The 288,358-nt window shown below is 37.1% G+C and overlaps 2 protein-coding genes and 2 non-coding genes across 7 annotated transcripts; 1 reads left to right on the top strand and 3 right to left on the bottom strand.

Moving 5' to 3' along the window:
• Positions 1 to 17,310: 17,310 nt before the first annotated feature.
• Positions 17,311 to 17,382, bottom strand: TRNAP-AGG (transfer RNA proline (anticodon AGG)). The gene has a single exon. It is a non-coding gene; the product is annotated as a tRNA-Pro (tRNA).
• A 49,367-nt stretch (positions 17,383 to 66,749) lies between these two features.
• On the bottom strand, positions 66,750 to 66,822 carry TRNAK-UUU (transfer RNA lysine (anticodon UUU)). Its single transcript has one exon. It is a non-coding gene; the product is annotated as a tRNA-Lys (tRNA).
• Positions 66,823 to 147,049: 80,227 nt separating this feature from the next.
• Positions 147,050 to 258,432, top strand: peo (ubiquitin E2 variant domain-containing protein pendolino). 4 transcript variants are annotated; one of them, XM_090368933.1, is made up of 9 exons: positions 147,050 to 147,179; positions 196,519 to 196,586; positions 206,460 to 206,647; positions 216,685 to 216,749; positions 227,302 to 227,402; positions 233,609 to 233,697; positions 243,521 to 243,619; positions 254,776 to 254,941; positions 257,943 to 258,432. In XM_090368933.1, exons 2-9 carry the CDS (start codon positions 196,569 to 196,571, stop codon positions 258,042 to 258,044), a joined length of 828 nt encoding a protein of 275 aa, XP_090225059.1. In that variant the 5' UTR covers positions 147,050 to 147,179; positions 196,519 to 196,568; the 3' UTR covers positions 258,045 to 258,432. The 4 variants fall into 4 exon arrangements, with proteins under 4 accessions (XP_090225059.1, XP_090225058.1, XP_090225061.1 ...); XM_090368932.1 differs by lacking the exon at positions 147,050 to 147,179 and adding an exon at positions 176,915 to 177,118; XM_090368935.1 differs by lacking the exons at positions 147,050 to 147,179; positions 243,521 to 243,619 and adding an exon at positions 176,915 to 177,118.
• Positions 258,433 to 270,466: 12,034 nt separating this feature from the next.
• LOC150090010 (UPF0598 protein CG30010) lies at positions 270,467 to 287,949 on the bottom strand. Its single transcript, XM_090390148.1, has 3 exons — positions 287,638 to 287,949; positions 280,386 to 280,434; positions 270,467 to 270,924 (listed from the first exon to the last, which is right to left on the bottom strand). Exons 1-3 carry the CDS (start codon positions 287,770 to 287,772, stop codon positions 270,467 to 270,469), a joined length of 642 nt encoding a protein of 213 aa, XP_090246274.1. The 5' UTR covers positions 287,773 to 287,949.
• Between the last annotated feature and the right edge of the window lie 409 nt (positions 287,950 to 288,358).

Here is a 288,358-nt window from a genome sequence, read left to right as displayed (position 1 = left end):
TGAATCAATAAACCTTCACTCCAACAACAACCAATTACCATCTGCAGGTCCACCACCGCATATGTTGGGGGAATGAGAGTCAGGGCCCTGACAATTAGTTTAGCACAATTGCTAAGGAGCCGGAAGGCAACCAAGAATCTCGCGCTGGGAAGCACATTATAGTTACGCAACTAGTTGATCAAATAACTACTCAGTACAGTACTATAAAATCAGCTACTAATGAGCCTGTGGTTCTAAATTTTGTTCTGAAATAGCCCTTGTCATTTTTGCATCTTTCCAATGCACTCAAAACTTACATAACGATTCTTTTAAGGTCACTGAGCATGATTAAAATCAGGAGACTTATTCCAATCTAAAGGATGAATTTATTCTACGATACCCAGAAAAGACCGCGAGGATCAAATAGGGATTTGGAATTCTATATGACAAATAGCTGACAAATAGTTTGACTATAATATTAAAAATTACAAAATATAGTGAAGCCTCTTTATAAAATTCCCCGATCCAACGTTTCCTCAATTTACAAGTGTGTGTATTGTACAAAGGGTACTAGGAAAATTTTGCAATACAGCTTTGTTTATTTAATTTTTTCAAAGTAATTTCCTCTACATTCAATACACCTCTCCATCCTCCGAAACCAATCTTTAAACCAGTTCTGCCAAGTTTCACTAGGGAGTAAAGCACACTCGTTGTCCCAAGCCCGTAGAAGGTCCTCATCACTGGAAAACCGCCTCCCTTTTAGCTTCATTTTCACTTGCGGGAACAGTGCAAAGTCGCAGGGAGCAAGGTCTGGGCTGTAGGGAGGGTGCTCGAGAAGTTTCAGTCCTGTCGTGGTCAAATATTCGGTGCAGGCTTTGGCGCGGTGAGCTGGAGCATTTTCGTGATGGAGGTACCAGGTGTCCATTCTTGACTTTGGCCGCAGGTTCTTCATAGATCCAATGACTTTAGGCAGGCATTGTTCAGTATACCACTTAGCTGTGACTGTCTTCTGCGTGTCCAAAACGACACGTTCCACAATTCCACTAGATTTGAAAAATACAGCTATCATTTTCTTCTTTACAGATCGGGATTTTCTGACAATTACGGGTGTGTCGTCATCATCAAAGACCCAAACTTTGTTTTGAGCCTTGGTCGGCAGATCGTAATAGTACAGCCAAGTCTCGTCACCTGTCACGATGTTGTTCACATACCGAGATTGTCCCTTATCAAACTTTTTTAACATCTCCCGGCACCAAGTCACGCGTCGTGTCATCTGCTCTTCAGTCAGTTGATGCGGCACCCAGAGAGAACAAAGTTTCTTCACGTGCAAATGATCTTGCAGAATCGAACGAATTGCTGGTGCATTTAGGCCCAAAGTATCCTCTATCTGTTGGTAGGTCACTCGCCTGTTTTCGTCAAGCATTTTCCTCACAGCAGTAACGTTTTCCTCCGTAACTGACGTTCGTGGCCTTCCCGGCCTCTCAGAATCCTCCAGAGTGAAATTTCCCCTTTGGAATTCTCTATACCACCTGAATATCGTTGTACGATGTGGACAATCATCATCTAGTGCAAGAGTCACTTCTTCTAAGCACTGGTCTATGCTTAAACCATGCACGAAATTATACCGCAAAACTGTCCTTATCTCATTTCGTGACCACGATGCCATCGCAAGCACTTTACACTCTCACTACTAATGAATAACTGAGCCCATCGACTTGGCGCGGCGGCTACTATGCACGTATGAACATGTCTCAACATGCAGCAACAAGCAGCTTCCTGTGATTCATTGTTGCGTCATATTGCAAAACTTTCCTAGTACCCTTTGTATATATGTATTTTTGCACGTTTACCCTCTAAGCTACAGGGTAGACATATAGTATCCACCACATTACAAATTGCAATAAAAAGAAAATTACACTAGGTAAAGAGAAGCGGTTTATGTTATCTAAAATTAAAACTCCAAAACTTGCATAGAACGCCATCAAGTAACGTAAACTCTACGAGGGGCTGAAAAAAGCTCAATCTCAAATTCGCTTTGCCGAACAGAAAACAACGTGTTTGCTGTGATATTGAAAGTTTAAATCTTTCCGAATGAAAGATTAACAGTTGGAATATTTCAGTACAAAAACTGACTATCCAGTGGTCAGAACTGTTTTAAGGAAGTGTTTTTCAGGCAGGTCTCCGTTGGCCACAAATTCTCCTGAAATTGAATATCGCTTCGACATCGTTCACACCACAAATAGAGCCCACGTCGAAACCAATTAATGGTTGTAAGGAAAACTTTTTCAGTTGTTCTTTATCCGGTGTTCTCTTTAAGTTAGTTTGTAATGTCGTAAATAATATATGCCCAACCAGATTGTTTCAATTAAGACATCCTGGTCTATCTACCTCGCTTATTTTTAGGTTTAGGCTGTCATATAGACCTTTAAGCTGAAATTTTCGAATTAGATATTAAAATTTAGCTAAGTTTTATCTCTTAGATTTTACGATTTCTAAATTTTAGTTTTGTCTAATCAACTGCTTTTTTCTCAATGAGAGAGTTGTTATCCGTCCTCAGCTTAGTTTATAAACACCTTGAGTGTGCTGCTGAAATGAACGAAAACGGATTTTATATATATAAAAAAAAAGCATCTCCCATGCTTAAAACCGTTGCGTTTGTTTTTTTATTTTCTTCAAAAAAAGCAAATAAACAAAAAAAAAAAAAAATCTCTTTACGTTAGTTTCAGAAGTACACCGATCACGCTTTTAGACTAAATCGAAGACGGAGAACAATTTTTCCACTTGGACAAAAAGCAGTTTACGCAGAATTTAAATTTAGAAATCATAAAATCTGAACAGTACAATTTTTGAGCAATAGAACACTAAGACAACAGGACAACAATCTGAGCAATATTTTAACAAACTTTTCAAAGCGAAAAATTAAAAATAAAACTAATTTGAAGTCATTATGGGCTAATACTACAAAGTTAGTTTTAAAGAAAATACAGTTTTCCACTTTGTTAAGTTTTAAATTGATTTATTGGTAAGTCAGGATGAAATTTTTACAAATTTTTGACCCAGCAGGTCTCAATATATAAATTAAATAGCAACGTTTCTGAATTCCTTATTGAATTCTGTCATCGTTCCAGGGTTTAATTTCCGCGAATTTCTACTTGAAAATATCACATTGGAAACTATAAAGAATGAGCCTAAAAAGTTGCAGTAAGCTAATAGGCAAATCGAGTGCCTATTAATTTATTCCTTCTGAAATAATGCTACTTTGATAATATGAGATATTATCAAATACATCATATTATATTTTAAATTTGTAATTTGCATGCAGTATTTGAAAATATGATATAATATTTTGTCTTAAATGCAATCAAAACAATAGCCAAAACAAAAAACTCTGATAATTATAGCAACATTATCAGTTAATTCAAATAATCGAAACTATTTCTAGATAACAAGATATTTTTGGATAAGCAGCAGGGAGAATGGATTTTGCTTTTCGTGTGAAAATTCGCGGGTCCAAATCGCGGACGTGACTGGATGGTTAATTTCCTTTCCTATTTTCGACGCGTTAACACATATGCACAATGCACCAATCCGTCCGTCCGTCCTCCCGCCAGCGTGTAATAACTTGATTTACAACGGTTGGATTTTTATAAAATTTTATATTTGGCTCTTTTGAGCGATTTGTCGAGCTATCCCAAATTTCATTAAAATTGGACCAGTAGAAATCTGGTAATTATATATATATATATATATTTTTTTTTTTTTTTTTTTTTTTCATACATATCATATAGACTACCCATATACCGCATTTGACTGTAGCTGAAGAGCTGGATATCATGTTTGTTGCCGTGCGCTGTTTGAAGGAATGAATGGGCAATATGACGGATGAGCAGAAACGAAATTTTCTTGGTTAGCGCATAAAGTCATTGCTTTTTTGCTGTTGTTTTTATAAATCATAAATTATTGCTATTAAAGCATAAACTATTGCTCCTGAAATGTAGCGCACTGAGTACGTTAACTAACTTGTCTTTTATCTCCCCGAGTTTCCATAATCAACTTTATCGTCTTTAGTTATAATTTTTAGGACAGCGATTTTAAATTTTATTTTTGGTCTTTCATTTAACTGTAGCGATAAAAATTGGGAGTTCTATTTTTTCAGGTAAAAAAGAAATCTTTAAAATTAACACGAACAAAAAAAAACCGTGTTTAAAAATACTTAAAAAAGAACAAAAAAAAATTTACCTATGATCAGATTGCCATTTCAAAAAATGCTTGACAAGAAGTGCTAATATTTTAAATTGTGACTCTTTGGTCTAGGCCCTAGGCCAACGAGTCACTATTAAAAAAAAAAAAAACTCGACGGGTTTACTCTTGCTTGGGTGCAAGAGGTCCTGGGTTCAAATCCCCGCTGCACCTTATTGTTTTTTTCCTTCTTAAAAAACTCGTTTACTTATGTCTTAAAATAATGGTACTTGCTTTATTGCTGATAATTTTCTGTTTGATATAATTTTGCTCTGTACCTAAAATGCAATCCAAACAATAGCCAAAATGAAGAAAATTCTAAACAGTATGCATAAAATAATATCTACGGTATATTATAAGGAAAACATTAAATGGGGTGATTTGTACGTAATAAAGCTTCATTTGTACGTAAGAAAGCTTCATTTGTACATAATAAAGCTTCATTTGTACGTAATAATGAGCAAACTAGGTTTGCTGCAGTACATCAATCTCATATTTCAGTGGGACTTCACTACGTGTTGCCTCGGTATTGCATTACTAAATAAATAACAATATACTTCTCCATTGGAGCAGTGTAAGTAGAAAACCTTAAAACTGTTTCCAATAGGTATATTCGATATACTAAATAACACCGCACTCATGTCAACGTTTCGATCCAACTTTGAGTGTCCGGCTTTAAGACAAAATTTAGGTGAAAGAGTATGTAGGTGCTCACAGCATCATGCAAAAAAAAAAAAAATATATATAGATATATATATATATATATATTGAAATGGGCAAGTTGCTATCAGTATGTCCGATATTGTAATTGACAATTTAAAAAAAAAATCAGATATATATGAAAATTGTATTATTCACTCTCTCTTGCCTGAGTTGCTGAATTGCCGCTTCAGCGGACAAGAATGACGTCACTCTGGAAACATCAGGAAAGATCGAGTTTAGTGAAAGTAAACACAATGACTGTACACTATGACGTCAGCCTTCGGACTTTCTTCATCTCCAGTAGCAAGTTGCTGATATCTTGACCAATTACCAACTTTGTCACGGTAAAGTTTCATTTGGCTGCTATTTTAAAAACATATTAAATAAAACTTCATACAGTGTGTTTGGTTAGGAAAGGAGATATAAAAACTACTAAGGTCACTCGATGACTGGGAAGTAGAGTGAGTAACTAGTGTAACTAAGATACGAGGTAGCGAGAAACAGCATTTGAAGTGATTATGATATGAAGTATACTTGTATACACGGCCTAGCCTATGTACCAGTTTTTCTTAATTTTCTGTTTCTGACGAGATTCTTTCCTCACACCGTTTTGAGCAAACCAAAATCCACGACTGCAGTAAACTTACTGGCCATTGCAAGCTTATTTTGCTTCTTCGTATGAGATGGTGACGCAAAATAAGAATATTTAATTATCACAGGACTTGCCAACGCGTGCCTTCCACCAAAGTTATCCTTCGACAACCTCCTGGTGGAAGGGTTCGCCACCCACTATTTGAGAATTACAAGCTTAGGAGATTCCCAATAAGGTAGCACGAAAGTTGGTATTGATATTGTTTAGAAAAATGTAAACTGTCCAATATCTATTCATCAAGAAGATAACATCATTTCACTTGGTGACAAGATGTCCTCCTTGGGTAGGCAAGTTTTGAATAAACATTCAGGCAATGCAATACCTGACTTATGAACAGTAATTAGAAATGGAAGCCAGTATACGAGCTGTTGTTATTTGGTTTTTAGGAGCATTAGCAACTAAGACCATATTGCTCTGGGGATATGCGGTGATCATTCCCTGACCTTTCCGCATCCTCCAGTATACGAGCATTGATAGTGTTCATTGCTTATGTCAAAGATGGGGACTTCAGATGCTGCTATTATTTTCAGATCCACATATAAGTAAATGCGCAAAAAAAAAGAAAAGTGGACTGGAGCAGTCCAACTATCAAAAACTATTGCTATCAAGAACTAGATGAAGTTTCCTTGAAGAATCAATAAGGTTGACTCAGATTTATTAATTTCTTTAATAAAAATCAATTTCTTTCAGAATTGCTGTTGTCGGAATATTTTCGATGGAACAGTGTAGCTGCCAACTGTATCAATTAATATTTACACATTCAATTTTCGTAGGACAGAAAATGAAAATTTGACTAGAGCTAATAATAGAATTCTGCCAATGTTAGAAAGGTCTTCCCACACTCCAAATCTAGCTTACAAATGAATAATAAAGGAATGAAATTGTAATCACATAAAAATGCAGTTTCATCCTGTCTGTAAAATTAACAAGAGATTTTCACAATACAGTGGGGCCCCAACATCCGATGGTAATTTGTTCCACAAAACTCATTGTATGTTGAAAATATCGTAAGTTGATACCAATAATACACTGATTTCCTGTAATTCGTTCCAAACTCTTGGCAGACGACCCCAACAAATATATAAAATAGATATTTCTTACATTATTCTTGATTTTTACATTAAAATTAGTGTTTTATAAAGATTATTTAATAAATAGTTATAGAACATCTTAAATTAAAAAACAAACAATAAATTAGCATTTAAAACTTAGTGAAGGGCAGGGCTGATGAAATCAATGGTGACATAGTGGTGGTGGGATTAGATCAAACGTCATATGTCTTTTCAGGCTTTTGTGTTTTGCTGCTACTGGCAAAGAAACTGTCCAAAGTGGACTTTTTTTACTACTTTTTTGTAGCCTCCTGAAGTAAGAAATGACTTTGTCTTCCGTTTTGCACATCATGTTCAGTGTTTTCAATGTTGGGGTGTTTTTTTACCACTTCTCTTAAACGCTCATAACAAGAAATGACAGTCTTCAGCTGACACTTTTTGGGTGTCCTCTTCTTCCTCTTCTACTCCAGTGTCGCTCTTCGTAATTTTATCCAACTCCTGTGGCTCCTCTGTCCTTAGTCCACGCCCATGAGCGTCAATAAGGTCCTCCACATCCTCTTCGTCAACCTGTGGAAATTTACCAAGAGTGACAATATCATTTGTCAAAGCACCATCCTCTTCAAATCAGTCAAAGTTATGGATGATTAAAGACCAGATGTTTTTCCAGGCTGAATTTAAGCATCTGGTGGAAGCATCACTTCAAGAACTTATGATTAGCCTCACACAGTCTAGGACGTTGAACTTCGACCTCCGAAAATCTTTGAGGGTGACAGCATTTTCAACAGAGGTCGCCGCAAAGCAGCTTGCAAACATTTTCTTGAAGTTTGCAATCACTTGCTGGTCCATTGGTTGAAGCAGGGAGTGGTGTTGGGTGGCAAAAATTTGACTCGAATAAAGTAAAATTGTGCCTCGAGATTGAACACGGTCGGGCCTGGCGCATTAGCCACAGCTGGTTAATGGCCTGGAGCATTAGCCAGCAGTCGGGCCTGACACATCATGGCCTGGCGCATTGGCCAGCAAGAGCAGTGCCTTCGCAGGAAGCTTATTTTTCGCAAGACAACTCTTCACTGAAGGACAGAAAACTTCAAGCGCCTATTCATTGAAGACATATCTTGTAACCCAGACCTTCTTATTACTGCGCCAAAACTGTTCGAAGTACTGTAACACGCGGGAATATTGGGTTGAACAATAACAAAGATGCTAATTGCTTGAGAATAATCGTACAAATGATGTTCCGCGCGCAACGCTTCTGAAAATTTCCACCAATGCATCGTTCCAGCTATATCGGAAAGCCATCGGTTCTTGCAAATATTATCGGCCCTTTAAAATAAAAGATTATATGGAAGGTAAATCGGTTCCTGAGAATATCGGATGTCGATGTCATCGGAAGTCGAAGCCCCACTGTAATTTTACACTAGCAGTTTTTAATTTGTTTTTTTAACTCGTGCCAATTGCTTCTTCCAAGAGAAGTTAAATTCGTAGTAACGCGCCGCTTTCATGCTTCATATTGAAATAATAAATTTTCTGTTTATACTCCGGGACGACCAAACGGTCAGAGGAGTTTACAAGATAGACAGAATACAAGAAACAGCACCGTATTCAGCAGTCACGGGCTTGAACTCCGGTCAATCAAGGCACGTGTACTTATGCACCCGCGCGCCTGACCACTAGGCTACGGCGGCCTATTGAGATGTCTATATATAACGAAAGTTTTAAAGCGCTTCAGTTATCAAGCATGGAATTTTTGAGCGCAGTATGGTTCTGTGGATATATTTTTCATTATACAAGTACTATGAATCATAGAAGCCCATAAAAAAAAACAATATGATACTTCTCAACCTGGACTGCATTCATTAAAGAACAGGCGTTCAAAAGTTAAGTTAATGCCATGATTTTTTGGTGTTTTTTTTTTGTTATTATTTTGAGTAAATTTTTATGCTGATGTAATTTCACATGTTACATCCGAATACGACGTCAGAATATGATTCTCAGTCCCGAACCGTGTAATTCAAACGGGCTATAAAATTGTGCACTACAACAGCGCCACTAGTTTCTAAACTAACGCCGCACGAAATGTATCTGACTATGTTTTTTCTCTTTCTGTACAATGCGAAAAAATGTCTGTAAGATTCAGAGCGCTGAATGGCTAACTTCCGTATGACAACTGTCCTACCATCACATTGACAAGATGGTGGAGAGTTTCATACTGAACTAGTCGAACTCATGGAGAATGGCAATTTCAGAATTAGGAGACGGAGAGGTGTTTCGAAAACAAGTTCAACGTGGCCAAGAGTTATAACATTTCGGGATGATCACTATCTAGTTCTAACAGCAAGGTACCTTTCTCATCTCTTACTCTCGAGTTCTGAGAGGCTACAGAAACGACAGTTTAAAGGCAATCTGTAAACAGAACTCAACGCAAGACGATCCATGGTTTATGTACGTCATTCCCCCACAAAAAGCCCTATCTGATTTGGTGTAGATAACACTATCGTTGGAGCCAAGACTACTGATTTGTTCTCTTTACAAATGAGACGAAATTCAGCCTTGATAATTATTCCTGTCACATTGTCATCTGAGAGAATGTGTAACACACTCTCATCCCTCTAACATCAAGGAAAGAGCCCCTATCGTGAAGGTGGTAGCATGATATGCTGAAGAGGAACTGCGATGAAACGACTAAACCAGTTACATCTCTGAGAGAGATAGCTCTACTCGAAAATATAGCGGGCAAATTTTTGATTCTTCATATGATTTATTTTAGAGGTGTCTTAGGCCCGAATTAATTTTGATGGATAATAGTACTCTTCAACATAGGACTTATCTGATCAAACTGAGAATATTCTTCGCATGGAGTAGCCAGCGAGATCTCCAGAATTGAATCGGATGTAGCATCTCTGGGCAGTCACATTTTCATTATTACGATTCATGAAAATAATGGCATATTACCGTAACGAAACAACAAATTATGGGTTCCCCGCAAGATTCTACATCCTCCCTTGCTACTTAGCCATCATGACCAAACCAACCATTTGACCCCTTGAATTATTCTCTACCTTCTACCTTCTTCTGTGGCGAAGCTGGCGGTATGATTGTTTCGTCACTAAATATTTCTTCACTCAATATAATTGAGTCTTATAATAATACTCTTCCACAAAATATTTGACCGAATGCCATCAAATACATATTTTTATTAATATTTCAGATTTTATTATCGTAAATTAACGTTTGGGCATCAGTGTATTTTTCACGGACTGCTATAACTTCAAATAAAACAAATACCTTGGTCAGCACTTTATTGTTATAAATTAAGTTTCAAAGTGATCTTAAACAGAAGTTTACTAGTCTGCATTCTTTGCGAAGTGCCCTTTCTAAGTTAATATTCCATTTGGTGTTGTTATCCGAGGTGTCTGGATTCTTGCATCTTCCCAAAGACGGACTTTCAATAAATTAATGTCTCCTGTGAACTCAGCCATGAACCTACACATCCGCTTAGCATTTTTAACATTTTGCGCACTCTTGATTACTGTGCAACTGTATTTTTTCTTAACTAAGTATTACTTCTGTGACAACCCTTCGCACTTACTTGTTTGGAAAGAATAATTGTTTTATAAGCGTGACTAATGAAATGTAATGTCGGTTTTCTCCTTCTAACAAGACTCAGAATGTTTCAGTGCTGTTGAGTTCATGGCCACAAAATGACTTCAAGTTAACTTCTGTATCATGAAAGTACGAGTGTTCTTTTGTTCAGAAGGTATTCAGCATTGTTTAAACCAATGCAGACAAACATGCTTTTGTTTAGCATTATAGAGCGCCATAGTTAAATTTCTGATATATCTACAAGCCGAAGGATGGTAAAAAATGCAAACTATTTCACAGATAATATAGGTAACGTTAAAAACAATCATATCTGGCCGCATGTTTCAAGGAACAACCATCATAATATAACTTGAATGGCCCTTGTGGGTAGCAAAGTTGGTAGAATCCTCCCCACACCGGGTGAAAAAGACTCAAGTTCGAGTCATGTTGATGACATGAGGAATTTTTATTGGCCTTTTTCAACAATTTGGCTGAATTAGTCGATCTCAAAAGAGGGTAGCATTGTTTTTTCTCCCGGAAACTCGAGTTTTTCGTCCACCAAACAAAAAATCTGGCGGGCAAACAAAATTACAGCATGCAGGAAAAAACGCTGCACTTGAACAAGATATTTTTTGACCAAATAATGATTTACCCTGGAGGCCAAGCTCCAGCAGCATAACAAACAATGGGTATAAAAATTTACGTATACACAGAGCAGTTTACAGTATACACGGAGCAATATGTCCATAATCGCTGATGCTCCTAAAAAACCATACAACAACAGCCTAAAAATATTGAAAATTAACTCACAACAAAATAGAAAGTAGCAATTGAAGAAGAAACAATTATTGAGGAGTTTGATACTTTTACGTATTTGGGACCATTCCTTGACAAATAGGGAAGTATAGAGGACGATATAACGAATGGAATACGCCGTGATAGATAATATATGTAAGTCCAAAGACATAACTGACATAACAAACAATGGGTATAAAAATGCATGAATAATACGTTTTAAGGTTTAATATCTCACACAGTCCTAGTAATTCTGATCATTTTGCTAGTCAGAATTTCAATTTTCCGTAAAACATATTCGGCGTGCTTTATTAAAACTTTATTAATACAATCCATAAAACATATGGATTGTATTAATAAAGATAATACAATCATCCAAAAATAAACCAAGGTATTTATAAGATCTTGTAATTGACTCCCCATCAAGCCTTATAGTAGGAGGCCTGTTAATATTTAAGTGTCCCTTTATTAACATCTGCTTAGTGTTGCTAATAGATATTTTTAATTTGTGTATCCTACAACAGAAATTTAAATCGTCAAGGAACTCATTAGCTCTGCATTACAACTCCAACCTGGAGTCACAAGAAACCAAAACAGCCAGGTCATTGGCATAAGCGTCCTGAAGGATGTTGTCACGGCCCACGGCCAGCCAATGATCAAGGATCACGTTCCAGCCAGTGTTGCCATTTTAGCGGTTTTCCCGCTAGATTTAGCGGAATTGCTTCAGGTTTAGCGGATAAAAATATGATACAGCGGATTTTTTAGCGGGAAGAGTATAAATGTTTAGCATTTTATGTATTTTGGCAATGTAACATTTAAATTAAGAAATATTCATTTAAGAATTATTAAATTAATTGTTCAATTAATTATTTAATTAACAATAAAAATAATTCATAATTGAAATAGTAGGGATATCATATTTCATAGTTTTTTTTTTTTATAAAGCGAAGAATCGGTTTCATATTATTCTGGATTTCCCCGAGAGACCCCAACAATTTTACGTAGTTACGCTCGCGGTCAAACGACCTGATCATTGGGTCATAGCTTTAAATTGTTGGATCAAATCTAAAAATGTGGAAAAAATTCTAATGACAGCTTTTTTTGAAACCGCGAAGGAATGGATGGCATTGGATAATTTTTCTTCGTCGTATTTGTTTGGCTTCCAAGAAATGCGATCTGAATTACCGACATCTCTTTCAACGTTTCTAATAACCACAGAGCAATAAGTAATAAGAGTAATAAGTAATAATTATTTATAATAACCACAGTGTAATAATATCTTAGTATAGTCAGTCCTGGTATAGCACGATAGTTGTATTCCTAGAAACCCTCGTGCAATATAAACAACAGGCCCTATGGGAAAAATTGGGTTAGGTGCCGACCACCCAAGATTGAACACACATTTGTAACCATTACCAAACACAATAAATAATCGTAATAAAATACTTGCGTATTTTATTACGATTATTACGTATTTTTAATTACGTAAAGGTCGTAATAAAATATTGCTAATGCTTTTGCTTGTATCGTAAGCAAACTTGTTTTTTGTTTGATTTTCTATCCAAACAGATGACAGCCGTTCCATCTCTTCCAATTCTTTGAGTCTTAATCTAATGGATTTTAATTACACTTTTAGTTGTTCCTGCTATCAAAGTTTTTTATTTTCTCCGCATTCTTTGTAATTCTCGGCGTTGCCTCATTTAGGTCTGTAGCACGTGCAATATCACATGGCCTTTCATTTCGCTCAAAGCGTTTCACATTTTTTTTCTCTATCGACAGAGGCGGACTGGCCATAAGCCTTACCTTACGGGATGGCGGACAAAAACAAAACGAAACATACCCAAAATTTTCGGAAGGAATCGTTAGCTTTACCACAATTCAAAGACTGGTTAGTAGAGATTCCAGGACATCCAACTCGAGCAAGATGTAAATATTGCAAGTCTGATTTTACTGCTAAAATTTCGGACATTAAAAGTCATTTAAAAACTTTCAAACCTATTAAGTCAGCAGAACCATTTTCACCTAATAGATCAGGCAACCAATCTAAATTAAATTTTCCCACCAAGAATTTACAAACAGTGGAAGCTGAAGCAAAGTTAAGTTTGTTTGTTTGTGCTCACTCGTCAATACTGGCAATAGACCACCTTGGTGAATTATCTAAGAATGCATTCCAAGATCAAACAGCCAAAACTTTAAAAATTCATCGAACAAAATGCAGCGGCATTATAAAATATATCCTACACCCCCACTTTCAGAAAGATTTATTGAAGTCAGAGCTCAATGGCTTTTCTGAGCAATTCGATAAAAGAGTTTCTACATTCTTAGCTCTTGTAGAATTAGATCAGTGTAACGCTGAAAATATTTCAAATTCAATTAAAATAACGCTGGAAAATTTGAAACTTCCTTTAAATAATCTTGTGGGCTTTGGGACAGATAATGCTAGCGTTATGATTGGAGTTAATAACAGCGTTTATACACATTTGAAGTCCGATGTACCGAACTTGATATTAATTAAATGCGTATGTCATTCTTTGCAATTAGCAGTATCTCATGCAACCCGCGAAACATTCCCTAGAAGTCTAGAATTCATGATAGCTGAAACTTATAATTGGTTTAGTAAGTCCACCAGCCGACAAAATCAATTCAAATATTTATACAGTGCCATAAACGATGGTGCAGATCCGAAAAAAGATAGTTCATTCGTATCAAACAAGGTGGTTATCCATTGAAGTTGCTATAACAAGAACTTTAGAACAGTACATTGAATTAAAGGCCCATTTTGAAATAACTCGTTTGACTGACAAATGTTATACTGCAGAACTTCTTTATTCAATGTTTAAAGATGAAAGTAATTTAGCGCATCTTTTATTTTTAAAACCTATCTTATCTGAAGTACAAAGAGTAAACAAATCTTTTGAATCAAATACTGCTGATCCTACATTATCACTACATGATTTAAACACGCTATTGTCGATGATTGCCAATAAAATGTTTTTACCAAATACACATATTGAAAGGATAGAAGAGGACATTAATAATTATTTAGACCCTAAGCCATATTCAGGTTACCAATTTGAAAGAAAAATAAATGAATTAATAATAAATAAACTTATCACAACAACAGATGAAATTTCAATAAGAGAAAGATGCCGTAATTTCTTGATTGATTTGTATCAACAATTAAAACAACGCCTTCTGGACAACATAAAAGAATTAGAAAAAATGTCATTAATCTCAGTTAACGATATATTAAAGCAACAAAAAGAACCACTGATAAATTTATTACAAAATTTAAAATTGTCTGAAGTAGAAATTGAAAAAATTGAGCAACAGTATATAAACATTACTCTCGTTAAATGGGAAAACTTCAACAATACAATGAAGTTTTGGTCAGAAGTTTCGAAATATCGAGATGCAAGCGGTAAAAATCCATTTAAAGAAATTAGCGAATTTGCATTGGGTATTTTAATTTTGCCATTATCCAATGCAGATGTGGAAAGAAAATTCAGCAACTTAAATCTAGTAAAAAACAAAACACTCAACAGAATGAGTGTTGGCATGGTTAATGCAATCTTATCAGTACGATACGGGCTCAAAATAGTTGAAAAGTGTTGTAGAAATTATGTTTTACCTGAAGCAGTGCTTCGCAAAATAGGTACACAAGAAGCATATGATGAGGAGGTATTGAATTTCGAAATTAATTTAGATTTTTAGATATTGATTTTATATTAAAACAGAGGAATAAATAACTATTTATATATACTATTTGTTTGTTTGTTTTTATTCACTACATAGTACAAACAAATGAAAATTTAAAAAATTTGGCGGGTCAAGTGCTAAAAATAGCGGATTTTGAGTATGCGGCTAGCGGAAAATATTATTAAGAGTTGGCAACACTGGTTCCAGCACACAGGGCCAAGAACAGGTCTCTGAGGGCAGCCCCTAATAACGGACCTAGAGACCAAACAGAAACCAGAAGCGACAGAAATAACGGTCACAGTAGTCATCTGCTATAAGGTGGTAAATAGGAGAAGAAACCCCGGCCTGCCGGAACCTCGCCAGGATACTCTGCCACCATACGGTGTCAAAGGCTCCTTTGAAGTCCACGAAGAGGCCGAGGACATATTTAGAAATTGAAGAACCAACAGAGTCCAGAACTAAACGACTAGCATCTACAGTAGATTTTCCACGAGTGAAACCAAACTGTGTACTTGCATGTAGATTATTAGAAGGATAATAATTTTGAAACTGAGAAACAATTAACTTTTCCAACACCTTACCAATAATTGGAAGCAGAGCAATGGGTCTATAAGAAGATAGGTCATTTGTATGTTTATCAAAACTTTTAAGCAAAAGCTTCACACGTGCCTCCTTCCAAGATTTTGGAAAACCCCCGTCATCACACAGGCATTTGCTGAACAAATGCCTGTGTGAATGATTTTGCAATCAGTTTGAGCATCACTTTCAAGAACAGAGGAATCCTGCCTGATTAACTCGTCAAGTATTACATTCATGGAATCAGACCAAGCCAGGGATTCCTGACAGTCAGAATTAAGAACAGTAGAAAAAATTTCGCCCGGGTGAACCTTCGCAACCAACTTGTAGACAAGGCCCCAGGGATCCAGATTTACTGATTGCTCCACAAGACACTCCCAGGAGGCACGCTTCTCTCTATAGATTGAATTAAAATAAGTACGGCTAGCTTCCTTTTAAAGTTTATAGAGACGTTGGGTCTCAATAACCGGTCTATGAGACCTTCTAGCTCTTTGAAAAAAGCGCCGAGCACTGTTCATATTACGTCTCAAAACGGATAAATTAGTCGACCACCAGGACACCGAATTAGGACGTCTATTAGCAAGAAGAGAGAGCGGGCTCGTCGGGGATTTGAACCCCAGACCTCTCGCACATTGCGACGATTTTGTTTGATATAGTTCCATTTGCATTAAGTTTCATTATGTTTGAAAAGACAGTGAAAAAAAAAAAAAATAATAAATAATAATAATAACAGACAGGTTCGTCCGAGATTTGAATTCGAGACCTCTTTCCCCCAAAGCGAGAATCATGCCCTCAAACCATTGCGACAATTTACTTTGATATAGTACTATTTGCATTATGTTTGAAAACAGAGTGACAATAAAAAAATAATAATAATAAATATTCGGGATTTGACCCTGGACCTCACGATAATTTTGTTTTATATACTACCATTTGTATTAAGTTTCATTATTGTGAAAAACAGAGTGAAAAAAATAATAATAAACAGTCTTAGCCGTCATTTGAACCAGGGATCTCTCACACCCAAAGTGAGAGTCATACTCCGAGACCAACAAGCCACATTGCAGTCTAGCCTACTTTTATTTACGTATTTTAGAAAACGTTAATTCTAAATGTACGAAGAAATTCTTTTCTTTCGTTCTTTTTAATTTAAATTTTCCTTCCTTTTTTTGCTATTAATAAAATTTTGTTGCGAACTTTAAAGTAATTGTAAATTAAAGTAACTAACTTTTTCATTAACTGTAAAGCAAACTTTACAGTTAATGAAAAGAGCAAACCGAAAGAGCAAAAAGCAAACCGAAATTTTATATTTTGTGCTCCAAAACTTACAAGTGAAATGAACATTAATTATTTGATTACAGAAAAAGCAATTAAACAATTTAAAAATAAGAGAGAGTGGGCTCGTCTGGGATTTGAACCATGGACTTCTCACCCCCAAAGCGAGAATCTTACCACAAAACCATTGCGACTATTTTGATATATTGCCCATTTGCAACAAGTTTCATTATGTTTGAAAAGAGAGTGAAACAAAAATAATAATAACAAACGGGCTCGTCGGGGACTTGAACCCGGACCTCTCGCACCCAAAGCGAGAATCATACCCCTAGACCAACGATCCACATCTCATTCTTCGCTATTTTAATTTAAGTATTTTAGAAAACGTTAATTCTAAATGTATGAAGAAATTCTTTTCTTTCGTTTCAGTGAATTTAAAATTATCTTCCTATTTTGTTGTTAATAAAATTTTTTTGTTGATAACAAACGTTACAGCTTAATGAAAAGAGCAAACGGAAAGGTTATATCTTGTGCTCCAAAAATTTACAACTTGAATGAACATTAATTACTTTGATTATAGAAAAAGCAATTAGAAAATTTAAAAATAAAAGAGAGTGGGCTCGTCTGGGATTTAAACTCTGGACTTTTGGCCCCCCAGAGCGACAATGATACCGCCAAACTATTGTGACAGTTTTGTTTGATATGTTACCCATTTGCAGTAAGTTTCATTATGTTTGAAAAGAGAGTGGAAAAAAATTAATAAACGGGCTCGTCCGGGATTTGAACCCGGGACCTCTCGCACCCTAAGCGAGAATCATACCCCTAGACCAACGAGCCATTACGACAACTTTGTTTTATATGCTACCATTGGCATTAAGTTTCATTATGCTTCGTTGTTGTTATTGGGATTAACGACACAAGGACTACTGAGGACAAATTGTGTCTGATCACAGTTTATTTACAGGCAACATATCGTTAGAGATGTTAAATTATATGCTCCTGTACAGGCCAATATGTTTTAAATACATGAAAAGTTCTTGTATATCGGCTTCATTTCCTAATATATGAGATAAATTAGATGAGATGTTCAACGTTAAGAATGACCGGAAGATGTTTGATCGAATGGTTGAATATAAAGGACACTTAACCAGAAAATGACGAACCGAAAGTTGCGTCTGACAGGATGAGCAATGAGGTGGGTTTTCTCCCAGGAAGAGATGGGTATGGTGAGTGTGTCCAATTCTGAGCCTTGCCAATACCACTTCTCGTCTGTTTCGTCGGAAGCTAGAGAGCCATAGCTTTGGATCTTCTTTTATCTGGTAAAGTTTATTGTTGATGTTACCTTTCTAGATCTGTGACCATTTATAGTATCACGCTTTACGAATGACAGACTTATAGTCAGTGTAAGGAACCTGAGGATATTGTGAGAGAGCGCTTTGAGGATGTTTTGCCGCAAAGTCAGCACTTTCATTTCCAGGAATGCCAGAATGGCCAGGGATCCAGCAGAAACTGATCGACTGATTGGACACACTGCAGCAGAATAGCTGGGAATGAATCTGTTTCAAGATAGAATGAGAATATGAGAACTTCTTCATGGCAGAGACAGCACTGAGGGAATCGGTGTAAATTATGACAGGTGAGATGGAAAGCTCAATAATCTTTCTAAGCGCTAACTTAATGGCATATAATTCAGCTGTGAAGACGTTGAAAGCTAGCGGTAGTGTGGCTGAAATCGTAAATGAAGGAAAAACTGCAGCAGCACCTACCATTTTGTCAGTTTTGGAACCATCTGTGTAAATTTTATAGGCATAGTTCATAGTAGCATTAACTGAGTGTAACTGTCTGATATTTCAGGGTGGTATAATATTTTTCCCCCACTGGAGAAATGGCACATCGTGAGATACAGACACGTAAGTCCAAGGTGAAACAGGTGCCGTTGTGTCCTGAAAAATTTCATTTAAATTGACATTCCAACTCTGAACAAGCTTTTTAATCCTGAGTGAAGCAGGTTTATTTTCATTTGGTTTGCTCTCATAGAACGATTCCCACCAAGTGTTATAGAGATACTCCCAACTGGGGTGCGATGGTAGACTCTAGTTCTTAGCAGCATAGTGGAGCAGTAGTGTTTTTCTACGCAGGTGTAATTGGGGATCATGCGCTTCAATTTAAAGACTTTGGATCGGAGAAGTCCTGAAAGCTCCTAGGGCTGTCCTCAGAGCACCGTCCTGTGCGACATTCAGCTGTTCTCATGTGCTTACCAAGTCATAATGTGCTTGCAGAGTCATATACTGAAGAACCGTAATCCAAGCGTGAACGGATTAGGGACTTGTACAGGTGTAGTAAGATATACCGATCAGCTCCCCATGACATAGACGAGACTGATCGAAGTATATTCATATGCTTTAGACAAGTAGAAATGAAATGAGTGACGTGAGCTTGGGACTTTAGGTTGCTGTCCAATATCAGTCCAAGAAATCTAACGGTATTACCAAGTGGGACTGGAGTTTTGTTTATTTCTAGTTCAGGGTCAGGATGGAAAGCACGTAACTTGCAGAAGTGAGTGGCAGTGCATTTATTTTCTGACAGTCTATAACCATTCCGTGAAGTCCAGGATTCTATTTTGGTTATGGCTAGTTGGAGCTGCCGTTCAATGGTGTTCGTACTTTTGGACTGACAGGAAATGGTAATATCGTCTGCATACATGTAAGTTTCAACGGTTTTTGGGATGTTCCGTGTCATATTGCTAACTCGAATTGCGAATAGAGTTGGACTAAGTATCGAACCCTGTGGTATGCCTTCCTCTTGAATGTGAGATGTAGAGTGCGTTTTTATATAGGACCTGAAAATACCGAAGTCGCAAGAAATTTTGAATTATTTCAGGCAACTGTCCCCTTAGATTATAATGTATCCATTATAATACCATGACGCCAAGTAGTGTCGAATGCCTTTTCAAGATCTAAGTTGACCATGACTAGATGTCTCATGACAAAGGCATTGCGAATATGAGATTCAGCTTTGATAAGCACGTCTAGCGTTGATCTTTTCTTCCGAAATCCATGCGGATGGTCTGGAAGGAGATTCTGTGACTCCAGGATGTAAGTGAGCTTGTATGAATCATCCTTTCGAAAATTTTCCCTACGCAGCTCGTAAGAGATATTGGCCTATAATTTTGAACCAGGGTAGGATCTTTGCCTGGTTTTGGTATGGCGATAATGAACGAATGGCGCCAGGAAGAAGGATAGACATTTTCAGAGAAGATCCGATTGTAGAAAATCAACAGGGTACACAAGTCCTCTTTATGCAAATAGTTTAGCATAATGTAATGAACACCATCTGTCCCTGAAGCACTGTTGTGAGATCTATTCAATGATTCTTTCAGTTCTATTAATGTAAAGGATTGGAGCGGAAAGGATTGTACGGAAAGGAGCGGCGCGTTGAGAGGTTAATTTTATACCGTTCTGCACAATCTTTAATGCTCTGGAAGGAGGATGCATGGGAAGCAGAAGCAGAGATGGTGGCAAAAGATTCTGCTAACGCATTGGCAACTTCTTCTGGCGTAGACATATCTTTTCCTTTCCAGTGAAGTATAGGAGAGGGCAGCCGAACAAATTTGCCATTTAGCACCTGTATCCTTCTCCAGATGATCCATGTGTCAGTGTGTTTTGTGATGGTTGATGCAAAAGCAATCCACGAATCGCGTTTTGCTTTCCTTCTAATTTGCCTTGCTTTTGCTTTAAGCCTTTTATAAGCAATTAAGTTAGTGGTAGTAGGACACTTTCGAAAATCATTCCATGCACGGTTTTTATCTTGTTTGGCAATAGAGCACTCTGCATTCCACCAGTGATTTCGGTGAGCACGAAATGTCTTGGATTTTGGAACGAAAGTATTTGCCGCAGTCAGAATCTGATTGGTGATGTAAATAGTTACATCATCAATATGTTTCTGTTGGACATAAGTTCTGTCTAAGAGCATTTGGGCAGAATAGTCACCCCAGTTCGCCTTACTAAACTTCCAATTGGATCGTTGGTTAGGATTTTGAGTTACCGCTGTTTGTATTGAGCAAATTATTGGAAAGTGGTCACTGTTAAAGGGATCGGATAATACCGACCATGTCAGGATTGGAAAGATGGATGGAGAGCAAATTGACAAGTCAACTGCAGAAGTAGATGCTGTAGGTAGGTGGTTGTAAGTAGGAGATCCAGTGTTTAGTAAATTAAGATCACTATTATTCATAAATTATTCAATTAATTTGCCTCTTCTGTCCATTGTAGCGGATCCCCACATTGTGGACACATTAAAGTCAATTAATTTAATGAACACATTAAAGTCACCGAAAAGACAAATTGGAGTTGGGAGTTGTGTAATGAGACTGTCAAGTTCTGAATGGGGAAGAGGTAGAGATGGTGGAATATAAACGGTAACAAGAGTAACTAATGTACCAATTGCAATACGAGTAGCCACAGCTTCTAGATTTGTTATTAACTGGATCGGCTTGAATGGCACGTTAGAATTAACCAAAATGGCTACTCCTCCAAGTGCAGGAGACTCTGAGTTTCTATCTCGTCTATACATCATATGATTGGAGAATTTTGGCGAAACTTGGGGTGAGAAGAATGTTACCTGTAGGCATACAGCTATGGGATTGAATTGAGCTATTAAATCTCTTAAGTCATCAGAATGGCTGCTTAGTCCTCTGCAATTCCACTGTATAATGTTATGCACTATTTAGGTTTATTTGAGGATGATTCATCTGGCTGTTTTTTGGATGCGGAACATTTTTTCCGGTCTTTTTTTTGGGAAGGTGAGGTGACCAGTATCCATAGTGTCATTGGCATGCAATTCTAGGATGGGTTCCTCATAATCCGGGTGTGCATCTACTTCCATACTGTTTGTTTGCGGTTCGGCTTTCTTACAATCTTTAGTAGTTTTCATTCTTTCAGTGTCCTGCGAGACTGTTGGAGTATCAGTTGGGATACTAATTGGGGCGTTTGTGGCTTCACTGGTTTTAGGTTTAGGAGTATCTTTTCTGGAGACTGATAAGGTTTTTTAACCCAATTTGCCAAAGAGATGTTCTGTTATATTGACATGTCTGTTTTAGCTGCAGTTGAAATATAGCTTCGGGTGCGAGACGCATAAGATTGACTGGGCATGGTCGACATAATTTGTCTGCGTGCTTCAGGATATGTTACTTTATGTTCTATTTTGAATCTCTGAATTTTCTTTCCAGTTTTCCACATATCGCATGATTTAGAAACGCAGGATGACTTCCTTTGCTGTTGGGACACACGGGGGTTGAAACTGAGCAATCTGCTTGTGTATGGGCCTTAGAGCCACATATAGGACAGATGGCATCACCTCTGCATTCCTGCTGAGAATGGCCATATTTCTGGCATTTAAAACAGCGAAGAGGATTCAGGATGTACGGCCGAATCCGGCAGTTTAAATAGCCAGCTTTTACAGTGGACGGCAAATCAGGAGTGCTGAGGGTTAAAATGATGGATCGAGTTGGTACGAGATTTCCATTTTTTTAATAATTATGCTCTTCGCACTGATTACCTTCCGATTTCGTGGACTAATTCCTCTCAGACACTGAAAGCAAGTCCCACTCTGTGATGACGCCTTCCGATGAATTTAAAATATTGTGGGGAGTAACAGATACTGGCAACCAACCAAATGTTTTTGTCGTTAATAGCTACTCAGAATGTTTGGCGGTGGCTGTTTTAACCAGGAGGTCTCCTCACCATTTTTGGTGATCCTGCAACTGATTCTAAATATTTTTTGGATCATAAATGGTGATAGCTTGCCCACAGGCTGAGTAGACAGAGAGTGTATCACCAGAAAGTTAAGGAGGTTATGACACTCTACTTCTCTTCGAAGTCTTTTAGGTTGGTTTGAGTCATTTTCATTGGACACTTCTGACCTTGAGCTTGATGGCTCTAAAGGAGGAAAATTACTTAAGTTCATTTTTGCTCCTTTTAGCCCCGGGAGAGTAACTTTCTTCTCACAGGTTACCGGACATGACACGTGGAAGAAGGAGCTGTGCCACCAGTGACCAAGCGGTTGAGGAAGTTAGTTAGGTTAGTACGGATTAAATAAATATATATGTATAAGGAAAAAAGAAAGGTGAATTTCCTTTCTGGATTCTTACTTGAAAACTTTTAAGTAAAGAATCACTTGAGTAAAACTGGAAGAAAAGACACTAAAATAAATATAATTTATTCGCTGAGTAAGAGCACTCTATATATATGGCACAAAAAATCGCTAGGTCACTATCGCTTGGCACTCGGGATCCATTATGTTTGAAAAGAAAATGAAAAAGTAATAACAACAAACGGGCTCGTCCGGGATTTGAACCAGGGATCTCTCGTCCCCAGACCAAGAATCGTACCGCCAAACCATTCCGACTCTTTTGTTTGATATATTACCCATTTGCAGCAAGTTTCATTATGTTTGAAAAGAGAGTGGGGAAAAAAAATAATAACAAGTTGGTTCGTCTGGGATTTGAACCAGGATTTCTGACACTCAAAGCGAGTGTCATACCCCTAGACCAACGAGCCATTACCACAATTTTGTTTGATATAGTTTCATTTGTATTAAATTTCATTATGTTTGAAAACAGAATGAAAATAAAATAAAATTATTGTTATTATTAAAATCAAACATCCGGGATTTGATCCGGGTCCGCTTGCACCCAACGTGAGAATCATACCTATACATCTACGAGCCATTGCAACAATTTTGTTGGACATACTACTATTTGCATTCAGTTTCATTATGTTTGAAAAGAGAATGAAAAAATAATAATAATAACAAACAGGATTTGAACCAGGGAGCTCCCTCGCCCCAGAGCGAGAATCATACCGCCAAACCATTGCAACTATTTTGTTTGATGTATTATCCATTTGCAGCAAGTTTCATTATGTTTGTAAAGAGAGTGAAAAAAAATAATAAATAAACGGGCTTGTCCGGGACCTCTCGCACCCTAAGCGAGAATCATACCCCTAGACCAACGAGCCATTGTGACGATTTTGTTTGATATGCATTAAGTTTCATTATGTTTGAATAAGACGGTGAAAAAATAATAATAACAAACCGGTTCGTCCGAGATTTGAGCTAGGGATCTCTCGCCACACAGAGCGAGAATCATACCTCTAGATCAACCAGACACATTTCAGTCTTGGCTACTTTTATTTAAGTATTTTAGAAAACCTTAATTCTAAACGTATGAATGAAATTCTTTTCTTTCGTTCTTCTGAATTTAAAATTATCTTCCTTTTTTGTTGTTGATAAAATTTTATTAAGAGTTTGCTCTTTTCATTAAACTTTACAGTTTAATGAAAAGAACAAACAGAAATGTTATGTCTTAAATGAGCATTAATTAGTCTGATTATAGAAAAAACAATTAGAAAATTTAAAAATAAAAAGACGAGTGAGTGGGCTCGTCCTGAATCCGGAACCTCTCACAGAACCCCTAAGCGAGAATCATACCCCTAGACCAGGGGTGGCCAACAAGTCGATCGCGGCTTTAATTCCGGTCGATCACGACGAATTTTAAATATATATAAAAAATAGATTAGTCAAAATCTAAATATTATTATTATTATGCGCCCCACTGCATAAGCTTATTACAAATCCGCTGAACCACGTGACTACCATTGTCGCCACACAGCCGCAAGGCTTGTCTAGTGAAAATTCACGCAGTTACATTGTGGAGAGCATCGTGTATGTGTCGAATTCTTATTTAGCTTACTTAATATTAATAACTGGACAGTACATATACGTTAATTTAATACCCTTTCATTTAAAATGAATACAACGAAAAAGAATAAAACGTATCATTTTCATCAAGAGTGGAAACTAGAATACTTTTTTGTAATGTTGTTTGATTTGTAATGCTTCCGTGGCTATACCCAAAAAAAGAAATTTAGAAAGGCACTTCAACGCACTCCATGGTAAATACCAATCGAATTATTCGCAAAAGAAGCTTTCTTCATTTACAATCTAAAGCAGTAACTGCAGCATTATTTGAAGTGAGCCGTCTTACAAAAAAATGCAAACCATTTTCTGATGGTCAATTCATCAAAGACGCATTTTTAGAAATAATGGATTCTCTTTTTGAAAATTTAAAGAACAAAAATGAAATTAAAAGTGCCCTTCAAGATCTGCAGTTATCTCGAAATACTGTGATGCGACGCATCGAAAAAATTAGTAAAAATGTGAGGGAACAATTGCGTGCTCATATTGCTAATTACGGTATGTGTCCTTTTATTTACAACTGGATGAATCTCCAAACGTCAGTAACACAGCTCGATTGCTCGTTTTTATTCGTATGGTGTTTGATGATTCTACCACTAGAGAAAAACTTGAGGTCTTGATATATTTAATGCATTCAAAAATTTTATTGAACAAAGCACTATTTAAATTGCCACTATTTAAGCTCGTATCAATAACAACAGATGAAGCTAAAGCAATGAGGGGGCAGCTTAACGGATTCATCGCATTGTGCCAAATGAATTCCCAGATTTTTTGAGTTACCACTGTATCATCCACCATCGAGTGTTAACCAGCAAAATATTAAATACTAAAAGTGTTATGGACATAGCTTTAAATATCGTGAATTCCATCGGAGGACACAATCTCTTCAAAGGAGACTTTTCAAAATGCAACTCGATGAAAATGAACCAGATCAAATATTACACACAGATGTGAGGTGGCTGAGTTGGAGCAAGTTTCTACAGAGATTTCGAAATTTGCTGAATGAAATTAAAAAATTTGTTGATCAAAGGGGAGATGATTATCAGCAGCAAAAAATACGGAGTGGTTGTGTGATCTGGTTTTTTTTTTTGGCAGATTTCACCAGTAAATTAAGTGATCTGAATTTGGAATTACAAGGGAAATAATAAAAATGTGGGTAACATGGGTAACATGATTAGTAGTATTTCTGTATATAAATATCAATTTTCGCAATGGCTAAATATCTCAAAGAAAAAAAAAATTCGATTATTTTGCAAATATTAAGATTTGCAAAAATATCCTGTTTTTGAATTTAATAGTGAGAAATGTGTTTCTGAAATTGAGAAAGTTGTTGATGATTTTAAAACCAGATTCAGTGATTTTAAAACAATTGAAAAAATTGTTCAATATATTTCTTATCCATTTAATGTCGACTTAGATACAAAACAAATTGCAGAAAAAATCTCTGAGATTTTTCACATGCAGAAAATATTACTTGAAAATGAAATTATTACATTGCTAAACGATATCTTCTTAAAAGCCAGATCATCAGAAGAAGACTTTTGAAAATATGTTTGCTGAGAAAAGTACCCAAATGTAAAAAAAATGTATTGAACTTTTAAATTCCTGTTTTGGTTCCACATCTCTATGTGAATCGGCCTTTTCGTATTTGAAACAAACAAAAACGAAGAATTGCTCTACTCTTACTGGTATCTTCTGTATGCACTTGCCTATAGAAGATTCTTATCACAGTGTATCCCCAATTTTGAAAACTTGGCAGATGGCATGAAGACACAAACTTCACATAAATTAAAAAATTAAATACGTGTGAATTTAAAATAAGAATTCTGAATTGTATTTAATTTTAAAATTTATAAACAACATTTTTTAGTATGTGTTGATTAACTTTTTTAACCATGTGCAACGAAATTCTTGAGTATGTAGATCGCGGCACATTTTGAAGAAAAAAAGTAGATCGCATCACAAATTAAGTTAGTCACCCCTGCCCTAGACCAACGAGCCAAAGTTTTAGTTTTGGCTACTTTTATTTAAGTATTTTAGTAAATGTTAATTCTAAATGTATAAATGGAATTTCTTTTCTTTCGTTCCTGTGAATTTAAAATTATCTTCCTTTTTTGTTGTTGATAACAAACTTTACAGTTAATGAAAAGAGAAAGCAGAAATTTTATATCTTGTGCTCCAAAACTTAAAAAGAAATGAACATTAATTACTTTGATTATAGAAACGCTATTAGACAATTTAAAAATGAAAAAGCGAGAGAGTGGACTCGTTCGGGATTCGAATCCGGGACCTCTCGCATCCGAAGCGAGAATCATACCCCTAGACCAACGAGCCATTGTGACAAATTAATGTTCCAACCCCACCTGTGACAGTCCGGCTTCAAGTCGTCCAACGACCCGCTATCTCAAAGAATCATCTAAGACAATGCTACTCAAAGTTTGATCTGCGGACCGGTGTCGGTCCGCAACGAATTGGAAATTGGGTACGGACGTTACCGGTCCCTCACGATTCGTCCTTTATTGCTCCGTGAGATTTGTATTTTACAAAAGTACCGGTTCTCGAGGATTGGAAATAAAAGAAACTGGTTGTTCACCACAAATAGTTTGAGAAGCACTGATCTAAACGACGACTTACCATCCCGAGTACTGGAGATGTAGCTATCCCAGTGAACATGCCAAAAAAAAAAAAAAAACCGAGAATGAAGTGACTTGGTCGAAACCTCTGTTTTTATAGGCATGAATAAGTTGCATAATGTGCAGCTCTGTAATCGATGGTAGATCGATTTCTATTGGCTACTCGGAATTTGCATGCCAGGATGTCTTAAATATCAAATATTCGGCGACACTGTTTACAATAACATATTCATCAAAAACATTTTGTTGTGTTAATTTTGTCGAACAGTGTAACTTCCATCTGATGTTATGGAAGTGGGTGCTTCGAATAAATTTAAGGAGAAATTTGACAAATTATTAAGGGGATTGACAGGTGATGTGGAAAGAATTTTTATTTATTTATTTTATTTTTTTTTAGGCTGATGTTGTGTAAGCTTGTTTCCTCTAATTCCTTGTATCGTTACTACTAATAATACTAATATTAATAAATATATATAATAATTTTAAAATTATTCGTTGGCTAAAACAGCGTTTTATCTCCACACGGTTCACTCGTTCATAACGTGTTGGCTTGATATTGCACAATTGAAAATAAACTATTTTAAATAAACTATATAAAATAATATATATATATATATATATATATATATTATTTTATATAGTTTATTTAAAATATATATATATATATATAAACAAAGCTTTTTTTTCTGTAATGGAGAGGAACACCTTCCTTCCATGTCCACAACGAACTGCCTCCTTTGCATCACTCTTCCCAGATAGGGAACAGTAGTTGTCCTCAAGTGTTTGATTTGATAGAAAGAAGCAAAGCTTCTTTCCATCAAAACAAACAAATTATAGGACTATAGGTGCGTAAATGATAGGATCTGAATTGGTTTGGAGTAGTTTATATAGTAATGGAGGAGAAAATTAAAGAGTAGGGGAGTAAAAAAAAGTTTACATTTTTCTTTAGATATTGGGTAACTTCAACGAAACATTTTTGCTGTTAATGACGTTTATTAAATTTAAAGGTATTGAAAAGAAAGCATATACTGTATATGTTTTGTTTGTTTTCATTTGCAACATTTTTGCTATATAAAATGACAGGTTACGTGCTGGTTATAATTAAAAACCTCCTACTTACTCCTAAATATGCCACAGGAGTCGAATGTATAGTGTAAACATACTGAAGTTCGCCCACAATTTTCGATACTTAAAAAGCTTTTATGAAAGTAATCCTTTGGCGAAAATAAAACAAAAACCAACACGAACTCCGTGGTGATCTGAACCTCTCACTCACGCAATTTATTGTCTTGATTTTTGAAACTTTCTAGTTTCAAAAATCACTATCTATAATTGTTATTTTAGGTAATGATTTTTTACCTTTAAAATTAAACTGTATTCATAACTATGTCCGTGTCTCGTTCATGCGAAGAAACAAGAAAACAGGATGTGTCTAACTACGTATTCACTGAGCTACTGATGCAAACGTTCTGCAATCCTAACTCATGATGTCTATGCCTGAAGCCCTAAGAGTGCACGGCATTGCCATGGACATAAGTCTCCACGCTGGTGCTGTCTGACTGCAATCTTCCACCCGGTCATGCGCCACCACTGAGATACACATCGAAATGTCTTAAATATATATATAAAACGAAGTTTTTAACTCCCCATGATGACGTCTTTCCACAATTCAAGCATGACATCATATGGTTCGGAGTTCCGGTATGTTTTGTTGAGTTCCACAATATGTTCCGGCATCAAAAAATACCTTGTTTATAACAAAAACTAACATGTAAATAGTAAACAATAAACGCTTTCTTAACACGATGTTTTAGGCACGAACTGTTATACAATTAAAAAAAAAAAAAAAAAAAGAACATTGCAACAACAAACCTTTTCATAAACATTTTTGTATTTTGTGTGTATGAATTAATGTAAACCGTTAGAAGTAAAAAACATATAAAAAAACTGTACTTATAAAATAGTTATGTAGAATTTTAATAAAAGTTTCATGCAAGAAAATTTTATTCTTGTCACATGAATATATTACAGGTGTCTGATAAGTCACTCCCTACTTTTAAATTATCGTAACTTTGTTTTATCCGATATTATGAAACCAATGTTAAATTATTTATAATTTATTGCGATTTTTGAAACTACATTTTAAAATTCCACATGTACCCCAGCATTTTCGACACATTTCTACTGTCATTTGCAATAAAGTTAATTGGAACGTCTGTGATGAGTACATTGGTAATTGTTTCTTCCATTTTGTTCAAGTCGCATGGTTCGAATCCGAACTGCAGACAGGCCATTCATGTACATCAAGTCTGCCAATGCCTTTGGAAATGATTATGCAGCCATGTACGGACATCATTTGCAAAATGAGGGGGTGCTACATCCTGCACAAAATTAAGAGTTCCAGTGTTATCCCACTGTGAAATAAGTGGCACACACACGATCTTGCAACATTTCGAGGTATATTTTAGCATTCATCGTGTCTCGCAGATTGAAAGGTCCGGCGACTGTGAACGATGTGATACCGCAATTGACCGTTACCTTTGGATTACGCTGAGCTTTTTCAACCCACGTGTTCGGATTTCTGTTGCCTATTAATGGCAGTTGTGTCGAAGACCATCAACGTGAAACAGTCTCGTCGCTCCAAACAGTGTAATCAAACAGCTCTGGCAACTCTTCGTTCCATCCCAAAATAATTTCTACGAATTCTATCTTTCTGTCACTATCATCTGGAAACAAATATTAAACGTAAAATGATTTCCATGGTTTTGAAGACAGTTCTTTCCTGAGGATGGTGGCAACTGCATAACGAGAGAGTCCACTTTCACGAACTCCTTCACGCACTGATTCCTGTTGGCTCGTTGTAAACATCTCAGTCACTGTCACAATGTTGTTTAGAGTCTGCGAGGTTGGGTGGCCTTTCTGTTCTCTTCCTATCAGTAACACAGCTTGTGATGCCAATTTTTTTTTATGGTTTTTGCGTCCAGTGTTGCATGGGTTCCACGTTCAGCCCTCCAACACCTTTGAACTCTTTTAATCGATTTCCAAACCTCGTTGCTTTCTGCGATTTTGGCCCTCTTTTGCACACTAAAAACTGGAGAGATATGATTCACCTGTAAAAGAAATTCACATTAACTTTCTAAACATCAAGAAACATGATATCATTTAACTTTGGTTTTATCAAAATCGGTTAAAAAATAAAGAAGTTACAATAAGTTAAAAATAGGGAGTAAATTTGAAAATTAAAAATAGAGAGTATATATATATACAGTGGAGGGGAAAAAAAACTGCATCACCTTAAAAAAAAGTAACATTTGTAGTGAAACGTATAAGATATTGTTTGATTATGGTCATTTTGTTTGTTGCAAAGCAAAGGTATTGCATCACATAACACTTCTATTGCATCAGACAGTAATTGCAAGGTTTGCATCAGCCGTTTCTATAAATACGGTGTTGGAAGGGTATATACGTTCATTAGTAGCCTGTTTTGCGGAGGTGTAAACATGGCTCCATATGTTCAGTTGACTCCAAGAAAAAAAAAGTGCAGCTGTTGCTCTGTCCCAGAAAGAGCTTTCTACGCGTGCTATCGCTGATAAAATAGGATGCCACCAGTCGACAGTATCCCGGGTGCTGAAATTAAAGCGTGAAACCGGTGATGTGAAGAGAAGACCTGGATCAGACTGTAAGAGAGTGACTACGCCTTCCCAAGATCGATATTTGAAACAGCTATGCCTTCGTAATCGCCATGCTAGTGCTCCTAATCTAAAACTGGACTGAGATGGCCTCTGGTGTTGAAACAAGTGCACGAACTCTCCAAAGACGGCTTTCGGAATGTGGTCTGCAACCCTATCGGCCCAAGAAGAAACCTTTGTTGACACAACAAACGAGGAAGAAGCGACTTGCTTGGGCCAAAACGCATGTTTCATAGACAAAAGAGCAATGGGACATAACGAATGTCCCATTGCTCTTCCCATCCAAGCCATGCAGGTTGAATCGAAATTCAACCTGCATAGTTCGGATGGGAAGCGATATGTCAGAAGACGAAAATCGGAGGCATATCATCCTGATTGCATAACACCAACTATAAAGTTCAAATGGTCTGGGGATGCATAACAAGCAAAGGGGTGGGACGAATTAAGTTTATTAACCGAACGGTGAATGCAGAAACCTACACTGCTATCATGGAGGAGTGCCTGAAACCCGTTATTAGGGATCACCACACAGACGTCCAAAACTGCATTTTTCTACAGAACTCAGCACCTTGCTACACAGCAAAATTGGTAAGTTTAATGCTATTTAAATTTAATGATGAGTTTGTCTTCTTGTTTCACAAGGCTTAAAACATACTTACGCCTATGTTTCCCTCATTTTTATCCCTTAAGGTGCGTCATACCTCAGAAATGCTGGCATTACGATGTTGGCCCGGAAACAGTGCAGATTTGAACACTATTGAAAATTTCTGGTACATAATGTCGTCTAAAATTGCTCAGAAGAAGGCAACAAGTAAGATTCAGCTGCAGGAGAGCATTGTAAGGGTGTGGTACCACGAATTTTGGCAACCGTATATCCAGAAGTTGATTAACTGTATGCAAGGCTGTAATTGCAGCTCGAGGAGGAACAACAAAACATTGAGGACTTATTTTGCTGATTTACAGTATATAATACTATTACGTTACCTTGTCATTTCAGTTTGTAGACGTAAATGCAATAAAATGTATGTTTGGTTGTCATGATTGCCATTTGCATGATTTCTCATATTTCCATTAATTACGCATTGTACCCATTGGGAAGATATTTGTGGCAATTAGGTATATCAGGTGGAGTCTTTTTATTGGATTTCATTCACAGAGATATACATCCCATCTAACAAATGCATTTCGAACATTTCTGCAAGCCACAATGCAGCGCAAAACACTTTATTTGCAAAATTCACAAGTGATGCAGTATTTCTGTCTGCCACCGTATATATATATATATATATATATATATATTCCATCTGTAATATTAATAAAATCAGATTCAGTCCCCTCCCCAATGATGATAATTATGCATGATTAGCGTTGACATACTGCACCATGCATTATAAATCTTTTAAAAACTATCTTCACTACGTATCTTATCTTAAAGTATCCTAAATCTTCTTTATTTTTCTCTTCCATTGTCTGTTTATTGCATTATCTCTAATTTGCAGTTCAGGTAGACAAGAAAACGGACAGCCTTCGAAATAATGAAAATTAACTGTTTTAGTCCCTAGCACACACACACACACACACACACACACACACACACACACACACACACACACACACACACACACTTTCTTACAGTAATGCTTTTATTAGCAGAAAAAGATACGTTCCTGAAGGAGCTCATGACTTATATAATGGGTTTATATACTGCATTACTATATGGGAAATTCTTGAAAACACCGAACACACTCAGAAATGAAAAAAAAAAAAAAAAAAAAACCATGCATCACTGTAAATATCTATAAAGTGATAATGTTAGATTTACTGTGCATGTCTGGTATAGCCTCTTTTTGCTGTACATAGCTATAGAAATGAAAATTAAAAATGCAAATGAAGGAATTAAAGATTTACGTGGTTTTTCCTTTCAAAAATGAATTTTATCCCGCAAACAAAATGACCATAAAATACACAAATTTACAGACACAGAACACTTTCGCGAAGGGAATACACAAGGCACACAAATTAAGGAGCTAGTTACAGGAATCTTGTTTTAGTTCCAACCAAACACAATGGCAGGGATAGTTCAGTTAACTGAAGTTGGCGTCGCAGATTAACTTGAACGTAATTGATTATGCCGTAAATTTTCGAAATAAATTAAAGATTTAGAAGCAGGTATGAAAACGGGTGCTTATGTCGACAATTTTCTGGCATAATCGCTGCTAATTTTGCTATTTGTATTGTTAATTTTGTCAAGTTTCACCAAGCCATATGAAAATAATCTGATGGACGTAGAAGAATTTCCGTTGGTTCAATCCATCCACAGGCCAAGAAAACATTGCAAAAATTATTGTACATCGGAATTTGTTATGTGGAGTCATGATATCTTACTGCTGAGAGAAAAGGCTTCTTCGCTGTCGTACTTGATTGCAGAATGGCGATTTTATTAAGTGATTTAGATTACGATCACCTAAAGAAATCAGAGGAATATGGTCCAATGATAGGAACCATTGGACCATATTATATACAAGACCATAAGAGCTAATGACACGTCCTCGAGGGTAGCACAGGTAGGATGACGTGAATTTTTATGTGCCTTTTTCAGAACGTGGCTGAGTTAGTCGGTCTCAGGCGAGGGCAACATGGTTTTTTCTCCCAGAAAATCGGATTTTTCGTCGATTTTCAGTTTGCTGAAAATCGATCATGGAGCACATGCAGTTTATTGACAATAAACAAGGAGCAATTATGGCCTTAGTTGCTGATGCTCCTAAAACCCTACAACAAAAACAACAGATGATGACAACCTAAACTGCAACAACAGGCTGGAAGAATCATGTGTTTTCATGAAATAATGGGATTTTTTGTCCGTTTGCACAGCCTTCTATAATCACTAGAATCTTTTTAGCAAATCTGGACTGCCTCTGTCCATGAAGCCTCATCAGAGTAGAGCAGAAACTCAATTTTGTTTCGTCCCACTGGTCATATGATCATATGTCACTGACCTTAAACTGTTTACATCTTGTCAGTACTTCCGGAATACTCTTCTCATTCCGTTCGTTGCGCGACCTGCCCACGACAAAAGGATTCACCAATAAAGATTAAATTCAAGGCTCAGCTATCCGCTGAAATCATGTGTTCCGGTTTTTTTAATTATTTTTTTTTTCTTGTTGGGACAAGAGAGAGAGAGGTTATCCTTATGGATTTCCTAGAGTGGGGACACACGATCAGTTCCCGTAAATTACCCACATCTGTATTGTCTTGTTGTTGTTTGGTTTTTAGGAGCATTAGCAACTAAGGCCATATTGCTTCGGGAATATGCGGTGGTCATTCCCTTGACCTTTCCGCATACTCCGTATTTGGTGGTGACGGGCTCAAACCCCGGTCTAATCAAGAAGCGTGTGCTACGCACTGCTGCTCCTTCCCACCTGGCTACGGAGGCACCTGTATTGTCTTGTATTCTTGATTATTAAAATAAAGATATTTTATTAGCGAAAGTTCCGTTTTTAAAATTTCGTATTTCGATTCCTGCCTGTACATATGAAATCCTCTCATTTGAACTAAGCATTTTAAATAAAATATAAATAAAATTACAGTATCTTTTTAATGATGTAGTATAGAATAGCTCTGGTGGAATATTTTAAAAAAAAGTTTATTACTTAACCCAAATAAATAAATAAGAATCAAAAACATATAAATAAAAACAAATAATAAATAAAATAAAAATAAAAAAATACGATCAATCAAGCCTTTGTTTAATTTTTTTTTAAATTTTTTGTTTTTTTTTTAACACAGCGAATAACGAAGAGATTTTTAACCTTTTAGGGTAGCGGATCAAAATAAAAATTACCAGGATATCTACCTTTAAGTCGGTTTCCATATATCGGAAATTTCTTCGGATGGGACTGTAAATACAAGAATTCTAATTTTTTTATTATTATTTTTTTTAACTTTGCTCTAGAGACTAAACATTTGTTTCACCACTTCAAGCCTCCAATAAGCAAAGTGGTGGTATTGCACCGGTTGATGAGTCATCTACCACCTAGTACTACCTGGTAACACAGAGGGGCGGCGTTCCTCCATGTGGTGTGGGCGCCACACCTCGACCCCCTGCTTACGTTGGTTCACACCTGGGTGGTCACCCACCATGTACTTGTGCATGGAGGTTATACCCAGGATTACTAACAGTCCCACCATCGTGAAGATGCAAGCAGAGGATTTGGCTGCCACAGACCGTCCGGATTGGATAATTTATATACATCCCAATCATTTTTCTCTGCCACAAATCTCATGAGTTCATCTGGCATCCATTTAGGTCTAATATACAGTCTTGTCTAATATAATATAAGCCTTGAACAGTATTTTACTGTTGGTAACATCATCAGTTGGTCCCACTGCACAGAATTAAAAAAACTGTCTGAGACCACTGTAGTTATCCTTACCAAAGAAAAAATCCTTCCCTTTATCCTTGACAGTAATTATGTCTTTAAGTAAATCCTACACAAGTACGCTGTGATCTATCACCTGGGTCTTTTACCTAGAGATTCTTAATGCGTTAATAATTAGCCGATAATCAGATCCGTAATATTGCTTCCTCTTGTTCTCGCTCTAACATGCTGCTATAAAAAACAGTCATCCAATAAATCCACAAATCCTTGCTAGTGTGGTAGTGACAAAAACCACAAGTTCCAGTCAGTATGTGGAAAGTTAAAATCTGTCCTTATAAAACATTCTGATTTACTGGTCCACTCCATTTCTCTGTGCATGTAGTTTGTTATTCTCATGACAATCTTTAGGCCTATAACATACTCCTTGTCTCATTTTTGTGTTCCCAGTGCCACACCAAATTGACTCAACGTTGCACTGACCACCCATGTCGACTGGATGCCCTTCCCTAGATTTAATATAATTCTTAACTAAGAGCACAACCCTTCCATCCTTCTTGTCCTGTCTGGCCTTTCTGTATCATTGTATGTATGTTTGAATGACACCATGACACCGATATTTCTACAATGTCTGCATTTGATGACTTAACCAGTACTTCAAATTCATCAAATTTATTTACTATGCTCATAGCATTAGTTTACATGTAAGTATATATGCTCCTCTTGGTATTCTTAATTACTCAAATACAGCCCATGTATTTACTTGTTCCATGACGACCTACAGCAGGGCTTGAAATCCCCGACACCTTGCTTGCTAAGCTGAACTGAAGTACGATTCGACTGAAAACAAAATTATTGATACGTAGATGCAAATATGATCATCTCATGTCTTCTTTTTTTAGAAAGTAGGTTAAATATTGATTAGAGCTAAAAATATTGAGTTAATGAAAACAATGATTTAGGCATTAAATATCTTCTAATGTATTAGTGAAAGCACATTCAGAGAGTTGCACACTGCAATTCAAAATCATAATAGACAAATTTGGAAGTAAAGTCATTATACTACATTGAGCATTGGTGCTTTATAAAAGCAATGGAAAAGTCGACAAAACTGTAATACCCTTTACTGCCAAGAGATCTTCACGTTTCAGAAACGTTTTCTTAAGTTTGATGATGGCTTAAAAGGACATTTTATGAAATCAGTGAATACCAATTAACATTAATAGAATTAATAAAGGGACCGCACCACTGTGGTCCCTTTATTAATCCATGACCAAACATGACTCCTCTCTTATCAAAATAGGATAGGGTCGTGCGCGTGTTTTTAAATGAACGGGACATAAAAATTGAGCAGAAAGACAGAAAAACGTAGCTCAAATCCTCATTTTTAAAACAGCCCAGACCCAGACACGCTCTAAAATGTCAGTCGCGAGCTACTTAAGAGAATGTGACAATGTTAAAAATAGAACTCCACTTTTTTTTTCTTTTTTTTTTTTTTTGTGATGGAAAGGAATGGAAGCTAAGATACACGAAGCGTATCAAAATGTGGTAGGAAATGTTTAAAATAAGAAGAGTCTCAAAAGTGCCAGTAGAAGTGGAATTAGAAATCTTCTGTTAACAATTACCAGGAACAAACGAAATCTTTAATAATTAAATTAAACAGTCAGATCAAACGGACAAGTGTTATTCTATATTTTATTTTAATATAGATACAGATATTATAGAATCTGTAGCAGAAGTGAAATTTATTTACAATAAAGTGAAATAATCGAAAAAATAAAAAATGTTTCTTCTTTTATGGCAGAGATCTCTCTCTCTTCCAAGAAATGCCACCAGCAATCACAACGAATTGCATAACCTTTGGATGGATACGCATCATTTCCAATCGAGAAGTATTATTGTCATTTGTTAATAACAAGATGCCATGACCATCCTGGCAGCTTTTTGCCATCTCATCAGACAGTACGCAGACGCTCTTTGAGTGCATCACAGGGCGGATGCCTGTCTGGACCTATTAATTTGAATTAAATGTTATACGTGAGGACAATAGCGTTCTTTATTTATTTAATATTTTTTATTTGATTTATTTTGTGGCAAATCAATTTTTTTTTTTTTTTTTTTAGCTTCGTATAAAAATGATGATTTTGCTGCAAGTACGTACAGTAATTGGTATTTAACTTCTGTAGTTGAAGTTTTGCTGTAAATTTATACGGATTTTAATTTATGCTCACTAAAACCTTTTTAACCACTTTCACGCTGTTTCCCTCTAATTATAAGCTTGCACTCAGGATATAAAAATTTAACTTCTAATTTCTGCTCTTATTCGCTTTATTCTAATTACAACAATTGGATTTTCGCATTCTTCAACTTTGTTAATTAAAGCTTCCGGTAGCAAAATTTGCATTCCTTTATAAGAACTCAGGCAGCCTTTTGTTTCTCTTAATTTAAATGCAGCTAGTTGACCGCTGAAAGCAGAGCGCTTGGGTTTAGCCATGGTCAGCATCCACGAGTTGCTAGGAGATGCAAGGCATCCTGGTGATATATGTGAGAGAAAGAGGGGGAAGAAAAAAAAGAAAAAGAAAAAAATTGATTACTCACTGCCGCCTGTACAGCATACTTCCAGCAGCGTGGGTGTTTCCCCGTAGAGTGCGAACATCACCCGGCAACGCGACTAGAAGAGCTGGAGATCGTTAACGGGGTTAACAGAGATGATATGCCTTAGAATTATGGCTAGTGGCTCATGAAAGTGGCGGTTGGAAAGGATTATGCGAACACACCCTAATCAGAAGATAAAAGATTATATAATTATATAATATGGTCAACATATTTCAGCTGATCATTTTATCGTTAGGGATCAGCAAATTCTAAACCATAAAAGTATTAATAATTTCAGCGTTATCAGAGAAATCAAAATAACTGTCTCCTATCTACAAGCGAGTAATTCAATATCCAACGGCATGAAAAGTAAAAAGAAAAATGTATTTGAATGACAGATCCCATTCAGCATCTGCCAATAAGTATATGTAGGATCTACAATATCATCTAATATGCATATTAATAATAATACAGTAATATTGAGGTATAATAATATAATATTACTAAACAACTGTTATAGTGATAATATTATTAAGAGTAATAATTAATAACAAGTAGCCCACAAAGCCTAGCATTTTGCGGTGTGCATTAGATTACAAGTGATACTGTATTCCAAATGTGACAAAAATATTGAAATAAGATTGATAAAACGAGATTGAGAAAAGTTGGGAAACACATTATTTGTCAGTTCTTTTTCTCAGTTTTTCTTTTCCGCGGATATATGGTATTTTACAGCTTTGGCAACTTTAAAAACAGTCTCTGTTAATCATAATTAAATAAAACAGTATTAGTAGTGGAAAAATAATACAAGAAAGCAAGCTGATCAGCTATAAAAAAATAAATTAGTCATTTCATTTACCCATTTCTTCTAATACTCTGTCCAATCCATATTTAAATTTATTCAACCTACCCATTTATCCTCATGTGTATCCGAGAAAGAGTACGAATGCCATAAGCATTTAGTTTACTCATTCCATTTAAAGCTTTCTTCGCAGATGCCTCGTTTCCATGCACTGAAATTTACAAAACAGGTTTTTCTTGGCAAGAGTATCCTTTCATGTCCCTATTTAATCTTGTTGCTCTTCTTTGCACATGTAAAAAAATCCATATCCTTCCCAAAATGAGTCTTCCAGACCGTATCCACTACTAAGGAGGGGGCGTAACATTGCTTTATACAATGGGATAATCGTCTCATTGTCGCTGATGGAGAAATTCCTGTATATCATTCATAGAACCTCCATGAGTTGTTTTAAGCTCATGGAGGCTCTGTTCTCTGAGCAATGCAGACAGGTTCAAGTCGGACTCGACGATTATCCCTAGGTCTTCGTCATTCTCCGCTACTTTGTGTGTGTGTGTGGTATCACCAAATGATACCACAGTAACCTGTTATTTTTGGAATCCTTTCTTCTTTTTTTCACGACGTAGCTGAGTTAGTCAGTCTCGTGCGAGGGTACCGGTAACATGTTTTTCTTCCGAAACGTTTTTTTTTTTTTTTTTGTCCAGTTTGATTTTACAAAATCTTATTTACGGCTGCTTATATTACTCGGCATATCTTCAGATATTCGAATGAGTGAGTTTTGATTCAAAATGAGAAAGAATTCTTGGCTGCGGGTTCAACCCGAAAAATATTTATATAGCTATATTTACAAGACGTTCCACATTACAGTACAACCTTTGTAAATCTGAAAAGAGGTATACTTAAGAGAGATCTGCTCATTTATTTTTCTTAGTTTAAGATTTTGGATGCCTTGAAGTATGATACTCTATTAAGCAGAAACATTGTGCATTGTAGTGTCTAGTAACACAGAACAGCCATTTCAAGAGTTCATAAATTTGGATCAATTCTTCATATTTGGGAGAAAAGAAAAGAGTCCCCAAAAACTTGTCTTCTGTATGTGGTATCTTCGTAAAGCCTTTCCACATCATCTCCACTGTGTTAAATATTTCAAGAATGCTTGCTCGGAGATGCTTCCCAGCATCTCCGAGGACTATCCAGCATGTTGACTTAGGAGGAAAATAGTAGACTCGGGCCAGCAATTGACCGAGAGCATGAAATTATATTGTCGCCTTTTGGTGCGTCTAGCCTCACGGTGAAAAGTTGGGCAAGGGTCAATAAATTCCTTGTGATTACTCTCAGCCTATATCTTGAAACAGGCCTATGGGGCTGGGAATTTCCATACTATAATAATTAATGATAGACACCAGCCAGGAATTAAACTAAAAATTTACTATACAATGAAATATGATGCAAATAAAATAAAACACTGATTAAATTATAGTTAAAATATAGTTAAAAACAATAAAATTAATTAAAATAAACTAGGTTAAAAGCGATAAAACAATACAATCTGGAGCTTTCGGAGAACTGCCGTCTCCTTCTTCAACAGCATACTACCAGTGCTAAAACACATCCTTAAGTAGCCGGTCCATGGCACTCATGCACGTGATCATCAGACACATGATCTACATTCTCCATGCGCGTATCGGAAATGGAAGTGGCTCGGGAGCGTGTCAAACAGAAACGGTCATCCCTTCTGAGGACAACTGCCTCAAACAGGGGGTGTAAACGGATCCCCCTGTCCCTATTAATAGTATTGTGACTGGATGAACCGATTCGCAAGCTCTCGAGCCACTTGCGTTCCCAAAATCCATGGGCGCGGTCGGTAATGACCGCGTCTTCAGGGGAGATCCGATGCTGCTTTTCCCAGAAATGCTCTGCCACAGCAGACCTCGCATAGTTAGCAGTCTTGATAGCGGTCGTGTGTTCCCCCAGACGGTCCTTTTTCCTGAGGTCTGCCGTGCAAAGTCACGGCAGACCTCAGGAAATGTGGATACCCCCAGAGGGTCTTGGACAAATATATTCATAGGGTTGAGTCCAATCGTAGGGAGTGGCCTGCCCCTGTGGCTACTGCATACATTCCTTACTATCCGGGCCTTTCAGAACGTATTGTACGGGCATTGCGGGAGTGCCAGACTCGCTGTGTGCAACTTCCGGGTCGGAGGTTGCACACAGTGATATCCCAAGTTAAAGATCCCGTAGCCCAGGACCATACTAGCAATGTGGTCTACGAGATTAAGTGCCCGGATTGTGAGGAGTGTTATGTGGGGGAAACGGGCCGACGTTTAAAGGACCGTCTGGGGGAACACACGACCGCTATCAAGACTGCTAACTATGCGAGGTCTGCTGTGGCAGAGCATTTCTGGGAAAAGCAGCATCGGATCTCCCCTGAAGACGCGGTCATTACCGACCGCGCCCATGGATTTTGGGAACGCAAGTGGCTCGAGAGCTTGCGAATCGGTTCATCCAGTCACAATACTATTAATAGGGACAGGGGGATCCGTTTACACCCCCTGTTTGAGGCAGTTGTCCTCAGAAGGGATGACCGTTTCTGTTTGACACGCTCCCGAGCCACTTCCATTTCCGATACGCGCATGGAGAATGTAGATCATGTGTCTGATGATCACGTGCATGAGTGCCATGGACCGGCTACTTAAGGATGTGTTTTAGCACTGGTAGTATGCTGTTGAAGAAGGAGACGGCAGTTCTCCGAAAGCTCCAGATTGTATTGTTTTATCGCTTTTAACCTAGTTTATTTTAATTAATTTTATTGTTTTTAACTATATTTTAACTATAATTTAATCAGTGTTTTATTTTATTTGCATCATATTTCATTGTATAGTAAATTTTTAGTTTAATTCCTGGCTGGTGTCTATCATTAATTATTATAGTACTCTCAGCCTGCAGGGCTGAGATTCGAGTATAGCGTCGCTCATGAGATGAAGGATTCTCAGCCATGCTACTGAGCCATCTCAGTAGCCAATATTCGAGTCAATATAAGGACATTGGAATGACACATTTCATGATATATTGAATTGAAAGCGATGGGTTCCAAATTCTCAACTCCTGCCTGGTGGTCATAGAGCAGTATTTTGGACTTGATGTAGGTGAAGCACACTTCACCTACATCATGTGGTACGAAAGAATTCCGATCCAAATAGAAGGATATCCTAAAAACAAAAGAACCACCTACCATAATTGAGATATTAGTTTTAGTTTTGATTTTCTTGTCAGAGGTCGCCATTTGGGCTGATTTTCTTGAGTGAAGATGCAATCCAATACAGTTTAGATAGTTCTCTAAGCTAAATCGTGCTCTTTTGGCTTGCTGACTTATTTCTTCTGCCTTTTCATGCCTACTGGTCTTCATAAAAAAATTTAAATCGTCAGCATACGTCAAAAAATTGCTATCGTTAGCTAAGAACAGCTTCAGGACAGCGACAAAATAGGTGGCAGAGAGTGTATGGCGCAAGATGCCACCTTGCGCGACACACTTCAAAATTGTGATAAAGGTTTGTAGTTCCTATTAATAAATAGTCCAGCAATAATATTTCTCTCATTCAGTACGTGGAGAGCTAGTATGGCTGCCTTACTAGTCGAACGTGCTGATCAACGCTCATGAAAAATGTGCTTAAATATGCATTTTAATTATAGTTATTGCCCCAAAAAGAGTTCTCACCTAAAAAAGTCAACTAGTGGACTCCCATGGTAAGAAATTTTTAAATTTCAACTGGTAACCTCCTTGCGTTATGTAGATGATAACGCAATTAGCCTGCTATTTGCGTTATCATCTACATCCTTTGTTTGCGAGACGCCAGTGGTCACCATGTAGCTGGCAGCAAGGATATAGAGAGGTGCCAATATAAAGCGGCGGCCATTTGACTCGGGAGGTGTCCCAACTTGTGACAAACACGAGCTACAAGAGCGTTCAATCATCTGTGCTGAATTACCGTTACTGTGCTAGTGAAATATGTATTTTGTGTCTTTCCCCCCCCCGCCTCTGCAATAGACATACCGTGGACAGAATGGATCTTAGCAAATATACATGTAGTGCAAAAACTGATGTCACCACTGTTATCAGCGCCAACAAAAACCCCCAGAGAAAGTAACCCCATTTTCCTAGGGACACTTATATACTAAGCTGTTCCCCGCCGCGTACTGCCAATGGGGGAGAGCCCAAATGTTGGCCTGCAGATCACGCGGCAACAAATATACCCACGAACTAGTGTTTATATCCTCCAATAGCTCTCAGAGCCCTCTAACAAAATAAAGCGTCTAGAACTCGCTAATCCGGATAACTTCGAAAATCCGAAATGGATACAAACATGGTGAGAGAACCACACGAAAAAGACTGACCAGCTTGAGATGCTACAACTTTATTCTGACTGCGAACAAGTTAAACCTGAACACCAATTCCATACTCAAGAAGTTAAACCGACACCTTTGGCTAAAAGAAAAAGGACGCTCATGATGATCCTGGCTCCCTACAACCAGGAAAACAAGTTAAAACCAAGACGAAGAATTCCCCCCCTGGACCCTGCACTCCCAGAGGGACCCCTCTTGGATCAAACACGCACTCTCAAGACAGCCCTAGAAGACCTATTTAGGGACCAGAGCAACAGAATCTCTGCAGGCCTCAGAGGCTAAATTGTTACTTTATGAAATAAAATGGAGTCCGTTTTATTCCAAACATACTTAGAATCTGAAATAGCCACAGTTAAACGAGGCTTATAAGGAAGGAGGAGCAAAAAATATGCCACAGCGTGCTCCCTTCTATGCAGATGCGCTGAGGACACCGGTTCAGTGTGACACACAGCCACCCAACCAATACAAGCCAATGAGAAATCCACCACTCGACCACCTAACCTTGTAGTGTTGAGACCCCTTAATAAAGAGGACAAACATTCTAGTGAAGGCATTAAGCTGGCAATAATTGATAAACTCTCCGATGACCTAAGGACCACGAAAATAAAATAGGTGCGAAAGACAAGGAATCCAGGTGTGGTCATCGAAACAGAGACTACAGAGGAAATAAACGAAATAATAGCCAACCCCAAGATCGCAACCCTGGTGCTCAGAGCTGAATCCCCAAGAAGGAAGGGGCCCTCCATCCTTATATAACACCTAGATAAGGATATCAAACCCGAGGAGGTCGCAAGAGAATTGTTTGACAGAAATCTGTCCAAACATTTTCCAGATCAAAATCTAAATGATCATGTGACACCCAAGCACACCATCAAGACCCAGTCCTCGAGCACAGTCAACTGGTCTGTAGAACTGAGCCCGGCAGCTTGGCAAATACTTATAAATCAGACTAGAGTTTATATACATTGGGGTAGCCACCGATTCCGCGAACATGTGGCTACTATCAAATGCTACAACTGCTGCAAGTTCGGACACATGTCGCACACATGCTCCCAGGCTGGTGCGAACCTGCGGCCGCTGTGCTGGAAAGGGCCACAACATCACCGGCTGCCCAAATAAGAGCATAGACGCCGTTTGTGCTAACTGCAGAAGTCAGAAAATGGATGCCTCACATTTCCTCATAGACAGCATGTGTCCCATATACCAAAAATACAAGAGCTTGACCCGATCCAGAACAGATTATGGCACCACACCATAAACAATTCAACACTAAAGTAACCAAATTCTTCCAGCTAAGCGCTCATAGAACCAGGGCAGTGGCCGACCAGGTCAGGATGAAAGCCGACGACGAAAATATAGATATCATCATACTCCAAGAACCATACGCGGCTGCCAATCAAGTAAGGGGATATCCCCTACAATACAAGATCATACAACCTGCAAATGAAATCCCCTGGACCGCTATTGTGGTCAGAAATCCAGATATAACAGTTACCAGGATCACTTACCTCTGCACGGCCTGGGCAGTCTGTGCACATCTTATCTCAGCACTGGGAGCTTTCTACGTCGTAGCCCTTTACTGCCGCCCTGGAGAGGAGATAACGATGGCTACAAGGTACCTAGAACATGTAATAAACATCCTCCCTGACCAGAAACTAATAATAGGAGCGGGCGTGAACTACAGGTCACCAGCTTGGTACAGCCATACCCCGCACAGGCAGGAGATAAGGAATGGGCTGCGCCTGGAGGAATTCTTAGCAACATCAATGATAACAATGCTAAACCAACCTAATCAACTACCGACTTACTGCAACCTACGATGGGAATCAAGCATCGATGTCTCCCTAGCCACTAGGAACATTGCTGGCAATATAACAGACTGACGGTTCAGGGTGCCTGGACAACGTCCGACCACAGGGTCCTGACCTTCCAACTCAACAGAGACAATATCCTGAGAGAAAAATGCTGCACAGATATGCGCTGAACACTGGAAACTGGAACCAATTCAGAGACACTCTAATAGCAGAAAAAGATACACAGCAAGCTGCAATTCAAACAAACGAAGGCCCTGACCAATTCCAAAAAACAGTCACAGCGATCATCACTAAAGCAGCGAATGCCGCCATAAAACGAAGAAAACCTGCCTCAGGTGCTGTACCATGGTGGAGTCCGGAGCTCCAGAGGCTCCGAAGAGAAGTCAAGTCCAGGACAAACGAAAAGCATTCCAGAGAGCCAGACGCCCCTGGCCTGCCCCTGAAGTGGATGCACTGAGGAAAATCTACAAGGAGGCCAGAAACCAGTACACCTCGCTCATACGCAGAAGTAAACAACTCTCGTGGGAAAATCTGGTCGCAACCACTGGCAACACTGACCCCTGGGGGGGTCTAGAAAGTAACCACTAATAAACTCCCCAGGGGAGAGGAAATTTCAATCACCATAACACCACAGGGAGATGCTACCAATTCTTGGGAGGCATCTGTCAACAATATTTTGGACACAACCTTCCACCCTCATGTAGACCCGCAGACACCCCAAATCAAGATGTGCACAGAGAATGTTGACTACCGAACAGAAGATAGGGAACCGGATTTCACAATAGAGGAATTACAAGCGGCTGCGCACCTTATTAAAAGTAAGAAATGTCCGGGTCCGGACCTCTTGGATCCGGAAATCATCAGGAAGGTGGTGGAGATAGCCCCCGATATGCTACTGAACCTCTTCAATCTGTCTCTAAACTGGGACCTATCCGAAGGACTGGAAAAAAGCAAATATTAAACTCATAATTAAAAACCCGACAAAACCACCAGACCAACCGACTTCCTACAGTCCAATAGCCCTACTAACAGTCTGCAGTAAACTCTTGGAACGACTCCTGTAAACCAGAATACAGGCTCACTACCTACAGGCAAACCTAATGTCCCCAATCCAGTACGGCTTTAGACCGGGAACGTCGACTGTAGATGCCCTGAAGACCCTCCTTGCACGTGCAGCTGCCACAGAAAACAAATACTTCCTGGCTATCTCTATCGACTTCGCTGGGGCGTTCGACACCCTTTGGTGACCGAGTGTCCTGTCCCGGCTCCGGGGGAGTGGGATGCCAGGCAATCTGTATCGAGTAATCCAAAGCTACTTCTCCAGTAGACTCATCATGGTGAATGCGCCATATAAAATACTCACCAGAAAAATCAACAGAGGCTGTCCACAAGGTTCCGTTTTAGGACCCACGTTATGGAACATCGTCTTGGATGAATTCCTACATAGCGTCTTCACAAGCCTTTGCAGACGACCTCATCCTGATGATAGAGGCAAACAGCAGAATCCAGCTGGAAAGAAAAGGCAAATCATGCCCTTAAAATCCTACAAGAGTGGACCGATATCCACTTCCTTAGGATCTCTGCAACCAAAACGGACTCCATTCTCCTCAAGGGTGCCCTAGATTACAGGAGACCCCCACAGATTAAGGTTGATGGTATTACACTACGGCTGTCCAAGGAACTTAGATACCTGGGAGTAATACTGGACCCCAATCTCTCCTTCCAGGCACACTTGAAATACATCCGTAAGAAGATACAGGGCTATACAGCCCTTGTTACCAGAGTCGCAAAAAGGGACTGGGGATTGAAAAAGAAGACCCTCAAGCTGTTTTACAAAGCCGCCTTCCTGCCGATAGCTACCTATGCTTCTGGAGCATGGTACCCCAAAGTCACCATGGCTGTAAATCGTAGAATCTTCGACTCTATCCATAGAGCCATGCTGCTCGCTATAACCTGGGCCTGCAGCACAGTTAGCACCCACGCGCTGCAGGTGCTGGCGGGAACCCTTCCTTTAGACCTCGAAGTAGCTAAATGTGGAGTATTATATGAACTCTCCAAGGGAAGAGCCTGTACCTTCGCCGGCTTCGACGCAGATCCTACCACAAACCTTTTGACTGAGAAAAAGAGACTTACAAATCACCTCATGCAAACCTGGCAAACCAGATGGGAGAATTCCCCAAAGGGAGAAGTCACCAAACGATTCTTCTCCAACGTTGGAAAACTCTATCCAATGGCTCCAGCATGGTTCACGCCGGGACTCCACGCGACCTTCCTTCTAACAGGACATGGTGCCTTTAAGGCTAAACTTACAACCCTAGTCATTACAGATGACCCTACTTGCTGCTGTGGAGAGTTGGAGAGCTGGCACCACCTCATCCATGAATTCTAGCTTTATGATGACCTCCGCTGCCAGCTCATCACCCGGATCACCTTTTTGCCCAAAGATAGAGAACAACACCTCCTGGACGGAAGGAAGAATATATTGCCTTCTCAAAGTTCGCTGAAGACTTGTACAGAAGAAGATGGGACCTGAATGCACACTAGCTACATAATGGCTAGAAGCCAAAATGTGCATAACACCAAAGATGACCTACCAAGCAACCATGAAGATAGAAAAAAATCTGAATGAAGGACGAATAGCAGCCGTTCTGGCGGCCTGAGCCAAGCACTAGCCTGGCTCTCCTTTAATACCCCTTCCTGGCAGGAGGACGAGACGACCAGTCGCCTCGCCCCCCTGCTACCCCCACCTTTCCTTTAGTAATTTCCTAAAGTAATTACGACTGCATGGATGCGTATATATTATGTATCACTGTTGTGTATATGTGCATATACACAACTGTTGTGTATATATATATATGTTCTTATATGTGTATGTGTACATAAGTTTTTTTGTTTTTTTTTTTAAGGTCCTAGGCGCTGAAATCTCAGGAAATTACACGGCAGGACCTGCCAGAGTAACTTAAGTCTACTGGGTACCTGGTCTGCCTCCACGGGGCGAAGGTGGGGCAACACTGGGCTCCAGCAGGGGTCCAGCGGCTAAATGATCAGATGAACAACGGTACACGACACAGGTACAATACCCACACACTTTTAAAACTCTGGCGTTCCAAGGAAACTGGTACACCCATAAAGAAAGCGACGCGGAGATGGGGGAAACCCATGGTGCCGCATGACAACAATATACCTTACACCTTATATTCAATACATGGCAGAGTATTTGGTTTCTTCCATTATTAAAACAGTATTTTAAAATAATGAACTTTGGTATGCAGTATGCTTTTCTAAAAAATGAAAGCAGCAAAACTATTTGGAATTATTTTAAAATTGGAAGTGTTATGTGTAGGCAGCAGCTTGATTAATCGAAATAATATCTTGGATAATTTGAATTGCATATTTTTAAAATTCTTTGTTGATCTGAATATTAAAATATAAACATATGTTTACTACCAGTAAATAGCTATGTAATGCTAAAATTATTTAACTGTGGTGACACACACACACACACACACATACACGCGCGCGCGCTTAGAATAACTCAGTAGATAGTTATATCTGAAACATTTGATTAACATAAAGCTCAAATAGGTCAGACTTAAGTAACCTAATTACATGAGAGTGTACTGGAATATAATTATATTCCAGAACACACAAAGCTACAGACCTCTACACATAACAGGCGAAATAACTGGAGGAATTTCTAAATAAACCCCTCTTCAATCAAGGGTGTAGTTTACCGATCTCAGGCAGAGGGAATACATACATGCACGAGAATATATACGATCGCACACGAGAGCAAATATGTGAATACCTAAAATACAGATTTAAACACAGACAATGTACAGAACCATAAAACAACCGTAGTAGTCTTCACTTAGCACTAATTAAGACATTACTATTAAATTTCCAACTCATAACTATATTCTATAAATGTGTCTTCTCTTCGACTGAGGAATTATGCATCGTTAGAGACAGTTCAATAACGCGTTGTCCCATTCAGTTTCGTAATAAAAGTTGCCGCACACTTGTTAACATAGTGCAGTAACCCAAGAAGTGCGCTGTTTTTATGAGTGTTTCGGACGTAATTTCTGAAGCATGAAAGCAAAAACTCGGGTATATTCCGAGCAACAGCTGTGCGCAATTCGCTTTCTCACGTTGTAAGCTTCACATGCCTAATCGGACATCTTGATTGGAAGTCATGTTTGCACTTATGACTGACAGGCCGAAATCGGTGTACAAAAATACGGAAAATATCTGGAAAGATACGAATACTTATATAATTCACTTGCATGTAACTTACCTTAGTAAATATTTTCTTAAAATCTCTTAGCTCATGTGCCCCTTCCCGCCTTGCTCCCGAGGCAGATGCCTTGGGTCGCAACATCCCCGTTCTGGCTCTTTCCCAATATGCAGGGTGTCCAATAAGAAAAGAAACAATTTTGACTGTAAATATATATTTTAATTAATGCTAGCACAACAGACAAGGTATACACAAACATAAAAACAATACAACATCTGTTCAATATGGCCGCCATTTTTGTTTTTACAAAATTGTAGTCTTTTGGGCAGAGAGCTGCACACAGCAAAGCAGAGTTCCTCAGAAATATTCTCAAACTCTCTTACTATTGATTGCTCCTGCTCCAGCTCCAGCAAAGATCGGTGCTTATTATTGAATACTTTATTCTTTAAGAATCCCACACACACACAAAAAAAAAAAAACAATAATCACAGAGGAAGCGCAGTGACCATTAGATGGAACCCCGCTGTCCGATTCATTGACCTGGTAACTTGTCGGCTAAAAATTCGCGGAGAGTTTTTGCATAGTGAGCTAATGATTCATCCTGCACAAAAACAATGCTAAAATTTGACTGCATTAATGGAACGATTTTGTTTTCTAGCAGTCCCGGGTAGCTTTTTGCTATCATGGTTCCTTCAAAGAAAAAAGGTCCGAAAACACCTTCTGCTTGTTTAAGATGAAGTTTTACAGTGGATGTAGACAAGGGAGTTTCTCTGATTCTATTGAACTCAGGACGGATTTCAGGTGCAGTAAGTCGTCGATTTCGTTTAGAAATCAGTCTTGTCTCGTTCTTCCGTTGTTATGCGTGGTCGTCCTGATCGTGGTTTGTCCTTTCAACTGCCAGTTTTCTTGAATCGTTGAAGAGCAGCTTGTACTCCTTTAGATGAAACACCTAGTATTTTTTTGCCAATACTTCTCATGGAATAACTTTCTTTATGCAAAATCAGGGGCGTATTCAGGGGTGGGCAGAGGGGGAATATGCTCCCCTTAACCAAAAATTTGAAATTAAAGAAAAAGAACACAGGAGGCGTTCTTAAAAGAAACTCAAAAGCCTGGTCGCCATGTTCTCCCTTACGTGATATCTGGATATGCCACTGTACAGAGTTACAATAGCACTTCTTTTTTTCAAACTCGGTTCCTCATTTCGTGCCATGTTCATCATGAAATACACAAAACGTAAAACAACAACACTCTTTCTGAATGACAGGTATTCGATTTTACAAGTACAGCTCTTACTCCTCAATCTACATTAGTGCAAAACACTCTAGAATCATCTACAGTGTTTCGGAATCTTCTACAATATTCTACCACATTCATGAGTCTTCTATACCATTCTGGAATTTTTTGAGAATATTCTAGAAATTTCTTAAATATTATTTAACCTTTTTTATGCATAACAGAAAATATTTTAATAAAAATTGGTAAACAGTTGGTCCTATTTTAATAAAAACTTTGAAAATTAAGAAAAATGAAACACGATTCCAAACTTTTAGGCGGGAGTGTATATAATACCTTGCAGTTTATAAACAGTGTACATAGATATGCATGAAAGGGAGAGAATATGAATGTATCATCCATTATTGAAGTGCATCCTTTACGTGCCACTTTTAAGAATAGTAATGTTAAGGAAGTAACGTTAGAATTTAAGAAACCAGGCTTCCTTTTAACTAAACAAAAGAAATGGAGCGTAATACCATGTATAAAACACATAAAATGCATCGTAGCCCCTTTTGCGCAAGGTGAATCGGAATTCATTCAACCGTATTTCCTCCCAGACAGCACCGAAGTACCTTTCTTTTAGTTTCTTTGAATTAGCCAGCTTCACTGTCCGAACCGTGAACTCCTTTATGCCCTATTTGCTCGTGAATAATTAGTTCTTTTTGAAGGTCTCCCTTTAGGTCAAAACGAATATTTACACTTGTTAAACGAAATATGCACCAAAACTTGTCAATCTACCTTTATCTTGAATTATTTTAACCAAAATAAGTAATAAGTTAATAGGTAAGATTTAAGATTAAGATTTACTTTGTGTATGGCTTGTTTAAAAAAGAATAGTTTACTGTGTACTATCTTCTAACATTTACCAGCACACAGAGATAAAAAATAAGGTTCCAGTTTAACATTCAGTGGTTAGTTAATCAATAAATTCTCTCCTCGATTTGTATCTTTTTTTTTTTTTTTTATATCCATCATTTATATCACTTATTCCAATATTCTGCCAACAGGATCAAAGAATAGACACTCACGTATGGAGTGATAAAAACATACTGGAACTACTTTATCCGTTAGTATCAGTGTTAGCCACATGGTGCAAAAAAGACGCAGGCTTTTGCTGCACTACCTCGCTAAAAATAGAATACAATAAATAATTTTAAAAAAGTAAAATATATAAAAATAAATGATGAAAATTAATAATTAAAATAAATATATAAAAACAAAATAAAAGAACTGCGTCTTTTTCTTCCTCACGTACATAACCATCTAGCTCTCTTCTGAATATCCCCAATCTGTCAGTCTCAAACTACTCAGAGGTAGTTTATTCCAGTAATTAACAACTCGCTGGCTAAAAGATAACTTCCTACAATCCGGTCTAAACTTGCTTACTCGTAATTTAAATTTATGGTCCTTAGTTCTGGAATCCTTTAGAGCAGTGAAAATTTCGCCTTCATTCGTTTTACTATCCCCCTCTCAGAGCTTCATAAACCTCAATCAGGTCTGAGATGCCTAGTTGTCAAACTCTGCAGCACAGATAATTATAATCGGTCTTTCCTCTCATACAGACAACCTTTTGTAGATCTCACCAGATGGGTTTGCTTGTCTTTGAAGATTTTCAAGAAGGATGATTTTTTTGTTTTTTTTAGGTGCGGTCTCCATACCTGGACACAGAATTCGAAGAGCGGCCATACAGTAGAATTATAACCTCCCTATCTCTGCAGGCTGTTGTTCAATAAATCACCGATACAACGCCATGGGCATTTCTACACCATATCATAACTCCCAAATCGTCTCTTCCTTTCTCTGCTGTTTTTAATTCAACCCCACCAAGTGTATCAAGTTATTTTGCGATTAGCAAGCGAACCACAAAATAACCAGCTGAGCTGTGTTACCCACGAGGGTACTTGGTACCGATCGTTAACCATTGCACTATTGATACAATCGTTACGGTGACGCATCTAATATCGGTTAGTCAATTGCGCAAACGCATAAGTTACTTAATTTCGTATTTAAAAATTAGTTCATTAAATTTCGGTTAATATTATAAACTCGATTCCTGGTTGAGACTTTTCGAATGGCATATGATTTATCTCTATAGATGAAAAACACGAGGCCAATATCGTGACCAAAAATATATTCAAGAACGGTTTTGATAACGTATAATAAGACAGATTTGAAGATTTGCAAATGACTTATAACCAGTTCTCGCTGTTAAGCATTTCCATTTGAAAATGGAAATGCTTAATTCTATTGCTGTTTATTAAAAGAAACTTTTATACTTTCTTTCCACAATGGCCGAGTTAACCTGTTTCTGATGGGAGAGCATGATTTCTCCGTCTTGAAACCACAGTTTTTCATCCCGTAAAACAGAAAACCAACTACAGAATACTTTCAATTCATAGATACGGTATTTCGAGAAGGCACAAATTCTAGGCAAACTTTTTATAATCGCCACTTTCTGTTGCATCACTGTACATAAATGTTACAGAAAATACAAGGTAGTTTACATCTCTAAACTATTTCCTATATCTTGCTTAATTTTTAGTCATCTGCCCATATCACCAATTTGTAATAAGTTTATTTCTTGCCATCTGTACAGACTTGAATTAGTTTATTTGTATGGTTTTGTCTTGTTCTGTAAATAAGTGGTAAAATTCGTATGCTTTTTATGTTTTTGTTAATTGTCTTTCTTTGCAAAGGTGGACATTACAATTTCTAAATGAGTAAAAGCTTCCGACATATCCATGTTTGTTAATAATTTTGTGAGCTGTAGCGTTAGCATTTCTTCACGCTAACCTTACATTCTTTGGCCTCCAAGTTCAAGGAGTTCATGAATTTGGAGACCAAAGATTTGACTACTTGGAGACCAAATAGTCAAATCTTCACCATGTGATTCGTGTAAATAGGCCACATCGGTTTCCTCAACTCTATCCAAACCAGTCTAATTTTGCATTCTCCACTATGTTTCTCTGTATATCATCCACTGGCTCTCCCAGTCCAAAGAATGGACTGGATCCATTAGATCGTTTTGGATCCATTGATTTTTCTTAAATGGATTCAAAACGGGACTGTTAAAGCGAATTCAATAAATTAATCAAATAAACACCGAACAAGTAAAAATGACATAGACTACTTTCTACTTATTAAATAAGCCTTGCATTTGGCGAATAAACATTGCAACGATGTTTGGCGACACGCTTTTTAATATATCCGGAAAATATTTTTGAGGTCGTTATAAAGAGGCGAAGATATCGCAAACCGAATATTCGTGATTATTTTCAAGTGTCGTTAAAATGAAATGTGGCTAAAAACTGTCGTTAAACAAGGTATACTCAGGCTCTCCGGAAGGGAGAGGGGATCTCCCGCTCTAGATCCGCCACCTGATCTAGGAAAATATAGATCAATGGATTGGTAAGTACTCGAGTGCGTGTTTCCTGTTGCTGTTGTCATTGAAAAATTTTGTGAGCTATGGCGAGAGCATCATCGAGTCTAATTGTGCTAGTTGGGAACGTGTTTTTGAAACATACTAAGTTGTTGACAGTAGTCCGGAGTGTTTTTGGCTGTCATGTTAGCAGCCTTTGCAATACCTCAAGATAATGCGGGAGATAATTCTGTAGGTCTGTGCCTGATGTGGTAGTTTTAATATTTTTAAAATTTTTACGTTTCTCAACATTTTTTCCATTAATATTAAAACCGGGACTTGTACGCTACTTGGTAACAGCACAAGAAAGGAGGAAAACAAATAAAGAAACAATGGGATAAAAATTATTGATTTTAAAATAAATTTTCAGAATATGGTCGTCTACCGGTTGTTCCATTTTACGTTTTCCAGCACCGTCTACCGGTTGTTCCATTTTACGTTTTCCAGCAACACCCTTGATCTCGTTATCTGAAATAAGTCTAGAGCTATCAGTTTTAGGGAAAACTGCTCGTAATGTGACTCACCCTGTATGTTTTCAAGCGTTGTGAAATGGCTCCATGAGTTAACAACAATGACGAATTCATCAGTATTCTGGTTACATTTAAAATGGGACTCGTGACTTCCATAACTATGTCATAATGTGTGCCAAAGACAACACTTCAATTACTCAGAGATGTCAACGGAAAATAAAAAAATAAAAAATTGCAAAACATGAAACCTTCACACCTGTTATTAGCTCTACGTACGCCGCTTTGCCTTTTAGCTTCCCAATCAGCGAATTCTGATTAGTGTTGTTTTGTAGAATTCCGTTTGCACAGATTAAGGGTGTGTGAATCTTATCCCATGGGGCTCATCAGAAAGGCGTCTTGCTAATGGTCCATAATGCTCCTACAACAATGGATATCAAGGTTCTTTCCCTTTATGCGATTTAGGGTTACAGTTTGTTGACATTATTTGTTTTATAGATGTATTCATATATTTAGTGAGTTCACTGGTTTGGAAGTATTTTGGTGTACTAAACAGTTATAATAATAAACTTGTGTATGGATATTTGTTATTAATATATAGTTTATGTTTTATTTGTTATTAATATATTAGTATAATTTGATTATTATAAAAAAAATGGAAATTTTGAAAAAAAATTATTTTTCGAAAAAGCATTACCTTTAAATTCAAGTATGCATATAATTTATTTATTTGCTATTTTCCTTAGTGGTCCCCCCCCCCACAAAAATTAAGGTTGGTGCATAATCAGCTTGATTATATACAATACGTTTACCATAAGTGAAGTTACCAAAGTTTCATTTATAATGAAACTATAACCATCACCATATCATACATGCCATCACAAAGTACGTAGTTAACATATCTTACTACTCATGGTACTCTGTGAGACGTTCCACTTTCATTCCCTAGGCGGCACCACATCCACGATGTCAAGAACATGGCTGCTCCCGTGTAAGGCATTATTTTTTGCTACTGATTTAATAATTAACAGAACATAAACCGCGTTAGACAACACAATTGTAATATAATTTTAATGCCGATAATTCATTTGACTCGGTTTACTTCTGTTTCTATAATATAAGCCTGTTGCTGACCTTTGATCACCGTCATTGTATCACATGTTTAAAACTGCGTGCACTTTAAGGCTGGTTTGTGTGTTTGCAAAATTAAAAAACCTGGGAATAATCTGAAAAAAAAAACAAATAAAACATACTTCTGCCTCGGGTCCACTATTTCAGCCAAGCGTAAAGGTTTTAATAAGTTCCTCTTGTTTTTAAATTAGTAGGATTTATACAATTTTAACTTGTATTGAATATCAAGGTATGAATTATAAAATATAAGTAAATTTTATATAAAACTTGCATAGTATCCATTTACACCACCACATTTTAGCATACAAATACAATTACACAAAACTTATACGTTCACTTTATTCTGTTTAGCCCATTTTGTCAGTAAATAGTCCGCAAAAGCAATATTCCGTTCAGCAATATTGTGCTTAGATCAATGAGGAGGTTGTAAAGTGATTAAATTATTTTACTTCTGTAAAACAATGCAATAAAAATACCGATGCTCAAAATCTAAGTAATAAATACAAATATATAAATAAATAAAACTTCTTTTATTATATTAATGACAAAACGTTAGTGACGCATTCGATTTATTGTATATTATTAATAAGGCACAAAGACTGGCCGCTGAATTTACAAACTGATGCAATCAATTCATGAGCGGTCAAAAAGGGTACGTCAACAGTCCATCCAAGCATATCCTAATAAGGCGTGTCATTTTAATATACAGTAATACAGGCACGACGTCCATCCCTCATGCTGAGAATGAGATTGTCAATTAGTACTGGAGGCAAGGGTTAAAGGTGAGGTTTATAAGGGGGAGGGGAACCCTTCTGCGTAGAGCATCCCAAGAATGTGCTGTTGGACCAGAGGATCTGGTAAACTGTGCAGTATAGAATCCCCTGGCATTTTCTGCCCTGAAGGGAATTTGTCACTTACCATAGTACACCTATATTTTATATTTGGTAGGACAAATTAAGTTCTTAACCCCCTAAGGCACACGCCGTACGGTAAAATTCCTCATTTATAGGCCTAAAAAAGGCCATAAATGCATCACACTTCATTTAGTGGTTCGACATAGAAATTTTGCACATCGATGACTTTTCGCTTTTTTGAAACTCTTGTGCTCATCGTGATTACCTTTTCAAACATTAATAGCAGTCTGCCGTCATTTCCCCATTCCGTTTACTCTTATGTTTTTTACACAGTTTTGATGTCTTGGCGAAACCTCTTACCCTTTTCTTCTTTACAGCACCAAGGTTCCAAAGAAAGTATTCAAGGTGCCGAAAATGAACTTTCACATCATGTTGCAACATACCTTTTTGAAACTAATAAGCTGTTGTTCTAGGGGTCATCTCCTAGTCCTTTTTTCGGCTACACAGAAATTGTGAATCAGCAGTTCTTTGATTTCTAGTCGGTCGAAAACAACTAAATGGAACATACCATCACTTATCTCAGGAAAGTTCGAAACGTTGTACAGAAAACAGCCCCTCTCTCTTTATCTATCCAAAGTTGTTCACAAGGGTCATTACTAACAGATTAGAAAGAATACTTGATGAGAATAAACCGAAAGAGCAAGCTGGCTTTAGGACAGGATTCTCAACTATGGATCACCTTCACGTAATATCAAAACTAATGGAGAAAGCAAATGAATATAAAACACCATTATGCCTGGCATTTTTGGATTATGAAAAGGCATTTGACTCCATACAGCATTAGGCAATGTTTCGGGCACTGGAAAGACAAGGCATAGATACCCCATATGTTATGATTTTGAAGAAAATATATGAGAATGCTACCAAATTTAAAATTGAGAAAGGAGACACAATATCTCCGAAGTTGTTTGCTGCTGCCCTTGAGGAAGCTTTCAGAAGATTAGACTGGTCGCAGAAAGGAGTCAATGTGATTGGAGAGCACCTAAACCATTTAAGATTTGCAGATGACACTGTGGTCATAATCCACGATCCCAAAGAATTAGTGAAAATCTTAATCAGTTATGCACAGTCAGTAAGGATTTTGGACTAAAGATGAATATGGCTAAAACAAAAGTAATGATGAACAAGTATGCCACGGAAAGGAAAATAATGATTGAAGGAGCAGTAATTGAAAAGGTGGAGTCATATACTTATCTGGGACAAGTTATTAGCTGTAATAGTGATAAATGGCTGGAAGTCAAGAGAAGAATAAATTTTGGATGGATAGCATTCAAGAAATATAGTCACATACTGAAGAGCAATATCACAATTTGTCTGAAACGTAAAATAATGAACCAGTGTATACTCCCCACCATGACTTATGGAAGTGAAACTTGAGCACTCACCAAAAGAATGAGAACTACACAGCGAAGAATGGAACGAATTATATTGGGAATCAGACTGTTAGATAAGAAGAGAAACACATGGATTAGGCAGCAAACTCAAGTAAAGGACATTCTTACTTGAAACACCCCACCAGGGCTCTGAAACACCCTGGTGGGGTGTTTCAGAGCCGCCGTAGTTAAAGTGTACCAGGACTGACATCAAATTGGTCGAACAACGACCCGACAGCAAAACTGCAAAGGTCAGCGAAAGGTTGATGTTAGAGGTAAGCGCCGGGTCCGACGACTCGTACAGAAGTAGCACTGTTGAAGAGTTGACTACTCAATACAACATGGACCAACCCGGAACAATATCTGGCATGATCATGCATTAGGAGACTAGGAGAAGGGTGTTGGTCGGTTGAGTCACGTTATTTACTCCACACCGTGAATGGTCGTGTACAATTTGGCGTCAACAACATGAGGCTTTTCATCCATCATGCATGGTATCAAAAGTTCAGGCCCTGGAGGCGGTTGTATGGTGTGGGGCATGGTTCACTGGCAGGAACCTGGATCCCTGGTGCATGTAGAACAACGTATCAATGGTCTCCGCTATCGTCAACTGGTTGCTGACTGTGTGCCCCCCGCTATGTTACACTTTTTCCCGAATGGCGATGGTGTGTTCGAAGATGACAGTGCGCCCAGCCATCGGGCACTTGTTGTGCAGGAATGGTTTGAGAAACACAGTTCTGACTTCCAGCATGTCGATTGGCCTCCGAACCCCACCGCTATCAATCCCATAGAGCACTTATGGGACACAAGGCATATCAGGCGTCTGGATACGCCAATTATCTCCATACCTGCATTGCTGACCGCATTACACACAGTTTTGACTGCCGGCATATCGATTGGCCTCCGAACTCCACCGATATCAATCCCATAGAGCCCTTATGGGACACTATGGAAAGGCATATCAGGCGTCTGGATACACCAATTTTCTCCATACCTGCATTGCTGAACGCATTACACACAGTTTGGTTGGCCATACCTTCCGAACGCTTCCGACATCTTGTTGAATCAATGCCACGTCGGATAGCTGCTGTACTGAGGGCAAAAGAAGGACCTAGGAAGTATTAGGTAGGTGGTCATAATTCAGTGATCACTCAGTATATATCTCTGTGAGTGAAATCCAATAAAAAGACTCCACCTGATATACCTAATTGCCATAAATATCTTCCCAAAGGGTAAATTGCGTAATTAATGGAAATATGAGAAATCGTGCAAATGGCAATCATGACAACTAAACATACGTTTTATTGCATTTACGTGTACAAACTGAAATGACAATTTAACGTAATAGTATTATGTACTGTAAATCAACAAAATAAGTCCTCAATATTTTGTTGTTCCTCCTCGAGCTGAAATTACTGCCTAGCATACAGTTAATCAACTTCTGGATATACGGTTGCCCAACTTCGTGGTACGACACCCTTACAATGCTTTCCTGCAGCTGAATCTTACTTGTTGTCTTCTTCTGAGCAATTTTAGACGACATTATGCACCAGCAATTTTCAATAGAGTTCAAATCTGCACTGTTGCTGGGCCAGTCCAACAATGTAATGCCGACAATTCTGAGGTATGACTGCACCTTAAGGAAGAAAAACGAGGGAAAACATTGGTGTAAGTATGTTTTAGCCTTGTGAGACAAGAAGACAAACTCATCATTAAATCTACACAGCATAAAACTTACCAATTTTGCTGTGTGGCAAGGTGCTGAGTCCTGTTGAAAAATGCAGTTTTGGACGTCTGTGTGGTGATCCCTAATAAATGGTTTCAGGACTCCACCAAAATAGCAGTGTAGGTTTCTATATTCACCGTTCCGTTAATAAACTTAATACACACATCCCCAGACCATCTGACCGGCAGGGAACTTTACAGTTGGTGTTATGCAGTCAGGATGGTTTGCTTCCGATTTTCGTCTTCTGACATTTTGCTTCCCATCATTTATTTTGTGTTTCGTTATTTTATTTTTATATATTTTTTCTTCTTTATTTTTTTTATATATATATTTTATCTTTATTTTATCTATTTATTTTTATTTTTATTTTTTGTAAAGTAATAATATTTTGTCCATTAATTTTTTTTTTTTTTTTTTTTTTTTTGCTAGCGAATTCGCTGGTCTCCAGTTTATTAGAGACGGGATTTTTAAACTGCTTATACCCAGATTTGGGCTTCCTGGGTACGGGAACTGCTGCCATCCATTGCTATTACACTTTCTGCAGTGGATGCGGTATTCACTACCGTACGTGATTAAAGGAGACTGCTGCACCCATAAGACTTGCGCTTATTCCTATGGGTGCTTGAAATAATACATTTAGTTAGTACGTGTGTTGTTGGGCCCGTCTCCTCCTGGCGTGGACGGGTACTGGGAAGCAGCCTTCCTGGTGATCGCTGCTTCCTGGTAGCAAAGCGGCCAGAAACAGCTAAACAACACAACAACACACACTATGCAAACATAACACTACACTCATTTCTGACCATTGTATAGAGTCTTGTATATCATCACAGAGAACCATGGCGGAGATAAACTAACGTTTAGGGGCCGCCTTGCGTAAGACACAACACATGTCCACACACACACACATGCAGATTGAATTTCGATTCGTCAGAAAAGCTGACGGTGTCCCATTGCTCTTTTGTCCATGAAACATACGTTTTAGCCCAAGCAAGTCGCTTCTTCCTCATTTGTTGGGTCAACAAAGGCTTCTTCTTGGGTCGATAGGCACGCAGACCACATTCCGAAAGCCGTCTTCGGTTAGTTTATGCACTTGTTTCAACACACTTGGCTATCGCAAAGTCCAGTTTTAGATCAGGAGCACTAGCACGGCGATTACGAAGGCACAGCCGTTTCAAATATTGATATTGGAAAGGCGTAGTCACTCTCTTACGGCCTGATCCAGGTCTTCTCTTCACATCACCGGTTTCATGCTTTAATTTCAGCACCCGGGATACTGTTGATGGGTGGCAGCCTATTTTATCAGCAATAGCACGCGTAGAAAGCCCTTCCTGGGACAGAGCAACTGCTACACTTTTTTTTTTCTTGGTGTCAACTGAACATATGGAGCCATGCTTACACCTCCGCAAAACGGAATACTAATGAGCGTGTATACCCTTCCAACGCCGTATTTATAGAAACGGCTGATGCAATACCTTGCAATTACTGTCTGATGCAATACCTTGCAATTACTGTCTGATGCAATAGAAGCGTTATGTGACGCAATTCCTTTGCTTTGCGACAAACAAAATTACTGTAATCAAACAATATCTTATACGTTTCACTACAAATGTTACTTTTTTTTAAGATGATGCAGTTTTTTTGTCCCCCACGGTATATCCATATATCAATGGCGAAACTTCCATACCGTGTCAGGTGCGCCACGGTGAGGGGTTGAGTGGTTGGAGGGCATGGAGGATTGGTTTGCATGATTGTTAAAATGCAAAAAGTCCATTCATGAAATTTTCGTGAACGGAACTTGCACTTTTTAACAATCATTTGTGGAGAGGGGAGTGCGTTCGTGAACTCTTGCAGAGGGTTCAAAATTTATTGTTTCGCTACTGCATGTACTTTATTTTTAATTTTTATTTATTTATTATTTTTTTTTTTTGCGCGCATTAAACAATGTGATCTGCATTTGTGAGGTAAGATTTCCTCCTTTGCCTTCTTGCCTAAAAAAGATAGTTCAAGTAAATGACCTCCTTACGCAACATGAAAAGTTGGCAACTCAGCTCCTGAAAGATATTTGATGAGCATGCATACTGAACATTAAGCCATTTTGATAGATCAAGTTTCTTCGTAATTCTAGATATTATGGTTACCTTGCTAATTACTTCACATAACAGTATACAGTTGCTACAATCTCACTAATGAGCTGAATACAGAATCAGATACGAGAATAACAAATTCTTTTAATCCATGCAGTTAAAAGATAAAATTTGGGCCATGTTAGAAAATATCCAAATCGCTGCTGCCAAGACAGTGAAAATGTATCCTTTTCATAAACAAACTCTCTCAAGTATAGTTACAGATGACTCAAACGCAATTTGCAAAATCTATAAGTTAAGTTAGAGATGTCAAAAGTGCAGTAGTTTGCAAAATAATTGACGCAAATCAATGATATTTGACACGGAAGTGTATTATGTTATGAGGTACCAGTATTGTGTGTGAATTCGTGGAGAAAGCTAACCATTTTTGAAATATGGAAATTAGCTAATGTGCATGGCAAATGAGTATTCTGCAGATGAGGCTGTAAATTTAATGTAAAGTATGATTGTGCTCCTAATTCGAGGTAGTGATAGTTACCACATGGACACTCAAGGTTATTAGCATTCCCAGTTATCACTTTTTGGTTATTATAGTGGTTATTAACATTCCTAGCTATCGAATTCCCTCTCTTGCTTTATCCATTCCTGTATTCATGTTTTCCAGCCTTTATTTATTTTTTTTTTTTTGGACATTTCATAAAATCCGGTGTATTACCAACTAATATGTAGATGTTGATATTCTGTTTTCCTGCGCAGCTGTCATAATAGACGAATATGGGAACTGTCATATTGTTTTCTATGATCTTTTCAATATGCAAGTGACAACGAAGGACACTTCCCGCTTTCGAAATGTTAACATCATTGCATGTGCTAGTTTGCCTTCCCGCTGCTGCAACCACCTATCGAGAGAGAGTAGTAGTAGTAGTAGTAGTAGTGGCATGTGATGCAAGAAAGCAAGAGTATGAGCTTATGCAGCATCAGCCAAAAAAAAAAAAAAAAAACACACCATTCCCTCCAAATGCCTGTCCAGTTCCTCCTTAAATTTATTTAACCTATCAACTTCCGCAACGACAGATGGAAGTTTGTTCCAGCAATTAACCACCCGCTGGCTAAAGGCAAATTTCCGCACATCTATTCTACATCTGGCTTTTCTTAATTTGAATTTATGCCCCCTTCGTAATCTGAACAAGTGGAAGGATCCCATCAGAATTCAGCGTGCTTAACCCATTCAAGGCCTTATACACCTCAATCATATCACCGCGCAGGTGCCTAGTCTCCAGCCACTGCAATTTGCAGAACTTAAGCCTCTCTTCGTAAGAGGATCCCTTCATTCCCCTCACCAATCTTGTTGCCCTTCTCTGTACACGCTCAAGCAAATCTACATCCTTCCTAAAATGAGGAATCCAGACCTGTACGCAGTACTGAAGGCGTGGCCTGACCATTGTCTTATACAGAGAGACAATCACCTCCTTTTCCCTGCTAGCAAAATTCCTATATATCATCGACAAAACCCCATGACCTGCCCTGGCAGCCTGTCTGCATTGCTCAGAAAACTACATATCTGACTGCACAATTACTCCCAGGTCTTTTTCATTTTCTACCACCTTAAGTGTAGTACCACACAGTTGCTACTTTTCTGTGGGGTTACTTCTATCCATATGCAGTACTTTGCATTTGTTAAGGTTAAACTTCAGTTGTCACTTCTTAGCCCATCTGCCCAAATTATCTAGATCCTGTTGCAGGAGCACACTGCCATTACTGTAATTAACAACCCTGCCAACCTTTGTATTATCTGCAAACTTCGACACTAAGCCTGATATACCTTCATCAATATCATTGATAAATATACAAAACAACAGAGGACCCAACACCGAACCCTGTGGGACTCCACTAATAACATTAGTCCACGAAGAGCAGCACCCATTAATTACCACCCTCTGTCTTCTCCCACTCAACCATCCTTTTATCCATTGTAGCAACTTACTCTTAATATCATTCTGCTCCAATTTGTACAATAGTCTTCCATGTTTAACAGTGTCAAAAGCTTTCCTGAAATCCAAATATATGATATTAAAATTATATTTTGCATCCAGTTCCTTTGTAACCACATCACAATATCCTATCAAATTTGTCAGACAAGACTTTCCCTTAACAAACCCATGCTGTGTCTGAATTATTGCTGCAGTCTTGTCTAGATGATCCTGCAATGAATCTTTAACCAGTGACTCCATTATTTTACCCGGAATGGAAGTTAAACTAACTAGTCTGTAATTACTCGTGTCACCCTTCGATCCCCCTTTGTGAATTGGGGATACATTTGCACTTCTCCAGTCCGTGGGGACCTCCTCTGAGTTCAAGGATGCTCTCATAATTATGGCTAAGGGTTTGCTTAGTTGCTTTGCCGCCTCCTTTATAAACGTTCCTAGGAATTATAAACGTTCCTAGAAAGGAACGTTTATAATTTCTTTGGTTTATTTTGTTTTGAATATCCATTTTGGTTTGCTGCTACGTCTGAAGCCTCCTTAAGTATAGACACTCTTGAAATAATGTACTGTATAAAGTCATTTCAGAAATCAAAAAATGTTACGTATCTATTATATGGTTTCCATTCATTTGGTTTGATAGTATGAATCAGAGCTGTAATACTCAATATGTCCCACGTTGATAATAATATTAGTAAAATTCATTTGGTTTATAAAAAAACGTGTATAACTGGTTATATTTTCAGTTTATCATTACATTACACAGGTGGATAAAAATAATCTTGAATGTATAACACCTATACTCTTGCGAAAATGTAATTTTAGTAAGCTTCACGGGACAAGGGGAAGGATGTATGCTTATTTATCAAGACGCACAAAAGTGCTAAGAATTTTTCCAAAATATCGATTGCTTTACACTTCATATAGGAGGCATTTATGGCTTCAAATTGGAGGCATTTATGGCAAAACAAAGTAAAAGCCGAAAACATAACGGACTTTTAAAAAAAAAATAAAATAAAAATAAAAAAATAAATCAAATAAAATTTTTCTTATATTCAGTTAAATGTGAAATTTAAGTACAGGAAACTGTAAAATCTGACACTTTACAATCTGCAATTCTTTAAAATCCGGTACATTTTATCTATATAAAAATAAAATAAAATTAATAAAATTAAAAATCAGTTTACAATCCGGAAATATTAAGAAAGCAACATGTTTATTCCATATTACGATCTGTTGCGTTTTTATTATTTTATTTATTTATTTTTATTTTTTTAAAAAACAGAATATCCATGAAATCCCTGTTGCACTTCCATTTTTATTAAAAATCCAGAAGGAAATAGGTAAAGTACAGTAGAGCCTTCTAAATATGGAATCCTCGGGGACATTGAGCGTTCCTGATTTTTTTGAACTCTCCTGTTTTGAAAGTTATGCACAAAGCCAAAGTATTCAGGGGTAATTTGTTATTTTTATAAGATAATATTCTGCATTAGATAATGCTCTGATCCTATAATCTACACAGAACGATAGTCGCCCCCATTATTAAGTCAAAATGTTAACTTGTACTTACGGATTGGTCCAGTAGGAAACATACTTTTCTCTTACCAATTTTGTATGATTGTCTGGCCAATCTGACTGGATACTACGATCCAGTCAGATTGGCCAGACAATTTTGTTACTGGATACTACGATCCAGTAACAAAGGAACTGGAAGCAAAAAACTAATTTTGATATATACTTGGATTTCAGGAAAGCCTTTAATACTGTTACACGTAAAAGATTGGTGTACAAATTGGAGCAGTGTGTCGTTAGAGGGAAAGTTACTTCATTGGATAAAGGGATAGTTGAGTTGGAGAAGAAAGAGAAAGAGAGCGGTTATCAATGAGCATTGCTCTTTGTGGACTAATGTTATTAGTGGAGTTCGACTGGGGTCGTTGTTGTTTTCTGTTTTTATTAATGATATTGATGAGTGTATATCACGTTTAATGTCTAAGTTTGCAGGTGATACTAAGGTTAGGAGTGTGGTTAATGACAGTAATGAAAGTATACTGCTGAAACAAGATAAGGAAAATTAACATTGTCAAATGCAAGGTACTGCATATGGGTAGCAGTAATCTCAGAGTAACCTACCAACTATGTGGTACTACACTCAGGGTAGGATACTGCAGACAAGCTACCAGGATAACTTCTGGCGTTATGTCAATAATACATAGGAATTTTCCCAACAGGGATAAAGGTACAAGTTAATGGCTGGGTCGTACCTTGAGTACTGCATGCAGTTCTGGAGGTCTCATTTTAGGAAGAACGTAGATCTTCTGGAATGGGTGCAGAGAAGGACAATAATGCGATTGGTGAAAAATTTTCAAATTATTATATTAGGGTCGCCCGTAAATGATTACATATACCCGTTTATGTATTGGATTTGTAAATTGGGTGTGTTCTCTGGTCGATTTGCCTGTTTTAATGTGATTGCTGAAGGGGGATTCAGGGATTTCTTGTTTTGTTGTAGCGGACCCCGCGGTTTTCCACATTAGCCGCTGTTGTACATCTTGTGAAGAAGCTTGCGCCACAGCCGGCCATTTGTATGTAGTGTGTTTGGTGGGTACGTGTAATGATATGTTCTGTTGTTGTGTAGTCGGCCGGCACCTGGCTCTTAGCAGGCGAGAAGCAGCAGCACCTGGTCACCGCGTCCCACTCCCCATTCCCGCCACGTGGAGGCGGCCATTTCGATTGGTGAAGGGAAAGAAAGGATGGTTTTATCAAGAAAGGCTTAATTTCTGCAAATTCAGCGTCTGGGCACTGGGTAGCACATCTGGTAGAATCGCTGTCCTCCCCACATCGGGTGGAAAAGACCTGATGACGAGAGGAATTTGTATGGGCCTTTTTCACAATGTGGCTGAATTAGTCGGTCTCAGGCGAGGGTAGCATGATTTTTCTCCCTGAAACTCGGGTTTTTCGTCCAGTGACCAGAAAATCGACCACAGAGCACACGCAATTTACAGACAGTTTATGCGAAGCTATATAGCCTTATTCACATCAGTGAATAAGGTTATAGGAGCATCAGCTCCTAAAACCCCAACTGCAATAACTACAATAACAGCAGCGTCTGGGGACTAGGCACTTGCGAGAAGATCTGATTGAGGTGTTTAAGGTCTTGGATTGAATAAGCTCAGTGTTGATGGCATTCTTCCTCTTGCTGAGATTACATACATGAGGGGGCATAAATTCATTGAGGAAGGATGGTTGCAGGATAGATGTGCGGAAGTTTGTCTTCAGCTAGCGAGTGGTTATTATTATTATTAAATCCGTTTATTATTGTAGCAAATGTTTGCTTTCACCCCTTTTACACAGCCGACTGGCTAGAAGGATGTACAAAAAAGATAAGAATAGCAATTATTTACAATATTATAAATACCACTCAACTTGCATTTAATATTTTACTTTTCGCTTGCCAGGTTAAATAGAACATATGCACTCCAACACTACATAATAGAACCATACATAGGCTGTTTATTGTAATACAAAATAAAATTCACGCCCGAACAGGGACTCGAACCCTGGACCCTTAGGTTAAAAGCCTAATGCTCTACCGACTGAGCCATCCGGGCGGGTTGGTTGTTGCTACTGGATAGTTTGAATAAATTGTAGGAAGAACTAGAAAAATTGGACTGGATAGAAAGGTGATGTGGGATTTTTTTTTTTTTTTTCTGGCTAATGCTTTATAAGCTTGCTTTCTTGTCTCATATGCCACTTATAATACTCATATACGAAATAAAGGTTTCGCGTTCGAATGCTGCCTCCAATATGGGTGTTGCGATTTTGCAATAAACAGTGCGATATGATTTCAGCAATCGTATCGCCTTAAAAACTAAGTAACTCCTACTGCGAACTTGTACTGAATGTCTGGCAAAATAAATGATTACATGTGGCAAATACGTAGTAACAATGGCATACAGGATTCAGAAAATATAAAAATCAGAAACTTGTGTTTGAAAATTATGAATGGAACATAACACATAAATTTGGAACCTGCGGTGATTTTTTTCTCTCTCTCTTTTTTTTTTTTTTTTTTTTTTTTATATAAGTCCAGTCACCCTATTTCCCTTTGCCCCTGGTACAGTTGACTACCCTCGAAGAAATTTTTAAAAATTTGCGGATTTTTGAATTCTATGATTTTGAGGTTCTACTGTTTTATAAAACGTAAATAATTAGTTATTTACTTTTTTCTGTTAATCACAGAAAAAGTTTTAAAAAATTAAGTAATTAAGATATAAAAGTAGAGCCCACTTGAAATGTGGCTAGTAGGGGTATCTGGGAATGGGGATATTTTGTTGATACGGACTAAGTCCACTCGTGCGGTTAGAAGGTAGTGTTACCTTCAATGAATATCTTACTCTCGTATTGAACCAACTCCAAGTTTAGTAATGCTTCATTTTTATGGTCACCAGTTTGAAAGAATCCATCACCAGGTTGCGATGGGTTCTTTCAAACGTTCAAAAACTGTATCTGAATGGTGTGAAAGATTCCAAGATTTCCGACATCTATCCCGACCGCCAAATACTCCAGACTTGAATCCAATTGAGAATGTCTGGGATATGTTGGAAAGGAAAATTATTCCCTTGTATAAGGCAATGGTCAGGCCACACCTAGAGTACTGTACACAGGTCTGGAGGCCTCATTTCAAGAAGGATGTAGAGCTGCTGGAACGAGTACAGAGAAGGGCAACAAGATTAGTGAATGGAACAAAGGGGTGCTCTTACGAAGAAAGGCTTAAGTTTTGCAAATTACAGTGTCTGGAGACTAGGCACCAGCGAGGTGATCTGATAGAGGTGTATAAAGCATTGAATGGTTTGAGCATGCTCAATGCTGATGAGATTCTTCCTCCCGCTCAGAATAATCACCTGAGAGGGCATAAATTCAAATTGAGGAAAGACAGATGTAGGATAGACGTGAGGAAATTTGCCTTTAGCCAGCGAGTGGTTAGTTGGTGGAACAGACTTCCATCCATTGTCGTGGAAGTTGATAGCCTAAATAAGTTTAAGGCTCAGCTGGACAGGTATTTTGAACGAACAGAGGGGTGAAGTGGAAGTGTTTTTTTTTTTTTTTTTTTTTTTTTTGACTGATGCTGCATAAGCTTGCTTTCTTGCATCAAATGCCTCTACTAATGCTAATGCTAATGCTAAAGGTCAGTTCGGCTTCGCAGTTCTCTACCGACAACACTACGAGAGCCAACAAATATCCTGATAGAAGAATGTATAGTGTATAGCGTGTTCGTTTTTCCATCTCCGCTTTGCTTTCATTGTAGGTTTGCACCTACAGTTTACAATTCACTGTAAAGGCCAGAGATTTAAAAGTGTATGGATTTTGTAAGTGTAGTGTTATGTATCGTTGTTCTTTTGGCCATTTAGCAGCTATATTCCTGCTGGGGCCCAACGTTGTCCACACTATTCTCGTGGAGGTGGACCAACCCAGTAATTTTATATTTTCACTGTGGCAGGTTCTGCCACCTAATTTCCTGATATTTCAGTGGCTAGGACCCTATAAAAAAAAAAATAGGAAAGAAAAAAAAAACCCACTGGAATTTAGGTAACTCCGAAAGAGGTTTATATGGAAGAATGGTCAAATTTGGAGCTACCTCCCCCACACATCTAGAAATCCATGTTCACACGTCGTGGATTCCATGTCACAACGTGTACATTGTCGCTAGTAGAAAGTATGTTCGTAGGGATGAGTTCTGTAGAAAGCAATATTATTATTTTTATGCATTTAGGGCAATGAATGCTTAAACAAATGTTTTATATTTTTTCAGGAAAGTACATCGGATGCGCCTGTTTTACTCGCTAGAGAGAGAGAGATGCAGTTTGGTCCATGACTGTTCTCATTTGCCACTCTACCAGTTTCATGCTCTCGGTTAATGGGTTTATAAAAACAAAATAAAAAATTAAATAAATAATTGAGTTTTAAGTTCATCAGCTGAAATTTCTTGTAATTCGGAAACGGTTAAAAGAGCACAAGTTGAAAAACTAACATCACTGTAAAAACGAAAGTAAAATACACTTTGTTACGGCAGACACCATCATTAGAAAAAAAAAATTATCTTAACAGCGACAGCTTTTACTTTCTCTACAAAAAATATATATCATGTTCGAGTCGACCTAAATAGTCCCTCTTCTTCTAATCGATATCTTTAAAACACGGTGTACTTCCGGGGTAAAGAATAATGATCCTGCGAAAAAGCGTAATGGCTTTTATGAGTTTTGTGAATGTGAACTCTCGTTGCACGAATAGTTTTTATAGTGTGTATGGATTGACTGTTCATAAAATGCATCATCAGTGGGCAATGAACTCTAGTGGCCTCGTACCATGTTGTGATTTACATTTTAATGATTTTTGCGAGTGTCTGAGAACGATTTAGATGTTATTATACGGGTAAGATAAAGGGTGACTTATTCTTTCAAATGTAACTTCCTCTTACTCATCGGTTCGTCATGAAAACCGAAGTGTGATTCCAGAAACAAGATCACGTCATAGAAAACGAATGCCAAAGAAAAAGACTTGCCTTTCTGACATTATTTTAAGATTACTGAAATTGATTGTATGCCACAGAACGTTACTGTACTATTTTTTAACACCACATAAATCTATAATCGGAAGTGACTCATACGACAGATTATCTTTTTTGGGCTGCACTATTTGCAAGGTATACTTTAAAAAAGCTTTTCAGCTCAATAACTGAGGAAATACTTATAAATAGATAATTTTCAAACATGCTAGTTGTATTTTGCAAAGCAATTAAACCAACAGTTCTTAAACTTTCGTGGTGAAAAGCCCTCCTTTTCGCTTGAAACATTTTCCACGGATTCCCCCAAGCTTAACAGAAATATTTCTATGCTGTGAATGCTTTTACATTTTAAATATTTATAAGAAATGTCCTGCATTATTCGCCAACCACTGTTTGAGTAACGCTGCATTAGACCTAAAGTTACCTGAAAATCCAGGCTAATTTTAATTATGTAAAGTTCATTTAATTACATGGAAGTCCGAATGGTTTCGAATAATCTATCGAGTCATTTCAAAGAATGCCTGTGCGGCAAAGTGAACTTTGTTTTGAAGCAAACTCGTTGAAATTATACAGTAATTAAATTTAATATAATAGATCGTTTAATCCACATAAACTTATATGAGATATTTAACAAATTTTGGGAGCTAATAACTATTGGACTACGGCTTCTGAATTCAGGTAATCACGTGTCTCAAAGTTTGCTCCAGAAAGACGAGCTGTTAATTAACCAAGTAACGAACATTTACTTTGAAATGTGGTATAGGGCTCCCACAGAATATTTTTGAACGTCATGTCCTGAGAAGTCCTCCATAGCAGCTTAGTTGGCACAGTAAATTGCCATCTGCCACTGGTTTGGAGAGATCTGGATTATATTCTCATCAAAGACTGCAGGAATTTCTAAAGTTCAATTTAGTCAAGGTTGTAATTAGCATCTCAGGCGGAGGGAGTCGGTTTTTTTTTTTTTTTTTTTTCTTCTCGTGAGTTACTCCGGGTTCGCACAGCATGCAAATTGGACCGTCAAGTATATGGTTAACAACTCAGATGTTGCCCTGGTTTTGAGGTCAGAGATCTTGGAATTTTGATTTCGAGTAACTATAAATTTATCAACCATATCAGGACTGTAGTTCTCCATGCGAGGAAACAGGTAGGGTATATTAAAAGATACGGAATCCAAGTTTCTTGTAATACCAATCACTGAATTTGTCGCTACTCTTTGGAACATTCACCTGTAACACCAACTAGAAAAAGTGCAAAGCCATTTCACCAATTATTCTATTAAAAGAAGGCCGACGTTCTACCATATGATTTTTCTACAAGAATTTGTGCCGCTGTTTCTTTTTGGAGTCGCTCGAAGCTCACAGAGCTTTAAGGTAATGGTAAACTGCGCCATTATCAACCCACTGCAGGATGGAAGCCTCCTCAACAATTCATGTTGAGGGAATTGGACCATAGTCTGCCACGCTGGTCCAGTGCGGATTGACAGATCGATCGTATTTAGTAGTCAGGGGCTTGAACCCAGGTTTACTCAAAGAGCGTGTGCTACTGCGCTCCCGCTCATAACCACTCGGCTACGGAGACCTCTAAAGGTAAACTGCAGCCATTACCAACCCACTGCAGGATGGAAGCCTCCTCAACAATTCATGTTGTGGGAATTGGACCATAGATCTGCCGTATTTAGTAGTCTGGGGCTTGAACCGCGGTCTATCCAAAGAGCGTGTGCTACTGCACTCCCGCTCTTGACCACTCGGCTACGGAGGCCTATCACAGAGCTTTATACGATCTCAACCGGCCATATCAGACTTTCAATAGACAGACTCTAGCACCAGACCTCCTTCAGCATTTCTCTCTCCATATTCCAGCTGGTACAAGACAAAAGCATACTTTTCATAAACCCAGGCCTCGAATTGTCGTACGTTAGCACAGCTTTCTTAACTGGGCAACTTCCCTTGCCAGTGAACTGAATTAGATTTGGCTGTAAAATTTCAAAGAATTCTTTCAGATTGCTTACAAACTCCTGCAGGCCAAACATTGCCCAACTGACTTTTTGAGCAGACTCTTTCTGTGCCAGCCTTAAAAAGAAAAAAAAAATAAATAAATAAAATAGAATAAATAAAAATAAATAATCATCCTATCCCGGATTCTCACAAGGTAGTGTCCATGTAAACTTCGTGAGATCCAATTTTTTTATATTGCGACAGTGATTGTTTATTGATTGCCTTTTGTAATATTCATATGTTCTTTGTAAATAGCGTAAATATTTCATTTTAAGGTGTATTTCATTGTAATTAGCGTAAAAATGTTCTGTAAATAGCTTGAAAATGACCTTTAAATAGTGTTAAATAGTTTAAAGTAGTTCGTCTTGTGAGAAAAAGTTGTGAAACGCTAGTAACGTATTTGCTAATTGTGTCCGATTTTTTAGTTTGTATTTTCTCTTATATATTTGTTTTTAAGTGTTTTTAGAGCAGTGTTTCCCAACCGCGTAATTTATAAAAGTAGGCGGCAGGCTCGGTAATAAAACAGCTTTTTTTTTTTTTTTTTTTGCGATAGTACGGCTTGGTAGGCTTGGTAGTACGGCCGTACTATCCCACTTCTTTCGGTCTATCACTTCATTCTCAACATAAATTAACCGTAAAAATATATGTGATATATGTGCATGTACAAATTTAATACATTTTGTGGTCTCAAATATAAAAGTGCTCCGTGGCTTCCCTACCAAATATAAAAGTGATCCGTATCTGAAAAATAGGGTGGAAAAATATTAGTCTGAACAGTATTACTTTCTTGTCACTTGCCAGTTTGATTGTATTTTTGAATTTCGTTTTATTATTATTATTATTATATAGTATATAATTTTTTTTTTTTTTTTTTTTGTTAATTGTGTGGTTGTATTTTCTTTTTCTCCTTTGCTATACCCAGTAGCCGGGTTAGTGGTGAAATAAATTAATATAATCCTAGGTTATTTTAATATTTCAATTTTAAATCCAAGGACCGAAGGACAGTTCTTCGGTCCTTAAGTTTAAAAGGTAGTTTCGATCCTTGGTTATTTAAAGCAGAGAACGACCCAATAGGGATAGCTCTAAAGGGCTATTTCCTTCGATTAATCCTTCTCCTACAGACCTAAACATCTCCATACAACGTTCTCTAAAGGCCAACGTTGATACACCAATTTATTCGATTACTTTATTTAAAATGTCGTTAGTAACAAGTCTCGATTTGATGTCGGAAAAAATATCTTTTTGGATATTTCCTCTACATATGAATAAGCTCTCCCTTTCTGCTCCCATTTACATTCCGAAAAACTACGTTGGAATTACAGGAAACTACCTGCAAACCATAAATATAATTCTGACTTCCAAGACAGCTGATCTGCAGCCTCTCAAAAGAAAGATAAAACAAATTTTCGTATTGTGCACAAATATATATTTACTTATATATTTTTTAGTATATTAATTATTAGTTATGAGTGTATAATTTCATTTATATAGACATCTTTCCCTTTTTTTTTTTCATTTTCCTTCCTTCCTTCCTGTTTTTTTCTTTTTTTTTCTTTGACGTCCTTACGAACCCACTTTGCCTAACCATTTAAGACTCCCTGCATATGATCAAAGCTCACTCTGCTGGGCGTTTTCCCAAGTATATTTGACCAGTGATCGATCAGGAAATTCGCGACAACGTAATTCTAAAGTTACGCCCACTTGATAGAAGGTGACGCTTCTATCACGCAGAGACATTTGTGGAGAACGTTCTGCACCTGATCTTCGATGCTGTATTTCTCAATTTGTTCTGACACGCTAATTTATAAACTCGCTCTAGAAGAGGACTTATAGTAATGTAGCCTCTTGAGATAACTAGCAGCAGTAATAATAATACAGGATTTTTTTTCTTGCTTTTTAATTATTTTTATTTACTTTATTTAAAAATAATTAAAAATAGTTGGCATTCTCTAAAAACAGATTTATTAAGACAATGTAATTCTAAAGTTTTGCTCACTTGAAAGTAGGCGACGCTTCCCAACATTCCCTCTAGGTGACAAGGGGATCCGCGCAGTAGCACAGTGATTATAATCCCTGTCCCACGCACATCAGGTGGACAAAAGGCCTCGGTTCGAACCCGTCAATGATGCGAGGAACTTTCATGATTTTTTTTTTTTTCTTTTTTTTTTTTCACTCCATAGCTCAGTTAGTTTGTCAGTCAGTAATGCAAGGTTCCCCCACCACAGAAACTCGGGATTACACTCTTTTCTGTATTGTCCCTTGTTCTCAGTCTGGAAACATAAGTTAATAATAATAATAATGTTATTATTATTAACAGTAATAAATTAATTAATAATTAACATTCTTCATTTTTTCTCTTTTTAGTATCCTATTCTACCTAATGAAGGCAGACTTCATGATCAATTCTGTTCTTCGTAACTGTGAATCTTCTTTGTACAAAAACCTGGGTACGTGATTATCAATTCGCCCTATTCACTAATTATTCCTTCCGTAATTTATGCTGAAAATGAATCATTTTAATCGGACCTTCGTGGTGTCTTCATTCCCAGACTAATTTCATTCATGTACTTTCCTTCAGCACCTATTCATAGCATTTGTTCTCAACTCAAATCACTAGTTATTATGCTGAGCACAGTTAATCTGGATAATCCAGTTTGGCTGGTGTAACAACTCATTGATTTCCTTGGAGACCTGAGACGAATTTTTAATGATCACCTAATATTCCACACAAAGATCCGCTTCTTTAACACCCATTGCATATGCTGTATTCTCCTTAAAGATTGTTTGTTCTTTTAAACTGTTTATTTGACGATATATTGTTGTTAACGTGATGGAATAGTTAACCTTTGTACGTTAATTTTACAAGGAATTCATTAGTTTCTTGTACAATGACGTGTATAAATAATGTACACGAGAGATGTCTGGAGTAGCATAGGAAAAGGGTTGCCCTGGAAACCAAGAGTGTCTCAGAAATCATTGCATTATCGTCAGAAAAATACTTGCAACAGTACACCTTTGATCGGATTCCTCTCCGGTCTTCCTTTAGCTGCACAACAGGAAATGATTGATGGACCTACTCCTCTTTGACCATGCTCCTCTTTCACCCTTCCCTCTGCTGCAGACTGTAACAAAATGACAAACAGTTGTGGAGTTACCAAAATTTGCACAACTACTATATAACGAACTATCTGACAAAAAAAATGATAATAAAAATAAAAAATACATTTTTATAGTTCTTTCTATATATAGTAAAAAATATTAACTAAACAATCCTCACACTTCCATCATGTTATGAATGGGTGTGTTGATATACTGCAAGCACCTTGCCATGTCGTGACCAGTGCCACGAAAAATGTAGGAACTTTGCCAGGAACCAAGTTTTCTTATTAAGATATTAGACATTTACAAGGCTTATCATTACAGGGTTAGTAGCGTTAACAGGTCACTCAAACGATTACTTGCCCAGTTTTGAATGGAATCATTTCAAAAGTCAGCTTGAATGAACCACTATATGTTTCTTTTTACAGCGTCAAGGTACTCGTAGTACACTGAACCATGACCATTTCGCTATCTTACGTAGATGACTTGTTAAATTAATCTGGATCTGCCGTACTGTATTGCATAATCACAAATAATCAAACTACAAAACGAAAAATCTGCGATTTGAAGAGGTCATATTTTTATGGGTAATTCTTACTCATAATGTATTCATTCCGAACACGAAAATATCATTAAAGTAAATTGCTTCCCCCTAGCTATTCCGATGATGCTTCCTTCTCTTTAAAATGATTTACTCTCCCATCCGTACAAAGTTTATCTCATCTTGTCAAAAGAGTCTTCGATTAAGCTAATCACCAGCACTGCTTGATAATAAAAACTCCCTTTAAATGTTTCCAAACAACAAAATTGCACTCGGAGCACGCGATCGTACTTTTAATCTTATGTTTATTTTGATGTCGGCAAGTGTTTACTCAGCATCATTTAGTTTTTGTTGTGTAATCCGCTGAGCTGATAAAAACTGCTACATCTTACAGCTGGGAAGAGCAACGGTATCAGCACCTTTTTATCTTTATTATAATATAATAAACGCTGTGTGCTATTTTATAAAGAAACATAATTATGTACAAAGTTGTAAAAAAAGACATTCTAGTTTTAATTACTTATATTTCTGGAAGTGTTTACTAATAGCATTGTTTTCAATCTCCCAATATCATGAAGAATAGATTTTATTCGTGCGAAAAAGCTTTTAGTATGTGATCGTTGTTGGTTTTCGGTACTATTTTCAGATACAAACAGAAAATTTTTCGTAGTTGCAGCTAATGTTTCTTCACGATGCTCTCCAACAAGAGCTGTGATTTCAGCTTTCAGTTCTTCAGTGGAATGCGGATTATATCGGTACACAAATCCCAACAAGAAGATGGATCCACATCTGATGGGTCTAAAGGCCATCAGACTCCAGTATCCAAAATATTAATTCGGGATGAATGTATCATAAGAATGTTTGCAAAGTAAATCAAGAACTTCATTTGCCATACGTAGTCCTGATCCATCTTGTGTGTGTTTATATTACCTCTTGTATTTTTAGCAAATGTAAGAGATTTGAAATAAATTAGCCTTGAAGAACTTTCATAGTACGGCGGCATTCATATTGTTCTTGTTTATACTCCGGTACGATCACCAGGTCAGTGAAGTTTACAATAAATCAATCAATACAAATGTTAATCGTATTTAGCAGTCACGGGCTTGAACCCCCGTCCACTCAAAGAGCGTGTGCTACTGCACTCACTCGCGTCCCTGACTACTCGGCTACGTTGTCTTGCTTTGCTGCAAATTCGGAGCAGGGACTGGGGCATCAGGACGAGACATCTGCCTTTCGCGCAAGGCTAAAAGGGACATGAGAGTTAATAAGGATTTAATGGTGTTCATATGTTATATGATTATTGAAATTAGTTCGATAACGCTGCGATTGTTATTTTATTCGCTTGTGCGTACAGAGTTTTCCGCTAGAGGGCACCACGGATCAGTAATAAATTGTCAAGTTTTGCATGTTTTGTGATATTGAATTAATTGAATTAAGTTAAATATATAAATGAGGATGACCAGACATCCTGGTTTTAAGCGAGGTGCCGTTGTCTCGACAAGGATAAAACAGGAAAAAAATAGTCCCCATCCTTTTTTTTTTTTTTCTTCTTTCTCGAAATTCTAAATATGACACTGTCGTATTTAGAAATTACATGAAAATTTTGTTATACATGCAAGTGATACTCTTTTCTGCAGTTTTATTAGATAGTGATTAGGTTGCCTGCACAATAAAATAATCATCAACGCTGTTAATCCTGCATTTTAAATGAATATTTTATTTATTAGAATCAAATTCAAATAAAAAATAAAAACTCTTGTTTGATAAGTTAATTAAAAAACAGTAGTGTTGGTGGAACATGATACTAGTTGAATCCGGGGATGGCTATATGGGCATATCATCCACGCAACAAATATTTCACTATCCGAAGAAACAAATCAGTTCACATAAAAATTTACACATTAATGAATCCGTCATGGATTTAGCAATGAGTGATAATGCAAAATGATCTTGCAAAAGATTTAATGATCTTTTGCAAGATGATCTTTTGCAAGATCATTAAATCGTTTAAAATGGTCCTTTATTTTCGACGATTATGTGATCCCACATTTCGCGTTTCCCATTCCTTTACTAACATGTCGATAATCTACTAGAGTAATTTAATAATTAAGGTGAATTTAAAGTATAATTTCAAAAATTTTCACTGCATAATGTATATAATGATGCAATACAGAGACAGTGTTGTGTATACTCCGATGACAACCTATAGTACATTATGACATTCAGAACAAAATAGAATTCACAAATAAAATCGAATGAGAATCTAAATAATACATAATAAAATTATTATACACTAAAGAAAAATTGCAATTATTAATTTTAAACTGGACTATTTAGCAAAAGTTATTGAATCCAAAAACGGATCCAAGTTGAGAAAAGATTTAAAAAATGTGTTAGAATAAATATACACAGTTTCCAAGGATTATAAGATTAATGAAGGGCTAGAACAAGCATAAAGTGGAGCAATTACATCCACAACATCCACGGTATGAAAAAGGAAAATTCACCTTATTCATTGAGCTGTTAAATTAATTTTGCTATTTCATTTTTTTTTAGTCCTGCACGTGGACAACCCAGCTGCAAACGCCTACAGCTTAGAGACACTGATACATCATGGCCTGATTTGCCTTCGTGCCTATCAAAGTAAAACATCTGAGTTGTGAGACCCTGGCGCGCACAATTTAGAGGTTCTAGAAAAGGTCACATAGTGACTCCCCGGAACAGCAGTAATTAGCATTAGAATTAGCATTAGTAGAGGCATATGATGCACGAAAGCAAGCTTATGCAGCATCAGCCAAAAAAAAAAAAAAAAAAAAAACACTCCCATTTCACCCCTCCGTTCGTACGAAATACCTGTCCAGCTGAGCCTTAAATTTATTTAGGCTATCAACTTCCACAACAAAGGATGGAAGTCTGTTCCACCAACCAACCACCCGCTGGCTAAAGGCAAATTTCCGCACGTCTATCCTACATCTGTCTTTCCTCAATTTGAATTTATGCTCTCTCAGGTGATTATTCTGAGCGAGAGGAAGAATCCCATCGGCATTGAGCATGCTCAAACCATTCAAGGCTTTATACACCTCTATCAGATCACCTCGCCGGTGCCTAGTCTCCAGACACTGTAATTTGCAAAACTTAAGCCTTTCTTCGTAAGAGCAACCCTTTGTTCCATTCACTAATCTTGTTCCCCTTCTCTGTATTCGTTCCAGCAGCTCTACATCCTTCTTGAAATGAGGCTTCCAGACCTGTATACAGTACTCAAGGTGTGGCCTGACCATTGCCTTATACAAGGGAATAATCACCTCCTTATCCCTGCTAGAAAAATTCCTGTATATCATTGACAAGACACCATGAGCTACTCTTGCAGCCCGTCTGCACTACTCAGAGAACTTCATATCTGCCTGCACAATTATCCCCAGGTCCTTTTCATTCTCTACCACTGTCAGTGTAGTACCACAGAGTTGATACGTTGCTCTGGGGTTACTGTTTCCCATATGTAGTACTTTACATTTGTCAATGTTAAACTTCATTTGCCACCTATCAGCCCATCTGCTCAACCTTTCCAGATCATGTTGCAGCAGCATAGCGTCAGTAGTGTTCTTAACAACTCTGCTAACCTTTGTATCGTCTGCAAACTTGGACATTAAGCTTGATATACCATCATCAATATCATTCATAAATACAGAAAACAATAATGGACCCAACACTGAACCCTGAGGGACTCCACTAATAACATTAGTCCACGATGAGCAGTGTCCATTGATTACCACTCTCTGTCTTCTCGCCCTCAACCATCCCTTTATCCATAGCAGCAATTTGCCTCCAATGCCACACTGCTCCAATTTGTGCAGCAGTCTTCCATGTGCAACAGTATCAAAAGCCTTTCTAAGATCCAAATATATAATATCAAAGTTATTCCCTGCATCAGTTCTTTTGTGACTGCATCATAGTATCCAATCAAATTGGTCAGGCAAGACTTTCCCTTAACAAAACCATGCTGTGTCCGAGCTATAACTGAAGTCTTGTCTAGATGATCCTGCAGTGCTTCTTTAACCAGTGCCTCCATTAATTTTCCTGGAATAGAAGTTAAATTCACAGGTCTATAATTACTTGTGTCAGCCTTTGATCCTCCTTTGTGAATTGGGGTCACATTTGCACATATCCAGTCTATGGGTACCTCCCGTGAGTCCAAAGAAGCTCTCATAATTATGGCTAAGGGTTTGCTGCCTCCTTTAATATAACCGGATAGAGCCCATCCACCCCGGGCGCCTTTTTTATGTTTATCCTCAACAATTTCTCCTCCAGTTTCCTCTCAGTTATTACAAAATCATCTAGCTCACTGCCAGAGTTTACTTCACCTCTGGCATTCCCTTTCCTGAATAACTCCTCATGTGTGAATGTAGATGCAAAATTGCATTGTTTTAGGGCCGCCGCAATCTTGGGCTCCCTAAAGTAACATCCTTCCCACACCGGATGGAAAAGGCCCTGGTTTGAATACCGTCAATGACGCAAGGAACTTTTATGGGCTTTTTTTCACTCCGCAGCTCAGTTAGTCGATTTCAGGTGTAGATAGCAAGGTCCCCTCTCCTTCCAGAAAACTCGGATTTTTCGTCCAGCAAAACAGGCAAATCGACCAGAGAATACACGCAATTCATGAACATAATACAACTGGGTAGTTGAAGTAATGTTCCGGGTGACCTTAGTGTGACATTTATTTGTTTGAGTCCCTAAACCTAGAACAACGGCACCTCCTTAAACCCGATCTTGGTTGTTAGTAAAGCGTGCGTAGGAGGTTTCCAGTCCTTCACCTTTCTCTCGCGATTTAACCGAGATGGAAGCAATACTGTGTAATCTTATAACCTTGAAATTACCTCTATTGTAGGTTGAATACGTTACATCATCACATGTCAGTGGTTAGTTTGAGATAGTAATTTCATCTGGCAGTATTCAAAAAAGCTTAAATCCCTCATTTCCCAGTTTTTTTTTTAGCGCTCAACATTGATGTCGTCATGTACCAGTGTCTTTAAATATTCATCTCAATCACTGCTATAAAAGTTTGAAAAAATCACTTTCCGAGTTCAATGTGCTGTAGATAATCTGTTTACAAAACTACAGCCGACTGAAGATAAGGCAATGGCTAGTTGACTGAAGTCAGATAATAGTGGTTGATTAAAAGGAAGTGATGATTGGGGAGTCTCAAAGGTCACTAATGGGATACACGCCTATCTTGATATTTGGGTGCGATACGGCTAAGTTTGTTCTTTCTAATCTTCATTTTGTTATTGAAGCGTTAGCCGCCATAATGGGTGTGAACAAACACCTCTTTGTCAGTTCTATAACTGTGGGTGGACAGAGAAACTTAGTTCTAATTTGCTTTTTTCTCCCTCCCTTGTTTGTTTTCTACATTATATAGTCCATCCACAATAGGAATGGCGAACCGCTTGCACAGATGACAAACTTTGCAGCGACTGAGATTAGTGAATAGTATCTGCTCTTGATACAAAATTCAAAGTGTAAATTTTCTTTCTGGTTCTCTTGTAATTATCATTCTAATGTACAAAGTTCAATTCGGTTAACTCGCTATTGCACGTAAAGATCATGCTTCTTACTGTTTTTACTATCTTTTGATCTTTGGTTGCTGAGAAGAATCCAAATTTTATCAGCATTCATGATGACTGCCTCACAAAACTTTTTGGATCTAGCTCATGACGAGAGAATAAGAGATATGCACAGTTGTTCGCTAATTAGATAATGAACTTTATTCTAACCTCTCCTTGCTCCAGGACCCCTAAAAGTAACACTAAAACATTTATAAACATCATCCTTTATTATAATAATAATATAATCAAAACTATGAAGTTTTACCTTTTTCTAGGGTAAAAAGAAAAGTTCTTTTCTTTTCACACTTTTAATGTTTAGCTTTTAATGGGAATAGAATAGTTTAACTTTTAATGGGAGATTTGGATCTTTCGGGACTCCATTATAAGGTTGAATGGAATTTTAAGAGATAAAGGTTATAAGCATCGTCTTTAAGGCATTAGTTTTTCATGTGAAGGTTCTGTAACCTTTTTTTTTTTTTTTTTTAGTTTACTATATTTCGTGGAATCCCCGAGTTTTTCACAGAATCCCAGTTGGTGATCAGTGATCTAGACGTTAATAGATATCCTCAAAGCCTTATCATCCATCGTCCATTATTACGAGTAGTTCTTCCATAGAGCTATGATCTGAAAAGTCCTCGAGGCTTATTTTCAGTTGGAGTGTCTACTACCTTTGAATTACAGTATAATAATGTTTATAAAAGTGCTTCATGCGAGCCGAAACGTTGTTCCAGTAGTTCCCTAATCAACACTTGGACATTACAATAGTTTAACTTTAAAAAAATAATTTATTATTATTATTATTTTTTTTTTTTTTTGTTTATTTATTTATAGACTCAATTTCTGAAATTCTTCACAATGATAACAAATAAATATTTCTCCCGAAACAGTGACTGGAACTGTTCACATTGGTCACGAACAGCTCCAGTCACTGATTTCTCACATTGTGTTCTGCCATTATTCCCTTGTATTGCTCATTTCCCACTGAGAGTTCAAATGTGTTAACCTTTCCTCTGTATGAGCACTTAGTCACCGACGTCCTGGGAAGTCTGAAAAGGAATCCCCCTTTCGTTTCCTTTCCTCTTTACTCTCCGCGCTAGACTCAGCGACACTGGTGGGCAGTTTCAGCAAGCGCCGTCACGGTCTACCTTCTCTGACTGCTGGTTAAAGCGGACGATCACACTAGTGCTCAATTTTTCGTTCAACAGGAAGCTTCCAAGTTGTGGGACGTCCGTGCTGCTCTTCTCGGTACCTTTTGTTGGTATTGCACTCAGTCATTAGCCTTTTAGTGGGAAATGAATTCTCAAAAATCTTTTGGTCATCGACGAAAGAATACAGAGGTGCATGAGCCCGTCTTTCATGGTAACTTTCAACTTCGCGAATGTTACCATGAAATACGTGTCTTACCGTGATCGAAAGTGAATGAATAGAGAGAGAGAATATGTCTTGTTTCATTGTTTCCAAATATAGAGTCCTTCGTGACGGTGTAGTGGTTTCACCACTTGTCACTCGTTTGAGGTCTGAGTTCGACTGCTGTCAATGACTGGAAAATTTCTAAAGTTAGGTCAATCGAGGTTGTGGTTAACAGATCTCAAGCGGAAGGAATAGGGTTTCCCTTGTGAGTTGTTCTGAGTATTTCAGCCGGATAACCACATAACATGTAAATTGGCCCGAGTACACACGCTGGTAGAGGCATAAGACATAATGGCAATATGGTCTTAGTCACTGATGCGCCTAAAACCCAACAACAACAATCAAATATAGACAACAATATTGGAATAATCTGTTCCATCAGAGGAACCCTAGGTCAGATCCATCATTCTCTGGGTGGGTCTGACCTAGGGTTGCCATCTCACTGGTAGTTAATTTCCAAAGATTTATTTATTATTATTTTTTTTTTTCTGGATTAACAATACAGCTTATGTGAATAATGAAACTTGTTTAATGTATTAATTATAAAAAGGATATAAATGAATATTTGAGTCAATTTTATTGTTACAATAGTGTATTTGCTATAATATTGACTACTTCTTAATAACAGTTGTTACCGGAAAGGATATATCTACAGAGTATTAATTTCAAGAGAATCCTGGAATTCAGGGGAATGTGGCCGAGGTGGAGGAGGAAACCTAGTTTGATGTCTTTTTTAAATGGTCTGGTTACATTTTGGACCGGAAACAAACAAAAAAAGTATTTTTATGAGGAAACAAACTAAAACGCATTGCAAATGGTAGCTGGCTGTTATTGTTTGTTATTTGGTTTTTAGGAGCATTAGCAACTAAGGCCATATTGCTCAGGGATATGCGGTGGTTATTCTCTGACCTTTCCGCATCCTCCGTATTTGGTGGTGACGGGCTCGAACCCCGGTCTAATCAAGAAGCGTGTGCTACGCACTGCTGCTCCTTCCCACCTGGCTACGGAGGCGCCTCCTGGTAGCTGGCAAAGTATGAACGAGCATGCCTGTTGTTAAAGGAAATAATATTCATTTATTAATAAATATAATTTAAATCAATGGTTGATTCGTAAAAATATGCCATTTCTAGCAATGGCATATTTTTAAGAATGAACACTACCTCACCAAAAGTAGTCATAATCCGAAAACATTACTGTACGAGTTTTAATGAACAAGTTAATAAGATGGGTTCACCTTTCACTCCAGTGACAGCATTGATCCGTCATGGACCAGTTCCTTGTAGCAGACAGCAGGAATTTATTCTGGCGTTCCAGTTCATATCAAAGGTGTTCGATGAGATTCAGAACTGGCTTCTGGGCCCATCAGGTGAGTTTCCTATTGGGCCCAGAAGCCAGCTCGATGTGTGGGATGGAAAGTTATCGTGCTGGAACAGAGAGCCAGTTTCCGTAGCACTGTCAAAGCTTAGACACTGTGGAATTGTCCAAGATGTCAGTGCACGATTCGGTACTGTTGGCTTTTTGGTACTTCAACCAACTTCGCCTTCCCCCAACTTTATTGCGGGTGCAATACATTGAGGTAAATAAAATTTCCCAGATAGTCTTCATAATCCCACTCGATGTCTGATCTGAAGACTGTGTAACGGGACTTCTCGCTCCATAAGACCTGTTATAACTATCCAAGAACGTTGGGTTAGGCGCCACTGTAAATAATGGTCTGACTTCCGTTGGTGTGATGTAGGGCTTGTGAGCAGCAAAGCTGCCATGAAAACCCATGCCATGCAGTTCCCTACGGGCCTATAGACATTTGGAGCTCCAACATAACGCTCCACAAGACAATTGTCCAAGTACAAATTGTCCACGTAACTCCATTAGCTTTCAGCACTTTTCACTATATTGGTTATGGTTAATATTACGAAATTCAAATGTGGCTGTCGAATTCAATAACAAACTGCTGATATAGATAAAGTGTCTTTGAAACTCCATGAGTCCCCTATCGCGAAACTTTGCGCTCGTGTATGATATTCTTGCTATTGCTCGCACACTTTTTCCAGCTTTGCATGCATATCGCACGCATATCGTGCTCTACACCCTTCACTGCATCAGGAACATGTTAGAAAATATTAACAAGATTTATGGCAGTGAAGTAGAAAATTGCTTTTCTGAAGAATTGCATAATTTAATGATAAAATTATTGTAGAAAAATTACACAACTTAGATATTGAATGAAGGATGGTGAAAATTAGATACAATAGAGTTTTACTTATTTTTTTCTTTTTGCAGAGCCTCCTGCAGTGCTTTTAGATTTTTTTTTTTTTTTTTTTTTGTATGCAGTGTGTTACTTTCCCTTTTTTCCTCTCCTGCTCACAGTTTTGAGCAATAGAAGAAAAAGGGCAACATTGAGAAATCTCTTTAGTTTTATTATGACCTGATGATGGAAGCCCAAAGTGGATATCGAAACGTAGGCAGATGGTCAATTCTGCTCTGAAGTTACTAGCTGTTGGGATATATACATATTTTGATTATTTAGTTTCCAATTCGCTAATTATATAAACAGATATAGTGTTTACAAGTATTTAATTTAATTTAATTTAATTAGCATTAACAACTCATGACCTTTCACACAACGCACGAAGTGTTTTTATTATGTAAAAATATTTTCGATATGGACCCTCTAACTTCTGCTACTGATGTGTCTAAAAGAAGAGAAAAATTTTATACTGTTGCCGATATATTTTCATCCCTTCCACTGATAACAATTTCAATTTGTGCTCTTAAATCTTGAATGGTATGCGAATTGCGGCAGTAGACACATTCCTTCAAAACTTCCCCACTTTAATCTCATGGAAGTAGGGTTTGGCGAATACGTGGCCACGACCAGCTGTACCTAAAACCTTTCAAAGCAATTCGATTTCATGTGTGGGGACGTGCACTGCCTTGTTGAAAAATGATCTATCCAAATTTCCTGATGCTCGCAGAACCGGGATGAGGTCATCACAAAGAAGTCGAAAATGAAAACGTTGTCTGCAATAGTACAGATGCTTGCTTTGCGTTTACAGAGGAATGCAGAAGTCGAAAGATCAATGTTTCCACCTAACAAAAAATTATAAAATTAAAACTTAAAACTGTTTCTTTTGGTTAGATATACAGCATTGTATACATATTACATTAAGAAATAAATAGATTTAAAATTGTGCACTTTTTTTAGCGAAACCTCTGTATTGTGAGTATGGCTATGTAGAATAATAATGGAGTGAGGCAGTTTTTCATATTTATAAGCGTCTACGTCAGCAATATGTGATCCTATTTCTTTAATAATTGATTAGAAGCGTGGAGCGAGCTGACAACTTCCTTGAAATTTGTGCGGTGGTCAATAAAGGTAGGCGCACATGGATGCCTAATTATAATTAACTGTGATCGATCTTTGTATTTAGGACTTGGGTGTCGATGTTTTAATTTGCCTTTAGTTTACGTTGCTGCTTTTAGCATTCTAAAAATAGAATGGCTAGTAAATTAAACAGCATCCCGTCAGCGCAGAACATTAGATATATTTTTCTAATGTAATTATGCGTGCACAAAAATAAATAATAAATAAATGAGTTGTGGAGCGTAGGAAGCTGGAATGAGCGCATGTCTTAAAATTTGAATGTATAAAACTCGGTCGGGTATCAATAAAAAAGCAGTTTAAATCTAGCGAACATAGGCTTTAATACTTGAAGATAATGTTTTTATTATTATTTTTTTTTTTTTGAAAAGGGCTTTAAATGCTGATATAAATGTTGTTGACATCTGTTCTCTGAAATCAGCAATGTGAATCTTTCTTTTGAGTAAATGCAGTAAACTATGTAAAATCCGTCACTTTACAGTCCAGAATACTTTACAATCGGGCACATTTTATTTTACAAAAAAAAAAAAAAAAAAAAAAAAAAAGAAAGAAAAGGGTAACATTTCTCTCTTTATAAGATGTTTGTAGGGCTATCTTGTCCTTTGATCTGTTTTTGTGGCCATCAAGATTTAAATTGCATAGTAATGCAAAGATTTTAATTCTCACACCAGAAGAAACTTGTTTTTGCAACGAGTTGCCCTAGTACTGCAGTACTTTCAAACAGATGGTATCGCCAAAAGGTTAATTGGCCATTTGTTTGAAAAATGAATCTGCTAAGGACAGCCTGTTTCGGGACTATTGGTCCCTCACCAAACAGCGTGTGTTTTTTAGTAGCGACACACAGACAAAACAGATCTTTTTCCAATGTGAGTTGCTATGCGTTATACAAAATCAGTTTTCAAAATCCTAATGTAGCTAAAGCTATCTGTTGAAAAATAGTGCAGTGCCAAGGCAACTCGTAATAAAGGCAAGTTTCTCCTGCTGTGAGAATTAAGACCATTGCAATATCCATGCAGTTTAAATCCTGCTAAGTTTAAAAGAAGAAACAAATGAAAGGACAAGATAGTCATTATAAATGTTTACAAGTGTAAATAAGGTCAGTTGTTTGTGTATAATATTTATTGAAATGTGTTCTTCTAAAAATGCGCAACTACTAAAGTATATATATCTCTAAAATCTGGGAAATTTTAAAATCGGCATTTCTCGATGCTTGAGGGTGCCGGATTTTAAAGAGTTTACTGTACTCGACGTTTCTCATTGAGTGTTCCTTTTCAAACATGTAACCGGAAGTGTACTTTCAGACAGCATTGCAGACTGAGCGGTTCAGGTGCGAATCCGGCCGTTAACCGGTCTCAGATATAGTAACAAAGTTGCAGATTTCTTTCTGGGATTTCTAATTCCCTAAATCGCAAACTAGGCTTATTACACAAGCAAGTTAAAGGATACGTGATCCAAGTTGCCTAGTTTCTAATTTGCAACGTCTAACCCAAACAAATATGGAGAAGGTATTATAGACCTCATCACATTGAAATTCCTATTTGTTAATTTAACCACGTCTGTCTGGGAAGCTTGCTTATAGATTGCAGTATATAATACAAACGTATATACTTAGTATTAAATGAAAAATTACATCTACGGAGTGTAAGGCTGAATAAAATTCGGCGCTGAAAGCCTCGAACTACGAAAGCTTACTAGATATACAAATCAGTGCTTAGCATCAAGTCTATACGTAGTAAATCGCTAAAGTTGACAACATGGCATCGTTTTCATTACGTCTCATATTGTGAATACCTTCACAACGAGTTGCCTGTCATTGTACCTTTAGAATAAATAACCGTTCCCAATAGAGAAGACTATTGTCTTCTCTATTGGGAACGGTTATTCATCCCTACAAATACCCTGGTATTTGTAGGGATGAATTGCTCTTTAATCCTACAGGCTCCTAAAAGTTGGAGAAAAGCGTTAGCGGAAAGAAGAAAGATCGTAGAAGACCAAAGTTTATCCCCAAAGAAAGGAAAGGAGTCACATTCATTTTACTCACGATCACTCATTTATACCACGAATACGTAAAGCTACCCCAACGGAAAAACTGTTGTTACTTGTTCACAGCCTCACAAAATACCACAAAAGAAAACGGCCGTTTCAGGACTATTTGACCCTTCATCGGTGGATGGGTAACTACCCACCGATAAAGTATAACGAGTGGCAATGCACTTGTGAAATTAACTCCATTTGGCATCTCTCATATCGTGGAGTTAATTTCACAACTTTGTTGTTACTCGCTATACCACCGGGTACCAACCACTCGCCGATGAAGGGCCAAATAGCCCTGAAGCGGCGATTTTTTGGTATCAACAGAGCCTGTAATAAGTAGCAACAATCTTCTCTATTTGGGAAGCGTTATTTATTCGTGGTATAAATGAGCGAGTGTGAATAAAATGGATGTGGCTCCTTTTCCTTTGTTTCGTGGTAAACTTTGGTGTCCTACTATCTTTCCCTTTCCTCTAATGCTTAAGTTTTTCTCCAACTTTCAGGAGCCTGTAGAATTAAAGAGTGATTCATCCTTACATATATATCCTGAAACGGCCGTCTGGGTGGTGGCATCCACTAAGAATAAGTAGCAATAGTCTTCTCTATCGGTGAAGCGTTACTTATTGGATGTAATACAATGACAGGCAACTCGTTGTGAAGGTATTCGCAATATGAGATATAATGAAAACGACACCAAGTTATCAACTTCAGTGACTTACTACGTATAGACGACGTTAAACCCTCATGGGTAATACAGTTGGTAGAATCGCCGTCCAACCCACCGGGTGGAAGAGACCTGAGTTCCAGTCCGTCGATGACGTGAAGAATTTTTATGGGCCTTTTTACAACGTGGCTGGGCGTGGTCGGTAACATGTTTTTTTTCTCCAGGAAACTCAGGTTTTTTTTGTCTAGCAAACAGAAAATCGACCTCGGAACACACGCAATTTACGGACAATATATACGGAGCTAATATTATGGCCTTAGTTGCTGATGCTCCTAAAACCTTACAACAACAACAACAACTTTATGCTAAGCACGAATTAGTATATCTTACAGAGTGTTAAATCCGGAATGTACAAAATGCCCTTTGCAAAAGATGCTGAAAACCAAACGATTTAAATCTGGTTTAAAGATTTAAATTTGTACCCCACGAAAATATTATTACTTCTTATTGCACAGAAAAAAAAAAAAAAAAAACAATACTGCATTTATTATTTTTAACACTAATAATGTGAATATTAATATTATTTTTCAAGTCCATTCTATTATCATTCTTTAAAAAAAAAAAAAAAAAAAAGAAAGAAAAAAAAAGAAAGAAAGAGCGAAATCATGTTTTGAAGTGTGTGATTTTTAAGATAGGGCCCCATTAAAACGACTCAACAGTCTAGACGGATAACAAAAAAGAAAAGAGCACCTTAGCTTGAACAATAGACGTCCCTCTTACTAGAAGATATAATGAGACATATCCGTTGTTGTGAACGTTACCTTATTTCTATTAATTTAATAGAAAAAATAAGATTAAAAAAAGAAGAATTAAACCTGTCGTTTACAACGCACTAGTTTATATAATGTTCAGGATACTCGAAAAACTTACTGGACACTTAGAACTGGCTTACTAAACTGATAGCCCATATGTACATCACACCAACCGTATGGTATTATCTGTATTGTGGGAGAGTGTTGGAGTGAATGTTGTCTGGTGTAGAAATTGTCAGATTTGATACGTTGGACGCACAGTTTGAGTTTTCAAAAGTCTGCAATAGAGCAATACAAAAACAAGAACAATGGTCGTTAAGGATAAATCTTTAGTTCTTGTCATATTGACTATTCATCTGAGAATAGTCAATATGACAACACTATGTCCACACTGAGAATAGTCATATTGACTATTCTCAGTGTGGACATAGTGTTTTTGTCAAGCGATTCCTGTGGTCCCCCACAAATCCGCGTTGAGTACTCTGTGACGTATGTACAACATTGCAAGGCCAGTCATTGTGGGTTATGTGTGAGTAGTGTGTTGTTTTACTGGCCTCTTAGTTACTGGGAGGCTCGATCACCATGGAAGGAGCCTTTCAGCATCCGTCCACCGGCACGAGGAGCCGGGCCAGGAAGATAGAAGGAACGCCTGACGGGCTCTCCCCCACTTGCAAAGCAAGAGAGGAGAGAGACCAAGTTAGAGGAACGGAGCGAGTTGGATAGGAAAGGTAAGAAAAGGGGAAGGAAGGAAGCAAGGGTAAGCAGAGCAGAAGGCTACCCCCTGCAGAGGGCCAAACGGCCAGATGATTCCGCGCCTGTCAGTTGACCAGCGTCAGCAGAACCCCTTCGATGAGAATTCATTGAGGGTGGTTAAAATCCCGCCTGGGAGCGTCCCAGGCCAGCAAAAGAGCCAGAAAGCATCTAATCCCACGCCGATGGAGAGGTGGCGTCAGCAAAGGATCTTCACGGAGAAGAGGTGAAGGCAGGAATCCCATTGGTTTATCCCCTGCAGAGAGAAATGTCGGCATCGGTAAGAATCTCTGGTGGAAGCTTTGTCAAGGGAAGTTGAGAATCACTGTGTATGACTAGTGTGCGACAACAAGTGAACGTGTTAACCATGGATCTGAAAGTACTCTAAGGACAACTTCCGTTAGGTGTCGTCAAGCGCCAAAGAAACTAAGGCCATGAGACGCCAGTACGTTGTGTCTGTTACTGCGTGAATTCTTCAATCTGCTTGTGTTTGCAAAAACCCGAGTTTCCGGTAACAAAACTATGTAGCTCTCGCCTGAAATCGACTAACTCAGCCACGTGAAAAAAGCCCATAAAAATTCCTTGCATCATTGATTAGAATCTCACTCAGACCTTTTCCACCCAATGTGAGAGGACGGTGATTATAACTACTGTGCTACCTTCGACAACACATCTTCCTTAAAAAAATATGTACTAAGGCATAGCACGCATATCTCTCTGAGTAGTTGCTGCATATTAGGACCATCATAGCAAGTAAGGAGGACCATCTTAGCAAGTAAGGAGGTATTGTTGAAAGTTTTTACTGATCATAGTGCTGAATATGAGTTGCTGATCGGTTTTGATGATATGTTGTTAGCATACTTATAATTCTATGTATAAATTGCGATCTATCTGGTGGCGTCTGTCTGTGGTAAAATTTTGGAAACTCGAAACGCGTTTCTCTAGCGAAAAATACCTCGGTGGACAAAAATTTAAAGGTATATTGGAGTTTAAACACTTAACCGTTTTACATCAAAATGAATTTGTGCACATAGATCAAGTAGCTAGCGCTAATTGACATTTTAAATAGAGCTGGGTGAATGCACCACTCAATTCCGCTGTGTACGGTTGTCAAGCATATTTGAATAATGTTTCATGGTCCAAATACACAGAAAAGTCGTATAATGATTTGGCAGAATAGAAACAGCGCAATTAGACGGAAGTAGCAAGGGTTCTGATTACTACCCAAATGTGATATCTTGTTTGTGGAGATAGTCCCAAGAGACAGAAGTGTTCCGATGAGTTGTACACGCCTGATCAAGGGTCACAACACCAGCAAAAGATTGATATCTGGTCTTAACTGCCAGATAACAAGGAAATGACAGCATAACAACTCGCTTCCGAGTTTGTAGCCACTCCAGGTCAATTTATCTCACCAAACTGTATCTCATTAGCTGCGAAAGAGAGAGAGAGAGAGAGAGAGAGAGAGAGAACGTGTCTGTATTATACAAGTGGATCCATAATTTGTAACCCACTAACCTTATCGAAAAACGCTTTTCCGCTAGTGCCTCGAACGTGTCAGTTGGATCCAGGAGCAATGGTCTAATGTGATGCCTACCGATGAATCTAGATTCACTCTAGAATTCTGTTCTCAAAGTATTTTCATCTACAGAAAGAGAGACCAGCCAATACCAAAAATCCAGGAAAGGGACCACTATGGAGGAGATGGTCTTATGGACTTGCAAAGCAAAATGTGCAGTGGATATATGGAGCTGCACATCGTCGAATGAGGTTGGTTGGTTATTTGTTTTTTAGGAGCATTAGCAACTAAGGCCATATTGCTCCGGGAATATGCAGTGGTCATTCCCTGACCTTTCCGCATCCTCCGTATTTGGTGGTGACGGGCTCGAACCCCAGTCTAATCAAGAAGCGTGTGCTATGCACTGCTGCTCCTTCCCACCTGGCTACGGAGGTGCCCCGTCGAATGAGAGTTAGGAACTGTGACTATTGTGAGCTCCATAGAGTTCAGTGTGTTACTGATCAGACTTTTTTAGGTGTGCAGCTGGTACCCAGTCCTTCTTAATGGATGATAATCCATTTGAAGGTAAATTTCAATGCGCCAATTCTCCACCCTGAACCATTTCCAGATGCTCTCCTGGAAGAATGAGTTTCAATACTACCAGTACTGTTGAATACTCTCATTAACAGCATGAGAGTCTGTTGAATGTCGCCAGGTTCTTTTACTTGATAATATTTTAAAGTACGCATGAGCTAATTTGAGTATATCAGAAATGACATGCTTTATCAATTAGTTCAAACACGGTACATGTTCTCTCTTTTTCATAATACGATGTATGTACTTCCACACCCAAGTTTATTGACTCGTATGAGTTATTTTGTGAACTGTTGCACTTTTGTCATTTATATCTTAAATTTTGACGACCAGTGTACCATTACTGGAATATTACTATAATACTATGCGCCACATCAAGCTACAGTGATGCCATTGTAGCTTGATGTGGTGTGGATGTGATATACACACCACCTTGATGTGGTGTATATGTGATTATGGTTGGTTCCCCCTAAAATGAGGACCCAACCATATCACATACACACGGTTAGAACCGTGACTCTGCATTCCTACGCAGGGACAACATAAGTTTTGCGATCATAAATTAACAATGAATAAAAAATAAATACTGAAAAATGCATATCGCACTCAATCGTTTTTCGGTTCTGTATTTCAAAGGCTAAACTCTTATGTTTTTGCTCCCCTGGTTTTAATACACTTTGTAAGTGCTCCCCCTAGTTACGGATCTGCATACAATTTATAGACAGATATATGTAATAACGCCTGAAGTCTTTAGTTGTCTTTGCGGAAACTCGAGACAACCAGCCGACCCTATCATTGACAAAACCTTTGTGAAAATAAAATTTAATAATTTGGAATAATGCAGCACGTTGTAAGTTGGGCAATACTTTTTAAATTAAAAAAAAAAAAAAAAAAAAGTAGTGTAATGATGGCGTCGTTATTACGGCGACATTTCTGAGTATTTAGTTGCAAATAACAGATATTTCCCTTTTTATGTATTGTTACTGTCTCCAGTTTCACAATTTCCCTATTGATTTCGTCAGTTAGTGTCATTCTGCAAATTCTCAAGAGGCAAGGAAATTGAAGGGAATTAATTGTGTAATTAATTATAAGAAGCAAAGTGAATTATTAATTGTGCATTCCCATGAGTTGTTCCGACATGGAAACGATTGTCAGGGCAGTGGCATCATATTACAAATAAAAACAGTATACTTCTCAAAAAGGAAGCGCCTTTTATTTATGATGAAAATTAGCATGTTAGTAATATCAAGTAACCCCTGGTGGTGGTGGTGATATGTATGCAAAATCACTATACAGGAACTCCCTGACTTACGTAATACTCGATTTATGGAAATTCGACTTTACGTAAGGTTTTGCAGGCCGGTGCAAACTGAAAAAAAAATATGGAAACGTATTTTGCATCTGTAGGGATAAATGGAGGTATTGTGAAAATATTGTAATGTGTACCCAATAACATTTTTTTTTTTTTTTTTTGTAATTCGTTCCAGATCCTTGGAAATTGAAAATTTCGCTATATTACTAAGCTATTTATCTCTCTAAAAGTCATATTTATAATAGAAATGGCACTACATTTTCATCGTTATCATATGTTCCCGTTATAAGAATCAATTTTGAATGCCTTTGTGATATTTTTCTAAAGCACTTTTCTAAAGGTCACAACCAAAAAACAATAAAAACAATTTGCACTTTCCGGTTTATTTGGCTTTTCTGTTAGCGCAATCTATTATAAACGGGTAGTAAACTCCATCTTATTGCATTTGCGATAATCCCGATATCTGGAATTCTGTGAGTTTTCAAACATATAAAACACAAATTTTCAGAAACTTCTCTTCATTCCTATTTACGTATTGGTGAAGGGAAAGCGACCAACGAAAAGTGCAAGTGGCCAGAAAACGAAGAAAATTGATTTAGAAATGAAGGTGATTAATTAAGAAGTACGAAGCAGGACAAAGTTTGTCATCTATTGCAAGGGAATTAGGTCTCGCTGCTTCAACAGTGAATAGTATTTTAAAGGACAGTGCGCGTATAAAAGAACATGTCAAAGGATCAACGCACTTAAGATCAACAGTGATCACAAAACATTCAGGTGCTATATCGAAGATGGAACAGCTATTAATAATATGGATGGAAAATCAGATTCAGAAGCAAGTGCCCCTGAGTCCAATGGCCATTCAAGCAAAAGCAAGAAGAATTTATGAAGATATTAAGGATAAGTACGGGGAACCCCAAGCCAAGTTCGTGACAAGCAACGTGTGGTTTAATAGGTTCAAGCATCGCGCTAGTTTCTAAAACATTAAAATATGCGGTGAAGTCGCCACTGCCACAGCTGCAGAGAAATTTTGTGATGTGTTGGAAAAAAATATTGATGAAGGCGGCTATTCAACGCAGCAATTTTTTAACGTTGACGAGACTGCTCTGTATTGGAAAAAAATGCCGGATCGAACATACATTACCAAAGAAGAAAAGACAATGCCAGGTCTCAAGGCTTCAAAAGATAGAGCCACGCTCTTGATTGGGGCTAATGCAGAGGGAGATTACAGATTAATACCACTGCTTGTGTACCATTCTGGAAATCCTCGTGCATTTAAGGGCATCAATAAACCCACCCTACCCGTGCATTTCCGATCGAACCACACAGCATGGATAACAATATCTCTCTTTGAGGATTGGTTTAAATGCTGCTTCATTCCCGAGGTTGAATGAAATATTGTAAAGACAACGACGTTCCTTTCACGATTTTGCTTCTATTAGATAATGCTCGTGGACATCCTATGCATCTAGATGATTTCAATTCGAACGTGAGAGTCATATTTCTACCGCCAAACACGGCTTCACTCATCCAGCCTATGGATCAGGGTGTTATTTCGAATTTAAAAGCATACTTTCGAATTTAAAAGCATACTATTACTATTTGCTCAGGCATTATCTGCAGTAGACGGTAAGAAAAATTTTACGTTAAGTTACTTTTGGAAATCTTAAAATATTTACCAGGCCATCTTTAATATTAATAAGGCCTGGGCGGAAATTACTAAATGGTGCATGGAAGAAAATATGCCCACGGCACGTAAAAGGATTCGAAGGATTTGAAAAAGACAAATCATATGAAGAGGTTACAGATAAGATTATAAAGGTTGCAGAGCTACTTCAGTTGGAGGTTGTTGCCAAAGACGTGGAAGAGTTAGAGGAAGAAGAGGAGGAATTATCTAACGAAGAACTTATTAACTTGCAGGCAGCGATAGTGAAAGAAGAAAATGCTGACGAAGCTCAAGATGAGCCAAATGAGGAGCCGAGACGCTTCATCACCAGAGAGATGTCAATGGCATTTCATGAAATTGCATCGGCAATGGCGAGGTTTGAGAAGATGGATCCTAACAGCGAATGATTCTTAAAAGTTAACAGAGGGGTGAATGATATGCTTTGCTTGCTACAAAGAAATCTACAATGAAAAGAAAAGAGCCACCGTTCAGTCATCCATTAATATGTTCTTTCGTAAGGTTGAGCGGCCGACCCCTTCTAAATCTCCACAGCCCTCAACCTCCGCAGCAGCGTACTTATCAGCTGAAGACGTCGATTCTGGCAACGATGCTCGAGAGATAAAACTTACTGACGTTATGCCTGTCTCCTCTCTTTTTTTGTAATTTTATAATTTTGAATTTTTTTAAATTGCACGCTTTTGTAATTTTTCCTGCGCATGAGATAAAAAATTGAATCAATATAATAAATAATTCTATTCACATGTTCGTCGAACATATCTTTTTTGATTCAATCAATTCAGCGAGCACAGTTGCGAGTGCTGCGCAAGCATGGGGAAAATTCGACTTACGTAAAATCAGAGTTACGTAGAGTTCCGCGGAACGCAACCAAGTGGCTGTAATTACAGAATCCGTTTTAGTTTTTGCTTAATATGACAACACAGATGTTATGTACTGTTATTGTTAATATTCTTAATGTTTGTTATCATTATTAGTAGTAATTTTATAATTTTACAATAAAGCAAGCTTATACAGCATCATCCAAAAAAACAAAAAAACCGAAAAAAACCACTTCCCACATCACCTGTCTAACCTCCTGTAATAATTTTCTAGTTCTTCCTTAAATTTATTGAAATTATCCACCTCCACACTTAATAATAATACCACCCACCTAAAATGCAACAAGTAACGACCATCCCGATCATCGTGTCAATATCGGTATGGTGACTAAAGACCCTACAGAACAGCTTAGCAGCAATAGGTCTCCCAGAGAGCACCTACAAGGAACTCTAAAAAGTCGCAATCCTGAACACCTATAGGATAGTCAGAGAGTTCCTCGACCAGCAGTAACACCAGACATAACAACCATCCTGTGGTTGCAATACCCGTCACAAGGTGAACCCCCACCCCAAAAATGGAGAAATAATATAAGAGCCACAATAATAATAAACGTAATTTTATTAAAGGTAATTTATATTTATTTGTAATCCAAGTTATTTATTTGTAAATCATATACGATTATTGCCAGTGGCGTATCCAGGTATCATCGTAAGGGGGTGACCATCATGGTGGCCAGGGGGGCATGGCGGCCAGGCTTTTGAGTTTTCATTGTAGAATGCCTCCTGCGTTCTTTTTCATTAATTTCAATTTTTGGTTAAGGGCGGGCATATGCCCTCTCTGCCCACCCCTGAATAAAACCTGATTATTGCTTACAATCGTATAGGAATTTGCTGCATACGTCAGTATCATAGTAACATTTATTTGAATGTGGACATACTTAAAGTATATCCACATACTAAATGAGTTATTTCTAAATGAGTTATTTCCAATAATTTCAATTTTCAGGAACAAAAACGGCACTAGAAGCACTGAAAACCTAATTTCTCGGGCGAAAGTCCCCCTCCAGTCCTCCCCAGTGTGGTGTTACTGTTGAGAGATGTCCTGGCACTGCTGGATTACTTGCCCTTTAAGAAGAATCGAATCTAGACCTTCCTCTACGTTACATGTTAGCCAAACCATCATGGAGTACGCATAAATAAGTACCAATAGTGATGGACTAGTCATAAAGCCAAAGTTCGCTATGTCTAGTGGCGCTCACAAAATTTTCACTAATTTTTTAAACATAGTGTCGTGCAATCTATAGAAGCAGTGTTTCCTATTGTAGTCAAGAATAACGAAAAATGCTTATTAGAGGAACTACCAAAGATATGACAAGCATATGAGGATATAGTCAAAGAATTTGACTCTTCTGTTGTTTAATTTAAATGACTTTTTCTGTAGAAATTAATTGGTTGTGAAAAACCAAGATATTTATGTAAATTTTATAGCAATGCTTTAAAATATTTACATTTGACAGATTAATTGCTATCATCATTAGGTTTAACTAAGATTTGAAAACAATATAAAGACTACCAGATGTTTATTTAACCCGATTGAAAAATATTGAAACTGCGTCCAAAATGTTTTCACGTATGCATTTAGCAGATTTCAGAATTTCTTTTATAAAGAGACTGGGTTCAAGCTAATATGCTGAAAATATTAGCTTGCGAAGATATTGTCAAAATACTTGTATATGCAGAGAGAAAAGACAATAATTTATAAATAAGAAATTTTGAAATTTTCCTGATGTGTTTATAATTAATAAAATTACTGAGGAAATCAAATTTCTACTATTTTTAAAATGAATTTAAGGTAACATTTTTGCAAAAAAAAAAAAAAAATTATCTGCGGAAAATAAATTTCTCGCGAATTTAACACAAAAATGTCAGTGGCTAGAGTCCAGATCCCACAATGTGCATTAACTATCATTTGAGCTTTTGGTTTGAATTATTGTAAATTTTTGTAAACCTTTTATAATTTTTAGCCGCTACATTAAAAAACATAATAATTGAAAAAAAACAAAAAAACCGAGTTATGATCGTTGTCCTTTATACTGCGTGGAAAAAGTCTGGGTTCGAATTCCGTCTAGAAAGAAATTTTTGACCTCTTTTCTAAAATTTCAGAGAGCTAATTTATCTAAAATTTCAGAGAGCTAATTTCAAACAACCAGCCAAAAAATAATAACAGGATTATAAATACTGTTAACATGCATGTTTATTATTCATTACTAGTTTAAATTTAAACTATTAATAATATTAAGATAACATATATAAATGGTGTAATAGTAATTCTGTAAATCAAAATAATAATATAAAAATAATAAATGAATGAATAAAATAATGATAATAATAATTGTAAATACTAATGTAATTCCTATGTACTGTAGCGCACCCATAAATTTGTTTGGCTTCTATGTATTCCATACTGGTAATTTTTACAAGCGTCACCAAGCAAGTAAAATTAGAAGAGAAATAATAAATATATTATACCGTTTTAGATATCGTAATGTATAATATATAATTACATTTATATATTTAATATAATTATAATGTATACAGTAAAATCATGAGAACCTTTATTTGTTCGTATGGCCTCATTAAAAACAAATCTTTTGCTTAGTGTGGGGCCGTCACTATACAGAAGCTTAGAATTTTAATTATGTAAAAAAAGTCCCCCTTTTCCCACCAAGCATATCAAATAACTTTTTTTTTTCTTTTTTTTTTTTGAATAACAGTACCTTAATAAGGTATAAAGAACGCAGAGGTCGCTTCTATTCACGTTTAATCAACTGCGAATGGCGCTATTATTAAATAAGGAGAGGCACGGAACTGCCATAGTTTATTCGGTGAGGGGGCATTTCGACTGTTATCGAAACTGACCGAAGACGATGCAGAAGAAGAATCGATATCCGTGGTGTATCACCAACATTCCTCTTGGATTACGTCACATTTGTACATTCTCAGCTAAGCGTACTCACTTCTTTGGTTTCCGTGGTGTCGCGCGTCTAGACTATATCGACGTTATGCCTAGGCCAGCTTATTAGGACCGAGGTGGGGAAGGTTGTCCCGAACGTAATATTCGACACACGTTCTCATTTAGAAAGCCGACTCACGGTCTAGAGGGCGTGTATTGTGTGTTTGCATATACACACCACTCACTCGTGTTCTTACTTTGTCATCGAGATGACACTGGAACATATAAATATAAACGAAAACGTAAAAGTAGTATTTATAGAAATCCATATTTATATTACTGTGAATGTGCTTTTAAATGTATAGCAATAAACTTGATTTTGTTTTATTACAGAAATTTTCAGCATCGATTTTTGAATAATTAAGGAAAAGAGGATAGGAATGAGGATGGTATTTTGTATTTTAATATAAACAGCAGATTACTCTTTTTTTTTTTTTTTTTCTGTCCAGTTTATTACAATGCAGGTACGCCATCTATAGTTAAATTTATTCATGCGAGTGTGACTAAATTCACTTCTGTTGAAGGGAAAGGAGATTTCCTGTTATATTCATATATTTAATAATGAATATACATAATATATGTATATATTAATACATATTCGTTATTAATATATGTATATATATTGATAATGAATAATTATAGTAAGAATTTTAGCGCTGCCCGTCAAAGAATATTGATTGTAATGAAAATCTTCATAGTTGAAGATGTTGGTCATTGAACGTTTAGCTTTCAACTTCTGTGTTTGTTGTATCATGGAGTTCATGGTGTTCCACAAACGATCTTTATTATTATTATTTTTTAATAATTATTATTAACGAATTTCAGTATCACAGAGAAGTCTGTGATTCTGGGATAATCTATGTGATCGCAGAGCACAAGTAATATCGGATACGATATTACTGTGCTCTGTTATCACGTATAAAAATTGTTTCATTGGGTGATTGTTCAGGAATATATATATAAAAAAGAAACTTTAAAATTTGGGATATTTGAAACTCAATTTATTAAGTTAGAAAAATTTCGGTGTGGTTATATTAAAGTTACACCAGAAAGCTCTATAATAGCATCTAATTATCTTTAATCAAGAAATGTTTCGAAAATTTATGAATCAACGTTGAAAGAATATATTAAAACTTTTGAAACTTTATTAAAGATATGAGATGTAACTTCTATGAATTTATTAGGAAAATATTAATAATAAAAATAATAATAACAATATACAAACTATTAATTCCACCCGAAACAGGCTCTCTTCAAAAAACATGGCATACGCCTCTAAAAGTACAGAGTTACTCCTTTCATTAACTGTTTGTCTGTGTGTAGAGTGCTTCGGAATTTATACTTAATGAAAGTTATTTATTGACTTTTGCTAATGTTAGCTCTCTTTTACCTTCATAACAGCCTAATAGCATGAGAATAAACTTTTGTGTGGCACGAAAGTGCAACAAGATCTCGAATTCAGGAGCGTTTTATGTGTTATAATAATGAGCGGCACTATTTAAAGCTCGTCTAAAATTGGAGGGAAGATGGGGAAAACGTCCTTGTACAGCCACTTGAAACCATTAAGAAGAATTGTTACGTACCACGTTCTAAGCTGAAAATCATCTCTCTGTGAAAACAAAAATAAATCGCCACACAAAATTAAGAAAGTAATGATTTTCTAATATCTTATGAATTTGTCGTCAAAATTTTGATAACCAAAATATACACTGTGTACTGCCCTACGAAAAGCAATGCACGCTCCTCTGATTGCAGGAAATTCTGTATGGCTACTTTGAAATATCCAAATATATCGTAACCTATGAGATGATAAGTGGCTAGCACTGAATTACAAACGTCTTTGAAGGATGAGCACGTGGAAAGAGCTAAAACTAACAAAGTTTCAGAGAAAGTTGGCTTTCTTTTGGGAAAAATGTATTGCTGTTTAGGAATTATACATTTCCAAGTCAACAGTTAGCAAATGCTGATTAAATGGAAGTCCAGAGGTGACACTGAGCCTAGGAAACAGGCAGATAGGAATGCTATGACCAGAGCGAACGCGGCATGAGATGGCTAGTTACCTCATTTAGCCGCCAGACCCTAGAGAATCTGAGTTAGGCGTTGTAGGCGGCGACGGGCGAACATGTGTGTTACCATGTTGTGGAGAGCTGCGGCTTATAAACCTTTGATGATCAAAAAATAAATAAATTAATACACAATGTCAACTGGCATGGTACAAGCACACCGAGCATACCGTGGATCTGTGGAAATCGATTCTGTGGGAGGGACTACATGCTCTTCAAGTCTGAAGGATGTGTTTGGTTATGGAGAATGCCTGAAGATTGCTTACTACTTGAGTGCGTTATTGCAATTGTAAAACTGGAAGGAGAAGATATGGTCTGGGGTGTTTCTTGAGGTTTGGACTAGGTCTGCTGATCGCAATACATGGATTCATGAATACTGCTTCTTAGAAAATTTCTACATTGATAATCTGGACCATTCTGTTATCCCTACACTCTGACAATTCCCTTGCACCTCCCAACATGAAAATTCTCCACGAAAATATGCACCTTCCTTGCACTTTCCAACATGAAAATATCTAAAAGCAAGGATTTTGAAAGCCTGCTTTGAAGAGAATAACATAAATATTGCAGTGGCCAGCACAGACCTGAACCCAACCAAATTTGAATATCTTTAAAAAAACTATCTTTAATATAATTTATAAAAAAAAAATTGAATTAGAACAGAGCCAAAATGATTCGCTCCGCTAACGGAGCCTATGGATCCTTTAAAAGCGGAAGTGAAGTATAATATCACCAGTTTTCTACCATAAATTTGCAGGAAGTCTTCCACGACGTACTGAAGAAGTCGTTATGGCCAACACGCTATTAATTTCTTTGAATAAATATGTTTTTTTTTTTCTTAACTACAAGTGTCCCGTGACTTTGGGTAGGATAGCTTTTTTTAAACAGACTGCGATATAAAGTTTACGATAGGCTTACCGACAAGAGGAAAGAATCGTTTGTGTAATGTGATGATTAGCCTAATCTGGTATATGATCTACGACAATGACGCGATCGCGTGAGTTCCATAATATGCAAGATCTATGGTGACCTTTAGGATCTCTTGAGTTTCTCTGCAACTCGTTAGTGAAAAACATCTGTATGTAAAAGATTAATCCCAGAGCACAAAATCTTAGTGGATTCTAACCTTTTGGAACGAAATGTTTTCCAAGAAACAAAAAAAAAAAAAAAAAAAATGCTTTGGTTAATTTTACTGTATCATAAACTTTTATTTTTATGATCTTGGAAAATTAAGAGGAGAAACGCATTAAAAAACAAACGGATATCGAAGAGTGACAGAGAAAGTGGTGAATTCAGTAGAAACACTATTAAAATGGGTAAAAAAGCATTTAGCTGGAGCAACAAAGATAAGAAGAAAGTATGGGTGCCTGCACTGTGGAATCAAATCGGAGCTGTTCCTTAACACGTTAAAAAAGGATTCGTTTTAGAGACTAGCTTTTGATCAGCCGTTTGTTTATTTAATCGATCAGCCGAATAGTGCATTTTGGGAAAGAGAAAAAACTGGCACATTCTGATTGTTAACAATAAGTAAAAGATAAATAAAGTATTGCCTGTGCTATTCCAAGGTAGCCAATGATATAAAATTTTCTTTGATTTCAAATTCAGATGAGCGTGTTAAACGATTCAAAAAAAAAAGTAATAAATAAAATAATAACGAATATGCTATTGATCAACAAGTTAAAAGAAGCCAACCTTCAGGTTTGAAGAAGCTTCTCGGGAATCGACAATCAGGAAACTGCATGAAACTTGTTCGCGCTAAAATTACCTTAAAAACAATGTATCGCATGACGCCTCTAGATTGTGAGTCAGTGTATCAGGTGTACATTCGTTTTACATTGCTGGAACACATAAAAAACTTTAGTTCGGTTAATGCAGAACGTGCTAGAGAGTCTGAAATCGCCAGCCATGATATTTCAACTGGACATTTCGGTTGGCGTGTGCTAAGTGCCAAAGCAACTATGGCTACGAGGCGTCAGTATATTGCATCTGTAAATTGCATTGATTATTCAGTCTGTTTGCCTTTTATTGAGCAAAAACCGAGTTTACTGGAACTAAAACCATTGAGCCTACACACATGACAAAAAATGCGAAAAAGCCCACATAGACAAAGTTCCTTTCCACAATGATATGGAGAGGCAGTGGAACGAACCAGTGTGCTAGACGTGAGGAAAACAAGAAAAACATCGCTAGCATTAGCTTTCATCGATGAATAATACGTTGATTCCAGCTGCGAAGAAAGTTTTCTCTTGAACTTCCAGAAATGTACCCATTGTAGCACTGAGATTACTGTCGGTGGGATAATGGATGCCAGCCAGGTATTTTTTTAAAGTTATGAAATAGGCAAAAGCTAGGAAAATTCGACGGTGCTAGATCTGATTAATATGAGGGACGGTCCAAGGTTTCAAAGCTGCACTCATGCAGTGCAGCCACGGCAATGACAGACTTATGAGCAGGTGCAGTACCCTGGTGGAACAACACTCCTTTGATGAGTTTCCCTCGGCGTTTGTCTTTGATGTTTCTACACAAACACCTCACAAGGGCTTCGTAATATGTCCCTGTGACCTGGCCTTTCTGAAGGGAATCTGCTAGTAACGCTTCAGCATTCCAAAAAAAAAAAAAAAAAAAAACATGATGCCATCACCTTGCCAGCAGAAGGAATCAACTTAGCTTTCTTTGGAGGGCAAAAGGAGCTGCGTTACCACTGTTTGGACCTCTCCTTTGTCTCTGGTTAAAAGTGATGGACTCACGTCTCATCGAGGTCACAAACCTTGCAAGAGGATGTGCTGGATCTGCTTGAAAACGATGCAAATATTCACTTGACTTTGTTGTTGTTGTTTGGTTTTTAGGAGCATTAGCAACTAAGGCATATTGCTCCGGGAATATGCGGTGGTCATTCCCTGACCTTTGCGCATCCTCTGTATTTGGTGGTGACGGGCTCGAACCCCGGTCTAATCAAGAAGCGTGTGCTACGCACTGCTACTCCTTCCCATATGGCTACGGAGGCGCCTCACTTGACTTTAAAGCAGATCAAAAACGTACAAGAGTGAGTTTTTAGTCTGCTCTCAAAAATTTTGGCACCCATCGTGCTGACACCATTTTCATAGCAAGAACCCCTGTTATGTGGTATATACACGTTCAGATGAGCTGTCCTAGACGCTTTTAATGTACCGTACTGTCACTCGTCAATCACTCATCACTAGATCATGTACACTGTCAACAACCTCTGGAGTCATGGACGATGCAGGTCTTCCACAGCATATCATTCCTTCTTCGTTTTCAATTCTGCTGCCCACTTCTTAACCATAGAATGGAAAGGGGAACCACCTGCAGTGTTGTAATCATGAATTACCTTTGGCTTTAGTCTCTTTTTTTCTCCAAATATTGGATGACTGCAAGGTGACTGATTTTTTCATATTTACTCATTCACACAACTTTGTTGGCTTCAGGACCTGTAATTAAAAAAAGACGTTCTGGAATTGCAAGAGACTTGGTGGATTACTATTTTAAGTGTTATACATTAAGTACAGAAATTTTTAAAACTGTGCCATTATCCTTTCATACTCAGGCAACGAACTTTTCAAACCCCCCTCTCTTATTTTTGCTTCAGTTATTAGAAATAATGCATATCAGTTGCATGCATGATCAAACATGATTTATCACAGTTGTATTGACAAAAATCCTCTCATATAGGGGTTGAAAATTGTCTAAGATGTACATTTTCTCTTATGGTTATAATGAGAATCAATCCCTTGTAGTTTCGATACGAAGTGATGCTATAGTGACAAAGCAGTGACCACTCAACCTTCTTTCCCGTGCTGCCTTTGTAACAATTGAGCCTGATGTTATATTTCAGTTGGTTCGGTGATTTTATATTGGTTTATTATTACTGTATTAGCATAAAAGAAATACAAAATTATATAAAGAGAACAGTAGTCCATGTAAGTTTTAATAATATGTTAACTCCTTTGAAACTTTTAAAAGTTCCTTAATGCGTGTCTGTAATGAATAGTGTTCTATATGCAGGATAGACACTTTCAGTTGTTTAATGTTCTTCCTCTTGAAGGATGCAAAGGATTCTACAGAGTAGAGAGAGAGAGAGAGAGAGAGAGAGAGAGAGAGAGAGGGAGACATTTTTCTAAATTTCTTCGTTTTTCTTTTTTTTAAACTGTGTTGTATTACAAAATTCCTATAAAATTGTATCTAGCACAACACAAGTATAAGAAGATGGTCGCGAGCCAAATTCATTAAATAAAAGAAGTTTTAAAAATAAAATTTCTAAATTCTAAAATTGCAAAAAATAATATTTCTGATTCACCATTTAATAAAATTAAACCGAAAGTGTTTTGTTATAGGTATAATTTGTTATTTAAATTTTACTAAGTTATAAAAACCAGGAATTTTATTTTGTTTTTTCATATATTCGCATTCCTTCTGATGATTTTAATTTTTATTAGTTATTATTTTTAATTCAATTATTTGTACTTATTATTTAATTATTTGAATTTCAATTTTTAGTAGTAATCTAATTTATGTATATAAATTAGAATTTATTAAAAAAAAAAAAAAAACCTTCCAAAACTTGGAATCAAACTTTTCCAAACATTAAAATCTTTTTTAATGTTTGTAAAAGTTTGAGGCTGAGTGTTTGACAGTTTTATACTTTTAAATTATCTCATAATTTCAAAATAATAATGTAAAAATATATATATTTTAAGTGCAGGAAACTTGAATTTTTATATTTGTTTCTGTTACATGTTTTTTTGAAGCGTTAAATATTGTAAAATGCGTACATTTTACCGATCATTTTACCAGTACCCCTTTATTGTTCCCACGGCGTATATTTTCGGGTAGAGAAGTGTTTTCTTCTTGCGCCTGTTTTTCACCTCTATGCAAATTGGTCAGCCGCCCAAATAGGGATAAGGTGCACTCCATAATCAGTCTTTCCGCGAAATAGAGATTCTAAGAGTTCGGCAGCTTGAAACTTCGCACCGAACAAACAGAAATACTGTCTTCATGCGGTGCTAATCTTCCATCTCATGCAGCGATATGGCCGCTGATAAAGGCCACATACGAAAGGCTGGTCAGCAAGTCCGACCGCACACTCTCTAAAAGCACTTTTTCTCCCGCCCTTGGCCCCTCGATGAGGGAAAAAGGTGAGTTCCCTCGCACAAACCGAGATCAGACTTTCATCAGACCATTCTTAATCTCCTCCAGTTTGACACCGATAACAGCCCATCAACCATTGAGCTACCTTCTTCATCTAAACAACCCATCACCCCGATTAGCACCTTGGAGTATGTTACTACAAGAATGCGATTTCAAAATCATATACAGGCCGGGTCAAGTTCACTCAAATGCAAATTTCCTTTCAAGGCAAGAAAGGGCCTAAGAAACCTAAAACTACTGAATTAGCCGCTCCCATATCGGGCAGATCGAACCATAGAATCACTGGTTATGCCACATCAGCAAACCAGAACTCTGATTAAGAATCTTCAAAGAGAAGACTTGAATTTAGAGGGATTAATAGAACAATTAGAAGGAGTACTCCAGGCAACAACTAAAGTCCCAGATTCCTTCTATCTAAGTGAGGATGGGATACTGTATCACTACACTCTACCTGACCTATATCACTGTATCACTACACTCTACCTGACCTGGGGCTACATGCTCAGAACCATGTGAACAGTTAGTAGTCCCAGCCAGCTTGAAAACAGAAGTGTTGAAGTCTTGTCATGATAATGTTCTCAACGGAGGACATTTAGCATTACAGAAAACGTTGGAGAAAGTTAGAAAAAATTTCTTTTGGATAGGCGTTTATAGCGATGTCAAGAACTATATAGAGTCTTGTCCATCTTGTATGGAGCGCAAAGGATGTAACCCTAAAGCTAAAGCAGCCCCGATGAGAGTTCCTGTTGAGAACTCACCTTAGGTTAGAGTGTCCCTAGACATTTTAGGACCTCTTCTGATGACCCTGAAGGGGCATAAATATCTCTTGCTAGCAGTGGATAACTTTACACGTTACGCAGAGGTAGTTCCACTTCAGACTCAAAAGGCTGATAAAGTAGCCACAGCTTTCATAAACAGTGTGATCACGAGACATGGAATTCCTAAATACATCCTAACAGATCAGAGTACTAACTCCATGTCTTCACTGTTGTGACAGGTATGTGAGAAATTAAATATTCATCAGCTTCACACGTCTTCGTTTCACCCCCAATGCAGTGCTAAGGGGCCGCCGTAGCCTAGTGGTCAGGCACGCGGGTGCATAAGTACACGTGCCTTGAGTGACCGGGATTCAAGCCCATGACTACTGAATATGGTGCTGTTTCTTTTATTCTGTCTATCTTGTGAACTCCTCTGACCGTTTGGTCGTCCCGGAGTATAAACAGAAAATTTATTTATTTAACTTTTGAACTGCACCCTGGCAAATATTTTGTCACATATAGTGAACGACTCTCAATCTGATTTAGATGTCATGGTTCCCCTGGCAGTTGCTGTGTATCATGCCGCAACTGACAGTTCCACAGGAGTCGCCCAACTTTTTAATATATGGCAGAGATTTGGTGTTGACTTCTGACTTATGGCATTCCCGAGAAAGACACTCCTATGCATCTTTGAAAAAGCATTCAGAACAAATGTGTGCACGTCTTTGCAGATCCTATGAGATCGTTTCCCAACATTTGGAAGAGGCAATGGAGAAGCAAGAAGATCGCAGAGCATCAGTCACAGTAGACAAGAATATTCGTGTAGGAAGCCTAGTCTACCTTTTTACTCCAAAGGTGAAGGTGGGTGCGACAAAGAAATTGGCTCGCTTGAGTACAGGTCCTTGCCGTGTAATCAGTCAGACTTCATTGGTGAATTATGAAATACAGCACCTGTATAACCCAATGGATAAAAAAATCGTGCATGCGGATAGATTAAAGAAAATAGTCGATAGGAGAGTTTTACCCGAATTGAGAATAAAGGAATCAGAGGAATCAGAAGGTGGTGAACAACCAGATCAAACAAGTGCTGCAACAGTGCCCAAGGAAACATGGATCTTTGATGACCCCATGGTAGAAAATTGCGACTTAATCCCACCTATAATCTCCAGGCCAACGAGCTTACCCATATCAATCCCGTGGTCATCCCTCCCACCAATAAATCAGGAGGGCCCATCAAGAACAGATCAGTCAGTAAGACCAGGAAAAGCTACCCAGGTGCCTGCCCAGACCCACAGATATAATCTGCGTAGCCGCGATCGTCAGACTCCTGCCCCGCAGGAGGCAACTACGACATCCCAGTTGCAGAGTGCGAGGCCATAGCCAGGGTCAGCGTTGGTGGTTAGAGCCGAAGCAGAGAGTAATATCCCCAGTGGGGCAGCCAAAATGGAGAAAATTGCTCCCCCAGATCATAGCGACAAAACCCAAGAGAGCACTAGCCTAGGCGAGTCACCAGATGGGATAGAGAGTGATTCAGTGGATGTTGGGTCGACCGCTCACTGAAAGGTACAATCGGCCAAGCAGTGGTGGGGGTTTTGATTTAGCAGGTATGCTGAAAGACACAATGAGGGAATTAAAAAAAAAAAAAACTGCTCTAGGTCCATATGTATATCCATACTTGTAAAGTCCTTCAGTTGCTACCAAAAGTGATGATTTTTCTTTATCTTTGTAGACTGACAGCCCGAATTGGCAGTAAGCATGGCGTTCGGCTCAAGAGATCTACTGCAGGTTTTGATGCTCGAGATACTTGTTATATCAGGACAAGCTGATATTGAGATTTGCCAGGTGAAGCATGGCACCTACATCTGCGAAATATGCAAGCCCTCTGCAGCCCTATGCAAATCAATCCCCCAAAATAGCTGTTCTCTGGTAGACTGTGGAACCTGCTTCAAACAATGGATATCAAGAATCCTCCTACCAAATAGTACCTTGGTTACACCAGGACATTCCATTCTGAAGCAGGCCTTGAATGAGACCGGAACTTCAGTTTTGTACCAGTGCGAAAGGAGTGGGGAGCCATGTGAATTCAGCAGAGACCTCTGCAAAGGCAGCTTGGAGTACTGCTATGAGTCAGAATGTGACCAGGAGTCCTCATGTGTTTGTCAAAGGCAGGCAGCTGAGACCTATTGGCCTTGCAGAGTTTGGATCCGAGACCATCAGAAATCCGCCCATCCTTTCATACAGGATGTGCATAGAGACACTCTCCCCAGCAATTCCCCAAGATATTTTACAATGGGCCGGACTTGTGAGACATTTGCTATCTGACGAACAGGCCCATTTTGAGGAACAGGGCTTGGAGGTCATGTTCACAGATCCCATTTTTACAACCCTAAAGAAGGGCACTTTGATTGTGAGGAAATTTGGGAATGAGAAGACATTCGTGATAAATGAGGAACCCTTGCAGGCAGAGGTGCCTCGCGAGTTTGTACTAACCCCAGGCCCATTGAACTTCCTGTTCATATCACGACAAGGTAAAGTGATACAGGGGACAATACACCTGACAGGTTGAGATAAATGTAAAAGAATGAGCTGCATTCTATGCTGGGATTTGATAAAGAATATACATTGTCTCCCCCCCCCCCCATTGTACCACATAGTGTTTACATAGCTCTTGGAATTTTTGCAGCCATGTTAATGTGGTATTTCAAACTCATTCTGAAATCGATTGCCCAAATGGCCAGAGTACTTATCATGATGATTACCCTCACTTGGAGGACGTTCAGGCTCACCTGGCGTGTGACAAGCCTAGCCGGCCTGTCCACAGGGTCAGCACTTAGAGCCACTTCTGGAAAGGTACGGGGATACCTAGAGAAACATGCCCACTTGGAACCAAGGCCACTCTTGCAGGTAGCTCCTCCACAAATCCTCCTGTGCTTAGCGGCACTTTTGCTCATAGTAAGCTCAACTTGCACTAACCATCAAATTCTGCATGCCACAGTGAAGGAGTGTCAGGCAGACCTATCCCGTTCCTGCAAGATGTCGACAAAAGTCCGCATAACGTTGCTGAACCTAGAATATAAACAGTACCTATGGTTCATTTCGGACACTCAGCAGACTCTCTTCCAGATGAAGATCACTTTCAAGCAAGTCTGCTGTCACTGGCAGACGAAACGAATGTACTACACCTTCCCCACAGAACTTCATCTCATTAGTCAGGTGGCATGTCTGCAAAATGCTTATTGCGGTTGGGGGCAACATTGCAAGCAAGGCTATAAGTTTGAAGCAATAACCAAGAATCCCTGAGTTGGCCAGGGATCACAAACTGTATCGCAGGAGACAGCGGCTCAAGTTGCCACATTGTTGATAGTGGGTTATAGTGTATTTAGGGTCTAACGGCACCAGGGGTTTCCCACATCTCCGCATAATATACATTGTGGTGTGATACAGAACACTGTAGTGGCCAGAGGTTTAAAAGTGTGTGGATATTGTGGTGTGTAATGTTTTGTACTGTTGTTCATCTGGTCTTTTAGCCATTGGGTTTTAAATGAGACCCACCTTGTGGAGGCAGACCAGGTACACCAGTATTTTAGAAATTTACTATTTACTTTGGCAGGTCCTGCCACCTAATTTTCTGAGATTTCAGTGGCTAGGACCTAAAAAAAAAAGTGGAGGGGGGGGGAGAAACGCAAGAAATTGGGTCAGGCCGAAAGAGATATAAGTTATGCGGGTTAGAGTTCATTTTTTATTTATTTTATTTTAGTGTGGGGCTCGTGTAGTTTTGGCAAGGGTCAAACGCTAGTCGCAGGATAGTTAGAGAGGGAAGGGAGACTGAAGACTGGGAAGACTGCACTCCATAATCAGTCTTTCCATGAAATAGAGATTCTAAGAGTTCGGCAGCTCGAAACTTCTCACCGAACAAACGGAAATACTGTTGTCACGGGGTGCTAATCTTCCATCTCATGCAGCGATATGGCCACTGATAACGGCCACCTATGAAAGGCTGGTCAGCAAGTCCGACCGCACACACTCTCTCTAAAAGCACTTTTTCATCCGCCCTTGGCCCCCCGATGAGGGCAAAAGGCGAGCTCCCTTGCACAGACTGAGATCAGACTGTCGAAGGGTCGAATGATAAGAAGGAAATACTGTATATACGGGTTGGAAGAGAGAGAAATTGGCGAGGAGAGAAAGAAGCAAGGAAGCCCAAGGAGAAGGTGCTTAGTACAGAGAAGATGACAGAAGAGCCAGCGACCCCAGAGCAAAGGAAGAGTTCCAAAGCGGCGGATCAAGACACAGGGAATACCCGATAATAGTCCGGGAAAAGGACGTGGATATTCCCCCCCCCCCCAGATCAGTAAGTTGGAATATCGTTCACCTCTCTAATTTATAAGTATCTCTCCTCATTAAGGCCATTGTTGTATCCATAATGCTAAGTCACCTACACTGGTAAAAAAAAAAAAAGTTAAGTGCAGTCATTATCAACCCACTGCAGGATGGAAGCCTCCTCAACAATTCATGTTGAGGGAAATGGACTATAATCTGCCACGCTGGTCCAGTGCGGGTTGGCAGATCGACTGTATTCAGCAGTCAGGGGCTTGAACCCCAGTCTACTCAAAGAGCGTGTGCTACTGCACTCCTGCTCCTGCCCACTTGGCTATGGAGGCCGTTTATTACACTGGTAATTAATGCTAAATAGAATAATGTATCCTCTCACCCATTACCTACCAGCCTAGACCGAAGATGGAGTCTCCCAGAGTAGATACCACACGAAGAATACGACCATAATTCCCTTGATGGCTTATGAATGTATGATGTGCTTCTCTTTCTTTGTTATGTTGTTAACTATCACTCGAGCCGGAATATATATATATATATATGTTATATTTGCCTCATAGTAAATTGAACACTGTTTATATACTCATGTATAACCCGCCAGTATTACTTAAGGTTATTAATCTTAAATCGTCTATTGATTTGTGTGTATAGTCTTTCTAGTATAGATTTAATAATAAACTATGTTTTGTTTAAGCATCCCTGCCTCAGACCCATTCTCTTACTACACGATGATCAGAACGTAGACGTTAGAATAAAAGAACTTGCACTGCGGAACTTCTAGATCTGACGACAAACGCCAAGATCTCGTCGTGAATAACACAATGCTAGTCAAAACCGCGAGTTCTATTCCTTTCGGACGAATAGATCATTGATGATAGTAGTAGTAGTAGTAGTAGCAGTGGCATGTGATGTAAGAAAGCAAGTGTATGAGCTTATGCAGCATCAGCCAAAAAAAAAAAAAATCACACCATTCCCTCCAAATGCCCGTCCAGTTCCTCCTTAAATTTATTCAACCTATCAACTTCCACAACGACAGATGGAAGTTTGTTCCAGCAATTAACCACCCGCTGGCTAAAGGCAAATTTCCGCACATCTATTCTACATCTGTCTTTTCTTAATTTGAATTTATGCCCCCTTAGGTTTCTAATCTGAACAAGTGGAAGGATCCCATCAGAATTCAGCGTGCTCAACCCATTCAAGGCCTTATATACCTCAATCAGATCACCGCGCAGGTGCCTAGTCTCCAGCCACTGCAATTTGCAGAACTTAAGCCTCTCTTCGTAAGAGGATCCCTTCATTCCCCTCACCAATCTTGTTGCCCTTCTCTGTACACGCTCAAGTAAATCTACATCCTTCCGAGACCATTGTCTTACTTAGTTTTCCATTACAAATTATCATTATCATTACCTTGAAATGATATTACGCAGATAAGAAATAGAAAAATTTGTGGAGAAATTAGAATATATAAAGAATGCAAGGCATCTTTAAAAAAAATCGTTTAATTTTATATCTTCGAACATTGGTAAAACTGCACAACTTAACGTTCGTTACTCACACAGTAGCGCATGATATAAGAACCGAAAGAATGGATTACATAAATAAGTTGTTGGAGGAAGTCTTTGCTGACTCAAAACTAAGTCAGGAAGTATTCGTGTAGTAGCACTAAGGCGGAAGTACATGTCAGTGACTTTGAGAGTGTCATGCAAGCTCCAGACAAATCGTTGCTCTATCTGTTTTCTCTTTGAAGAACATAATGAATCGATTTCAGGACTTAGGAGGAGAAACCTGAAAAGTTGCGTTGTAAAATTGGATTTTGTTACGCCGTACAGTGCTGGTAATACTAATGTTAATTTTAGAACGTACAAGTCTTATTAGAGATGGAAAGATTACGAAAGTTGTCTCACAACGCACGAGAATAGCTGCGTGAATGAAAAAACACATTTTGAATATCATTCGAAAATAATTTTGAACGTTTGAAATTCTCTTTCTGTTTAATAGAAAATAAATTTTGCATTCGTTTTTAGTCCAAATTCATTTCAATTAAATCCTTAAATAGTTTAATTTAAATTATTTGAATTAAAACTCAGGAATAACCTTCCCCCCACCTGAGATCGGTTAGCTACAGCCTCAATTGAAAAGGAATTTAGAAATTTTGGTGAGGTCTGGACTCGAATCCAGACCTCACCAAAAAGTGGCTAAACCGCTGTACTATAACGGAGGGCATGTGGGGAAAGAGAGAGAGAAACTATATTCTTGCCTTTTAAAAATCTTCCAATCAACATAGCTCACGATGGTGAGAGTAGGGTGTGCTTCATGGCAACTAATACCATGGAGCGACAGTATATCTTCTCTGTAATTGCGTGTATTCAGATCGATGTCAGTCTTCGGTAGTCAGATCAAAGAAAAACCGAAGTTTTTGTGATATAAATCCGCGAAGTCCCGTTCTTCTCTTCAAGGCGAGATTTGAACCCAGGCCTTTTCCATACGATATAGAAGGACGGGCATTTTCAAATTTGCTACAGCAGCTACACGCTAGGGCAGCTCATTTTTAAATTCCCGTTTGAATTCTTTAACATAAAAGGATAGATGTGGTTCTGGAGTAATATAAGTGGCTTTCAATATGCATGTTGCGATATTGGCCGCGTATATACCACCGAAAAAAACGCACCACCCTTTATTAGTTGTAACGTTAGTATATCGACTGCCAAAAGACAGCTAAATGAAGATGCAAACTCCTCTAATGATTTTGGGGTTGTATCCGAGTATAAAAAGAGTTTCTCTTAAGCCTCCAACTCACTTTTTATTTTGAAACACAGTCTTCGCGATGCCTACAGAATAAAAATGTTTTGTTTCTTTATAAATTAAATTCTAGATTTAATTTCTTAAATGATGGTCAGTTGCATAAAAAGAATTTATCCCGTATTTAGATTTTTTTCTCTTTCAAATGTCGAAGCAAGGCACTTGTGGACCAAAGACAAAAAAAAAAAAAAAAACCACGCTTTGCAATTTTCCTCCTCATTTTATTTGATGCTTTCCTATTAAGACCTTATTGTTCCACTATATGAATCACTTGAGATGGTAGTTTTGAGAGCCATAATCCATGAGATCAGTTCCTTCACTATTCGAATAAACAGTGATCATGAGTTTTGGATGGTTGGCTCAGACCAACAAATGCAAGAATCGGTAGAGTAAAAACTTTTCACTGTACTGATTCTTGCTATGCACCTGTAAAAATGATGAACCCGTGTTTTATCTCCAATCACTCACAGTTTATTAAAGACATTTCTCGTGATTTACTTTAAACATGTTGATTAATTTGTAATTTAATACGTGTGTGTGTTTTAAGTGCCATTTGTCTGTGTACTGGATGAAAATCTGAGTTTCCGGGAGGAAAACCTTGCTACCTTGCATGAGACCAGCTAACTCAGCCATATTGTTAAAAAAGAACAAAAACGTAAAAATTCCTCGCGTTATTGACAGGATTCAAACGCAGGTTCCTTCCAACTGGTATGTGGAGGACTGTGATTATATCCACTTGCTGCCTACGAGGACTCAAACAAGTTGCGTTTTTCTAAGGAAATTTAAAATCTAGCTTTCTTCTGAGTTTGCATCACCATATTTTATTGAAAATATCAAGGTGAAAATAGTCACTATCAGCAATTGTCAACCTTCTCTTGAACTGTCTTAGAAATATTTGCCTTTTTTTTTTTTTGTTTACTGAACCTTTGATCGCCTTATTTTAACGTATGATTAGAGTTTTAGAAGTATTTACAGATAACAACATTTAACATTTTTACTCATACATAAGAACATATGTCAGAACTGTCTGATTCTCCCTCGTTATATTCAGATAAATAACTATCTAGTGTTCCTCGATTTAGGATTTCTTCAAATTTGATTATTTCTGCTCATATGACTCTGCTGGTGTAATATTTTAATTCACTATATTTTTTTTATATATTTTAATGCGGTTTCTGTATAGCTAGCAATCTAAACAATTTAACAATCTAAAAATTTTGTCCAACAGTCGATGATCGCTTCATGACATTTAAACTTCGTGTCTGACGTTACTGTTCCTCTTACTATTCCTTACAACATTTCCGGACTTTCTTGTAACGTTATCTCTTTCACAGCTTGCCATATAATTGTACCGCGAAGACTAGCTAATCTTTTCGCCTAGAGAGGATTTCATTTGTCTACCCATATAGCTGTTATGTCAGTAACATCCCGATCTCCAGGATGAAAGTGGAAGAACCTAAATCCTTTCTAGATTCGAAAAATGTCTAAAGATTTAGCCATTACCAAAGAAACAGCTATAAGGGTCGTGAAACCTTGTTGTCATGAGATGCAGAAGTACCTGAAAAGTGGGTGGATATCACAGGCAGTACCAAAAGAGATCTCGTGGAAAGATGTGACATTCATCTCAGAAATAAAGCAAAGGATTTTTAAATAGACGTGACATAAGGCAAAAGATTTTTAAATAGCCAACTGTCATTAGTTGTACTAATCAGTATTAACCCTCCCCCCCTTCTTTTTATACATTTTAAAATATCTGATAATTTGGAGTTTCTGGCTCTCGTAACGAATTAAAAGCAAATTCTTTATTGACAATTTGCCAATGTAACTTGAGCAGCCTGAGTGGCGACTGAAAGACAATACCCTCTTGACAGTATTAAGTAATTAAAAAAGCAAAAACGAGTGGTTTTGCCTAACAGAGATTTCGTGGGGATGTAAAAATTAGATGTTGCACGTTCTGGCATTCTATAAATATGTATTTTCACTTTGTGTGGTCTGCTTTTACTGGAAAAATAAATATAAAACCGAATTTAAAAATTTTTTATTGTTGGTTTCCGCGTTTTCAGCTATGTAGGCACCATGAAATAATATCCTTCAATGAATTCGCATTGCGTTTATGCCACTGTTTACGAGGTTAAAAGGTTTTAGATCTCTTGATAACAATTCCACCTGAAAGACGCTTTATTTTTCCTAAGTCGTAACAGAGTAAGCTAACATTTTCATATACACAGGTGTTTTAAGTTTAAAAGGCTGTGCGGTTTGTCTGTTATGTGAATGAACGCCTTCGAATTAGAACATAGAACAAACGTAGCTTAAAAGAAAGAGATAAATATTTCAGCTAGTATCTAGCAGAGCGGATCTACAACAAAGGGAGGAAAAAAGATGCAGCTGAATTAAGTAAAAATTATCACGCTATCTCACAGAGCTGTTTAGACTTTGAGCAACACATAGCTATTAACTTTTTACGCTTCTAGCAGGGACGATGAAGATCAGCAAAATCGAAATACGGCATTCAATTAGTTTTGTTACATGTGTTCCCTAAATTGAAGACCATGCTGAAGGAGAGCGCTTTCGAACTGCAGAAAAAAGCGGATAATGCTACGACAGAGGCACTTTAGACGGTCTTCGAAAATAACCAACAGGATGCAATCTGCAATGGTATGACCGAAGGCAGAATTGATTTGTAGCAAAGAGAAGTATTTTGAGGGAAGGCTGTATTAACAAGTTAGCCTGGAAGCCACCACATCCAGCGTCAGATCTCGGAAGGCGAAGATATGAATATTACTGGATCTTTTGCACATTATGATAAAGCTCTGGATGAGAGGGAGGACGTTATTCTAGAGAATAACGGAATTATTGCTTTTTACAATAACAAATATACTGCGATTAGTGTTGATGCAGCGACAAAAAGGGCATTTTCTCCTCCCCTTCCTCTGAGATAACGCTCTCCTCCATGTGTGACTCAGTCTATTCGCTATATAACAAACATGTAAGGCAATGATTCAGAATCCGCACATATATTATATGAATTGATCACTATGTTGCGGTACTCATCTTTCTCATAACGAAAAAATATACCAATTATCATAAAAATATTGTAATTCTGTTTTAAAAACTATCTATTATTATTATTATTATTAAATTAGCTTTATTAATACCGAATTGGTTCATACCCTGAATAGCCTTCAGGCTTGAGGGGTGTACAGTATCTGGAACAACAGATCTAATTACAAAAGTCATATGGTTATTTAATAACAATATATAACATCTATAATTGTTATAGTATTGTATATACAGATATCAGTAATACAATAATATATGAATCCAATATACAAATTCGTAATGCCACGATCAATGCTGGAGTTATTACACAAGTGCAGTTTAGAATTAAATATACATAGTGGAGAAGACAATCCAAACTATTTTGTCCTTTTTGAGTTAAGAGGAGTAGGAGAGCAAAGGACGGAGCTTATTAGATCCCATAGGTTGGCTTGACGGTAGGTTTCTTCAAGTATTTCTCGTCTGTAAGTCTTGTCATTGATAAATTCACCTGAGTTGATTCCAAGGGCTGTTCAAGAATTGTAGAGTATTGCCTGGGAATATATTCTCTAGTGTTAATCTTAGAAGGTGGCATTTTGATTGTCCAGGCTCTCTGGTTCTTCTTCCCGATATAATTTCGCCAACAGAAAGGCGAATCAATTCGTACAAACATCAGTTTCACAAAGGTATTGCAAGGAATTGAAATCTATCAATTTGCGCTCATCACCTCTTACATTAAGACAGTAAATTAATGTAAATAATCGTTTTGGTACTACATAAAGTGCAGGCATAATCCTAACTCGTGTCCGTTCGAGAACGAATTTATATGACTATCATGGCGGGAGCCTACTTCAAAAAGGATGAAACAAAAAGGTCAATAATGCAGGAATGGTGATGGCAGTACGTCGTATATAAGATAACCTATTAGGATTTTTCCCTCTAATATTGCATATTAGAGGGAAAAATCTAATATAATCTCTTTCGCGCTCTTCCCCAGGATCCAACTATTATACCTCCACGGCAGGAGGTTTCCAATGGCACATCTGCAAAAGCATCTGAGTTGTTTTCACAGGAAACTGAAGACGTTTCAGATGCAGTTAAACATCTGCCCCACACCTGTTCTAATTGTACCTTTCTTTTCCAATGATGAAAATTGTATCCTTAAAAATAGAACGAATTTCAGATGAAATTATTGAGATCCTTTCATTTTTTTTTCATATGTATTAGTAATATAAGATCATATAAACATAAAAGAATACTTAAGATCAATATTTCTCGACATCCTTCCCAGAAAATCCCTTTTTCAGCAAAAAAAATTCACTGGAGACCATGTTTTCTTTTACTAGTTGCGACGAGAGTGTTTCTTTTCTTCGTCTGAGACTATATTTTCTGTATTTTTTTATTTTTTATTTTTTATTATGATGGCATTATTATATGAAGATTCGCAGTTAACAATAAAGGAGGATAGATATTTTTGCATTTCGAATGTTTATTATGAATGTAATAATTTAATTTTTTTTTAAATTCAAAATTTTGATAATGACAATGTCTTTGCAAATACCCTGCAAATGCTACAGTGCTGAACAACGTTTCTTCTTATTTCTTGGTTGGGAACCTTCATTTTTTCGTGTCTGTATTTGAATGAGTTTCCTATCTGTTTTCTTCTTGTGATATAACGAGAGGTTATTATTTGTTATTTGGTTTTTTCTTTTAGGAACATTAGCAACTAAGGCTATAATGCTCCGGGGATATGCGGTGGTCATTCCCTGACCTTTCCGCATCCGTAACGAGAGGTGATTTTATATATAAACTGCCATTTTGAAAAACAAACGAAATTAACTAAATGCTTGATAAGGTCATAACAGTCTATAATTTGAAGGTTTTGTCTGAGATGATTGGGTTTCCTCGTAGAGAAACAAAACTAAGATTTCATATTTAAGAATGTTTTGTAAATTTTGCTGATGGTCTTAAGGATTCAGAGAAACTGCTAATTGGATGGGGGGAGGGGAGAAATAAGGTCTCTTGCTAGGTTCAGATTGAGTACATCGATCAAAGTTATGCCTGCATCCTCCTCGAGAATATTTGTCGGATACCTCGTAATTCTATCTAAATGGAAAGACCCAATGAATTAGACACAACAGTTTCCAGCAGTTACGTTCCACAGAGAAAGACTCGAATAAATAACTATAAAAGGTCCAAGCAGTATTAAAAATATGACAGTTCAGGAACCGATGGCGGGCAGTGATCATAATATCATAAAATGGGTAGTATACAAAGATATTTTTGTGGTTAAGGAAATGATCAGGGCTTTAATTACTGGAAAGGAGAACTATGATGGACTTCGGCATTTCTTGAGCTTTATTAACTGGAGTTATTAATTATTATATGATAGTTGATAATAATGCATTAAGGGAAGTGTTTAAGAATTTATTCTGGGAGGCCACAAATATATTCATTCCAGTTGAGAAGTACCGCAAAACAGAAGAAAGATGCTAAAGTAACGGATGACAAGAGAGCTGAAAGATTTAATTGAGCAAAGGAAAAATGCATCGGACAGGTACAGTTTGTTGTGTTACTGCTTCATAAGTTAACTATAAGCAGATATGTAATAGAACTACTGACGGGGTAAGGCTTTCAAAATTTGATTATGAAAATGCAGAGTAAATTCAATAGGTCCCTCCTTTCAAGATTATAGCGATGAGATGATCGCTAATCCAGCCGAATTTGACAAGTATTTTGCAACCATCTTTACCACTTAAACTACATTAGTGCTATGGAGCAACAGTAAAGCCGAGTTGAACCATTGTAAAATAAATGACACAATGATATTAGAGGGACGCTTATCTGAAAAGCAACAGCTGCTGAGAGAGTGCAAATGAGTGCATCCGACCATTAGTGATGTTGGTGAAATCATTATTAGATTCAGGGATTATTCCCTTGGACTGGAGAAGTGGCAGTAACTTCCCTCAGAGTGGTCTCGATTAACAAGTGGGGTCCATCAGGGATCAGTGCTCGGACCCCTCTTGTTTCTTATTTTCCTGAATGATAGGAGAATTCAGGGCAAGCTTTCAAAGTTTGCTGACGACTTAAAGTTTGAGAATGTAGTTAACAATCAGAAGCAGGCTATACTGCTTCAGAAGAATTTGGATCTACTGCAAGTATGGTTTAAAAATGGTATCTAAAGTTTAATGCTACCAAATGCAGAGTATTGCACTTGGGGAACAGAAATCCAGAAACAGTTTAGAGATTAGGGGGAGAGGAATTAAAGGATGTATATTGGATGAGAAATACTAGGAGATTACGATACAGAAATAAGGGAAGGTTAACATTCAGGGTTAGCAGGCAGCAAGGCACAAGGCATTCTGTGTATCATTTATCGAAATTTTGCGAGAAAGAGGAGGTCATAATCCCTCTCTATATGACGATGGTGCGACTACACTTGGAATATTGTATCCCGGTCTGTAAACCGCATCTAAATAGAGATATAGAACTTCTGGAGACGGTGCAAAGATGGGTGACTAAACTGATGAAGAGCATTATCCCTATGATAAACGGCTTAGAAGATGTGGTCCACAGTGATTAGCAACTAGACACCTAGGACGGAGGAGATTTGATTGAAATATATAAGGCCCTGAGGGAGGAACATTATCACTGGTAAGTTATACAAGAACTAGAGGTAGAAATATTAAATCTTAGCGAGTGACTTAAGCAACTTAAGTCATATTGCGCCGTATATAATATGTCCATAACTGCGTGTGTTCTGTGGTCGATTTTCTGTTTGTTGAAAACGAAAAACCTGAATTTCTGGGAGAGAAGCCATGCTACCTCGCCTAAGACCGACTAACTCAGTTACGTTGTAAAAAAAGGCCCATAAAAATTCCTCACGTCGTTGATGGGATTCGAACTCAAGTCTTTTCCATCCGGTGTGGAGAGGACGGTGATTGTATCCACTGTACTACCACGAGGGATTTACTTTCGGACAGCGTGCTGTGGTACGTTGGAATAAATTTCGGCAACGGTGACCGAGGCGGAGAGTTTGGCAAAATTCAAAGAGGAATTGGATAGGCACCTTTTGAAGATGAGAATAATATGAGAGGTGTTTTTTTTTTTTTTTTTCGTCAGATACAGAATAAGCGTGCGTTCTTGCATCATTATGGCATTGTAATACTACTAATAACAATAATTTGAAATCATCCTCAAGTATAAAAGCTTAGTTTTGTTTTATATTCTATCAGAAAATTAATATAGTGAATGCAAAACCTAAAACATTTTAGAGAATGAAGCCTGAAACTACAATATACTTTTCGTGCACGTATACAAAGTAGCTGGTAATATCAATGACTCGGCTTTTGGTTTGCTCCATTATTGCCTGGCTCGCAATAAATCTAAAAGAACTGGTTCTCGCAAAAACATTTTAATCCCGGGAAATTGCGATAAAATTAAAAATTGCGTGTTTGATTTTCTTTTCATTGCGTGTATTACACACTCGATTTTTTCCCCTTTCGTTCATTTCAAAACAGAGATAATTCCGACTTTTATTTCATATCTATACGCTAAGTGGCTATTGAAATGTGACCATCGACCTAATAACCTGTTGCCTTCCTGGCATGGGCAACGGCTGGAACATATATTGGTTATGGGTGGCAAGAGATCACGAAATACATACTGGAAATATAATTCGCCATGTTGCCTGCACGGTGTAACACATTTGTATTTATTTATTATTATTTTTTTTTTCGCTTTTATGACGCATCACCACCATCGTAAATCAAACATATATTGGTTGTGGGTGGCAAGAGATCACAAAACACGTACTGGAAATACATGTGATTCACCATGTTGCCTGTAGAGTATACGACAGTTTTTTTTGGGTTTTTTTTTTTTTTCTTGTTTTTTTTAATCGTAGATCACACAACCGCCACAGATCGGCTGATTACAGTCCCGGCTGAAGGGGCATTTAAGAGTTCTTCCAGTCTATGACAGATTCCAATCCAGTATGGTGAGCAGGAATGGAGAAAAGTAAAAAAAAAAAAAATTAAGCACATAAACCTGATTAGCACAAAAATCAGTGTTTAATTTCTTAAAGTAATACAATACAACTTTCAGATTTTGTGAAGTTGATGGTGTAATAAAAACTGCAGTTCAGTTAGTGAAGAAGTGGTATAGGAAATACCACGAAACGTTTGAGAATTATCTGTATTCCTTCAAGAAATTAAGGAAATTAAAGACACATTTTACTGTAAGCAAAGTTGAAGGGCTAAAATTTTCACTTTTCTCCTTTTATCCTCCCATACGTTAAGCACTGCATAGAGAGTAAATGATCTAGACTAGCTGGCGTTGTATTTCAAGGCGAATGTTTCCATTGTCATTGTTCTATTCTAGATGGACCAGTAATCCATCCTTGTCCCAGTCCATAAAACCATTTTTTCACGATATCATTTGGATGGCCGATTGTCTTGTCCTCAGGTTTACCAGTTAGTAACTATCTTCATAAAAAGAGCTGTGGAACAGCATACTTGGCATGCGGCTGCCTTCCTGGCACCAGCGATTATCTTCTATTGTATTTCAAAGGGACAAATCAATGAGTTTTTACCAGTTCACAATTGCTGCACGTGTTAGCACGTGCCAAACCTTTTTCTCTCTCGTTGGAGAAGCTATGCTCATTATCGATACGAGATAAAAAACAAAAACAAAAAAAAACTTTACTTGGTCTTTTGCTTTTCAATGCATATTGAAGTTAATTTATGTATTTATTCAGCTCTCGTTTTAACATTTTGGCATTCTATAGTTATACAAAGTAGAAGCACGAATTTTTAGTTTTACTTTATGCTTCTCCTGGCTATAGTTTCCGCACATGACAGCTAATAACCACTATCAGTTTTCAATCTGGAAGTAACACCATTCATTTAAACTGTAAGCCAACCAAAAACCTTCAGGAGGGCAGTTATCCCTCCAGAAAATACGAAGAAGATTGATTGTATTGTACTTGAATTGAAGCAGTCAAGTCATGCACTTCAGGATTAAAGCCTTCGCCCAATAATCTCGTAATTTGAATTTTTAGCTTATTATTTATTAATATTATTATTTAAATGTTTTTTTGATTTTATTTGTTTTCAACTCGTTATTGTTTGCGCATTCTCTATCACAAGATCTCACATCCTCTAAGCCAATCGTGCCAACAAGCACGCCATCTAGGATTACACCAAGACTTCATGGCTGGCGTCACTACTAATGATGTCAAAATTGTATAATCGATCGATCATTGCTTTCAAGAGATCAATTCTGACATCGTGGGATTTGCTTTATAAACTGTAACGTTTCCTAATATATTAATGGGTAGCTTTTTTCTTTTTCTTTACCAACAACTTAAATGATTTATAGGGTAGTTAAATCTAAATATTCGAGTTCAAACTTTCATTTCTTTAAATCCTGTAAGGATCCAAAGATTCGTAATTCGGCTGTATTCATGTAGAAATGGACTGATACGTACATGACCAGTTTGTTTGTCAGGTCACGTCACCTGCCGCTTATGAGACTGCAAGTGCACGGTCCCGACTTTGAGGCGTCCGCTTGTCCTCAATGGCGTCATGTATTAATGATCGGTATACCTTGTCTGACGCTAGACAGCCGTACTTTATCGTAGAGAAAAGTAGATCACACACTAAGATGGACACTAGTAGAATCCTTCCATTGCGAATTGTTGAAACATTTTCATGACTGTTGCGCACAGATCAATGTTTTACATTTAATGTAAGTACACTGGCAAAGATAACCAATAAATAGTCCATTGCTGGCAAATTTACAGATAGGTGAAGGGATGCGTACTATTTGAAGAGAAATTCAGGTACCGCCAACACTGTGGCTCTATATTATTATTATTATTACTACTAGCCACATAGTGCATGGAAGCCTGAGGCTTATGCTGCACCAGCCAAAAAAAAAAAAAAAATTCCAAGTTACCCAGAAAGAGAGAGAGAAGGGAATCACCAAGAAAGAGAAGAATGGTGATATCCAGCTCAGGATCCTGGGTGTGCCAAACCCATACTCACCAGATGTGAGCTCCTGGATATATGTGGATAAATACTGAAGATCAAATATACAACTATGGCACTTAAAATCTACAGTATGATAGAATGGCATGTGGAATATTCTGCTAGCTATCAGTTTTCACACCATGCACTGCTTCAGTCCTTTAAAGTGAAAGACTTCTACTGTTGCAGAGCACCCCTTTTCAATCTGTTGTGGCTTATTTTCACACTTTGGGACTTCTGCTGGCCTTCATCTGCTGGCTTTCTGAAGGGCACACAGAAAGTTGCCATCCTCTAACAACAGAATTCGTGAAGATTTTTAATTATAGTTTAAGATCGAAAGTTTATTTTTGACTGTTAAAATTTATGTTCAATACAAAGCAAAGGGAAAAGAGTAATTGACTCTATTGTCTTTTGGGCTTTTGATCTCTGCGTTACAGATATAATAAAGGTTATCGAAATGATTCGGTGACCTTTGAACAACACTTTTAATTGTTGAAAGTAATGTATAAAAGTTATCAAATCAACCTATCAATTTGATAGGTTACTGATTCTAATAGTTTTTCAGGCTCCTTGAATGCCCTTTGAAGTTTTGCCCGCGTCAGACTTCTGAATATTCGAACACAAACAGAAACAAAATAACGTTCAATTTCAAATAAAAATAAAATATAATTCTCTAAAAAAAAAAAAAAATATATATATATATATATATATATATATAACGAATATTTAGAATGGTAATTATAAATCAAACCATAAAAATCAGCCAATGTTGTTTAATCATTGGTTTATGACGACTAGCAACAAACAATTCTCGAATTTTCAAACACACTATCAATGACTACGTGTCCTGTCGTTTGGTGCTGCCATCTATTGATCATTAAGAAAAGTCCACTGTTAAAATTTAACATTAAGAATATTTAAGATTTGATATTTCTCACACTGCAGTCATGTGGAACGTGAAGATTGTTCAGATGTCTGACATGAGTGGGATTGTCAAAAGGGATTCAACCGTATGCATATTTCGAATCAGTAACTTTATTAGAAACATACATTTCAGATATTTTAAAGCACTACGTATTTCTCAGCCTGTAAAAATTGCAATTTATTTTAGGATTTATGAAAAGCTTTAATACGCTACAGTAAAATTTGACGAGATATACTTTATCTAGAAATCCAGGTATAAAAAAATGTAATTCAATTTACACGCAAATTAAATGTAAATAAATAGTTCATTTTAAAAAAATTCGTAATTAATTTGCGAATTATGAACCAGAAAAAAAATGATTTATGTCCAAGAAAGTGCTAATTTTATAATATAAACCTACAGCCACTAAAACAATATTAGATAAACAATAAATTTTTATTCGCTATTTTAATAAAGTTCATGAAACGGGAGCATAATTAAAGTTAAATCTCTCTGGAGAAAGATTTGCCCATAATGTTTTTGTTTTTTTTAATTCAGAACTCTTTCTCTGGGGTTAGGATTAATTTAAATCAATCCAGGTCAGCGTATTTTTAGGAAATATATAAAACTATCGCACGATCGATAATGACTTTAAGTTAAAATTGCTTATGGCCTCTTCAAAGATCCGTTCCCGACCCATAAAACATAATTTTAAATACCTACTAAGTTTTAGATATTGGAAATGGGCACAGAAGTACACGCGCTTTGAGTGAGTGCAGTTCAAGCTCGCGTAACTACTAAATACGGTAATGTTTTAATGTCTCTCTACCTTGTGAACTTCTCTGACCTTATGTGGCCGTCCCGTAGTATAAACAAAAAAAAAAATTATTAATTTTATTTTGATAATCGTCAGGTTGAGTAATTATATAGCTAGACATGTTTAAAATGCGAAACTTAAGTAAAACATTTTTGGTTTTAAATTTTAAAGAAACAGTTTTAAAACGGATTATATTAGAATACGTATATATTCTGTCTCTCCTTACGAAATAAAGTCATGCAATCATATTTTGTGCAACTATTCACAAGCGCTAAAAACAAAGTATCATACAATTATGTATATTTTAATTGCCAATTTGTAGGCTAAAATCTTGTAGGAAAGACAGGAAAGTGGCGAAGGACACCTTGAATGTAAAGTAACACTTTCTCCATTTGTAAAATAGAAGAATTTTTTCCCCCTCTGCAACAGTGTTAGTATTAAATGTCTAACACCCGATACGTTTGGAGTAAACGATACTCACAGAAAAGATATCGATGCTCATGCGAACACACGTCTCAAAGAACACAAAACCTGAAATCGCTACTGTCTGAGACACAGAAACTGAAGCACACTCAAAGCTGACGATAAAAATATTCTCTGTGCTACACGCCGTGGACCTCAAAACCGCCGTTAGGCGCCGCTGAAGCTCATTGTAATAATTCGTGATTTACAACAACAAGAAAAGCAAACGTAATAACCACTGCTTTATCTATAATATACTGTACATGGATAGCTTATATGATATGTATGAAACAAAAGGAATAATAATTGCCGGAATTTTATTGGTCCGATCTTATTTAAATTTCGGAATGCCCGAAATCTCTTTCTAACAGAGCAAAATATAAAATTTCATGAAGATCCGTCCACTGGGAGTCGAGTTATTACACTGAGTGGATAGAAATAATGGGATAACTAGCTAGTAACGGGTAGGCCCACCTTTTGTCCGGATAAGGGCAGTCACACGGTGAGGCTTTGAGTCCACTAATTCACGAAAGCGTTTAAAATGTATTTCCATCCATGCTTGCTGCACTGCTGTCCATAATTCCGTCGCATTCCTGTGTGGAGGATTCAAAGCTTCTCTTTGGATCCTCCACTCAGCATCCCAAACGAGCCTTTCCATAGCATCCCAAAGATGCTTCACAGGATTCATGTCCGGTGAACGGGGAGGCCATTCAATGGTGATAAATCTGCAGAATGCTCTTCGAACCATGTTCTAGTCACCATGGCTCTGTGGGGAGGTGCATTGTCCTGCTGGAAGAGCCCATTGCCCTGTGGGTGCGCGGTGACCATGAAGTAATGCAGATAGTCTACAAGGATGGACACATAACCTGGACCGTTCAGAGATGCGTCTAGACGTACCAGAGGTCCCAACGTGTGCTAGTTGAACACTCCCCAGACCATTACCTGGGGCGAACTGTGCACCTGCCTGAACAGTTCCTCGTTGATGTGACGGGTGCATAGCTTCGTGCAGTTTCCGCCAGATACGTTCCCTCCCGTCCGCACGAAATAATTGGAAACAGGACTCATCGGACCAGGAGACTCGTTTCTAATCATCCAAGGTCCAGTGCTGATGTTCTTTCGCCCAGTCGAGGCGTAGAGTCCTGTGTCGTGGTGTTATCAATGAGACTGGTGGGTCGGCGGCTCCCCATAAGCTATTGCTGCTAATGATCGCCTGATGGTCTTGGTGGAGACGTTTCTGGCACTTCCCTCGTTGAATTCGGCGGTGATTTGTGCCACTGTCGCTCTCCGGTTGGCTGAAACAATGCGAGACAGACTTCGAAGGCCACTTTCATCCACCACCTTTCTCCGCCCACAGGGCTGTCCACGATGAGGCGTTATTCTAGAAATGGCGTATTCCCGATAGACTTGATACTGTCGAACGGGGATAGTGCAATTTCTGTACCGCCTCTGCGATAGAGTAACCCATGCGTTGGGCACCCACTATCATCCCTCTTTCAAAGTCGGTTAACTCGCGATGTTTATCCACACTGACATCGAATTACCGTCTACGTGAATGCAGTGTACCTATATACCTGCCAAGCGGTGAGTTCGTCCACTAGTGAGAGGGATGACACCGTCGTGTTGCCCAGGAAGCAGGTATCTCGTGAATTCTATGCTTTCACTGTTCATGTGGACAGACACAAAAAGAAATAATAATTGTCGGATTTTTATTCATTCAAGTTTAATAAAATTTGGAGTGAATCTACAAATCATCCTAAGAGACCCAAATATAAAATTTCATGAAAATCCCAATGGAAATCGAGTTATTGCATGAAGACTGAAATAAATAAATAAATAATAATATTCGTACTGGTTTTAGTTGGTCTGATTTTAATGAAATTTGGAATGATTCACAGATCTTTTTAAAACACAATTTACATAAAGGTACGTCTAGGAAAGTACTAATTTTATAATGTAGGCCTACATCGGTTAAATCAATATAAAATATAAAGTATATTTTATGTTGAATATACCCACCAAAGAAGGGCCAAATAGCCCTGAAACGGTGCCGTCTGGGTGGTGGTATCTACTGAGAATAAGTAACATTAGTCTCCTCCTTCAGGTGAAGTGTTACTTATTCGAAGTAGTGCAATACGATGGCAACTCGTTGTGAAGGTATTCACAATATGAGATATAACATAAAACGATGCCGCCTTTGCAAATATTTTGCTAATTTAGAATTGGCTGTGTATTAATGATGCATTTGCACTTAACTTATACATAGTATTGAATATTGTTAAAAATTAAACATATTTTTGTAAAACTCCCTCCACTGGGAGTGGAGTTGCCAAATATAAAATTTTATCAAAATCCTATTTTGAGACGAGACGAGTTATGACATGCTGAGGGACGGTTTGGTTGGTTGCTGTATGATTTTAGGTGCATCAGCAACTTAGGCCATATTGTGCCGTATATAATATGCACATTGCGTGTTTTCTGTGGTTGATTTGCTGTTTTCTGGATGAAAAATCGGGGTTTCCGGGAGAAAAAACCATGCTATCCTCATCGAAGGACGGACGGACTGGCAGATAGGCAGAGGGACAGACACGGTGATGGGCAGAGGGACAGACACGGTGAAGACAACGGGTGCTTAGGCTTACATCTGGTGAGTATGTTCTTGGGGATACCCAGGGTCCTGAGCTGGATATCATCATTCTTTTCTTTCTTGGTGATTTCCTTCTACTGCTGACTCTCTCTCTCTCTCTCTCTCTCTCTCTCTCTCTCTCTCTCTCTCTCTCTCTCTCTCTCTCTCTCTCTCAGGGTAACTCAGAAATTTTTTTTTTTTTTTTGGCTGGTGGAGCATACGCCTCAGTTTTCGTTGCACCATATGGCTAATAATAATTTATGTAGGTTTAAAAAAAAAGAAAAAATGAAATCCGAGTGAAGAGTAAATGAGGGAACAGACTTGCTGGAAAACTGTAAAAGGCATACGAATTACCAGAAATCTTACAGCAAAATCGGAGAGGAATTAATTCCCGTCAATACTCCATTCCATCGAATCAAGTTAGTTTAAAAAACTAAGCTTGAACCCTCACTCTAGTATAGCGGTTGTGGTCACAACCTGCTAATTGTTCCATGATGCAGAAGTTCTCAAAATCGGGTAAAGAAACTGTCTTATTAAGGCGACCCAAGCCCAAACTTATAATCCCATGAGTATTATGTCCATAAATTGATCGTGTGCTCTGATCAATTTGCATGGTTTTTTTTTGCATGATGCTGGACGAAAAACCCCAAGTTCCGGAAGGGTGGGGGCGGGGGACCTTGCTATCCACGTTAAAACGACTGATGAGCCGTAGTGAAAAAGCTCACAAACGTTCCTCGAGTCATTGACGGGGTCAATCCGAACATTTTCCCTCGGTTTTGGGACAGTGGTAATTATAACCACTGTGCTACCCGCGCAAACTGAATCTTTGATAAAAAATTAGGTCAAAAATATTATTTTCCTTGTGGCATCTCGAAGATGTCGACATAAAACGCAGCCATTTAATCGATCAAGTTATATGATGCTGCGGAAGTGACCACCTACACATCCCAGTCTATGCGTATGTCTAGAAAATTAAATTCCTTCCATCACAGTATATTTATATCTGCTTGTCCACTATATTTATCTGTATAAACTGTCATTATATTCAGCACACTCATTTTTTAAATCAATATTGCAATATATTAAAAATCGCTTCTCTGGAACAGCCATTAGTTAGGGAATGTGTTACTTTCCACTTTGGTACACATCAAGATTCTTCAATTGAAACATTAAATTTTACAAATATGTAACATTGCATTATGCAGATCACTAAGCAGTTTAACAAGGTGACCAACAATACCCGAAAGACAAAGAATTATATGATAACTTTATGTGAGAAACTTCTTTTAGTGGCTTATACAACGTCGACAAAGTAATGGAAACACCTGTGATAAGAGTTAGAGGTATGCACTAATATGGTGTTGGACTACATTTGCTTTTAAAACAGCTTGTATTCTGCGTGCAATAGATTCAAATAAATCTTGAACTATCTTAAGAGGAATATTGGACCATTCTTCATGAAGTAACGTTTCAAGTTCCTTGAGTGATGAAGGTGGAGGAAATCTGCTTCTCGCTCTCTTCTCCAAATATGCCCACAGCGGCTGAATAATGTTGAAGTGCTGGTGATTGTGCAGGCCATGAGAGATATTTAATCTCAGTTTCATGCTCATCAAACCAAGGTTGGACACATCTGGCTGTTCGTATTGGAGCATTATCATCTTGAAACATGACACTGTTTGTGGGAAATAATGTTTGCACCATGGGATAAACCTAGTCACTCAGAATGTCAAGGTAATAGGTAATCAGTTGCATTAATTTACCCATTCAGAGTGATGATAGGACCTAAAGAATGCCAAGATATTGTTGCCAAAACCATTTTTGATCCTCTATGTTTAGCGGTTGGCACAAGATAATGAGGATGATGCGCTTCCTTTGGCATTCGCCAATCATAAACTCTTCCTGACTTTGGAAAAAGTGTGAATGATGATTTGTCTAAAAATATATGTTTTACAATCATCAAGAGTTTAGTTTTTGTTCCTTGCACTATTGCATCCTCTTTCTAGCATTACCAACAGTAACAAGTGGCTTGGCCATAGCGACTCTGTCATAAATTTCTGCTTTTTGAAGTTCTCGCCGAACTGAATTGCTGAGACTCACATTAAGTTCTGCAGTTATTTCTGAGGCACATACTTTTGTTTTTTGGCTACAATCCTTTTCGGTGTCCAGCAGTCTCTTTCAGTCAGCTTCGATTTTTTACCACATTTCGTTCTATCAGATTTTGTTTTTCCGTACTTTGTGAAGGCAGACACCACTTTCGATACAGTTGCTCTGAATACATTAAACACCAGTTTTAGTCACCGATGCTTCTGCTGAACGTGCACCAAAATTTCGATCTCTTTAGAATTCAGACAGGTCGGTCATTTTCTTCACGTACCTTTTTATATGACCTCTAAATAAACAGCAGTTTTTTATCATCTTTCCTTCACAGTGATACCTGTAAGAAACAAAACAAAAAAAAAATCATTACTGAATGTTTATAAACATTCAGTAAAGATCATCAAATGCTGTATGAAACTACTTTCGTATCAGGTGTTGCCATTATTTTGTTCACCCTCCGTATATTTTAGCGTATACGTATGATTGTTGACATTATTTCATTTTATATCCCTTGTATTCGCAAAATATAGACGGCAAATCCTTAATTGTGTGTGATCTCTGGTGGGTTTGCGTACGTTGTCTGGTTGAAAACACCCAACCTGAGAAATCCGGGAGAAAAAACCTTTCTATCCTTGCCTGAGATCGACTAACTCAGACACGGAGTGAAAAAAGCCCAAAAGTTTCTCGCGTTTTTATGAGATTCGAACTCAGGCATTTTCTACCCGGTATTAGGAGGACTGTGATCATAACCATAACCATTTTCGGAATGCGGTTGAAAATGTAAGGCAAAAATAAAAGGCATTCGAAGTCTGGAGTGAATTATCAAGTGTAATCATGGCCAAGGACAGAACAATTAACCTCTTCATTTAATGCAGAAAAATTGCATGGCCTCAGTACTCTCAACCTGTTAAAAATTCTAGAAAGATTCGGGAGTATGAGACCTTCACGGGAACCACTGATCTCGAATACCAATCATGAAATAAGACTGCATCGGTGCCAGGAACGCAATGGATGGATGGATGTAGTGGGACTAGAGGCGAGTCCTGTGGTCCTTTTCAGCCCTTTTCACCGACCATGGCAGAGTGCACATATGAAGGAAACCACACGAGGCACTGGAACAAACCTCTTGTGTATCTAAAGTACAGGCTATTAGAAGTGTGATCGCTTCGGATATGTTTTTGTTGGATATGCTTGGTTCCCTGATCCCACTGAAGGACACCGTGAACATCGGAAATGTTGTATATTTACCCTGTGGGCTATTTTCAAGGTGACAATGAAACCATCCGTTGTTCCAGATGTGTGAAACAGTTTTTGGAACACGAGTAAAACTTCAAGCATCTGCTTTAACCAGTATAATTCCCCAGAAGCAAAAGACTGTGGCTTCTTATATGGTTAATACTAATAGTAATTTAGTTCCATTTTGCATTTGTAGTGTGAAGTATAAAGGCGTATTGTCAGTACAGTCTCCCACTCATGTCCAGGAACTGAGAAAAGTTCTGTTACATAAATGGTTAGGAATTCTTCGTGTCACTTATCATCATGTTATCCATTCCATATTACGTCGTATTGGAGCAGTATTTCGGGCCAACGGCGGTTCAACTTTGTGTTGCTCGTGGACCTAATAATCTGTAAAGTGCGTGTTTAGGGTCAAATGGTACCAGGGGTTTACCCCATCTCCGCTGTGTTGCCAGGTAATATTAACTTTCACAGCAATATTAACCATCACGGTTAGAACAGTTATAAAGTATGGTTGTTTTAGGTCAAGTAGGGGTCTTTCGGAATCTCTCTGTGTAGCAGAATTTATAGTTTCACCATTTCAGGAATCGTTATTTTATCTTTTTACATTGGCCAAGTTGGTTGGTTTAAGGCGAGAGGGGTCTCATTCTTTATCTCCTGCAAATTACAGATTTAATCTGATGAAACAGGCAAAGTGATCACAGAACACGCGCAATTTACAGACACAACATACTGATCCCTCATAGCCTTGGCTGTATATCCGCATCTATCAAACAAGCAACCTAGCCTGTATATCAACAAATTTTGCTTCCTCTGCAGGTAAAATTAGACGTCTCTTTCACTCTGGGCATTATATTTTTCTAAGCAGCTGCTGAACAAATTTTTTTAACAACTTTTCTAAAAACAATTTCTAAACCGCTCTCTTTCAATAAACAACTGATAATGGAATGATGATGAGAGCTGTATTAACAAATTGGGATGTTGATTATCTACTCGGACTCTGGTGCTTACCTGTGCCCATCTTAGTAACCTGATCCTCGTTTTAGAGTGGCCACTTGAAGTTTACCCAATTGCCATGAAACGATTATCCTCCTGAACGTCACTTCATGCAGATTATATACAGTACTATATTAAGTTAATGTAATCTGATTTTAAGATTTCGTAAAATAGCTCACTATTCAAGGATTGGAGGCAAATGGCATGCCGAAATGGAGTCATCAGTTCTTTTTGCAGCTTGTTATCCTGGCCTTTCATCATTCGCTTCTGATTTGTACTGAAGTATTAATTTTTATAGTGGGTTTGATTCGAAGTCGTAGAAATCGTTTCATGATAATTGAGCAAATTTTAAGTAGCTGCTTTATGGCACCATTCGCAAATACGTAATGAGAAGAACGGAAGGTGAATTAGATGAAATGTTATCAGTGGAGGAAGGTGGATGGTCACATGAATGAAAAATACTCCAATAAGGAAAATTTCCTGCCAGTAAGACTGATGACTTTTATACTTACTGGACTTAATACTAATACAGCATTTAAGGACTGGTAGTCGTGTTATTCGACTTAATTCAGTATCATCATAGACAATGCCGAATTTAGGCAGTTTGAGTTCTCGTAGCACATATATATTTAGAAGACTTAAAATAGGATTTCAAGGGAGAAAGGACCAACAGTAATTGCGTTGGTCCTGGGAACCCTTGCTACCTCAGCCCTGAGAAACTGAACACTCCAGCCGGTAAACACGACCTTGATTGTAGACAGTTACTTTCTAACAACTGCCTATCAAGGAACGAGAAAGAGAATGGTACTTTCTATGGAAAAGAAATTAAAATCATTAACAATAATAACGGTAGAAAAAATATTGCTAGTAATTTAGTTGAAGGAGAGAATACACATGTAGTGTATCTCTGAGTAATAAATTATTGTATTTATTAATAAATTATTTTGCGCTGTGTGCATTTTTCATTTATTGTTTCTTCAAGTCGAAATATAGCTAGAAGTTGACCGTCTGCACCCCCTGTCCCATTTTGTTTATCATAGTTACATGGGAATCCACTGCAAGGTCAGCATTAACGGCGGACGAAGTGGGCGATTGCCCTTGGTGCCCACTTGTATCAGAGGACGGTTAGGGGCCTCTAGGCCACTTACAGAAGCCTCTCACCTAGACATTCAAGGTAGCGTAGAACCTGTGTCGTTGTATGGGAAAATGACGTTACGATTCATTGGCTTAATTAATTCCTAGCTCCCATCCTTTACTTTCCAGTAGAAATCTGATAACCATAAAAGACAATTTTACGCCCTGCCCCATTCATGAGTGCCCAGGGAAGGCCTATCATTCCTATTCTTTTCATTACTTTCTAAAAACGAAGTCCATTAGGACAAGGAAATAAATAGCAGAAAAATTCTAGTAGTCATGAAATTTCTTATATTCAACGGTAGATGGCAGCAGATAACGACAATTTAAACATTACTCGCATTGCTTTTCGTACCAAGGTGGGCAGATCGTCCTGTTTTCAGATTAATCGTGTCTCGAGTCCACAAGGAAGTCTACTTTGGTTTTGTTTCAAAATACTGTCGCTACTAATTTATAGTTCGCCTTTCCTTTTCACGATTCGCTTTTCTTTTTGTTTGATTATTAAGAATATCGTCGTACACACAAGAAATAGTCCATCATTTCGAGAAATAAAGTCTAAAATAAAGTATATAGGTGATGGGAGCTCCCTTTATTATTATTATTTTTGCCTTTCACCACAGGCTGACAAACGGTACTCTTTTTCATGCGGTTTTAAAAGCTAAGGAACGGCTCGCTCTGTAGATAATCATACCTTATAATAAGCGTCTACAAAGATATTGATATAATGATATGACTGCGATGTGAAAAACAAGGCTGGGATAATTTTTTCTAGCAATGCTGGGCTTTATTAAAATTTATGCAGTATTCATCGTTCCCCTTAACTTTCCTTGAACTTTATTCATTAGTTCAATCTTAATCAACGTTGAGAAGCCCTGAATCAGAACAGCGGTAGATAGTTGCTTGAACCAGTGAATGGCATAATTGTACTAAATCAGGTTGCAGATAATCCGTTCTGCTTTAGGTCAAAAAAAAAAAAAGAAAAAAAAAAGGGACATCCAACAAATAGTGGATCGTAATACACAAATTTTTAAAAATAATAACAACGATATCTATCACGTTATACGGTATGCAAATTTTGCGTTATTCTTTGAAATATGTACACTGTATGTAAGTTATTTTGGAGTATTTATTGTTAGTTGTGGCTCTCACACCCTCGATTACTTGCATATCACATTAAATCATTATTAATGATTATTTAATTATTAAATTTTTAGCCGTTTCACTTCGCCTTTATCAAAATAAATATTGGGGGGAAGATATTTCTCAGGATGGCATACGAATAAACTATCTTCCAAGTATATTGTGTCTATAATTGCGTGTATTCTTCCGTCGGTTTGTTGTTGGTTTTCTTGACGAAAACCATGCAACCCTTGTGTGAGATCGATTAATCCACTCTGTGAAAAAAAAGCTCATAAAAATTCCTTCACGGGATTCAAACTCGGGCCTTTTCAACAGAGGTGGTCGAAGTGGAGAGTTTGATAAACTTCAAAGTGGGGTTGGACAGTGATCTTTTGGCGATGGGGAAAGTATCAGTGATGGGAGATTTTATTTATTTACAGTATTTACATTTGTTATAGCAAATGCAGAAAAGGTTCGCTTCCTTGCATCATTTAGCCATGTAGCACTAATACTAATTGAACCATCCTTCTTCGAGAAAGTTACTACTACTGTGACTGATTATTGTGATTTTCTCCGATACGTTATGATTCCTTCCCTTCAAGAGAGTGGATGTTTAGACAACTGTTTTTATACGGGATGAAAGTCCCAATGTACACGACACAGATGTCAGCCACAAGCTCTGGTGCCGTTAAAATAATGAATTGAAATTTTTTTTAGGTAAATCCTCAGGGGTATCATAGTGGTTTTAATCACCGGCTTTCCACACCGTGTTAAAAAGGCCTGGATTTGAATCCCATCAATGGAGCGAGGAACTTTTTTTTATACAGTGGCCGAGTTGATGCCTTACTACCCTCATCGGTTGTATCTTCAGTATGTGTTAAGTAAGGTTTTATCTCTTGGAAACTTTGGTTTATTTGTGGAGAACATACGCAATTTTCAGGAAAAATACATTCAGTTGTGAACTGAATTGCTGTCTCTAACGAAGGGCATAATAATGAGTGAAGTGTTATAATTTAAGTTTCTATTTAATAAACCATTTACTTTCTACATCATTTTAATATTATTCCAAATGAAATTTAATTGAAGTAGCCCTACACATCACCAAAATAACTGTTCAACTGTATCCAAATAATGTGAAATATTAAAAGTACTTTCTAATGTTGTTGAATACAGAAATTGGCCTGCTGTTCCCGTTGTATTTCATAGCACCAACTTCAATTGTTATTCGCTATCGATATTAATATAATCAAGTGCTGTTATATCTCGTTGTTGTGTTTAAATTAACTTTGGAGGCCGTTTTCTTAATTCATTCCCATACGCAGAATGAATAACCCTAATTTTTTAAATCGGCTCTTTACAGTTTAAAAGAATCTTTTCATCAACTGCGGTCCACTTACTAGTAATTATTTGTGCACTGCTAAGACTGGATACATCAGAAAAAAAAAAAAAAAAAAAAATCAAATGAATTGCGAAATGTCCGTAACACTCGTATATGTTCTCAAAAAATGAGACATTTAAATATGCACTCTATTAACAAACGTAACCGCACACAAAGGTCCTGTCATATTTCACAGGACCTTTTATTGATACCATTGGAGGTGTTTTAGCTTGGCCAGCGGCTAGAGGTTTAGGCTATCCCAAAGGAAATCAACGGGCTTTAAATTCGAGCCTCTCTGAGGATAATGAAACTTTGGCATTCTCATGTCTTCAACCCAAATTACTAGTGGCTGTACAATATAACATAGTGCTTTATCACGCTGAAACAGAAAGGAAGCATTTGCCATACCGCTGCCACAATATAGGAAGAGTGGATTGTCCATAATATCAATATACCGCATGGTATTCACTACTCTAAGAATGATGAGCAATGGTCCAAGTTCCATTCACGAAAAGTTACCGACACTGATAACACGTCCACTAAACTTTACACCTCGGACCGCAGAACCTTGTAAATGACGTTCTCTTGTATCCGCCAGACATAAAAATGGTCATAAGATTGACAAACGGTGTTCTATGAATTGTCACTTCATAACAGAGATTTCTGACGTTAAAGGGAACAATTACAATAGGTTGTGACCTAACAAGTGGATGCTGTGCATTGTGTGTTGCGATGTTAGTTTTAGCGTGCAGTCGGCTCTTCCGTAAAATGCGATGGCATGCAACACCCTATCATCATCGTTATTGCAATATCAGTTCCTGTGGCCTCCCAGATCTCCTGGGCGATAATATTCGATGAGGACCGAATGTATGTTATTCTCTTTCGAGAACTTTCTGGTTGGTCCCTTTCAGTCTATTTCTATGGTCCTATAGCTGGAAAACATTCATGTTTTCCAGCTATAGGACCATACGTTCTAGGATGTTACAGTTCTAAGACACTGACGCAAAACTGGCCCATCTACTGTATTTCGCTGCTTCACTTACTTCTGGTGTTAATATGACTGTTTTTATATCCACGATATTAGTAGAGCATAAGCCAAAAAAAAAAAAAAAAAAAAAACCTTGCCCACATCACCTGTCCATTGTGGGGGTGGGGTTGTTTTATTATTTTTTTTTCTTTGTCTTTATTTACTTATTTTATTTATTATTATTTATATATTTACTATACCCCATTTTGCATCTGACTGACTTGTTATCTCACAGAAGAATTCCGGTTCTGAGGGAGTTTCTATATTAGTGCACTCCTCCTTTGGGTTTTGCTGTGTTTTCAGAAATGACCAAACTCCATTTTCATTAAGTTAAATACAATTAGTTTATTATACATATTCACAAATAAAAAAATCTAGCAAATCATTACACATTATTCACTTGATATAAGTACATAGCATGGATTACGTTCCTGGTCATTAGGCTCTCCTATCCATCATCTTCTTCTTACTATTGGGCCACTAACACTCTCCTACGATCAGTTTAACTTAACTCTTTCTTAAATACAACTGACATTTTATTTATTATTCATACTTATCTAACACAATCCTACATTCTTCTTCATGGTTAATACATTTCTTCTTCTGGAATTAAATGTCCTTCACTACTTCACTGCACTAAACTTCACTACTTCAGTAACATTATATAAGTTAACATACAGCTCTGACAGCTCTATTGATTAACCCTTCCAAAAGGTTTTTATTCTACATTCATTAAAGTTAGGCAGATGAAACGTAACTATGAACTACCCTCTTATTAAGCAATCCTTATGACATTTCTGCACTTATCTATAGAATAAGTATTGAATCAACTATATGCATCCCAAAAGAATTCCCTTTAACTGTTATCTATCTTTAGCTATAGTCTTTTGTACTACCTAATGGTACAAATGCCGTTCAGCACTTACTTCTGGTAAGTTGAATTCCTCAGTCAATACTAGGATTTGTCTTTGACGTTCTGCTCTGCATCGGGTTCCACCCTCAGTCTGAGATCGCTTTTCTTCAGCTTCGGAACTGCTAACATCTGCCAGGGATACTATTCGCTTCGCCGATCATTCCTGGTGTCATATCTTTCTTCGCTGTGCCTGATCATTCAGTAGGAGTCGCTTCCCTTTACTTTATTTCTCTCTGTAGGCTGCAGGACGGTCCGGTGTTCTTCCATAAGCATTATCTCGCTGTTCTCCTAAATATATCTCTTGGTGGACGCTTTCGGACTTCTATGTCCCATCTCGAGAAAGTTGCCTTTACTGTAACTTATCTATACTTTACTAAAGCTATCAGAACTTAGTCAACTCACCATAACTGGTTCTACTGATGGATCACTTCCGGGGACTGTTTCCCGAGCCTACCTCTCCGAAAAAAAACTTTCATCACCCCTTCTAAAGTATACCTCTCCGAAAAACTTTCATCACTCCTCCGAAAAAACTTTATCACACTCTTTTCGCGCGCTCTTCCCTTTTTATTTCCCAAAATTTCGTAACGCCCTGCTTTCCTCAACCAATCATTTCTATCTGACCATCATCATCTCCATTCTCATTTGTCTCGACCCATGACAGGAAGGTCGAGCTCCTTCCGGTGTAGAAAGGGGACTTCCGGTTTCTAGAAATTTATCGAACTTTCTAGTAAGATGACCGGAAATTCTATCAGCTCAGAATCCTTCTAGAACCATCCAGAAAACACCTGCGTCCATTTACTTGGTTCGTCTCGCCTTATTATGAAATGACCACGCCTGCTCTGTTAACGGTAAACCAGGACAGCTCCTCGCTGGTACCCCTATTGTAATCTCTGGAGCACTCTGTCCCTTGCCATACTATCAATTGACCCCCCACTGTTCCGTCTCGTATCTTCACTTGCTGCTTCAGGTAGTGGGCGCTGATTGTATATCTCTTTCTAATGTTTATTTTCACGGTATATTTACATTAACTCTATCTCTTACATTAACTATAGCTTCCATTTAATTTAATTCCATTAACGTGAGACCCACTATCTTAAATATCTGTGACTTTAAGTGTTTTCTTGTAAGGTTTACAATATCACTTTATCTAGCGTTCTTTCTTTAATTATATTGATATTTAATTTAACTTGTAAGACTTCGTGTCTTACACTATCTTGTCCAATAATTTGTCTAGTTCTTCCTTGAATTTATTCAAACCTCCCACTTTTACAAAACCAGGTGGAAGTTTGTCCAACAATCAACCACCCGCTGGCTGAAGGAAAACATCGGGACTTCTTATCTGCAACCAACCTTCCTCAATTCGAATTTATGTCCCCTCATGTGTGTGCAGTCTGAACAAGAGGAAGAATGCCATCAGCATTGAATATGCTCGTATCGATACAGTCCTGGTGCAGAGAAAGTGAGAAGTGACACGCATGTTGAACTCGACTATCTAAATGAAATATATTCCTTCTTTATATATTATGTCTATCATTGTATTTATACGTGATATCTTAATTAAAGCTTAGTGTGTCAATAAATACTATCAAGATATTAGAAAGAAGAGAAGGTTTCAAGAGGATAATGGGCCTTAGTATTTTATGTTAACTGAATATTCAATTTAAATTCAAATTTTTCAATTATAGTAATGTGCCAACAACCTCAGACAGCAGTCCTGTCATTGGATACCCTGTGTTTTGGCTAGTAACCAAACTACAAGTTCCTTCACTTACTTTCAAGTCTCAAAATAAAAAGTTCAGGACTGCCTTGTACGAAAATGACCCTGGCCCGGCTAAGGATAATGACTGGAAAAAGGAAAAAAACATTCTTTGCTACTTGGAACGTGAGAAGTATAATTCACAAGGAAGATCAAATTGATAATATTCTGATCCAAAAGAAAATTAAAATAGCTATTTTGACAGAGACAAAAAAAGAAACTTCAGGGAACAACAGGAAACCAACAACTACTGCACATCCATATCTACAGTGGTGTTAGAAAAGGAGAACGAGCAAGAGCAGGAGTATCAATTATCATTCATAAATCACTTAAAGATAAAATAAATAATTATATCTATTGGAGCGAAAGAATAATACAAATACATCTAGAAATAGAAAGAGGGTATCTAACAGTAATAAGCATGTATTCACCGGAAGAAGGTAGAGAGGAAGACAGCTCTGAATTTTACAGCCAACTTCAAAGTATAAATGAAAAAGTAAACAAGAATGACATTCTGCTCCTGCTAGGAGACATGAACGCTAGAGTAGGAAACATAAAAATCCAAACTCACGTAAGCAGCTTTGGAGAACCAACCAAAAATATAAATGGCCAAAGATTAATTGATTTCTCGATCTATAATAATTTAAAAATAATGATATAAACATAAAGATGCACACGAAGAAGGAATATTGCAAATGAAAGATTCCATAAAGAAAGCAATCAACCAAAGGGTTGATCTAATGAACAGAATAAAAACAGCGATAGAAATTGAAAGAGCGAATGTCAAGAGCGTGATTAGCAAGGCCACAGAACAACGGGAGCAACTTCGAAACGGAATCATAGAAATAGTAGACGAAGGTCGGTCAAATCTGAGAGATGCAGTGCATAACGCCATCGACGAACACGAGGAGATCAGGAATGTCGTGAAGGAAGCATTGAGAGATGGAATGTCAGACGGAAACGATTTTGTAGCGAATATCCTAGGCTGAACTGTGGCTGAACATCTTATTCTGAACTGTGGAACCAAATCAAAAAGACGCTCTATGAAAACGGAAACAGTTTACAAGAACGCATCTAGGAATATTTCAGAAGAAAGCAGAACTTCGACAAAGAATAAAAGAAGAGGTGTTGGCGCAGAGGTCACGTATCAGGTCAATTATAGAAGAAGCGGTTGAAGAGAATACATAATTCCGATAATCCATTCTAGAATCAATTAAAGAAGGATGGGCAACAGTGTGGGATCACGTGCACAACGTTATGGACCAAGACCTCTGTTACCAGATAAGGGAAGTACTGAAAGGCAGATAAAAGGACTTGAAGCATTTAGTTAAAGAGGAAATTAGCAAGAATATAGAGCTTCCGAAGAAGATAAAGGAGGACATTACAGGTGATACACTGGTGTGCAAAACTTAAGGACCAGCATTATTTCTAAAGGTTACAACCGCAAAATCTTTACTTAAGGTACTCTTTACTGATGAAAGCAGATTCAGTCTCAGCAGTGATTCTGGACGTCAACTAATCTGGCGAGAGGTTGGCACACGGTATCACCCCGCAAACGTCACTGAAATTGATCGATATGGTGGTCGAGGTGTTCTCGTCTGGGGAGGCGTTATCCTGGATGGACGTACACAACTCCAGATACTGGAAGGCGGTACTGTAACCGGTGCACACTACTGTACTGAGGTAATCCTTCCCCATGTGCGTGTTATGGATGATAAAGCCACACCACATCGCATTGCAGCTGTTGATATGCTTTTGGAAAGTGAGGACATTTTTCGTATGGATTGGCCTGCCCTTTCTACCGATCTAAATCCCATCGAACACATATGGGACGCTCTAGGAAAACGCCTAGCGGCACGTCCACACCCATCAGAAAATGTTCACCAGCTGAAGATGGCGCTGACAGAGGAATGGACGATGTTACCGCAAGAACTTATCAACAACATTGTTCTACATATGGACAGGCGGTGCAAAGCCTGCATCGACATTAGGGGTGGCCATGTCTCCTACTGAGGACCACCTCTTCCCTTTGTTCCATCTTTGGCAGTAATGCATCTGTATCATGGCAGCCAGTGCTATGTTGCCATTTTTGAATAAAGTCCCTGTACCGTTTTGTTTCCCTTGTTAAGTCTGTGTTGTTTCCTTTATCATTTCTGTACCTCAAGAGGTTCCTTTGGTATGCTTTTCCCATATCCAGGCCACCACTATGAGAAGCTATAGGTGAAAACCTGACTGGTCCTAAAAATTTTGCACACCAGTGTATATACACTATGTACAATCAATAGCAAATTTTCAAGATGGCTTCAACAGTTCACCAGAGAATACAAGTCCAAAAGGAAAACCACTGGAGTAGTTTTCCCAAAGATCAAATAGAAGAATCTTCTGTTTGATCTTTGAATGGTATAAATTCGAAATTATTTCTAATGTACAAAAAAACATTGTGACTATCTAATAGAAGCAGTCACTGTGAGTAGTCGTAGTTAGAAGTAACTTTTCAATACACCAACCCTGAGGTACAAAAAGTCACAAGAACAACGGTCTATCTTGAGTTACTGATCGAAGTTAATCTCTCCTTTTGAAGACACAAGTATTAAGAGCATTAAATGCAACCTGACATTGAACAGTTAAGATTTATTTTCACTAGTTAGCAGTCCTGCAACAAGTTGAAGTTCTTGTATAGAGTTCAAATAGTAGTGACAATCAAGTAAGATATGATCCACGTTCTCTTCAGCCCCAAATAGACAAAGTGCAGTAGGAGACAGTCCCAATTTAAACAGTTTACTATTAATACTAACATGACCCGACAGCAGGAATGTGCCGTGCAATCCTAGAGAAAACCATAAAAATTCTTTCTTCTTGAAACTCTCTAACTAAAGGTAAAAATTCTCGCATTACACTACCTAGAGCTGAGGTATTCCAATCTCTTTGCCACATTTCAATGTAGATGGATCGTAGACTTTTCCTTTCAGAAGTCAAACGAACACTCAAATAAAGCTGCACATCTTCCAGGGAAATAGGTGTGCTTTTATTAGATGAAAATTCAAGTATCCGTATTGGATCTCATAATGTAATGGTAGTTTTCCCAACAGAACCTGTAAGGCCACAGTAGATGTAGTCCTACATGCTCTAGACATCGTCAGGCAAGCAGCGTGTTACAGGTGCTTAATCAAAAACAACTGCTTAATCACAGCAGACTTAGTAGTTCTATAGCCCCAAGCACCGGCACCATAGGTAATAATAGACAAAAAGACACAACTGTAATATAGTTTGAGAGAGAGTGACCTCACAGACCTCCACTCCTTTCTTGTTACTAATCGCAATCTTGCTAGGATGGATTTATACTTTTCTTTTATGCACTTTACATGAGGCAGAAAACTTAAGGTGTCATCAAGATAAATGCCTAAATACCTAGTTGTAGAATTATAATTAATGGACTGCCCTCGATACTTGATCAACGGAGGACGCCCCCTATCTAGATTACACTTCAACAACATGTTGCCGTTATAAAAAATAAAATAAATATATATAAATAAATAAGACGTTGCGACCTGGGGTTTATGTACTGCATTAGCCACTTTGTGCCAATACTAATACTAATGATCAATTTTGGTGCACTGGCCAAATAAAAATAAATAAATATAATAATAATAATTATAATAAAAAATAAGAAATTAAACTACGTGCTACGCTCTTCACGTATACATCTATTCATCGGAAGTTTAAATTTCTCCAATTATGAGCATCAACTACCAACAATCGCAGGCTAAAAGAACTTCCTAAAATCCAGTCAAAGCCTCTTTCCTCGTAATTTGAATTTATGGCCCTGGTTTTGGAATAATTGATATCGGTGAAAATTTCGCCTTCATTCATTTTACTCTCTCATCTCATAGCCTTATAGAGCTCAGCCAAGTCTTCTATAAAACGAATCTTTTTCCAAGCTCTGCGACCGACGTATTTGAAGTCTTTCCATATATGCCCTTTTGCAGATCTCGCCATGCTGGTGGCCTGGCTTTGGACTCATTCGAGGTATTCGACGCCTTGTTTAGGAATTTTAGAAATTCGTGTGGGAAACATAAGAGCCTTCGCTCACTGGAGACGGAAATTGGTTAGTGCACTAAGTACACTGCGCATTGGTACTGAGTGCAATGCGCAGTGTACTTAGTGACATAATTTTAATTAGAATAGAGGAATTATTTGGTTCCTATGGAGTTTTCTCCATTTTTTTATTCTCCTTTTATACAGGGTATCTCAAAAATATTGGTACAAACGTTTAGGTTAGGTAGGTAACATCTAAAGGAATGTGAATCGCATAGGAACGTATAACCGGAAACGTCACGGGAAAGTAGTAGAAGAGGCACAAGAAGCAGAAATGACACAAGACAGTAATTAGTGGCAAACATTTATTTGACATAATATTAACAATGGAGTACGAGATGGATGCATTTCATGATGTTACAACAGATGCTCGAAGGTTCCACCATGAGACGCGATGCATGCGTGACACCGACGCAGCATGGATTGGCGGACACGGTCGAACACACCTGGAGTTTCTTTGACAGTAGCAGCAGCGCAGACGAGTCTCGCCACGAGATCCATTTCCGTCTCCACAGGCGATTTGAGGGGCCCCCCACAGAAAGAAATCAAGGCTCGTTAAATTAGGTGAGCATGGGGGACAGGCAACGGCTCCACCACGGCCAATCCATCGACACCCAAAACGCCTGTTCAAATGGTCACGAACACACCTTCCATAATGGGCAGGCGCCCCATCATGTTGAAACCAAATGTTGCGTCTCACATTTGCTGGAACATCGTCAAGTAACCCTGGTAGAACTTGTTCAAGAAAGATCCGATATTTAGCGGAGTTCATGCGGGATGGTAACAGGTATGGACCGACTAAGCAGTCACCGACCATACCTGCCCACACATTTATTGCGAGGCGATGTTGTGCCGCATGGGGGCGCACACCGTGTGGGTTGTCGTGAGCCCGCACACGAGCATTGTGCTAATTGAATAAGCCTTCCCGAGTTAACAAAACATAGGCTGAAAAATACGAGTCTTGAACACTTTCTTGGAGAAACCACTGCACAAAAGCCACACGTGCAGGATGGTCTTGGGGGGGGGGTGCAGTAACTGAACCCTTTGGAGATGAAAGGGGTGTAAGGAATCATCGTGCCAGATACGCTGTACACTGCAACGAGACACTCCTAAGGCAGAGGCAACGGCACGTGTGCTGGTAGTAGGATTATTCTGGACGGCATTCAACACACTTTCTTCCATGGCGGGAGTTCGCGTCGAGTAGTGGTCTGCCCGCACTACTCCTGTTACCTCTAAATGACCCATAATCGCACAAATTTTGCTGCACACGCGCAAACAAACGGTGGTCCGGTACATGTCTGTCTGGGAAGCGTTCTCCATAAATTCGTTGAGCGGCTCCTCCATTGCCCTATGCTAATTCATACACCAGGTGCATGTCTGCCAGCTCACAGTTCGTATATCGATGCATGCTCGTTGTGCGGCGACTACTGCTTGAATGAGTAAACTAGAAATTTTCCCTCTGGCGAACTGATGAACAGCGCCATCTACCGACTTACGGTGACTTTTCCGGTTATGGGTTCCTATGCGATTCACATTCCTTTAGATGTTACCTACCTCCCCTAAACGTTTGTACCAATATTTTTCAGACACCCTGTAGTATACCATCTTTTATTTATGTTTTTATAGCGATTGCAGAAGCTTGATTTTGGGTATTGGTAAAACAAAATGTAACTGATACCAATCAAAGAACCCCCCTCATATTATTAATATATTTAATTCCAGGGACTCATATCTGGTGAGTATCGGCTTACCACACCCAGGGTCCTGAGCTGGATAACATCATTCTTCCCTTACCTCTGACTCTTGTTTCCTCTCTCTCACTTGGTAATTCAGAATTTTTTTTTTTTTTTTTTTGGCTTGTGCAGCATAAGCCTTAAACTTCATTGCACCATATGGCTAATAATAATAATAATAATAATAATGTCAAAAAATACTAAAGAATTTATCGAAAGAAGAGAGGACTGTTTGGTAAGCTTCGTGCTGCCATCTAGTGATTATTCTTAAAATGTGATCATTAATTAATTTTGTCCATATCGTTTCTTAAATACTGGCAGTGGAGGTCTCAGATTAGGACCAAAGGGCTATAGTCCTCTCCCTCATTCCTTATGATAAAAAGAAAATGGATTTTTGTACTTTTGCATGATGATTAAAGCTGTGACTCCCGATCACTGCTTTTTTTCGCAATCTTCGCAGTAGGGTAGTCAATAGCGTCGATGACCTTCAACATTATAGTTAATACTTGGTGTTCTATTTCCCTTTTCCAGCCAAAGTCGAGAAAGATATCTTAATAAATGGGAGGACCTCCGTTGAACTTCTTCACAATGTGTCCATATGATTTATTTCCAGTAAAGGTTTCATGCTATTTATCTTCCGGAAATTCAGGCTTTTGAATACTGTACTGCTTTTGAGACTGACGCCTTCTGATCTTAGTTGCATCGACGCTTATTCTGAACAACGCAGCCCAGGTAAGATGAATTTGGTGCAAAGATCTATAAATTAAAGACAAATTCTCCGCAATAAAATTATTTAAGTCCTTATGATCGCGTTAAAATACCTATACCAGTTCCATGACTTGCACAAACCGATAAATCTAATAACAGTCAGTTGTGATCATTTTGGATTCAGTCGCCAGATGAAATTTTCACATTTATTTTTATAACTATACATTACTATATACTATTATTTTATTAATACTACCGTCAAAAACAGTATTCATTAATAGTTTTATTATTACACTGTATTATTAGTATTATTAGTACACTACAATTATTATTAAATTTTTAGCTATAGCTTGTGATTACACTACATTTGTCATTATTTTACTATTATTGCACTATACTTCAACTTTTAACGTTAAATAGTTACAGGCAAGCTCAAAAAAGCACAAAATATGCCATTTTCCATTGGTTGAAATAAAACTGGTAATGCTATAGCAACAGAAAAATAAAAAAATAAAAAAAAAAAAAAAGAAGCAGGGTTACCGAAGTTTAGTAATTAAATCAGTTTGAAATGATATCATAATCATCGAAATACATATTATTTAAACATAGTCATCCTCTATTAAGAACATTTCGTACTTGTAATGCAGAATTGTGAACGCAGCAAATTCTGATACCATAAAATTCCAAAATCAATAGTTTACATAACAGGGTGGCGCATTAGAACAAACTTCGTGCTCACTTGGTATATTTTTATCGTACATTTTTATCATCACTAAAGGACACTGAATCATATCATAAATATAACGCCTTTGCTCTTACCGCAGGACAATAGATGCCAGCAGCATGGTACTCCACCATGCTGCTGGCGCCCATGTATTTACTTCTAAGTCCAAAATTTGGTGAACAAAAATTTAAATCTTGCAAAATATCCAGGCGGCACCATACATCTTCGTGTGTCGCTCATTTGGAATATTCTTCTTTCGATTCCCTTCAGCAACTAGAAGAATTTGTAAAATCATCATCGGTAGAGGTTATGGTCAGCCAGTGGAAGTTAGTTATCCTTGATTTCATTCCGCGCAACATAAAAATTGGCCCATGAATATGAATATGCACATCTTCAGACAAAATACATAATATGAGCGACAAGCTCTATTGCCGTTGAAATCATAATTTGAATTACAGTATTTCCTTTTTTTTTTCTTCTTCTTTTTTTGAATTGTTGAACAAAAATCTACTTAAATAGTTTGGATAGGTTTTGGTATATAATGAAAGGTTGAATATAATAATTAGAAGGGCTGATGAGTCACAGCTGATAGTTTTATTATTATTATTTACAGAAAATGAGGCGGATGGGCCGACAATGTAATCATTTTTGAGTTTTCTGACTGCGTAATCAATATCTTCAATATCCAGGTGTAGTTGATTAATTACATTATTTATGCGCAGCTGAATTTCTTATGGTGCTACTATGGTATTATGATTGTTAGCAGATGTGAAGATGTCAGTAAAAGTATTGATGATAGTTTGTGGTCTTGTGAAAGATGTGAGTTGATTAGATCTTAAGTAGTGGATGGTATTGTTCGCTTTGGAGTTGGTTTAATAAAGTCCCCGTTGGGTTTAGTGTCTCCATTAATGATTAGGGTATTTGGAACTGAATATATATAATTGTGTAAGCTGTCTGGAGGAATTCGTTTAACTCAATTCTTAACCCTTCCTCTCTTCTCCACCCCACCTCCAAACTTTTGTGGTTCTTCTTTAGAATTCTTTGGCTTTTGTTTTCGTAATTATATCATTATTGTACCAGCAAGAAAATCTGCCATCAGCTCATAGGTGCCGGTATAAATCACTGATAATTGTCTATAGGGTAATAAGGTTGAAACTAATGTTTTTATCCATAAAAACATTGGTTTCATTAATCATAGCTAACCTCGTATACAACTTTGAAGTCAAGCTTTTCTAAGATTAAGCCGATCAACTTCTAGTCAACCTTCCTTAAGCTGTCATTTACATCGGAGGAACTTCATTGGGTAGACACTGAGGTCTAAAGTGAGTGTGATTTCATCTAATTGATGGAATGCGGTTTCATACCTGAATGAGAATTAGAATGACTAAAAAAGATCAAGTCAGAATTTGCTCAGAATGGAAGCATTGCAATAGCTGTAGTGAAATAACCTGTGACTATGACTAAAAGTCGGAATACTGCATGCAGTAAAAAAAAAACACACTTCCCAACGTTGCCACTGACTTAAAAAAATTATAAAACGATAAATATTTTATCAGAGCTGTCTGTTCTGAAAGAATAACAAACACTATTATATTTCTGTGAAATTGGTCACTGTTAATATACACTTTATTGTACAGTTTATTGTATATTGATGGCGAGATGAATTTGTGAATGAGTAGAATAAAATTAAAAAAAATCGATAAAACAAAAACCGTCCTATATCGCTAATTACGCATAGATATAATTTTAAAAGTAAGGTTCTTGAAAGTAAGTGAAATTTCTTGGACGTGTCCCATACTTTCGTGGGTATAATTAGCCTGTATAATACACTGCTGTTACTTCTACAGTTTATCCCTTTAGAAAGCATTAATAGATGTACAGTTTTTGTTATTTCACTGTTACTGGCTGGTTGCCAGTTAACTAGCATTTTATGCACTCGGTAGTACCAAATATTGGCTTATTATGCATTATTAATCGACATGTAGCTGCTTATGTGGTTTATAAAGCAAATGTAAAAGATGGCACAACCTTTATCTTATGACAAAGGTATTTATCATATGTACTTGTACAGAACAAAGAAAACTCTTTTTCTTATCTTTCTTTCGAAATTCAACAACTATGGAAGGGTCACTTGATAGCTTAATGGATTATGTTGCTTATTTCTCACTGAAATTATTTCTCTAGAAAAAGCACTTAAGGTTAATTTTCGGTCCTAAGTCAAACGAGCAGCGGCGTGGTGCAGTGAATGAAATAAAAAAATGTTCAGAACTGAAAGTAAATAAATAAAACATTGGATAATGGCCACGTCTTTCAACATGTCTGTGCCGTTTTTTCTAATTCTTTTGATTGGGTCAGGGCAAAGTCTATCAGATCATAAATATCCTTCATGACAAGGGCTGAGATGTTTAAAACCATACTAAATATAATCGGTGAAATGTGTATTGTACATTATATCTTTTAATTGGAGTTTACTATTATTACATGAAGTTTAGTATTGCAAGTTATTTATTATATTATATTTATTTATATTATTTATAATTCATTCTTTTTTTAAATTATAGTTTTCATAAGACCCAAAACGTTTTTGGCTCCTCTACAATGACCACCGAAAGACCTCTCTGTTTTAATTAACATAAAACATCAATGCCTTACTCGTAAAATTATTATTTATAAATTACATTTTAATTAATATTCAACAAATATAAACGACAAAAAACTGTCAAAAAAGTTAGTAAAACAAAATAATCTGTTTAATAATCTATAATGTTATAATTAGTTTAATTTTTAAATTTGATTCTTATTTAAAAATTCATCTTCCTTTATGTTTACAAAATCATAATTAGTTTTTTAAGGTACATTTTGGCGTCCTTTTTAGCGTTAAATAGATAGTATAGCGAGATTATTTGAATTTGGTTTGCTCTATAGGATTTCTTTTATAGCCGTTTCTTATTTTTAAAATACTAAATGTACTTTCAACACTCATGTCTCATGATAATCTTAAATGAAGGAGAAGACGTGCTTTTTATTTTGTGTTCTCATTCCAATTTGTTTAATTTTATTTTCTTTGTTATTTTTAAGTCTCTTGTCCTTCGTTTTATTCTTTGTCTTTTCTTTTTTTTTTTCCCAATTTGTATCTTTTCTATTTTGTTCTGTTTCTAGTTTGAGGTTGTTTTATGGTTGATGTACCCGACTACGGGCATTTGTTGTGGATTTGCAAGGTCCATATTGCACGAGGAAAAAATGCGAGCTTTTAATTAATTACATGAACATACTTTATAGATAAAACCCCATATCACGAAGTAGCAGTGGCACATCCAGAAAATCTGGATGTGCGTAGTCGGCAGTTAATATACAAATGAAGTACCGTGGGGCAGCCGAAATTAAGTAATAAAGATCACCAAAAGGATGGATCTCTTTCGAAATGGTCACCTTGATATTATTATTATTATTATTATTATTATTATTATTATTATTATTATTATTATTATTATTATTATTAGCCATATGGTGCAAGGAAGCCTGAAGCTTATGCTGCACCAGCGAAAAAAAAAATTCCCGAGAGAGAGAGAGAGAGAGAGAGAGAGTCAAAAGTAGAAAGGAATCATCAAGAAAGAGAAGAATGATGATATCCAGCTCAGGACCCTGGGTGTGCCAAGCCCATACTCACCAGATGTGAGTCCCCGGGGTTTATATATACCGATTACAACTCTTCTGCAACTTTTGTAAGCATTCCTGATGGACTGCTTTGTGTGATTAACTTTTGTTATGAATCTTTGACCTTAAAAAAAAAAAAAATCCTAAATCCGATGAAGAAGGTCCATGGAGGACCACAGTGACAGAGTGCTTCGCAAGAAATTCTAAACTGGAAAGCGCTGAGTGTGTAGTCATGATACAAGCACCAATTCCCTTTACTCTACTTTTCCGGCAGTTTTCTCTGAACAGCATCATGCAATCACCGTATAACTTTGTAATATTATGGGTTCACTCTTTGACCACTCTGGACAAATTCATAAAGAACAATGCCCTGTCAGTTAAAAAAATACGATAAACATGATCTTTCAAATTGATCGAGATTGTCTTGCTTTTTGGTGTGTGTGTGTGGGGGGGAGGTTCTTCGAGAAGTAGAAGTTTTCAATTGAAGGAATTCGACTTTTTTTTTTCCGTTATAGCCATGAATCCACAATTTCTTACCATTAATGATGAAAGAAACAAAGTGTGGAGTCAGCAGCAACATGGTGAGGAAGATTCTGACATGCGAGAACTCATCATTCTCTGTGATCATCAGTGAAGATGCGAGGCACAACTTGGCTGAAACGCGTCGCATTTCCAAATTTTTAAAATATGCTAAAATTTATTTACATGGATAAGTGATCCTCTTTAAGCTTTCTGCGAACAGTGAAGCCTTCGAACGACACATAGCATCTTCCGCGAAGTTGCTTTTAACATTTCGTGGATGCGTGTTGCGCTTTTCTCTAATTCGAAACTAAATGTGATGCAAATTCGTTGCTCAGTAAATTACTTTATTTAAAATGCATGCATCGAAACACACATAAAATGCCACTTATTCAACGTGTATTAATTCAGACACTGCAGATGAACGGGTGATTCATGTATTACTGTCTAGATTAGTCGGTGAACATGTTTCGACAAGTCGCAACTGGTTACGACGCTGAAATTTCAAGATCAACCAGTCGGAACTTTTTGATCACACCTCGTATAATTTTATCTGTCAATAAACGTTACAATAAATCTCTATAGTAACATATTACTCATTCGAAGTAATCCAAAATTACGTTTCTACGATGAGCGTTTGTACTTTGGAGATATTACATTTATCATTTAAGTTGAAAAAATATATACTTTTTTAGACAGTTAGAATAGCAAATATTTCACACAATTTCATAATTATTTTATCGATATTTGAAATACTTTAAGAATAAAATATTTTAAGGATTTTTTTAAGGACTTAATTTAACTTTTACCTTTGTTTACTCAGTGAAAATTCCTGGCTACGTCTTTGATTACAGCCATAAGTATTTATGACTAATTTTATTTATTGAATACAAGTGTTCATGTACAGCGTCTCGTAAAATGGTCAAACACATTATATCGTCGCTGATTTTAACGCTGTACACGATCGATGATAGGGTGAGCGATGGAGACAGTGCTTCAAGGAGGAAGGGTTCATCTTCGCACTGGAGACATTAAATAAAGCCAACAGTTAAATTTCAATTTCTTCCTATTCTTCATCGGAAAAATGTTTAATCCTTGCTTACATAGCGAGAATGGTAAAAGAGAGGTATTATAAAAATATATCTCTTCTAATAGTATTCACTGACAGACAAAATCGAATCTTATAAGCACAATATCCATAATTGTTGACAGGCAAACACTTCACACATCTGTTCCTTTCCTTTTCTTTTATCAGGAGAATTGAAATGATACGTGTCTTGAGAAAAGTATAGCGGAAGTTACTACAGAATGAATCATTTAAGGAACCTTGAATTAATAACCACACGCACATAAAACAAGGTAAGTTGGCTCAAGTCCAATATGTGCTATTACGAATACATTCAAAGTCCTAAATGACAGTTAAACAACCAGGCCCTTTACTGCTACTCTAAGGTTAATTTAACAAGGCCAAACCATTCTAGTCCTCGATAACCGTTTGCTTGGAACGAACCAGTCAAGATCAGAAAAAAAAAAAAGAAAAAAAAAAGCCGCCTCAGATTTAAATAAAAAAATATTCATTTGTCGTTACGACAAATGTTACATTTCGACAAAGAGAGCAAATGCCATTCACGGCAAATAGTATGGTTTGGCTTATCAAGAATAATTGATTATTGGGTGTGGAAAAGGATAGAGAATTGCCTGTAAGTATATTTATTAAGAAACTTTTGTGAAATGCAGTTCCCCGCTTTCCCCAACGCATTTGAAAATAGCGCATCAGAAACATTATAGAAAGAGAAAAAAATATTGTGGTTTTCAAAGTACTGTATCAACAAACGCATTTAGACTCTTTGCAAATCCATCTGAGAGTTAACAGTTTTTTTCGAGATGATTATCAACCTCTGTAGAGATCATATTACAATAACATGAGTGACCACTTCATTAGCTCCCCCTACCCTTTTAATGACATGGATTAATGACACCAAGCGATATAAATCTGGTGGGAAGAAACGTACGGATGCTATTTGTGTAGTCGAGATGGCACCGAAATATACGTATTAAGTGGCCGTCGTTCAAGCCCACTGGACTACCTGCATACGGTGATGTTCTTTTATTCTCTCTGTCTTGTGTACTTCTCTGAACGCATGTAGTCCTTCCGGAGTATAAATAGAAAATTGATTCATTACTATATTTATTTAATTTAAATGAGTTTGGATTTGACGTGCCAGTCAACGCCAGACCGCGTCTGTATGAATATGGATGGAGTATCTCAACCGATGGTCGAACAGGAGTCCACCCATGTCAGAAAAAAACAAGAAGGTATAGTTACAGTGGAGAATTAAAAAAAACTTTGCCTGGTCAGACGAATCCCAATTCCTGATCTTTCACGCAGATTGGAGGACCGGAATGTGGCGAAAATAGCATGAGACCATGGACCCGTCTTTGCAGGTGTTAACATTGCAGACTGGTGATGGCAGTGTAATGGTGTTGGCAGTGTTTCTATGGTGCACATTGTCCACCCCCTAATACCGGTGGAGAAACATTAGGATGTCTTGAGATTGTTTTCGTCCAACGCGTCCCTTCATGGCTGCAAGGTATCAACTGCAGATGGGTTCTTCCAACTTGATAATACACAATGTTCAACGCCAGAATTTGTACAAAACTGGTTCTAAGAACATTAGGGTGAATTCAGCCTACTGCAGCGGCTTGCCCAGTCATGCAATAACCATCAGATCTAGATCCATTTGAACACTTATGCGATGAGGCGGAACGAGCTCTTCAGAATAGAGGATTGCAGGTATGCAATTTGAAACAACAGTGATCAAGATATATAGGACCTCTCCTCTAGTTCCCATTAAAAATCGACTTCTGTACAAAATATTTTCAATTTCAAGAGTATATTTGTTTTTTTCAGATTCTGCGGTTTTTTTTTTTTATATATATATATTTTGGTCTTATTTTGGATAACCAAATAATGAATAATAAGCGGAACTCACAGTGTTTTTTTATTTAATGACATCTGTTTTTTTATTTGATGACACATCGAAATGCATAGAAATATATCCTGCTAATTGGAGAGCATCACGAGCAAAATCCAAAATCTGCGCGTCTTTGGTCGAAAAATGCATTTTCTTCAGTTTCTTTTTTATATCATGTGCTAAAGACACTACCATTAACTTGTTCAATACCACCATTTTGTTTATTGGAGGCTTGAAGTTGTGACACCCGTGTTTAGTCTAAAGTTTCCGGCATTCCCACCCACTTCCTTCTCCTTTAACACATGCACGGTACTAAGTACAATAGGTTTTGATACCTTTCATGTTTGGAGTTTTCATAAAAAAAACAAAAAAAACCCAGTCCCATTCAGATTTTTTTTCTGTTTATTTTCAAGACCTTTAAGTATCTATTTCATGGAGGTGTTTTTTTTTTTTTTTTTTTCATGAAAACCCCAAACACGAGAGGTATTAGTACCGTGCTTGGGTCGGAGGTTGAGAAGACGAAAGAAGATATTTGTTGACATTAAAATTGAACTTCTGTAGACTGTAATCCAGCATGGATGATGAGTATGCTCGCCAGTGTGAAATCTTCTTGGTTAGAAAATGGACTCTAATGCACTTAGATATACTGGACTTTTCTACCACCTGTTGTACCTCTGCTACTGTATGTTCATGATATGAACATACAGGGCAGCACCATCTACCCTATTATAACTCCAAACCAGAAGTAATTTATCAGCCTATAATTTATTTTCGGTAACTAGAAATCAATTTCAATTAAGTTCCTTCATACAGTGATAATAATAACATAGAGACACAATTCTGCGCCTTAAAATTTTATAGTTTATCGTTCAAAGTCTTGGGTTGATCTCAAATAAGACGGAGAATTACTGGGTTATTTGATCAGAGAATGTTATTTCAGTGATTCGCCATCAGAAGTTCGGCAGCGATTGTAATGCTTCATTTGCCTTGTGTTCTGGATCTAAGGAGGTAATTTCAAGAGGGAACTGGAATATTCCTCAAGAGCAGCTTATGATTTCTCTCTCTCTAGGGTTTTTTTTTTGGGGGGCCCCCCAAATCACTGTTTCAAAAACTCATTGCTGTTTTTTACTAATATTTTCAAGGAACTGTACTTTCTATCTGCTGAAGTCAATGAACTTGAAGATTAATTTGAAAATTACGTTTTTTTCAAAAATGGTTTTACCGATTTTGATGAAATTTTATATTTAGTTCTTATGTCATATAATTTGCTTGTTTTGTTGTCACAATAAAATGAAATTGAAAATGTTCTTTATTATTTTCTTTAGATGGGGCCCTCAAATTCCATTTTACTTTGGGCCCTATGAAGGTATAATGCGCCACTGCCAGTAGTGTTAGCGAATGCTGTATGAAGTTTTGTATTGTTCTATGTGTTATCTGAGGTAGTTCGTATTAGTTGTCTCTGGATGCTAATTAAACTGCATATGCGTAACCATATGTGCAGAGCCGGATAGTTACATTAGGCACAATAGGCCTACGAAGGAAGGCAAAAATTGAAAAAAAAAAAAAAAAAACAACAGTTCACTGTGACTAACGAAAAACGAGCTGAGGAAACATGTGCGCAATCGACTCTAGGAGCTTCAGTTCCATACGCTATTTGGCGACTGTTCTCGAAACTAGAAGAATTGAAGTGATGGTCGCTCCTCAATTGAGGTGGTTTATCATTTATTATAGTTGAAACTTGAGTTGCTTTAATTGACATGATTCGCAGTCAAAGTGTTAAAATAGAAGAAACATTTTCCCACCCCTTTTAGCACATTTCGGAATAAAAGTGCCTAGGGCCTACGAACGCCAAAATCCAGCCCTGCCCAGAACAGAAGTTAAACTAACAGGTCTGTAATTACTCGTGTGTCACCCTTTTTGCCGCCTTTGTGAATTGGGGATACACTTGCACATCTCCAGTCCGTGGGTACCTTCCCATGAGTCCAAGAACGCCCTCGTAATTATGACTAAAGTTTTACTTCCTTTTCCGCCTCCTTTAATATAACTAGATAGATCCCATCCACTCCCGGTGCATTTCTTACATTCAACTTCACCAATTTCTGCTACACTTTGCTTTCAGCATTGTGTGGAATGATTTGTGTATTTAATTTATAGATCTCTACACCAAATTCATCTATTTTTGGCTATGTTGTTCAGAATAAGCGTTAATGCAACTAAGATCAGAAGGCGTCAGTCTATTAAAACAGTTATTCCAAAGCCCTAATTTCCGGAAGGAAAATAGCAAGAAATCCTTACAGGAATTAAATAACATGGAAACATTGGGAAGAAGCCCACTGGAGGTCTTCCCATCTGGGTATTTCTCTGCTTTGGTTGTAAAATGCAAATGGAATACCAGGCATTAACTATAACGCCTAAGCTCATCGACGCTATTGACTACGCTAAGGCGAAGATTTCGAAAAAAGCAGTGATCTAGGAGTCACAGTGCTTTAATCATCATGTAATAATACATAAATCCATTTTCTTTTTATCACAAGGAATGAGGTGGGGGGGAGGCTCTAGCCCTTTGGTCCTGCCTGTATTAAGAATCAATGTGGACAAAATTAATTCATGATCAAATTTTAAGAATACTCACTAAATTGCAGCACGGAGCTCACCAAATAGTCCCCGTTTCTTTCGATAAATTCCTTTGTATTTGTTAACATATTAATATTAGGAAGTTCCTGGATTGGTTTCTGTTACATTTTGCTTTACCAATATCCATAATCAAGCTTTTGCAATCGCTATAAAAATTAATAAAAGGATGGAATACTGTATAAAAGGAACATAAAAAATGGAGGCAACTCCATAGGACGCAAATAATTCCTCTATTCTAATTAACATTATGTCACCAAGTCAAGCATTGCACTCAGTGGGTAATCAATTTCCGTCTTCCATGAACGAAATCTCTTATGTTTCAGACACGAATTTCTAAAATTCCTAAACAAGGCATCGAACTTCTTGAATGGGTCCGAAGCCAGGCCATCAGCAAGGCGAGATCTGCAAAAGGACGCTCATATATGGAAAGACTTCAAATATGTCAGTTGTAGAGCTTGGAAAAAGTCGTTTATAGAAGACTTGGCTGAGCTTGCTTTGGTGTGAGAGTATAGGCTCTGAGATAAGAGAGTAAAATGAATGAAGGCAAAATTTTAACTGATATCAATTATTCCAAAACTAGAGCCATAAATTCCAATTAAGGGGAAGAGGTTTAGACTGGATTTCAGGAATTTCATTTAGCTTGCTGTTCGTAGTTGATGCTCATAACTGGAGAAATTTAATCTTCCAATGAGTAGATATATACGTGAAGAGCGTAGCACATACTTTAATTTCTTATTTTTTATATATTTATTTTTTATTACTATGATCTTATTACTGCCTTACTTGATCTGGTGTTGAAATTATACTCACGGTGATCATACGGATTTTCTTAAATTTTGTCTATATTCACACACCGTGCCACCTTTCTATTTTGCAATGTTTTTCATAGATAGCTGCATAGCTTCCATGATCCTTTAATGTGGTAACGTAAGTTTCTATGCCATAAATGGAATAAAATTTTCCTCAGAACAGTTCATAAATTAATGGCACTCTCCATGACTGCCATTTTCAATTTGTTTCCAAAGAAAGTTTTGTGCCGAATATTTCGTATATCATTATAAATAAGGGGATAAGGTGAAGTGCGGTTAGGTGAAAGAAACATATTCTTGGTAATTTTAATACATAAAATGAACCATTGTGCACAATTTCTTAGTATAAATTAGTAATATCATTTCATGTTGAAGCAACTCTGCAGTTACATTGACGCACCAAACATTTAACCCTTGCGTGAACTTTCGGGACACAATTAATCGCATGCATGATAATTGTCATCCATTTTAAATATTCATTTTTACGAACTTCTTTTTTCATTATAATCTCATGTTTTTGGTAACATATTCAGAGACGTTATATACAACTTTTTATTTTCTGGAATAAAAGTGCTGCTTTAAATACGCTATGGACAGAAAACATGGGATACCTACATAGTAACGGGTAGGCCCACCTTTCGTTCGAATAATGGCAGTCACATTGCGAGGCACTGAGTCCACTAGTTCACGAAAGCGTTCCACGGGTATTTCGATCCATGCTTGCTGCACCGCTGTCCATAATCCTGTCACATTCCTGGTTGGAAGATCCAAAGCTTGAACGGACCTTTCCACAGCCTGTCAAAGATGCTCCACAGCGTTCATATCTCGTGAATGGGGAGGCCATTCCATGGTTGTAAAATGTGCAGAATGTTCTTCGAAGTATGTTCTAGTCACCACGGCTGGGTGGGGAGGCACACTATCCTGCTGGACAAGTCAGTTGCCCTGTGGGTGCACGTTGACCATGAAGGGATGCAGATGGTCTGCAAGGAGGGACACTTAACTTGGACCGTTCAGCGATGCATCTAGACGTACCAGATATCCCAACGTGTGCCAGTTGAACACGCCCCAGACCATTAGCAACCGTCCATCTGCGTGAACATTTCCTCGTTGATATGACGGGTACATAGCTTCGTGCGGTTTTTGCTAGATACGCACCCTCCCGTCTGCTCAAAATAACTGCAAATGGGATTCATCGAACCAGGAGACCCGTCTCTAATCATCCAGGGTTCAGTGCCGATGTTCTTTCGCCCAGTTGAGGCGCAGTGTTCTGTGTCGGAGTATTAGCAATGTGATTCTAGTGATTCGGCGCCTTCAATAACCTTTTGCAGCTAATGATCGCCTGATAGTTTTGGTGGATATGTTTCTGGCACCTCCCTCGTGGAAGTCGGCAGTAATTTGTGCTACTGTCGGTTTCTGGTTGACTGAAACAATGCGAGACAGACGCAACGGCCACGTTCATCCAATACCTTTCACTGTCCACAGCGCTGTCCATGATGAGATGTTATTCTGGAAATGGTCATTCTATTACCTGCCAAGCAGTGGATTCGTCCACTAGCGATAGGGGTGAGAGCATTACCCAGGAACCAGGTATCCCATGAATGCTGTCCTTTCAGTGTACACAACAGTGATAGAAAATATTTTGGCATTTCACTAAGGCTGAACAAACAATGAAGATTTTGGATTCCGGCATATGCTTATTAGACTATACTGTACGTTATGAAGAAATGTTTCTCTTTAAAAATAGCAACCAAGTTGTTCTTTTAAAGGTATAGTGCTCGGGTAAATCTAAGTACAAACTAGTGTAAATGTAGGCACTTTTGAGAGAAATCTGTCATTATTTTCTACAAGAAATGTAGATTATTCACCGACATTTTGTCGTTGTTGTTGTGCAATGTATTTAGTGAATGAACTGCACTCCTTACTACACTGCAACTTCAAACATAAGAGTTGCTACGAAAAAGACAGCAATCCAATCACTGAAGAAATTAGATCTGAACTACGAAACCTCCAAGAATTATTCCTCGTAGAACGCAGATTTTACTCTACTCAGTTGAAATGCCCAGATTTTAACTATTCTCCAAAATAAAAACTTTATTGCATTTTGCTTCAGTAAAATTAGTGAAATGCTATTTGTAAGTCAACAGGAAACGTAATTTCAAATGAATTTTATTTTAAGTGCTATATTAACAGAACAGATGTTCAGAACAGTAAAGATTTATAAAACAAAAATTAACCATTTAATGATATATTAGCTCTTTAGATTGAATTTTGTTCGTTTGTGAAGGAGAAAATGAAGCAAAATCATTATAAAAGAGAATGGGCCTGTGGCACTGGTTTCCATCGTATGGAAGAAGAAAATACAGAGAGCCAGTGCAAGTGGTAACTAAAATAAATCTAATAAGTTTTTAATTGACGTGATTGGCAGTCAAAGTGTTAAAATAGAAGAAACATTTTTAACCCCCCCCCCTTTAGCACATTTCGGAATAAAAGTGCCTAGGGCCTACAAACACCAAAATCCAGCCCTCCATATGTGCACTCTTATGTGCATTCTTAGTGAACGAAAAATCCAATGTACAGGAATATTGGAATATTCGAATGCGTTTAACGATTAATTAATGAAACAAAGCATCATTAAGTAATCGTTATATATACCAAATGCATTCTGTACATTTGCTGTACTGGCGGTAAATGTATGCGGAATAAATCTGACATTCGAATTTTATCACATGTGAAACCATTCGGATAAAAACATGTATTTCTTTAAATTAATTTTAAAAATTACTATAGCAGGGATGGAAAAAAAAAATAATAAAGCGAAAGTCAAAAAACAAGAAATGAAAATTTGAAAAGGAGAGAAAAAAGACAAAAATTAAAAATAAGAAGAGCTGGGGAGGAAAGACAGTATGCAAATCGATTGTGGATGACACCAAGAACGTTCTTCTTATGATCACTGATGCTTCAAAAGAATAAACCAATGATTATTATTGTACTTGACATAGCTGTCTGCCAAGTAGAATATCCGGTGTGAGTTGCGTGTGGTTGCTTAACTTACGTGATGCCTTTTCTGCTGTGTTTATACTTTGACCCAAGCGAGATTCAAGTTGTTTAATATTAAAGAATTTTAGCATTCACAGTTGGAAATAAGCATATATTTATTTTCATATTTTTTATTCTTAAGCAGCGTAATTTTAAGGCGTTGTTCTTTATAATGTAGTTCTAAAAGTTTTCTAGCTAAGTAATACGATAAGAATATAAAACAATTTCCATTGGCGATTATTTTAAAAGATAGTTTAATTTTTAAACTACCTTTTTGTTAAGCAGCGTAACTGTCGATATGAAAAATACACGAGTTAATCCCCTAATGAGATAATGTAAGGAAATCCATAAAAAAAGATTTACGCAATATTCAACATGACTAATCTTTGATATGCCCATTAGGTATATGATAAGCAGCTAAGGCCATGAGGTGTTGTTGTTGTAGTAGGGTTTTAGGAGCATTAGCGATTAAGGCTGCATTTATCCGTGTATACTATTAATAAATTGCTTGTGTTCTGTGGTCGATTTTCTGTTTGCTGAACGAAAAATCCGAGTTTCCGGGAGAAAAAAACCATGCTACTCTAGTTCTGACCGACTAACTCAGCCACGTTGTGAAAAAGACCCATAAAAATTCCTACCTCATCGACGCGACTCGAATCAGGTCATTTCCACCGAGTGTAGGGAGGACGGCGATTCTACCAACTGTGCTATTCAAGAGAGTGCCATGAAGTGTCAGTATATTGTTTTTATAATTGCGTGTATTCTTCGGGCGATCTGTTGTTTGTTGGATGAAAAGCCTTTTTTGAGAGAAAAAAAATAATAACATGCAACTCTCGTCTGAGACCGACTAACACAAGTGAGCAGTAAAAAAATACCGCAAAAATTCCTTTTGTCATTGACGGGATTCGAACTCTGGCTTTTTCCACCTGGTTTGGAAAGATGGTGCTTATAGATAAATGCTAATAACCGACCAAAAATAAGACCAATTTTGTCGGCAACCATCCTTTTTCAGTTTAAATTTCTTTCCCCTTGTGTATGTGTCATCTGAGAAAGAATAAAGATGTCATCAGCATTTAGTTTACGTAACCCTTTCAAAGCCTCATAAACTTCAACTAAGTCACCACATAAATGCCAAGTTTGCAGATCCGGCAATTTACAGGACCGTCTTTCTCGGTAGGGCCAGACGTGTTCAAAGCCGCTAAGTGGATTTTTCTTATTTATTGATTTGAAATTGTTGTTTTTCTAAAACTTTTGATTTAAATTTAGTAGTATAGCATTATTTTGTGATATTTCTGATTAATCTGGTGTATTTATTCTTTACTCGGCCTTGTAATTGCATAAAAGTATCGGTAAGTGTATCAAATCCACGTGTTACAAGTTACAACTCCGCTGAACGAGAAGTTTTTTTAGCGATATTTAGCCGCTTATTGAATATTTTTTACATCAAATTATTTTTTGTAAGTAGCTTATAGACCTAGTAAGGATCGTTAGTTGTTCTGAATCGAGACAGTGAGATTTGAAAGTTAATTACTACTTAAGTGTCCATAGATTACCGTTCGTAAATTCCCGCCTTTGTCTTTGTCATACGATCGTTATATATCGAACCTAGATAGCGTTAGCATAGTATACGTTATAATATTTTCATCGATCGGTAAAATCTATTAAACTTGTTGAACTTCGTTGGCATTTAAATTGCACTTTAACTAAATATATTAATTAATACTTAAGTGTCAGTAGATTACCGTTCCTAACTTTCCCGCCTTTGTGATACGATAGTTATATACCGTACTAGATAGCGTTAGTTGAACTTCGTTAGCAGTTAAATTGTACTTTTAAATAAATACATATAACGACTTAGAATACAAAGGTAATATAATTAATTATATTTAACATAATTAATAACAGAACATAATTAATTATCATTAACTAATTAATTAATAGAATCATGACTCAGACAAGAGCAGCAAAGCAAAAGGCTCAAGCTAATGGAAGTACTGTGGCTCAGAGAAGAACTGAGGGGGGCAGTTGTCCTCTGACTCACAGCCTTATAAAATGCACTGTTTGCTTGATGTTTGCAGAGCAATCGGGTACGGGACATGATACTGCCATGGGGGATGTCTTTGTGTGTGCGCGATGCAAGGAGTGTATCGATATCAGGCAACAACTCAGCGTTCTTGTGGGCCTATATGAGAGCTTGAAGGACAGGGTGGATGCCCTCGAAGAAACTAAAATGAGGGGCCCATCAAGCTCTCAGCTGCCCACATCAACGCCAGAGCTTGCACTTGGGCATCGCGTGACACATAGGCAACCCCCAAGGCAGAATGCGCTGGTCCCGAAGGAACTAGTAGTTGTTGGTGACTCTATTGTCAGGGAAACGGGGAACATGCTTTGTAAAAAGGATAGGTGGAACAGGACCAGGGTATGTCTGCCAGGGGCAAAGGTTGATGACGTTGTAGAGCGAATATCATCTTTTAAGGGCACAAAAGGTGATATAGTTGTACACGTTGGCACTAATGATATTAAGAGTAGGAGACCGGCAGAATTACTTAACAAGTACAGGTCACTGTTGAACAAAAGCCGAGAATTAGGGTTGAATTTGAAAGTGTCTGCAATTCTGCCCAGACACGATAGGAGGGAGTATATGTTGAGAGCCTTGTCGATCAATTCGGCCCTGGAAAGATTGTGCAAGGCTCAAGGGGTAGAATTTTTTTCAGCCTGGACTGTACTTGTTAACAGGAGAGATTGCTTCTACAGGGATGGGATACACTTAAATAGAAAGGGTGCAAGAATATTTGCTGATGCTATCGAGGCAGTGTTAGGTGGGTCGGAAAACTGCTAGCTTGGGGGGGATACAAAGACCAATAGATTGACAGTAGCCACTGGCAGAGGTGAAAGAGATTCTTGCACTGCTTCTATTAGAATAAGCAGAAGCCTGAAAAACAAGATGCATGATATTTCAGAGACTGCTGGGAGCCATTGCGGTACAAGTAAACACATGGGTTGTGTTAGGGTAGCTAAGAATAGAAACAGGTGCAGGTATACTTGCGTGTACACCAATGCTAGGAGTTTAGTAAATAAATTTGATGAATTTGAGGTATTGCTCAAAACATCAAAGGCAGATATTGTTGGGATATCAGAGACGTGGTGTCACACAGATATAAGGGATGCAGAACTGGAATTTGGGGAGTACAACGTCTACAGAAAGGATAGACAGAATAGGAAGGGGGGAGGGGTTATGCTATTAGTTAAGAAACACATAAAAACCAAGGAAGTGAAGCCAGTCGACATCGCTGGACAGTGCAGTGTTGAGTCAGTTTGGTGTGACATGAGCATTGGGAGATCAAAATTGAGAGTAGGAGTGTGCTATAGGCCTAATGACTCTGATGAGTATAATAAGGAACTGTACAGGGAAATAGAGTGGGCCAGTAAATCAGAGAGTCTTATAATGGGAGATTTTAATTTCCCAGATATTGACTGGAATTTGGGGGCTGGTCACTCACACACTAGCAGGGCTTTTGTGGATTTATTGGATGATTGTTTTCTATATCAGCATGTTCGGGAGGCAACTAGAGGCAGTAATACTCTTGATTTGATTATCAGCAGTGATTCTTCATGCATTAAGAATCTGCAGATAAATGAACCACTAGGTGGCAGTGATCACAGTGTGCTGAAGCGGGATTTACTCAAAGAGGTAACTACCATTAGGGGTAAAGGGAAGGGTTATTGCTTTCGTAAAGGCGACTACGATGGACTGAGACAGTATTTAAATTCTATACAGTGGGACCAACTGTTGATGTTACCAACAGCAAATTCAAAATGGGAGGCATTCAAAGAATTAATCTTGGAAGCTACTAGGCTTTACATACCAACTAAGAAATATTGTTCAAGGTTTAGGCCAAAATGGATGTCAGATGAACTAATGAGGCATATGGCAGAGAAGAAAAATGCATGGGATACTTACAAATTAACACATGACACAGAAGCCTATGATAGATACAAGTTGATATGCAACCAAGTTACAAAGGAGGTTAGGCAGGTGAAGGCAGATTACGAGAAATCCTTGGCAAGGGATGCAAAGAAAAACAGCAAAGAGTTCTTTACTTATGTAAACTCTAGAAGGAAGAGGACGAATCAGATTGGTCCACTTGATATTGATTGGTCAACTGTTGATGACCCTGCTCAGGTAGCTAACAAACTAAATGAATATTTTGCATCGACATTCACACATGAGGAGTTATTCAGTGAGGGGAATGCCAGAGGTGTATTCAACTCTAGCAGTAAGCTACAGAATCTTGAAATAACTGGGAGTAAAGTGGAGGAGAAACTGTTGAAGATAAACACAAGAAAGGCACCCGGGGTGGATGGGATCTATCCAGTTATATTAAAGGAGGCAGCAAAGGAAGTAAGCAAACCCTTAGCCATAATTATGAGAGCTTCCTTGGACTCAGGGGAGGTACCCATAGACTGGAAATGTGCAAATGTGACCCCAATTCACAAAGGAGGATCAAAGGGTGACACAAGTAATTATAGACCTGTGAGCTTGACTTCTGTTCCAGGAAAGTTAATGGAGGCACTGGTTAAAGAAGCACTGCAGGATCATTTAGACAAGACCTCAGTTATAGCTCGGACACAGCATGGTTTTGTTAAGGGGAAGTCTTGCCTGACAAATTTGATTGGATATTATGATGCAGTCACAAAAGAACTGGATGCAGGGAATAGCTTTGATATTATATACTTAGATCTTAGAAAGGCTTTTGATACTGTTGCACATGGAAGACTGCTACACAAATTGGAGCAGTGTGGCATTGGAGGCAAATTGCTGCTATGGATAAAGGGGTGGTTGAGGGGGAGAAGACAGAGAGTGGTAATCAATGGACACTGCTCATCGTGGACTAATGTTATTAGTGGAGTCCCTCAGGGCTCAGTGTTCGGTACATTATTGTTTTCTGTATTTATAAATGATATTGATGATGGTATATCAAGCTTAATGTCCAAGTTTGCAGACGATACAAAGGTTAGCAGGGTTGTCAAGGACACTACTGACACTATGCTGCTGCAACAGGATCTGGAAAGGTTGAGCAGATGGGCTGAGAGGTGGCAAATGAAGTTTAACATTGACAAATGTAAAGTACTACACATGGGAAACAGCAACTCCAGAGCAACGTATCAACTCTGTGGTACTACACTGACAGTGGTAGAGAATGAAAGGGACTTGGGGGTAGTTGTGCAGGCAGATATGAAGTTCTCTGAGCAGTGCAGACGGGCTGCAAGAGTAGCTCATGGAGTATTGTCAATGATATACAGGAAGTTTTCCAGCAGGGATAAGGAGGTGATTATTCCCTTGTATAAGGCAATGGTCAGGCCACACCTAGAGTACTGTATACAGGTCTGGAGGCCTCATTTCAAGAAGGATGTAGAGCTGCTGGAACGAGTACAGAGAAGGGCAACAAGATTGGTGAATGGAACAAAGGGGTGCTCTTACGAAGAAAGGCTTAAGTTTTGCAAATTACAGTGTCTGGAGACTAGGCACCAGCGAGGTGATCTGATAGAGGTGTATAAAGCCTTGAATGGTTTGAGCATGCTCAATGCTGATGGGATTCTTCCTCTAGCTCAGAATAATCACCTGAGACGGCATTAGTTCAAATTCAGGAAGGACAAATGTAGGATAGACGTGCGGAAATTTGCCTTTAGCCAGCGGGTGGTTGGTTGATGGAACAGACTCCCATCCCTTGTAGTGGAGGTTGATAGCCTAAATAAGTTTAAGGCTCAGCTGGACAGGTATTTTGAACGAACAGAGGTGTGAAGTGGAAGTGGGTTTTTTTTTTTTTTTTTGGCTGATGCTGCATAAGCTTGCTTTCTTGCATCAAATGCCTCTACTAATGCTAATGCTAATTCTAATGCTAATAAGAACATTCTTTGGTTCTCCAACTAACTTTGTAGGTCTCCTCTCTACCGTTTCCAGCAGATCTATGTCTTTCCATTTTAATGTAGTTTCCAAACCTGTATGCAGTATTCCAGATGTGGCCTGACCTCATACAATTTGTGTGATGATCATCTCTTTGTACCTGATGGAAAAGAGTTCCTGTGTATCGTTGACTGATCCCTATAAGCTTTTATAGCTCCTGTTTTCAGTGCTCAGTCGGACTGTTCAGTTACCTGTAGATTTTATTCACACACCACTACTTTGAATTTGTTGTTACCAAAATAATGATGCTAATTTGGGATTACTGCTACTCAAATGCATTACTTTGCATTTATCACTGTTAAACTTCAATTGCCATTTTTCAGCCCATGTACTTACTTTATCTACATATTTTGATGTAACAGTCCCTGATTACTGCCATTATCTACCTTTGTATCATCAGAAAGCTTAGACATTAATAAACTTAAAGTACCTACATCAATATCATTAATAAAAATTGAAAACGGTAAAGGGCCAACACCGGCTCCTGTGAAATTCACGTTAGTCCATGAAGAGCAGTGGCCACTTATTAACCACTTCTGCCTTCTGCCACTTAACCCGTTATCCATAGTAGCAACTTTCTCCTAATGCCACATTGCTGCAGTTTATTGAATAATCGTACTTGTGGTACAGTAAGAATGATGTTAAAGTTAATCATTGTATCCAATTCCTTTATAACAGCCTTATACACCGATGAGCCAAAACATTATGACTAGCGAGTCGTTATGCAAATCGAAGCAACTGCAGGTGAACTACGGCGCGTGCGCGGGTCGGGACACGGTGTAAAAACACCTGATACTGAGCTCCGTTAATCAGTGTTACTCTTGTTCTTCAGATGGCAAAGGCAGCATACTTAAGCGAGTTTGACAAAGGCCAAATTCTAATGGCCAGACGACTGGGTCAGAACATATCCCAAACGGCACGGCTGGTGGGATGCTCACGGTCAGCCGTGGTTAGTACCTACCGAAAGTGGTCCGAGGAGGGAAAACCCACGAACCGCCGGCGAGGTGTTGGACGACCACGGCTCATCGATGCTCGAGGTGAGTGAAGGCTCTCCTGGATGGTACGTGGCAACAGAAGGGCGACCTTGGCGCAACTCGCCGGTAATTGGAATGCTGATGATGGGAATAATGTGTCACAACACACACAGTACATCGAACCCTGCTTAAAATGGGGCTGCGTAGCTGCAGGCCGCTCCAAGTTCCCATGCTAACCATGGGAACTACAATCGGTACGCGAGCGTCGAAACTGGACCTTGAGAGATTGGAAGAAGGTCGTCTGGTCGGATGAATCACGTTTCCTGTTGCACCATGTGGACGGCCGGGTACATGTGCGTCGTTTACATGGGGAAGTGATGGCGCCTGGATGCACTGTGGGACGAAAACAAGCCGGTGGCGATGTGTCTTGCTTTGGGCGATGTTCTGCTGGGATACCCCGGTTCCAGTCATCCATGCGCCGGGCAATCTGACGTCTATCACCTACTGGAATGTTGAATCATCTTTCTAAGGGCACGTCTCAGACCTGCTTGGGATTCGAGCTGAATCTTACGAACAACCAAAAATTTGAGAAGAGGAGATTTCAAGCACACATGCAGCGGGTGTGGCAGGACTGCGGGGGAAATCACCAGGAGGTTCATCCTAGATATTAGCAAGTCTATCCAAAATCCCCAATATGGTTTTCTCCAGGCCTGTATGCCACGTAGTTGCTTACTGGCCATGGTGCAATAAAGGCAAAACTAACAACCTTTGGCCTAGAAGAGGACCCAACATGCTCCTGTGGAGGAAATGAGGACTGGGATCACCTTATGCATGAGTGCCCCCCTCTACGATGACCTCCGCTGGCAGCTTATCACAAAGCTGACTTATATACCAAAAGGCAAAGAAAACCACCTACTAGATACTAAGGAAGAGTATCAAGCTCTCACCAACTACGCACAGCAGCTTTTCTTGAGGAGAAGACAACTAATCGCAGCAACGTGATAACCCTCTACTAAATGAACCCAGGGACCCCGATGGTACTGGAACAAGGCAGCTAAACTTGGCCAGCATTACCATCATTGGTGTGAACTACCATACATTCTCCAAAGATGTCACCCACCAAAGATAACTACCAAGTGAAGAACCTTTGAATAGAGACAACTCACAAATTACGACAATCTAAGAAAGACAAAAGGTTCGTATACTTCTGGACTTGACTCTCACAGATGTGACCAACAAGACAATCTCCTAGATACTGACAACACCACCGGCATGCCATTAGATGTCAACTGCTTTTCTTGGCCAACTAGCATTTCGAACCGGGTACCCTAATTTAGTTCACTTTAATCCCCCCTCCCCTGGTAGGGAGAGGGAGGGGCCGGGTTTCTGTCTCCTCCCCCTCCCGCCACCCCCTTTTTCTTCTGGTGGGGCCAGTCCCTACTGACCTTTATGGGATTGCCTTCCCTATCATCCCCATATTTCTAACTGTCCCCCCCTTCCTCAATCTTCACTCCTACTCCAACTAAATATGCATTTTATTTATTATTATTTATTTTTTTTTTTTATTTATTTTTTTTATTTATTATTATTTTTTATTTATTTATTTATTTATTTATTTTTATTTTAAGGCCCTTGCTACTGAAATCTTAGGAAATTAGGTGGCCTGCCAGAGTACTTACTTCTAATGCGATCCCTCTATATCTGACTTGCCTCCTCGGGGCTAAGTGTGGGCAACGGGGGGGGGGTCCCACTAGGGGCCCAACGGCTAAAAGGTCAGAGGAAAACACAACATGACACTACACAACATAAACATGTATCTTACACTTTTTAAAATCTCTGACCTTCACAGTGTTCTGTGTTTCACAAACAGAGTACACAACACGGAGATGGGGGAAACCCCTGGGACCGTTAGACAATGAACACTTTACACTTTACCTAAGCATCACAACTGCCTGCAAAGTTATCTCACTGAGAGAAGAGTTGTGATCCAGGCACCTTACTCTAGAGTTGAAAGACAGATCTACAGAGGATGCCCGCAGGGCTCTGTGCTTGGACCGCTCCTTTGGAACTATGTATTGGATGAATTCCTCTCCATGGACCTTGGGAACGTCCGGGAGCTGGCTTTTGCGGACGACCTAACCCTGATCTTGGAAGCTGACTCAAGGGCTCAGATGGAAACAACAGCAAATGGAGCCCTATCCGTCCTTCAGGAATGGACCAGAAAGCACCACTTGCAAATATATCCAACCAAGCTCAATCCAGTCTCCTCAAAGGATACCGAACACCCACAAGGCCTGCACAAATTAAAATTAACAACAAAACCATAAAACTGGTCATGGAACTAAAGCACCTGGGAATCATTCCCGACAGTAAACTATCTTTCCTACCACATCTGAACTACATCCAAACAAAGATGAAGCAGCAATGGTGGCAAGGATTGTCCGTCTTGACTGGGGCCTAAAGAGGTGCACACTCGCCCTCCTCTGCAAAACAGCCTTCATTCCAGCAGCTACATATGCCTCAGGTGTGGGGTTTAACAAGGCTACAAAAGCGGCAAATAGCAGGAAACTCAATATTATTCAGCGACCAGTTATTCTTACCATGATGCGTGCCTGTAACACCGTCTCCACCCACGTCCTGCAAGTGATCACGGGAGCCTTGCCTCTTGATCTGGAGGTGATATGCACAGGCACGCTATACCAGCTTGGACGAGGAAAGAGCACGACGTACAGGGACCACATCACGGATCCCGCTGGGAATCGATCTGCAGAAAAGAAACGACTACAAAACTACCTCCAATCCGTATTGCAACAACGTTGGATGGAGTCCACAAAAGGGGGGATAACTCGCAAGTTCATTCCAGACGTACAAACAACGTATTCAAAACCGCCTTTGTGGTTCTCCCCGGGACTGTGTTGTACTTACTTATTGACAGGACACGGTGCTATACGCAGCAAGCTAACAACACTGGGAATAGCCAACAATCCATTTTGTGCATATGGATCACAGGAGGCTGACCCTGCCGCAACCACCAAGCCCACTTGACTAGATAGCAACCCACTACCATGAAAACTACAGTGCAACCAACCCCCACTACCATGAAAACTACAGTGCAACCAACCCAAGCAGCAATGACTTGTTGCCTGGACAGAGGCACTTGACCACAATAGGATAGGATGACGCTCTCACGAAAATCAGAGCAAACCAGATTAAGACACCCATCCCCGGTTGTGATTCAAATTCGGAGGAGACTGACTACTAAACGCAACGCAGCCTGGAGAGATCTCCACATCCCGACAAATCATCATGAAATGTGACTAACTGAAACATGACTACTGAATGACCAACAGATCCGGCCAGTAAACTCCACTTCCCGGACAAGAGTGATGAAAACGTGACAAACACTGGACTTGACTACCACTTGCAAAGACTACAATCAAGACAGAATGGACGGGACCTGAATCTCATAAACGACAACTACCTGATCAGACCTCTGTGGAGGCAAGACGGATACCACTGGACTTTACAGTGCAGCTCTGCTGCAAAGCGCCTTATTGGCGATTTAAATCAAGCTCCCTCTCTCGATTTACTTTATACCCTCCTCCCCATAGGGGGGGGTGACGGTTCTCCGTCTCCCTCCTCCCTGCCATTCCTTCTCTCCTCTGGTGGGGCCTGGGCAGACCCTACTTACCACTGGGGTCGTCTTCTCTATCGTCCCCATTCTTCAGTCTCCCCCCCCCACTCTACCTATATCCCAGAGTATGCCCTAACATCAAAATTGAATCATGCAAAATTGAACATCGCACGACTTTTGGCTACCAATTCTAGCGTTTTCCCCCCTTTTTATTTTATTTTTTTTATTTTATTATTATATTTTAATTTAATTAATTATTATTATTATTTTTTTAAAGTCCTAAACACTGAAATCTCAGGAAACTAGGCGGCTGGACCTGCCAGAGTAAATAATATCTAAACTACTGGGTACCTGGTCTGCCTCCACGGGGCAGTGTGTGGACAACATTGGGTCTCATTAGGAGCCCAGCGGCTAAATGAACAGAGGAACAACGGTACACGACATTACACATATACATAATCCATACACTTTTAAACCTCTGGCATTGACAGTGTTCACACTCACAATGTATACTACACGGAGATGGGGGAAACCCCCGGTGCCGTTTGACACTAAACACTCTCTACACCTAAACATCATGTTACAGGACACTAACAAAATATGCACAGGACCTCTTTGACAGAAGACGAACCTTCCCAGTGCCACAGTCCCAGCAACCACAACCAACATAAACCCTACCTAACTCCTTCAACGAAACCACCAAAGTCTACCAAACCGACCTGGACCAAACTACTTAGGACAGGACCACATCCCATGAAAGATAAACACTGATTGGGCTGGACCAGACCCTGGATGTTACAACCACGGATAAGACCCATGGATTCGACCCAAGCAGACATATTGCTATTATGTGACAATCACGGACTGGACTAAACACCTCGATGTGATAACCACATAGAGGTGTTTGGACTCGACCCAAAGATTTGACAAAATAACAAGCATATTGTCACCGAGCCTTATTGGCGATCTGTGCCAATTCCCTAGCCTGGCCCACTTTAGCCTCCCTGGTGGTGGGGAGGTTGACAGGCCTCCTGTCCCCTCTTCGCCACCCTTCTTTTTCTCTCCAGTGGGACATGGGCATGCCCCACTGACATCTGATAGGGGTTGTCTTCACTATAACCCCATCTTTCTGTCTTTCTCCCCCCAGCCTTCAGTCTCCCCCCCTCTCTATTTTCACGCTATCGTACGCCCCACACGTCAAAACCTAATTTTGTCCAATTACTTTTCGCTCACATTTTGGCCTCTCAGAGTTCAAGTGCTCTCCCCACGCAATCGATTATTAAATAATCACTATATGTATATATAGATTTATTTTTATTTATTTATTATTATTTTTTTATTTACTTTTTTTTTGAAGGTCCTAGCCACTGAAATCTCAGGAAATTAGGTGGCAGGACCTGCCAGAGTAAATACAAACTATTAGGTCCTTGGTCTGCCTCCACGGGAACGTCGGGCCTCAGTAGAGGTCTGGCGCCTAAATGGCCAGAAGAACAACGATACATGACACCACACATTCCAAGATCCACACACTTTTAAATCTCTGGCCTTTACAGCGAACTGTATCACACCACAATGTAAACTACGAGATGTGGGGAACCCCTGGTGCCATCTGACCCTAAATACACTTGACCCACAAACTCGACCCAAGGATTTGACCAAATAACAAGCATATTTCCAGAGTCTTATTGGCGATCTGTGCCAGCTCCCTTGCCTGGCCCACTTTAGCCTTCCTGGTGGGGGGGACAGTTGATGGTCCTCCTGTCTTCTCCTCGCTACCCTTCTTTTTCTCTCCAGTGGGACATGGGCATGCCCCACTGACATCTGATTGGGGTCATCTTAACTGTTGACTCGATCTTTCTTTCTCCCCCCCCCCCTAGCCTTCAGTCTCCCTTCCCTCTCTATCTTCATGATAGCGTACGACCTACACGTCAAAATCTAACTTTGTCCAAATTATTTTCGCTCACATTTTGGCCTTTCAGACTTCAAGCGCTCTCCCCACGCAATCGATCAATATTAAATAATCATTATATGTATATATAGATTTATTTATTCTTTTTTTTTTTTTAAAGGTCCTAGCCAATGAAATCTCGGGAAATTAGGTGGCAGGACCTGCCAGAGTAAATACAAACTATTAGATACCTGGTCTGCCTCCATGGGGCGAAGTGCGGGCAACGTCGGGCCTCGGTAGAGGTCTGGCGGCTAAATGGCCAGAAGAACAATGGTGCATGACACCACACATTCTAAGATCCACACACTTTTAAATATCTGGTCTTTGCAGCGAACTGTATCACGCTACAATGCAAACTACGCGGAGATAGGAAAACCCCTGATGCCATCTGACCGTAAATACACTTTACACTTTTACCTACACATCAGTCTGCGTGGGTTGCACAGTAGTATCGTCACCGTCCACCCCACACTGGATGGAAATGGTCCGGATTCGAATCCCGTCGATGACGCGAGGAACTTTAATGAGCTTTTTTCACTCGGTGGCTGAGTTAGTCGGTCTCAGGCGTAGATAGCAAGGTTCTCCCCCCCCCCCCAGAAACCGGAAGTTTTCGTCCACGAAAACAGGCAAATCGACCATAGGACACACGCAATTAACAGACATAAGATACACAGCACGACAGATGAATTTAATTATTCGGGTGGCCTAAAAATAATAGTTTGTTTTACCCAAACATCATTGCTGTCCAGGTGCACCCTTTTATGGCAGTGGTCTTCCAGCAGGATAATGCGCCATGCCACACCACCCGGATTGTTCGAGACTGGTTTGCGGAACATGAGGAAAACTTCTGGGAATTTCCCTGGCCTCCAAATTCCCGAGACATCAATCCCATCTAGCATCTGTCGTTTGTGCTGGAACAGCAACTCCAATCTGCGGCGTTTCAACCATGGACCTTACAGGAGTTAAAGGATCTGCTGGTTACGTGTTGGTACCAGATACCACAAGACATATTTAGAAATCTTGTAACGTCCGTGCCTCGCCGAGTACGAGCTGTTTTGGCTGCACCTGGAGGACCAACATCATATTAGGTAGGTGGTCATAATGTTTCGGCTCATCGGTGTAGTTGCTTCATAGGAGTGGAGCCATAAGGCACTCACACCTGTACTGACTACCTTATTGCTCCATCATTCTTATGATCAGTTCATCTGATATACATTTTTGACGTAAATCTTGAATAATATTTCTTAATTGGTGTAAAACGTATTTACTTATTTAACTATTACTTATTTAACTATTGATTCCATTATTTTTCCTGGCACAGAAGTGTAATTTATAGGTCTGTAGTTACACTTTTACCCTATGAGCCACCCTTGTGAATAAGAGATACATTTACACATATTCTGAAGATATTTCTTCTGAATCTAAGGACGAATTTAGACATTTACACATCTCCAATCTGGAGAAGTGAAAATGTGTACATTGGAAGTGGATTTGGATGTGTTCAGGAGATGTTTCTCCTGAATCTTAGTGTTATGATCTAAAGTTTAACTACCTATTTGCAGTCTTCTTTTAATATAATTGGATAGATTCCATCAATCTGTACGTTTTGTTCACTTTTCTTTGCAACAATTTCTCTTCCATGTTCCTTTCCATTATTATAAAAATTTTTAACTCCAAATCAGTATTAGATATCTTCTGCGAACCGCATCTCTAAAAATTTCTTCATGTGTGAAAGTAGACACAAAATGCTTATTCATTTTATCAGCAATCTGTGCAGGATCATCAATAGTTACACTTCATGTTCAGTGGACCAATGTTTGCTTTTCTTTGCACTCTTGGCCAACGATCTGGTCTGTATTTATTGTAGGACTCTGTATCTCCTGAAAATTTATAAGCACTACAAGGATTTTGCTTCTCTGCTGCTAAGCTGATCAGTTCATCTGATATACATTTTTGACGTAAATCTTGAATAATATTTCTTAATTGGTGTAAAACGTTTAGTGGCCTCTACGACCATTTTTCTGAATACTTTCCATTTGGAATTTACATTTTTCAACATCTGTTGTCCAACTGACACGAGCTTAAAAATGTCTTAAATCAGTAAAAAACGACTCTTTTCTTAGTACCAATTTTCATGGCCCAAAAATAAAAACGCATGTAAAAAAAAAAAAAAAAAAACAATTAAAAAGGAATAAAATGTCACTCTTTATTTAACTTTATAAAAATAAGTTATTAATTATGTGTTCCCTGCGTAGATTTTAAATAACAAAGAAGAGCGCTAATGCGAAATTTATGTCGCATAGCAACTTGATGTAGATAATCTTATCTTTAAAACTGGGTTCGACATTCAATCAATTTGTATACTTATATCTGAAGTTAACCGAAGACTATAAATGGTTTCGCACTTACGTGTCGTGGCTTGCCATATTCATGAATATTATGCGATGGTAATAGAATTGTGCAATTATTTGTGTATTTTCTAAGGACAGGTATTTTTTGATTATTACTTATTTTTTTTCACGGACAGTACCGGGCTGCCGACCAATCTTTGGGAAATGTTAGTCCAAGCCATTGTAGTCATCTTTGAGAAAACAAAATCCTTTCTCTTTACCCTTGACAGCAGTATTTTATTTAAATGAATCCCACATCTATATGTTGTGATCACTGTCACTTAAAGATTCCTAATAGTGAACACCTTGTTCTGCTCATGCCATTTATGACATGAAGCACTGTATTATCGAAGTGTAGCAGCATTACGAAACGTCTTAACACTAGATGTCGCAAAAATCCAGCTTGCTGCCAACCGGTTTCTAAACTGCTTGTTCTATGATTTGCCTTATATATCGTTGTGCTTGTTGGAGTAGGCGCCTGGTTTGTCAGGCTGGGTTGAGTGGTCGTATGTAGTATGCCATTAAATAAAAACAAATGATGCTTTTTATAATGATAGTGTCAGCTGATACATAAGGGACTACAGTATGCGATTGTACGTTACATGTATTATTTACGAGTTTTAACACTGCAAGAGCAAATTAGACTTCCGAATTAGAAGTCAAGCAAAACATAGGAAAACAAGCTGTGTTGTGAGCGATAAGTAAGCTTATTTAATTTTTTTATGTACTGTGAAAACGTACGTACATATTCGATAGAGTTAATGTTATTTATTAGGTGTAATAACGTTTTGTTAACTTTTTCTTGTCTTTTTTTTTTTTTTTTTGTCGGAGCAACTGGTATTTTTTTTCTCTAATGCGGAGTGCATAGTTGGCAGATGTGCACTGTTGTGGTGCCGTTGTCAATAACTGCATTTTTGCTCTTCCTCGACGAGAATATTCATTATTATTTTAGTTTAAATGGTATTTTAATTTAAATAATATTACCTAATCATCCCAGCATTTGTAGACAAGTCGAAGTTATGCGTGATTAATTAAAAACAAACAAAAAAAAAATGTATATACAGTACGTTACACGGTAAAAAGTAATAATAAATATGTTCTCACTAACGTAGTTTTTTTTTTTTTTAATGTATTTGTATTAATGTATTTTAATGTATTTTATAAAAGACTAACTAAGAAGCGTAAGTATATTTATAATATTGATTATAACAATACCCAATTTTTAATATTGAATTAAAATATATATTAAATTTCGGTAATTTTGTTTAAATAGGGACTACACAGCTCATATCTGCCTTGGCACACAGGGTCCTGAGCTGGATATCATCATTCTTTTCTTTCCTGGTGATTCTCTTCTACTTCTAACTGTTGTTTTCTCTCTCTTTGTGTTTCTTTGAGTAACTCAGAATTTTTTTTTTTTTTTTTTGCTGGTGCAGCATAAGCCTCAGGCTTCCTTGCACTATATGGCTATTAATAATAATATTATTATTGCTGCAAAGAAGCTAGCCCGTATATTCACGTTTGTTTATTTATTACCTACAAGCAGTGGTGTATCATTCGCTGGTGCAGCTGCACCAGAACTCCAAGCCTCCGGGTGGAGAGGACAAAAGAGAAAAATGACCTTGAGGTTCAATAAAGAAATACTGAATCAGAATCTAAGCTGGTGCCACTGGAAATAAGCTTAATTAATTATCGTGGGAATGAAGAATAAGTTAATAATAAATGAATAATTACAGTTCTGTATGTTTCATGAAAGACACTCGATATTAAGTAATATAAATAGTAGAGAAGTATACTAAACCAAATTTTTTGCTAAGTATGTTTATTGAACCTTAATGTGGAAATAAATGACATCCAGGCAAGGTCTAGATGTAATTAATTTCCACTTCCAAGGCCCCCATTGATTCAGTTTATTATTATAATTAGCTATATGGTGCAAGGATGCTTTTGCTGCACCAGCCAAAAAAAAAAAAAATTCTGAGTTACACTGAGAGAGAGTGTGTGTGTGAGTCAGAAGTAGAAGGGAATCATCAAGAAAGAGAAGAATGATGACGTCCAGCTCAGCACCCTGGGTGTGCCAAGCCCATACTTACCAAATGCTGAGCCCCTGGGGTTAATATATGGCTCTGCTTAGGTGTAATTTATTTATACATTAAGGTTCAATAAACTTAATTAGCTAAAAATTGTGTGAGATAGTATATTTTATTTATTTATTTATATTATAGACCTGTAAGTTTAATTTCTGTAGAAGATTATGAAATAGGGATAGATATTCCTATGCACGGTGCCATCAGGTGGCATGTGGGAAGATTTTCTTAGGCATGCCAATGGTAAGATACTTTAAATTCATCTTATATTTTGGTTACACTTTTCAAAGTGACATTTGGCAATGATTTTTATAGCTACAGCGAGCAGAAATGACATCCACATGATAAATGGTTGCTGACTCTTAGGTTTAACTAATCACATAGCCTATTATAAGGTTGACACTTAAAAGAACTGTATGCAAAGAATAATTTTCATATGGTATATTTAAGTTTTAGTAGAGTTATTGATACCATCCTACATGAATACTTTTGTATAAATTGGAATAATATTCATTGATCACAGGGTACAATGGTAGACAAAAAATTGGTTAAATAATAAGATACAAAGGGTATGGGACCAGGGTCTTGAGTGGAGTTCCACAGGATTCAATTTTTGGTTCATTGTTATTTCTGATATTTGTTAATGATATTGATGAAGGCATAACAGACTTTGTGAAAGTTTTCTGATCACACAAAGGGTGGTGCACGATAGTAAACAAAGTATGCTGTTTCAACATTATTGCATTTTGGTGATAGAAATCCTAGCTTATGTTCTTGAGAAGCAACAAACCTAAGGCAGTTGACAGTGAAAAAAAATTATAAAGAGTAAGAGCATTTATTTCTTCAGTTAGCTTTAGTTAATGGGGCAGAGGTGGTAAAACTGGATCTTTAACGCTTGTAGACTGGAAAAAAAATTGTGCCTCAGTATAATGCCAAGTTTGCAGACGATACGAAGGTTGGCAGGGTTGTTAAAGACACTAATGACAGTATGCTGCTGCAACAGGATCTAGAAAAGTTGAGCAAGTGGGCTGAGAGGTGGCAAATGAAGTTTAACATTGACAAATGTAAAGTACTACATATGGGAAGCAGTAACCCCAGAGTAACGTATCAACTCTGTGGTACTACCCTGACAGTGGTAGAGAATGAAAAGGACCTGTGGGTAATTGTGCAGGCAGATATGAAGTTTTCTGAGCAGTGCAGGCATTCTGCAAGAGTAGCTCATGGTGTCTTGGCAATGATATACAGCAATTTTTCCAGCAGGGATAAGGAGGTGATTATTTCCTTGTATAAGGCAATGGTCAGGCCACACCTTGAGTACTGTATACAAGTCTGGAAGCCTCATTTCAAGAAGGATGTAGAGCTGCTGGAACGAGTACAGAGAAGGGCAACAAGATTAGTGAATGGAACAAAGGGTTGCTCTTACGAAGAAAGGCTTAAGTTTTGCAAATTACAGTGTCTGGAGACTAGGCACCGGCGAGGTGATCTGATAGAGGTGTATAAAGCCTTGAATGGTTTGAGCATGCTCAATGCTGATATGATTCTTCCTCTTGCTCAGAATAATCACCTGAGAGGGCATAAATTCAAATTGAGGAAAGTCAGTTGTAGGATAGATGTGCAGAAGTTTGCCTTTAGCCAGAGGGTTAATTGGTGTAACAGACTTCCATCTTTTGTTGTGGAAGTTGATAGCCTAAATAAATTTAAGGCTGAGCTGGACAGGTATTTAGAATTAATGGAGGGGTGAAATGGGAGCAGTTTTTTTTTTTTTTTTTTTTTTTGTTTTTTTTGGCTGATGCTGCATAACCTTGCTTTCTTGCATCATATGCCTATGCTAATAATATTTTACAGGATATTAAAATAACCCGCAAATAGTAACTGTAACTAAATATTGATTGATTTTATGCCAGTTGGGATTTTTTCAACTAATTCTTGCACTGTCTTTAATATTAACTCATACAGAAATATATAGACAGCTATGTTTGCCTTAAGAAAATTGCTAAATTTTGCATAAACAATTGTCTTTAATAATATGACATTTCATTATTGGGTTAGGCACAATTTCACTCCTAAAATATTTGTTACCATACTTTTTAAAAACACCTCATGGTATAAACAGATTTTGGTTAGGATTGTAAAAGAAAATAAACAAAGTTATTTTATGTTCCAGTTATTTTATTATTTTTACCCATTTATAGTATTCCTTATCATTAAGCCCCTTGTCTGAAAGGAAGCTGTTATTAGGCATAGATGCATAAATGTGTATTATTTTCTTGTCTGTCCATCTTCATGTAATAAGCTCTCTCCCAGTGGATGATTTACATGCAATTTTATATTTAGGTCTGTTAGAAAAATTTGTTGAGCCATTCCAAATTCCATTAATATTTGGCAAATAGAAATTTGACAATTTCTATTTTTCATTCATATCACAATGACCATCTATATACTGTATATATTGTAGCTTAAGCACTGGATATTATGTTTGTTGCTGATTGGAGGAATGAATATGCAGTGTGGTAGATTTGCAGAAAAGAAATGATCTCAGTTCACACAAAAGTTTCTCTTTGAAGAAGCTCTATTTTGTTATTAATATTTGTTTATTACAGTTAATCCTCATAACACGGTAGTTAGGTTCCTATAAAATGTCACGTTGTGCGAAACTGTGTTATATGGGACTAAGAAAAAGTCCAAAACTAACAAAAATACACCATTCTAGATTTTGTGTATCGTCTACTCTCTTTAAAAAAAATCAGTAATCTGGGTTTGTTTGCTTTTGCTTGATAAATCTTTGTGAATTTCATCATATGGAACTAAGCATTTTTGAAGCTCCCTTTTGAATTTTGGTCTCCTTTCATTCAAGAATCTGCATTCAATTCAAAAATAAGATTCTAATTGCTCGCCTAACTTTATTCCTTCCTGTATGCTTTTTTGTGTAAAAATTGGAAGATAAATTCTAATCTTCGCTATCATCCTCTGAATTGGTTTGGTTTTACCTCCGATGCCATTTCCACCAACTCTGCTTCGCCAGCCTCTTTTTCTACTAGTAATTCTTGAACGTCTGCAGTAATCATATTTCTTTTTTTTTTTTTATTAGGAGCATAGGCAACTAAGGCCATTACTCCATGTATATTGTCTATAAATTGCATTTGTCCTGAGGTAGATTTTCTGTTTTGCTGGACAAAAAACCTGAGTTTCCGGGAGAAAAAAAAACCATGCTACCCTCACCTGAGACCGACTAACTCAGCCATGTTGTGAAAAAGACCCATAAAAATTCCTCCCATCATCGACAGGATTCGAACTCTGGTCTTTTTTACCTGGTGTGGGGAGGATGTGGTACTGTGCTACCACAAGGGCTTCAGTAGTCATATCAAAATCTTCCCCTCCTACCGACATAGCAAGTTCTACTATTGCACCGATTCTGTTTTCTGCCGGTTCAACCATACTTCCTGAATGAACTGACTCTGGCCATAAGTTTTTCCACATGCATTTAACGTTGATAGTTTTACTTCTTTCAGCGATAAAGCTGTGATTCTGATACAGTCCGCAATTGAGAAATGTTTCCATGCCTCCATTACTTCAATAGATTCGGAACCAATTTTTTCCAAAATCCATTGTAACAATTTTCTGATGTGATGAGTGTTAAAGGTGGATATAATGTGATAAGTGTTAAAGGTGGATATAATGCCTTGATCTAATGGCTGAATGAAAGAAGTTATATTAACCTAGTACAACTGTGGTGGTAGGAACATAACTTCAACGTTTGGATGATTTAAATCTTTTGGATGGCTTGGTGTGCTATCCCAATAGTAATAAAACTTTGAAATCAAGATTTTTCCACAAGTTCAATAGCATAGAACATAATATGGGAATTTCCCAACAAAATAAATACAGGGATTTCTCAATTTTTTTTTTTTTTGACTAGCGAGTCAGCAGCAGGGATTCAAAAAGAGTGGAAATGTTGAAAAATTAAATCCAACATAATAGCAAGGTTTTCCCCACACAAAAGCTCAAAAATACCCTGTTATGCGAGGTTTATCGAAATCCTTTAACCATGTTAGAGCGAATTATATAACGTATTATATAAGCACCATATTGTGCAAGGATTGCCACAATTTATCAACAGTGTTGTAGAAGTACCATGTTATATGGAGGTTGCCTGTATATTAATTTCTGCAGAAATGTGAAGTATGTGTTATGTTTTAATTGTTATTAAAATAAAGCACATGAATTGTAGTATCAGTGTACTTCAGACTTACACATGCTATTTGTTTAATTTATTAACATTGTAGAGTGTGAAATACAGGTTGCATTTTGCACACGATTACAAAAAAAAAAAAAAAAAACTGAGTGGATATTAGGTATGTACAATCAGTTCTGCTATAACACGCATTTTCACAATGTGAATTTGCTCCAATGTGACTGATATATTAGGGAACAGTGTCGAGTATAAAGTGATTTTCATGTTGGCTCATGTGCAATTTCATCTGTGAGTAACACTAGGCGAATGTAAAATCCAGCACCAAGCTGAATGTAGCAACCTGCACAGCAATACATACAAGTTTACGAAGCTTAAAAAGTATAAAGCGTCGAATGTGTTAGAGCTATATTTCCCATTTCTGTAGTTGTATTGGTCAGAGACACTGTCATTCGCTATATTCACAAAATAACACTTGATATTGTAGGCAGACTTGTGTTTTCGGGAGCTCACATTTTTCTGTTTGAACAGAAATTTTGTGAATCATGATAGTGCGAGCAGAGGAACACATTTCTGGAGGTCACTACCATAAAACAATTAGCAGTTCCAGGTTTATTGGGCTTTTTAGTTAGTGCAATCTAATTATAAATGGGTAGTAAACTCAATCTTACTGCATTTGAGATAATACCGATAGCTGGAATTCTGTGAGTTTTTACATTATTATGGTGAAATCTGTTTCCCCTTCCATGAAATGTTTAATCATATAAAAAAAACAAATTTTCAGAATCTTCTCTTTTGTCTCACTTGTGCAGTTGTGTGTTCATTGTTCTTGACTGCTTATCTTTTTTGCTGTTTTAAATTTTACAATCCAAAAAAAAAAAAAAAATGTCAGTGAACAGAAATATCAATCAAACAAACTTCTTATCTTGTCAAGGTAAAGTGCTATGATTACTGTAATATTTATTTATTTATTAGAATATTTATTTATTTATTGGGTTTCTTTTTTTTTTTTTAGTGTTTTACTTGCCACACTGAAAATTTTTTGAGTGTTCTGTCTCCCCATCCCTATTTTTCCCATAAGCCCTGTTGTTTTTAATCCGCAAAATACCATAACATGGAGATTTTTAGGAACACATGTACCACGTTATAGCAGAACTGACTGTACAGTGAAGTGAAAACAATTACTTTTATATATTATTAGTTAATCAGTAAGTATAATTAATTGGTAACAAGATAAGTAATTATTCAATTTTCATTTATATTAATAACAGAAAAACTAATTAATTTAAGAAATGTAGTGCACTGTCTATCATGTAACTTGTGATTTTGAAAGTACTTGCCCATTAAGTAAATTCTTATGGTATATAAGAATTAAAAAAAAAAAAAAAAAAAAAAAATTATACACAGTTTCTGGTGTTAGATTATGAAGTTTGTTCCTCCTTGTAATAGGGGATACCTTTTCTTTTGCAGGCTGCACAGACTAGAGGTTATGCACTTATGCTAAATAAGAGTAATTGTAGAGAGGATATAAGGACCCTTTAATCATCTCTTTATATAAGGGGTATAATAGTTATGACCCTTTTGCTAAATTCTCTTTTAGCAAAAGGGTTAGAACTGTTTGAATAAATTACTTACCATTTAATCTTGTAGAATGAAAGCATCTAAAGAAATATCGGACAGGTACCTGGATGGAACTTTTTTTTTTTTTTTTTTTTTAAATAACACTGGCTTCCTTGCATAAATTTGCCTCTATTAATATTAAGTTTATTTTTTTAAATTTCCAACAGGAAATGCATATTCCAGGGCATACTTGCAGTTCACTAAATCAGAATTATTTCAGTTAATCTGTATTAGCCACAATTGTATTAATCTCTACTGATAATTTTTCTCCCTCCATATCTTTCATATAAGAAAGTACACCATCTTAATTATTATTATTATTATTATTATTATTAATGGCCATATGGTACAAGGAAGCCTGAGGCTTATGCTGCACCAGCCAAAAAAAAAAAAAAAAATTCCCAAGTTACCCCCTGAGAGAGAGAGAGAGAGAGAGAGAGAGAGAGAGAGAGAGAGAGAGAGAGAGAGAGAGAGAGAGAGAGAGAGAAGTAGAAAGGAATCACCAAAAAAGAGAAGAATGATGATATCCAGCTCAGGACCCTGGGTTTGCCAAGCCCATACTCACCAGATGTGAGCCCAAAAAAAAAGTCTGGAAACGAATTGTGGATAATTTTTAAAGGTTAAATATCACAAATGTCTCAAGCATCTACACATAATAAACAGGTTCTTGTTAAATTACTTTGAATTGCAATGCAAATAAACTAACCCAATTATTTTTATCTCACAATTGAAGCACTTAACAAAGATAACGGAGACAAGACTCAGTTACTTTTAAAGGCTTGTTTTAAACACAGATTTTCAATATATTCAAATTAATGTCATAAACCAATGGTTTCTGTTTTTTTTTTTTTTTTTACGGGCTAAGAACCCTCATTTAGCTTGAAGAATTTTCCATGCCACCCAACTCCAAAATTTAAAATTGCTTCTGTGCTGTAAATTCTGAAAATTTTTATTATCTACAAACCCTCCTCCCCAGCAGTCTGCAGACCAGTTTTTGAAATGTTGTAATAAACAATATTAGTATTCTGTCTACATTAGCATTAGCATTAGTAGAGGCATTTGATGCAAGAAAGCAAGCTTATGCAGCATCAGCCAAAAAAAAAAAAAAAAAAAAAAACCCACTTCCACTTCACCCCTCTGTTCGTTCAAAATACCTGTCCAGCTGAGCCTTAAACTTATTTAGGCTATCAACCTCCACCACAAGGGATGGCAGTCTGTTCCACCAACCAACCACCCGCTGGCTAAAGGCAAATTTCCGCACGTCTATCCTACATCTGTCTTTCCTCAATTTGAATTTATGCCCTCTCAGGTGATTTTTCTGAGCTAGAGGAAGAATCCCATCAGCATTGAGCATGCTTAAACCATTCAAGGCTTTATACACCTCTATCAGATCACCTCGCTGGTGCCTAGTCTCCAGACACTGTAATTTGCAAAACTTAAGCCTTTCTTCGTAAGAGCACCCCTTTGTTCCATTCACTAATCTTGTTGCCCTTCTCTGTACTCGTTCCAGCAGCTCTACATCCTTCTTGAAATGAGGCCTCCAGACCTGTATACAGTACTCTAGGTGTGGCCTGACCATTGCCTTATACAATGGAATAATCACCTCCTTATCCCTGCTGGAAAAATTCCTGTATATCATTGACAATACTCCATGAGCTACCCTTGCAGCCCGTCTGCACTGCTCAGAGAACTTCATATCTGCCTGCACAATCACCCCCAAGTCCCGTTCATTCTCTACCACTGTCAGTGTAGTACCACAGAGTTGATATGTTGCTCTGGGGTTGCTGTTTCCCATGTGTAGTACTTTACATTTGTCAATGTTAAACTTCATTTGCCACCTCTCAGCCCATCTGCTCAACCTTTCCAGATCCTGTTGCAGCAGCATAGTGTCAGTAGTGTCCTTGACAACCCTGCCAACCTTTGTATCATCTGCAAACTTGGACATTAAGCTTGATATACCATCATCAATATCATTTATAAATACAGAAAACAATAATGGACCCAACACTGAGCCCTGAGGGACTCCACTAATAACATTAGTCCACGATGAGCAGTGTCCATTGATTACCACTCTCTGTCTTCTCCCCCTCAACCACCCCTTTATCCATAGCAGCAATTTGCCTCCAATGTCACACTGCTCCAATTTGTGTAGCAGTCTTCCATGTGCAACAGTATCAAAAGCCTTTCTAAGATCCAAGTATATAATATCAAAGTTATTCCCTGCATCCAGTTCTTTTGTGACTGCATCATAGTATCCAATCAAGTTGGTCAGGCAAGACTTCCCCTTAACAAAACCATGCTGTGTCTGAGCTATAACTGAAGTCTTGTCTAAATGATCCTGCAGTGCTTCTTTAACCAGTGCCTCCATTAATTTTCCTGGAACAGAAGTTAAGCTCACAGGTCTATAATTACTTGTGTCAGCCTTTGATCCTCCTTTGTGAATTGGGGTCACATTTGCACATTTCCAGTCTATGGGTACCTCCCCTGAGTCCAAGGAAGCTCTCATAATTATGGCTAAGGGTTTGCTTACTTCCTTTGCTGCCTCCTTTAATATAACTGGATAGATCCCATCCACCCCGGGTGCCTTTCTTGTGTTTATCTTCAACAGTTTCTCCTCCACTTTACTCCCAGTTATTTCAAGATTCTGTAGCTTACTGCTAGAGTTGAATACACCTCTGGCATTCCCCTTGCTGAATAACTCCTCATTTGTGAATGTCGATGCAAAATATTCATTTAGTTTGTTAGCTACCTGAGCAGGATCATCAACAGTTGACCCATAAATATCAAGTGGACCAATCTGATTCATCCCCTTCCTTCTAGAGTTTACATAAGTAAAGAACTCTTTGCTGTTTTTCTTTGCATCCCTTGCCAAGGATTTCTCGTAATCTGCCTTCACCTGCCTAACCTCCTTTGTAACTTGATTGCATATCAACTTGTATCTATCATAGGCTTCTGTGCCATGTGTTAATTTGTAAGTATCCCATGCATTTTTCTTCTCTGCCATATGCCTCATTAGTTCATCTGACATCCATTTTGGCCTAAACCTTGAACAATATTTCTTAGTTGGTATGTAAAGCCTAGTAGCTTCCAAGATAAGTTCTTTGAATGCTTCCCATTTCGAATTTGCTGTTGGTAACATCATCAGTTGGTCCCAGTGTATAGAATTTAAATACTGTCTCAGTCCATCGTAGTCGCCTTTACGGAAGCAATAACCCTTCCCTTTACCCCTAATGGTAGTTACCTCTTTCAGTAAATCCCACTTCAGCACACTGTGATCACTGCCACCTAGTGGTTCATTTATCTGCAGATTCTTAATGCATGAAGAATCACTGCTGATAATCAAATCAAGAGTATTACTCCCTCTAGTTGCCTCCCGAACATGCTGATGTAGAAAACAATCATCCAATAAATCCACAAAAGCCCTGCTAGTGTGTGAGTAACCAGCCCCCAAATTCCAGTCAATATCTGGGAAATTAAAATCTCCCATTATAAGACTCTCTGATTTACTGGCCCACTCTATTTCCCTGTACAGTTCCTTATTATACTCATCAGAGTCATTAGGCCTATAGCACACTCCTACTCTCAATTTTGATCTCCCAATACTTATGTCACACCCAACTGACTCAACACTGCACTGTCCAAAAAACATGCATCATGTTTTTTGTAATTGGTTATCCAGTTTTCTCTCTGAGAGTGATGGTAGATGGCTCTCTGAGGTGATGGTAGATGGCTATTTTATTAATTATAAAAATGTCTGATATATTTGACGTAAGAGCAAAAAAAAAAAAAAAAAAAGATCCTCTGTGTGTATTTTGCTAACATTATTAATAACAGATATTCCAAATCAGGAAATCAAGTTTTCAAATAAATAGACAAGGAAGTTATTCTATTGAATGCATTGGACACGCTGATCTAATGCATTTACATCTATTTGTAAAAAAACTCTTTTTCTTCTCCCCCCCCCCCATAGTCTATCATTTAAATCATGACAGATACCAAATTCCTGACAAGAACTTTGCCTATTACAGGTAACCCTTGTATAATACAGTAGTTAGGTTCCTGTAAAATCTCTTATAGTGCAAAACAGTGTTATATGGGACTAAGAACCAATACAAAATCGGGTTACGTTTTAAAAGCTAACAAAAATGCATCATTTTTTTTTATAATTATTGGAAACTTAATTTTTATTAAAAATAGTAATAACTGAACAGACATCTTACAAACTAGCATTAGTTGAGGCATATGATGCAAGAAAGCAAGCTTATACAGTATCTGCCAAAAAAAAAAACACCCTTCCCATTTCACCCATCGAGTCACTCCAATTGTTTGTCTAGTTCAGCCTTAAATTTATTTAAGCTATCAACTTCCACAACAACAGATGGAAGTCTGTTCCAGCAATCAACTACTTGTTGGCTAAAGGCAAACTTCTGCTCATCTATTCTACAACTGTCTTTCCTCAATTTGAATCTATGCCCCCCCCCTCAGGTTCTTAATCTGAGTAAGCGGAAGTATCCCGTCAGCATTGAACATGCTCCAACCATTCAAGGCCTTATACACCTTGATCAGATCACCTTGCAGATGCCTAGTCTCCAGATGCTGAAACTTGCAGAACTTAAGCCTTTCTTTGTAAGTGCAATCATTTGTTCCTCTCACCTATCTTGTTGCCCTTCTCTGTACTCATTCTAGCAACTCTACATCCTTCCTAAAATGAGACCTTCAGACCTGTATACATTTCTCAAGGTGTGGCCTGACCATTGTCTTATACAAAGGGATAATCACCTCCTTTTGTCTCTGCTAGCAAAATTCCTATACATCATTGACAAAACTCAATGACCTGCTCTGGTACCCCATCTGCACTGCTCAGAGAACTTCATATCTGACTACACAATTACCCCCAGGTCTTTTTCATTCTCCACCTCCCTGAGTGTAGTTCCACACAGTCAGTACGTTTCTCTTGGGTTACTGTTACCCATATGGAGTACTTTGCATTTGTCAATATGTTGCTACTTCTCAGTTGCTACTTCTCAGCCCATCTGATTAACTTTTCTAGATCCAGTTGCAGTAGCATACTGTCTTTAGTGTCATTAACTACCCTGCCAGCCTTTGTATCATCTGCAGACTTGGACATTAAGCCTGATATACCTTTATCAATATCATTGATAAATACACAAAACAACAATGGGCCCAGCACCGAACCTCGGGGAACTCTGCTAATAACATTAGTTCATGTAGAGCAGTGTCCATTTATTTACCACTCTCTGCCATCTCCCACTCAACCATCCCTATATCTATTGCAGTAACTTGCTCTTAATGCCATACCGCTCCAATTTGTACAGCAGTCTTCCATGTGCAACAGTATCAAAAGCTTTCCTGAAATCCAAGTATATGATGTCAGAATTATTTTTTGCTTCCAGTTCCTTTGTGACCACATCGTAGTATCCAATCAAATTGGTCAGAGAAGACTTCCCCTTAACACTTCCCCTGCTGTAGCTGAACTATTACTGCTGTCTTGTCTAGGTGATTGCACAGCTTCAGTCCATGGGGACCTCCTCCCATGACTCTAAGGATGCTCTTATAATTATGGCTAAGGGTTTGCTTACTTCCTTTTCTGCCTCCTTCATTATAACTGAATAGATTCCATTTGCCCCAGGTGCCTTTTTTATGTTTAACTTCAACAATTTCTCCTCAACTTTGTTCTCAGTTATTACAAAATCACTTAGTTCCCTGTTAGATTTTGATAAATTTCTTGCATTCCCCTCCTTGAATAACTCCTCATGTGTGAATGTAGATGCAAAATACTCATTCAGTTTATCAGCTACTTGAGCAGGATCATCAATAGTCAAACCATCTGTGTTAAGTTGACCAATATGATTCATTCCCTTCCTTCTATAGTTTACATAAGTAAAGAATTCTTTGTGTCCTTTGCCAAAAATTTCTCGTAATCTGCCTTCGACTGCCTAACGTTCTTTGTGAATTGATTACAGACTAGCTTATAGCTGCCGTAGGCGTCTGTGTCGCCTGATAATTTATATGCATCCCATGCATTTTTCTTCTCTGCCATGAGCTTCATTAATTCATCCAACATCCATTTAGGCCTAAACCTTGAACAGTATTTCTTACTTGGTATGAAAAGCCTAGTAGCCTCCAAGAAGTCCCTGAAGGCTTCCCATTTAGAATTCACCGTTGGTAACGTTATCAGTTGATCCCCTGTATAGAATTGAAAAACTGTCTGAGGCAACTGTAGTCACTTTAACGAAAAGAAAAACCCTTCCTTCCTTTACTTAAAGATGTAACTACCATCAAGGGTCGCCTTGATGGTAGTTACATCTTTAAGTAAATCCCACATCAGTACACTCTGATCACTGTCACCTAGTGGTTCCTTTATCTGTAAATTCTTAATGCATGAATAATCACTGCTGATAATCAGATCAAGGGTATTATTCCCTCTGGTTGCCCCTTGAACATGTTACTATAGAAAACAATCCAATAAATCCACAAAAGTATTGCTAGTGTGTGAGTGGTCAACTCACAATTTCCAGTCAATATCTGGAAAGTTAACATCCCCATTACAAGACATTCTGATTTACTGGCCCATTCTATTTCTCTGCACAACTTCATTGTACTCATCAGGGTCATTAGGCCTATAACATACTCCTACTCTCATTTCCCCTTTCTCAGTGTTCGTCACACCAAACAGACTCAACATTGCACTGTCCACCCGTGTCAACTGGATGCACTTCCTTAGATTTTAGTTTCTTAACTAACAGCATAACCCCTCCTCACTTCCTACTCTGTCTTTCCTTTCTGTACACATTTTACTCTCCAAATTCCAATTCTCCATTGCTTATATCTGCATGACACCATGTCTCTGATATCCCAACAATATCTGCCTTTGATGTCTTGATCAGTACTTCAAATTCATCAATTTTAATTACTATACTTCTAGTATTGGTGTACATGCAAGTATACATGCACTTGTTCTTACTCTTAGTTATCTTAACACAGACTATGTATTTACTTGTATCATGATGATTCCCAGCAGCACTTGAAGTCCCCAGCAACTTGCTCTCTATGCTGCTGCTCATTACAGTAGAAGCAGTGCAAGAATCACTTTTGCCTCTGCCTTCAGCTGCCTTTAATCTTTTAGTCTCTGAATCCCCAATCTAGCAGTTTTCTGACCCACCTAACACTGCCTCGATAGTATCAGCAAATATTCTTGCACCCTTTCTATTTAAGTGTATCCCATCCCTGTAGAAGCATTCTCTCCTGTTAGCAAGCACAGACCACGCTGAAAAAAATTCTACCCCGTGAGACTTGCACAATCTCTCCAGGGCCAAATTGATTGACAAGGCTCTCATCACATACTCCCTCCTATCGTATCTGGGCAGAATTGCAGACACTTTCAAATTAACCCTAACTTGTGACTTTTTTATCAGCATTGACCTGTACTTGTTAAGTAAATTTTCAGATCTCTTACGCTGGTGAACATGGTTAATCAGCCCCTTCCATTCCCTGCACGCCCCATTCTGTACCTCCTGTGGCTTCTGTCAAAAGGATGTCAGAAGAATTTGAATAATCTTGATGCCAAGAAAGTGCCAGATCCTGATGGTATTTTTCTACTTGTTCTCAAAATCTGTGTTCTTGAGCTTACTCCTGTTTTTTTGTCACTTTTTACACGTTCTTATTCCATTTGTGTTTTTCCTTCTGCTTGGAAATTTGTTCATATCCGGCCAGTCCCTAAAAACGGTTGACAGATCCCTCTCATCCAATTATCAACCCACTGCACTTAATTCTACTCTTTCTGCAGTGATGGAAAAATCTATTAACTGCCTACTCCTAAACTCTCTAGAAACCTTCCATCACATCAGTGATTGCCAGTATGGAATCGGTCAGTGTTGATTCACTGGTGATATACTTACTGGCTTATGTTACCTGTCTGTGGACAAATTCAGTGGAAATGTTTGGTGAAACTCAAGAAGAAATGCTCTTAATATTTCAAAGGCTTTTGATCATGTATGGTATAAAGGTCTTTTGAGTTACCTCCCATCTTATGGATTGCCAACTGTTTTTTGTAATCTGGTACCCAGCTTTCTCTCTGACCGTTTACTGCAGGTGATGGTAGATGGCTCTGTCTTCTAACATCTCCACTAATTCTGGCGTTTCCTAGGGTTCAGTTCATTCTCCCACTCTTTTCGTCTTGTATATTAATGACCTTCCCTTGACCAGAAATCTTATCCATAGTTCTGCTGGTGATAACACATTACATTTAACCTTCCAGTTTGACCAACTTTGTCCTGCTCAGACAGCTTCAACTGTTCAAATATCCACTACCAATTCCTTCAATGCTGACCTCCAGTGTGGCAAAGATAACTTAGTAGATTTCAATCCTTCTAAAACTCAGTCTTGTCTTACATCTTTCAAAAAGGATTCCACTATTCCTATGCTTATATTCTATGACACTCAGACTTTTAGATAAGATCACGTATCTCTGTTGGAGTCACTCTGACTTCTATTCTTTCTTGGCATAAGCCAGCATTTCCCAAACTGGAGTCCACAGACCCCTGAAGGTCCGTAGACCAGTTCCAGGGGATTAGCAAAACGGGCCCTCTGGAACTGGTCAAATTATTTGTTCTATATGTAGCAAATTGATGATATATAAAGCTATTATTCAAGTAATATCATGTGAAGAGATAAGTGATACAGCTAACCATCTTCATTGAACTGATGATTATTATATATTTATGTAACAGTAAGAATAAAGTTGAGTTGTTTTAAACATAAAACTTTGAATTTTCAGAAAACTCTGTTCATACATATATGGACACACACAGAAACGTATGCCTATATATATATATATATATATATATATATATATATATATATAGGGGTCCACAAACTTTATTTGATTTCTGATGGGGGTCTGCAAACCTTGTTTGATTTTTGAAGGGGTCTGTAGATCTCAGTAGTTTGGGAACCACTGGCATAAGCACATCACACATATTGCTTCCTCTGCTTCTAAAGAACTGGGTTTTGTCTTTTGCATTACTTTTCTTCTAAACAGCTATTCACTCTTTACAAATTCGAAATCTGCCCTACCATGGAATATTGTTCTCGCATCTGGGGTGGTGCTCCCATAACATCTCTCAGGCTTCTAGAAGCCATTCAAAAGAGGACAGTTAGGTTAATTAATGACCAACTCTTAAAAGTCTTTCCATTCTGTCTCAGACATTGTTTCTGCTGCATCCCTTTTCTATAGATGGGCACTGTTCTTCTGAATTGGCTTCTATAATTTCTCTCTCTCTCACTCTCTCTCACTCTCACTCTCTCTCACTCTCACTCTCTCTCTCTCCCACTCTCTCTCTCTCCCACTCTCTCTCTCTCCCACTCTCTCTCACTCTCACTCTCTCTCTCTCTCACTCTCTCTCTCTCCCAAACCAGTCCAAAACGTGCTACAACCAGTAAACATCCTTTTATTGTTCAACTTACTCACAGAACCAAATTTTATTCTTTCAACTTCTGTTTTCTGGAACAACCTCCCTACATATGTATTTCCTGAAAATTATGACTTACAGAAATTCAAATCTAATGTCTTCTTTCATTGTCTCAGCCTTCAACCCATGCACGATACTAAGTACTATAGGTTGTAATACCTTTTTGTGTTTGAGGTTTCATTAAAAAAATATTGATCCAGTTTGAATGAAAATCTAATGGTACCTGCATGTGACAAGGAATTCTGTAGAAAGAATGATTTAGTTTGAATCTACAGGACTAATGATTTTTCTTGAGCATTCAGGTATTTTTGTTTATGTGCACTGTATCTGTTAAACAAATGGAGTATGGTTCCAAACTTTGTGACTCACAGAACTGGAGTCTCCTCTTTCCATCTTCACTTTACATCATGACAGGTCTCATTGCCCTTCGTTTAGCACTTTCAAGCAAACCTATATCATTCCTGAAATAACACTTCATTCTGAATGCATTTAATGCGGGTACCATTAGTATTGAAGTTATGGTTTGACCATCGATTTGTACAGTGGGATAATTGCTCTTCATCTCTGCTATCAGTGATATACTGAAATTTTTCCAAACCTTACTGTATGGCTGAGAGAACTTTACATCGGACTATATTGTAACTCCTAAATGACCTTCGTTCTTTAATTATGCATTTAACAGTGCTAATTGGTGTAGCACCGTTTAAATAGATAATTTAACTTATTAGAGACTAGGCACCAGCGAGGTGATCTGATAGAGGTGTATAAAGCCTTGAATGGTTTGAGCATGCTCAATGCTGATGAGATTCTTCTTCTCTCTCAGAATAATCACCTGAGAGGGCATAAATTCAAATTGAGGAAAGACAGATGTAGGATAGACGTGCGGAAATTTGCCTTTAGCCAGCGGGTGGTTGGTTGGTGGAACAGACTTCCATCCCTTGTCGTGGAAGTTGATAGCTTAAATAAGTTTAAGGCTCAGCTGGACAGGTATTTTGAAGGAACAGAGTTCCTTCAAAATACCTGTGAAGTGGAAGTGGGTTTTTTTTTTTTTTTTTTGGCTGATGCTGCATAAGCTTGCTTTCTTGCATCAAATGCCTATGCTAATACTAATTACTGTCACCCAATTGTACAAACTTTTATTTACTTGTATCAAAACTTAATTGCCAGTTTTTTGTTGGGGGGGGGGCTTTTATTAATTTTATTAGTTGGATATAAGAATGTCAGAGACACCCATAAAGTTTGTCACTTATTATATGCCACTCAAGTTATATTGTTTGTCTTGTTGTAATGATATATCCAGGTTATTGGCCTGTTGGGTAGTTATTAATGAACTTGATTCTGATACAACTGGTGTGTGTGTGTGTGTGAGATCACCAGTCAGGTATAACTGACTGGTGATCCAGTCCATGACTGTGATTATTTCTTGTACTGATATTGGAGGATTGTAGAAAATATAGATAGCTGTCAGAGAGATATTCAAATGCCAATATTGTCCAATACTTCATAGTCGATTAATTGGCTGAATTTAGAATTTATCAAATTAAATGTATGTTGAGCTCTAGGGACAAAAAAAATCTTGCCACATCTGCTTATCTGGGATGCTCACCCAGTATCAAAATCTTCAAAGTTAGTAGCAGCAAAAATGTCGCTTATCCTCTATGGTTCTGTAATGCAGAAGTCAGTTTTCCAGCAAGAAGGATCTGATGCACCATGTGAAGTTTTTTTTACCTGTTACAGTGTTGGTGATTGTATTTGTGTAATTTAAGAGCTTTGCCTGTTTGGTTTTATTTTTTTTTTTATTTATTATTATTCTTTTTCTTGAAGAAGAGATGTAAAACCTGTTGGAGCAAGTATTCCCTGAGAAGTTGTTCAGTATTCTCACTTAGTATGATGTGGTGGAGGGAGGAAGGGTTGACATTTTCTTCTTCGGTAATCTTGATTTCTTGATGTCTGATAAATAAAAACAGTGAAATTTGTGTTTTCTGGTCAGATGGTGAAAATGTTGTCAGTGAACTTTGATTTAGGATATAGTTTGTCACAACTTATGCTAAACTTTACACTGGGTCTATCTCTTTACCCCACTATGTAGGAATTGATTGGCTGGGACTGTCTCCACAAAAAAAAAAACAAAAAAAAAACGCATATACTGGGTTTTCTGCCTCAGTCATTTATATTACTAGAATACTCTAGTTCTAGCAATCATTTGTGTTACTTGGATTACCAAAAAGGGAAGGACCTTTAAGAAACAGGTTCTGTTGCAAATGCAAAGTTCTAGTATGGAATTCAGTTTGTGCAAGTTCAGCAGATAATGCATACAGCAGGTGGCCTATCTGCTACACAAGTATATGTCTAGTTTTCACCAGTGCCATTGCTATTATTTCTTTTACTGTCTGTAAAAGAATAACTGAAACAAACTGGTTGCTAAGAAAAAAAAAAAAAAAAACCTAGGTGATACCACTAGGGTTTACAAGGAATATCCCACACAATCTTAAACTTTAGCTAAAATATATATATTTATGTGAAAACAAATGTTATTTCAATCATATATGATTGAAATAACATTTGTTTTGCAAACTTCAGTATGGATTATAGTGTTAATTTATTTATCAAGTGCTCTACCATAAATTTCTTTAACTATCAATCATGCTGTGTAATCATTTAAAAACTGCTGTATGTAAAGAGTAATTGTTAAGATATTATGTCTGATATTTCAGAAATGAACCTTTTGGAAGACAGTCTATTGCATGTTATTTGAATACTAAAGATGTCCACTGAAGAAAAAGTGAGTATCTTTTTTGAAATAGTTTTTTGAGCTTTGATGCCAGACTTATTGAAAATTTACCTTTTGTGTTTTTATATAAAAATCGGTTTTATCATACTATACATTATTCTGTCTTGTTGGGCATTGATGTTTCCTCTTGGGGGGGGAGTACAAGAGTTGAAAAATTATAATTTATGCAGCATATTTTAGTGTCAGCTTGCAAGGAGCTCAGTGTAGTACAATGGATTATCACTGATTTTTACAGTGATTCTGTCACTCACCATGAAAAAAAGAGGCTGCAACTTTCCATAGACTGTAAAAATGACACTGGTACATCTTCATTTCTGTTCATACTGTTGCTGAAAACTTCATTAAAGCTATTAAAATCTTATTAAAATTTCATACCTTTGGCATTTAGTCTTAGTCTGCAGCCTCGAATAACTGATATAAAGCCCTTTTTCAAATAAAGGTTTTGTTTGTTTTTTTTTTTTTTGCTTAGCAATTAAAATACAACATTTTAAATTGAAAATCTGCTTGATAATTTAAACTAGCTACTGAAAAGTGCTGTTTAAGGATATTGCATGAGTAATGAGCTATTTTACTTTCTGGGATTCAGCCAGTTTCTGTATTAAAAAAAAAAATTGCAAGTTTGTGTTTAAAACTTGTTTCCTGTCTACTGTGCTTGTAAGTGTACTTATATAATTTCATGGTATTTAGACTGTAGTATTTTAAGAGAGAGTAATGTTATAAGGATTTTAATTCTATAAGAAATATTTATTCAGGGCATCCTAAAGACTACTAAAAGTAAAACTGTGAAATGATATCTTTTTAATGGAGAGACTGACACCCACTGTCCTGGTGAGTTTTGATCATGGAAGCACATTTTGAACTTCAGAAGTCTACACCATTTGGTTTTAACTAGGCATAAAGCAGATGACAACAAATAGGATAGCAGCAACACACCAAATACAGCAGTCACGAAGCATTGATGTTGGAAGGTTATATTGCTCTGATATGACTATATTATAGTTAGCAGTAGCCTATCACAATAGTCTTAAGATAATATTGTCAGTATTAAGATAGTTAGTTATATAGGCATTTGAATGGAATGGCAATATTTTTAATACTGTTTGTAACAGTTGACCAGCAACATTTGTAGAGACTACTCGTGAGATTAGTATTAGTAATAGCAAACAATGCAAGAAAGCAAGCTTATACAAAATTGCCAAAAAAAAAAAAAAGAAAAAAAGCACACTTTCTACATCACCTGGCTGACCCTCCTCTAAATAATACCAGTCTGGATTTTAAGACAAGTTTTGATGTTTTACTCCTGATAAGTAATCTGAATTACATTTTTAATGGAAATTTTTAAAGTTGAAATTTAATGTGTAATGTCAAAATCCAATCTATTGGCTCTCTTTGAAATCTTTGTTTAACCTGTATGCCTGTATCAGATATGAAATACCAAAGTTTCAAAATCTTATTACTCAGTATAAGAAAAAAATAGACTTAAGATTGTTTATATTAATTTTAATTCAGATCATCTGATGAATGTTAAAGCATCATCAAAATGTAGTGTAGAGCAGTAAGAGTTTGAGATCCGAAAATATTACAGAAGTTTCTAACAATGGGATTCCATGGGGCATGGATGACAAAATTATATGTGAATACATGGAAAATTATAGGTTGTCAATTAAAAGTGAAACACTGTAAGTGAGAAATTCCAAAAAAAAAAAAAAAGTGGTCACAATACCATATATAAAAGGAATAAGAGAGAAAACTATGAGAATATATGTAATAAATACTGACTTGATGTTGGTAGTTGAACCAATATACAAAATTGGCAGTATTCTAAGAGACATTATTTCTCTGACTAGATGTAGATATGTTATTTACAAAGATGCAGTTGTAGAAAAATTTATTGGAGTGACAGAGGTCATTTGGCATTAGAATTATGAGCATTGTAAACACCTAGAAAAAGGAAATACTAGGAAATCTGAGGTAGCAGATGTTCTAGGTTAGGTTAGCTCCTCCCATGCTTTTTTAAAAAAAAAAAAATTCCAAAATTATTGGGGGGAGGGAAGGTGTCAACAAAAAAGCTTAAAAAGTTGTATATATTAGAAAATTTAAGGATAAGACAAACAGAAATATGGGAGCATTATGGATGCATCTATTTGACAGCAGAATATAAATTTGTAATAAAAAACTTTTCCTGTTTGTTTATTTATTAAATTTCTTTTTGTTAATAAATTATTACACATTGTTTCTCATAGCTTACTTCCCTAATACCACATAGTTAATTGTTTATACTCTTGTATTACAGAAACAAAGTTATTGATTTTCATAAATGGAGTTCAAAATTTGTGGATATAATTACAAGAGAACTAATATTTTGAGCATAGGATATGTTAATGGTCTCTCTTGTTGACCAGTTGGGAGTCATTTACTCTCACGATGTCCATCTCCCTTCACTGACTTACGTAGTCATCTGACCACTGAAAGCTGTTTAAAGAGGTAATTGTCATGGTGATTTTAATTGTACTTTTCTCTTAATAGAAATAACCTGTAAAAGTTATTTTACAGGTTATTTCTATTAAGTGTCATGATTAGAGTACAAGGTTTATGTTTATATTTTGTCCATTAATGTTCAGCAGAAATATTTTTTTTTTGAAAACATAGTAAATTCCATATGATAAAGTTTGGAACACATTAATAAAAAATTAAATACATGTATTGATAATTTTCAAGCAAAACAAAAAAACAAAAAAAAAAACCACCTTTTTCCAGAAATTAAAATTTATTTCAGATGTCACTGTTACAATTGGGCATGCCACCAATATAGAGTTATATGCCGAGCTGTAGAGACAGGGAAAATCTCCCTCTTTATACATACAAATCAAATTTGTATATACATTACTAATGAAAGCAAAATAAGGTTGGTTGGTTGGTTATTGGAAGTTTAATGGTGCATCAGCATCTAAGGCTATCGTGCGCCAAGCAAAAATAAGTAAGCCTTTTATAATCTTTAGTAGTATGTCATGAAAAGCTTGTACCCTGAGTTTTTGCGCTGTCTTATATACCTTTATAACCTTTATTATCCGAACAATATTTATACCTTATAACCTTTATTATCCGAACAATATTTATATGTGGCATTTGTAGATCACTTCCGATTAAGAAAATTAGAATAGCAGAATAGAAATAACTGTACTGTTATTTGCTGTTAATTTAAAGTTAGTACAGTATTTAATTTAATTATATTTAGCTGATTTCAATTGTCTTGACTATACACTAGTGGGATTATAACTAAACAACTTTGTAGTAAAGATGATCGTAGTATGCTGAATTGGATTGTCATTTCTGCTCGTCAGGAGGTAGGCATGAACCAGCTTTCAGCAACCACATTAATCATGTGGTTGCTGAAAGCTGGTTTTTGCCTTAATTATTCCTTATTTAGCCGTTCATTTATTTATTATTCAAGTTACTTCTCATGTGTTGGAGAAGGAATTATTCATTATTTTATTTTTATTTGAACTTTGAATAAATTATTACACATTGTTTCTCATAGCTTACTTCCCTAATACCACATAGTTAATTGTTTATACTCTTGTATTACAGAAACATAAAGTTATTGATTTTTATAAATGACATTGGCAAAGGGATGTAGAGCACAATGTAAAAATTTGCAGATGAGGTCAAGATTGGTAAAGTAGTTAATGATTAGTGCAGAGGTTCCCAAACTTTCTCAGTTCACGGTGCCCTTAGTGTTCCAGTAATTTTTTCGCAGCACTCCTAGGCCAAAAGAAATACCTAACAGTGGTTTTTGACCTTTTAATATATATACCTATATAATATTTTTTCTTTATATAGAGGTACTAAATAAAGATCAATTATAGATCACCACAAAATTAAAAAGATACGGTACAATGGATACTGTACACCTTTTTATAATGAAATAAATATACAAATTGAAAAAAATAAATAATAACTTTAAGTAACTTAAACCCAAATTACACAGCACCCCTAGAATGTTGTTGCGGCACCCCGGTTGAAAACCACTGGATTAGTGCAAAGCAGTGCTTCTTCAGGATGACTTAAACTTCAGGGATGGTTTTAATGCAGCAAAATGCACTTAGGGAATAGCAACCCCAAAATAACTTGTACATTTTGGGGGGGGGGGGTTGAATTAAAAATAGCAGAGGAAGAAAAGGATTTGGGAGTCATGATATGGTTGGATGTGAAGTTCTCCAAGCAGCATAGACAACGAGCAAGGAAGACCCATGGGGTCCTATTAATAATTTATTGAACACTTGTTTCTAGAGATTAGCAGGGTCATAATCCCAATGTATAAAGCAGTTCTAAGATGATATTTGGAATACTGTGTTCAAGTATGGAGGACACAAAAGAAGACATTGAGCTTCTTGAGAGATTTTGCAGGTCTCACCAGGATGAGCAGCTCACTTGGTGAGACCTGGAAAAGGACACTCATATGAGGAAAGGCTTTGAATATGTGGATTACAGAGCTTGGTAACTAGGTACCTTGGGGGGGGGGCTGATTAATTATAGGGCTCTGAGGGTAGTGAAATGACAAGAGTGAAATTTTCGTTGTTATAAGCGATTTGAGAACTAGAAGTCAAATAAAATTATAGAGAAAGAGTTACTGTATTGTAGGAAGTTTTCTTTTTGCCAAAGAGTTATTAATTACCGGAATAAATTGCCTCTGTGGGTGTCAGACAGCTTACAGAAATTCAGAGGTTACCTGGATAGTTAAATACATGAAGGGTAAACAGGTTTTTTATTTTTTATATATTAATTTTATTATCTGTTTTATATATCTTTATTTTTGTTTAGTTATTTTATTTTTATTTTCTCTCTCTCTCTCTCTCTCTCTCTCTCTCTCTCTCTCTCTCTCTCTCTCTCTCTCATATCTCAGTGCAGCAGAACACTGATAGCCTCCTTGCAATATGTAACTAATACTAACAGAGAAATGTAGAATATTGCTTTTTTTTTTTTCTCCTTCATTGCCAATTTTGTCTACCTTCCATTTTTACAAAGGTTAGGAATTAGTAAACCTTGAAAAATATCCATTGCACTAATGGTAACTTTACAGGACTAGATCAACATTTCTCAAACTCTGCTCCAAGGACCCTAGGGATTTGTAGAAATACATCATTGAGTATGCTATTTGTCTTAAATTTTTTACAAATATTTTAAAATCTAGAATAATTTATAGCCAAACTATTTTGTTAAATTTGGATGTCTGTGGAAGAATTTAAATTAAAGGGTAACCTTATGTCACTAAAGTTTGAGAACTGTTACATGAGGTGTGGCAACATGCATTGTATTCTCAACAGTGCTCCAGAAGCATTGTCAAAGCCATATTATGTCAAGGAGCTGGTTATATTTTTGCTGTGTATGCCATATCCAAAAAAGTTTCATTACTTCATACAACACATCCTTCACATCTCCTCTTTCTACTGAATACATCATGAATAGCCAAGCTAATTGAAAAAAAAAGTTATCTGTGAAAAGAACTAAACCACCCAAAAACTTCCTTGTTTATTTCACAAATATGTGGTCTCAGTTCCAATCTTAATGATGTCCATTTCCACTTAGTTTGCCAAGCCCCGCTTACTTTTTCTAACAGAATTCCAATTCTGCTGTATGATTCATTTTGCTTCAAATGTGCTACTTGTACATGTCTGCTCTGATATTCCCTGTCAGAGACTTAGTAATTTGTAATCTCTTCTTCTTGATCTTCTCTGGATTAAAATCTCTCTACTCAATTCTCTCAAATTCATGTGTTGCTCCTTTTGTTCTCCTAACTGCAATAATCACTTGGAACTCTTTGCCTTTGATTTCCTTTCTTTAAAACTTGACTTTCTCCAGTCCAACTTTCCTAACAGTGAGGTCATTTTCCCTTGTGATTTTAATGTTCACAACTCCAGTTGACTTCTGTTTTCTGTCATATGGAACCATCTGGTTAAGATGCCGAGGCTTTTGCAGTACTAATGACCTCGCACCAGTTGTTTATTATCTACCAGAATACCAGACAATCCTAACCATCCAGCCAATCACCTTTGCTCTTTTTCTCATAAACAATCCTTCCAAGTACACGATCAAGGTGAGTGATTCTCTAGGCACCTCAAATCACAACTTGGTGATGGTCTCTTCTCCAGTGGAGCCTTTCTCTTGTGGCCATTCTCAGCCTCATGTTGTTTGGCATTATAAGAATGTAAAATAGGATGATCTGTGAGATTTCTATTCTTCTTTTTCCTTGTTTGGATTATGGTTTTAAATCTGCTGATGTAAATGTTTGCTCAGATCATGTCAGTGAAATTATTTTTTTAAGGATGAAATCCTCTATTCTATACTCCACCTTAAAATCTTATCCTTTATCTAAACCTTGGTTTTCCAATAAATTTGCTAAGGCTCTTCAAGATAAGAATGTTGCATCCAAATCTCCAGGTTCCTTTTCTGCCTACACCAAAGTCTGCAACAATTGTAAATCAGTTATTAATATGCTAAGAGTAGAAACTTTACCTTTTGTCCAAATGATAGGATAGTCTATCATTCTGGTCTCTTGCCAAAGCTATTGGCTGCAACTTCTGCCCATCTCTACTCCCACCTCTGTTAAAATGTGATGGCTCTATTGCCACCGCAGCTAAAAATAAAGCCAACCAGTGAGCATCCTACTTTTCTTCTAACTCTTGTATTGATGATATTGTTAAACCACCTCCTACCATTTCCAGTATACTTCATTCAGTGCCTCCTGTGATCTTCCATCAAAAGGTTGTCAGAAGAATTTTGAACAGTCTAGATGCCAGAAAGCTCCAGGTCCTGATGGTGTTTCTCCACTTGTTCTCAAAACCTGTTCTGTGTTGTCTTTTTTACACTTTCTTATTCCACTGGTGTTTTTCCTTCTGTTTGGAAATTTGCTCACATCCAGCCAGTTCTTAGAAAGCGTGACAAATGCCTCATATCCAATTATCATCCCATTGCACTTACTTCTATTTGTAAAGTAATGGAGAAGTTCTTTTTCTTACTTTTTTTTTTTTTTTTTTTTTTTCCCTGTTGTAAATTAATGACCTTCCACTTACTTGAAATACTATGTATAGTTTACCTGATGACATTGCATTTTGCCTTCCAGTTTGAGAAACCTTGCCCTGCACAAAGAGCTTCAACTTCTGAAATATCCAATGCCTTAAATGCTGATCTTCAGTTAGTTTTCCAATGGGACAAAAATAATGTATTAATTTCAATCCTTCTAAAACTTGGCCCTGTCTTATGTCTTGATTCTCCTGCTCCTATGCTTATATATTGCAAAAATGATTCTGCTCTTATGCTTATCTTTTATGACACTCAGACTTTTAGACAAGCATCACATATCTCTATAAGGGATTACCTTGATTTCTAATCTCTTTTGGCTTAAAGCACATCACAAATGTTGCTTCCTCTGCATTTAAAAAACTGGTTTTTCTCATTTGCTTTTTGCATTAATTTTCTTCTAAACAACTACTCACTCTGTACAAATCTCAAATCTGCCCTACTACGGAATATTGCTTCCACATTTAGGGTGGGTTGCCACAAAACCTCCCTCAGACTTCTTGATTCAGTCCAAAAGAGGGCAGTCAGGTTAATTAATGTCTTTTAACCATTAGCAATGGCAAATGATGCAAAAAAGTAAGTTTATACAGCATCAGCAAAAAAAAACAAAACTCCCATTCGACTTGTTCATTCTCTCCAATAGTTTTTCTAGTTCTTCCTTGAATTTATTTAAATTATCAACTTCCACAACAACAGATGGAAGTTTGTTCCGATAAACTTGTCTGTCTCAAACTTTCTGTTGCATGTCTTTTCTGTAGATACTTTCATGGGCCCTGTTCTTCTGATATGCCATCTGTAATTTCCCCACTCTTCCAAACCAGTCCAAAGACATGCACACAATCAGTTTCCCAAAAATTAGTCTAAAGAAATTAGTCTTTCCACAGTATCTTCTGTTTTCTCAGCCTTCAGCCCATGCACAGTGCTAAGTACTGTTGGTTCAAATACCTTTTGTATTTGGAGTTTTCATAAAAAAATAATAAAAATAAAATAAAACTATAAGTTACAAATAATAAATTTATTTGTAGGCTTCAAATAAGACTACTGTGATGAATCACATTGGTCCAATTGATATCGAAAGTTTAACTGTTGATGATCCTGGCCAGGATGTTGACAAACTGCATAAGTGTTTCACATCTAAATTCATGCATGAAGAACTCATTGGGGGAGTGGATACCAGAAGTTTATCAGTCTACTAGGGAGCTAAATGAGTGTAATAACTGAGAGGAAAGTGGAAGAAAAATTGCTGAAGTTAAATGTAAGAAAGGCACATGGGGTGAATGGTATCAGATTATATTAAGGGAGGCAGTAAAAGTAGGTAAGCAAACCTTTAGCCATAATTACGATAGCATCCTTGGATTTAGGAGAAGCACCTGTGGACTGGAGATGTGGGAATGTATCCCCAATTCACAAAGGGGGATCAAAGAGTGACACAAGTAATTACATACCTGTTAGCTTACTATTATTCCAGAATAAATAATGGAGTCACAGGTTAAAAAAAAAAAAAATAATGCAAGATCATCTAGACAGGAGTGCAGTTATATTTCAGTTGCAGGATGGGTGTGTCAAGGGATTATCCTGTCTGACCATTCTGATTGGATACTGATGCAGTAACAAAGGAACTGGATGCAAAATATAATTTTGATATATACTTGGATTTCAGGAAAGCTTTTGATACTGATCTTTGGATTTAGGGGAGGTCCCTGTGGACTGGAGATGTGCCAATTCACAAAGGGAGATCAAAGGATACATGGGTAATACAGACCTGTTAGCTTAACTTTCTGCTCCTTGTAAAATAATGGAGATTTTACAGGAGTGCAGTTATACTTTGTATAACTGCACTCCTGCAAAGTATAACTGCACTTGCAGGAGTGCAGTTATACTTTGTATAACTGCACTCCTGTAAAATCTCCCCTTAACAAATCATTGCAGTCACAGCATTGTGACTGCATTGATTTGTTAAGGGGAGATTTTGTGCTTTCTAAATTAATGAAGGGTAACAAGACAAACAATTTTTTTTTTCCCTATAATTCTTTTTTTTTTTCTGTTCTTTTTTTCTAATACAAAATTATGGTATAATAATAATTCATCTGACAAGTACAGTATGAAAAAATTTTAAGGATGGTACACTAAATATTCTGTTTGTGTTAAAAAAAAAAAAAAAAAAAAGGAAGAAGAGAGAGATTTGTACTATACCATATGTCTGTCTTGCTCACATGAATAAAACTGATGCAGCAGTTTGTGTTTTTTTTTTTTTTTTTTTTTTTTAATCCACTGAGTTTAGAAGGTAGTTTGCTATGGTGCCAATTTTAATCTCAGATTATTCATGTTTTCTGAGTTCTTAGTTGAAAATATCCTTATGAAATTTTTATGATTTGTTGAAAAATTTCTTCCGATTACTCTTCTTAGATACCACACTTTCATTGCAAAGCATTCAAGTGCAAATATTGTTATTTTTTATTGTTAATCCAAAGCATGTGGATCATCTCAATTTGAGTTTTAAGCTGCTTTAAGTTTGCTGTTCACCAATGACGAAAGAGTTGAAGGTCCCAGTGTTTAAGTTTTATCGGAATTTTCAATAAATAATCTCTACCAAAGAATGCAGAGATGTAATTTTATTTGAATACGTATGTGGTCTGTTCATTATTGATATCCCTAAGTCAGTCTTAAGAAAGCTATATTACTTTTAACTTGATTTTCAAAGTTGAAATGTTGAATAAATAAATAACATTAACTTAAAATGAATTTTACAAAGCTTATTTTCTTCACTGTTTATTATATTTTCAATAGGCTAAATATGAAGGACATAGCAACCATCCATTATCTGTACAATCAGTCAAAAAAATTCTTCCTGCCATTCCTTCTATGGATGTGCCATCAAATTCAGCAGCTAAAATGTTAGATAGAAACACTGGTAATTCAAAAGTTAGCCAGATGTATGGGCCATTCTTTCTTGAATATTCTTTAATGGCTGAGTAGTAAGTATCATATCTGTATACATTTAAATACAAATTTTACTGGGCTCTTATTTGTTTTACATACATTTGTCAGTTAGTTATAATAATGAATACTGAATAGACAGACAGAAACTTTTTAACTTTCGATTACACAAAGCACAAACTAATGGTTCCAATTCCACATCAGACTTACATGCACGATTTGAGTTTATTCCTTTCATCAAGAAACTCTACTTTTATGTTGCTTGAGTGGCATAGAGCATAGGTAAATTTATTAAAACAAGAATGAAGCACTTTTAACTTGTGTGAGATCTGAATATCTGTTTATTTCCAGTTGGAAATTATATACAGATGGAAATCAGACATTTTGTGGTTGTTCCTACCATATTAGTGATTGCAATGACAGCAATCACTACCATATTAGTGATTGCTGTCATTGCTTCAAAGAATAGAATGGCTAAAGGTTTGACATGTGTGATCTGTTTGTCAAACCTTTGGCTATTCTGTTCTTTAACGATGAAGTAGTGATGGCAGCATTCACTGAAGTAATAGGAACACCACAAAATGTCCATTTCTATCCATATATAACTTCTTAACTGGAGGGAAAAAATATATTCTAGCATATAATTTGACTTTTTTTTTTTGCCTTAAATTTATGCTTCAAGTTTTCTCTCTCTCTCTCTCGCTCTCGCTCTCTCTCGCTCTCTCTCTCTCGCTCTCTCTCTCTCTTACAAGTTATCTTTCACATCTCTGCTAGTTGTGTATTAGTAAAATATGCATTAAGAACCACTGTCTTGCTCTTATAAAAGTTTATATTGTGACATTTTGTTGTACTGCACAGTGAACTGTAAAGAAAGTAATGTGCATGTATGTCAGAAAACCATATGCATATGGGCATAGGTTACAAAATGACATTCTTCTTATTGATGTTATATATGTACATGGGAGGCTTTGATTATGTGAATGAACCATTCCCTGTTATGTGTTTATTACTGTATTGCAGATTGCTTTCTGTGTAAACAATACCTCAGTATGGAAGCATATTTGCTGTTAGAAATTGACAACCTTGAAGAAAGTTTGCTTTTCAATTCCATAAAACTTTTTTTTTTTTTTTTCTGAAGAAGAGGATGAAAAAATTTGGTTTTAAAAGTGAAGCAGCAATTTATATTTATAGAAAACTTGCACTTATGCACACACACATCACACGAATTAATCTTAATAATACAGTACTATATAAAATTAACTTAAGTTAATGACATGTTTGAAATATGGTATTATGTATGATTTTAGACTAATGAATATTATATCATGGGACATTTACTATTTTGTTGGTATTTTTGTGTTAACTGTTGTTAACACAAAAATACCTACAAAATAAAAAAATATAATCAGCCTATTCATGCACATGGACAGAGAAATAGGTATGCACGAACCAACCATTCATTTTGTTTGATCATTTCTCTGCTCAAAGTTTCCAACGAATAGGGGAGGAATGTTCATGTAGGTGAGTGGACTGATTATAATATTATTTTTAGGTATTTTTGTGTTAACAATATTTTAATCATAGCAAATATGTTGCAATTCAATTGTGCCTTTAGGCACACAGACTATAGTTAGTCAGCACCATATATATTTAATCTGCCTGTATTGCAACTGAACAATTCATCTGCTCTGACATAATTTTCAATCCCATGCTTTTGTGTGTATGTTAATTCATGTTTTTTAACCCTAAAGAACATGCCTTTAATTCAAGTTTAGGATTTATACTTTATACTTGGTGTATGAGCCAACCTTAAAATTTTAAATAATTTAAGTGCTTCAAAAGTCAATTTTATATTCCAGAATATGCAGTAAATTTCCTTTATTCTTCTTTACTTAAGCTATTTATATGAATTAACTTTTTTAAGTTAAAATATCCTTTGCATCAATTTATAAAGAAAATTGCATATACAATATCCACTTCTAATACGTTACCAAGTTTTGCAGGGTTTGAGTATTGAGTTAATGTTTTGTATGTTTTGAACAGACCTTTTTAGTAAAGCTGCTTGCATCAGCCTTACATACCAAGACTTTGGTCTTGGAATGCAAGGCTGGTGGTATAATAGGGACAGCATTTCACACATTCACTGATGAAGTGGTACAGGAAATACCACGAAACATATGAGAATAATTTGAATCCCTTTAAGAAATTAAAGACAGATTACATTCTACGCAGGTTGATGTTTTTATTTTTTCAGTAATTTCCAGTACCTATATGCTCTTACTCTGGAACCTTCTTTTGGATTTCTTGGCTTCAAAACTAAACTGCAAGGGTACAAAATAAAATCTATTGGGTACCTGACCTGCCTCCATGGAGCCAAGGGCAGTAACGGTGGGTTCCAACAGGGCCCCAATGGCTAAATGGTCAGAAGAACAATGGTACGCAACACTACACATCCTTCCACTCCCCACACACTTTTTAAATCTCTGGCCTTCACAGAGTTTTGTGCTACACAAACAAAGTACACAACGTGGAGATGGGGGGAACCCCTGGTGTCATCAGACAACTAACATACTTTGCACTTTGTAGTTAACTTAACCTATTGACAGCAACCGTACACACTGTCAAAAAAAAAAAGCCGAATGCTCAAATAAAAATGCAGTAGTAGTAATGGCGAATGAGGCAAGAAAGCAAGCTTATATAGCATTGGCCAAAAAAATAAATAAATAAAAATCTACAAAGTTCACTCATCTGTACCCTGAAAAAATTTGTCTAGTTCTTCCTTGAATTTATTCAACTCATCCATTTCCACAACAACAAATGGAAGTCTGTTCCAACAATCAACCGCCTGCTGGCTGAAGGCAAACTTCCACACATCTATCCTGCAACCATCCTTCCTCAACTTGAATTTATGCCCCTTCATGTGTGTGGTCTCAGCAAATGGATTCAAGGTTTTAAACACCTCATTCAGATCTCCTCTCAGGTGCCTAGGCTCAAAATGCTGCAGTTTACAGAACAAAAGGTAAGAGTGCCCATTTGTTCCCTTCACCAATCTGGTTACCTTTCTCTGCACCCGTTCCAGCAGATCTACATCCTTCCTCGAGTGAGGCGTCCAGACCTGTATACAGTACTCAAGATGTGGCCTAACCATGGCCTTATACAAAGGGATAATCAGCTCCTTGGCGCCTCCGTAGCCAGGTGGGTAGGAGCAGCAGTGCGTAGCACACGCTTCTTGATTAGACCAGTGTTCGAGCCCGTGACCACCAAATACGGAGGATGCGGAAAGGCCAGGGAATGACCACCGCATATCCCCAAAGCAATATGGCCTTAGTTGCTAATGCTCCTAAAAACCAAACAACCACCACAACAATCAGCTCCTTATCCTTGTCAAATTACTTAAAAACCAAAGGAGATCAGGTTGTGAGCCTTGTTGAATTGACATGGAATTGCCTATTAGTTATAATTGGCTTTCTTGTATTTTGGATTAATACTTTCCTATATACAGTCAAACTTAATTATAATGAGCACGGAAATAACGAGATTGTGGCTGTAATGAGCAAAAGCCATAATGATTTTAATTTACGCGTATTCCCATACAATCACTCACTGTTATAACAAGAGTACTACACGGATATACCGTACAAATTTTGGTAACTACGCAATCATGAAAATTTAAGGCTGAACTAGACAAACATTTGGATTGACCAGATGGGTGAAATGGGTAGGTTTTTTTTTTTTTTTTTGGCTGATGCTGTATAAGCTTGCTTTCTTGCATCATATGCCTCAGCTAATGCTAATGCTAACCTTCTTAATTGCTCGGGTAGTCAAAAAAACCCAATTCTTGGAATAGACAAAAATGAAAAGGGAGACTTAGCTTTTATGACCATCCACATCAGATTAGCGGTCAGTTTTTGACCTTGTCATTTCAGGTACAGGGGCTATACAGTAGTGCATTGCAATACCCTATTTACACATTGTTTTGTATTCAATAAACCATAAATATATTTTGGGACTTTTAAGAATTTTGGAAATGGGACTTCTGAGAACTTTGTATGCAGATCACTTTACAGTCATTTTAAAGTAAAATCAGTTAGAAACAAACCCTTCCTTCAAAACGTCTACTAACAAAAAGTCTCTCTCCATTCACAAGTTAGAACATGATGCAAAAAAATGAAGTGTATAAAAAATTTTCTTTGTCCTCTTCAACAGTATTGTCATTGTGGAAGAATAAACATGTTTACCTATCGGCACAGGAAAAGAACATAACCAAAAAAAAAAAAAAAAAATTTAGAAAGTGCAAGGTTACGGGTGTCAGCAAAGCATTGTTTCAATGGTTCACTACACAAAGAAGCGCTGGATTTTCAATAGATGGTTCAATCTTGAAGGCTCAAATGGGAAACTGAGGGCTGATGACCCTCCTATGTGTGAGTCCTGTGGCACAATCTTAACAATCAGACACATTTTAGTTGACTGTACCAGTTTTAGAAATGTTAGTTTTACTGCTTTTAACCATCTGACTGAGCCGTATACACTCAGTCAGATTTTATCCGACAATGACCATGTGTCTGCTATTTTTAATTTTCTAAAATTAGTAAACCTTTTTACTTATATTTAAAAAATCCTATTACTTTAAGATTTACTATTGTTACTTGATCTGTTACAGTTTATACTTGTTTTTTATAATCTGACGTAGTGACCTAATTCAGTAGGTCACTGAAAGTACTTTTTATGACAAGGGTTTGGCGCATTATAGCCATAGTTGCTAATGCGCCAATAAAAACTCAATCAATCAATCAAATGGGAAACTATGCTAAACAATTTGGACGTGATGACTTTGTATGTAACAATAGTTGGCTGGATCGATTTAAGAACTGACATAACATAGTTTATGCAAAACTTAGTGGAGAATCTCAATCTGCAGATTCAGTAATGACAAATGAAATGGATTGATCATGTTTGGGCAGAAATCAGGAAAGTTTTCAATGAAAATGACAGACATATACAACAGCAACAAAACAGGAATTTTTTTTATAATTTGACACCTGACAATACATTTAAATTCAAAGGGGAAAAATGTGTTGGTAGAAAAAAAAATCGGACTCACTTGACAGTGCTTGTATGTGCAAATATGACAAGAACTGATTAAAAAAAAAAAAAAAACTGTTATCAAAATCATTTTCTGTTTAAAAAATGTAAGGAAACTTCCTGTGGATTACACTGCGAACAAGAAAGCTTGGATGACTTTGGATATTTTTCGGCAATACGTAAATGATTGGAATAAGGAGCCATTCAAAAGGAAGAAAAATATTTTATTGTTAGTTGATAACTGCCCTGCTCATCCCCAGATTCAAAATTTGTCCAACATTAAGCTAATGTTTCTGCCTCCCAATGTGATATAAATTTTACAAACAATGGACATAGCTGTAATCAAGAGTTTGAAAGGATTTTATAAAAGATTTCTAGTTCTATATTTGATCAGTCAAAGAGAACAGAAACTTAATGAGTCTATATCGATATTGGATGCTATAAATTTATTGAATGATGGAACAATGTTACTTCAACAACTATCGAATTGCTTCAAGAAATCGAAATTAAATTTCAATCATAGATGAAGATGATGGAAACGAAGTAAACTTTTTTTTCCTTTTTTTTTTTTTTTAAGGAGTTTTCCATAAAAAAAAATACTTTTTTATGGAAATGTTAGTTTTGTGATGTGACTTCTGGTGCGCAGCCAACATGATTATACTGGAATATGGTGAATTATGTGACACAATTAATTGATGTGAATTGAAAAAACAAAATTTATTAAAAGAAAAAAAAAAAATCTAATGCTAGTTGATTTACACTCAGTGGCAAATCAAAATAATTTTTTCTAGGAGGTGATATAACAATGATGATATATGTGATTGGCAGTATTTAAAAATAAGCTTGAATTTGTCCCAAATTTTTAGCCAGGCATTACACATAATGCAAAAAGTTATTGTTACAGTACTATTAATTAATACCATAAAACAATGTTTGTTCCAATTTACTCAGATTTTTGGGGGGGAAGGCAGTTTCCCCTGCTGGAACCACCATGGGTTTGCAATGTACCACTTTTTGCATTTAGTCTGCAGGAAGATGGTGCAGGTCTCAGCAAAAACTGGCATTGTGTGATATGGCTGTTATTCAGAGTAAATATTTAATGTACCTACCATTTGCAGCAATGTGTGTATTATGTCTTAGCAGCAGTTTGGATATTTTCATGCATAACCTGCTAATGTCAGTACTATTTCTGATTTATTTGCCATGTACTGGATGTTTCCAGCTTCTTCAGAAAATTAATAGAAGAGTTTGTGGTCTGATTTGCATGGCCTGCTGCTTATTAGCATTAGTAGAGGCATTTGATGCAAGAAAGCAAGCTTATGCAGCATCAGCCAAAAAAAAAAAAATAAAATAAATAAATAAAAAATAACCACTTCCACTTCACCCCTCTGTTCGTTCGAAATACCTGTCCAGCTGAGCCTTAAACTTATTTAGGCTATCAACTTCCACGACAAGGGATGCAAGTCTGTTCCACCAACCATCCACCCGCTGGCTAAAGGCAAATTTCCTCACGTCTATCCGTAGCACACGCTTCTTGATTAGACCGGGGTTCGAGCCCGTCACCACCAAATACGGAGGATGCAGAAAGGTCATTCAGGGAATGACCACCGCATATCCTGGAGCAATATGGCCTTAGTTGCTAATGCTCCTAAAAAAACCAAATAACAAATCCTCACGTCTATCCTACATCTGTCTTTCCTCAATTTGAATTTATGCCCTCTCAGGTGATTATTCTGAGCAAGAGGAAGAATCCCATCAGCATTGAGCATGCTCAAACCATTCAAGGCTTTATACACCTCTATCAGATCACCTCGCTGGTGCCTAGTCTCCAGACACTGTAATTTGCAAACTTAAGCCTTTCTTCGTAAGAGCACCCCTTTGTTCCATTCACCAATCTTGTTGCCCTTCTCTGTACTCGTTCCAGCATCTCTACATCCTTCTTGAAATGAGGCCTCCAGACCTGTATACAGTATTCTAGGTGTGGCCTGACCATTGCCTTATACAAGGGAATAATCACCTCCTTATCCCTGCTAGAAAAATTCCTATATATCATTGACAATACACCATGAGCTACTCTTGCAGCCCGTCTGCACTGCTCAGAAAACTTCATATCTGCCTGCACAACCACCCCCAGGTCCCTTTCATTCTCTACCTTTGTCAGTGTAGTACCACAGAGTTGATACGTTGCTCTGGGGTTGCTGTTTCCCATATGTAGTACTTTACATTTGTCAATGTTAAACTTCATTTGCGACCTCTCAGCCCATCTGCTCAACCTTTCCAGATCCTGTTACAGTAGCATAGTGTCAGTAGTGTCCTTGACAGCCCTGCCAGCCTTCGTGTCGTCTGCAAGCTTGGACATTGGGCTTGATGTACCATCATCAATATCATTTATAAATGCGGAAAGCAGTGGTGGACCCAATACTGAACCCTGAGGGACTCCACTAATAACATTGGTCCACGATGAGCAGTGTCCATTGATTACCATTCTCTGTCTTCTCCCCCCTCAACCACCCCTTTATCCATAGCAGCAATTTGCCTCCAATGCCACACTGCTCCAATTTGTGCAGCAGTCTTCCATGTGCAACAGTATCAAAAGCCTTTCTAAGATCCAAGTATATAAATCAAAGTTATTCCCTGCATCCAGTTCTTTTGTGACTGCTTCATAGTATCCAATCAAATTGGTGAGACAAGACCTCCCCTTAACAAACCCATGCTGTGTTCAAGCTATAACTGAAGTCTTATCTAGATGATCCTGCAATGCTTCTTTAACCAGTGCCTCCATTAATTTCCCTGGAACAGAAGTTAAACTAACAGGTCTGTAATTACCTGTGTCTCCCTTTGATCCTCCTTTGTGGATTTGGGTCACATTTGCAGAGCTCCAGTCCATGGGTACCTCCCCTGAGTCCAAGGAAGCTCTCATAATTATAGCTAAGGGTTTGCTTACTTCCTTTGCTGCCTCCTTTAATATAACTGGATAGATTCTGTCCACCCCAGGTGACTTTCTTATGTTTATATTCAATAATTTCTCCTGCACTTTACTCTCAGTTAATACAAGATTATCAAGCTTACTGCCAGAGTTGAAAACACCTATGGCATTCCCCTCGCTGAATAACTCCTCATGTGTGAATGTCGATGCAAAGTATTCATTTAGTTTGTTAGCTACCTGAGCAGGATCATCAACAGTTGACCCATCGTTATCCTACGTTAGTTAATTGGTCTGGTGTTGCAATCTGTCACTATCATTGCAAAGTCATTAATATTTGACAACTGCCATTCAGGGTCTTGCCACAACTTTTTAAACTGTTAACCCATCTTCTCACTGCCTGCATGCTAATATCAGCATCTTTACATATTTTTGGGTTATTACTGGCATTTCCAGTTAGTGAAATAATCTCAGCCTCTCTGCTTTAACATGACTGATATATCTGCTACTTTTTAAGTTGCTCTATACAGATAACTTAATGGTAGTGGAAGGGGGAACTACTCCGGTAATGTAGTGGGATGAATCTCACCATGCAGAGGACTCTGCTTTGACGAAAGTTACTTTACGCGTTGTTTCAGTTATTCATGCCATGCTTAGCAGTTGAAGTCAGGTTGTTTTGATGATGATCCTATGCATTTGGCCTGTTCATTACTATAAAACATTGCACGTGCATTAAATTTTATATGAAAATCAAAAAGACGGCATCCAAAACTTATTAATTGAGACAGCTAGCATTTAAATATGCAACAATGGGCCAGCATGCATTTGTGATTGGTTCCATTGTAATATAACAGAGCTGATGTATGTCAAAGGCAACAGGCATTCTGGATGCCTTTCAACTAATAGACAATGAAATCAGTAGGTGTAGTTCCGTAACATAGTTTAAATCACAGAACAATCATTATTTGTGAAATGGCTGAAGTTGGTATTAACAATTCTTAATTAGTAATTAACATTTTAATTAATGCATGTCAGGCTGCTTAAACAGAAGATTTGAGATGTTACACTACAGTGTAACATCTCAATGTTACTTGACTACAGTCAAGTAACATTCCATAACACTTAACAGAAGAGCAAGAAGAGGCAGCTTCCACAGTCATCAGATATGGCTTCTCTGCATCTTTTTTTTGTGCTCCCTAAACTCCAGAAAAAGGGGGGAAAAGGAAGTGGAACCTTCTATTTCTTTCTGGAGTATGTTTTTCACATGTGGGCCCTGAAGTGTATATGTGTGTGTGTGCGTTTCATGGTCATTTCAAATGTGTCCATTCACATACAAATTGTCTTAATCTTCCAGCAAGTACTCTTGTTATTTATGTGTTTCCAAGCAACTTTAGATTTTGTTTTTCCAGATAAGTTTGGTTACTATTTATTGTTCTGCTGTTATATAAATGTTTCCTTTTAAGAATTACATAGCACTTAGAGCAACAATTATTCAGAATAAAAAAATGAAATAATGGCACATTGAGATCAGGTGTTTACATATAGCACAGATGTCTTGCAGTGCTGAAAAAAGAAAACAGCAAATCACATGATTACTGTATTTGTCTTCTAAGTTCATCATTTTGAAAGTGAATTCTGTACTGATATCATGGATTATACCACTGTTTTACATTTATTTTAAATTAAAAACCCCTCACTCTATATGCTCCTAAAGTTAATAAACCTCATACAGAGAAGAACAACATTTAAAGCTTAATGACAAACTTGATATAATAATATAAAATAGAATGGGTGTAAGTAGGAGTGTATCAATGGCAGAATATAACATTGAATAGTCAACATGTTTGTTTTTTTAATGTGCAGTAAATAAAATTATATTCTTAGTCTCTATTTCTTATTTAAACCTTCTAGATGAAAACCTTCTAGATAACAGAAAAATTGAAATAACGGCATCTCGAATTCCCAAAGGTGCCGCTATTCTGAAAGTCTACTGTAATGACTTTGGGATGACCCACATATATTATATTGATTTATTATGACATTTATTTATTATTTTGTAATTTTTTGCAGCGTCCTACTACAGAAGCAGAGGTTAGCAGGAGTGTACGTTATACCATCAGCAGGCTCTCCTCTTAGTGAGTGTATAAGTTCAACAAATTAATCTATGTGGATATTTATTTACTTTACTTTTATGGGTATTTCTCCATTTCCTGCTATTTGCTCAGTCTTGCACTTAAGACAGTCTTTTTCAGATGTCATGGTAGTTTACAACAAACCATTCTAGAAACACAGGGTATCAAAGCTTGTTAATAACATGTAAGTTTCACTCTAAGATGGTCAGTCTATGAGTGGTGTAAAGGCACATGAAATGAACTGTGCTTGATTCTTTTGGCACACTGATTGAACTCTGGGCTATTAGCATCAATGATTTGTTTTTGGTTACAGTTTAGTACACATTTTTATTTTGTTTTTTTTGCTTCTATTAAGTTTATATACACAGAATGAATGTGAATGTGAATGAAAATAATGAATCAATGTATACTCCCCACCATGACTTATGGAAGTGAAACTTGGGCACTCACCAAAAGAATGGAAGAGAAGCTAAGAACTACACAGCGAAGAATGGAACGAATTATATTGGGAATCAGACTGTTAGATAAGAAGAGAAACACATGGATTAGGCAGCAAACTCAAGTAAAGGACATTCTTATCAAAACTAAAGAACTAAAATGGTCTTGGGCAGGACACATAGCTCAAAGACATGATGACAGATGGACTAAGAAAATAACAGAATGGTACCCAAGAGGAGCTAGAAGAAAACCTGGAAGACAAAGGCGGAGATGGATAGATGAAATTCATGAGTTTTTGAGTAGTAAATGGATGGCCAGTGCTCAAAACAGAAGGAACTGGAAAGTTGCTGGAGAGGCCTTCATCCTGCAGTGGATTGAAAATGGCTGATGATGATGATACACAGAATAAACTCTTGACAAAATTGAGTTTTGTTCTGATTTACAGTACTCAGCCCAAAAGTAAGCATTTGCTTTTAGTTATGAATTCTAGACCTTTACTTTTCAACCAATTATTTACAAATTTTCAAAATGATGTGGATTTTGGAATGTTATTTCTCAACATTCCAAAAATTTCAGCACATCGAACAGGCCTCCCAATTATAGGTGGCTGCAAATGTGTTAAAGAAACAACTATTTAGACATATTTATTCACAGATAATCACAGAGATACACTGCAGGCCATATGAATGCCTTTTCATTGTGACCAATGTTTGAATTTAACATTATGTAATAAAATTAAAAAAAAAAAAAAAAAAAAAATACACTAGCAGCAAACAAATACACTTGTGATACCATTAGGTCTATAACAGATATCAGTATAATTGTTGTCACCGCAATTGCTGCCTTTCACCTGTCTTGCATGGAGTATATCAGATGTGCTTGATATAATTGCTGCTTAGTTCATAATACCAGACACAAACAGTGATTTCTTGCAATGTTATCTTACTTGATATCCTTGTAGCAATAATTCCCTGTCCCATGATACCCCAGCAGTTTCAGTAGAGTTCAAATTGGAGCTATTTCCTGACCATGTTAAGGATTGGATATTAGTCTTGTATGAACTTCTTCAATAAAGATTTTAAAAATATTATGAAACAGTCGTCTTTGAACAAAGTTAAAATTAGCATTCTAGAAGTTGTTTTAAATGATTACGTACTAATCTTATATGCAGTGAGGCAAGGCAGAGTTACAGAAAAACAATTTTCTGTCTTGAAAGAGGCCTCCAATGATAGGCAGGAGGAGTCTGCTTTAAAATTTTTGTGTAGTAGTCACCATTAACTGCCATTTACAAAATGTATTCTGCCCATACCTTTGCCCATTATGCATCCCAAAACCATCTGACCCAATAGAAACTTTACTGTTGATTGAATACAGTCAGGATGATAAGCTTTGTTAGATCTATGCCAAATGCAGCATTTATCTTCTGATCTGTGGAGGTTAAATTTGGATTCATCAGAGCAATATTAGAGATTCCATTGCTTAGTGGCTCAATTAGCATGTTCTTTGGCCCGGGTTAATCATTTTTTCTTCATGGAGTTTGTCAATAAGGACTTCTTACAAGGTTGATATGCTTTCAGACCACTCATCACAAGTCTTCATCAGGCAGTTCTATCACTTGCATTCACCCCAGTATGCTCCTTCTGCTTGGATTTCAGATCTGTGGAACTTGAATAATGATCACAGAGGCATAGATGTTTCAAAACTGTCCTGTAGAGTGCAGTACTTTTCTATATCAGTTTGATTCTAGATTTTCTCTTGACAGCTCTGGTCTCGTGTTTCTTTTTAAGTAACCTTAACACAGTAGAGATTTTGAAACTGTCTACTAGAAAAGTGCTCCTTATTAGAAGCAATAATTGCTTTTCTTCCTTGGAGTTGACTGAGTGTCATACTGCTGCTGAATAGGAAGTGAAGACAAATAGCAGCAGGTGGATGTTTTTATGCAATCCCACTCAAATATTACAGAATGATGATGCAATATCACACTAGTTTTACAGGATGATATAATAGTATCTTGAGATGACGTAATTTTGCCTATGGAAGGAATTAAGGAAATATTAAACTTTAAGTGGATGATACAATTTATGTGGCTGCCACTAAATAAATGGAGTTTCAAGGAGATAACTTGAAGAAAACTGTCTGCAAAGACTGAATGAATGGTGCAGAAATCATAAATTGAAACATAATTTATGCAGTTATGCTACTGAATGGTAAACTTAATCAAACTAGCTCTCCTCCAATTTTGGGGTTAAATGACATTTCTGGGATAGGCAGGTAAAGTATTGAATATCTGAAAAATAAAATTGACCTGTATGCTAAGCTTATGAGGGTTAATAGGATCAAAGGATTACTGAATTTATTGTATGAATCTCTGTTTGTATTCTGACCTGTGCCTCTGATACTTGATTTACAAGGGTTACTAATTCAGCAGTTAACACTTTTGCTGCTGGAACACAAACTTTCATCCAAACGAACTGCAGTTTTTGTGCCTCAACACAAATGTTTCAATTCAATTGTACAAGTAAAAAGAAAGGCACATAAAATGAACTGAGCAATATTGGCACACTGATTGAACCATGGGCTATTGCATTATGGCTGGGATTTTGTTTAGCATCATTCACACTGTCTGGAGAGTGCTGTGAAAACTCTATACTTGGTTCAGAGTTACATATATGTACTTTGCTTTTGATTGAATTCATTTTACCTAGTTTAGTATTTTCTCCAAGAAGAAAAGGTAAAATTTTTTTGAAGATTAGTTTGCTGAATTTTAATTCTTTAGTTTGTAAAAAGCAAAATATCATTTTTAGTGTGTGTAAAATTTAACTGATAAAATTTAGTGTTAAAAGTGTTTCCCTGTAAAATTTTACCATAAATGGTTATTATAATGGATCCACAGCTTTGGGACAATAGGACTGAAAAGAAACAGGGATGGACACTATGTTGAAATGACAATATTGAATCAGCTCTTTATAATGTGTCATCTAATATTGAAATAGAATTCTATTTAAGTTATGCAGATTCTGAATCTCTTTCAATTGCATCTGTTGATGATAAATGGTGCAAAAACAACAGATGCCGCTATCACTTGGAGTGATAATTCTTCACAAATGAAATCCATTTACTAAATAGCAGTGCCTACTTTTTTGCAGCACCCCAGAGAACCCTTTCAAATATAAATGGCAGCAAATGTGTTAAAAGCCACTTGTTTGCTGCCTAATGTTTTGCTGTTCTGGACATAACTGATATGTGCCAAACTGTCTCCACTGTTATATGATACCAGTGGATCATATATCCTTTCAACTAGTGATTTTTTGATAAATCATCGATAGGACACCATGGGCCCTCCTTGCAGCCAGTCTACAATGCTTGGAGAACTTCATATCTGATCGTATTGTAATACCCAAGTCCCTTTCCTCCACTACTGGCTTTAGTTCAACTTTGCCAAATGTACAAGTTATTTTGGAGTTACTGTTCCCCATGTGCAATACTTTATGCTTTTCTGGATTAAAGCATAGCTGCTATTTTTCTGACCATCTCTGAAGTCTATCTAGGTCATTCTGAAGAATCACTGCTTGGCTACAATCATTAACTTCTCTAACAATCTTTACATCATCTGCAAATTTAGACATCACACCCTCTATCCCTTCATCGATGTCATTTATGAAAATCAAAAACAAACAGTGGTTCTAATACTGATCCTTGGGGAACCCCACTTCTTACATCAACTCAATCTGAGGAACAACCATTTATCATAACCCTCTGCCTCCTGCCTGAAGCCACCTTGCTATCCATCTAAGGATTTTCCCTGTGATTCCACCCTGTTCCAACTTATAAAGTAACCACTCATGTGGGACTGAGTCAAATGCTTTGCTGAAATCCAAATAAACAATGTTGAAATTATTCCCTAAATCCAGCTCATGAGTGACCCTGTCAAAATAACCTAACCAGATTAGTTAAACATGATTTTCCCTTTACAAAACCATGCTGAGTATCCTTCAGAATTCCGTTTCTATTTAAGTGATCCTGAATTCCACCCTTGATCATAGTCTCCATGATTTTCCCTACTACTGAAGTTAGACGTACTGGCTGGTAATTTCCCACTTCACCCTTAGAACCACCAATGTATTGGAGATACATTGGCACTTTCCAATCCAATGGAATCACTCCAGAGTCCAGTGATGCTCTCATAATTAGCCTCAATGGTTCAATGCACTCACTTGCCTCCTCCCTTAAAATTATAGGGTAAATGCTATCAACCCCAAGAGCCTTACTGGCCTGTAGGCTCGAAAGTATTTTTCATTAAATAAACATGTGCAATTTCAACATTGTTAATTACATTTTTTTCAGCTTCACTCCCATAATTTCTCATTGACGTGAAGGATTTTTCTTCTGTAAATATCAATGCAAAGTAACTGTTGAGTTCATCTGCAACTTCAGCTGGGGTACCTAATACTATCCCACATCCATTACATAAGGGTCCGATCTGGTTTGTCCTTCTTTTCTTTGCATTTATATATATATGAAGAATTACTTATCCCCCCTTTGCCTTTCCAGCCTAACCTTTTCAGTGGCATTATTACAGATCAATTTGTAGCTGTTATAGGCTTCAGTAGTTTTTTATTGCTTGCTCTGTAACTTTTCCATGCCATCTTTTTCTGCTCAAGTAATTTGGCAACTTCATTATTCATCCAACTTGGAATCTTCCTCGTGGAGTATTTTTTTTATAATGGTATATAAGTATTCAAGGCTTCTGTGATTGTTTTAAAGGTATACCATAATTCAATTGTATTCGCTCTCTGTAAGATATCTACCCAGTTAATAGAAGCAATGTAGCACCTTAAAGCATTGTAATTTCCTTTCCTGAAATTATAACCTGCAGAATTATAGACACATATACATTGTGACCTAACTCGCGATGGTTCTTCAGCATGGTCCTATATTTGTCTAACAAATCGTCAGAGCGTGTATGTTTAATGTCATTAATCCCCACATGAATAATAATATTCTCTTCCCCCCCCTTAAAATCTGACAGTCTGTTGGTGACATCATTAATAGTTGCTCCCAGCAGACACACCCTGGTTCTAGTCCACCTATCCTTATTACAAAAAATATTTCCCGTTTCCGTGACAATGGAGTCTCCTAATAGAACTAAATCGTTTAGTTTGCACTTGGTTATTCTGTTCTTGGTTATTCTGTTGCTAAAGTCTTGAGTCCCTGATGAGCTCCCAGTTACATTATTCTCAAGGGCAAGCACCCATTTTTTTCAGTGACTCATTGTTCTAGCAATGCATCAAATTGCAACTTAAGATCGGTGCACTCCTTACAATGGTGACAAAGAAAATAATCTCCAAGTGAGCTAGGATTATCCACCTTGGAATGCATGCTACAGGTTCTGCAAAGGATAAAGTCGTGACTCATCGGTAAATCGCCATTGGCTATTTCCATATGAGTCATGGTACCCTCTGATGAAGTGTTCAAGGTGGATCTTGTAATAACCATTATGAAATTTACTAATTATTCATACAAGAAACTTTCAAAAAATTATATTTATAATATAAAAAAATAAATCAAACTATTATGGGGAAAAAATTTAATCCCTTCTTTAATCCCCTCTTATCTATGCTTCTTTAATGTCACTATGAAGAGCTGTAATAGGCACATCTGCTCGTCATGAATGCCAACAGTAGAATGGTGAAGTGAAGATGACAATAGGGCTGACAGTACAGGAACTAGTAGCAGGAAGTGATCGTGGAGTTCTACGATGGATAATGAAGAGAGAGAGGTGGCAGTAGTTAAAGGCAAAGGAATGGGTTATAATTTCAGAAAAGGAAATTACAATGCCTTAAGGTGCTACATGGCCTCTATTAACTGGGTAGATATTGCAGAGAGAGCAAATACAATTGAATTATGGTATACTTTTAAAACATTAATCACAGAAGCCTTGAATGCATATATACCATTAAGAAAAAAACTCCATGAGCAGGATTCCAAGTTGGATGAATGATGAAGTTGACAGATTACTTGAGGAAAAAGATGAGATGGAAAAGTTAGAGCAATAAAAAGTACTGAAGCCTATAACAGCTATAAATTGATCTGTAATAGTGCCACAGAAAAGGTTAGGCTGGCAAAGGAAAATTATGAGAAATTGCTGGCAAAGAGAACAAAGAGTGAGGAATAAGGAATTCTTCACATATATAAATGCAAAGAAGAGGACAAACCAGATCAGACCCTTCTGTAATGGACATGGAATAGTATTAGATACCCCAGCTGATGTTGCAGATGAACTCGACAGTTACTTTGCATCTATATTTACAGAAGAAAAATCCTTTGTCAAAGAGAGATTGTGGAGTGAAGTTGAAAAATATGTGATTGATATTGAAATTTCACACGATTATTTAATGAAAGAATTTTCAAGCCTACAGGCCAGTAAGGCTCCTGGGATTTATGGCATATACCCTATAATCTTAAGGGAGGCGGCAAGTGAGTGCATTGAATCATTGAGGTTAATTATAAGAGCCTCACTGCACTCAGAATGATTCTGTTGAATTGGAAAAGTGCATCTCCAATACATAAGGGCAGTTCTAAGAGTGAAGTGGGAAATTACCGACCGGTCAGTCTAACTTCAGTAGTAGGGAAAATCATGGAGGCAGTGATTTAGGATGGATTTCAGGATCATTTAGATAGAAATGGAATTCTGAAGGATACTGAGCAAGGTTTTGTAAAGGGAAAATCATGTTTAACAAATCTGGTTAGCTTATTTTGACAGGGTCACTCATGAGCTGGATTTAGGGAATAATTTCGACATTGTTTATTTTGAATTCAGCAAAACATTTGACTCATTTCCACAGGAGCAGTTACTTTATAAGCTGGAACAGGTTGGAATCATTCTTAGATGGATAGCAAGATGGGTTCAGGGCAGGAGGCAGTGGGTTGATAAATGGTTATTCTTCAGATTGGGTTGATGTATGAAGTAGGGTTCCCCAAGGATCAGTATTAGGACCACTGTTGTTTTTGATTTTCGTAAATGACATTGATGAAGGGATAGAGGGCATGATGTCTAAATTTGCAGATGATATAAAGATTGCTAGAGTAGTTAAGGATCACTGCCAAGCAGCAATGACCTAGATTGGCTTCAGGGATGGTCAGAACAATGGCAGCTATGTTTTAATCCAGAAAGTGTAAGTTATTACACCTGGGGAACAGTAACCCAATATAACTTATACACTTGGTGAAGTTGAACTAAAGCCAGTAGTGGAGGAAAGGGACTTGGGTGTTATGATACGGTCAGAATTGTAGACAGGTTGTAAGGAAGGCCCATGGTCTCCTATCAATGATTTATCGAACATTTGTTAGTAGAGATAAGGACATCATAATCCTATTATAAGGCTGTTGTTAGACCACAGCATGTCATGGGGTTTTGTCAATGATATATAGGAATTTTGCTAGCAGGGAGGAGGTGATTGTCCCTTTGTATAAGGCAAGGGTCAGGCCACGCCTTGAGTACTGCGTACATGTCTGGAGGCCTCATTTTAGGAAGGATGTAGATTTACTTGAGCGTGTACAGAGAAGGGCAACAAGATTGGTGAGGAGAATGAAGGGATCCTCTTACCAAGAGAGGCTTAAGTTCTGCAAATTGCAGTGGCTGGAGACTAGGCACCTGCGCGGTGATCTGATTGAGGTATATAAGGCCTTGAATGGGTTGAGCACGCTGAATTCTGATGGGATCCTTCCACTTGTTCAGATTAGGAACCTAAGTGGGCATAAATTCAAATTAAGAAAGGACAGATGTAGAATAGATGTGTGGAAATTTGCCTTTAGCCAGTGGGTGGTTAATTGCTGGAACAAACTTCCATCTGTTGTTGTGGAAGTTGATAGGTTGAATAAATTTAAGGAGGAACTGGACAGGCATTTGGAGGGAATGGTGTGATTTTTTTTTTTTTTTTTTTTTTTTTGGCTGATGCTGCATAAGCTCATACACTTGCTTTCTTGCATCACATGCCACTACTACTACTGTGTTCAAATATGGAGACTGCACCTAAAGAAAGACATTGAGCTTCTTGAAAGGGTCGAAAGACAGGTAACTCTCCTGGTGAGGTCGGCAAAAAGGCATCCATATGAGGCTGCAGAGCTTGGAAATTAGTCACCTTAGAGGAGGAGGAGGAGTGGCACCTCTGTAGCCAGGTGGGAAGGAGCAGCAGTGCATAGCACATGCTTCTTGATTAGACTGGGGTTTGAGCCCGTCACTACCAAATACAGAGGATGCGGAAAGGTCAGGGAATGACCACCGCATATTCCCGGAGCAATATGGCAGTTGCTAATGCTCATAAAAAAAAAAAAAAAAAAACCTTAGAGGAGACTTGATTGAGGTGTTTAAGGCTCTGAGAGGTATAAGTGAAATGAATGAGGATGAAATTTTAATGGTTAAATGATTCTAGAACTAGGGGCCATAATTTCAAGTTATGGGGGTAGATATTTAGCTTGGATTGCAGGAATTTTTAATTTAGCCAGCATGTTATAAATTACTGGAATAAGTTACCTACATGGGTGATCAGAGGCTGACAGTTTGGGGAAATTCAAAGGTCAGCTGGACAGTTACCTACAGGAGGAGGGGAATGCATAGGTTGTCTATTTCCTTTTCTTTTATTAATTATTTATTTTTTAAAATTTTTTTCTTATTTTATTCTTTTTCATTTTTTGGCTGTTGCAGCATAAGCCATAGGCTTCCTTGCACTATGTGGCCATGCTAATACTAAATTAAGATCTGAGTGGAGGAATATTTAATGATGATTAATAGAAATATGGCAACAAATGGTATAACTCTGAAAGAGGGAGACTTTACCCCTTCATTTCTTATGTAACCACAGTAGAATATAAGAAAAAGCTATGGTTAAAAGTTTAGTCTTATAGCTACTTCCTGTTGATTGAATATAACCCTGTTGATTGAACATAACCAATAAAGTCAACCTGTGCGGGCTAGGTTTGTCTGAATCTCAATTTTGTCTGTGGAGAACTAGACAGGTATCTATATCATGCTCCATTATCATAACTATGTTGGGCTAAGGGTGCAGTTAGTGAAAGTACATCAGTATGAATGTGGCAAATTTGACAATATTGTTTGTAGATAAGAGTTGTTTTAGTGCTTTTATTACTGTTTTTTAAATGGAGAACCTGATTGATAAATCAAGATGGTATTTAATTTCTTGGTAGAGATGGTAGCCAACTTGCCTCCATGGTGAAAGGGGTGGCAACTTCACAGTGTGGATATGATGACATGGTATTCACTCCCCGGGGCTGGAAGTTCTCATTTTAGTAGCTTAGATGGCTTGAAGTTAGGGCCTGTTTTTGAGTTAATATTTTATAACTACCAATGCACAGAGGTAAAGTTCTCTGTTTGGTGAATTATATTTTGTTTGACTTATGTGATCTTAATTTTATGTTTTATGAATGTGTGCATCCTTTAAATTATGCTCCTGTCACACCCAGTAAAAATGTTTGGGGACTGAATAGCTTGTACCAACTATTTGGATGGATCTCCTTTGAAGTAGTCTTTTACAAAGTTTCAGGCTAGCTGTGGTCCATTGGTTAGCATGCATGGCAGTAAGTAAGGTTGTGAGCTTGAGCTGCCACAAAAAGTGCACTTTCACATTATAAACTGTGACACTGATAATCTAGTTGCAGTCAATGAGTATATAACTCTTTTGGCTTTAGGTGTCTAAAGAATAAATGGAAATTTATTTTATTTATTATTAATTCCATGTTTGCTGAGAAGATACATAGGTGGCAGGGTAAGTTGAAGTAATCAGGGTATACTACTTTAACAAGCCATAGATAAATTATTTGGATGGGCTTGAGATGTGGCAGTTGAGGTTTAATACTGGAAAATACAAAATTTTGCATCTTGGTAGCAATAATCTTAGAGTAATGTACCACCAAACTCAAGCTTACAGAAAATGAAAAATTTAACATGCCCACTGAAATAAAAGGCTGTTTATTCAAATTTCACTAAGAATGAATTAGTTGTTTATGTAAGAAATTAATAGTAAAAAGGTGAGTAAACAGATGTTTATGTATGGAAACACACACACTGTTATTTATATTTGTTTCCTATTTATTTTTCTAGAATGGTTTGCAGTGATATTTGTACGCTATGGAATTTATCAGGGAGGAGTTTTTAGGCTAACCTTGTACGTACCAGATAATTATCCTGACTGTGACTGCCCAGTGAGTATGCCTAAGCTATTCCTTTTAGATGTTTAAATTCTTTGCTACTTTCTGTTTCTCTCTCTAACGTGCTGCTGTAGGAAACAGTCATCCAATAAATCTGTGTGTGTGTGTGTGTGTGTCCAAGCCACTATTTACAGTCAATAACTGGAAAGTTAAAATCTACCAATATAAAATATTCTGATTTCCTACCCACTTGTTTCTCTGTATAGTTACTCATTAGGCCTATAACACACTTCTACTTTCATTTTTGTTTTCCAGGTGCTTATGTTACACCAGATTTGACTCAGCATTGCACTGCCCACCCATGTCAAATGGATGCACTGCCTTAGATTTTATGTGCTGCTTAACTAAGGATATAAGCCTTCCCCCCACCTCATCCTTTCTGTACACATTGTACTTTCCATATTTAAATTCTGTATTCCTTATATCTGAGTGACACTACTTCTCTGATATCCCCACAGTGTCTGCATTTGATGACTTGACCAGCACTTCAAATTCATCAAATTTATATACTGCTTCTAACATTGGTGTACATGCAAGTATACATGCACCTATTCTTACTCTTAGGTAACACACAACTATTATATGTATTACATTATTCTGTAATTGTTCACAAGTTTTGTGTATATCTCTCTCTCTCTCCCTTATTGTCCAGCATGGTGGTGGTCAAGGAGGGTGCAACCCATGTTTTGTCCTCCCATTTCCATAGTTGGTGTCCTGGTGCAATTTTTCCCTGTGTTCATCACTAACATTGCCAAGGTTTCTGAGAATAAAACTAGGTGAGAGTAAAGAAAGTGAACATTCATGAACATGTTGTACCATACTTTTTAATAGTGTAAAACTGTAATCTGAGTTAAAAGGACCAAAAAAACATCCATCTCTATTTAAACAGGTTTGAAGTAGCTGTATAAGTTTGGAGCATGTCATATTTATTAATGAAGAGAAATATTTAGTTAGATATTCTAATACTCTCTAGAATTTCATAATTCTCATTTAAAATATTAATCTTTTAGTTTCTATGTGGTAAACATTTGTATTTGTAGTAGATGGCTAACATGTTAATTTAGGTAATATGAGAAAGATAACTATTGTGGTGTGGAGAAATTCAATAGATTCTTTGCAAGTGATAACAAGATTGCTATGTTTTGATTTTGCTGTTATTATTAGTGACACATTTTGATCTATACCAGCTGTACATTCGTATGTAGGCATTATATTATTTATTATGAACAGCATTAGCAGAGGCATATGATGCAAGAAAGCAAGCTTATACAGCATCTACCAAAAAAAAAAAAACCTTCCCTTCAAATAATTGTTATATACTCACTGGAGTGAGTGAGTATCAATGTCATGGGATATTATTTGTGTTTAATACTTGTAATCTTTGCAAAAAAAGACATTAACATTTCTCTTTTCTGATATTGTTTTCTGTGAACTTCACGACTAAGCATGAACTGCTCTTTCTAATTGCACTACATAAACCAGTGACCAGCTCAGCATTGCTTTAGGACTACAGAGAGAGTGGTAGACAGAAAATGCTCAGTGGCTGAATATAGCTGAAAAAATATATATAATGCTTGATTATAGATAGTTGCAAAATTTTTACCTTGGCTCTACAGAATTAAATCTGTTTTTTTTTTTTTTTTTTAACTTGTATGCATAAATAAGTCACTGTATGGAAAAGATTAACCATGGAAGCTGCTTGAAAGGAGAATTTTATTTATTTATTTTATTTTTATTTTTGGCTGGTACAGCATAAGCCATAGGCTTCTGCACCATGTGGCCATTGCTAATACTAATATTAAAATATTATAAGCAACTATATACTAAAATAAATAACACATGGGGAGGGGGGGGATTGGGATTTCATGACATCAGAGCTGTTAAATTTGAAAGTGGAGGTATGTGATAAAAAATTTTTTGATAAAATCTGAATGCTATAGCAAATTTGTTATGCTTACCTGTCCATCAATTTTGTAGCCCAAAGTTTTTTTCTGTGAATTGAGTTGACCAATTTTCAGTCAAAAGAAAAAATTCTATCAAGGAAAATGAATTTATTTAAAATGCAAAAAGTGTGTACAAGAAAATGGAGGGGGGGGGGAAGACATGATTTTACTTTTTTTTTTTTTTTTAATGAATTTCAGTGATGCTTTAAAAAACATTTTCGAAAAAAATAAGTAAAATCATATTGTTTACTTGTAATATATTTTTTTTCTTCTTAATTCTGGATTTATCCTCATGGGTCTTTGGTTATATTTCATTACCGTGACAGTGTAATCATACCATCCACAGGAAAATGCAACTAATTTTTGGATGAAAAATTGCCTCTGGTTATAATGTCAGGCTCATGTACCACTTACATTTTTGCATATGGCTCAGGGTGATAGTCCACATAAAGAAACAGAAGTTAAAATCAAGGGCTTCTCTTTTATCATTGGTAAAAATTTAATACTGTTAATAGTAATCAATTTGAGTGCAGTGGGCTGTGAAACATGACCGTAGCATATACAGGCAGTTCTCGCTTTACAAGTTCCCGGGTTTAAGAGTCCCCCCCCCCCCAAGTATCAACAAAATCGAAAATATGAACATTAATTGCAAAAAATGAATGTTAAATATTCATAAATACCGCATTCCAAACCACGTGCGGAGCTATACAATACAGTGTATCCCGCTTCACGATATTAATCAGTTCCAGAGACACCATCTTCTTAATTCTGTATTTTTATCATTTTTATGGTCACGAGCATGACCTTTAGGCCATATAAAAGGTGAGCGTGGTTTGTAAATTGTATTAGTTACCAATTCAAATCATTGAAATTCACTACACTTTCATCGTTATCATATGTTCCGTTATAAGATTCAATTTTAAACGCCTCTGTGATATTTTCTAAAGCACATTTCTGGAGGTCACAACCATAAAACAAAACCAATTTGCACTTTCCGGTTTATTGGGCTCTTCTGTTACTGCAAGCAATTATAAATGGGTAGTAAACTTTGTCTTCTTGCATTTGCAAAAATACCGGAATTTTGTGTCGTTTTTTACGTTATTATGGTGAAATGTGTTTCCCCTTTACCGAAATCTTCAATCGTATAAAAAACATAAATAAATTTTCAGAATCTTCTCTTCATTCCTTTTTTTAAGCTTCGTAAACTTGTTACTCCGCACAAATAATGTTAGTTGCAATTTGTGCATTCTGTTAAAAAATGCTTGTGCATCTATTGAAATTTATAAAGAAAATAGAAGATTATCTTGTGAAACAAACGCCTCTTGAAGCATTTCTGAAGAAGACTACTCCTTGTGTGCAACAAACCAACAAGTGCCGAGCCAAAAATAAGTGATCAATGAGTTTAAGAAGGATGTAGAGCTGTTGGAACGAGTACAGAGAAGGGCAACAAGATTAGTGAATGGAACAAAAGGTTGCTCTTACGAAGAAAAGCTTAAGTTTTACAAATTACAGTGTCTGGAGACTAGGCACCTGTGAGGTGAAATGATTGAGGTGTATAAAGCCTTGAATGGTTTAAGCATGCTCAGTGTTGATGGGATTCTTCCTCTTGCTCAGAATAATCACCTGAGAGGGCATAAATTCAAATTGAGGAAAGACAGTTGTAGGAGAGATGTGCGGAAGTTTGCCTTTAGCCAGCAGGTGGTTGATTGCTGGAACAAACTTCCATCTGTCATTGTAGAAGTTGATAGCTTAAATAGATTCAAGGCAGAACTAGAGAAACATTTGGAACAAGTGGATGGATGAAATTATAAATTTTTTTTTTTTTGGCTGATGCTATATAAGCTTGCTAAGTGGAAGAGAAACTTTCCATAGGGAATAAAGTTTTTACATGAACTAGATGATTATTTGTTCCAGTATGTTAGGATATAATACAAGGAGAAAGAATATTCTTGACCCCCATTGTTACTAATGAACCAGAGGACATCATGGAGCTTAAAGTACAGGATTTAAAGTAATAATCATAGAAGTCATGTACATATGTCATTAAGAAAATGTAGCATGAGGAGGATGCTGGGATGGATTAATATGGAGCTGGCCAGTGTAATAGAGTAGAAAAAGACATCATGGGAAAGTTGTAGCAATGAAAAGTACTGAAGCCTATGATAGCTATAAGTTGATCTGCAATAGTAACACAGATAAGGTTAGGGAGCCATGGATGAGTATGAAAAATCTGTCTAAGAGAGTGAAGAATGGGGATCAGCAGTTTATCATGTATGTGAATACAAAGATGAAAATGAATTGGATCAGACTCCTCTCTCTCTGTGTGCGCAGTCTTAGCTGCTCTAAAATAAACTAATCCCTGGTTCAACTTCATAATTACAACTGTGTAAGCTGATCATAAAGCACTGCTCTGTGACCAGCTTGCACAGTTGTAATTAGCAAAAGTAGGCAAACAAGTATGACCAGCACTATGTTATGAAATTTACTGAATGAGAGGTAGTGCTAGAAGAGAAAAATGTCACTTTTTTTGAATGAAAAGCAAATAATATCCAATATAATAAAAATCTGCTCTTTAGAAGGTAGATACAATTATAATAATTACAATTGGCACAAAACAGTCAAGATGAAGCTCTTTCTTTGGCATTTGCCAAATATATGCTCTCCATGATATTGGAAAAAGTGTGAATGATGATTCACTTGAAAATATGAAGTTCCAGTCATCAAGTGTCTGGTTTGTGCTTCTTACACCATTGTTTCCTCTTTCTAGTATTATTATCAGTAACAAATGGTTTGGCAATAGCAACTCTGTATATAAATTTCAGTTTTATGAAGTTCTTGCCAAACTGTTTTGCTAGAAACTCAATTGCCAAGGCTCACATTAAGTTCTGCATTTATTTTTGTGGCAATAGTTTTGTTTTTGAGCTACAGTCCTTTTCAGTGTCCGGTGGTCTCTTTCAGTTAGCTTTGATTTTCTGTCAATTTGTCCTATCAGATTTTGTTTTTCCGACTTGATGAATGCAGACATCACTTTTGATACAGTTGCTCTGAATACATTAAACATGATGTATTCAGAGCAACTGAATATCCTGCTAAACATGCATCAAAAATTTTATCTCTTTGGAATTTAGACAGGTTAGTTATTTTCTTCATGTCCCTTTTTATATCACCTGTAAATAAACATCAGCTTTTATCTTCTTTTTTCACAGCACTATGTGCAAGAAACAAATGAGGATTCAATTTTGTATCCACAAATGTGGATACAAATGAGAAATAACATATGGATTCATGTTATTGATTATAACATGGATCCACATATTTCTTAATGCCAAACATATACAAGTAATTTTAATAAAAAAAAAAAAAAACTGCAGCCATCAACCCACTGCAGGATGGAAGCCTCCTCAACAATTCATGTTGAGGGAAATGGACCATAATCTGCCACACTGGTCCAGTGCGGGTTGGCAGATTGACCGTATTTAGCAGTCAAGGGCTTGAACCCCGGTCTACTCAAGGAGCGTGTGCTACTACACTCCCACTCCTGACCACTCGGCTACTGAGGCCTTCTAATTTTAATAGCTTATGCTGTAATTTTCAGTAATGTTGTAATAGTTAACTGCATACCATAGATGCGGTGCCTCCGTAGCCAGGTGGGCAGGGGCAGCAGTGCGTAGCACACGCTTCTTGATTAGACCGAGGTTCGAGCCCATGACCACCAAATACGGAGGATGTGGAAAGGTCAGGGAATGACCACCGCATATCCCTGGAGCAATATGGCCTTAGTTGCTAATGCTCCTAAAAAAAAAAAAACCAAATAACAAAAAATATAAAAAATACTATAGATGCATGCTTTTAATTAAAAGCTACACAGATCACAGATTCATTAAGTGTTGGTTGGTCATCAGGCATTCTAGAATATGGAGGGTGGTTTTTTTTTTTTACTCAGATTTTTAGTGATTATGCTAATATCCAGCTAAAGTTGTGTTTGGAGTTTTTCTGCTCAGTTTATTAAATACAGTCGCCCCCCCCCCCGGTATACTTGGTAATTTCCAAAAGGCATATGCATTTCCTCTTACAGTTTTCTAGTTATATAATTAATATTTTACAGTGAAAATTTAGTTGCATTTTTATTATTAATGTCCAGAACCTAATCAAACATTAATGCAGTCCCATAAGTAATTTTTAGACTTATTTTCAAACCTCCATGTACTCTGTGAAATAGTACTTTTAAAATTAATTTGTCAATATTTTTTATTGCAGATTCTAGTATTTGAACCTCCTGTCTTTCATCCCCTGATTAATAGTGAGACTGGTGAACTTGATCTGAAACGAGTCTTCCAAAAATGGAGGTATATTTCATAATGCTCCCTCATGGCCTTTAAATTAAGGAAATTTTTAATTTAATTTTTTTATAGTGTCACCAAGAAAAGTTGAAACAGATTTTGAATTCCTGTATTTTTCTGGTGTAATGGAATTGGTGAATTTGGTGTCATTAGATATCTAAAACACAGGAGTTTATTAGAGTAAAGACATTAATTATATGATCCCTGTCTGTCAAAGATCATTCACAAACATACTGAAGTGTACCATTACTGCAGCAAGTGTTTTTTCAGAGACCTCCACAGATGCCTTGATTTTCCATTCAAGTTTTCAGTTGCATGTGGATTATTCCTATAGTCATTGTCCTTCAGGAATCCCCCATAGGAAATGACATTGGGGATTCAGATCTGATGAAATGGTGGCCAAGACCATCCAATCCTATACTGTCCATGATATTGATTACAGATGACCCTGTTGTTAAATAGGCCTTTGGAGAATGAAGAACAGCATTCATTGTATATAGTCTTGCCACACATTGTTTGAAAAAAATTTTCTGGATCTTTTCTCCAATGCAGTATGACTGATGACTTTTGAGGTTATGATGAACATCATGGCGAGATCCAATTTTTTTCCTTACATTTCGAGGTGTTCGCAGGCCGGCTACTAGTTAGTACACCGGACAGAACCTATTGGTAACTCTTTAGGAGGCTTCCAGATCAGCTAGTGTATAATCTTGCTACCTCTACTCTGCCTATTCATCTGTTGCCTCTACCGCTCTCCCAACTCCACTAATCACTTGGAGCTCTTTGACTTCCTCTCTTTGCAACTTGACATTCTCCAGTCCAACTTTCCTAATTTTCCTTGGTGATTTTAATTTTCACAACTCCAGCTGGCCTCCGTTTTCTAGTCACACCGACCCAGCTGGTCGAGATGCTGAGGCTTTTGCAGTTACTAATGACCTTGCACAGATTGTTCATTTACCTACAAGAATACCAGACAATCCTAACCATACAGCCAACACACTTGATCTTTTTTCTCACAAACAACCCTTCTAAGTACATGGTCGAAGTGAGTGGTCCTTTAGGCACCTCAAATCACAACTTGGTGATTGTCTCTTCTCCAATGTAGCCTTTATCTCATGGCTATTCCCAACCCTGTATTGTTTGGCATTACAAGAATGCAAAATGGGATGACCTGCAAGATTTCTTTTCTTCTTTTCCTTGGTCGGATTACTGTTTCAAAACTTCTGATGTCAGTGTTTGCTCAGATCGTGTCAGTGAAATTATTCTTGCAGGAATGGAATCCTTTATTCCACACTCCAACTTAAAATCTCGTCCTTTATCTTTTAAACCTTGGTTTTCCAATAAATGTGCTAAGGCTGTCCAAGAGAAGAATGTTGCATATCATAATTGGCTTGTTTCTAATTCTTCAGTTTCATTTTCTGCCTACACCAAAGCTCGCAACAATTGTAAAGCAGTTATTAATCAGTCCAAACTAGAATTTGAACAGGCTAAGAGTAGAAAACTTGCTTCTTGCCCTAATGGTAGCCGAGCATCCTGTTCTCTTGCCAAAGCTATTGGCCGCAACTTTTGCCCATCTCTGCTCCCACCTCTGTCCAAACCAGATGGTTCTGTTGTCACTTTAGCCAAGGATAAAGCTGACCTGCTAGAATCCCATTTTTCTTCGAGCTCATGTATTAATGATCTTGGTAAAACACCTCCCACCATTCCCAACACGCTCCATTCAATGCCTCCTGTGGTCTTCCGTCAAAAGGATATCAGAAGGACTTTGATGAATCTTGATGCTAAGAAAGCTCCAGGTCCTGATGGGATTTCTTCCCTTGTTCTCAAAACCTGTGGTCCTGAACTTACTCCTATTCTTTGCCGCCTTTTTTCACTTATTCCAAAGGTGTTTTTCCTTCTGCTTGGAAATTTGCTCATATCCAGCAAGTTCCTAAAAAGGGTGACAAATCCCTCCCATCCAATTATTGTCCCATTGCAATTACTTCTACTCTTTCTAAAGTAATGGAGAAATCAATTAACCGCCAACTCTTAAACTACCTAGAAACTTTCCGTCTTATCAACGATTGCCAGTATGGATTCCGTCAGTGTCGCTCCACTGGTGATATTATGGCTTATGTTACCCATTTATGGACTAATTCAATGGAAAGGTTCGGTGAAACACAAGTAGTTTCTCTTGACATCTCAAAGGCTTTTGATCGTGTTTGGTAAAAAAGGCCTTCTAAACAAGCTTCCATCTTATGGTTTGCCAACTGTTTTTTGTAATTGGTTATCCAGTTTTCTTTCTGATTGCTCACTGAGGGTGATGGTAGATGGCTCTGTCTTCTAAATTCTCCACTAATTCTGGTGTCCCCCCTCAAGGTTCAGTTCTATCCCCCACTCTTTTCCTCTTCTATATTAATGACCTTCTTCCATTGACTATAAATCCTATCCATAGTTTTGCCGATGATAGCACATTGCATTCCACTTTCCATTTTGAGAAATCTTGCCCTGCTCAATCAGCTTCAACTTCTCGAATATCCGCTACCAATTCCTTAAATGCTGATCTCCAGGTAATTCTCCAGTGGGGCAAAGACAACTTAGTTGATTTCAATCCTTCTAAAATTCAATCTTGTCTTATATCACACAAAAAGGATTCTTCTGCTCTTATGCTTATCTTTGGTGACACTCCGATTTCTAGGCAAAATGATATCTCTTTTGGGGATTACCCTGACTTCTAATCTCTCTTGGCACAAGAACATTAGAAATATTGCTTCCTCTGCATCTAAAAAAACTTGGTTTTCTCTTTTGCTCTCAGCGTTACTTTTCTCCCAACAGCTGTTCACTCTGTACAAATCGCAACTCTGCCCTGCCATGGAATATTGTTCCCACATCTGGGGTGGTGCCCCCAAAACCTCTCTTGCAGGTTTCTAGATTCCATTGAGAAGAGGGCAGTTAGGTTAATTAATGACTCCTCTCTAACAGAGTCTCTCCACTTGCTGTCTTATAGATGTACTGTTTCTGCTGCATGCCTTTTCTACAGATACTTCCATGGGCACTCTTCCTCTGAATTGGCTTCTATAATTCCCGCTCTCTCTTTCAAAACAGTCCGAACACGTGCCGCCACCAGCCAACATCCATTTACTGTCCAACTCCAAACTCACAGAACCAACTTTTCATATTCCTCGTTTATTCATTCAACTGCCGTTTTCTGGAACAACCTTTCTTCATACATATTTCCTGAAAATTACAGTCTACAGAAGTTCAAGTCTAATATCAACAAATATCTTCTTTCATCTTCTCAATCTCCAACCCAATCACAGTACTAAGCACTATAGGTTCTAATACCTCTCATGTTTAGGGTTTTTATAAAAAATAAAAAAACCCAAATCTCTGAACTCATACTGCACTGTAACAGTGTGCTGCCAGTTTGATAACATTTTCGCACACACTGCATGTCTAATGATGCCAAACTCCTAGTGCCAATCCAGTACATCTTAAAAAGATTTCACTTTTCTGCACAGAAAAAAAAAATGCACAGCAGTAATTGTTTAAGTTAATAGTTGTAGCACAAATGATTATTTTAAAAAAAATAAGGTAATGGTAAGTTGTTAAAATATTTTATTCAAAGTAACTAAACTCTTAAAGTAACTTAGATTCCTTTCAATTTGGATAATGTCCCAATAGTGGAATGGAACTGAAGCTCCGAGTTAACAGTTTGCTTAATTGTTCTATACATCATGTGTTAACCCATTTGATATTCTATGTTTGTGACAACTTTTTTGTTTTTCTTTGAATATTTAATGAAAAATATTGAAGCCCAAGTGTCTGCTGTTATTTTGTATCATTGGATAATATACCACTGTTTAAATTCTCTCTCTCTCTCTCTCAATTTGAATTTTTGTTGGGAAGCACATTACTGACTAATTTCAGTTTCAAGTATGGATAGTTAAAAACTGCTCTCTTGTTGACATGATATATGGTCATTGAAAATAATTTCACTGTAATTGTTTTAACTGGCAATTGTCTTTTAGGTGGATGCAGAAAATGTAGACATGAGAAGGAAAGTTCTTGAAAACAGTATTGACAGGAAATTTGACAGTCCTGTGTGCAATAAATTTTAAAAATTAAGATGTGCATACTGATAATAATAACATGCTGAAAAGTACCTGGATGAACTGTATAGTGTGGAAACTAATAAAAAATTCCAGCCGTGTGTGTGTGTGTGTGTGTGTGTGTGTGTGTGTGTGTGTGTGTGTGTGTGTGTGTGTGTGTGTGTGTGTGTGTGTTTTTGGCCAAAAATTTCATCCGGGTACAGCTGCTGCCAGCTGGCTTGGAAAGGTCTTTTCAAGCTTCATTCATTCAACTGTGTGTCATAAACAAAACTCCTGTGATCTTTCCAAGACCTGATAATATGTACTCAGAGTACATATTATCAGGTCTTTTTATTATATGTCATTTCCTAGCTGTGAAAATACCATTTTATTTACACTTTTAGGAATCCCTAACCCTCTAGAAAAACATGACAACCTTGAATTAATTCAGCTCTCCATCAGCAATATATTCTTCACTTTTATGATAAAATTTATATGCAAAAATTAGAATGGTGGTTCCCCTTTCTTGTCTGTCTGTCATGGAACTTTTGTTCTGAAAGTTATCCAGAATTTTCACCTGAAAGCCAAATAACACGTTATCTACACAGATAACTTGTGTAGTTTGACAATACAGTGATAGCCAATTATAACCCTTTCTGCGAGTATCTTAATGATAATCAGTGTTTCTGAATTATATCAACAAATTTATAGGGATAGTTCCACATACAAAAAAAAATAAGTAAAGTTTATATAAACATGTACCAGAGAATGCTGCCTTTGAGTTACAGCTCATTTCATTGTGTGAAAAGTGACCTAATTCCACGTTTGCCCTTTAAGCTTCTAACACTTAAATTCTCTACCACTGTCAGTGTAGTACCACAGAGTTGATACGTTGCAACCCCAGAGCAACATATCAACTCTGTGGTACTACACTGACAGTGGTAGAAAATGAAAGGGACCTGGGGGTGGTTGTGCAGGCAGATATGAAGTTTTCTGAGCAGTGCAGACGGGCTGCAAGAGTAGCTCATGGTGTATTGTCGATGATATATAGGAATTTTTCTAGCAGGGATAAGGAGGTGATTATTCCCTTGTATAAGGCAATGGTCAGACCACACCTAGAGTACTGTATACAGGTCTGGAGGCCTCATTTCAAGAAGGATGTAGAGATGCTGGAACAAGTACAAAGAAGAACAACAAGATTAGTGAATGGAACAAAGGGGTGCTCTTACGAAGAAATTCTTAAGTTTTGCAAATTACAGTGTCTGGAGACTAGGCACCGGCGAGGTGATCTGATAGAGGTGTATAAATCCTTGAATGGGTTTGAACATGCTCAATGCTGATGGGATTCTTCCTCTTTCTCAGAATAATCACCTGAGAGGGCATAAATTCAAATTGAGAAAAGACAGATGTAGGATAGACGTGAGGAAATTTGCCTTTAGCCAGCGGGTGGTTGGTTGGTGGAATAAACTTCCATCCCTTGTCGTGGAAGTTGATAGCCTAAATAAGTTTAAGGCTCAGCTGGACAGGTATTTCGAATGAACAGAGGGGTGAAGTGGAAGTGGTTATTTTTTATTTATGTATTTATTTATTTATTTTATTTTATTTTATTATTATTTTTTTTTGGCTGATGCTGCATAAGCTTGCTTTCTTGCATCAAATGCCTCTGCTAATGCTAACACTGATAGCTGTTTCAGTAGCATATTTAGCACTGTTACAGTTCGCTTGACAAGCACAGTAGGGACATTGTGACCACACATCGATGGTCACAACTGGAATAAAAATGAGTCTAGCATAAAATTTGGGACAAGAAAAAAGAGAAACTTCAGTCAGTGTTGAGATAATTCGAGGGGAGGTTGAAAAGCTTCTAGTCTCTTCTTCCAGGAATTCTGGAAAGTTGTGAAAACCCATTTATTTTCTTGAATGAAACGATGAATGGCATAAATATAGTTCCCTCCCCCCTCATAAGTCAGCACACCTAGCACGATTCACTAGCTTTTATTATTTTCTCAAATAAAATTAATAAGATTTTGACCCAACTAATTGTTGACTGCATCTATTGCAACATTGGCACTGTTGGATTTCTGTCCTTCCAAGTTCTTTTTTAATATTTGGAAATGGAATACAGTCTGGAGCAAAATCTGGTGAGTAGGACAGCTGCTATAATAGCTTGAACCCACAGTCATGCAGTGTTGCCTGAGTCACAAATACTGTGTGTGCCAATGCATTGTCTCGATGCAAGGTGACTCCTTTGGCCAATTTCCCATGCCTCTTCAGATTCAGTTCCTTGCAGAAATGCCTCAGTAGGTTAGAATAATACTTGGAATTGAGAGTGGCACCTCATTCCAGGAAATCAATCATGATCATTCCTTCTGCATCCCAGAAGCCAGACTATCCCAGCTGAATTTTGCATTCAACTTTTTTAGAAGAGGGAGAGGAGGGATGCTGCCACTGTTTTGATAGTTTTGTTTCAGGATTAAAGTGGTGCACCCATGTTTTGTCCATAGTGACATACTGCCCCCAAAACTGATCTACATTCGCTTCAAATGCTACATAATGTCACGACAACATTTCACTCTTTCCGTATGATCTACATTCATTGTTTTGAGAATCAACCTTGAAGAACATGGGATGCGCTGAGTGTTGTCTCGATGTGCTTCAATGTTCTGCGGTCTTGTGTGATCAGGTCATGAATGGCATCCACATTTGCAGGTGTCGACATGGTAATAGGCCTCCTACTGCAGGTTGCAACTCAGTTTTTGACCATGGCAGTTGAAGGACAAAATTCCCCTAATGTTTGCTGCTTGTCTTCATGAATTTCCTTCAGCAGCATTCCCTTTAAATGAAGGTACTCAGTAACTGCATAGTGCTTTATTCTCTCTCTCTCTTGCCATATTCATTCAACTTCCACATCATTTCAATGACCTCTGTAAAGGAGATGAATATTGTTACAAACATAAATTTTATGTGAACACACAAGTCATAGCACAGATTGGCAGTATTGTCTTTCACAAAACCCTTTGTGATCTATATTGGGCAAAAACTCTTCACCCCCCCCCCTCATTGTGCTCTGAGTACCTTCATTTAAAGGTACTCAGAGCACATATTTTTATAAAAAATTAAATATGTTAAAATATTTATAAATATAGAAATATATTTTTTATAAATATTATAAAAATATAAAAAAAATTATAAATTTTTATAAATGAGAAAGTATGGTTTTTAATATATTGCAATAATAGTTATATTAATATATTTGAGGAATAATTAAGAGGAATGATGATGATAATAATAATATCACAATAAAATAAATCAGAATCCAAAAGTTTTACTCAATAATACTTTATCGAACTTTCTGTCCAATCATATTTTGATTGCCCTATAAAAATTTATATTCATTAAATTTGTTAAATTTACTTAATGAAATTGTTTTTATATTTTCATTCATCTGACATTTATTTCTGAAACGTATCATTTCAACATTTTCATTATCTGCAGAATGGCCAATAATATCAAAGTTTTCAATTTCAAAAGTCAGCCTGTTTTTGATGTACATTTTGTATGTCTTCCCAAAACTGGTTACTTTTTAAGAGCAGCACAGCCATTCCATAAATTAATTTATCGATGGGTTCAGCCCATTTTTGTAGGTATTAACAAGTTTTGGCAGAAGACAGTGGTTATCTGTGGGTACTACTCTTCTTGGATGAATGTTATTAGTGGAATCTCCAAGGGTTCAGTTGTTTTCTGTATTTATTAATGATATTGATGAAGGCATATCGGGCTTAATGTCTAAGTTTGCAGATGATACAGAGGTTGGAAGGGTGGTTAATGACTGTATGCTACTGCGACAATCTAGATGGTGCACTATGGCCATGGATGCTGATGCACCTAAAAAATTCCAAAACAAACAAACAAACAGGATCTAGAAAAATTAGGCAAGTGAGCTGAGAAATGGCAATTGAAGTTTAACCTTGACAAATGTAAAGTACTAATGGGTAGCAGTAACCCCACAGTGACATACTGACTGTGTGATATGGCACTACTCTCAGGGTAGTGGAAAATGAAAAAGACCTGGGGTTAATTGTGCAGACAGGTTGCCAGGACAGCTCATGGGGTTTTGTCAATGATATACATGAATTTTGCTAGCAGGTATGAAGAGGTAATTATCCCATGATAAATTAAGCTGGAACATGTTGAGATTACTTGTAAGATTCTGATATTGATTGCAGGGCAGAAGGTAGAGGGTTGTGATTAATGGATATTCTTCAGATTGGTGTAACATCAGAAGTGGGATTCCCTCAAGGATCAGTTCTAGGACCACTTTCTGATGTTCATAAATGACATCAACAAAGGGATAAAGGATGCGATGTAAAAATTTGCAGATGATATAAAGATTGAGTCTTTAATGATCAATTGCCAAGCATTGCTCCTCCTGGATGATTTGAACAGGCTTCAAGAATGATTAGAAAAGTGGTAGCTATGTTTTAATGCAGCAAAATGCAAGGTCTTACACCTGGGGAATAGCAACCTCAAAATAATGTATACATTTGGTGAGGTTGAATTAAAAACAGTAGAGGGAGAAAAGGATCTGGGAGTTATGATATGAAGGGACAGATATGAAGTTTTCTGAGCAGTGTAAACAGGCGGCCAGGAAAGCCCATGGTGTTCTGTCTGTGATTTATCAAACAATAATGCAATTGTAAGACTGCATTTGCTTTATCATGCATCATCATTTATCAAACAATAAGGCAATTGTAAGACTGCATTTGGAGTACTGTGTCCAAGTATGGAGAGCTCATTTTAAAAAAGAAAAGAAAAAAAAAAGAACATTGAGCTTCTTGAAAGGGTCCAAAGACTGGCAACTCGCATGGTGAGATCAGCAGAAGGGCAACTGTACAAGGAAAGACTTCAATTATGTGTGCTACAGAGCTTGGCAACTAGCACCTTAGACAGGAACCTAATTTGAAGGCTCTGATAGGATTAGTGAAATGAATGAAGGCAGAATTTTCACTGTTAAAAAGAATTCCAGAACTAGGGGCCATAAATTCAAGTTGCAGGGGAAGAGGTTTAGTTTGGATTGTAGGAGGTTTTCTTTTAGCCAATGAGTTGTTGATTACTGGAACAAGTTGCCTCTGCAGGTAGTTGAGGCTGACAGTTTGAAGAAATTCAAAGGTTATTATTATTATTTTATTTTATTATTATTTTTTTTTTTTCTTGGCTGGTACAATAAAAGCCTGTGGCTTTCACTATGTGGCTAATACTAAGACTCATCCTGCCACATTCTGGATACCTGTAATTTGATTCAGAACATACTTGGGATTTTTTCCAGTCAGCATGGCATTGATGCAGGCTGTGTTGCCAAATTCATTGTCACTACTCTGAGTAGCTTTTAAACATGGTGAAAGTTATCAAAAAATCTGTATTTAAGAGCTCCAATTACAACTACTGTTCTTGTTATCTCAAAGAACACCTTTTAAAAGCATTTTTGCCCATTTATAATGGCTTATCTGGAAAAATAAGTTTTATTTTTTTACTATAAACTTTGGGTACAGCCATATGTGAGTGACAGATATGTAACAAATATGGTATTTTCCTCTGAAAAGAAATGTTTATTTTTATTGATTTTTTTTTTTTTTTTTTTTTAGTTTTGTATAATTGTTAAACCTAAGTTATAAGTAACCTATGTAATTTATTTATATTCACATAAACTTGCTTGTAAATGATAAATTTTATGTATTTTTTTGGACAATGTTTCTTTACAGAAGAAATGTAAATTATTTATGGCAAGTATTTCAGTTTGCAAAACAGATATTTTATAAAATTGACACTGAACTGCCAGTCAATCAAGAAGCTGCCCACTTGTAAGTATAGCTTGTTTTTGTTAGTGTGGTAAGAAGTTTTTTTTTTTGTCTCAAAACAATGAAATTTTAATTTCTTTAATGACCTGAGCAGTTAAACACCAGTTTCTGAGATGAGATAATTCATTCCAGACAACTGACTGATTTTTTTAAGACCATTCTCTGCATAAACAACATAAAAATGAGTAAATACATTATATACCCTTGTTAATTGTATAGTCTGACATAAAGTTCTCTAACCAGGGCAGCGAAGGCACTAGGAGAGCTAATAGGGTCTAATCAGTGATATACAGGAATTTTGTTAGCTGAGACATGGTGATTATTCCATCGTGTGAGGAAATGGTTATGCTGCATCTTGAATACTGCATACAGGTGTGGAAGACTCATTTTATGGGGGGAGAGTGGGGGACATGAACTTTTGAAGCTCATATAGGTGCAGAGAAGAGCAATAAGGTTAGTCAAGAATACAAAAGGATATACTTATCATGGAAGATTCATTTTCTGCAAATGGAACTACTGGGAAACCAGGCACTTGCAAGATCTGATTAAAGTGGAACTATTTTGTGAGATCTGATTAAATTCGAACTATCCATGTGTAGAACACCAATAATTCAAAATGGTGGATGTTACAGATATATGTATTGGGCAAAGAGTGGTGATTGAATTTCTTATCAAGGAAGAAGTAATGCCTATCCAAGTCCATATGCATCTCAAAAATGTTTATGGTGACAATACTTTCCCCACTCTTAAAGTGCCTTTAAGAGTGGGAAAAGTGACATTGTTGACAAACCCTGAAGCAGCCGGACAGTAATGTCTGTGACAACAGACAACAAGAGCCATTGTTGAAAAAGTTAAAAGCCTGCATCCATAGAGTTCGGGGAGATAGAAACCTTAATGAGGTCTTCCGTGACAGTGCATGACCCCACACCAGTCTGCACACGATACAGACTATTGAAAAACTGAGGTGCACTGTTTTTCCTCACCCCTCTTATAGCCGGGATCTTGCACCCTCTGACTATCACCTCTTCAGCCTGCTGAGGGATGCACTCTGTGGAACTCATTTTGCAGACGATGACCAGCTCAAGCACAGTATTTGCAAAACCCTCCAGAGCAAGAGTAAAGACTTTTACACTATTGGAATACGTCTGACCCGGAGATGGTTGAAGTGCATAGAAAATGTTGGCGACTTTTAGAAAAATAAGTGTTTATTAATGATTAAGGATTAATTGATGTAAAAGGTATAGTTGTAGGAATTAAATTATCTGAGAAAAAAATATGAGGCATTACTTTCATACCACTCCTTATTTGTCTAATTTGAAATGACTGTTAAAACCAGTGTTAACAGTCATGAAAATGACTGTTTTAACTATGTTGGCCAGCTACTGGTAAACATCATTGTAATGGAGCTAATTGAATGGAGCTATGATGAAATTTTCTAGTGTATCACACGTGTAGTATAGTTATACAGTATATGGCACCTTTTCAATTTTAAATTTCTATCATTTCCCAGGAATTGTGCAGAATTGCACAGAATTCACATAACTGATTTGTGTTACAGGTGCATACATTTTGTTTACACCATTGGAGGGTGGCGGGGGGTATAACAAAATTATCTTCAAGTCTAATGAGAGAGAGACCCCTGCACTTTATACGAGAAAAAAACCTAGCTTTTAACTTTTATTCTTTTATCTGAAAAATTTTTCAGTGGTACATGAATGATCCTGACACTTGAACTGGAGGTAATTTACTTTAAAAAATCAGTTTCCCATTCCCATGGCTGATTTGTTGTGGAGATGGGGAAACCACTGGTGCCATTTGACACTAAACACACTACACTCTTCCATGGCTGATGTGAATGCATCATCATGGTGATGAAATTTGACAAATGGCCAAAGGGGATATTCTTAAAAAAAATAATTAAAATGAAAAGTAAACTAACAAAAAATTAATTATTTGGATAGTCGTGTTTTTCATATTTCTTGTTGAACATCATTCTTCAAAAATAAGTGCTTCTAATCACATATTTTTCAGAAATAATGGTTAACACTTTCACTGCTAGCTTTTCTGGCTACTTTTCCATCCCAAGATTGACTCACTCCAGTGGTTTTTCAATCTGAATTAGAAAGGGCAAAAACATTTTTAGACTTTCTTCTGACTACAACTGAATTAATCAGCCACTGATGAAGGTTGCTTGACAAAAAATATCTGGTTTGTCTTCTCTCAAATTGGAAGAAAGTTTTAAAAGATGGGTGGTTTCCTGTCCAAGTGCATTAAAATCTGAAGCTGCATATTTGCATTCAAGAAGAAGCAAACCTGTTAAAACATTGCTAAAAAGTAAAACAAAAAATAACAGAATTTGTATAATCACTCTTTATTTTATTCTCTGTATAATCATCTTTATTTTATTCTTCTCTGGAACACACTCATTGCATCTTAAATAAACTTATTTTTCTTCATATAAGAATTTTTTTTTTCCCCTCAACTTAAAATTACTGAAATCAATTTTTACTGAAAACAAAACTCTCTTTTCCATTAAAGTGTTGGGAACAGCAAAAACAAAACTCTGAACTACAAACTGAGAGACATGTATGCATGACAGAGTCAGTGGGTCCAATGAACACTTAGCCGGAACCAAACTTGCCATAGCATTCAGCAGCATCACATACACTAATTTCAGCAAAATTTTTTTATCACATACCACAAAATTGAACAGTTCTGTTGTCCTCAGATTCCTTATTTTATTATTATTTTTTTTTTGTGTGTGTTATTCGTTTTAGTGCGTAGTTGCACGTAATATTTTCCTTTCGAACAGCTTCCATGTTAATCTTTTCTGTAAATAGTAACTTTATTTACCCCCTCCCCCAAATAAAACAGATTAATTCTACTCAGCCTATGTAAACTTTCACAACTGTATTCATATTTTTTCATCTGTATTCAGACACTGCTATCAAGGCAGTGTTAGGTGGGTTTGAAAATTGCTAACTTTGGTGGGAGATACACAGCCTAATAGATTAACTACAGGCAGAGGTGAAAGTGATTCTTGCACTGCTACTTTTGGAACATGCAGCAGCCTGGAAAGCAAGGTGTCTGGAATTTCTGTGATGACCTGTTGTAGGTAATCACAGAACAAGTAAATACATGGACTGTGTTAGGGTAACTAAGAGAAAGAACAGGTGCATGTATAATTGCAAGTACACTAAATGCTAGGAGCATAGCAAATAAATTTGAGTTTGAAGTACTAATTAAGTCATCAAATGAAGACATTGTAGGGATAGGCCCCAGGTGCCAAGCAATTTTGTGATCAAGTGACTTTGCTGGTAAATCTGCACCCTTCCTTGAAAAGATAAATTGTTTTCTTATTTATAGCATTATACTAAAACCCCATTATATAGCCCATAGTAAAAAAAGTACTTTACTACATCAGGTAGGAATGTAACCTTTTTCTTTTTCCTATTCTTAATAATAACTCTGTACTCCTTGGTCAAAAGGTGGCACTACACCTGCTTCCACTTGGCAGGGCCAGTAACCTGGAGGGGAAGCTCTTCCTTCCAGGGCAAAATGGAGTAAAGAGATTTGAATTTCCAGAAATTCACTGAGTTCACAGATGAGAATGTAACGGGTGGCAAACATGAAGAGCCTGGTTCTGTCTCAGAAAAATGTCAAAAAAATTAAGGTAGACAGAATCTGTGATCCAACCTTCATCATTATCCATTCAATACAAGAACAACCAGTTTGAAAACTTTCTCTTTTTATAGTGAAAAAATGCCTAGAAAGTGCAATTCAAAGACAGTTTATCACAAATTCAGGGGACTTACTGTTTGAAATTGCCAGTGTTCAACAATCTGAGAAGTTACTAAAGCTCATGACAGTCATGAGTTAGGATTAAATTTGAAAGTATCTGCAATTCTGCCCAGACACAATAGGAGGGAGTATATGATGAGGGCTGAATGCGCTGGTCCCACAGGAACTGGTTATTGTCAGTAACTCTATTGTCAGAGAGACGGGGAATATAGTGTGCAAAAAGGATAGGTGGAACAGTGCCAGGGTGTCTAATAGGGGCAAAAGTTGAAGTTGTAGAGCAGATATCATCTTTTAAGGGCACAAAAGGTGATATTGTTGTACATGTTGGCACTAATGACCCTAAGCATAAGAGATATGCAGATTTACTTAAGTACAGGTCAATGCTGAAAAAAGTCACAAGTTAGGGTTAAATTTGAAAGTGTCTGCATTTCTGCCCAGACACAGTAGGAGGGAGTATATGATGAGAGCCTTGTCAATCAATTCGGCCCTGGAGATATCATGTAAGGCTCATGGATAGAATTTTTCCCAACGTGGTTTGTGCTTGTTAACAGGAGAGACTGCTTCTACAGGGATGGGATACACTTAAATTGAAAGGGTGCAAGAATATTTGCTGATGCTATTGAGGCAGTGTTAGGTGGGTCAGAAAACTGCTAGTTTGGGAATTCACAGACTAAAACACTAACGGTAGTTGCAGGCAGAAGCAAAAGGGATTCTTGCACTGCTTGTATTGTAATGAGCAGCAGCCTAGAGAGCAAGTTGCTGGGGATTTCAAGAGCTGCTGGGAGTCATCATGGAACAAGTAAATACATGGGCTGTGTTAGGGTAACTAAGAGTAAAAACAAGTGCATGTAACAATACAAGTGCAATAAGAACTTGCATGTACACTAATGCTAGAAGTATAGTAAATAAAATTGATGAATTTGAAGTGCTAATCAAGACATCAAAGGCAGATATTGTTGGATATCAGAGACATAGTGTCACACAGATATAAGCAGTGCAGAATTAGAATTTGGGGAGTATAATGTGTACAGAAAGGACAGACAAGGTAGGAAGGGAGGAGGGGTTATGCTGTTAATTAAGAAACACAAAATCTAAGGAAGTGCATCCAGTTGACACGGGTGGACAGTGCAATGTTGAGTCTGTTTGGTGTGACATAAACACTGGGAAATGGAAAATGAGAGTAGGAGTATGTTATAGGCCTAATGACGCTGATGAGTACAATGAACAGTTGTGCACAGAAATAGAATGGGCCAGTAAATCAGAATGTCTTGTAATGGGGGATTTTAACTTTCCAGATATTGACTGGAACTTGTGGGTTAGTCACTCACATGCTAGCAAAACTTTTGTGGATTTATTGGGGGATTGTTTTCTACAGCAACATGTTAGAGGGACAACCAGAGGGAGTAATAACCTTGATCTGATTATCAGCAGTTATGATGCATGCATTAGGAATTTGCAGATAAAGGAACCATTAGGTGACAGTTATCACTGTGTATTGATGTGGGATTTACTTAAAGATGTAACTACCATCGAGGGCAAAGGGAAGGGTTTTTGTTTTCGTAAAGGTGACTACAGAGGTATGACAGTTTTTATATTCTATAGAGTGGGATCAACTGATGATGTTACTAATGCTGAATTCAAAGTGGGAAGCCTTCAGCGACTTAATCTTGGAGGATACTAGGCTTTTAATACCAACTAAGAAATACTGTTCAGGGTTCAGGCCTAAATGGATGTCGGATGAATTAATGAGGCTAGTGGCAGAGAATAAAAATGCATGGGATGCACATAAATTATCAGGCAACACAAAAGCTTACAACAGATATAAACTAGTCTGTAATCAAGTCACAAAGGAGGTTAGGCAGGCAAAGGCAGATTATGAGAAATCTTTGGCAAAGGATGCAAAGAGTTCTTTACTTATGTAAACTCTAGAAGGAAGGGGGATGAATCAGATTGGTCCATTTAACATAGATGGTTTGACTATTGATGATCCTGCTCAAGTAACTGGTAAACTGAATGATATTTTGCATCTACATTCACACATGAGGAATTATTCAAGGAGGAGAATGCCACAACTTTATCAAACTCTAACAATGAGCCAAGTTATTTTGTGATACCTGAGAGCAAAGCGGAGGAGAAATTGTTGAAGTTAAACATAAAAAAGGCACCTGGTGCAGATGGAATCTATCCAGTTATAATGGAGGCAGAAAGGTAAGTAAGCAAACCCTTACCATAATTATGAGAGCATCCTTAGTCAGGGGAGGTCCCCATGGACTGGAGATGTGCAAATGTATCCCAAATTCACAAAGGGGGTTCAAAGGCCGACACAAATAATTATAGACTTGTTAGTTTGACTTCTGTTCCGGGTGAAAAAATTGAGTCACTGATTAGAGGTGATACAGGATCACCTAGACAAGACAGCAGCAATAGTTCAGGCACAGCATGGGTTTGTTAAGGGGAAGTCTTGTCTGACCAATTTGATTGGATACTATGATGTAGTCATAAAGGAACTGGATGCTAAAAATAATTTTGATATCATATACAGGTCGACCGTCACTAATCTGGCAGTGTTGGGACCTGTGGGCTGCCGGATTAGTGAGTTTGCTGGATCACCGGTGGTTATTTAAGCACATGCAGTTTACCCAACAGCTAACCACCTCCTCCTACCTTTAACACATTGACTGTCAAGCCAGTTTAAGGGAAAAAAATTCCCTAGGGGCCAAAAAATATTTAGCAAATAATTTGATTAGTAATTCTAAAATAAAATTGTAATGTAAGTGTTTGTCGTTTTTTCGCTTAAAATATATATATATTTTATTATATATTATATATATATTATGTCACATATATGTGGCCGACGTGGCCCAGTAGGTTAATTTATTTCTTGGGAAGCTATGTCGGCCACATACATGTGATGCTATTACGGCATACATATGAAGGTCGTTTGTGATTAGTTTATTGCACATGTGGCGAGCACTGCAATAAAACTAATTGCGATAAAATAAACTCTCAAAACTCTCAAACGTTGCAATAAGTTGTCAGTATTGTTAGAGATTTTGTGAAAACAAGTTCGTTAGCACGCTGTATTATCCATCATATTGTGTTGAGTTTGTACAATGTGTTGTAAAAAAAAAAAAATCTAAAAATGAATGGCTAAAAGAAAATTAGTAAAATAAGAGGAACTGAGAGAAACTGCTGCAATTTACAATTAAGCAGAGTTAAACTTCTCACAGGACACCGCTGTTGAGGACAAAGTTGTCACAGGACAACTTTGTCTGTTATGGACAATGCATGGTGTTTGCGCTTTACACCATGAGAGGCACTTCCTTCATGCAATGGAACCGTGGCTGGGGCTTAATGTGAGCAGGTTGTAATAATAATAAATGCAGAAAAACAAGTGGGAATGGCGTGCCAGTAATGGCAGGTTGGTGCACTGACCCGGGGAAATTTGAAATTACGTTCGCGGGAATTATGTCCGAATTAGCGGTGTAACTGGATTAGTGATGGTCGACCTGTACTTGGATTTCACGAAAGCTTTTGATACTGATGCACATGGAAGACTGCTGTACAAATTGGAGCTGTATGGCATTAAGGGCAAGTTACAGCAATGGATTAAGGGATGGTTGAGTAGGAGATGGCAGAGAGTGGTAATAAATGGACACTGCTCTTCGTGGACTAATGTTATTAATAGAGTCCCCCAGGGTTCGGTGCTGGGCCCATTGTTGTTTGTATATTTATCAATAATATTGATGAAGGTATATCAAGCTTAATGTCCAAGTTTCCAGATGATACAAAGTTTGGCAGGGTTGTTAATGACACTAAAGACAGTATGCTACTGCAACAGGATCTAGAAAAGTTAGGCAAATGGCCTGAGAAGTGGCAGGTGAAGTTTAACATTGACAAATGCAAAGTACTGCATATGGGTAGTAGTAGTAACCCAAGAGAAACGTACAAACTTTGTAGTACTACACTCTGGGAGGTGGAGAATGAAAAGACCTAGGGGTAAGTGCAGTCAGATATGAAGTTCTCTGAGCAGTGCAGATAGGCTGCCAGAGCAGATCATGGAGTTTTGTCAGTGATATATAGGAATTTTGCTAACAGAGACAAGGTGATGATTATTCCTTTGTATAAGGCAATGGTCAGGCCACATCTTGAGTACTGTATACAGGTCTGGAGGCCTCATTTTAGGAAGGATGTAGAGTTGCTAGAATGAGAAGGGCAAGATTGGTGAGAGGAACAAAGGGGTGTGCTTATGAAGAAAGGCTTACATTCTGAATCTGGAGACTAGGCACCTGCGAGGTGTTCTGATTGGGGTGTATAAGGCCTTGAATGGTTTGAGCAGGCTCAATGCTGACTGGATACTTTCGCTTGCTCAGATTAAGAACCTGAGGGGGCATAGATTCAAATTGAGCAAAGACAGTTGCAGAATAGATGTGCAGAAGTTTGCCTTTAGCCAACAGGTAGTTGATTGCTGGAACAAACTTCCATCTGTTGTGGAAGTTGATAGCTTAAATAAATTTAAGGCTGAACTAGACAAACATTTCGAGTGACCGGATGGGTGAAATGGGAAGGGGTGTTTTTTTTTTTTTTTTGGCTGATGCTGTATAAGCTTGCTTTCTTGCATGATATGTCTCTGCTAATTACTGAGTGGGACCTGATAAATTCATCAAATGAAGAACTAAGAAACCAAAGAGCCTATGCCACATGTGGGTCTACTGCACACAACCAAATTGACTGTATAGTGACAACACCTAAATGACTGAACTGCAAACTAGAACTATTCCAAGGAGTGTCGCCACTGGAAATGAGGCAAAAAAAAAAAAAAAAATACAATGATACAAAACTGAATCCCCAGGCAACCATAAAAGAATATATATTGCCACTGAAACAGAAGTAACTATAACACAGCGAATCTCTGGTTCAGTGGGCTAGATTAATATTAGTCACTGTAGCAGTAAACCAAGCTCCGCATAAAGCAGTAAATACACATCTATAAAACCAGCTGCAGTTCCCCAACTGGATACTAGTTCACCTGTGTTTCTCATATAAACAAACCCCATAAGACAGCATGGATTTATGACAAATCAAACAAAGATGACCAGATTCTACAACTATTTACTGAAGAGGAAAAAACTGGACACTACAAAAACCTTACTTTGAAAAAGAGGGCAACATAGAACTGAATGACAGAAATCCACAGAACCATAGAGGAACCAAACAAACTGAGGATTCCTCTAAATCTCAATCTAAATAATGCATACATTCCTGTAGTGGGACTGTAGGGTTTACCACAGTAACTTAACTGAGGTATTGAAAACTGCTCGACCAACACATTTTCCTGTGGGGTCTACTTTCAGCTATAGATGTTTCTTTATACTTAGCAATTATATCTCATTATTTGAATGGACTATACACAATAACCCATTGAACAGTGACAATTATCCTGTAATATGCTGCATCGACATCAGCATCTATATAGGCAGCGGCCTGTACTGGAGGAAAGCATATCGTAGATATGGTGTCACTCGGACATTAGGGATGCAGAATTTGAATATGGGGAATGCAATATGAACAGACAGGACAGGAGTGGGGAGTTAACCACATTTAGTATGCTCTTAGAAGCATATTAAATCTAAGGCAGTGTATTCAGTTGATATGGGTAGCCAGTGCAATGTTGAGTCAGTTTGGTATTTCATAAGCACTGGAAAAACGAAAATGAGGGTAGGAGCGTGTCATAGGCCTAATAATTCTGATAAATATAAACAGCCATGCAGAAGTAGAGTGAGTAAGTAAATCAGAATATCTTAGAATGGAGGATTTTAACTTTCCAGCTACTGACTGGAACTTGTGGATTGGTCACTCACATACTAGCAAGCCTTTTGTGAATTTATTGGATGATTGTTTTCTACTGCAGAATATTAGAGAGGCAAGAAGAGAGCGAGAAATACTCTCGATCTGATTATCAGCAGTGATTATTCATGCATTAAGAATCTTCAGATAAAAGAACCACTAGTTGGCAGTGATCACAGAGTATTGATGTGGGATTTACTGCCATAAGCCTATGGTAGATATAAACTAGTCTGTAATCAAGTCCTAAAGGAGGTTAGGCAACCTGAGGCAGTCTCTAGCAAAGAATGCAACAAAAAGCAGCAAAGACTTCTTTACATATACAGTACTAATTTAAAAGACAGGGGTCCACTTGAAGTCGATGGGCTAACTATTGATGATCCTGCCCAGGTTGCTGACAAACTGAATAGTATTTATCTACATTCACACATGAGGAATTCTTTAGGGAAGGGGATGCCAGAAGTTTTCAAACTCTAACAGGGGGCTAAGTGATTTTTTTGATAACTGAGAGGAAAGTGGATGAGATATTGTTGAAACTGAACATAAAAAAGGTGCCCTGGGGGTGGATGAGATCTATCTATTTATAGAAAAGGAGGTAAACAAACCTTTAACCATAATTATGAGAGCATCTTTAGATTCAGGGGAAATCCCCATGGACTGGAGATGTGTGAATGTATCCCTGATTCACAAAGGGGGATCAAAAGGGTGGCACAAGTAATTACAGACCTATTTAACTTCTGTTTCTAGAAACAGAAGGATGTGATTATGCCATTGTACAAAGCAGTGGTTATGCCATGTCTTGAGTACTGCATACAGGTCTGGAGGCTTCATTTTAGGAAGGATATATATCTGCTAGAATAGGTGCAAAGAAAAGTAATGAGATTTGTGAAGGTAACAAAATGTAGTCTTACCAATAAAGGCTTAATTTCTGCAAATTTTAGCATCTGGAGACTAGGCACCTGTGAAGAGATCTGATTGAGGTGTTTAAGGGCTTGAATGGATTAATTAGGTTCAGTACTGGTGGTATTCTTCCTCTTGCTCAGACTACACACATGAGAGCATAAATTGAAGAAGAATGGTTGCAGGGTATGTATGTGTTTGTTTGTTTTCAGCCAGCTAGTGATTTACTATTGGAACAAACTTCCATCTGTTGTTGTGGAAGTGGGTTGTTTGACTAAATTCAAGGAAGAACTAAAATTATTGGAGGGGATGGGCAGGTGATGTGGATAGTTTTTTTTTTTTTTTTTTTGCTGATGCTTTTTAAGCTTGTTTTTTGTACCATTTTCTAATACCAAAATATTAAAAATAATAATTAATGCATACCAGTTTGAATATTGTTGAATAATCATAATCCAACTTATACTAGCATTAAATGCTGTACAAGAAACAGTAGCAATAACTTTCCAGGAATATATATATATATTTTTTAAAGTTTTTTTTTTTTTATTTTTGTAACTGAATTTTTGATCGCTTTATGTTACTGAAAAATGCTTCTCTTCTCCTCCTCCCTCTAGATATGAAAGAGATTCGGAGCTTTTCAAGGTCAAAGTAGCAGAAAGTATTAGTATATGTATGGAAAAGCTCTATGAAAAACCTTCGACTGATGATCCCTATGCCATAAGATTCAGTTCATGGGATCCTCTAGTGCATGAAATGATACGCAGACGACTGAAAGAAAAGGTATATTTTTAAACACTAAAACTGTGTTTAAATTTATCAGCATTATTTTAGTTTTTTTTTTTAATAAAAATTCCATAATCTCATCTTTCATATTGTAATATGAGGATAATTATCACATGCTTCCTTTAAAATATGTATTGCATATTATTAATACAGATTATCATATTACAAGTCTTCCTGTGGTATAATTGTTTTAATCAGTTTAGCTTTAAACTGGTTTAATTAACACTTGGTATTCTCCTCTATGATAGTTACGTGAGTAGTCCATCTGGGTCGAAAAGACATGAAAAAGGAGACTATACCACATTGGCATTTATGAAAATTTCTTAGTTCTCTCTCCCTTTCTCTCTCTCTTGTCAATTAATATTAACTAGCTTGTAAAACCAAATTTTCATATAAAGTCTCAGGTGTTTCTTTTTTTAATTTTTTTTTTTTTTTTTTTATGCTGGCTGTCAGAAATTTATAATCGAGCCTCCAATAAAAAAAAAAAAAAATTTGCCTTAAAATTTGTTATTTAAGAACAAAATTTTAAAAAAATAATAATAAATAATAAAATAATAACAAAATCCTTAATTTTGTTTTTTAATCCTTGTCTTTTTGTCTATTGTGACATTCTCCAATAATGAGTAACGTGCTGCATGATTTATGGTGGCAAAAATGAAGCCCCGTGATGTCATCTAATTTGTGAGTAATGATGAAGTCAAGAATATTCTCACCCCTAGTAATCTCTGATAATAGTAATATCTCTAATATTATATCTCTATCTATAATATCTCTGATATGCTGGTACAAATAATAATCTAGTTTATTTAGAAAATTTTTTCCCCCATGGTGTGAGTTTCCCTCCCACTTACTCCAATCCATCAGATTGAAGTCACCCATAATTAGACATTAGTGCTTGCTTGCCCATTTGTACATAGACTCATTCTTTACAATCTTCTGGTCTGTAGATTACTCCTACTCTCATTATACCTTTGCTTCCAACTTACTTGCATCAAACAGATTCTGTGCTGGCAGATGTAACTTCAGACTCAGCAAAAGCTTTTTTTCATGCTCCTGCTGCTTTTGATAAGAAGCATGACACCACCTTCCCTCCTATTGTTCCTAAATACATTATATGTACCAAAGTGGAACTCGTCATCCCCAATTTCTGTTAGGCCTATTATGTCAGCATTAGTTGTCCTAACCAAGTGTTCAAATTCAGCCATTTTAATGACAACACTCCTGAAATTACTGTTGACACAGTAAGACAGGTTCACTACCCTTGAAGCTATTTAGGCTTGTTTCCCTATCTTTCTTATCCCGCTCACTTGGAACGTTGCTACCCTCAGAACATCTTGCTAATACCAGCTGTTGTGGAAACAAACAAGAATTCTTGAGGTGAGTGCAAGCGTTACTTTGACCCATATCATCAGATAAATGCAGATCTATAATACTCTTCTTCCCTCTAACTAGCAGTTCCCCTGAACGCTTAATGTATCCTTAATAATACTGGCAAAAATCTTTGCACTACTGAAACAAATGGAGAGATAGTATTCATTTGAACACCATCTCTACAAAATAGGTTCCTTCTACCCACAAGTGCAGGCCACACTGATTACAAAAAAAAAATTCACTCCTAGATCTTGTAGATTCCCTCAAATCTTGAGTTAATCCACAAGGCTTTCATCATATAATCCCCCCCCGTTATCGGAGGGTCTGGGCAGAATTGCCAACAATGCACATTCTGATCTAAGTTGCGGAATTTTTTTCAGTATGGTCCTGTTTAGACAAAAAATGGTCAGGTTGTGTTTGTTTACTATTGTTAGTCCCCATATGAATAATAATACTCTTTACCCCTCTTAAAATTTGAGTCTGTTGGTAACATCATCAATTGTTGCTCCCACTAAAAACACCCTATTTCTGGTCCACCTCTCTTTCTTACAAAAACTATTACTCGTTTCCCTGACAATAGAGTCTCTGAAAAAAACTAATTCCCTTCATTCAGAGTGGTATGCACTTGATTGTGCTTATCTGGGACACAATTTGTGGGTGCATCACATGACAGATCACAAGATACTTCAGTTCCTGACAAGCTTCCAGTTACATTTGTTTTTTTTTTGTTCACCAGTTGTTTCTTCAATGACTCCAGTTCTTCTCAAAAGTTCTAATTTGAGATCAGTACACTCCTTACATAAAGTGCAAAGAAAAGAATCATCAGTTGAGCTAGGTTTGTTTACTAGACCAACCTTAGAATACATTCCACAGTCTATAGAAATGACGATTTTGTGACGCACACCGGAAATGCCTGCAGGCATTTGTCTGGGTCACGATATCCTCGGACATGGTATTGGAAGTGGATCTGGATCTTGTAGCAACAATTATTAAAGTAAAATTTGAACTTTAGAAAGATTACCAAATTTAAATTTACAATATATTACAGAATTTAAATTACTAAAATATTACAGAAATGAAACTGTTGACATAACTTTAACCACTAGAGAAGTTAAATTTAAGCTACTGAACGAAAGTTATGAAGTTCCTGTCAAAATATTGATGACAAGGACTATCTGAATATTAACTTGTAGCATTTCAAATACTTTAAAAATTTTTAAATTTACAATATATTACAGGATTTAAATTAACAAACTATTACAGAAATTAAACTGTTAACAAAAAATTTTAATTACTAGTGCCACCTAGTTTAATCACCTGTAGTTAGATTCATTTTCATTATAGATATATTTTAAATAATGTGTGCTAAAATGCATATAAAACTATTATTAGTTGGGAAAACAGTAGCGAGGTCAGATATGTCAGAAACTATCTGTTGAAAAAATGAGGAATGAATAAAATAGAAATTCAATTTAAGTATAAATCTATTAGAGAAAAGGTAATCATATATAGTAGGCAGTGACCTTGACATAAATTAGGTGAACTTAAATATCCAAATTTTGGTTTCAACACCTAAGTTCTCTGTATATAAAAGAACCATATTACTTATTTTATTTTATGATTTCAGAGAGATGATGATGAGGATGATCCATCAAAAAATTCTCCCGTGTCTGGTCTGTCATGGGTTCAACCTGGAACGCAGAAAATATTTTCAAAGACCGTGTCGTGACATCCTTGTTTCCCAAGTGCAAATATTTGTGTAAAATATTTCATTCACAGTAATCACTTGTTATGCAAGCACTGTTACTGTTCTCATATCTGCAAACCTTAAGTACTTAGTTACTGTGAATGTTCAATTGTTATAGTTACTATGGTGCAGCTGATGTAATTGTGATAGATGTGATAATTTTTATTTAATAACAGAGTTTAAAGTACCACAATATTTTAATTGATTTTAAGGTTTTGGAATGTTAATTTATTAAATTGTTGCTTATTTTATTCTGGTCATGAATGTAAATAATGCATTTCATTAGTGCAATGTTGAATATAATTTCTAGTAACATCATTAGTGATGGGTACATTTATGTATTAGACAGAAATATTGTTCTCATTAGTATACGTCCATAACTCATTAACTTATATCATTTCATTGTCTTCGTTTTTTTTTTCTCTCAATGTGAAAATAAAAACAATTGGTTTTTGTAATGAAATAAAATATTTAGTTTGGCTTATGTTTGGGTTATTTCCAGATTTGCTAAATAATTTAGCATACTCTTGACTTAGTTTCAGGTATAAAGATTTTATAATAAGATATTTTATATGCATGTTGGTGTATATTATGGATGATTTTGGCATGAGATAAGAGGTGTGGCTATTAAATAACGACTGTTAACAAAATATTTAGTACCTTTAAAAGTTATCCCCTTCAATTGTGTGCAAGCCCAGGGCACTGGGCTTGCACACACTGTTCCCTCTACATTTCTTCCAAGCACAGGAACATGTTTTGAAGTCATCTTCTGTAAGCCCTTTTAAGACTTCAGTAGTTTTTTTCTGAATGTCTTCAATGGACTGAAAATGGGTTCCCTTTAGTACACTTTTCAGTTTAGGGAAGAAAAAAAAAGTCAAGGAGCTAGGTCTGGTGATAGGGTGCATGATCACACATAGGGATTTCTATTTTGGCAAACAGGTGCCATTTTGTGATGGAGCATTTCTCTTGATGGTGCATCCAGCCATCCTTCCACAATTCAGGTCTTTTCCTTTGAATTTTTTCATGCAGCCATGTCAGAACTTTAGTGCAGTATGTTTGATTTACAGTCTGATTTGGTGAGACATATTCAGCTATAATTCCTTTAATATTGAAGAAAATAAGAAGCATGGTTTTCATTTTTAATTTTGATATTCTTGCTTTTTTGGTTTGGGGGATTGTTTTGTCTTCCATTTCATTAAATATCTTTTAGTTTCTGGGTCATATTGTAACAGCTAACTTTCATCACAATTACAATACTGAGTCTGGATTATGTTTTTTTCAAAATTTCTTCATAAACTTGTAGTCTTCTCATTCTTTGACCTTCATTCACAGTTTTTGCCACCATCTGGCACACACTTTCTTGTGCCTAAATTTTCAGTTAAAATTTTAATAATTCCCTACATAATCCACAGTTTCATCGATAACAGATGGTCTTCCACATTCTCTCTTCTGTCTAAAAAAATCTTATGCCTTGCAAACATGTTAGCTCTTGACATAGTATCTCCCCATAAATTTGACATAACTCATAACTTTCAGTTGGTGCTTTTAGTTTTGTTAAAAGTTTGAGGTTGATTTGTTGTTTGATTCTTTTGTCGGTCATTTTTCATTGTACTGTGTTTTTGATCTGGCAAACTTCAAAAAACACAAAAGCTCAAGGTCAGCTGCTGTGCCTTTGTTTCACAGCTGGTGCTTGGTGTGTAGTGGCTGTGCATGCAGTCTCATTATTTAATAGCTACACTTTGTACATCAGTAAATTCAAAGCCTCTTCTACTTCCAGCATTTTTCATGAAACACTAAAATAATTCTGAATAGGTAAATGATTTTGTCAATGTAATAATAAAAAAGCTAGCAGTTAAATCACATTAACCTATCAACAATGAGCAATGTTCATTATTAGTATTACTAGCAAAATCAATGCAGCAAGCTTATACAGCATCAACCAAAAAAAAAAAAAACCTTACCACATCACCTGTCCATCTCCTGTAATAATTTGTCTAATTCTTCAAGTTTATTCAAACTACCCACTACATCAGATGAAAGTTTGTTTCAACAATCAACTATCCACTGGCTGTCTGAAAGCAAATATCTGCACATCTATTCTTCAACAATCCTTGCTAAGAATGCCTTCAGCATTTAGCTGATTCAATCTGTTCATATCCTTAAACATCTCAATCAGATCTCCTTGCAGGTGCCTAGTTTCCAGATGCTGTAATTTTCAGAACTGAAATCTTTCTTTGTAAGAGTACTCTTTTGTTTCTCTCATTAATCTTGTTGCTCTTCTGTATACCCATTACAATAAACTATGCCCTCCAAGAATTTGTCTAGTTCTTGAATTTATTCAAGCTACTCACTTCTGGACCAACAGATAGAAGTTTGTTCCAACATTCAGCCATCCTTTGGCCAAAGGCAAACTTCACACATCTTTCCTGCAACCAGCCTTCCTCAATTTGAATTATACTGCCTTGTGTGTAGTCTCAGCAAGAGGAAGAATGCCATCAACATTGAGCGGTACTCAATCCATTCAAGGTCTTAAACACCTCAATCAGATTTCCTTGCAGCTGCTTAGTCTCTGTTCTGTAATTTTCAGAACTGAAGTCTTTCTTGGTAAGAGCACCCATTTGTTCCCTTCCTCAATCTTGTCCCCCCCCCTTCACCTGTTCCAGCAGATCTACATCCTTCCTGAAATGAGGTCTCCAGACCTGTATACAATACTCAAGAAGCAGCCTAACTGTGGCCTTGTACAAAAGGATAATCACTTCCTTTTGTACAAAAGGAAGTGATTATTTAAGGAAAGTTCCTGTACATCATTGACAAAACTCCATGAGCTGACCTGGCAGCTGTTTGCAATACTCAGAAAACTTCATATCTGTTGCCCCACTATGTTGAGTGTAACATCACACAGTTTGTAAGTTAATCTGGGATTACTGCTACCCACAGCCTATCCAAGGCCTAGGCAAACTAGGCATGTGCCTAGGTCCCATGATTTGAGGGGGTCTGTATCTGACAAAGGACACAGCCAAAATCAATGATATCAAGTAGTGTAACGACGAGCATGAGTGCTCTTGTTTCTTATAAAATTTGTAAATAAAACACTGAGTGATCACTTAATTATGACCACCCCTATGAAAACCGAATGCGACCCGTTGACCACATGAGGTATGAGAGTGTGCGCAGTTAGTTGACCTACATAGCATAGATAAGGTGTCGGTGGTTTAGTAGGTAGTAAAATTCTGAGCGTGATGGGTAAAAAGGATTTATCGGACTTTGATAAAGGACATTGTGGGAGCTCAATGAGCTGGTGCCTCGATTTTCCAAACTGCTGAACTGGTGGGGTGTTCAAAAGTCGCTGTTGTTAAAGTGTACCAGGAGTCGCATCAAAATGGTCAAACAACGCCAAAACTACAAAGGTCAGCGAAAAGTTGATGTTAGAGGTGAGCACCAGGTCCGACAACTCGTACAGGTGCAGCACTGTTGGAATTGACTACCCAATAATAATTCAGTGATAATAATTCAGTCATAATAATTCAGTGATCACTCTTTATACTTTCAAATTGTAATGTATCTTCTAGTCAAAATGTGTGCACCACTGATATGTTCAGATTTGTATACATTTCCTCAGAAATATATGCAGATTTATTTGCTTTCCTTTTTTATGTTGATTGTGTAATCCTAATTTTCCGAGGCCCCTATGCCCTATTTTTTTTTCCATTAAAGTAGGGCATTTCATAAACATTTCTTACAGGGCCCCAAAAAAACTTTTGCCTAGGGCCCTCGTATGCTCAAGTTAGGCACTGCTGCTTCCCATATGCAGTAACATGCATTTGTCAATTACTTCCTTATTCCTATCAACTTCCAACATTTTCATGATAAATTAAAATAATTTGGGGGGGAGGAAAACTAGCAGGTCAAATTAATCTATCAACTGAACAGGGTTTTTTGTTAGGGTACCTCTTATACAATTGAACCTATACTGCACACAATAGGGCTTACAATACCAAGATTCTGCCCATTTTTTTCCAGTATTCAAATCGCAGTATTGATACAAAAATACCAGTTTTTCTGTACTAATTTAAAAAATAATTATCCGTGATTTATTCACATAAAGGTTACAAAATCGACAGCAGTAAATCATTAATACTGCTGAATTTGCAAATGAGAGATTGTTATACACTGTACAAATGCAACGGAAACCTGAAAACATCATGAAACTATAAGACACAAAATCTTACAAATATATTTCTCTTAGTGAGTATAGTGTGTGTGTGTGGAAGTTATTGTTATTATTTGGTTTTTTTTTAGGAGCATTAGCAACTAAGGTCATGTTGCTTCGGGGATATGCGGTGGTCATTTCCTGACCTTTGCGCATCCTCTGTATTTGGTAGTCACGGGCTTGAATCCCGGTCTAATCAAGAAGCATGTGCTATGCACTGCTGCTCCTGCCCACCTGGCTACGGAGGTGCCCCTTTGTGGAAGTAAAGCACTTAAGGGATAACGAAAACATCACTATGGAAATATTTCCATTAGTGGCAGTAGGCCTGGTAGTGCAATTAAGGAATATGGTGAACAATGGTGTGGAAGGGTTAAAATTAAAAGCTTCTGAACAATAGTTTAATCCCTCTATTACACTGCTACTTGAGGATGTGACACTTAGTGCATTTTGAGAAAGGGTGTCAGTATGGAGCAATTCAAAGGTATTGTGAACAGGTGATGTAGAGGTAAAAGATGAAAGCGTTTCGTTGTGTGTGGAAATTTTCTGTTTTTCTCACCAAAGGAAGAAGAGTGAGTTTAAAGAATAACACTGTGATTGGGTCAAGTTTAAATTAGATAGGGGGAGATACGTAAATGCGTGCAAACCCCTCTGGGGTTTGCACATAAGCTTGTGTATAAAAAAAGTAGTACAAGGGGCGATTGTAACTTGCAATCAATTCAATAAATAAGTAAATTGGAAAGAAAGGTGCTCACACCAATAGAGGGGTTTGTGGTTGTTGTTTGGAGGGGTTGCAGACTTCCAGTGGTAGTTCTGGGAGTGTCCAGCTATATAGTGAAGGGTTCTGCCGGGCATGTTCTTGTGCTAGAAGTTAATCCAGAAGTTGAATAACAAGCCAGTCAAATAGTGTCCTGGCTTCTATTACTGCTGTAGTAATTTCCTTCAGTATTAACAGAGAACTGTTATCGAAATAAGACAGTACTGAAAGAGCTATACAGCAGAGTTGCAGAGTTCAACTAAGGAGAGAGAGACATCACCGTGCTCTGTCGAAGGAACCTGCACAAAGGAATCCCACCGTGAAAGAGAAGGAAGGTAAGTCCTCTGAACTGTGTTGTTTTGGAAATGGTGCTTAGATAAAGTGGGAGATTATTTTAGAGTAAGGTTGAAGAAACACAAGAAATAAGGAAATGTTTACTATTGAGTTGGTTGAAGTTGCAAAGAAAATTGATATTGCTAAAATAAGAGATTACGTGGAATTGGATGGTAAAGTTAGCGACTTATGGATTGCTCTTGTGAAGAGAATTGATATTGGTGATTAAGAGAAATATGAGGAAGTGATTAAGATTGAATTAGTTTAGTGTTTGAAGCTGGAGAGAGGGAGAGTTGAGATTGTTAATTGAGAGGAATTTTATGGAAATGATAACATGTATTAACAGATTAGATGTAAATGAACACCACTTAGGTATTGTAAGTAATTTGTATGATAAATGACTTTTGTTTTATATTTGTGTCATTGCTCTTGAGAAACTGACAGCTCACGTATACAATATATATTCGTGGGGGGGGGGGGGGAATATCCCTCACTCCTGGAAATTCTCATTTTTTAATGCAGTCAGGTAGCTTGTGGGGCTTAGTGCTTGAGGGGGGCTGCTGTACAAAAATCATAATGGCCACTGATGGTAATACTAAGGTACAGGGAAATAAAAATACCCCATCCCCACAATTTAGATTTGGTTTCCTCACCAAGCTTAACCATCAGTCCCGTTCTTTTTTTAATATGGATATAGTGCCATAAAAAGTCAAATTTTATTTTTGATAAAAAGGAAATAAGATTTTTTGAAGATGAAGGAATAAGGGGGGGTTAAACTGCAACTAGTCTACAACTATCTCAGTACAAAGCACCAACCAGCACAGAATCCAAAAAGACATTTTCTGCTGTTAATTAAATATGTATCAAAATTAGATCCAGTTTAAATGATAACACTATTGAGTTCTTAAGAGCTCACTTTATTTGGACAGTAGTGCAGATGCTTATTTTGTTTTTAGAATAACTATGTTTAATAATTTTTGCTAGAATATTTATTATTGTAATAAAAGTTTGATTTAAAATGTGAATTCATGTAATTACTTGTTTTTTCCTTACTTTATTGCACCTAATTGTCATCAAAATTTATTGTGAAAAATGTTCTTTTTGGAATACTGGTATTAATACCAGAATCACGGTTTCATAAATTAAAAATACTGAAATACCGGCATTGTGAGCCATAGCACACAGTATAGGTTCAATTATATAGGAGATACTCTAATTCAGCAACAAAAATTTGCTGTAATTCATATTAGCAAAACAATGCAAATAAGCAAGCTTTTTGACTAAAGCAAAAATGGGGTAGAAAGTTACTTGATTTATAACTCTAAAAACAACCGCAGGGACTCTCATCTGGTAAGTATGGGCTTGGCACACCCAGGGTCCTGAGCTGGATATCATCATTCTTCTCTGTCAGGGTAATTCAGAAATTTTTTTTAGCTGATGCAGCATAAGTCTCAGGCTTCCTTGCACCATATGGCTAATAATAATAAAATAAAACTGGTAAGAAATAATTGAAATTGTTCACTTTTTGATGCGACCTTTATTTTCATTAATTCAAGGTTGTCATTCAGCTATTACAACCTTGAGAGCTGACCAAAAATTTTAAACTTAGTTGATTAAAAAAATAAATAAAAAAATTCTCAATTTCCTATACCTTAGGTAAAAAGGCCTATCCACTCTGGATTCATCATTCTATATTCTTTACTATGCAGCACAGAGCAGAATGAAAAGTAAAATAACAAGTTGTAGTTAAAGTAGGTTTAATGTTAATTACAAACAATAAATGGTAAAACAGAATATTTTAAATACATACAGTAAACAGTAATGCATAGAGCCTTTGGGCTTTGTTACTTTCAGTCCAATGATTAACTGATGAAGCGCAACAAAAAAAGCTTTACTTTCAGTCCAATGATTAACTCATGAAGAGCAACAAAAAGCCTGATTGTTATTTGGTTTTTAGGAGCATCAGTAACTAAGGCCATATTGCTCCGGGATATGCGGTGATCATTCTCTGACCTTTCCGTATTTGGTGGTGACGGGCTCGAACCCCGGTCTAATCAAGAAGTGTGTGCTACGCACTGCTGCTCCTTCCCACCTGGCTATGGAGGCGCCTACAAAAAGCCTGAAAGCTCTATGTATTACTGTTTACTGTATGTATTTAAAATATTCTGTTTTACCGTTTATTGTTTGTAATTAACATTAAACCTACTTTAACTACAACCTGTCATTTTATTTTACTTTCTGTTCCACTCTGTGCTACGTAATAAAGAATATAGAATTCCTATACCTTGTTTCATTCTTACTGTTCTCCACCAATAATCCTGCTATGAAAATGGTTCTGGAATGGCATTCTGAAGAGAAGCTATGGTCAACTTTATAAAATCATGACAAATTCTCAAGCATTTCACAAAAGAATGTAAAATGATCAATATGTTGAAATATTTTAACTGTTTCAAGTAGTACCACACTGGTTTCATGATGTGAACAGATATTAACTTGACTTTTCTTGGAAATCAAATCATTTCCTGAGAGAAGACAGATGGAATGATTTTAGGAAGGACCACATTTAGCAGCCTCAAATACTGAGTTTTGGGCTTTCAATTATAGGAGCATGCATTTCTCTAAAAATGACTGAAATTTTTTTTTAGGTAAGGTTCAGGTTGCATAGCTCCATATATATATAATACCACTTCCTAGTATGTATCTAGTATATTTTTTTATCATACATATAAACTACCTCATGCCTGCAGGCACCACATGTAATTGTTTCATAAATAACTTCAGGCATTTATAGTACCTCATGCCATATTATTAGCCATATGGTGCAGAGAAGCCTGAGGCTTATGCTGCACCAGCCGAAAAAAAATTTCCGAGTTACCCCGAGAGAGAGAGAAGTAGAAAGGAATCGCCAAGAAAGAGAAGAATGATGATATCCAGCTCATACATCATGTAAATTTGTTTTACAGCTTCATGTATATGAAGTTGTAAAAATACACCATTTGCTTTAAAGTAAACAACTTCAAATTATATTATATTACACAATTTTAATGTGTATGTTTTTCTCCTTTATGTTATAAATTGAAATTTCTGTGATCTAAGACTAATTAGTGTAGCTGTAAAACTTGAAAATAATTCTATACCATCCATGGTAACAAGACTACAGACCTATAAAACTACAATTAACTGTTGAAAAAACTAAATAACTACCTCAGACCTAATTTTTCAATCTAGAAAAGATTTTGAAGAGCATCAATAGAAATTATGCTTTGCCAGTGGAAGTATCTTTTTGCTACTGCTATGAACAGATGTGTGTAGAAGAGCACTAATAAAACATCCAACAAACCTGTTGAGATGTTCTAGTCTCTTTTACCAGTTAGAACACTTGATAGGTGTAAACTGAAACTAAATGCCAAAACTAAAAAGTTTTTTCATCTCAAAAAATTTTCTACCTCTCAAAGGCACTTAGCCAGTGGAGTAGAAGAAAGTCTTGGCAAGCATATAGTGTCTTTTCATTGGTGTTTTCCAAATACCTTTCAAAACTAGGAGCAGTGTTAAAAATTAATGTTTGTATTATCTGTGTTTATCACTCTTCAGCTATTTATATAAATTATATCATACTGATATGATAACACAAACTAAATTTTTAAAACTTGACAATAAAATAAAAACCAAACAAGCAAATAGCATTAATATTGGAACAGACAAATTATTGCAAGGATACAAAGCACCAGCATTAAATAAAAAATATATACTGTAACCCATACAATGCCGGTTTCCTAATTTTATCCTGAAATTTGGGCACCTCTGTGGGCAGGAGCAGCAGTGCGTAGCATACGCTTCTTGATTAGACCGGGATTCAAGCCCATCACCACCAAATGCGGAAAGGTCAGGGAATGACCACCGCATATCCCCGGAGCAATATGGCCTTAGTTGCTAATGCACCTAAAAACCAAATAACAAACATCCTGACATTTATCCAATCAAATTTTATTGAAAGAATATAAAAATCATATATCTCTGCATTCAGTCAACTTTGGAATGCTTTGGTTTCTCCTATGGCAATCAGTGCTTGAAATTATGCCAGCGCATGCAAGATGGAAATTAAATCCAGACATTCAAAGCAACAGTTTTTAAATTATTTCAATGTTTATCCATAACCCTTGTTATGCATTTAATTAGAAGCTCTTTTTCCATACGCCATTTGGCTGCTGACTGACATCATTTACAGATTGGCATACCTTTGCTAATGTGGATCACCTCACGAGATACCAGAAAGTCTTGCCATAGCTGTTGCAATGGTGGCCTCCATTTTGGGTAAATAGTTTGACATTTACCTTTTTGGTAAATGCCATTTATACAAAATAAAAGAATCCTTGTAACAATTTGTATAAAATAATTAATATAATTTATTTAACTTGGATTTCTAGCTCAATAAATTACAAGGATTCTTTTAGTTATAGCATTCATGATATTAACACTTTCGTGCCTACTTTTCCAGTGACCTTTTTGACCTGGGATCAAGTCATTCTGAAGTGAGAAGTGAAGAGACATTTTTGGGCTTTCTTCTCACTATGACTGAATTCATCAGTCTCCATTGAAGGTTGCTTGACAAGAAATATCTGTTTTTTTCTTCTGTCAAATTGGAAGAAAAAGTTAAGTAGGGTGGCACATATTTGTACGAGGAAGCAGCAAATGTGTTAATAATATAGTAAACTTAATAAAAATTGGGGGCTAAAAGCCTCAGACTATGGAACAGTAGAGAACACGATAGTCTTCTATTTGAGAAGCATTACTTATTCGAAGTATAACTGGAGAGGCAACTCATTGTGAAGGCATTCACAATATGAGATGTAATGAAACAATACTATAATTAACTTTGGTTAACTTACTACTTATAGACAAAATGCATTTGCACTAACTTATATGCCTGTAATACAGTATACTTAATTCAGTGCTGACAAAGGCTACAATACATCATATTGAGAGTACTATCAAAAATTTCCAATTTCAAAACAAATCAAAAATTTGGTTCCACAACATCCAATACTAGGACATACTACACCAATAAAGTATCTATACTATTTATTCCAAAATAGAACTGTCAGGATGTAGTACGCTCTACTTCTTATTGCCCCTTGCTAAATTTCGGCACAAATTTTATACAAGTTAACCCTTTCAGGAGTGAAAATGTTGATCTACATTTTTTGTGTGAGAGCTCTCGGGAGTACGTATGTAGATCTATATATTTTAATCATTTCAAATAGCATGTCCATTTAAGTATATGAATTGTCTTGAAATTTTTTTCGGTATACAGTATATTTCTTATGAGTTTCCAAATACACTGGACTCCCGCTAGTCCGAACTAATTGGGACCGAGCCCTGTTCGGATTAGCAGAATTTCGGATTAGCCGAATAACGTACCCCAGATTTTAAAATGAATAAGGAGTGAGTGACGTTGATAGCTTGAAGTAATGCTTCAGTAAATCCCAAGCTACCTTTGATGATGATCATTAAATCAGCGAAGCCGAGAGCGCTTTTAAAAATATGAACATTAACAATCTTCCAGTTCATTACAAATGTCAAAAAAAAGCTTTGATGAACGGACAGCTTTTCATTGAGTGGTTTCATAATCAATTTGTCTCAGCAGTGAAACGTTTCAGCAATGAAAATGATTTGTCACCTCGCGCCATTCTCCTCATAGACAATGCGCCATCCCACCCAGACGTTTCCGAGTTTACATCAGGGGATATAAAGGCAGCTTTCTTACCGCCTAATGTAACACCGTTATTACAGCCCATGGACCAGGGGGTGTTACAGTCTATCAAGCTTGCATACAGAAAGAAATATCTGAGGTCCTTGATAGAAGATAACACCAATTCACTTTCTTTACATGAGAAAATAGGCGCCTCCGTAGCCAGGTGGGAAGGAGCAGCAGTGCGTAGCACACGCTTCTTGATTAGACCGGGGTTCGAGCCCGTCACCACCAAATACGGAGGATGCGGAAAGGTCAGGGAATGACCACCGCATATCCTGGAGCAATATGGCCATAGTTGCTAATGCTCCTAAAAAAAAAAAAAAACCAAACCAACATGAGAAAATGAAACAAGTGAACTTAAAAGATGTTGTATATTGGGTTGCTGAGCTGTGGGAGAGTGTAACCGGTGGCAAAACATAGCATCTTCTAATCGATTTTCATCGTTACGTCAAAAGAAATTAACAGAGTTTGTTACTTCTGAAAAATGGCTTTTGTTCCTGTTTTGGTGTATAAGTATTGATCTGTAGTTTTAATAGGCCATGTCAAACACTGATTTATTAATTTTGTATTAGTACAGTACTACAATAAAATACAATTTTTTGTGGAATTCTAAATGTCTTTGTACCATTAATACCATTTAAATTTAACGTATTTAACATATATTTTGCGAACTAAAAAATTTCCTCTCCGCTGACCGAAACGTGTTCGGATTAGGCGGACGTTCGGATTAGCGGGAGTGCACTGTAATAGTAGACATGGTTTTAATAAACAGCGGCACAAAAATACATATAGATAAAAAAATGAAGTGATCTACTATAAGGGTAGTTTTTGGTATCAAGCAGCAGAATTGGGAGTCTTTTGTGACAGCACACAGTGATCACACCTCTTATTAGTATTGTACTTTTTGTACTTCCATTGAGTGACCTAAATTCCATTGTCATTTTTGCTTTTTTTTTATTTTTTTTTTTTTTATGTGAACCCCAAACACGAGAGGTATTAGAACCTATAGTACTTAGTACCGTGCTTGGATTGGAGAAGCTTGCTAACCAGTAAATATTTTTGGTAATGCAAAAATTTTGAAAAATAATGCATAAAATGTTTGTCTTTTACAGAGCTTCAATTAACTGACATGGATACTTATTAGCAAATAAAATCATTATATGAGATGTAGCAAAAAATTCTGTTTTTATTATCTATACTAATACAAAATTGATTTTTTTATGCAAATAAAAATTTCTATTTTAAATGACAGCTGAAACTTGTCTTAAATTGTTTTCTAATACAATGAATTTTTTTTATAAATTTATTTTATTAACATATATATACACAAATATTTGAGGAATTTTGTATGAAATTCACTTTCCTCTCTGTTTTAACAGTTCCAATAGTTCATTTGAGAGAACATACTGTTTATTATTCCAGTTAAAGTGGGTAGGTATATTTGAGCATACAGGAGAATGAAATTCAAAATGCTTACTGAATTCAAGAGCAAGAGATGACTTCACTAGTCCAACACCACCTATTACCTCTGCTGCTGGATGATAAATCCTTCCACTTTCTGGTAACATACAGATTTTCTCTGGCTGGAATGTGAATAACAGAAGGTCACCAGCATGTCCATAAGAAAGATAATACTGATCATCACCTTTCTGGTCTTTTTTCACTAAGACATCAGTAAAAACAATTGGCAAGTCATCACATCGAATGTAATTATGTTCACGACCACACAGAGATATGTATGGAAATTCTTGCTCGTACCTGCCAGTGTGATTAATTCGAATGCGTTTGAAAAAGAAAGAAAGAAATTTCCTCTCTGGAAGAAATGCCATACAAAATAAAATTAGCATCCTATCTTCTGATATATAACTAATTCCACTATGCTTTCTTATACATACATAACAGAAATTACAACCAAACATATTTCAAATTTATTAAAAGTTCTCATAATGCTAAATATATGTCTATCAACAGAGATGTGTGGGTTTCAATCCAGTTGATTGCTACAAAACGTTGGTTCCCAAACTACTGAGATCTACAGACCCATTCAAAAATGAAAAAAAAGTCTGTAGACCCCCCTATATATATATATATGCATATTCTGTGTGTATATATGTATTAACACTTGGTTTTTTTAAAAAGAAAATTCAAAGTTTATGTTTAAAACAACTCAACTTTATTTTTACATAAATATATAATAATAATTTTATCAATTTGCTATACATAGAATGAATAATTTGACCAGTTCCAGAGGGTCATTTCACGGACCCCAGTTTGGAAACCGCTGCTACAGAATATTTTTAAGGGATTTGCTATGCTAGATTATATTTTTGTACAAGGAAAAAAAAAAAAAAAAAAATGAGAGCAATCCACAAAACACCAAATTTAAGTTATATGCAATTTAAACACACCAAACATGCTGTGGCTCAAGCTGCTTTTCATAATAATCTCAAATTGTGAGTAAGGGGAATGATTAATATCCTTTATAGTCATCTCTTATTTTCTCCACCCTTTATGCTAGATGAACAACAGTATTTTATACTATTATTAATATCAATGTACTTTGTACCTGTTAATTGTGTTTTTTTATTAGAATATTTTGGGGGATGAAAACCTTGGAATCACTCAAGGGCTCATTAACAGCCCTGCACTGAAGGTGAGGGGGTGATGACAAGGCACAGCAGGCACTTTTCATTTCAAGACTTGAGTGCACACTCCAAAATTAAGTTCGAAGTCAATACCACACAAGTGCTTCATTTTCAGACATGTTCATATGGCTTTTTTTTAGAATAACTATTAAATTTTCAAAACAGCACACAAGCATAACCTTAAATTTTTAAGGTTCACATACTGCTTTTACAGTAACTGTTCAAGGTGAAATCTTTGCACTTGAATGCAGACCTCAACTTGTCAAATCAGTAACTGCCGAACACACCTGTGGTGGTGCTCACTGTTTCACAGCCATATTCCATTCACTGCTGCAATTCTGTGATACCCAGAACTTCCATATCATACACTAGCCTCTTTAAATTATTCCACAGGAAACAGATGAGAAGAGTTCACATTGGGTGAGCATGCTGGCCAAACAACAGACCCCTCTCTGACTTACCAAAATCAGTAGACATGTAGCAATGAAGTATGCCCTTACTTGTTGGCTGAAACAGGCAAGTATGCTATTGCATAAATCCTATATCACATCTTGTCTAGAGAGGAATTCTTCGAGCAATCTCAGTAAAATATCTTCCAAAAAGTGTTGGTCACCATGGAAGAACATAAGGTTATATTAACTAATCAACAGTACCCCATGAGATGTTAATAGAGAATTGCCCTTAGCCATTACATCATACAGACTTTCTTCTGCCCATTTGTACAAGCTCATGATTCCATCCTGCACAAGGACCAGGATCTTGGGCATGGTAAAAGAGGAGCTATTGACAAGTCTGTTGTCAGTGAGGGTAATATGCTGGAGTTAATAATAACACTTTCTGCAGATGAATGGGTACAAGCTGTTTCTGAAAAATGCAGGGCATAACAAGTCAAGAAGTTAATCTTTACCATCTGAACAGGTTTGTAGTCACACTGACAGCTCACAGCATGACAAATGCAGCACTTTCTGTCAAACATCAACTAGCAGCCATAAATGTTTGCAGTTTGACAGTCTTCTGTTAAGAAATCTTTTATGTGGTATAATCATCTTACTCCAAATGAATTTCCTTCACCATGGCAATACATGAGATGCATTATGTGTATTCAATATTGAAAAATGAAGTAATTGTGAAACTAAGCAGCACTGCTATAGCATTGACTTAGAAAGAGAAGGAAGAACACAAGCAAAGGTATCCCTTAGTTTTTATGTCACAGTGTATTTGAAGTTGCTTTGTTCTTTTGAACAAAGCAACTTCACATACAATGTACTAATATTAGTACTTTATTTTATTTACAACTATTTTGGCAAATTCAACCCTCTGTTCCCTTCATCCTAGGTTAAGGACACAACTTAAAATGACTATTTGAGATCTCTTTCATATATAATAATTCTAAAATAAGGCATTTCCAGATCCATGTGACTTTTTTTTTAATTTATTTATATATAATATAATGATAAATAAATAATATAAAAATAAAAAATAATAAAAATAATGTATATATATATATATATATATATATACAGACAGTTCCCGGGTTTACGAGGTTTTTTTTCCCCCAAGTATCAACAAAATTGAAAATATGAACATTAATTGCAAAAAATGAATGTTAAACATTAATAAATACCGCACTTCAAACCATGTGCATAGCTATACAATACAGTCTACCCAGCTTTACGATATTAATACATTACCATTGTATTGTGAAAATATCGTAACATGAACCCAATAACATTGTTTTTTGGTAATTCGTTCCATGACCGCGGAAGTTGAAATTTTCGCTATGCTATATAACTAAAAGGTCGTTTTTATAGTGTAAATTGTATTAGTTACCAATTCAAATCATTAAAATGCACTACACTTTCATCGTTATATGTTCTGTTATATGAACCAATTTTGAACACCCTTGTGACATTTTTCTAAAACACTATTATTATTATTATCATTAGCTACGTGGTGCAAGGAAGCCTGAGGCTTTTGCTGCACAAGTCAAAAAAAAAAAAAAAAAAACCTGAGTTACCCAGAGAGAGAGAGAGGAATCACCAAGAAAGAGAAAAATGATGATATCCAGCTCAGGACCCTGGGTGTGCCAGGCCCATACTCACCAGATGTGAGCCCCTGGGGTTGATTTCTGGAAGTCACGACCATAAAACAATAAAAACAATTTGCACTTTCCAGTTTATTGGGCTTTTCTGTTACTGCAAGCAATTATAAACAGATAATAAACTCGATCTTATTGCTTTTGTGAAAATACCGATAGCTGGAATTGTGTGATGTTTTACGTTATTATGGTGAAATGTGTTTCCCCTTTACTGAAATCTTCAATCGTATAAAAAACATAAATAAATTTTCAGAATCTTCTCTTCATTCCTTTTTTTTAAGCTTCGTAAACTTGTGACTCCACACAAATAGTGTTAGTTGCAATTTGTGCATTCTGTTAAAAAATGCTTATGCATCTATCGAAATTTATAAAGAAAATAGAAGATTATCTTGAGAAACAAACGCCTCTTGAAGCATTTCTGAAGAAGACGACTCCTTGTGCAACAAACCAACAAGTGCCAAGCCAAAAATAAGTGATCAACGAGTGCATTTAGTCGATGATGAAGAATAACCATTCTTTAAAATTTGTAAGTCATAAATAATTTCTTTATTATTATAATTTGCTTGATTTTACAGGCTACGTTTTAATTTCTTTGGATAAATGAATCATTGTTTAAACATAAACTATTTAGCTAACTAATTTCATTGTTGAGAGCAAAACTCCTATTTTTAACATTATATCTACGGGATTTAATTCCCGCTTTACGAGCACGTGCTAGGAACGAATTAACTCGTAAAGTCAAGAACTACCTGTATATATAGACAAAAAGGTAAATATCAGTATAATTGTGTATATTTGTAGGGGAGTTGAGCTATCACCAAGTTGAGCTATATACTGATATCAATAAATATCAGTATAATTGTGTATATTTGTAGGGGAGTTGAGCTATCACCAAGAAAGAGAAAAATGTGTAATAACTATGGAAGAATAGGGAGAACATGTAAGTAAAAAAATCAATTTATCTGAAATAAAAAGCAATTAATTAGGGCATAATTATTGTAAGCACCTAATGCTGTGGGTCCTAGGACTTTAACTACTTCATCATGAGGTTGGCAACGAAAATCGTAGGAGCTACAGCAATAGGTCAGGTCTCTGTTATGATGTACACGTAAACGGTATACGTATACATCACAGCCGACCTGACAGAGACCAGAAGGAAGAATAAAAAACTATAAAATACAATAAAAATAAAAATGATAAATAAAATCCTGTGGAAAGAGAAGAATGAAATGTAAACTCGAAAAAAAAAAAAAAAAATCTAAGAGATGGGGCAAAACAAGAAAACTTACTGTCTGTATGGACCAGCAGATGTTGAAAGTCAATGGTGACTGAAGGAGAGAGCTGAGTGTTCAGTCTTATATATATTTTATAAATTTTGCATAAACTCTAACAGCTCATTCCTGTTTGATAAGACTCGTAATTTCATTGCATCTTTATCATTTTATATATATATATATTAGCATTAGCATTAGCATTAGCATTAGTAGAGGCATTTGATGCAAGAAAGCAAGCTTATGCAGCATCAGCCAAAAAAAAAAAAAAAAAAGTAACATAAATAAATAAAAATAACCACTTCCACTTCACCCCTCTGTTCGTTCGAAATACCTGTCCAGCTGAGCCTTAAACTTATTTAGGCTATCAACTTCCACGACAAGGGATGGAAGTCTGTTCCACCCACCAACCACCCGCTGGCTAAAGGCAAATTTCCGCACATCTATCCTACATCTGTCTTTCCTCAATTTGAATTTATGCCCTCTCAGGTGATTTTTCTGAGCTAGAGGAAGAATCCCATCAGCATTGAGCATGCTCAAACCATTCAAGGCTTTGTACACCTCTATCAGATCACCCCGCTGGTGCCTAGTTTCCAGACACTGTAATTTGCAAAACTTAAGCCTTTCTTCGTAAGAGAACCCCTTTGTCCCATTCACCAATCTAGTTGCCCTTCTCTGTACTCGTTCCAGCAGCTCTACATCCTTCCTGAAATGAGGCCTCCAGGCCTGTATACAGTACTCTAGGTGTGGCCTGACCATTGCCTTATACAAGGGAATAATCACCTCCTTATCCCTGCTAGAAAAATTCCTATATATCATTGACAATACACCATGAGCTACTCTTGCAGCTCGTCTGCACTGCTCAGAGAACTTCATATCTGCCTGCACCACCACCACCCCCAGGTCCCTTTCATTCTCTACCACTGTCAGTGTAGTACCACAGAGTTGATACGTTGCTCTGGGGTTGCTGTTTCCCATATGTAGTACTTTACATTTGTCAATGTTAAACTTCATTTGCCACCTCGAAGCCCATCTGCTCAACCTTTCCAAATCCTGTTGCAGCAGCATAGTGTCAGTAGTGTCCTTGACAACCCTGCCAACCTTCGTATCGTCTGCAAACTTGGACATTAAGCCTGATATACCATCATCAATATCATTTATAAATACAGAAAACAATAAAGGCCCCAATACTGAACCCTGAGGGACTCCACTAATAACATTAGTCCACGATGAGCAGTGTCCATTGATTACCACTCTCTGTCTTCTCCCCCTCAACCACCCCCTTATCCATAGCAGCAACTTGCCTCCAATGCCACACTGCTCCAATTTGTGCAGCAGTCTTCCATGTGCAACAGTATCAAAAGCCTTTCTAAGATCCAAGTATATAATATCAAAGTTATTCCCTGCATCCAGTTCTTTTGTGACTGCATCATAGTATCCAATCAAATTGGTCAGGCAAGACTTCCCCTTAACAAAACCATGCTGTGTCCTAGCTATAACTGAAGTCTTGTCTAGATGATCCTGCAGTGCTTCTTTCACCAGTGCCTCCATTAATTTTCCGGGAACAGAAGTTAAACTCACAGGTCTATAATTACTTGTGTCAGCCTTTGATCCCCCTTTGTGAATTGGGGTCACATTTGCACATCTCCAGTCAATGGGTACCTCCCCTGAGTCCAAGGAAGCTCTCATAATTATGGCTAAGGGTTTGCTTACCTCCTTTGCTGCCTCCTTTAATATAACTGGATAGATCCCATCCACCCCAGGTGCCTTTCTTGTGTTTATCTTCAACAATTTCTCCTCCACTTTGCTCTCAGTTATTACAAGATTCTCTAGCTTACTGCTAGAGTTGAATACACCTCTGGCATTCCCCTCGCTGAATAACTCCTCATGTGTGAATGTCGATGCAAAATATTCATTTAGTTTGTTAGCTACCCGAGCAGGGTCATCAACAGTTGACCCATCGATCTCAAGTGGACCAATCTGATTCATCCCCTTCCTATATATATATATATATATATATATATAAAAAAGTGCATAAATGCTGGAAATCTTAAATCTGTTTGAAAGTTTCTCAGTGCATTTGTTACTCTGATTATAGTGTGCAAGTTCATGTGGTACTGGATGCAATCAGTACTGGCCCTAGCACATATCTAAATGTCCTCACCTCTGTTGCAGGCCCCCATTATTGAAAGCAAAAAAGAAAATTAAATAAAAATAACAGTTTTCTTATCTTAAGGAATTAAAATACAGTAATTAATACAATAATCCCTATGTATAATTCTGTGTCTGATTTAACCAGTTAAGTTCATTTTGGTTCATCTGATCACAGTCGGAGCTCTAGGCCCTGCTGGTTGATACATACAGTAGAGGTCTGTATGGGCCTGGCCCTAGGGCCGGGTAACAAGAAGGATGTTCAGGCCTGGTTTAGGTACAAATAATTGCAATGAATTGTTATTTCCAAACCTTTCGGACTATTTCCTACATATATATATTTTTTTAAATATTTTATTATGCATTTAAATTCTTAAAGGTTTTTTAGAAAAAATATGTATTAGTTGTCTATTGACACTTTTAATTGACCAATATGGTTCACTTTGCCAACATCTCCAAAATTCACTGAAATTTGTTCTCTTTTGCAGAAATGACCCGGTCTGTATTTTTGCTCAGTAAAGTAGCCTTTACCCTTAAGCAGACATAGTTGCAATTTATGTTACATCAAGGGTATATGAGTCGTTATGTCCCCTGGCAATGGGTTCCTTTTTAGTTGTATGTGTACAGTGTACAGTATTTATGAAAAGTGTGATACCGTTAATCCCTAGTACTACCTACATCCGAGATTTTGGGTTAACCTACTTTCAATTCTAAGGATATTCACTTGTAACACTTAACCGCTTCTTTGCTATATCCAATACTGACCAATAATTTAGAAATACAGGTAAGGGGAATGCTTACACATCATTCATACAGTGAAAATTGCCAGTGACAGAAGTGACAGCCAGTTCTAATTTTTTAATTTAAGTAGAGGTGGATATTGATATTCGTTTTGGAATTATATTAAATATGGTAAATTTATCTTTTTTATTATTATGAAATTTCAAAGTAACCTTAGCATTTTATTTATATAAAAAGTTTCAATCGAGGTGGGATAAAAATCGATTCTGGAAATCGGTTCTTTGAAAAAAAAATTCGGGCTTGGGTTGGGTTGGACCGTCTAGCCTTCGGGCCAGGCCGGGTAAAAATAAAAAATTTAGGTCCGTGCAGACTTCTAGCATACAGGTTTACAAGTACATCATATATTTTTCACACTGCCAGTGAGCCTCCAGAAAGTGCTGTTACCCCAAAATAATTTGAGTAATGTTACCCCAAAGTCCTGGTGGCTAGGGGTCCCAGAGAATTTTAATCTGTCACATTCTTTTATATTATGTATATGCAATGTGGTTGCAGCTGGCAGGTCAATTTGCATATTCTGTGGACTGAAAAACCTAGAATAACTCATGTGAGGGGTCAGCTGCCTAGCCATGATTTAGGAAGTTCTTAAAAATGCATCTGGTTTTCAAAAGATTCAAACCCATCCCACTATACTGCCTTTGAGGACACTACAGAAAATAAGATATTGAGACAATCTGTTGCATAATCTGACTGACAAAGAATCTTGTATACAAATTCCACATAATGTACATCTATAATTTTTATTTTTTCCGATTCCAATAAGTTTCATCTTAAAATGTACATTTTTATTGAAATGGGTGTCCGTTGAAATGGACACCCATTTCAACTATATGAACCTATTTCCACACCTCTCAACAATGAAAATATTATAGTACAAGGAAAGTTCAACAACAGTTAAAACTAAACAAGAGATGCATATTTGCAAAAAAATACAAAAATTACATTACTACAGCAAGTTAAAGCACTTATAATGAATTTCATATTTACATTTAAAATTATAACATTTCTCTTTATTTCATGTTATTAAATTGACATTATATCAATAATGCTAAACATAGTGAATTTTTTGCCATAAGCCATACTCATAACACCAAACTTGCACTATTCACTAGGTGGCCACTTTATTAGGTACACACCCTTTTTTTTTATGAAATGGAGAATGCTCCTTCAGTAACATGTTCATACCATGCAATACGAAGCAGGTGGGCATATGCACAGGGATGCTGTATATGTGCAATTCAGTGTGAGAATGGGAAAAATGAAAGAATAAATTATTTTGAACATGGCATGATAGTCAGTGCAAGACACAGTGATATGAGTATCTTTGAACCTGCAAATCTGCTGGAGTTTTCACGTATGGCTGCATCTTGGCTGTATTGAGAATAGCCCAATAATCAAATAACACCCAGCCAATAACAATCCTGTGGTCAGAACAACTCATTGATGCAAATGGCCAATGGAGGCTGACAAGGTTTCTGCAGAGTAAAAGAAGAGCTACTTTCAATCTGTCTAATCAGTCAAATAACAACCCAGAACAACAGTAGTAACCAAAGAGACATTTCAGAATGTACAACTCATTGTACCTTGCCATAGATGGGATATTGTAGCTAATGCCCAAACCAGGTTCTATTTCTGCCAGTGAAAAACAGGAAGGCATGGTTACAGTGGGTTCAGGGACAACACTGGACTTGGGAGGATTGGAAAAATGTTGTGGTCTGACAAATCCTGGTTACTGCTGTTCCATGCTGATGGGATAACCAGAATATAGGGAAAATAGTATGAGTCTATGGACCCATCCTGCCAGATGTCAACAATGTACCTTCCTAATATTGAGTAGGACTTCCCCCATGTAATGGTGTGGGGGGGATGTTTTTGTGGTGCATACTGAACCTCTTGATACCATTCCATTGGTTATCTAGAAACTGTTTCCAACCAGGTGCATCCCTTCATGTCTGCAGTGTAGTTTCTTCCAACAGTATACTGTGCAGAACTGGTTCTAAGTACATAAGAATGAATTCAAACTACTGCAGTGGGCCTCTCGGTCATCAGATCTCAATCCAATTTAGCACCTGGAGGATGAGATGGAATGAGTTCTTCAGAGCAAAAACTGTAGAAAGCAATTGAGTCAATATGACCAGCATTCCTGTGGCATGCTTTTGACACCTCGTTGGATCCATACTACAACAAATCCAGGCTTTTCTGGATTTGTTGTATATTGAGTAGGGAGAGACATACTCAATATTATGAAGGTGTAACTAATAAAGTGCCACTCAGTGTACATGTTTTTGTTACTCTAATATCTAAGATATACCTTTGAAACACGATGTAAAATTCTTCATTTTAGCATCATCAAGGAACAACTGCAAGGAAATATAAAATACTTTTAGGATAAAAAAATAATTTAATAAATTTAAATTAAGTTTCTTAAAAATAAATAAGTAAACACACATACAAACACCACATGACCTTCCAAAGGTGTTTAGGCAGTTCTGAATACCATATAATAGAATGTAGAAGCCATATATATAACTGTAAAAGGTACACTTCATGTTTGTAACATAGGAAAGGCCAAAAAGAGAAATTAGCCAAATGACTAGTTAACAAAAATCAATCAATCAAAAAATCCGCCCCTCCAATAATTTGTCTAGTTCCATCTTAAATTTATTTAAACGACCCACTTCCACAACAATCAACCATCCGATGACTGAAGGCAAACCTCCACACATCTATCCTGCAACTATCCTTCCTCGATTTGAATTTATGCTCCCTTATGTGTAGAGTCTGAGCAAGAGGAAGAATGCCATCAGCAGTGAGCTTTCAGAACCCTGAGCAAAAAAATTGAGACCCATTTGGTGTAAGAATACATAATTATCTTCACTGATCACAAGAAAATCTTCAATCATTGTTCAATATTTGTTTTCACTTACAATTTATATAACTACTTACACAAAATATAATGAAAATGTTCAAATCAAAATAAAACCATTTCACCTGTGCAGGGTTAAGAATCTATTTATTACTAATAGCCTAACAATTGTTTTGTGGATGCTTCCTCCTCCACTTCTTCAATGATTGTAATTCTGCAGTGGTGCCATTACAAAAAAAAGTACCAACTTAACAAACAATTTTTGTAATGGTACAACTGCAAGATTACAATCACTGAAGAAGCAGAGAAGAAAACATCCACAAAACATATGATTGTTAAACCCTACACAGGTGAAGTGCTTTTACTTCAAGTGATTTGATCAAGATAACCTGTGCAACATGCAGTTTAAATATTACATTAATAATGAAAGTGTGTTTTAAAGCAAAAAATACTAAAAAACATCGGCATTCAAGCAAAAAGCCTATGGTTTTTTGCTTGAATGTTGTGGGGAGGTCGTATTGAATATATTCAAGTGAGATTAGGGTGCGGGGAGGTCATATTAATTATATTCAAGAGAGATTTCTTGAATCTGTAATAAACCTTTACTTGAAAAACACTGTAAATTACAGTTGGGTAGTAACAGCAATTTTTGAATATGAAAGGGCTAAGAAATAGAGATTAAAATGACCCCTTTCCATTAGTGATTAATAATGAATTGATTAACTTTAAAATGCATTGTAAGCAGGTGTCAGAAGAATCAAGAATGCTGAAATCCTTTTGAATACTAATCTCAGGCTCTTCTTTTAAATCTACTGCTGATAAGAGCCATCCAAATTGTGCATGATCTTTTTATAGCTTGTGTTTACAGTCCAATATAGCCCTAATGCAAATTTACAGGACACATGGGGAGAGAAGGAAAACAGATCGGGTACTTTCATGTTGATCCATCATTTTAAATCAAGATTGAAACTGGCAACGTTACTCACCACATTGAAAGAAGTGGTAAACACGCTCCATTATTTGCTTATAGAAATTCATGTTTTGTGCTGATTTCACAACAGAAGTTTTTATGGTATTTACAATAAAAACTTCAAAATGACAAATACTTGTGAGAACAGCAGCATTAGCAAAGGTAAAATTAGTAGGATATTATTATTATTATTAGCTATATGGTGCAAGGAACCCTGAGGCTTATGCTGCATCAGCTAAAAAAAATTTATGAATTACCCTGACAGAGAGAGAGAAGTAGAAGGGAATCACGAAGAATGATGATATCCAGCTCAGGACCCTGGGTGTGCCAAGCCCATACTCACCAGATGTGAGCCCCTGGGGTTTACAGGTTATCTTTGTTATCCTCCATCTTCAATAGCTTTAAGAATATGGGTAAAAGTACAGATGGCATTCTCCGTGATAGTACTCCAAAGAGAAAGAAATTAGTCAAGTTTATGTGAAAGCTTATGTGAATTTAAAGATGGATTAGATAAATATTTGGAAGCAGGGAGACATTTTTTGTTTTTATTTATTTTTGATGACTGGTGCTATATAAGCTTTTTTTTTTTTTGCATCATTCTATTATTTTAATACTAATTTAATTTAATAAAAAATAGCATTAAATAAGTGTTTCAAGCATCAGTATTTGAAAATTCATCTTGAACACCTGTAGGGGATTCTCCCACCAATGTATAGATATTTTGTCAAGGATGTGCAAACTTTTTAATACCTAGGACAATGTTTCCTAGATAAATGGGTGGTAGAAAAACTCACTGTGAGTATATGGGTTCCCAGATGAATGTGCAATTTATCAAAGTGGTTGGAACAGAAACATTTATTTCTGCAGCAAAAGTAACCCACATATTTAGCATTACAGCACAATACACATCTTATATACAATGTTTGGTAAGTGTTTGATAGATATGTATTTCTCTGGTGGTCAATGAACATTTATACTCAGCCATACCGAGGGAACAGTTTTGTTGCAGACCTTCAGCGCCAAATTTTACCAAACTATACCATCAGTGTCAGGGAATTCTTATATTTGTTTTGAGGACAGATGAATAGGGAGAATACCAGCACATTTAGAAGTTAAGATACAGGTCAATCGAAATAGTATCCTTAGTGGATCAGAGCTTGGATTCATGAAGGGGATCTGACTAACCTAGTTAATTATTATGACAAAGTCATAATAATTAACTAGGTTAGTCAGATAAGACTTCCTCTTAAAATAGTTGGATGCAAGAAACAAATTTGACATTATTTACCTTTACTTATTCTTTTGACACAATTCCCCACGAAAGGTTATTATATAAACTAGAGCAAATTAGGGTTACTGATAAGATCCTTCACTGGATCAAAGGCTGGCTAATAAAATGGATACAGAGTACAGTCACAAATCAATATTTCTAAGGGTGGACCAATGTAGTCCTTTAGGAATTGCTATTGGGATCACTTCTGTTTCTTATCTACCTTAATGACACTGAATGAGGGAATTTCGTCAATGTTTGCTGATGATTTAAAGTAGGAAGCCTGGTTAATGACCAGAAACAGGAAATTTTACTTCAAAATTACAGATCAGTTACACAAATAATCTGAAAAATGGCTATTGAAGCTTAATTCCTCTAAATGTAAGATGTGCATCTGGGGAGTAGAAATCCAGGAGTTACTTGTAATATAAGTAACCCCATGATTAAAGAGGCCTGTGCGCTCTGGATTCATTATTACTATTGTGGATTATTTCGCTCTGTGTCTGCAATAATCAACAATAGTAATAAGTAACCTTAGCATATTATGCTAAGGTAAGAAGTGCTAAAAGTGATTCAGGGCAAAAAAGAGTACTTGTCTATTATCCTCCTGCCAGGGTTCGTAGTTATCTGTCTTCCCACCATGCTTATTTATTTATATGTATACATATGTATATTTATCTTTATCTTGAATTTTAACAATGGTGGTGCTATTGAATTTGGTCAGGCAATGATGCATGCAATGAGATTTGTTCAAAAAGTGGCAAAAGGAGAAGTTCCACCTCATGTTGGGCACCTGGGTCCATTCTTTTCAGCTGCTTTCCAGGCATATATTGTGCCATATCATTTCTATCTTTATTTTATGAAAAATTCGAAAATTTTTTCACCACAAACAGGGAATGCTATATATATCACACCTATACCTCCTCCTTATCCTGGCACTAGTCCAAACCACACTGGAACACCAATAACTTCTCTAGATATGCTGTACATCACTACTGTTCCTCCTCCATATCCTGGTTTTGGTTATGCACCTGGTACAGTCTTATCAGCTAATCCAGATAGCTACATATCTCCTCATTACCCTGTAGTACAGCCTATAATAAGATTTATAAGGTTCAATAAGATTTTAGGAACAGCATCAGAGTAAGAGCAATTAAAAGCCGGCCCCTTTCAATGTGCCTTTGCCTACCACATGCCCAGCCATGTGGTAGGCAAAGGCATACCACCACATTATCTGATGCCACAGAGACCATAACAAAACCAACTCCAAAAACTGATGTTAAAGGAAGACCTGCAACTAGGTGGAAGGATGGGATCAGTGAACTTTTTGGCGTGACATTTTGCAATACCACTCGTATAGCACATGATTGATGCAGTTGAAGGAATTTGTTGGTGGCCACAACAGCTCCTCAAGGAACTATGTGACTGGAAGAAGAAGATATGTATATTCACCTTTTGTAGTTTGTACAAAACGTGTAATATATAATGAAGGTTGCACCACTAGGGTAGTAATGCTAACTACCAGCGGGAGGTTAATAAAAGTAACTCAAAAAAGGATTAAAAGACATGGGAGACACGATATACACGAGTACAGAGAAGGGCAACAAGATTAGTGAATGGAACAAAGGGATCCTCTTACGAAGAAATTCTTAAGTTTTGCAAATTACAGTGTCTGGAGACTAGGCACCGGCGAGATGATCTGATAGAGGTGTATAAAGCCTTGAATGGTTTGAGCATGCTCAATGCTGATGGGATTCTTCCTCTTGCTCAGAATAATCACCTGAGAGGGCATAAATTCAAATTGAGGAAAGACAGTTGTAGGATAAATGTGTGGAAGTTTGCCTTTAGCCAGCGGGTAGTTGATAGGCGGAGCAGACTTCTATATTTTGTTGTGGAAATTGATAGCCTAAATAAATTTAAGGCTGAGCTGGACAAGTATTTGAAATGAACGTAGGGGTGAAATGGGAGCAATTTTTTTTTTTGGCTGATGCTGCATAAGCTTGCTTTCTTGCATTGTATGCCTCTACTAATGCTAATGTACAAGCAATGTAAACAATTGCCTAGAAAGGCTTTTGTTTGTTTGTTTGGTTTTTTAGGAGCATTAGCAACTAAGGCCATATTGCTCCGGGATATGCGGTGGTCATTCCCTGACCTTTCCGCATCCTCCGTATTTGGTGGTGACGGGCTCGAACCCCGGTCTAATCAAGAAGCGTGTGCTACGCACTGCTGCTCCTTCCCACCTGGCTACGGAGGCGCGCCTAGAAAGGCACAGAGTGTCCTGTTGTCTATGATAGACAGTCAAGTGCAAATAGGGAAAAGGATGTCATTGTCCTTTTATATAAAAAGATGGTGAGACTACATTTAGAATACTGTGTTCTGGTCTGAAGGCCACACTTGAAGAAACAGTGCTTCTAAAAAGAGGTTCAAAGAAGGGCAAACAGATTAGTAAGGGTGCTAATTGATGTCCATATGAAGAACTTAGAAAAGTGTAGGCAGCAAAGTTTGCAGGCAACTAGCCATTTTAGGAGGGGGACTTGATAGAGGTATATAAGGCCCTGCAGAGAATCAGTAAAATGAATGGGGGGGGGACTGCATTAATGCTACGGCCAAACCGGCCATGGCTGGGGACCTTACCCAAAGAGGGGCCTCATTTTCAGTGTAAATATTTTCTAAAGTAGTTATAAAAATTTCTAATAATAATAATAAACCAAGAAAACGTGTAATATAAAAGCATACTTTAACTTAACTTGTTAAGTATTTAAATTTTATTATTATACATTTTTATTGTAGAATAAATAAGTTAAAAGTTTCTATTACAATTGTTTTTATTATTACTTTATTTTTCAAGTCAAAAAACATAAGACATTTTTACCTCTTATTTTACATTTTTATCAAGGAATTATTATTCACAAGATAAATATAAAAACTTATGTAGTATTTGTATTTATATGTATATATATTAAAGGGACCTCAAATTTAAATATGGCCAAGGGCCTATTTTATCCTTAATCTGACCCTGATGGGAGGTATATTTTCGACAGAAAAAGGAAGAACCAGTGTAACCACAAATACAAATTCCTGAGGAGTAACAGAAAACTAGATCTTGTGAAGTTTACTTTTGGGCAGTGTGGTTCAAATCATTGAAATAAACTACCTGCTGCGATGGTTGAGATGGCAAGTTTGGTAAAATTCAAAGCAGAACTGCATAGCCATTTTTTGGTGGTTGCAGAAAAAGGTCCACTTCCTTGCATTTAGGCATTATAATATTAATACTAATTCATTGGCTTCTCAGAAGGCCTGATCTCTCCTTCTGCAAGGCAGTGTAGGATAAATGTGTGGAAGTTTGCCTTTAGCCAGCGGGTAGTTGATAGGTGGAGCTTATAGGTCTCCAAAGTGGGGTGCACAAGATAATCCATAGGGTGTGCAATATAATCCTCATTAAAATCATGAGAGCTGTTTTCTACACTGATATATAATCTAGATAATAAAATCTAGATATAATGAATACTGTGTAAATTATTTATAAATAAAACAAATAGTATTGCATTACATTTATACACTTGTTACATTAATGATTTCTTATCATTTTGTACTTGAATCTTGTTTTGTATTTTTTAATTTGTGATCTTTTAAAATTATATGCGATTTTAGATATAATGCATTTCATGTAAATGATTTATAAATAAAAAAATATATTAAATTTGTATATTTAATTTTTTTTTCCAGGGTGTGTGCTAGTCCTTTTAAGTAAAATAAGGGTGCTCGACCAAAAACATTTAGAGACCACTGCTATAAGGCATTAACTACTGTGTGTACAAGAAAAACTATCAGCAGGAGAACACATTGGTGCCCATGTGCATGGTTGGTTTTGGGGGGGGGGAACCCCTTTCTTTTGCTATAGCTGTATTATACCATTTAAGAACACTGTGGAACCCCCCCTTCTGTTTTGGGGGTTCTCATGCATTGCATCAAATGCACCCCTCCCCCCACCTTTAGCACAGCCCAGAATATTAGACTACAGATCAGCTGAAGAAGGCTGTGAAAGTTACATTTAAAAATTGACAAGGCTATACTGCACAAAATATCCCATTGTGCATGGTGAAAGATCCCCCAAAACGGTGCTTGTCGTAACTTCTGTATATCCTACCTGACTGATATGTGTAACAATGCACTTGTATATGAATTTTGTTCCTTTGTATGTGATACATTACTCTATAGCCACATTAGTCCTTTTTCACGGAGTGGGGAAGGGTAACATGATTTTTAAACTACTGTGTACAGATACTTCAGGGGAATATATGCGAAAACGAAACAAAACTGATTATATATCTTCAATTATGATAAAACGAAATGTGGAGTTTTAATTGATGAAATTCAATTGAGCAAGTTATCAAAACTTTTAAAAAAGTTAAAAAAAAATGAATGCAGAAATATAGTGACAATACACGTAACCGTACCATTCCTTGGTGATCAATGTAATAAAAATATTCTCGGCTATTGGGTTCTGGAGCTTGGCCCTGCACATAACTTATTGTCCTATAAATCAAACAGGGCCTATAGGAAAATAACGACAGGCACACACGAAACTGCATTTTCCAGCTACAACCTTTCACGAGGCTACTGCTTATCCAGTTGAATATTTCGTTATGTTGAAATGATTACATTACTTATAAAAGCTCTTCGCATTATATAATATGAGCACATATCACAGTATATACGAATATCTGTTTGTATGCCTACACACATATAGTTTTAAATTCGGCAGCTAAGAACAAACATATGCCTCCATATCATAACGAGTGTTCTCATCGAAAACAGCTCAAAGTGGGAATTTATTTACGCTACGTAGCGTGAATAAATTGACTTCACTGCTTCCGTAAGATTTACAATTTTGTAGAAAAAGAGAAAGATTAAAAAAAATCCGAAATAATCAATAATCCCCACACATTCAATCAAGACCGGCTAACTCGACCTGGTAACATCAACCAGGGTACGTTTTCCAGGAGCCCAGGGGTAAAAGTTGATGACGTTGTAGAGCAGGTATCGTCTTTTAGGAGCACAAAAGGTAATATTCTTGTACACGTTGGCACTAATGACATTGAGAGTAGGAGATCTGCAGATATACAAAAAAAAAACAAAACAAATTGTGATATTAAAGTCCCCTGTAAATGATTACAT

Source organism: Mastigoproctus giganteus, chromosome 2, assembly GCF_048544385.1.
Source record: "Mastigoproctus giganteus isolate SK-2022 chromosome 2, ASM4854438v1, whole genome shotgun sequence".
Classification (NCBI taxonomy): domain Eukaryota; kingdom Metazoa; phylum Arthropoda; class Arachnida; order Uropygi; family Thelyphonidae; genus Mastigoproctus; species Mastigoproctus giganteus.
Note: the sequence above shows the minus strand (reverse complement) of the source record. Positions and strands in the feature narration are given on the sequence as shown.

Bases quoted from the DNA above. Each gene is read 5' to 3' on its own strand.
- peo (XM_090368933.1), top strand. The intron at 233,698-243,520 runs GTATATTTCATA...GTTTCTTTACAG, and splicing joins CGAGTCTTCCAAAAATGGAG to AAGAAATGTAAATTATTTAT. The intron at 254,942-257,942 runs GTATATTTTTAA...TTATGATTTCAG, and splicing joins GCAGACGACTGAAAGAAAAG to AGAGATGATGATGAGGATGA.
- LOC150090010 (XM_090390148.1), bottom strand. From the start codon at position 287,772: ATGCAGTTTCGTGTGTGCCTGTCGTTATTTTCCTATAGGCCCTGTTTG. The intron at 280,435-287,637 runs GTACGGTTACGT...ATTTCCTTGCAG, and splicing joins ACATTGATCACCAAGGAATG to TTGTTCCTTGATGATGCTAA. The intron at 270,925-280,385 runs GTATATCTTAGA...CATTTCTTCCAG, and splicing joins TTTTACATCGTGTTTCAAAG to AGAGGAAATTTCTTTCTTTC.